Source organism: Hemitrygon akajei, chromosome 30 (genome assembly GCF_048418815.1).
Source record: "Hemitrygon akajei chromosome 30, sHemAka1.3, whole genome shotgun sequence".
Classification (NCBI taxonomy): Eukaryota; Metazoa; Chordata; class Chondrichthyes; order Myliobatiformes; family Dasyatidae; genus Hemitrygon; species Hemitrygon akajei.
Genome location: NC_133153.1, coordinates 34,154,072 through 34,442,429, shown reverse-complemented (window position 1 = coordinate 34,442,429; position 288,358 = coordinate 34,154,072). Strand labels below are relative to the sequence as shown.

General features: G+C 43.3%; 1 protein-coding gene across 1 annotated transcript; it reads left to right on the top strand.

Moving 5' to 3' along the window:
• Positions 1-68,974: 68,974 nt before the first annotated feature.
• slco3a1a (solute carrier organic anion transporter family member 3A1a) lies at positions 68,975-287,173 on the top strand. The gene is given in 11 exon segments (XM_073032576.1): positions 68,975-69,502; positions 112,806-113,271; positions 234,041-234,139; positions 235,639-235,908; positions 238,071-238,235; positions 243,942-244,140; positions 250,487-250,625; positions 269,958-270,062; positions 270,065-270,135; positions 272,782-272,846; positions 284,181-287,173. Coding segments are annotated over 11 exon segments (2,106 nt in total). The 5' UTR covers positions 68,975-69,361; the 3' UTR covers positions 284,567-287,173.
• Positions 287,174-288,358: the final 1,185 nt, after the last annotated feature.

The window sequence follows — 288,358 nt, the reverse complement described above, 5'->3', positions numbered from 1 at the left end:
GCACGCATTTCTAATTTCCTGTTTAATGCCATCCCCAACCTCACTACTACTGTTAGGTGGCCTGTACACAACTCCCACCAGCGTTTTCTGCCCCTTAGTGTTATGCAGCTCTACCCAAATCGATTCCACATCCTCCAGGCTAATGTCCTTCCTTTCTATTGCGTTAATCTCCTCTCTAACCAGCAATGCTACCCCACCTCCTTTTCTTTCCTGTCTATCCCTCCTGAATATTGAATATCCCTGGATGTTGAGCTCCCATCCTTGGTCACCCTGGAGCCATGTCTCTGTGATCCCAACTATATCATATTCATTAATAAGTATCTGCACATTCAATTCATCCACCTTGTTACAAATGCTCCTCGCATTGACACACAAAGCCTTCAGGCTTGTTTTTACAACACTCTTAGCCCTTATACAATTATGTTGAAAAGTGGCTCTTTTTGTTTTTTGCCCTGGATTTGCCTGCCTGCCACTTTTACTTTTCACCTTACTACTTTTTGCTTCTACCCTCATTTTGCACCCCTCTGTCTCTCTGCACTTGTTCCCATCCTCCTGCCACATTAGTTTAAAGTCTCCTGAACAGCAGTAGCAAACACTCCCCCTAAGACATTGGTTCCAGTCCAGCCCAGGTGCAGACCGTCCTGTTTATACCGGTCCCAGCTCCCCCAGAACTGGTTCCAATGCCCCAGAAATTTGAATCCCTCCCCCTTGCACCATTTTTCAAGCCATGTATTCATCTGAAATATCCTCCTATTTCTACTCTGACTAGCACGTGGCACTGGTAGCAATCCAGAGATTATTACCTTTGTGGTCCTACTTTTTAGTTTATCTCCTAACTCCCTAAATTCACCTTGGAGGACCTCATCCCATTTTTTACCTACATCGTTGGTACCTATGTGCACCACGACCACTGGCTGTTCACCCTCTCATTCCAGAATGTCCTGCAGCCGCTCAGAGACATCCTTGACCCTTGCACCAGGGAGGCAACATACCATCCTGGAGTCTCGTTTGCGGCCGCAGAAATGCCTATCTATTCCCCTTACAATCGAATCCCCTGTCACTATAGCTCTCCCACTCCTTTTCCTTCCCTCCTGTGCCGCAGAGCCACCCATGGTGCAATGAACTCGGCTGCTGCTGCCTTCCCCTAATGAGACATCTCCCCCAACAGTATCCAAAACAGTATATCTGTTTAGGAGGGAGATGACCCCAGGGGACTCCTGCACTACCTGCCTACTGCTACACTGTCTAGTGGCCACCCCTTCCCTTTCTGCCTGTGTAGCCTTTACCTGCGGTGTGGCCAACTCACTGAACGTGCTATTCATGACTTTCTCAGCATCACGGATGCTTCAGTATGAATCCAATCGCAGCTCCAGACGCTCAATGCGGTCTGCTAGAAGCTGCAGTTGGACACACTTCCTGCACACATAGTCGTCAGGGACACTGGAAGTATCCCTGATTTCCCACATGCTGCAGGATGAACAAACCACGGGGCCGATCTCAGCTGCCATGACCTACCCAATACTTGCCTCAACTTTTGAAACTTTCTCCTTTAAAGGAACTTACCCAGCCTCACCTCACTTGAAGTGAAGCTTGTCATCAGCCTCTTCTCGTCGAAGCCTCTCGAGTCAAAGCCTCAAATCTCCACTCCTTCACTGGCCCACTCACTCACTGTCATTTCCTAACAGTCACCTTATGTACAGACACACCCTGCCTAGAGTTACTTTATGGACATTCTGTGTATATAAGCTATCTTATGCATTTATATTTATTATTTTTTATAATTATGTGTTCTTTATCGGTTTGTCATTTTTTTCATGTGCTGCATCAGATCCAGAGTGGCAATTGTTTTGTTCTCCTTTACACTTGTGTTCAGGAAATCAAGTTAAACAATTTTGAATCTTAAATCTTAAATCTTCTCTGCTCTCATTTAACAAAATGTAAAGGGAAATTCGTTTCCAAAAAGGAGTAGTGCAGGATTACCCCAGTGATTCATGTGGGAAAAGCAATCCCTTAACTTACTGTTGCGGGAATGTGACTACTTCATGGTGGCATAGCAGTTAGCACAACACTATTACAGCTCGGGGCAATCTGGAGTTCAGAGTTCAATTCTGGTGCCATTCTGTAAGGAGTCTATCCATCCTCCCCATGGGGTGAATAGGTTTCGCCAGGTGCTCCAGTTTCCTCTCATAGTCCAAAGCCTTATTGGGTAGGTTAATTGGTCATTGTAAATTGTCCTGTGATTAGGTTAGGATTAACCGAGTTAATCAGGTTTGTCAGGAATTGGCTCATACGACCAAAATGGCATACTCCACGCCATATTGCTAGATAAATAAAATAAGTAACATATTAAGTTCCACTTTAAGTGTACCAAGTGACTTGGCCTCCACACCTGCCTGTGGCAATGAATTCCAGAGATTCACTACCCGCTGGCTAAAGAAATTCCTCCTTATCTCTGTTCTAAATGGACATCACTCTGAGGCTGTGCTCTCTGCTCCTAGACTCCCCCACCATAAGAAACATCCTATCCACATCCACCCTGTCTAAGCTTTTCAATTTTCAATAGGTTTCAATGAGATCATCCCTCATTCTTCTAAACCCCAGTGAGCACAGGCCCAGAGCCATTAAATGCTACTCAGACATTAACCCTTTCATTCCAGGAATATTTTTCATAAATCGTCTCTGGACCTTCTCCAATGTGAGCACATCTTTTTGTTAGATAAGGGACCCAAAACTGCTCACAATACTGTAAATGTGGTCTGACCAATGCCTTACAAAGCCTCAGCATTACATCCTTCTTTTTATATTCTAGTCCTCTCAAAATGAATGCTAACATTGTATTTACCTTCTTTACCACCGACTCAACCTGCACGTTAACCTTTAGGGAATCTTGCACGGGGACTCCCAAGTCTCTTTGCACCTCTGATTTTTGAATTTTCTCCCTATTTAGTAATTAGTCTATGCCTTTATTCATTCTACCAAAGTGTATGACCAAATACTTTCCTACACTATATTCTATCTGACATTTCTTTGCCCATTTTCTCAATCAGTCTAAGTCCTTGCTTCCTCACTACTACCTACCCCTCCACCTATCTTCATGTCATTCGCAAATTTGGCCACAAAGACATCATTCCATCATCCAAATCATTGACAGATAATGTAAAAAGAAGCAATCCCACACAGACCCCTGTGGAACACCACTAGTCACCGGCAGCTTTATTCCCACTCTTTGCCTCCAGCAGTCAGTCAATCTTCTATCCATGCTAGTACCTTTCCTGTAATATCATGGGCTCCTACCTTTTTAAGCAGCCTCGTGCATGGCACCTTGTCAAAACCTTTCTGCAAATCCAAAGACCCAACATCCATTGATTTTCCTTTTTCTATTCTGCTTGTTATTTCCTCAAAAATTTGTCTGGCAATATTTCCCCTAAGGGAAATCATGTTAATTTGGCCTGTTTTATCACATGCCTCCAAATACTCACCCCTAACAATCAACTCTAACACCTTCTCAATGACTGAAGTCAGGCTAAATGGCCTATAATTTCCTTTCTTCTGACTCATTCCATTCTTAAAGAGTGGAGTAACATTTGCCATTTTGCAGTCCTCTGGAACCATTCCAGAATCTGGTGACTCTTGAAAGATCATTACTAATCCCTACACAATCTCTTCAGCTACCACTTTCAGAACACTGGGTTGTAGTTCATCAGCTGCAGGTGACTTAGCTATTTTCAGACTTACTCAGCATCCCAAGTGTCTTCTCCCTAGTAATAACAACTATGCACACTTCTGCCCCCCGAAACTCTCAAAATTCTGGCATACAGCTTGTGCCTTCCACAGTGAAGACTGGCACAAATTACTTATTAAGTTTATCTGCCATTTCTTTGCCCCCGTTATTACATCTCCAGCATTAACTTCCAGTGGTCGATATCCACTCTCTTCTCTCTTGTACTCTTTATATACCTGAAAAAGCTTTTGGTATCCTCTTGTATATTACTAGTTATCTTAGATTCGCATTTCATCTTTTCTCTCCTAATGGTTTGTTTTTAGTTGCCTTTTGTTGGTTTTTAAAAGCTTCCTAATCCTCTAACTTCCCACAAATTTTTGATATATTATGCCTTCTCTTTTGCTTTATGCTATCTTAACTCTACCCACAAGGGTTCCACACTTTCCGATCTTATTTTACCTTTTTCTGAGGATTTGAATTCATCTTCTTTCAGCCATGGCTCATTGACGCCCATAACGTCATACTCACCAATCTCTTACTGTGCTACAAGATCATGTGACTCTGGCCCCTGGGAGGCGATATATCATCCACGTGTTTCCTTCACATCCACGGAATCTTCTGTCTTCTCCTCTGACTGTGGAATCCCCTATCACTACTGCAGTCCTCTTCTCCCCCCTTCTCTTCTGATCCACGGAGCCAGACTCAGTGCCACAGACCTGGTCACTGCAGCTTCCCCCAGGTAGGTGTCCCCACCCCCCTCCCCCAACAGTATCCAAAGTGGTATTCTAATGATTGAGGGGAATGGCCACAGGAGAATTCTGTACTGGCCACCTATTCCCCCTCCCTCTCCTGACAGTCACCCTGGTGGCTAGGGATGACTACCTCTCTGTAGTTCCAATCACTTCCCATGTGAGTTGAAGATCACCCTGCTGCAGCTCCAGTTCCCTAACACCGTCTCCAATGAGCTGCAGCTCGGTGTACTCGATTCAGCAGGTGATCCAGTTATTAGGGAGACTGCAGGTCTCCCAGAGTTCCCGCATCTCTCACAAAGAGCATATCACTAACCCTGGACCCATTCTCACTGCACAGGCGATGTACTAATAGACAAAGAATGAGAGGGAAAAATACTTACTAGTAGAACCCGTGCCCGTTCTCACCAAAGCCTGACCACTCTAACACTAATCCACTCACACAATAGCCACTCCCCTTACACCTCGCTTCTTTCTGTTGGCTCAAATAAAATTCAGTCCTAATGAAACTCGTCCGTTTCAAATGCCTCCCATCCTGCAACAATGCCGATCTCTCACTCACTAATTCAACGCGTGAAACACTCGCCACTTGTCCGGGTGAGTTCAATTGCACCAATACTTATGAATTTCTTACCATCCTGGTCAATATAGCCACTTACTTTAAGCCTGTACAGGTACAACACGAGCTTACAGGTGCAACATTTACGCAGTGTACTTGTCATGAACCCTTCAGACTAGCGAGGGCTGCTGGGTAGCGGCTGATCTTGATGCATCTGATTGTCAATTATTTGAGCTTATTAGCATTGTTTAATAAATATTTTATCATTAATCTGTCACTGTTTTTTTGTGGTGCTTGTTATGTAAATATAGTTTCCTTATGCTTCACTTTCTTAAGTGATTAATTTTTGATTTTAACCTGTATGGGTTTCCTGTGTTTTATGTTCTACCTAAGGTTATTCTTGTTTTTTTATGTTCTATCTAAGGTTATTCTGGACCAACATTCATTGCTGAGTCCCGGATTTGAGTTCTGTACGAACCGCTGTTCTGTGAGTCAAAATGGTGGCTGTAACGTGCACAGTGTGGTAGTGCTTGTCACTCTTACATTCAGCTTCCACCGCTGACTAGCAATCTTGTGAGAAGGGGAGCTGAATGTATAGGTCTCTCCCTGCCAGTACACAGCCTCTCCAACAGCAAGCCTCATGTAGTGCCTCCTCGCTGGTGATACACGGTAATTGAACTCCTTTCAGACTCAGGCTGAACTACAGAGGACGAGGAGGAGGGCTGGCCCCTCCATAGTAGGCAGACCCACCAGTGCGTGGACATGCCCCGGTGCTCGTGAACCAGATCCCCAGCTATGGGGAAATAGCCCCGCTGCCTTGTGAGCAGCCTGGGGAGGGACGAAGGCTACGGGAGTAAACCCAGAGAGCAAATCTAGAATGGAGCCCCTAAGGCAGCTGGACGCCATTGAACATCCTTTCAGCAGCTCCTGCAGCCAAGCTGGTGCCAAACATATTGCTGCATAAGCTTTCCTTTGGTCTCCACTGGTGAGGCCAAGAGGGGGATCTTGACAACTGGGCATCTCAGGATCTCCAAAACTTCCACCCAGACTTGTGACAATGATCGTCATCACCCATTGTCCTTCAAGACAGACGGATGCAAACCACCAGCACCACCATTCTGTGTGCTCAAGTCCCAAAGTTAGTGAGCTCTCAGGTTGATTATTCCCTGAATAAATATTTGTTGTTAATTTCTACTGAGTTTACACCACGCCTGGGTCCACTTGTCTGATCTACAGCATCTTGATTAATTGCACAACCAAACTGTGAGCTACACTAGGTAGATAAAGGAGAACATTAGGTTCATTAGAACACCATCACATGCAGGTCCATCTTCAATTCACATCCCATTTCAAGGTATAGAAGGCTACAAACCTAGTGCAAGTAAATAGAATTCATAAAGATAGGTAGAATAGATGACATGAATATAGTGGGCTGAATGGCCTGTTTCTACACTGTCACTGCACACATTCAGTCATTCTTTCGTGGTAAATGATTCAAACTCTTTTCGGCGGCATTATGGGATTCCATGGATTTCACTGAGATCCCTCCTGTATTCTTCTAAACACCAGCGAGTACAGGCCCAAAGCCAGGGATCTGTTCTGGGACCCTTCCTCTTTGTGATTTTTATAGATAACTGGATGAAGAAGCAGAAGGGTGGGCTAGTAAGTTTGCCAATGACACAAAGGTTGTGGATGGTGTGGATAGTCCGGAGGGTTGTCAGAGGTTACTGTGGGACATCGATAGGATTCAGAACTGGGCTGAGAAGTGGCAGACGGACCCAGATGAGTGTGGAGTGGTTCATTTTTGTAGGTCAAATTTGAAGACAGAATACAGTATTAATGGTAAGATTCTTGGCAGTGTGGAGGATCAGGGAGATCTTGGGGTCCATGCCCATAGGACACTCAAAGCTGCTGCGCAGGTTGACACTGATGTTAAGAATTCATATGATGTGTTGGCATTCATCAACCGTGGGATTAAGTTCAAGAACCATGAGGTAATGTTACAGCTATATAAGACCTTGGTCTGACCGCACTTGGAGTACCGTGTTAATTTCTGGTCACTTCACTACAGGAAGGATGTGGAAACGATAGAAAGGGTGCAGAGGAGATTTACAAGGATGTTGCCTGGATTGGAGAGCATGCCTTATGAACATAGGTGGAGTAAACTTGGCCTTTTCCCCTTGGAGCAATGGACGATGAGAGGTGACCTGATAAAGGTGTATAAGATGATGAGAGGCATTGATCATGTGGATAAAATGAGGGGGCATTGTTTTAAGGTGCTTGGAAATAGGTACAGAGGGGATATCAGGGGTAAATTTTTCACACAGAGACTAGTGGGTGCGTGGAATGCACTGCCAGCAACGGTGGTGAAGGTGGGTACAATAGGGTCTTTTAAGAGACTCTTAAAAGCACATAGAGCTTAGAAAAATAGAGGCCTATGCAGTAGGGTAATCCTAGGCAGTTTTTAGAGTAGGTTACATGGTTGTCACAACATTGTGGGCTGAAGGGCCTGTAATCTGCTGTAGATTTTCTATGTCCTATGTTCTATGTTAATATGTGAATCCATGGCAGAGCAACCATCCACTCAAATATCAGCGGCTTGATTTGAGCTACATTTCTTTTCCACCAGAGGCACAGTTCAGCCCTACTACAGTTCTTTAAAGGAAGTCTACTAGATGTCTATGAGGGATTCCCATGGTATTCTGGCACATATTCAGCACAGGATCTGGCTATTCAGCCCAATGAATCCATACTAATTCATAGTATCTCCTCCTATCTTCCCACATCTCAGTCCACCTCAGTAACCTTCCCTTCCATTTTCCTTTCTTCTAGTCCAGCCTCTCCTTAAAATGTCCTCACACAATATACTTCAGTCACTTCCTGTGGGAGTGAGTTCCACGTTATTCTTGTTCTTTGGGTAAAATAATTCCTTCTAAACCCCTGTTCCTCTTCCCACAGATGTTACCTTCTTTTTCTTCTTGGGCCCTTAACTCCCAGTAGAGCATGGGCCACCGATAAGCCCCCGTCTCCATCATCCTCTGAAAATCAATGGTATTTGGAGTTCATCAATGTTTCTGTAATCCATTGCATCCACTGTACAGGGGATTGGCCTATGCAGCTTTACCAGAGCCCTGTTGGCCTGCCTTACCCCTTTCCACCTCTCACAATGGGGACATAGGGTCGGACTTTGAGAGGCACCTGACCTGCTGAGGCTTTCTAACATGTTCCTCTTTTATATCATGTTGACATCCTTCTCCTATGAATGTCAATATTTCTCCTATGGATAGGCTAGACCCACAATATTACTTTTAACAACACTTTGCATGCATCAGGGAGCTTAATGTGCTAGTAACTGACCCAGAAATGCACTTCAACTTGCCCCATCACAGATATCCTCATTGTTCTACACTTCCCTTCCCCACCTTTTATGCAATGGAAGAAGGATTACAGGCTCAAAACATTGAGCTTTTTCTCTCTCCACAAATGCTGCCTGAGTTCCTCCAGCAGTTCGTCTGTATTTCAGGTTTATAACATCTGTTGTTTTCTTTATAAAACTTTCATTTACCGATTTATAGGTTTATTTTTTTTAATTTACTGGTTACATTTGCTCTATGACTCTCTTGGTCCAGGTACGCGTCAATGGAACTAGGCAGAATAACAGTTTAGAACAGACTAGATGGGCTGAAGGGCCTGTTAGTGTGCTGTAGCACTCCATGACTTGATGGTATCTCTTCCTTTCCCAGTTATGTTCCTCTTTCCACAGATGCTGGCTGATATGCTAAATTATTTTTTTCTATTTATACTGCAGAATTCCTTATTAGATGCAGGGTCTTGACACAGAACGTCAACAGTTCCTCTCAGCCACAGACGCTGCTCGGTCACTGAGTGCCTCCAGCACCATATTATTTGCTCCAGATCACAGCACCTGAATTCTCTTGTATACCCCTACTGGAGGCTTGGTGATTATGTTATATTGATGGCCTCTGATTACGCTCTCCCTTACATTATTTTCTCAATGCACGGTGTTCAGTCCCATCACACGTTTGAAAGAGCTCCCATTAGATCACCCCCTTGGGCTATTTTTGCCATTTATGAACTGTATTGGATCGATTGCGGGAGCACGGCAAGTACTAATGCGGCCGATTGATCATGCGGTGAACCGATTGGGCCTCCTCTGAGCGGAAGGCTCCCTTTTCACACGGGCTTTCGAGTGTGCATGTTTATCATCTCAGCAGGCCCGGTTCATGTTGCCACTCTGTAAGTTTACCCACCTGCACTGCGGCTAACACGATTTGGTAAAAATGTTCAGTCATACCATTCCATTGACCTGCACATAACGTACAACTTTCTCCGCCAGCTTCCTCTCAGTGAGCTCTACACTGTGACAGACCTTCGTGTGGGACCTCTATCTGGGAGCGTAGAAACTGGCTTTTAAAATAGCTGTTCGTACAGCCAACAGCTAATTCCAAGCAATGAGTTGCTGGAGGAACTCCACCTTGCTGGAAGCAAGTGGCCAAACAGGACCAGGAGCTGGACTCCCATTCTTCCTGTTCCAGCAGAGGGACTTACTACTGCACCCTGGAAATTAGCCTCTTCCATCGCTTTTCACCAACCTCAGAAAACAAAAGTGGTAGGTAAAAACCCTTGTACCTCCTTCCCAAGCTATCCAGCTTTTCAACCTGACACCTCATTGCATTCAGTAAACTGGAAATTGTCCTTTATCGGAGGAATACTTGTGACAATTATCAGGTGCGAGTTCTCCCATAGAATTGCAATAATCCCACAGCATGCATGCTGACAGGGAAAAGAGCTAAAAACAGAAGCCCTGGTTATGGAGGAGAATAACATTAATACATTCAGGGAAAAGATCAAGAAACAATCATTAGAGTCGAATCTGTGTGAGCACCAGCTTCATAACTCTCCTTTGAGTTGCCAGTCCACTGGGGAATCATTGGGATTCCCAATCATGAAGGGTTAATTCCAAGACACCTGTACCTGAAGAGGAAAGGTGTGGTGAATCTTTAAAAAAGGCATTTTTTTTTCATCTTTTTAAACACTTTCATTGATTATTTTAAGCAATTGATTGTGGAAGATTGAGATGTAAGAGGCTTATGTCCCGATGTGTGCTGGCAATATCAGACCCCAAGTGCAAAGGAAAGGCAGATTCCGATGTAAAGGCAGCAACAGGAGTTTATTCATAATAATTCCAAAGGTACATCAGTGGCTCGGCTGAGCAACACTACGAGAAGTAACATTCTCAAAACTAGGACCCCCACGATCAGCAATAATCGGGCGTCTGCTTAAATAAAACAAGTAACACGGAATCCCCATTATTTATCATATAATATCGTATCATTTATCATAGTGATATTTATTATTTATCAAAATAAACTTAATAAGTTTAAACAGAAGTACCAGGAGTGCATATTACAAAGAGCAAAGCACTCAAGTAAAGCACAAGGAACTCTAAAGGATTAAGGATCTTGTTGAACAACAATTAACCAGTTCAGGTGTTCTAAACACCTGGGAGCCCAACACTCTCCGGTGCCCCCCACAGGCCTGATGAGCTCATTACAGTTTAACCTTCTCAGAATCATCTAGGAGGCTCTGTAAGAGTTAGCAGTAGGCAGTGAGGATGAGGGAGAGACAAGTTATGAATGGCTTGGTCTGTGCCAGGGTCTGAGCTAAGAAAGCACGTGATTAAGTCTTCAGGTGACCATTCCACCAAAATCAGCAACACTACAATAATTACATCAAGTTCACTGCCGTATCCCTCTTGGGTAACTAAGCAAACTCCTGAAATAGTCATTTACAACGACAGTGAGAAACACAAGAGATTCTGCAGATGCTGGAAATCCAGAACACAACACACAAAGCCGTGCAACGCTCCAAGATGGTGCTGAGCAGTCACCTCTGCTCAGCTGTGGCTCAGACTAAGTTGCTTTTAAATTGATTTTTAAGTTCATAAGGGTGGTTTTGGGGACAAAAATAGGAGTAAGTCTCTGCTCCACGTTAAAAGGCCAATGACGTGGACGTGCGAACCCAAGTTAGTGAATGGTCAGCAGGTTCCAGAGTCAGAGTTCCATTTGGGCGGGAGCAATGAGGTCCGATGACTCCTTGGTTTCATGAATTAGTGAGATCAGAATTCGTGTTCGCTGATGGACATGTCCTGGAATGGATGCAGAGGATCGAGACCGGAGGGTCAAATCGGAAATCTAAAAGTCAAGGCATGCTGTGCAGAGTCAAGGCTACGAATCTCTGCAAGTCACTGGAGGAGATGAAGCCCAGTTTCTGCAAGCCTGATTCTGAGGCCCATGGAGGCCTACGAAGACGGCCTGCAGTGGGTTTAAAGGACGGTGTATGTGTGTGGGTGGGAGGGGAGAATGGGGCTTGTTTTGTTGCTTTCTGTGTTCTGTGTTGTTCTGCTGAGCATTGTGGGCATGCTATGTTGGCACCAGAGTGTTTGGCAACATTTGCTGGCTGCCCCCAGCAACCCTTAGGCGTGCCGATTGTTAATGCAGCCAATGTAAACTATGATTTGACGCACATGTGATGAATAACATGAATCTTGAGGAACTCAGCATGTCAGGCAGCATCTATGGAGAGGAATAAACATTCAACATTTTAAGGCCCTGCTGAAGAGTCTTGATCTGAAAGGTTGACTGTTAATTCTTCTCCATAGGTGCTGCCTGACCTGCTGAATTTCCCCAGCATTTTTGATACAAAGTACCATTAGATAACAATAACCTCCAATAACAAAGTGCTGACATCAGAACATCAAGCTAACCAATAAGACATAGAAACTAATCTGAAAAAGAATTTAAGGCAGGAACCATTCAGCTTGTGTAGAGAAACATTTTTTTTTAAGATCCTCTGTCAGTTCTCTTGACCTATAAATTTTTAAGATTGGCACATTCACTGCAGAATAAAGCTCCCTCTACACTGTCCTAATAATGACCTTCAATCCACAAGCTTGGAAGAAAAATAAATATGGAATTTACTTTTATTTTCAAATTAGCCAGCCTATGGCAACGTTAGGTGACAATACTGATTTAGTGGGGGTAACATTGCGGAAAATACCAACCAAAATTGGTAGTTATGTTCTAACCTCTTAGCATGAAACCTTAGAAGGGAAATAAACCTCAAGCACATGTGGAGCATAAACTCTGTGGCAACATTATTAGGTACACCTGCTCATTAATACAAATATCTAATCAGCCAATCATCTGGCAGCAACTCAATGCATAAAAGCATGCAGATGTGGTCAAGAGGCTCAGTTGTTGTTCAGACCAAAATGGGGATGAAATATGATCTAAGTGACTTTGACTGTGGAGTGATTGTTGGTGCCAGATGGGGTGGTTTGAGTATCTCAGAAACTACTGATCTCCTGGGATTTTCACACACGACATTACAGAGAATGGTGTGAAAAACAAAACAAAACATCCAGTGAGCAGCAGTTCTCTGGGTGAAAATGCCTTGTTGATGAGAGAGGCCAGCGGAGAATGGCCAAACTGGTTCAAGCTGACAGGAAAGTGATGATACCTCAAATAACCAAGCAATACAGCACATCGAATTTTGGATTGGCCACAGCAGTAGAAAACCACTCTGGGTTTGATTGAGTGCAATTCTCTATGTAATTATATAAAGTCAACTTAAAACATAATAGCACACAATGAATTAACAGGTAGCAAAGAGAAGTAAAGCACTGGGATATTTTAAATCATTACCCATTACCTCATCATCCGTTTTATTTGACATCTCTACTGATCTATAATGGCAGAAATGAAGACCTGTTTTCAGTTAAAATGATTCTGGTTCCTATTAAAAACTAAACTCTAAATCGCAACTGAGCAGTAATTAGTTTGAGAAACTGTTTTACCGATGATATTAAACAGTCCTGCTTAATGCAATGCCATCTTCAGTATAGTAGAGACAGATGGTGATATTTCTTTCTAGCTGTCATTGAAAACAACTCCACTTGCAGAAGCAGTTTAGAACTTGGCAGAGGGTTAAAACATTACTTCGAGCTCAAGTTCAAGTTTAATTGTCATTCAACCAATTGAGGCTTTGGTGAGGAGAGGTGAATTCTGTAGATAGTTTTTTTTCATTTAAGTTTTCTTTCTTTCTTATTGTACAGTTAGAGCAGTGGGGAAACTCACAAATACGGTTGAGAGATTGTTTCCGGGTTGCGGGGTTTTATTTCCGATCTTTCTGCCCAGTGCGCATGCGTGTAGCTCCCCCGCCACGCACTACACAGTGTACTTCAGTGGTCCCCAGCCACCAGGCCGCAAGGAAACGATATGAGTCAGCTGCACCTCTCCTCATTCCCTGTCACGCCCACTGCTGAACTTGAATGCATGCGAGGTCATCAGTCGCCTAAATGCAGTGATACCCTCGCGCCAGGGATCACTGTTTGGCCTCGTGTGGCCGGCGAGAAGTGCCGATGCTACTGGCCTGGATCCTGGAGCGTGGACTGATGGGCGCTGCCTCTGAACCTGTTTAGCACACTGAATGTTTGTGGGGAACTCGGTACTAAAATATTCGCAGACGACCTCATTCGGGCTCAGGGTTTTGTAAGTAGCAGAGCAGCTACCTGACTGCGATCTACTGAAAGTCATCCCTCGAGCCGAACTTTTGTCGGCCGATAGATCCTACAAGGGGGGCGCGCGCCCTCTCGCACTCCTTGCTCGGTCGGTTGCTCTCTCTGGACTGCGACCGTCGCGGCCCCAGTACGGGAACAGCCGCACCTGGCCAAGGCGTCTGGCGGCGGGCGGGCGGGAGGTTGTCTAATGAAGCAATGAAGCCCTCAAAACTGCTTCTGCAACTTGAGTCCAAGCACCCTGCACTTAAAGACAAACGCTTTGAGTTTTTTGAGCAAAAAAACGTGAGCAAGCAGGACATCAGCTAAGTTGTGAGAGCCACGAAAACTAAATTGTGGAATAGACTGGATATAAGGAACCTGCTTCGAGTATCGCTGTATTCCGCATGTGTTTAACACCTCCCCCCCACCCCCATCAGCCGGTCCGCAAGAATATTGTCAATATTAAACCAGTCCGCGGTGCAAAAGAAAGGGTGGCGACCCCTGGCGTTCATACATTATTTCTACTTCCGGGTTGCGGGGTTTTACTTCCGGTCTTTTCTGCTCCAGTGTGCATGCGTGTAACTAATCGATTTAATAGGCCGATCTCGCCTTTCACTAAGGCCGAGGTAGGAGGGGACCTTGGGGTTAAAGAGGTTGGTGACCACTAGGTTAGAGGAACAGACGAGAGGTTCTGTGGACGAGAACAAGATTCCTAAATGGCATGTTGGCTCCCAGGTGCCAGGGTCAGAGACATCTTGGATCGAGTGCACAGCATTCTTAAGTGGGAGGGTGGGTGAGCGGCAGTGATTGTGGTCCACACCAGTACCAGGGACATGGGTAGGAAGGGTGGTGAGGTCCTGCAAAGTGAGTTCAGGATCTACTTAGAGATACCACATGGAATAGGCAGTTCAAGCTGCACCGCCCAGCAACCCTGATTTAACACTAACCTAATCACGGGACAATTAACAATGGACAATTAACCTACCTGGCACATTTTTGGAAACTGGAGGACCCAGAGAAAACCCGCACATTCCACAGGGAGGACGTACAGTTTCCTTACACTGGATACCAGGTTTGAACTCTGAACTCAGACGCCCCAAGCTGTAATAGTGCCACACTAACCACTGAGCTACTGTGGCATCCAGATGCTAAGTTAGGATGTTAAGTTAAGGGCTAAGTTAAAGGACAGGACCTCTAGGGTTGTGATCTCATGATTGCTACCTGTGTCTCATGCCAGTGAGGCCAGAATTAGGAAAATCATACGTGGTTAATGTGGCTAAGGAGTTGGTGCAGGAGGTAGGGCTTCAGATCTTTGGATCATCCGGCTGTTCTCCAGGGAAGGTGGTACCCGTACAGGAGGCACCTGAACTAGAGTGGAACTAATATCCTAGCGGGAAAGTTTGCTAGTAATGCACAGAGGAGGGAAGAGTTAAACTAGAGTTACAGGGGGACGGGAACCAGACATGCAGAACAGATAGTGCAGTGGTTGTGGAGAAAGATGTCCTTAGGCCTACGTACAAGCTCAAGACTCAAAAGGTTGGCCATGGTGAGACTAATGTTCTGAGATGCGTATACTTCAATGGAAGACCATTGTAGGAAAAGTGGATGAGCTTTGTGCGTGGATCAGCATGTGGAATTATGACATTGTACCCATCATTGAGACTTGGTTGTAGAGGGGGCAGGAATGGCAGCTCAGTGTTCCAGGGCTCCATTGTTTCAGATGTGATAAAGTGGAAGGAATTAAAGGGGGCAGGATGGCTTACTAGACAGGGAAAATATCAAGGCAGTGCTCAGGCAGGACAAATAGAGAGCTTATCTACTGAGGCTATATGGGAGGAATGGAGGAATAAGGAAGGAAGACCATGTTAATGGGATTATATAATAGACAACCCCCCCCCCCCCCCGACTGTGTGTGTGATTTAGAGGAACAAATTGTAAAGAGATCAGAGGCTATTGCAAAAAACATAAGGTTGTGATAGTAGGTGATTTTAACATTCCACATATTCATTGGGACTCCCATAATGTAAAAAGCCTAGATGGGATAGGGTTTGTCAAATATGTTCAGGAAAGTTTCCTTAATCAATACACAGAGGTCCTGAAGAGGGAGTGTGATATTAGATTTTCTATCAGGGAATGAGACAGGGCAGGAGACAGGAGTTTGTGTAGCGGAACACTTAGCATCCAGTGATCATAATGCCATTAGTTCTAAGGTAATTATGGAAAAGGATAGGCCTGGTTCTCAGGTTGAGATCCTAAACTGGAGAAAGGCCAATTCTGATTATATCAGAAAGGAACTGGCACGTGTGGATGGGAACAGGATGTTCTCTGGCAAAGGTGTACTTGGTAAGTGGGAAGATAGTTTGTATGTTCCTGTCAGAATAAAAGGCAAGGATAACTGGTTTAGTGAACATTAATTTTTGAGAGATATTGAGGCCCTAGTTAAGAAAAAGAAGGTACCTAGCAGATATAGGCAGACAGGAACAAATAAGATACTTGAGGAGTATAAAAAGTACAAGACAACGCTTAAGAAAGAAACTAGGAGGTCGTAAAGAAGGCAGGAAGTTGCTGTAGCAGACAAGGTGAATGAGAATCCCAAGGCCTCTACGGCTACAGTACTGTGATAGAGTCTTAGGCATATTTATACCTAAGACTTTTGCACAATACTGTAGTAAGTGTATGCATTGCTGCCACAAAAAGGAATCCATGACATATGTGAGTGATGATTAACCTGACTCTGATGTGGGTCTCTAGTGGTTGGGAAAAGGGGAAGGGGGAGGTTAGGGAGCAGGAGGCGCCAGAGGAGCATTCAGTATTGACAAATAAACCAATTGTTTGGAATTAAATGACCATGCTTGGTGTCTCAGGGCCGAGTGTGTCTGCACCTGTGTCATTAACCCCGTCCCTGGCACACCTTCTCTCCCACCTGCGGCACTCCATCATCACCTTTCCCAACATCTTTTGCTCTCGTCAGATTTACAAACTCACCCTCTGCTGCACATTGACAAATATAGTACTGTGCAAAAGTCTTAGGCACTTTAGCTATATATACCGTACAAGCCTAAGACTTTTGCACAGTTCTGTATATTAAGAGCAAATGGGTACTTCCTTATTTAAGCCCCCTTACCCCTACTGGGGCATAATTCGCTGACCAGAGTCCACTGTCCTGGGCCAATCTTCCTTCCACATTGTCTCCAGGTGTAGCCCATCTTCTTGATATCTCCTTCCTCTCCCAGGGATGAGGTCTTTGGAACTTCTGTTTGCATTTATGTAGCTCTGGGTTTTTACAGGCTGCTGGTGCTAACCTCATGCCCAACCCTCCTCCTTTTACAACCGGGCTTAGGACCATCCATGACTGAGTTAGCAAAAGGATAGCAAAGGAGAAAATCGGTCATCCGGAAAATCAGAATGGTCATCTTTGCATGAAGGTGGGCTTAATTGATTATTTACATCTCTATTTATGCAGAAGACAGACACAAAGTCTATCTTTGACACAAAGACACAAAGCAGCAGTGAGAACATGGACTATATACTGATTATACATCCCACCAACCTCTGTGCCAATGGTTAATACTCCAAAACTTCCACCACCTCCGCCCAACTTTCTGCTTTCTACAGAGACCACTCCCTACGTGACTCTCTTGTCCATTGATCCATCCCCACTGATCTCCCTCCTGGCACTTACCCTTGCAAGCGGAACAAGTGCTACACCTGCCCATACACCTCCTCCCTCACTGCCATCCATGGCCCTGAACAGTCCTTCCAAGTGAGGCAAAACTTCACCTGTGAGTCTGCTGGGGTCATATACTGTGATCGGTGCTCCCGGTGTGGCCTCCTGTACACCAGTGAGACCCAACATAGATTAGAAGCCAGCTTCACTGAGCATCTATGCTCCGTCCACCAGAACAAGTGGGATCTCCCAATGGCCACCCACTTTAATTCCACTTCCCATTCCGATATGTTCATCCATGGTCTCCTCCAATGTCGTGATGAGGCCACACTTCGGTTGGAGGAACAACATCATATATTCTATTTGAGTAGCCTCCAACATGATGGCATGAACACCAATTTCTCAAACTTCCAGTAATGCACCTCAACCACCCCTTCCCCCATTTCTCATCCCTTTCCCCTCTCTCACCTCATCTTCTTGCCCACCCATCACCTTCCTCTGGTGCTCCTTCCCCCTTTTTCTTTCTTCCATGGCCTTCTGTCTCTTTCACCAATCAACTTCCCAGCTCTTTACTTCATCCCTCCCCCTCCAGGTTTCACCTGTCACCTGGCGTTTCTCTCCCCCGTCCTCTCACCTTTTAAATCTACTCCTCAGCTTTTTTGCTCCAATCCTGCCAAAGGGTTTCGGCACAAAACGTTAACTGTACTTTTTTCCATAGATGCTGCCTGGCCTGCTGAGTTCCTCCAGCATTTTGTGTGTGTCATAGAGGAGGTGTTTGGTCTCTTCGGGTGAATAATTCCCAGGGAGTGGCAAGGTGTTCCCTTGGCCCCTGTGGGAGGCTAGTGCAGAAATTGCAGGAGCCCGAGCAGAGATATTTAAAATGTACTTAGGCACAGGTGATGTGCCAGAGATTGTTATTCTGTTGTTCAACAAAGCCTCTAAAAATAAGCCATGAAATTATACACTGGAGAGCCTTAGTAGCCTTAGCAGTAGTGGGGAAAGTTATTGGAAGGTATTCTAAGGGACCAGAAGTATAAGTATTTGGATAGACAGGGACTGATTAGGGATAGTCGACATGGCTTTGTGTGTCGTAGGACATGTCTAACCTATGTTATGATTTTTGAAGACTGTTTCCAGGGAAGTTGATGAAGGCAACACGTTGGATATTGTCTACATGGACTTCAGCAAGGCCTTTGACAAGGTCCCTCATGGGAGGCTGGTCAAGAAGGTTCCATTGCTTGGCATTTAAGATGCAGTGATAAATTACTTTGGACATTGGCTTCACGGGAGAAGCCAGAGAGTGGAAGTAGATGATTGCCTCTCTGATTGGAGGCCTGGGCCTGGAGAGGTGTGCCACAGTGATTATTACTGGGTCCATTGTTGTTAGTCATCTATGTCAATGATCTTCGTGTTCGTCATCTATATCAATGATCTGAATGTAATGTGTTAAGCTGAATCAGCAAATTTGCAATTGACACCACGATCGGGTGTAGTGGGCAGTAAGGAGGACGATCAAAGCTTTCAATGGGATCTGGACCAGCTGGAAAAATAGGCTGAAAAATGGCAGGTGGAATTTAATGCAGAGAAGTGTGAGGTGTTACACCCTTAAATAAACCAGGGTAGGATTAAACAGAAGAAGAAGATTCTACATATTTAAGCTAATCTTTTATATATAGTGTTTTTATGCTTATTGTGTTTCTTTACACTGCATCGGATCCAGAGTAACAATCATATCATTGTCCTTTACACTTATGCACTGAGGAGTGATCATGAACAATCTCTAATCTTGAATCTGGAATCTAGAAGAGGAAATGGGAATCTTGGGCAAGCGCTTCTTTAAATCGGTGAGATGCACGAGCTCTGCACGGTGGGCTTTACAGCATCATTCAACGGGTCAGTGGATGCAAAACATGGCAAGTGCCAGACGATCTGAATTGCATTCGAGGAGGGGAAACAAAGCAGGTCCTGTTCGCAGTAATTGATGGGACAGCGAGAAGATGAAAGGGGCCTTGGGGTATACTGTACATGCAAGTATTGCAGACTTCTGTTCCCCCCTCTGGCCTTTTACCTCATCTGCTTATTACTTCCCCCGGGTCCCCTCCTCCTCCCCTTTCTCCCACGACCCACGCTCCTCTCCTATCAGGTTCCTTCTTCCACAACCCTTGACCTTTCCCACCCACCTGGCATGACATATCACCTTCCAGCTAGCCTCCTTCCCCTCCCCCCACCTTCTTATTCTGGTCTTTCCCACCTTCCTTTTCAGTCATGAAGAAGGGTCTCGGCCCAAAACGTCGACAGCTTGTTCATTTCCATAGATGCTGCCTGGCCTGCTGAGTTCCTCCAGCATTTCATGTGCATTGCAATGGATCAGGTGGTTAACAAGGTATATAGACTGCTGGCTGATTTGTCAATATGGCAGCATAGAATAGTTATTATGGTGAAGTCAATATGAACTATTATTACTTCCTTCCTATCTATATGTTCAGGCTTTAATTATGTCAATAATCTCGATTTATTAAGGAAAACTCAAAGATCAATAACAGACAGGTTAACTTGATTGCACATGATGTCCCACAGAACACAGACCAGCACAGCACAAGAACACGCCCTTCAGCGCAAAGTGACTGCATCAAACATGATGCTGAATTGAACGAAATTTCTACCTGTACATAATCGGTGTCCCTCCATTCCCTGCATATTGATCTTAAATGCCGCTGTCATTTGTGTCCATTTCTTCTCCACAGAGTTCATCCCAGGCACCCACCACTCTCTGTGAAAAAATCTTGCCCCTCGTATCCTTATTCTCCTTCTCAAGTGAAATGCATATCCTCTTGCATTTGAAATGTTTATCCTGAGAGAGAGATTCTGAATATCTATTGTAACTATGCCTCCCATTGCTTTATAAACTTCCACCAGTCTCTGGCGTTCAAGAAGAAACACCCCAAGCTTGTCCATATAGTTCAGCTATAACATTAATCACGGTAACTATATTTTGCTTCCAGCCTTGGCTATTCTCCGTCTAGATCACCCAAGTTTAAGAGTTGTCCTATTTTCCAGAATGATGATCTGTAACAAAAATATTCTAAATTTTGTTCCTGTTTCTTTTCTGATTCAGCAGCAAGAAGTATCTGCAAACAAAGGAGGCCGTGTACTCATGTAAAAATTTATAAGAAACTACTTTCTTAGAGTTACAGTATGTATATAAAGAAAAATACAGAAATAAATTTTAAAAGCTATTAATAAAGTAGTAAAAGTGACAAAATAATATTTAACAGCCAGTCTCTAAGCCAATTCACACAAAATGCTGCCAGACAGAACTGCAGATACGTAACATTTTTTTCTCTGTCCCCCTCTACCTCTCTCTCTCTCTCTCTCTCTCTCTCTCTCTCTCTCTCTCTCTCTCTCTCTCTCTCTCTCTCTCTCTCCCTCTCTTTCTCTTTCTCCCACTCTCTCTCTATATCTCTCTATGTCCTTTCCTGTACCTCCAATTCTTAGCTCTAGTTGTGACTCAGCCGAAGAGAAGGTTCCCACCTGAACAAAGAAACTGCCCCTGTTTTTACTCTTCAGGATCCCTTCGGAAGACCAATAAGGCAAGGCAGTGGATGTTGTCTCCGTGGACGTTAGCAGGACGTTAACAAGACATTAGACAAGATCCAGCATGGGAGATTGGTCAAGAAGTTTCAGTCGCTCTGCATTGAAGATGAGGTAGTAAACTATATTAGACATTGGTTTTGTGGGAGAAGCCAGAGAGTGGTAGTAGATGGTTGCTTCTTGACTGAAGGCCTGTGACTAGTGGTGCTTTTGGTTCAAAAAGTTCTAAGTTCAAAGTACATTTATTATCAAAATAAGTTTACACTAACAGGCAGCCATGAAACAAAGAAATCCAAAGAACCCTTTTAAAAAAGACTAATGCCCAATGAGAAGAGAATAAAATCAAATCATGCAAACAATAAATGTAAGCAAATAGCATTCTGAACTGAAGTCCACAAATCGAGTCCTTCCACAGACCCTCAGTTCAGTGCAGAGCCGAGTTAACCTCATGGAGCAGCGAGATGAACCAGCCTGTCCCTCGTTTCAGGCCCCAACATGACCTTTTCTCTCTGGCCCACTGCCTATATCATTGTCCAAACATTGGGTTCAGTCACTTTGATACGCTCTGTGGCCTGGACCACACCACTTTGAATTGACTGTATCCGACCTTTCCAATTCGGCCCGGAGCTTAAATCGATTGAACCTCAGGCCTTTCTCACTCTGGGCGACAGACCCACTGCTTCACCTTGCCTTGGTTCTGCCACATTTAATTGCTTCCAAGTCCAAAGGAATGTTGTAGGCTATCGTTTGTGATGATCGTTCACCAGAAAAAAAAGTGATTAACAAAGCATCTAGTTGTTTCTGTCTTTCATTAGCTACTAGCCAGAAGTTGCTGAGATTCACCAGCGTCATCTTAAATCTAAGATGTTGGGTCTATTGTTGCTTGTCATCCATATCAATGATCTGGATGATAATGTGGTTAACTAGATCAGCAAATTTGTTGATGACACCAAGATAGGGGATGTAGTGGATAAGGAAGAATATCAGAGCTTGCAGTGGGTCTGGACCAGCTGGAAAAAATGGCAGATGGATCTTAATGCAGACAGGAGTGAGTGTTGCACCTTGATAGGACCAACTAGGTTCTTTCTTACACAGTGAACAGTCGAGCACTGAGGAGTGCTGTAGAACAAAGGGATTTGGGAATACTGGTCCATATTTCATTGAAAGTGGAATCACAGGTAGATAGGGTCGTGAAGAAAGCTTTTGGCATATTAGCCTTCATAAATCAATGCATCTAGTACTGGAGATGGGATGTAATATTGAAGTTGTGTAAGACATTGGTGAGGCCTAATTTGGAGTATTGTGTGCATTTTTGGTCACCTACCTACAGGAAAGATGCAAATAAGATTGAAAGAGTACATTGTTGCCAGGACTTGAAGGTCTGAGTTACAATGAGAGATTGAATAGGTTAGGACAGGGTTTCTCAATTGGGGTTCCGCAAGAAGTCTCTAGGGGTTCCACGAGAGATTGTGATTAAAGGAAAACAAAGTTTTTTGAACTTCGCGCAATGCGCGATGCTAATGCTCACAGCGGTGGGCAGTGACCGAGCAGCCCCGTTAGCAATCTTGTTAGAGGTCTCTCAGTCCATAATGGCAGTACGCAGTAGGAACGTGTTTATTTGGTTGAGTCGATTCTCAGTTTTTGATGTGAGATAAGGGAGGCCATTGAAAACTTGTAAGCACCATAATGCACGGAGGGGTGGACGGTAGGCTGAAGACGAGCACGAAGTGCGTTTTCCAAGCATTGAATAGACTCGCCCAACCTGGGCTGTGATGTCAGCCTCTCCCACTCGAGTTACCTTCCCCAGCTTCCACTTACGTGCCACCGACTGACTTATGGGAACGAACAGACTCTTCTGGTATAGTAGAAAATTGGAGGGAAATCTTCATTCTCAAGAAGGAATTTTTATGCGCTGTGACTCAGCTGCTGGTCTGCCGCATTGCTGATGTAAAATTGTAAAAGGTGGATTGTGTAGGTGAGAAGCGAATTGTATTGTAAAGTTTTTGTATTTCTTGCGGTTATCACATTTAGTTATTTATTATATCCAAAGCAAGCAAAGACCAAGATATATTTAATGTTTTGCCTTCATACCTGGAAACAAAAAGTCTGTCTTGGAGGAACTGCGTTGGAATCAACTGTTGTGCCCCATCAATGCTTGGCTCCATGAGAGATTTGGTTTCTCTTGTAAAATAAGAAAATCCTGACGGTGTAAAAACACACTGGTTTCTTCACAGAGAGTTGCTGATGTCAAAGACTCTTGGAGCTTAAATGCAAAAAGTTCTGGATGATGCTACAAAAATGTTTAACTTTATTAAACAAAGACCAGTTCACTCGAGAATGTTTTAAAAAACTGTGCGAAAACCTGGACAAAGAGCACACCAATCTCCTACTACAAATAGAAATCCTGTGACTTAGCATAGGAAGAGTTCTCAACAGGGTGTTTGAGCTGAAAGGTGAATGGCAGGTGTACTTTCCAGAAAATCGTAGGCCAGATTTTGCTGAGTGCTTTGAAGATGAAGAATGGCTGCAGAAATGAGCCTACTTAATGGACATTTTACGCCATCCGAACCAGTTGAACAAGTTCTCTGCAAGGCTCTGGAGAAAATGTTTTGACTTCAAGTGACAAACACTTGGATTTAAAAGGAAGCTGAGTCTTTGTAAAAACCATGCTGCAAAAGGAAATCTTGAAATGTTTCCACTGTTGCTTGGGCTTGAGGGTGAGGAAGGACACCAGGAAGTCTTGAGTCTTATCGAAAACATCCAGGAAGAACTGCAGAACAAAATTGAACAGTATTTTTCCTCTCTTCAACACAAGTGTACGATTGGGTGAGGGACCCTTTCTCTGAATCTTCTGCTCAGCCTGAGAACTTGACTTTGAGAGAAGAGGAAGAACTTTGTGAGCTGCAGACTGATCGTACACTCAAGATGAGATTTACTCTCCTTGCTCCTGGACCTTCTGGACTTCTGTGAAAGAAGAGTATCCTGCCATTCATAGGAAAGCAATGAACATCTTACTGCAGTTTCCAACTTCTTGCATATGTGAGTAAGCTTTTCCTTGTTTAAGAAGCATCAAGAGCAAGGATAGAAATTATTTCATTTCAGTTGAAGGTGAAATACATGTGTGCTTATCTCAAGTTTGACCCAGAATTGAGTATTTGTGCAGCAAAAAAAAAACAAGCACAAGTTGCTAGGCCTGTATTTGAGCCTAATCATGTCACTTAGTAAGAAAATGTTTTTTCAAAGTCTTGTATAAAATTGTGTCTTAGGCTATTTTTAAATTCATATTGCTTTGGCTTGTGCTTTTTAGTAACTTTTCTATGCAACATTGTCAATAAATTTTCATGCTGTAAATAGCATTGATTAAAATCAATTTACAACGTTTTTATGCAGGGGTTCTCTGAGACCTGAAAATTATCTCAAAGGTTCCTCCATGCCAAAAAAGTTCAGAAAGGCTGGGTTAGGGCTTTATTCCTTGGAATGTAGAAGTTTGGGGCGGAGGGGGGAGGAATTTGATCGAGGTATACAAAATTATGAGGGGTATAAATAGTGTAAATGCAAGCAGGCTTTTTCCACTGAGGTTGGGTAGAATTACAACTAGAGTTCATGGGTTAAGAGTGAAAGGTGAAAAGTTTAAAGGGAACCTGAGGGTAAACTTCTTCACTCAGAGGGTGGTGAGAGTGTGGAATGAGTTGCCAGCACAAAGTGGTGCTTGCAAGTTCAATTTCAGTATTTAAGAGAAGTTTGGATAGGCACATGGATGGTAGGGGTTTGGAGTGCTATGGTCCGGATGCAGGATGATGAGAGTAGGCAGTTTAAATGGTTTGTCATGGATTAGATGGGCCAAAGGGCCTATTTCTGTGCTGTACTTTTCTATGCCTCTTACTTTTATCCAATCCCTCAGTGGTACAAGCCTGTACCTTCTTTTCTCTTGAGACCTTTGGTCTGGGCACATAACTTGGAAACAGAGACAACAGGTCCAACAGGTTTGTAAAGAAGAAAACATTCTTCACCAGTGTCTCATCTCAAGGATGTTATTCCACGCACATCTCTAGGCTATAGACTGGTACTCACACAAAGTCCTCAACACAATGCTGTGGACTGGTTCCCTTGTATTGTCTTCAAATATTCTCATATCCCATCCCAGATGAACACTATTTTGTCGTATAAACTCCCATTTTGTCCTCCAAGAGGAACACAAATTGCCCTGGTTTGGAGACTTGCATGTCTCAATGACAGAGAGAGCTAAGTTGGCTAGAGTCAGGGATTCCTTGTAGGGTCATCCATGCCAAACAGGCCAAAGTATAGAAGCCGGATTAAGAGTGGGAACTGATCCACCAGGTTTGGGGTTCAGCACAGGGCTAACAACCCTAACTGGTAAAACGAAACTGTTACAGAAAATGTAATGAACGATCATTCTACATCTGAGTGGCCAAGGACAGACAGAGATGGAGGACCTTCATTGCTGCCCTAAACACCAGTAGCGTAACGGGCTGTAAACTTCCAGTTTAGCATAAACCAAGGAGAAATCAAATTTAACTCTGTTCTTACACTATCCTTTACCTGGCGGACCCCAAGCTGGAAACATTTTGAAATGTTAACATTGGCTTTAATTAAAAGTAGCCTTGCAGGACTCTCAGTCTTGTTAACAGTGAGTGCAGCAGTGACGACAAGACACAGCAGTATAATTTCTCTGCAGAAGCAACAGAAACGTTGCAGCATTACCCATGTTCATTAAAAGATATTGCCAAGTAATTTAAAGGCTAATGGAATATTGGATGATATCACAAAGTGCTGAAATATGAAGCAATCTGCAGAAATCTGGTTAGGCTCAATCATTTTTGTGCTTGGATCTCGGGGGAAAAAATGAAGAACAATTGTTCTTTTGAATTTATTCATCTACAGGATGAAGATACATTAACAACAGGTAGGTATATTAACAAGAGCAGGTCCATTTAAATTGACAACAATTAAATGGTGCTTGGACTGGTTTACAGACAGAAAAAGATTAAAGCAGAGGTTTCGAACCTCTTTTTTTTGGAATGGACCAATACCATTTACTGAGGAGTCCATGGGCCCCTAATTTTGAGGGATATGGGCCATACATGGGCAAGTGGAAGTAGCTTAGATTGGGCAGCTTATATTGGTGCTGGAATGAGTGGAAGGAAATTAGTTTGATTTGCTGTCGTTACTTGGTTGCTGTTGTTCTGCTGAACGTTGTGGGCATGCTACGTTGGCAACATGTGTGGGCTTCCCCCAGAACATCCTGCGGTTGATTTAGTTGTTAATGCAAATGATGAATTCACTATATGTTTTGATGTACATATGACAAATAAATGATTCTGATATGATCTGATCTGACCAGATGGAACAAATGCCCTTTATGTGGCTATCACTGGAAATGTCAGCATTTATTGTTCATCCTCAGGTCTGAGAAGGATTGAACCACATTGGTCAACTATAAGCAATGCTCCCTCTATTTGTTCACAGCTCCGCAGATCAACCAATGCTCTGAGCAAGAAATTTTTACATGGCCTGAAAATTGTGCAGCACATTAAATGCTTTTATTTTGTAATATGCATACTATAAATATTTAGAATTAAAATTGTAATATCACATACTTTTATTTTATGTATTAATTGAAGGTACAATGAAAAACTGTACAACAAAGAAAATCTTTCATGTTTACTAACAATGAGCTACCGACTTCCATTCTGTGTTTATTGTTACAATTTGTAACAGTGTTGTAACTTGAACCACTGACAATGTAAACACATTGAAACTCTAAAATGTTTCAAAGTAAAGATTGTGGTATGTTTAGTATTTAGAAAATTTATGGATTATACTCATTAACACGTACTTAATTACAGGGTATTTCTCAATTATATTGGCATAGATTTAAAAACTATATTCGCATAATTTCAAAATTCTATTAACATTATATAAAAGAAAATTCCAACTGCATCACGACAAAGGCTATGTGCGCGGGAACATTTCGGTTACTGCGCGGCCATGCACTCACGCTCCTTAGAGATGATGATGATGGTGGCATCCGTCTGCCTCGAAGGACAATGGAGTACAGCACTGGAGTGATCTCTCCATAGTACAAGCCTGGGTGGAAGGTATGGAGATCCTGGGATACCCTATCATCATGATCCCCCTCTCAGCCTCACCAATGTAGTCCAAAGGAGAGCGAAGCAATACATTTGGCACTAGCTTGGCAGTAGGAGCTGCCGTAAGGATGTTCAGTGATGTCCAGCCACCTTAGGGGCTCCACTCCAGATTTTCTGTCATGGTTTACTCTCCCAAGGCTGCTCATAAGGCAGTGGGGCTATTTACCCATAGCTGGGGATCTGGTTCACGAGCACCAGGGTACGTCCACACAGTGGTGGACCTGCGTGCTCTGTGTGCAGGGGCCAGACCTCCTCCCCATCCTCTGTAATTCAGCCTGAGTCTGAAAGGAATTCAGTTTCTGTACGTCGCCAGCGAGAAGGCACTACATGAGGCTTGCTGTTGGAGAGGCTGTGTACAGGCAGGGAGAGACTTAAGCATTCAGCTTTCCTATTCGTGAGACTGCTAGTCAGTGGTGGAAGCTGAAAGCGAGAGCAGCAAGCACGACCCATTACACTACCACACTGGATGCGTCACAACAACCATTTGACACACAGCTTAGAGAAAACAGTGCCTATAAGACAGGCCTGTCAAGGATGGCAGATTTCCTTCCCTGGAGATATTTGTGAACGAAGTTAATTTTTTATGACAACCTGGCAGTATGATGAATATTTTTACAGGCAACACCTGCATTATGGCTATTCAGTTTATGAAAATACGCCCTTACAGAATTCACAAATTATTATCCAAAAATTTTAAGTTCAGAATAAGATTCATTCTCATGGAATCCTTGTGAAAAGAAAGCAAATAGGTCAACAGTTTCTTATGTCAAGAGCAAATGACATGACCCCACGTTGGGCAAAATCTCAGTACAGACTTCTTTTCAGAAATGCAAAACCCTCTGTAATGTGTGTATCACTTATATCGCAGTCTGCTTCAATCCAAAAAATAATTAATTAATAGAATTTAGATTTCCCAGCAACCATGGCTGGATTCAAACTCTTGGTCTAGAATTCTTGTTGCATCTTCAATAGCTTAACCACTATGCTGCTGTACCTCAGAAAGATTCCGGCTCCATAAGGGTTACACTGTTTTTGTAACCCCTACATTACTTGTATTGGTTTATTACTGTCACAGTGAAAAGCTTTTCTAACACAATTTTCATACAGATCAGATGATTTCACAGTGCATTGAGGTAGAATAAGGTAAAATAATAACAAGGCAGAATAAACTGTAAAAACTACTGACAGGGTACAGAGCAGGTAACTGGTTATTTGAGATGGAGCTCGCTGTAGTGATATCATAAGACCATAAGATATAGGAGCAGAAGTAGGCCAATTGTGTGATCGAGTCTGCTCTGCCATTCGATCATGGGCTGATCCAATTCTTCCAGTCATCCCCACTCCCCTGCTTTCACCCCATATCCTTTGATGCCCTGGCTAATCAAGAACCTATCTATCTCTGCCTTAAATACACCCAATGACTTGGCCTCCACAGCTGCTCATAGCAACAAATTCCACAGATTTACCACCCTCTGACTAAAGTAATTTCTCCGCATCTCAATTCTAACAGGACGTTCTTCAATCCTGAAGTCATGCCCTCTTGTCCTAGAATCCCCTACCATGGGAAATAACTTTGCCCTATCTAATCTGTTCAGGCCTTTTAACATTCAGAATGTTTCTATGAGATACCCCCTCATTCCCCTGGAGAAAGCGAACCAGCTGAACAACTTCTTCAACAGGTTCGACAGCTCAATCTCATCCTCACCGCAGAAATCCACACCAGGCTTACTTCCCTCACAGGAAAATAGCCAATCACAGGAGACCTTGCCCACGCCCAGGATTACGGCTGCACAGGTGGTAGGTCAACTGAGGAAGATCTGTACCAGCAAGGCGGCTGGACCGGATGGAGTTTCCCCACGATTACTGAGGGCCTGTGCGACTGAGCTGGGAGAACCACTACAGCGTATCTTCAACATGAGCCTGGAGCAGAGAAGAGTACCCAGACAGTGGAAGACATCCTGTATTGTCCCGGTACCGAAGAAACCACAACCAAAGGAGTTGAATGACTTCAGACCTGTTGCCTTGACGTCGCACGTGATGAAGACCATGGAGGGGCTGATAATACAGAATCTGAGGCCACAAACCAGGCACGCCCAGGATCCTCTTCAGTTTGCATATAAGGAGAAGGTGGGAGTGGAGGATGCTATCACGTATTTGCTGCACAAATCACTCTCTCACCTAGAGGGGGTCAGTTGTGCTGTGAGGATTACATTCCTTGACTTCTCTAGTGCCTTTAACACCATCCAGCCCAAGATCTTAAGGCACAAACTAACGGAGATGGGAGTAGACTCTCACATGGTGGATTGGATAGTGGACTACTTGACAGATAGACCTCAGTATGTGCGGTTGGGAGACTGTAGGTCTGACACGGTGGTCAGCAGCACAGGGGCGCCGCAGGGAACCGTACTCTCTCCGGTCCTGTTCACCCTGTACACATCAGACTTCCAATATAACTCAGAGTCCTGCCATGTGCAGAAGTTCGCTGATGACACGGCCATAGTGGGGTGTGTCAGGAATGGACAGGAGGAGGAGTATAGGAAACTGATACAGGACTTTGTGATATGGTGCAACTCAAACTACCTGCGTCTCAATATCACCAAGACCAAGGAGATGGTGGTGGACTTTAGGAGATCTAGGCCCCATATGGAGCCAGTGATCATTAATGGAGAACGTGTGGAGCAGGTTAAGACCTACAAGTATCTGGGAGTACAGTTAGACGAGAAGCTTGACTGGACTGCCAACACAGATGCCTTGTGCAGGAAGGCACAGAGTCGAATGTACTTCCTAAGAAGGTTGGCATCATTCAATGTCTGCAGTGAGATGCTGAAGATGTTCTATAGGTCAGTTGTGGAGAGCGCCCTCTTCTTTGTGGTGGCGTGTTGGGGAGGAAGCATTAAGAAGAGGGACGCCTCACGTCTTAATAAGCTGGTAAGGAAGGCGGGCTCTGTCGTGGGCAAAGTACTGGAGAGTTTAACATCGGTAGCTGAGCGAAGGGCGCTGAGTAGGCTACGGTCAATTATGGATAACTCTGAACATCCTCTACATAGCACCATCCAGAGACAGAGAAGCAGTTTCAGTGACAGGTTACTATCGATGCAATGCTCCTCAGACAGGATGAAGAGGTCAATACTCCCCAATGCCATTAGGCTTTACAATTCTACCTCCAGGACTTAAGAACTTTTTTAAAAGCTATTAATGCTTTTTGAGACGGTGATTTAGATGCATATCATATTCTTTTTACTGAGTTAAGTATTGTATGTAATTAGTTTTGCTACAGCAAGTGTATGGGACATTGGAAAAAAGTTGAATTTCCCCATGGGGATGAATAAAGTATCTATCTATCTATCTATCTATCTACAGCCCAAGAGCTGCCAGACGTTCCTCATACGATAACCTTTTCATTCCTGGAATCATTCTCGTGAATTTTCTCTGAACCTTCTCCAATGTCAGTATATCCTTTCTAAAATAAGGAGCCCAAAACTGCACACAATACTCCAAGTGTGGTCTCACAAGTGCCTTATAGAGCCTCAGCATCACATCCCTGCTCTTATATTCCATACCTCTATAAATGAGTGCCAACATTGTATTTGCATTCTTCATCTGCAAACTTCTCAATCAGGAGTTCCCAACCTGGCATTCATGGCAAGAAAAATGTTAGGAACCCCTGTTCTAAATGAAGCTCGATCAGAATCTGGCCACGAGGTCAAGGAGCAGAGTAAGGAGCTGAGGACACAATCTTGCAGAATACCAGTGTTTAGAATAATTGTGGTAGGGTAGTTGCTGCCTATCCTTACTGATTTTAGTCTGTTGATCAGATAAATGTATTAAAAAAGTAGTGAAAAAAGAGAACAAGAATGAAGTAGTGTTCATGGTTTCAAGTTCCATTCAGAAATCTGATGGCAGAGGGGAAGAAGCTGTTCCTAAAATGCTGAGAGTGTCTTCATTCTCCTGTACTTCCTCCCTGATGGTAGTAGTGAGAAGAGGGTATGTCCTGGATTGAAGGTGGAACTGTAGTCAATAAACAGCAGGCAAATGAAGGTGTCTTTACTTGTACTAGAAAGTTAGGGAGGAATCTAACTGAAGGAAGATACTCAGAGTAATTGAATGGTTGGATGCAGGGAAATAGTTTGTACTGGTCAGGACAAAATTGGGTGTGGTGGTAAGATAGGGACAAATTTTTTAAATCAGTGCTTGGAAACTTACTGATGATAACAGAAAACATTGCTTCATACAAAGTTTTGTAGTTTGCCCCGATAGATCTACAGTGGAGGTGATCTCATTGGCTCTCCATGTGGCCTTGGATCACCTGGACAATACAAATACCTATGTCAGGAATCAAAAACACGAGAAAATCTGCAGATAGGAAGCTGTTTATTGGCTACAGCTCAGCATTTGACAATCACTCCTACAATCCTGATCGAAAAAGTTCAGAACCTGGGCCTCTGCAACTGGATCCACGTCTTCCTATCTGGAAGACCACAATCTGTACAGATCGGAAACAACATCTTCACCTCGCGACACTGGTGCACCTCAGGGAAGTGAGCTTATCCTGCTCTACTCTCTCTACACCTATGACTGTGTGGCTAGGCACAGCACAAATGCCACCTATAAATTTGCTGAAGATAAAACCATTGTTGGCAAAATTTCAGATGGTGACAAGAGGGCATACAGGAGTGAGATATGTCAGCTAGTCGAGTGATGTTGCAGCAACAACCTTGTACTCAACATCAGTAAGACCAACGGACTGATTGTGGACTTCAGAAAGGGTAGAGCAAGAGAACACACATCAGTCCTCATTGAGGGATCAGAAGTGGAAAAAGTGAGCAATTTCAAGTTCCTGGGTGTCAATATCTCTGAGGATCTAACTTGGACCCAACATATCAATGCAGCCACAAAGAAGGCACAGCACAAGTTTAATATCATTAGGAGCTTGAGAAGATTTGGTATGTCACCAAAAACAATTGAAATTTTCTACAGATATACGTACCATGGAGAGCATTCTAACTGGCTATGTTACTGTTTGGTCTGCGGGGATGACGCTACTGCACAGGATCAAAGTAAGCCGCAGAGAGTTATAAAATCAGTCAGCTGTATCATGGGCACTGGCCTCCGTAGTATCCAGGTCATCTTCAAGGAGCGATGCGTGAAAAAAGGTGACATTCATCATTAAGGACTCCCATAACCCAGATCAGGCCTTATTCTCATTGCTACCATCAGGGAGGAGGTACAGCAGCCTGAAGGCACACACTCGATGATTCAAAAACAATCTCTTCCCCTCTGCCATTCAATTTTTGAATGGGCATTGAACTCATGAACACTACCTTACTACTTTTTAATGTGTGTGTAAATATATAGTAATACCCAGTTTTCTCCCTTATTATAAATTGCATTATACTGCTGCTTCAAAGTCAGTAAATCTTATGACATATGCAAGTGATATTAAACCTAATTCTGATTCATATTTTGTTACTTTAGAATTTTGTATCTTCATATTCCTTAGGAAAGTACTGTGGGACATTATAATCACATTAATTAATCAATACTTAGTGTAATTCAGCTGCCCAGTGTCTGTAACATCGAATGGTATTAACTTCTGCCTGTGACCAGATCACTGTTAATAGAAGTATTAATGGTGATTAATACTTCTATTAAATGAACACAGGTTTCTGAATCTAAAATATTTCCTGGCCTGTGAGGAAAGAGGCTGTGAGATGTTTAAACTGAAGAATGGTAGCTCGGAGCGAGGGAATCTTAGCTGGGATGCAGAAGCAGTTGAAGAACATCTAAAAAGGTCTTTGATGTAGCAATATATTATGTCCCTATGGGTCATAAATTTGAATGTTTGGTGAACAGGCCACATTATTGAGCAAATGTGCAGGGAGGATGGTTGACGCGCACGCCTGTGGCCACAAAATGAATGTGTAAATCGTGGATTATGTTGACAATTTCAGCAGGGAGCTGAACTTGCTCTGGAGGACAAAAGCCTGAAAGCCTGGAGGACAATCCACTTTACGGGAGGAGGTGAAAGTGGCCAATTTACTAGGTACATCTGTACACCTGCTCATTAATGCAGATATTTAATCAGCCAACAATGTGGCTGCAACTCAATGCATAAAAGCATGCAGACGTGGTCAAGAGGTTCAGTTTTTGTTCTGACCAAACATCAGACAGGAGAAGAAACTTGATCTAAGTGACTTTAACCATGAATAATTATTGGTCCCAGACAGGGTGATTTGAATATCTCAGAAGCTACTGATTTCCTGGGATTTTCGCATACAACAGCCTCTAGAGTTTACAGAGAATGGTGTGAAAAACAAAAGCATCCACTGAGCAGCAGTTAGAGTCATAGAACACTACAGCACAGAACCACTGCAACACGAGAGCTCGTTCCACACTCTCGCCACCCTCTCAGTGAAGAAGCTCCCCCTCATGTTTTGCTTAAAAGTTTCACCTTTTACCCTTAACCTCGTGACGTAGTCACACCCAATCTCAGTGGAAAAAGATTGCTTGCATTTACCCTATCTGTACTCCTCATATTTTTGTATACCTCTATCAAATTTCCCCACAATCTTTTACATTCTAGAGAATTAAAGCCTAGTCAATTCAACCTTTCCTTATTACTAGTCCTCAAGTCCTGGCAACATTCTTGTAAATTTTCCCTGCACTCTTATTTACATCTTTCCTGTAGGTAGGTGACCAAAATTTGACACACTACTCCAAATTAGGCCTCACCAATGTCTTATACAATTTCAGCATATCATCCCAACTACCGTGTTCAATACATTGATTTATGAAGGCCAGTGTGCCAAAAAGTTTTCTTTATGGCCTTATCTACCTGTGACACCACTTTCAAGCAATAATGGATCTATATCCCCAGATCCTTCTGTTCCACCACACTCCTCAGTGCCAGACCGCTCACTGTGTAAAAGCTACCCTGGTTGTCCTTCCAAAGGGCAACACCTCACACTTGTCTGCATTAAGTTTCATCTGCCATTTTTCAGCCAATTTTACCAGCTACAAGCTTTGATAGTCTTCCTCACTATCCATTACACCCCCAGTCTTTGTGTCATCCTCAAATCTGATGATCCAGTTTACCACATTATTATCCGGATCACTGATATAGATGATGAGCAACAATGGGCCCAGCCCCTATCCCTGCAGCACACCACTAGTCACAAGTAAGAGAGACAACCATCTACTACCACTCTGGTTTCTCCCGCAAAACTAATGTTTAATCCAATTTACTACCTCATCTTGAATGCTCCAGTAGCTGAACCTTCTCAACGAACCTCTCATGCAGAACCTAATCAAAGACCTTGCTGAAGTCCACGTACACAACACCCAGAGCCTTGCCTTCATGCACTTTCCTGGTAGCATTCTCAAAAAACTCCATAAGATTGCTTATTCACGACCTTCCATACGCAAAGCCATATTGAATAACCCTAATCAGTCCCTGTCTGTACAAATACTTATACATCCAATCCCTTAGAATACCTTCCATTAATATACACAATACTTATGTCAGGCTCACCAGCCTATAATTTCCTGATTTGTACTTTCTTAAAAAATAGAAAAACAATAGTTATCCTCCAATCCTCTGGCACCTCACAAATGGGTAAGAATGTTTCAAATAACTCTACTAGAGCCCTGCAATTTCTTCCAAAGAATCCAAGAGAATGCCTTGTCAGGTTCTGTGGATTTATCCATCCTGACTTATCTCAAGACAGCAAACATCTCTTCCTCTGTCATCTACAGAGTCCACGATCTCACTGCTACATTTTTTCACATCTATGGACTCTCTCTCTGTCTGACAAGTAAATACAAATGCAAAAATTGAACTTAAGACCTCCCCCATTTGTTTCTTCTCCGTGCATAGATTACTACTCTGATCTTCCAGAGGAGCATTTTGTACCTTGCTATCCTTTTGCTCTTAATGTATCTGCAGAAGCCCTTGGGGTTTTCCTTCATCTTGTCCACTAGAGCAACCTCATGCCTTCTTATAGCCCTTCTGATTTCCTTAAGTGTTCTCTTGAATTTCTTACACTCCTCAAATACCTCATTTGTTCCCACTTGCCTAACCCTGCTATGCACCTTCTTCTGCCTGTTGACCAGGGGCTCAATATCTTTTGAAAACCAAAGTTTCTTAAATCTGTTTTCCTTGCCTTTTATTCTGACAGGAATATAACCAATTATGTACCCTTAAAATTTCTCTTTTGAAGGCCCCCCCCCCCTTAACAAGAAAGCTCTTACACCTTTACCAAAAAACAACCAACCCAATCCACACTTGCTAGATCCTTTCTAATAGCAGCAAAATTGGCCTTTCTGCAATTTAGAATCTTGCCCCAAGGACCAGGCATATCCTTTTCCATAACTATCTTGAAACTAATGATATAATAGTCACAAGATGCAAAGTGTTCCACTAGACCAGGGATTCCCAACCTGGGATCCACAGATGACTCAGATAATGGTGGGGCCTATGGTATAAAAAAGGTGGAGAACCCCTGCCCTACACAAACTTCTATCACCAGCCCTGTCTCATTCCTAATAGGAGATCTCATATCACACTCTCTCTAGTTGGCTCTTCTATGCACTGATTAAGGAAGTTTACATGAACACATTTGATAAAACTCTTTCCTATCCAGCCCTTTTACAGTATGGAAGTCCCAATCAATATGTGGAAAATTAAAATCACCTACTGTCACAATCTTACGTTTTTTGCAAACTTCTGCGATCACCCTACAAATTTGGATTAGTGAATGGTCTATAACATAATCCCAGTAATGTGGCCATACCTTTCTTATTCCTCATTTTTACCATAAAGCCTCACTAGACTAGTTCTGTGGGCAAAACTGGCTTGTTAATGAGGGAGATCAGAGTAGAAAGACCAGACTGTTTTAAGCAAACAAGAAGGTTGCTCAAATAACCACATCTTACAACAGAGGTGTGCAGAAGAGCATTTCTGAATACCCAACACATCACACCTTGAAGTTGTTGGGCTACAGGAGATAGCTAGTAAAGTGGCTACTGAGTGAATAAGAAGCATTACGCGCTTCCTGACAGAGGAAGTGTTCAAGGCAGGTAAAATGCCGACATTTAAAAGACATTTAGACAGGTATATGAAAAGGGAGGGTTTAAAGGGCTGAGGGTCAAATGCAGGTGAATTGGACTAGCTTAGATGGGTATTTAGGTCAGCACAGACAGCTTTTGCTGAAGGGCATCTTCCTGTGCTGTGCCAGGACTCCATTAGATAGTAAGTTCAAGTTTACGTTTATTGTCATTAAACCGTGCACATGTATACAGCTAAATGAAATAATGTTCCTCTAGGGCCATAGTTCAAAACACAGAATGTATATCACATGCAGCACATAATATTAACAGATAATAAAAAATATTCTGTAGGTGTACAAGTTGAAATATATGATCTATAGTTAAATACACAACAGTATATTGTTTCCGGCGCAGTCATACATAATGTGTACTGAGGGGCAGCAAGATGTTGAAACAGCTGCTGAATTTGGAGGCATCCTACAATGGAGTGGGCTATCAGGAAACCACATTGGGTGAGTGTATACTTAGTGAGAAGAAATTCAGTCAAGAAGCCCATCTGAGAGAAAATGGACATTGAGCAAGTGTTTGGTCAAAATTTAGCATAATCTATTCTGTTTCCAGTAGTGATATTCTCACACCATGTACATATCGTGTATTTAACATTTCATATTTTAGTAATATATTAAATATATTGTTGGATTATATTTTGCCTGTTTAAATAATTCGTTACCAGTTACATGTAAAAATATGTGAATGGCATACGTCATTACGCCAGTACGTCATATGAATGCACCTCACTGAAGTAAAATCAAAGTCAACATATTTATTTCTGGGCTCCCATGTCTTTCTTTCAATTAATTTCTGGAGTTACAAATCACAACGGTCTTAAAATGAACCTGACATATTATAAATTACTATAAATTGCACATTGCACATTTTGATGGAGATGTGGCATAAAGATTTTTACTCCTCATGAAAATGAAGGATGTAAGAAATAAGTTCAATTCAATACCTACCTGTTGAAGCGCAATGAGACATTTAAATTAAAAAGAAGCACAGCGTTTTTTTTCTCTCTGGTGGGGAGAAGATGTCAAGTTAAAAAAACAAAGGCAGAAAACAGACAAATTCATAAGCATGAGTACCAGATGATAATAGTAATAAATAAATGAAATCCAGAAATAGCTGGTTACATTGGAAAGATAGACGTCATTGATTGCACAGGAGATATCTGGATATGATATACTGAGTAAATTAACAATATGAAATCTAACAATAGATAAGCAATATGGTTTACACAAGAAGTGAACAGCAAATTAATTGAAATGCAATTGAACAGTGGCTTGGTTGTGTTCTGTCACTCCATAAAATTAGTTTAAACGTCATTTCAAACATACTGAACTGAATCCTGTAGGTATCCAGCTAAGAGCTTGTACTGGAGAAAAGATAACTCCTGTGAAAATGACATTCATAACAGTAAAATGCAACAACCAGCAAGCCATTTTGGACTTGTATGTGGTGAAAACATAAAGAACCATCATTGTGGGGTCATGACTGGCTGAGACAACACAAATTAATTGGAGATCCATCCACTATTTGCATGTCACAAAGCTGAGGTAAGAAATATGAAGTGAGAAGCCGGAAGATAATAGGTGGAAAAGGTAGAGGGCTGAAGAAGAAGGAGTCTAATAGGAGAGAACAGTGGCTGCTGTGAGCAAAGGAAGGAGGATGGGCATGAGAGGCAGGTGATGGGCAGGTTTGGAGGAGGGGAAAAGGGGGAGCCAGAACAGGGAATGGGAAAAGAAGAAATGGGAAAGATGAGGAATTACCAGAAGTTTGAGAAATCAACGCTCATACCGTCAGGTTGGAGGCTACACAGTGAAAGCCCGTCCTCTGGCATTTTCCTTTTATATCTCTGCTTTGCACTATCAAGGGACCTAGACTGTCCTCCCAAGTGAACCAGTGTTTACAATAATACCCTTCTCCACACTGAAGAAACTACAGGCAGACTGGATGACCTGAGCTTTCTGTTTCTTCCCATTTAAATTCTCCTTCCCATTCGCCCCCAATTTACCTCCTGCACTGCTGCAAAGCTTTCCAATACTACAAGGAGAGATTGGACAAAACTTGATTGTTTTCTCTGGAGCAGTGGAGGCCGAGGGGAGATCTGAGAGGCAAAGAAAGAGTAGACAGCCAGTATCGTTGCTCGAGGGTTACAACATCTAATATTTATTAGGCATGCATTCAAGGTGAGAGCGGGTAAGTTCAAAGGAAGATGTATAGTACAAGGTTTTTTTACACAGTATGATGGGTGCCTGGAATGAGCTGCTTAGGCTGGTGGAGGCAAATACGATAGAGGCATATAAGAAGCCCTTAGATACGCACATGAATGTGCAGGAAATGGAAGGAGATGGACATCATGTAGGCAGAAGTGATTAGAGCAGTTGGGCATTTCAATACTAATGTAGTTGCTTTGGTACAATGTTGTGGGCTGAAGGGTTTGTTCCTGTATTCTGCTATTCTATGTTCTACATTCTCAGCTCTATGTTCTATTCTACCGTTTTGAGGAAAAATACCATATCTTAACTGTTACATGCTGTTCGGGTCAAATTTGACCTGTTTTGACACTTGACAGCACTAGAAACACCCTAAATGCCATTTTTTAAAGCCGAAATTTGATTACTTTTCTTAAAGTGACCCAAAATGTGCAAAAATGAAAGTATTTAAACATTTTATACTTTTGCACAGGTGCTACAAATTTTTGTACATTGAGGCTGTTCCGGGTCAAATTTGACCCAGATCTATTGAACTGGATTTTAGATCTCTGAAACATTAATTAAGGATTAATCACCCCTTTATTAATGTCAGATAGGCTATTTATACATTCTAAATAGATCTGTGGTTCAGAATGTGGTATAGACACTTGTTATGAGGGGATTCTTGGGCTGGGTCAAAATTGACCTAGACCATACTGTGAAGGTATAGAATATGAACAGCATGTAAGGGTTAGAACAAAGAACATAGACCAGTACATCACAAGCACAGGTCCTTTATCCCATGATCTTCTGCCCCATTAAATATGCAATTAAGCATCCCTTCTTACAGACTGACTAGGCCATTTCTGAAGGCCTGGAGTAACATACAACTAAGGATGGCAGATTCCTTTCCCTCAAGGATGCAAAGGCCTCTGAAATGTTTCAGAGATCTAAAATCCATTTCCATAGATACGGGTCAGATGGAAGAGAGGTGAAGTGGGGAACTGAGAGATGTGTTCAACATCATGGAGATTTTTTGATGGAGTCGGTAAGGAGAAAGGAATGGTGATGCATGGAGGTCAGTGAGTAGACGACATGGATTTGAGGCCTGTGGCAAGATCTGGGGTATTGTTTAATGCAGTGCATTATAATGATCACCAATGCCCAAGAACAGAAAAGCCTAGAAAAAGTAGTGGATACCGCCCATCACAGGAAAAACCTGTGAACATAAAACAAAAACCTGTAGAACGTATCTACAAGGAGTGCTGCAACAAATAAGAAGCATCCATCATCAAGGACCCCCATCATTCAGGCTAAGCTCTCTTCTTGCTGCTGCCATTGCGAAGGAGGTAAAGGAGCCTTGGGTCCTACACCAACTGGCTTTGGAAAAGTTATTACCCTTCAACCAACCAGCATGGATAACTTCACTCACCTCATTTATTTACGTTCCGTTTGTCTTCTGTTGCACATTGGTTATCAGTCTTAGTGTGTTGTTTTTCATTGATTCTATTGCATTTCTTTGTTCTATTGTGAATGTCTGCAAGAAAATGTATCTCAAGGTGGTATATGGTGACAAATACAATATTATGCAAAAGTCTTTGACACACACACACAGGGTACCTAAGACTTTTGCACAATGCTGTACTAATTTCATGTATTGAACTCTACTGCTACAACAATAAAAAACAAATTTCATGACGTATTTGAGTGATGATAAACCTAATCCTGGTATGGGTCTCTATTGTGGACTGAGAGTGGGAAGGGGGCAGGGAGAGGGGAATCATGACTAGGAAAAGGGGAAGGGAGAGGGGAGGGAGTGGGACACACCAGAAAGACATACTGCAATGATCAATAAACCAATTGTTTGGAATCAAATGACCTGGCCTGGTGATTCAGAGCTGGGTGTCTGCATCCACACCACCACCCCCCACCCGTGGCGCTCCTTCTCTGCCACCTGCCCCACACCCCTCCTGTAGCACTCCACCCATGCCACTTCCAACATTCTTTGCTGCTGCCAGATTTATAAACTCGCTCTCTGTTCCACATTGACAAATACAGTGCTGTGTAGAAATCCTAAGCAGCCTAGCTATATAGCTTTTGCACAGTACTGTATATACTTTTGAAAATAATTTACTTTGAACTTTAAACTGTTGATCTGAAATACATTGCTGGAAAGAGAAGTGGAAACAGACTTGACACTTGAATAAAGGAAAACCATTTGCAGAGCTGTGGTGATTGGGATCAAATTGTTAGCATAAACTTGGTGTGCTGAATAACATTCTTTGCTGCGATTGGCACACTCCTGATATGGCCTCCTCTACATTGGTGAGACCCATCGTAAGTTAGTGGACTGCTCCCTCGAGCACTCCATCCACCAAAAGCAGAACTTACCAGTGGCCAAACATTTGAATTTCGGTTCCCATCCCCATTCTGACAAGTCAGTCCACAGCCTTCTCTTGTGCCAAGATGAGGCCACCCAGAATGTAGAGGAGCAACACCATATAATCCATCTGCGAAGCCTCCAACCTGATGGCATGAATATCAATTTCTCCTTCCAGCAAAAAAAAATTCCTTTCCCCTCCTCTCTTCTTGAATTTCCCACTCTGGCCTCTAACTTCTTCTCACCTGCCTGTCACCTACCCCTGGATCTCCTCCTCATTCCCTTTCTCCTGTGGTTCACTCTCCTCTCCTATCTGATTCCTTCATCTCCAGCCTTTTACCTTGCCTACCCAGCTTGCTTCATCTATTGCATTCTAGCTATCCTACTTCCCCTCGCCCCACCTGTTTATTCTGGTGTCTTCCCCCTTCCTTAGCAATCTTGAAGAAGGGTCTCGGCCTGAAACATCAACGGTTTATTCATTTCCATAGATGCTTCTTGACCTGCTGAGTTCTTCCAGCATTTTGTGCGTGTTGCTCTAGATTTCCAGTATCTGCAGACTTTCTCATGTCTCTGATACTACCGTAGTTGTTTGAAACAAAAGTGTCCAGTGCTAGTTCACCAGTCTTTGCTATTCCGTTGAGAGCAGACACCAACACTTTCCTTCCAGTCGATCTTGTTTATTCAGCAGGAGAAAATCATGTTTCTGTACCAGTTGGGAGTAAAGTGGCCTTGGTGTGAATCTGTTTGCCCAAGGCTTCTAATTACTCCATGTTAAGTGGCTGCAGCACCGTTTCTTAATCCCAACAGGCAATTGTCCTCACTCAGAAGGCATAAAATGAGGAAAATTACATTACAAACACAGGTAATTAACCCAGAAAAAGTAGGATTCATAAACCCAATTTGGCCAGAATGTTAAACATCAAAATGATTCACTCTGCTCATTTTAATTTAAGAAACAAAATTCACTAATTGTGTTCGTAATTACCAATTAGATGAAAACTGTAATCTCTGGAAATGTTAATCACATTCGCTGTGAAACATTGAAGCTTTACACTACAGACAATGCACTGAGATGCTCTGAGTCTCTGTGTTGTGGATTTTGTGAAGTCATGTACCTGGCTTGAAAGTTCTTCAATCATCTGCTGGGTGTGCTGCCTTCTGGCACATTCACAGTTCATACAGTCATAGAAACAGGCCTTTTGGCCCATCTGGTCTGTGCTGACCTGTTTTCTTTCGTACCTAGTCCCATCTACCTGACCCTGGACCAAAAAACCCTCCACACCCCTCTGATCTATATATCTACCAAATGTCTCATTCAGGCTTAGACTGATCTGCTCTGTGAAAGGTGCAATGACATTATTTCCAAGGAAGGGGGCAGCACTCTGGCATAGTACTTAACAAAATGCTTTACGGTACAGTGCCATGATCACCTATTGGGGTCCAGTTGAGTGCCGTGAGTTTGTATATTCTTCCCATAAACACAAGGGTGCTCCAGTTTCCTCCTACAGTCCAAAGTCATTTGGGTTAGGGTTAGGGTTAGGGTTAGGAATGGCATAGAGGCATGGCGTCACTTGTGGGCTGCACCCAACACACCCCCAGAACCTTGTTGGTTGTTGATGCAAAACAAAACATCTCACTGTATGTTTTGATATGCATGTGACAAATAGAGCTAATCTTCCTCTCTTTCAGTGTCACGTTTACTGGGAGCACCAATGCCTTTAAACAGAAAATCCTACAAAAGGTAATGGATTCGGCCCAGTACATCATGGGTAAAGCCCTCCCAACCATTGAGCTTATCTACATGAAACGCTGCATCCATCATCAAAGATCCTCACCACCCAGCCCATGCTCTTTTCTCGCTGCTGCCATTCAGGTAGAAGGTGCAGGAGCCTCAGGACTTGCACCACCAGGTTCAAGAATAGTTACTACCCCTCAACCACCAGGCTCTTGAACAAATGGAATAACTACACTCACTTTATACCTCATGCTCCCACAACTGATGGTCCCACTTTAAGGACTCTTTATCTTGTTATTTCAAACCTGTTATTTATTGCTATTTATTTATATTTGCATTTGCAGTTTATTGTTCATTAATCTTGTCTACAGTAACTGTTCTATGGATTTGTTAAGTGTGCCTGCAGGAAAAAGAATCTCAGGTTTGTATCTGGTGACGTGCAGTATGTACTCTGATAATAAATTTTACTTTAAACTTTTGAATTTTTCAATCATCGGATTAGCTGATCAATATCTCACTATTCATGGAAGCTGACTGCAGACAATTTGGCTCCAACATTTCTTATAGAGTCATGGAATTATACAGCACAGAAACAGGCCCTTTGGCCCAACGTATCTGTGCTGACCAAGTTTCCTAGCTGAGCTGGTTCAATTTGCCTATGTTTGTCCACATCTTTCTAAACCCATCCTTTTTAATGCAATGGACCAATACCATTAAGCAAGGGGTTTCAGTATCCCAAGTTGGGAACCCCTGCTCTAAACCTTTCATATCTGTATTAATTAATATTATATTATAATACCTATATTTCAAAGATGTTTCATTACCTCGAAAGTGTCTGAGATGTCCTGAGAGGAAAGGGAAAGTTCTAAATAGTCCTGTAGGTCAGGCTATTGATCAATCAAATACTCTAGCTTACCAATATCTGAACAAATCAAGGATGAAGTTCAGATTTATTTATCACGTGTAAAGTGAAATGTGGTGTTTGTGTTAACAGCAAACACACCTAAAGGTGTGCCGGGGGCAAACCACAAGTGTTGCCACACACTTCAGCATCAACAAAGCATGCCCACAAGGCTCTGAAGAACAACACAAACCAACAAGCAATATCACAACGCCAGGGAAACCAGCCCCTTTCCTCCCTCCCTCCCATCTACTCACCTACATTCATACAGAGTCCTCTAACCCCAGGACAGACCACCTTTGGCCTCCGGCCTCCAGAATGGATTTACAAACACTAAGCCCTGACTTCCCCAGTGAAATGGTTACACAATGTTCACAATGGCTTCCCTGTTTTGTAGTTGCTGACAGGCAATAGAATGACTATTACTCTCACTATTGGTCTATAAGCTTCCTTTGACCAGGAACAAGGAAGATTTGAAGTATCTCAAGTCCCAATCCTGTTTGTAAACCTTCTGGACAATATTAGTGGAAGTGAGTTTGATCTTTATATAGCAACGCAGGACAGAAGGATAGTAAATCTACAATTAATTCTTTATAATGAAGAATAATGTATAAAGGGACTATTCATGATTAATCAGCTCTAAGACCAATTTCACACTTCATTCTGTTTCAAACCAAATAGAATTTATTATCACATGCGCAAGTACAGTGAAGTGTTCACAAGAATGATTCTGGGAATGAAAGGGTATTCATATGAACAACGTTTGGAAGTTCTGGGCCAGTACTTGCTGAAATTTAGAAGAATGAGGGAGGATCTTGTTGAAACCTATCAAATATTGAAAGGCCTAGATAGACTGGACGTGAAGAGGAAATTTCCTTTGGTGGGGGAATCTAAGACCAGAGGACACTACCTCATAGTAGAGGGATGTCAACCTAGAATGGAGATGAGGAGGAATTTCTTTAGTCAGAGGGTGGTGAATCTGTGGAATTTGTTGCCACAGGAAGTTGCTGAGGCCAGGTTACTGGGTGTACTTGAGGCGGAAGTTGATAGGTTCTTGATTAGTCAGGGCGTGAAAAGTTATGGGGGGGAAAGCAGAAGAATAGGGTTGAGCGGAAAATGGATCAGCCATAATGGAACAGCAGAATAGAGTTGATGAACTTAAAGGCCTAATTCTGCATTTATGTCTTATGGTCTTATGAAGTACAGTTACAATGAGAAAATGGCTTGAAAAGTATCACAGGCACATAGGGTCACAGAACACACAGAGTATATATTGTGTATAAAACATACAAGGCAGGGAAGAGAGAGAAAAACTGCAAAATCAAGGCATTAGTGAAAAAAATGACCTTATCAAAGACAAGTACGTGGTACTGCTAGAGGTGATCTGCAGTGTTCCATTACTGAGGGAGGGTTAAGGTTGTGTAGGTTGGTTCAAGGTTGGAGGAAAGTAGCTGTTGCTGAACCTAGTGGTGTGGGACTTCAGGCTTCTGTACCTCCTGCCTGACAGTACCAGTGAGAAGAGGGCATGGCCCTTAATGATAGATGTAGCCCCATAAGCTCAAAAGATTCTGCAGATGCTGGACATCCAGAACTACACACACAAAATGCTGGAGGAATTCCACAAGGCCACAAGCCAGGCAGCATCTAAAGAGGGGAATAAACAGTCAAAGTTGCAGGCTGAGACACCCAAAATAACTGTTTATTCCCTTCCAAAGATGCTGCCTAACTTGCTGATAGATGCTGCCCTCCTGAAATAGTGCCTCCTGTAGATGCTATGGTTTGGAAGGCTGTGCCTTTGATGGACCTGACTATTCCCTCTACTCTTGGCACCCTCTTGCATTCCTGTGTGTTGGAATTGCTGCGACTAATCAGTTTTCAATTCATTCACGAGGTGTGAGTATCAGTAGAATGGTGTTATGCAGTGGACAGGTGAAGGTACGTGCAATTAATTTCCTTTCTGCGTGGACCACAGCTGTCCAGATGTGTTTTATGCTAATCGAGAAGTTTCATAACTATTGATGACACTCTTTGATTGCAGATTTAGAGAACTAATTAAATAACATTTCACAGCTGCTGTGGCTAAAAGAGGCTGCAGAGGGTTGCAAACTTAACCAGCTCCGTCGTGGGCATAACCCTCCTGACCATCCAGGACACCTTCAAAAGTTGATGCCTCAAGAGGGTGACATCCATCGTAAAAGACCCTCACCACCCAGGACATGCCCTCTTCTCATTACTACCATCAGGGTGGAGGTACAAGAGCCTGAAGACCCTCACTCAACATCTTAGGTGAGCATTCTTCCCCTCCTCCATTAGATTTTTGAACAGTCCATGAACCCACGAGCACTACCTCCCTATTCATCTTATATACGTTTTTTATTGGGACTGGTAGTAACTTTTAATGTTTTGCACTTTACTACTGTCACAAAACAACTAATTTCATTACCTACGTCAGCGATAATGACCATATAACAATTACAGCACGGAAACATGCCATCTCGGCCCTTCTAGTCGGTGCCGAATGCTTACTCTCACCTAGTCCCACCGACCCGCACTCAGCCCATAACCCTCCATTCCTTTCCCGTAAATAAACCAGGTTCTGATTCTGATTCTTAACTCTGGTACCTAAGTTAAATTTCCAAACGATTCCAGCCACACATCCATGTCACCCGTTTTACAGGCACAATTTTTGAACACACAAGATTCTGCGGATGCTGGAAATCTTTCGCAACACACACAAAAAGCTGGAGGAACCTGGCAAGTCTGACTTGCACTACCTCACTCCCTTTTCCATTTTCTAATTATGATTTATAATTTAAATTTTTATTATATTTACTTCGATTTGTACTTCAGGGAGCGCGAAGCGCAGAAACAAATATCACTGTGATGATTGTACGTTCTAGTATCAATTGTTTGGTGACAATAAAGTAAAGTAAAATAAATGGAGAACAGTCGATGTTTCAGGCCAAATCCCTTCATCAGTTCTAGTTCTGTCCTTCATAGATGCTGCCTGACTTGTTAAGTTCCTTCAGCATTTTGAATGTGTTAAGCTTTTATGTGTGTGCATTACAGTGTATTTAATATTTCAGTAGTATTTGAGTAATATTGTAAATATACTGTATAGTTTGATCACACATTCTTTGTTGTTTACATCATTCATTATGGGTTATGTGTAAGAAGTACGTGAATGGCATACGTCATTACACCACCACATCATATGTGAACACCTCACTAAAAGGAAAACTAAATACACAAGTATTCTGGGCTCTTGTGTTTTTCTTTCAATTAATTTCCAGAGTTACAAGACATAACAGTGGTGATGAGGAAGTTTTAAAACAAACCCGAGATGACTGCCTACCTTTTGAACTGCAGCATACTTTTTTCTTTGGAAGAGGTGAGAGACTTTCAAGTCAATAAAAAAGACAGAAAATGGACAAAATTCTCTTGTTCATAAACAGTGACTACTGGGTGATAATAATCATAATTTTAAAAAAACAGAAATGGCTGGCTACATTAGAAAGATAGACACTGCACAACAGATCACTGGATGATGTATACTGAATGAATTGAGAAGTATTTTGGATCAAATGAAATAGCCAATGAAAACCGAATGCCAATGTTGCTGAGTGTAATATGTGGAAGAACATACAGTTTGCTTATCAGTTTAACTGCTCCAACCAAAGCAAACAAAATTAGTTTTTCTGATATTATGAACATAATGCAGGAACACTTCGAACTGAAACAATTGCTGATTGCGGAATGCTTTAGATCTCATATGTGGAATCAAAAGGAAGCGGAGTCCATTTCAGTCTACGTGGCTGAACTTAGGATATTGTCTGAGCATTATCAATTCAGTGAAGGAGTTGATGCACTGAGAGATTTTTCAGTTTGTGGAATCTCACAAGAAAGCATTCAAAAATGCCTCTTAAATTAAGAACAACTCATTTTTAAAAGAGCAGTTGAAATCACTGCATCAATGGAAACAGCAGCTGGAGATGCAATTGAGTTGCAGTCAGGAATGAAAATGGACATGAGAAAATTGCAATGTCTAAACAGAAACCTGCCTGGCTGAACAAATTGCATTACTGCTGTGGCAGGGGCTCACTTACACCAGACCAATGCAGGTTTAAAGGTGAATCTTGCAGAAAATGCAACAAAGTAGAACACATACTGTGCAAACAGCATGTCAGGCAGACAAAAATAAATGGACTGGGCAGGGAAGAGAAAAATGCTAAGATGTTAAGTTGCATTTTCAAAACGAGCACTAATCAGTATGCTGTTGATGAAAACCCTGATAATGATGAGAGTGATACAGGACTAAGTAGTCTTAAGATTTACAATGTGAAAACTAACAAGAGACAAGCAATATGACTTACACCAGAAGTAAATGGCAAATTAATTAAAATGGAATTGGATACTGGCTCGACTGTTTCAGTCATTCCACAAAATTAGTTTGAACAGCATTTCAAAGATACTGAACTGAAGCCTGCAAATATCCAACTAAGACTTATACAGGAGAAAAGATCATTCCCATGGGAATGATATTTGTAGCAGTGAAATATAACAACCAACAAGCCATATTGGGCTTGTATGTGGTAAAAACAGGAGGGCCAGCATTGTGGAGTCATGATTGGCTGAGACAACTACAACTCGATTGGAGATCCAACCACCATCTGCATGTCAAATCCCCAACAAAAGAGTGAACTAACAGCAAATTAAGAAAGGTGATGATGCCACAGCCGTGTTCAAGAATGGTTTTGGAACATATATGGGTAAAATAGTGTTAAATGAAAATGCCACAGCCGAGTTTTACAAAGGCCATCCAGTCCTTATACCATGCACAAGTAGCCCGTGAGCTGGATCACATGGAGGCTGAAAGAATTCTTTATCAGGCTGAGTGCAACACCTGAGCAATGCGAGCAGTCCCAATAGCCAAGAAGAATGTATCTGTCAGGATCTGCGGTGATTTTAAGGTCACCATCAATCCAGCACTGAAAGTAGATCAATACTCTCTGCCCAGAATAGGGAAAATCTTTGCAAACCTTTCTTGAGGAAAACACTTCAGCAAAGTTAACCTAGCTGAGGCCTCCCTACAGACGGAGATGGAAGAAGAGTCCAAAATGTTTTTCACCATAAATACTCACAAAGGGCTTTATCACTATAATAGGCTTATTTTTGGAGTTGCATTCGGGCAGATAGCTATGAACCTGGTGCTGCAGACTGCCCAGGCACTCAGTGTTGCCAAGGTGACATCATTGTTACAGGTGATGATGACAAGAAACATCTCCAAAATCTCAAGATAGTGTTAAAAAGATTAGAAGATTTGGGGCTCAATGCACAATACATTAAGTGTGAATTCTTTAAAACAATCATCACTCACTGTATCACACCATTAACACACAAGCATTACACAAGTGTGCTGAGAAAATTCAAACAGTGGTGGATGCCCCAAAGCCAATGGACATGTCACAGTTGCAAACTTTTTAGGATTTATCAATTACTGGAACAGGCTCTTTCCAAACCTAGCTATTGTGCTCCACCACTTGAACTCTTTCCTACAGATCAGGAAGAAACGGCAATGGACAAAGCAGTGTGAGGTGGCATTCCAAAAGGCAAAGAAAATGGTGACACCAGACACATTATAATCCATATTGTCCAATGAAGCTTGCCTGTGGCACCTCATGTTATGATATAGAAGCAGTCATGCCACATATTATAAGTGATGAATATAGACTTTGCATCACATTTTCTTATCACCACAGAGAAATATTATGTACAGATTGACAGAGAGTCTGATTTGGTGTGTAAAACACTTCAACCAATACCTGTATGGGAGAGACTTTCACCCTCATTATTGATCGTCAGCTTCTAGTGTTCACTTACAATTCACAGAAGGGTGTTCCACTAACAGCAGCAGCATGAATGCAGAGATGGACTCTGTTTCTAGGAGAACACAATTACATCAAATTCAAGAGGACAGCTAATCATGGGAATGCTGATGGATTGCCCTATTTACTCTTGGAAAAGGAAACAGCTGAAAAATTTATAAAAAGGACACTCGTCTTGATGGATTCTCCCTAATGCAGATTGAAAGTCTCCCTATCATGGCAGAGATGACCCAAGGAGAAACCAGAAAAGACTCCACATTGAGTCGGGTCTACATGGCCACCCAAAGTGGCTGTAATGTGCAGCAGAAACTCCACTTCCCCCATTCTTACCAGCACCCAGATGAATTTGCCCTTGATGGAGATTGCCTTAAATGGGGATTGAGAGTTGTTTTACCATCCAAGCTGAGAGCTGTAGTGTTGAACGAGCCACACTACATGCTGGTCATCTAGGTGTGGCCAGATTGAAAGCGTGGGCTCAAATCTTCGTCTGGTAACCTGGGCTGGATTAGCAGATTGAACAGCTTGACATGCATTGTTCGGGTGCCGACATGTCCAGGAAATGCCTGGAGCATTACCTCTCCATCCCTGGGAACTGTCTGCATTATGCTGGCAGAGTGACGCCCCTCTTGTCAGGGAAGACTTTATCCTACAAGAATAAGAAATCAACAACAGCGATTAAATCTTTAGGCCTGAATGGGACAACTTACTATGCTGTGGATGTCTATATGGTAGTTGTATTATATAGTATACTGTGTATATAAGATGACTAGAGAGCAACGTGTTACTTATTCTATATTGAGTTGGAGTTTATAGCTAAGCAGGGAGGGGTATAGGGTATTTAATATTTCAGTAATATTTGAGCAATATTGTAAATATGTTGTTTGCTTACATAATTCATTATGTGGTATGTGTAAGGATTATGTGAATGGCATATATCATTATGCCACTACATCATATGCGAGCCCCTCATTAAAAGAAAAACTAAATACACAGTTGTGCATTTGTTAAGTTTTATGTGTGTGCATGATGTATGAGAAAGAATGGGACTGGGTTCAAACAGAAAGACAAGCTCAGTTCACAGTGAAGCTAAGAGTCAGTAAGGAATCAAAAGCTTTATTAGATGAGGTAAGGAAAGTGGAGGGGATAAAAAAAACAATCTCAATAATGCAAAACAAAATAACACAAGGATTTCAAATAACATGCAAATGGCATACTGCAAGAGCAGAATATAGGAAAAATACATTCCAGCTGCAGAAAATCCAGGAGCTAAAATGGCTGAGCCTATTTGACCTATTTCCCCAGCTTTACCATCACATCGTGTGCATTAATAAAATCGAACTGAAACAGATAGTAAGCACATCTGAGGTATAAAATGATAGGTCTCAGTGCTAGGCAACGGTAAAAAAATAATAACAGCTGAGATACACTTAATGAGGTGGAGACACAATCCAGTGGAATAAAGTGGGAGAGAATTAAGCATAATCCACTATAAGAATGACTATGTGCATTAAATCTGGTAAGTGCTTGAATTATATTTAATGCATTTGGCTATCTCTCCCTGACACCATGTGACAAAAGCAATTTTCCCATCTCTTTAGAGAAAGCATAAAACTAAACGCTTTTAATTTTTTTAAAATGAAAATTGTTTTTTGAAAAAGATTAAGTGTAAATAGAAAACGCTAAAGCTCCAAATAGTTCAGCTCCGAGCATTCATACTTCTGGTATATAAGGGGGTAGGTATAAGGTTTAAACTAGCCTTGACCAAGCTATTTAAAGTGACACCCCATTACGCTGAACCTGTACTTCAGATGAGGCATTACCCAAAAGCTATTTCTTTGACAAACACAAGAAAATCTGCAGATGCTGGAAATCCAAAGCAACGCACACAAAATGCTGGAGGAACTCAGGCAGCTTTGATGGAAAAGAGTGAACAGTCAACTCTTTAGGCAGAGACCCTTCTTCAGGACTGAGAGGGAAGGGGCAGGAGGATGCCTGAATGAATAGATGGGGGGAGAGGAAGGAGGCTAACTGGAAGGTGTTAGGTGAAGTCAGGTAGGTTGGAAAGGTCAAGGGTTGGAAACTTTTAGGAGAGGAGAGTGCACAATAGGAAAAAGGGAAGGAGGAGGGGACCCAGACCTATTTTTTTTCTACTTCAGATGCACTTAATAATTCTACACCATTATTTTTAGAACAACGGTAACTTCTCTTTGTGTCTCTTTTTCTCGCCCTCCTAAGGAAGGTTTGCATCATCCGCAGAACTTGCCTGATCTGCTGCGTGCTGCCAACAATTTTTACCTTTGCTTCCAGCTCCGCTGGAGGTTTAGTCAAAGTTCTCCATTCAAAAGGCAATGCCTGAACTAAATTCAAGAAAATCTGCAGATGCTGTAAATCCCGATGAAGAGTCTCAACTCAAAACATTGACTGTTTACTCTTTTCCATAGATGCTGCCTGGCCTGCTGAGTTCCTCTAGCATTGTGTGCGTATTGCCTAAGCTATTTATTTCCACATTACAGAACTGTTTGCAAATCTGGAGTGGAACCGCAAACATCCGCCAGCATATTTGCAGTTCCAAGTAATCAATCAAATGGAAAGATGTCTCTTCAGTGAACCTCTTCGCTGAGTATTTTCAGGGATCAATAGATTTTTGGACATGAAGGGAATCAGGGAACATGGGATTAAGATAGGAAAGTGATGTAAAAATCAGTCACGATCTTTCTGAGTGATAGTTTGAGGGATTAAACTTTTACTCTGATGTTATTGAGACAAAACTGAGGAATTGCAAGCTTGGAAGAGAGAGTTCAGTTGGGAGTACTTAATGCAGACATGGAAAGTAAACGTTAGAATTTATAATCCATCGTATCCATTTGAATTAACTCCACAATCTATGGACTCACTTTCAAGCACTCTACAACTCTTGATCTCAGTATTATTTATTTACTTCTTTTATCATTTGAACATTTTTCTTCTTTTGCAAATTAGATGTTCGTCAGTCTTTGTCAATTATAGTTTTTCTTAAGTTCTGTGATAGTAAGCCAGTGTATTGGCAACCACACTGGACGTTGAGATGAGTGGTCCCGGGGTGAAGTGGCATCCGCACTGGACTTCGAGGCAATAGTTCCAGGTTCGAATCTGGCTGGCTCCTTGCACGCTTTCCATCCATGCTGGGTTGAGCGTCGAGTTAGCAACTCGGGCTCATTAAAAAAACAAACAAATGTTAAAGAAACGGCAAGGTTGCAGAGAGGAACAACGATTAAATTCTATAGTATTTCTCTATTTTGCTGTAAATGCCTGCAAGAAAACAAATCTCAAGGTAGTATATGATAGCGTATATGTACTTAGATAATAAATATACTTTAAATTTTGAACTTTGAACTTTGAACCTTGAATGTAAATATAATTATTTAGGTTACTCTCCTTACCCAGCTCCCAATGTGTAGTCTTATTGATTATTGCTGTTCAGATGTCCATCTAGCTATCTTTTCTTCTCCATGGATTGTCACCTTGTCATGGTGGAGAAGCTTGTGTGGTCCTGAGATCCTGAGAGCGATGCCGTCTGGAGCTATGCCCCTGGTAGGGTCACCCCATGGCGGTAAGGTCGAGGGTGAGGTCCCTGACAAAGAACAATCCAACCAAGACCTCAACGGTGGAACAGGCGGACAAAGTTACTTCGAACTGAACGGCTGTGAAGGCGGGTGAAGGCTGCAACAAATCCATCAGCTCCAATCATCGTGGTTTCCATGCCATTGGAATCAGTTGGTTGATTTGTGAAGTATCGTGTGCTTCTTGGAGCGCAACATCAAGTACACGTTAAACAAATACACGCACAGACATCTTCGCTCTGTCAGAATGAAGACCATCATCCTCGACCTTGAGGGATAGCCATGACGAGCTATCTTTTATATGGGTTTTGCCCCCATCATGCTTCAGGCAGTGAGCTCCAGACAATATCCATTACCACACAAGAAACTGCAACTTTTTTAAAAACTTAGATTATAAATTGAACATCATTTTCTATTTCAGAGCCCTGGAACAATGCCATGGTTAGGATACGAGGGTGGTGTAGTAAAGAGCTCATAATAGGACTCAACAATCTGTATACAGGTGCTGCCTCGAGTTAAGCTTTGATGGACTCTGGATCAAGAACTCTTAGGGGCTTCTCCTGTTTCCATGTTGCTTCAGCTGGTGTGGGAAGGGGGCTGTGATTTTTGCTTTTGCTGCTGCTTGTGCAAAGGGAGGGGAGGGGGGCTTCGGAGCTCTGATGTCTCTATCATTTATTCTATGAGGTTTCTTTGTTTTGTGGATGTCTGTGAAGAGCACAAATTTTCGGTTGTGTATGGCATAGAACCATAGAACACTACAGCACAATACAGGCCCTTCAGCCCTCCATGTTGTGCCAACCCATATAATCCTTAAAAAAAAGTACTAAACCTACACTACCCCATAACCCTCCATTTTTCTTTCATCCATGTGCCTGTCCAAGAGGCTCTTAAATACCCCTAATGTTTTAGCCTCCACCACCATCCCTGGCAAGTCACTCCAGGCACTCACAACCCTCTGTGTAAAAAACTTACCCCTGATGTCTCCCCTAAACTTCCCTCCCTTAATTTTGTACATATGCCCTCTGGTGTTTGCCATTGGTGCCCTGGGAAACAGGTACTGACTATCCACCCTATCTATGCCTCTCATAATCTTGTAGACCTCTACGCTCCAAAGAGAAAAGTCCCAGCTCTGCTAACCTTGCTTCATATGGCTTGTTCTCCAAACCAGGCAACATCCTGGTTAATCTCCTCTGCACCCTCTCCATAGCTTCCACATCCTTCCTATAATGAGGTGACCAGAATTGAACACAATACTCTAAGTGCGGTCGCACCAGAGATTTGTAGGGTTGCAACATGACCTCTCTACTCTTGAACTCAATCCCCCGTTAATGAAGCCTAGCATCCCATAGGCCTTCTTAACTACCCTATCAACCTGTGCAGCGACCTTGAGGGATGTATGGATTTGAACCCCAAGGTCCCTTTGTTCATCCACACTCTTAAGTAACTGATCATTAATCCTGTACTCAGTCTTCTGGTTTGTCCTTCCAAAATGCATCACCTCACACTTGTCCGGATTGAAGAGTGGTGTACATACTCTGATTTTGAATGTATCTTAGAACCTTTTAAAATAAATAAAAATCTGATACATACAAGGTAGGCTTATTTTTCCAAACCTTGAGCCATTTAGCACTTGGCCCAGCTCGTCTGAGCCTAATCAAGCATCCATTAACATTAATCATGCACAAATTATGTATTATTATTCCCACGTTTCTATCAACTTCCCCTGATTCCCAGAATCAGAATTAGGATCAGGTTTATTATCACTGACGTACACACAGTGGTCACTTTATTAGGTACTCCTGCTCATTAATGCAAATCAGCCAACCACGTGGCAGCAACTCAATGCATAAAAGCATGCAGACATGGTCAAGAGGTTCATTTGCCATTCAGAGCAAACATCAGAATGGGAAAGAAATATGATCAAAGTCACTGTGATCATGGAATGATTGTTGGTTCCAGATGGGGTGCTTCGAGTATCTCAGAAACTGCTGATCTCCTGGGATTTTCACATACAACAGTCTCTAGAATTTACAGAGAATGGTATAATTAATTTAAAAAAATCCAGTGAACAGCAGTTCTGTGGGCAAAAATCAGAGGTCAAAGGAGAATGGTCAGACTAGGTCAAGCTGACAGGAAGGTGACAGTGTTCAAATAACCATGATTACAACATTGATATGCAGAAGAGCATTTCTGACCACACAACTCATCAAACTTTGGGCTACAGTAGCAGAAGACCATGAAAATACACTCAGTGTCCACCTTATTATGTACAGGAGGTATCTAATAAATTGGCCACTGAGGGTATGACATGAAAGTTGGTGTTTCGCAGCAGTAGTACTGTGCAATACATAAGAAATACTATAAATTATAATATGTTTATACAGTATATTAAAAAATAAATTAAATTGAATAAGCACTGGAAAAACAGATCAAATATAGTGAGGTAGTGTTTATGGGTTGGTTCATTGGCCATTCTGCTATCTGATGGTGGAGGATAAAAAGCCGTTCCAAAACATTGATTGTATGTCTTCAGGCTTCTGTATCACATTTCTGATAGTATTCATAAGAAGAAGTCATGTTCTGGGTGATGGTGTCCTTAATGATGAATGTCGCCTTTTTGAGGCATCCCCTTTTGAAGATGTCCTTGATGCAAGTGAGCAGTCAAGCCCACTGTTCACCTGCTCACCAGGGATAATTTACAGTGACCAGTTGCCAGCTCACCTGCCTTGGGATATGGAAGGAAATCAGAGCACCCAGAGGAAACCCATGCAGTCACAGGGAGAACGTGCAAACTCCACACAGATAGCACTGGCAGTCAGGATTGAACTGGAGCCACTTAAGCTGTGAGACAATAGGTCTTCTAGCTGTGTCATTCTGCTATGGTCAATGTTACCTTAAACAATACCTTTCTTTGATAACACTGAAGAATTACAGAGCTAGAATGGGTCTTGAAGGCATGGGACTCTGGCACGGAGTAAATTATGATGGGATGTGTAGTACAGAACTGTGCAGAGGTCTTAGGCACTTATATATATCCAGGGTGCCTAAGACTTTTGCATGATACTGTCATAATTTTATATATTTCACTGTACTGCTGCCCCCAAAAAAACATATTTCATGAAATACGTAAGTGATGATAAACCTGATACTAGTATGAGTCTCTATTGTGGACTGAGAGTGGGAAGGGGGCAGGGAGAGAGGAATCATGATTGGGATAAAGGGAAGGGAGAGGGGAGGGAGCAGGAAGCATCAGAGAGACATTTGTAATGATCAGTAAACCAATTGTCTGGAATCAAATTACCTTGCCTGGTGTCTCAGGGCTGGGTGTGTTGGCACCCACGACTCCCCCTGCCACTTGTCCTACAACACTCCAGCCTCGCCACCCAAAATCCTTTGCTCCCACAAGATTTAAGAACTTGTTTTCCACTCCATGTTGACAAATAAAGTATTGTGCTAAAGTCTGAGGCACATATGCATATAAGATCGGGCTTCAGTTCCTGCTGCTGTCGTAAGATGTTTCTACGTTCTCCCTGTGACCATGTGGGTTTCTGCCACATTCCAAAGATGCACAGTTAGGGTTAGTGTGTTGTGGGCACGCTATGTTGTCCCTGGAAATGTGGTGACACTTGCAGGCTGCCCAGCGTAATCCTCGCTGATTTATTTGATGCAAAATGACACATTTCACTGCATGCTTCGATGTACATGTGACAAATAAAACGACAGGTATATTATAGAAAGCATTCTAACTGGCTGCACCACCATCTGGTACTGGGGGGAGGGTGGGGGACTACTGCACAGGATCGAAGCAGGCTGCAGCGAGTTGTAAGCTCAGTCAGCTCCATCACGGGCACTAGCCTTCTCAGTATCCAAGACATCTTCAAGGAGTGCTGCCTCAAAAATGCGGCATCCATCATTAAGGACTCCATTCCCTCTTCTCATTACTACCATCAAGAAGGAGGTACAGGAGCCTGAAGGCACACACTCAATGATTCAGAAACAGCTTCTTCCCCTCTGCCATCCAATTTCTGAATGACAAAGTAACCCATGAACACTATCTCACTCCTTTTTTTATTTCTTTTTTTATTTCTATATATAACTGTACTTACTGGAATTCAAAGTTTTTTCTCTTACTTTGTGTTGGATAGTACTGCGGCCAGAAAGTTAACAAATTTGATGATATATATCGATGACATTAAACCTGATTTTGATTATGATTCTGCTCCAACCTTATCTAATCATTACCTCAAGCCTCCGACAGCAAGTCAGGAATATCTGAAGTCTTGGACCCAAGACTCTACTCAATATGATCATGGACACATCTAGCATCAATCATATTATGTGCTTAGACCAATGGGATGTGAAATGGCCTCTTTATCCATCACGTCCTCCATTCTATAGTACACACGCAACTTATCATTACATGAAGCAGCACACACAAAATGCTGGAGGAAATTTTGCGTCTCTTGTATCAGACCTCAGCATCTGCAGTCTCTCTGATCATTTTATGGAACTGGTCCAAGTTCTAAAAGGATTGTAATGAATTGCCACTTTATTGGCCCGAGGCGCACATTGAGGAAATGCCTGCCAGGTTACTGAGTGATCTGTGTCCAAAGACCAAACCCAAACAGTGTGGGACCTCATAAGCCAGCAGCCTTCCAACCAGGTTTGGTCCGTAAGCAGATTACACTCCTGTCACAGGAGTAGGCCATTCAGCCCCTTGTGACTGTCCAGCATTTAAAATATCATGTTTGACCCTTTATGTCAGAGATTCTTTCCACACTGACTCCATATCCATGGACTTCCCAAATTTCTAAAATTCCGTCAATCTTATCCTGACATACACTCGGTGGTTGAGACTTCACTGTCATCTGGGGACAGAATTCCAAGGATTCACTCCTCATTGGAAGGAGAAATCACCTCTATGAGAGCTTCATCTCTCACAGAGTCATAGAACACTACAGCACAGATGCAGGCCATTTGGCCCATCTAGTTCATGCCACACTATTAATCTGCCTAGTCCCATTGTCCTGTACAAGGAACATAAGCCTCCATACCCCTCCCATCCATGCACCTATCCAACCATCTCTTAAATGTTGAATTCAAACCCACATCCACCATTTCCGCCCTAGTCTATGCCGAACTGTTATTCTGCCTAGTCTCATTGACCCTGCACCTGGACCATAGCCTTCGATGCCTGTCCCATCTATGTACTTATCCAAACTTCTCTTATAAGTTGCAGTCAAACCCACATCCACTACTTCCACTAACAGCCCTTTTCACACTCGCACCACCAAGAGAAGATGTTCCCGTTTAAGTTCCCCTTAAATATTTCACCTTTCACCCTTAACAGATGCAGTGTCGTTCATCTTTGGTCCAAATATCATTTGGGCTGTTGGGGTCACCAATTGTAGCGGTGTGCTACACACAGCGCTAGAATAACAACCCACAGACGATAAGTTACAGTTGCGTAAAAGATTTATTCAAACTTCGCAGCCTCGCTTTTAAGCCTTCCCGTTTCTGCCCTCCCCGGGCGGGAATGCTGTAAGGGGCGCATATTCACAGTCCCTTCCCGCGCGCGGGCTTTTCCCCTTGCTGGTGAAGAAGGCCTGATGCCCTTTTTGGGGCCGGCCTCTCAGCCGGCACGCGCCATTTTGTGAGCCGGTTCGAGTGCGCTGGAAAGTGGGTCACCACAGGACGATCTTTTCAAGATGGTGCCAAGCTGCGACTTAGTTTTATTTTAGGTTGGTAGGGATGGTTTAGAGGACAGAGAAGGAGTTAGATGTCAGGTTAGGAACTGAGATGTGAGGGAATTAGATACAGGCCAGGGTCTAAGCTTCCGCTCAGCGTTCAAAGGCCGGCGACGTGGAGAGACCACTGGGCACATCGGAGCTCACTGTCTGTGAACCCACAAGCCTGCTGGAGGCTGGAGGATGAATATGGCCTCTCCTGGGGTTCGAGTATGTGTGTCGCTGGGTTGGGTGGGTGGGGTGTGAGGGAGGAACAGGGCTTGTTTTGCTGTTATCGGTTTGTCATCTGGTACATTCTGTCTCCTTGTGCTGTGTGTTGCTATGCAAAGCATTGTGGGCATGTCATGCTGGAGATGGACTGTGTGCTGACACTTGCCGGCTGCCCCCAGCACATTCTTATGTATGTTGCTTGCTAACACAGACGACACATTTCGCTGTATGTTTTGATGCACAGGTGATAAATAAATCTGAATCTGAGATAGCCTAAGCTGCTCTCTCACAAAGTTATAAAAATTCCTGTGTACTATTTCCAGGAGCAGTGAACGTCATTGTATCCTGGACATCATGTATCCCTTGCTCAGAAGCAGAGGAACAGATTGATCAGTTTTTACCCCTCTTCCTTTCCTGTCCTGCCTGAAGATTGTCAACATTTCAGGCCAAGACACTTTATTGGGACTATTTATTCATTTCCATAGACGCTGCCTGATCTGCTGAGTTCCTCCAATGTTTAGCGCGTGTTGCTCAAAATTTCCAGCAGCTGCAGAATCTCCGGCATTTCATTACTTCTCTTTTTTTGCGAACTCGCTTTCTGAAAATTGGCTGCTGCATTTACCACATCAAAACTGCCGATCCACCTAAAAAATACATGCCATGGGCTGTAAAACCAATTCTGAAAGGGAAATACTGGGCACTATAGAAACGCAACCCTTTTCTCTCCAACAGATGCTTGGTTGTTAATTGCTAGTTGTATGATTATGATTTACAACTCTCTTTACTAATAACAAAAAAGCTTCCTTCCCTTACTGAGGCGCATTACACAATTTGCTCAGCCAGCATCCTTCCTCAGCAACCTCAAATTAGATTAGATATGATGAAAAGACAGCTGTGTTTTTCGGAAGAGTTCCTACCCACCAGCTGAAGTCTACATCCGATGTGGGTCTCTCCCGTGAAGACCAACCATCTCTCTGCTTCATTCGGAAGTCTGAGCTGAGCTTGTGCTCAATAAAGTGGCTTCGGTCTATTGAAATACCAGCATCAATCGAAAAGTTACAACAGCAGGTGCTGCGAATCTGTAATAAAAACAGAAAAGGCTTCAATTATTCAGCAGGTCAGGCAGCGCACAAATCCCTTTGCACCTCAGATTTTTGTATTTTCTCTCCGTTTAGAAAATAGTCAGCTCTTTCATTTCTTCTTCCAAAATGCATGACTGTAATCTTCCTGACACTGTATTTCATCTGCCATTTCTTTGCCCGTTCTCCTAATCTGTCTAAGTCCTTCTGTAACCTCTCTACTTCCTCAAAACTACCTGTCTCTCCACTTATCTTCATGTCGTCTGGAAACTTTGCAACAAAGCCATAAATTCCATCATCCAAATTTTTGACATAAAACATAAAAAGAATCAGTCGCAACACAGACCCCTGTGGAAAACCACTAGTCACCAGCAGCCAACCAGAAAAGGCTCCCTTTATTCCCCCTCCCAATCAGCCACTGCTTTATCCACAGAATCCAGGTAGCATCTATGGAAAAGAGTATTGTCCATGTTTCGAGCCGAGACCCTTCAATAGCACTAGAGGAAAAAAATGAGGAGTCAGTGTAAGAAGGTGGGGGGAGGGAAGGAAGAAACACAACGTGATAGGTGAAACGTGGAGGGGGAGGGGTGAATTGAAGAGCTGGGAAGTTGTTTGCTGCAAGAGATACAGGGCTGGAGAAGGGGGAATCTGATAGGAGAGGACAGAAGGCCATGGAAGAAAGAAAAGGCAGAGGAGCACCAGAGGGAGGCGATGGGCAGTTAAGGAGATAAGGCGAGAGAGGGAAATGGGAATGGGGAGTGGTGAAGGAGGTGCGTTACCACAAGTTCGGGAAGTTGATGTGCATGCCATCAAGTTGGCGAGCTGAAGGTAAAAGAACCACTCAAGTTGGAGGTGTTGCTCCTCCAACTTGAGTGGTCCTTTTACCTTCAGCTCTCTAATCAATTCCAGTTTATTGCACAATGCCCAATCCAGAATAGTTGATCCCCTAGTGACCTCAACCACAAGCTGCTCTAAAAAGTCATCTCGTAAGTATTCTAGAAATTCCCCATGTTGGAATCCCGCACCAACCTGATTTTCCCAGTCTACCTGCATATTGAAATCCCCCATGACTATTGTAACATTGACCTTTTGGCATGCATGCCCCGGGCCTAATGTTTGGGGGTCTGTGTATAACCCCCATCAGGGTCTTTTTAGCCTTACAGTTCCTTAGCTCTATCCACAATAATTGAACACCTTACGACCCTATGTTACCTCTTTCTAATGATTTGATTTCATTTTTTACCAACAGAACCACACCACCCCCTCTGCCTTCCTGCCTGTCCTTTCAATACAATGAGTATTCTTGGACTGTAAGCTCCCAGCTATAATCTTCTTCCAGCCGTGATTCAGTGATGCCTACAACATCATATGTGCGAATCTCTGACTGTGCTACAAGTTCATTAACCTTATTTTGTATACTGTGTGCATTCAAATATAACACCTTTAGTCCTGTATTCACCTTTTTCGATTTTGTCGTCCTTTTATGTTGCAGCTCATCCTGTTAGCTGCAATCCTGCCCGATTATTAACCTCTCCTTGCTAGGAGTCTCACTACCCATTGCCTCTGTTTGTAAACCAACTACCTCATCTTCTGTACTATCGCTCCAGTTCCCGTCCCCCTTCCAAATTAGTTTAAACCCACCCGAACAACCCCAGCCAACCTGCCCGCAAGGGTATTGGATCCCCTCGCGTTCAGGTGTAACCTCTCCCTTTTGTACAGGTCATACCTTCCCCAGAAGAGATTCCAGTGTTCCTTAAATCTGAACCATTGCCCCCTGAGCCAGTTCCTCAGCCACACATTCACCTGACAAATCATCCTAATCTTACCTTCACTGGCATGTGGCATAGGCAGCAACCTAGAGATTGCTACCCTGGAGATCCTGTTTCTCAGCTTTCTATGTAGCTCCCTAAAATTTCTCTTCAGAGCTTGCTCTCCTTGTCTACCTACGTCATTGGTTATGGGGAGAAGGCAAGAGAATGGAGTTGACAGGAAAAATAAATCAGCTATTTATGTTTGCAGACTCATTTGGCCAAACGGCCTAATTCTGTTGCTATGTCTTATACCATTATGGTCTAATTAAAGTTACAGTTTAATGATCTTCCATCAGAATTGTTATGTTTTGTACCTCCAAAATATATAAACTAATCAAAATTAAAGCAAGGGAGGCTGAGAGATGTGTAAAAACACACAATGCTGGCAGAACTCAGCAGGCTGGACAGCATCTATGGGAGGAGATAGTAACGACTAAGGTAGAAACAGGAAGTGCGGGGTGTGGGAACTATAAGTTTGGTGGCCGTGGATGGGCGATCTCCCGAGCTGATGAGATCGGAAATGGTCTCCCAAACCATTTCTGATCTCATCAGCTCGGGAGATCTCCCATCCACGGCCACCAAACGTATAGTTCCCACGCCCCGCACTTCTCGTTTCAACCTCACTTTGGCCCTGAGAGATGTGTGTCTGGTTTCCTTTTAGACTACACCATATGCCATTTACACATTTTCACATCTAACCCACAAAGCATCATGTAAACAACAAAGAATGCTTAATCAAACAATATATTTACAATATGACTCAAATATTACTGAAATAATAAATACACAACACTCCTCCATGCTTTGCTCTAAACCCCGGCTCAATATAGAATGATCTGGTTGCCATTCAAAGATAAAGATTACCTTTGTCACATTGCATCAACATCACCACCCAGGACATGTTCTCTCATTACTGTCTAGAGAGGAGGTACAGGAGCAATAAGACACACACACACACACACACACACACAACATTTTAGGAAGAGCTTTTTCCCCTCCACCATCAGATTTCTGAATGTATATGGATGTAATGAACCCATGAACACAATCTCACTTTTTTTGCTCTCTTTTTGCATTGCTTATTTATTTTTAAAATATATTTCTTATTGTAATTTATAGTATACTGTACTTTGCAAAAGTCTTAGGCACATATAATATAGCTAGGGTGCCTGAGGCTTTTGCACAGTACTGTAGTGATTTTATGAATTACACTGTACTGCTGCTACAAAAAAGAACAAATTTCATGAGTGGGAAGCACCAGAGAGACATTTAGACATTCTGTAATGATAATAAACCAATTGTTTGAAATCAAATGACCTTGTCTGGTATCAGGGCTGGGTGTGTCTGCACCCACTCCATCCCCCACCCTGGCACTCCTTCTCTGCCACCTGTCCCACACCCCTCCCGTGGTGCTCCACCCTCACCATTCCCAACATCGTTTGCTCCCACCAGATTTACAAACTCGCTCTCCGCTCCACTTTGACAAATGCAATACCGTAGCTGCTATAGAAATAAAAGACTTGTGCATGGTACTGTAGTAATTTTATGTATTGCACTGCACTGCTACCATAAAATAACAAATTTCATGACATATATCAGTGATAATAAACCTGATTCTAATTGTGAAATATGAAAGCACACTGAAATGTTTTGTTGCTTCTAATTGCTTTCTTCGCCTGAACCTGAACTTTTATCATTTATTTATGAGTACGCCCACTTTCACCTCATACACATTTCTAAGTTACTCTGTATTTCTATCTTTTTCTTCCTGATTGAATCACCCCATATTTTCCACATTATGTTCAATTGGCCATACTCTCATCTGTTTACATAGAATCAGAATCAGAATCAGGTTTGACATCACCAGTATACGTCATGAAATTTTCCGTTTTGCAGTACATGACATAACTATAAATTACAATACGAAATGTATAATCTTAAAATAAATGCATTAAATAAGTGCTGCAAAAAGTAGTGAGTTAGTGCTCATGGGTTGGTTCCTCGTTCATTCAGAAATCTGATGGAGTAGGGGAAGAAGCTGTTCCTAAAACATTGAGTGTTTGTCTGCAGGCTCCTTTACCTGCTCCTTGATGGTAGCGATGAGAAGAAGGAACGTCCTGGGTGATGGGGATCGTCAGTGATGGAAGGCACCTTTTTGAGGAATTGCCTTTTGAAGATGTCTTTGACGCTTAACATACCTACATCACTCATCCTCTGCACAGCCTGCACTGCCACCCGGTTCAGTGTCATCAGCTTGGACACATTACGTTTGGTCTCCTCACACAAATAGATTGTGAACTACCTGTGGACCCAGCACTGATCTCTATGGTACTCTACTAGTCCAAAAGCTCAATCCCAAAGATGAACTGTTTTTTTCTGTTCTCCTTTCTCTTTCTCTAATTAACTATATTACCCTTATCCCATTTTCTCTACTCTTATAATTTTTTTTGTGTGATAACTTACTGAAAGTTATCTGAATGCCGATGGTAGAGTAGTGGTTAGGGAACACACTTCACCTCGGGGTTTGATTCCCACTGCTGTCAGGAAGGAATTTGTATGATCTCCCCATGACCGCATGGATTTCCTGCCACGTTCCAAAGATGTACGGGTTAGGGTTATTAAGCTGTGGCCATACTGTGGCACCTGAAACTTGACCCCCAGATTTGATTTGATGCAAATCAAAGCATTTCACTGCATGCTTCGAAGTTTCCATGTATATGTGACAAATAAAGCTCATCTTTAAATGCGCCACATCTATTGGCTCCCTATGGTTCATTCTGTTATATAAAACCCCCAACATCTTGAACAGATTTGCTAAACACAATTTCCCTTTTCATCCATGTTGACTGAGCCAATCCTGTTATTATCTACTAAGTGCTATGTACCACTTCCTCAATAATACATTTGAACATCTACATTATTACTCCTGTCAGGGTAATAAGTCTGTAGTTCCCATTTTCTCTCTCTGTATTTTTCAAATGGTGATGTGATGTTTGCTCCCTCCAATACATGACAGCCATCTGAGAGCCAATGGAATTCTGGAAAATGACAGCTTATCCTCATAGGTATAGTATATTTTACATAATTTTGGAATACAGGTTGTAGGGTCATAGAGCACCACAACTCAGGAACAGGCTCTTCAACCTATCTAGTCAATGTCGACCCACACCAGACCATAGACCTCCATACCCCGCCCCCCCCCCCCATCCATGTACTTATCCAAATTTATCTCAAATGGTGCAACCAAACCTGCATCTACCTCATCCACTGGCAGCTCATTTCACACTCTCACTACCCTCTGAGCGTAGAGCTTCTCCCTCAGGTTCCCCTCAATTATTTCTCTTTTCACCTTTGACCTATGACTTCTAATTCCAGTCTCACCCAACCTCAGTGGAAAAAGCCTACTTGCATTTATCCTACCTATACCCTCATAAGTTTGTATATCTTTATCATATCACTTCTCATTCTCCTATGCTCCGGGAAATAAAGTCCTAACTCAGGGTCCAGGACCCCTTGCCGAATGATATTGGTCCGTGGCATAAAAAAGGTTGGGAACCCCTGTCCTAACCTATCCAACCTTCCCTGTAACTCAGGTCCACAAGTCCCAGCAACATCTTTGGAAGTTTTTCTGTACTCTTTCAATTTTATTGATATCTTACCAGTAGGTAGGTGACCAGAACTGCAGTATTAAGCCTCAACAACATCTTATACAGCTTCAACATCACAACCCAACCCCAGTACTCAATACACTGATTTGTGAAGGCCAATGGGCCACAAGCTCTGGTTTTTTGATCACTATCTACCTATGATGCCACATTCAAGAAATTATGGGTCTGTATTCCCCGATCCCTTTGCTCTACCACACTTCTCAGTGCCCCACCATTCACTATGTAAGACTTACTATAGTTTATCCTCCCAAAATGCTTGTGTTGAACATTGTGGGCATGGAAAGTGTGCGGTGACACTTGCAGGCTGCCCCAGCACATCCTGGGGTGTGATGGTTGTTAATGCAGACAACACTTTCTTTCACTGTTTGTTTTGATGCCTGCGCACTAAATAAATCTGACTCCAAATCTGAATTCGGGCTTATTGATCTGCGATGGCTCTAATGCCCTCATTTCAAAATTTTGCCCTCTCTCATAAGACAATGGAACATCCAATTTTTACAGATGCTCCATAAAAAACCTATTTTCCAGACGTATCATAGCTTGGTATAGTAACTGCTCTGCCCAAGACCGAACAAAATTTCAAATAGCTATGGAACGCAGCCCAGTCCATTGCACCAATTAACCTTCCGACCTTTGACTCTCTCTACACCCTGGCTGCTGCCTTGGGTAAACAGCCAAACTAATCAAGGACCCACTCCAATCCTGGTAATTCTCTCTTCTCCCCACCTCTTCCAATGGACATAAGATACAAAAGCTTGAGCACACACTCTAGCAGGTTCAAGGACAGCTTCTACCCCACTGTTATCAGACTCTTGAATGGATTTCTTGTACAATAAAGATGAACTCTTGATCTCCCAATACACCTTGCCATTGCCCTTGCACTTTACCTGCACTGGGCTTTCTCTGTAACTACACTATATTCTACATTCTGTATTTTCCCCCATTTTGTGCTACCAAAATGTGCTTATACACTCAGTGGCTACTTTATTAGGTACACCTGTACATCTGCTCATTAATGCAAATATCTAAGCAGCCAATCATGTGGCAGCAGCTCAATACATAGAAGCAAGCAGTTATGGTCAAGAGGTTCAGTTGTTGTTCAGAGTAAATATCAGATTGGGGAAAAAATGTGACCTAAGTGACTTTGACAGTGGAATGATTGTTGGTGCCAGACGGGTTGGTTTGAGTATCTCAGAAACCGCTGATCTCCTGGGATTTTCATGCACAACAGTCTCTAGAGTTTACAGAGAACGTTGTGAAAAACAAAAAAAAGTAACAGAGGTTGGAAGTTCAGTGGGTTATTAATTATTAATGAGTGAGGTCAGAGAAGAATGGCCAGTCTGGTTGAAGATGCCGGTAACCGCGGGTTACAACAGTGGTGTGCAGAAGAGCTTCTCTGAACACACAAAGCTTGAAAGCAGGTGGTCTACAGCGGCAGAAGACCACAAACATACACTTAGTGTATATGTGGAATGATTTCTCGAGATGTTACGCAAACAAAATCTTCTTACTTGGTACATGTGACGATGACAAACCGATTACCAAGGTGTGGCATTAGGATAAACCCTTAAAACCCACCCCATCTTGCCAAGTGGTAGATCACAATAAATGACTCCATCTTCATGACTTAATCTGAAGAAAGCACCCACAAATCAACAAAACATAGAGTCATTTCCAAAATCAAAATTTACCCTGCCTTTCTATTCCTGATAGACAAACCATGTCAATGGATGTTTATTTTTCCAGTGCACCTGAATGGAGGGAGAGCTGTGATAAAGAGTTTGATTCTATTTGTTAATAATAAAAACCTTTGAGGTGACCAAAACCCCGTTCGGTTGCTGAGGATAATCTCTGTTTAAAAGTAATTAAATTGATACAAGAGTGTTCCTATTGGCTATCATCTTCCGTTATGGCGCCACCTCCTGACACAAGGCTGGTAGAGGAAACTGGCAGGGAATATACAACCTGAAATTCTTACTCTTCGCAGGCATTCACAATACAGAAATGCCCCCTCCCAATATTGAATTAGACATAATTTAAAAGTTGTTTGGCTGCATTCAGCTAATCAGTGTAATGTGGTTGACATAATTTCTTCTGGGGCCCTTTCTGACAGTGGGATTCCAATTAATGCCATGTTCTACAGTGATAAATTCAATCCTGTGCTTACTTTGCTTTTTAGCAAACTTATATTCATTGGAAGTATTGAATCTAAATATTCCTTTAATGCTACACACTGACTGGCCCTTCCCTCACCCACCACTATCTCATTTAACTCTGGCTACGCAAATACAACAGTTGAATTGTTCAAGACAGATCAAGGACATGTATGGAAAGATGGTGGAATAAGATGAGCAATATCATGAGGGATCGCACCCATCCTGCTCATGGACTGTTTGTTCCACTCCCATCAGGGAGCAGGCTACATAGCATTCATGTCAGGACCAGCAGATTCATAACTGATACTTTCACCAAACAGTAGGACTGATTAAAAACTCTACCCACTAACCCACCCCACCAAACACCCCCACCACCACGACTACCTTATCATTTCTAATCAGAGTCACCTTAAGCACGGACTCTCCTGTTCCTGGCGTCACCTGCATGGACATACAATTAATCTACAGTATGAGGTAAGCTATCTTATGTATTTATATTTTGGTGATTATTAATTATTGTGTTCTTTATCTCATGGTGCTTTTTTGTGCTGTATTATTTCGTTCTCCTTTCTATTCGCGTATTGGAAATTATGTTAAACAACCTTGATACTGATCTTGAGAGCACAACTTGAAGACACTGTGTTTGTAATACCTAACAGCTGTTAGAATAAACGATCAAACATAATGCAATCAAGTTGTGAATTACAATTTTCAAAAAAAAATCTGAACAACTGTTCCTTTTTTTAAAAAAAAATTTCAATCACCATGGTTTGCAAAGGATGGTCATTTTTGCGTAAGGGGCAAAGTAGGTCTTGTGTTACGCAATGCAGAATGAACCTATTCCTTCTGGATTTGGTGAGCTGGTGTTGCAAGGAATTGGTTGGGCTGCAAGTTTCTCGGCTGCGCTATGAATTCACTTAAAGACATTACACCAAAGAGCAGCCCATAAAGGGTGAACAGAGTCACAGCCGGCTGCAGCTTCCGGCAGCGTGTGGCATACTTGAAACAGATTGGGCTATCGTCAACTTTGCGATGGAAAGAATTTTCCAAAACAATTTTGAATGAAGCCACTTATTGTCTATTGACAAAAAAAATGTTTAAAAATCAAATCCATTCTATTTAGGTGTTAAAGTGGGTGAATAGCTACCTGTATTACATCGAAGTAACAGTGCATGATATACGAGATGGATACTTGGAGATTGCCGTGTTGGGGTAATCTCGGGCAAATATCCAGCATAATCAGAGGAAAATGACAAGGCGTTTTCCAGCTTTAACTAGACTCGCTGGCCGTCTTTCTCCCTCACTGTAGCGGACAGCAGGATGAGGCACCCCTCTTCCCTCCTTTATATGCAAATCCAGAACTAAAATGAACCCCCCCCCCCCCCCCCCCGTCACAGAGTGTGAACTGCGGGCGGCGTGTTACAGGTGAATGCGCGCTCGGCTGCATAATTGTTCCCCCCCACTCCGCCCTTCCTGGTAGATGAAGCAATTGAGTGGCAGGCGGGGAGGATTAAGGAGACCGATGGAAGCGGGCAGCCGCTGACGGCCTCCCGGTTCCCGGCCAGGAGAGGTGTGGGGGGAGATGCCGGCAGTATCTAAGGTCCGCAGCTCGCAGAATTAGCATGCCTCTTCCTTCCCCGTAGACGCGGGGAGGGGGGAAGAGAGGAGGCTGTCCTGTGTGCTGGAGAGGAGGAGGGTCCCGAATGAGGTGACAATGGAAGGACATCAGAGATGAGCAGGATATTGGAGCGGGGTGACTGAGAAGGAAAGGGAAGCACTAGCAGGATCCGGACTCTCTCTCTATTTCTGTGTCTGTCTAAGGGGGAAAGCGCTTGAGACAAACATAAGGAGGATGCAGAGTGGACAACTGCGGAGTAGTGGCGCCAGCAATGTCCAAAAAGGCGAGAAGAAATCTTGCTTTTCCAACATCAAAATCTTCCTGATCTCGGAGTGCGCGCTAATGCTGGCACAGGGGACAGTCGGGGCTTATCTGGTAAGGCGAATTAAGTACCTGGGAGACTAAATATCTCAAGACAATCCGTCTTAACATCAAGCCTCATTGTTGTTATCTTGTATTTTTAAAAAAGTTGATATGGGACTTTGAGGTCTTACGCATGAAACTGTACCGAAATGAGACGGAAGATTATCTCTCAGAGACGGTTCGCAGAAAATACGGTTTTGTAAATGTGTTCAGCACTTGCGAATTTGCAGTGATCAGACTAGGTGTTTATTTAGAAGTGAAATCAGGTAATAACGTTTTCGCACATGAAATGTTGAAAAAGATTGGCCTGTATAAGAATTCCATATGTTAATATGGATAACTAAATCCTGTTATTAGCTGAAGTGTTATAATTCAGTGGCTGATAAGCTTCTGATCGAGTTATATATTAGCAACTTGTTTAAATGACAGCTTTAATATAGAAGTCACTCCTCAATATCAAATTCATTGGGCTACATTGCAATTTTATTTTGCAAGGATATTTAGCTTTATTTCGTCCCCACTGCAGTGAAAGGGAAGGGTAAACTGATTTGATTCACCCAGTCCGCGTAATGCGATTCTGTGATTCTGGCTCTGTATATGATGCAATTCCTGCGAGTGGAGGGACACAACACATGTTCGGTTACATGCAAACACGAGGAAACAATCATTTTGGAACAAAGAATTGGGATAATCGTTAGCCAAAGCATGATAGATTGCTGTTTCTATGGAAACATACAGTGGTTGCTGGGGACTCTTACATAACTGTTATCAATCAGTTGCAAAGTATGGTCCCAGGGATTGTGTCTCATCGTTTTGAACCATTTTGCTTTCTCTTTGCATTTTTGTAGCTGATAATTGCATCTTTGGAGAAGAACTGAATAATGTGTTCATGTTATGGACATAGACTAACTTTAAATTCAGGATGGTAATGTGCCTGTTTATCTGCAACACTCTCTCTGTTGGTCTTTTGCTCTCTCTTTCTGTTGGTCTCTGGCGCTCTCTTTCTCTCTGTTGGTCTCTTGCTCTTTCTTTCTCTCTGGGTTGGTATTTCTCTGGTTTGGTTTCTCTTTCTCTCTGTTGGGCTATCTTTTTCTTTCTCTCTCTGTTCGTCCTTCTCTGTTGGTCTTTCTCTCTCTGTTAGTCCTCTTCTCTCTGTGGTCTCTGTCGTTCTCTCTTTCTCTCTAGCGGTCTCACTCTCTTTGTTGGTCTATCTTTCTCTCTTGTTCCATCTTTTGTTTGCTCTCTCTTTCTCGGTATCTGTCTCTCTGTCAGTCTCTCACTCTCTGTTGACTCTCTGTGTTAGCCTCTCGCTCGATCTCTGAATCTCTCCCTCTCTCTGTGTTGGTCTCTCTTTCTCTCAATGTTCACCTCTCTGTTGGTTTCCCTCTCTCTCTCTCTCTCTCTCTCCATCTCTCACTAGCTATCAGTGCCTCTCTGTTGGTTTATCTCTCTCTCTCTGTCGGTCTCTCTTTCTCTCAGTCTTCACCTCTCTGTTGGTTTCTCTCTTTCTCTCTCTGTTGGTTTATCTCTCTCTCTCTCCCCATCTCTTGCTAGCTATCAGTGCCTTTCTGTTTTACTCTTCCACTCTCTTTCTCCTCTTTGTATCTGTCCAAGTCCACTCTTTTTCTGCTATCCCTTCTCTTGCTGGCCCTCTCCCTCTCCCCTAACGCTGCGAAAGATGCACAGTCACTGAGTAATACAGCAGCATGGCAACAGGCCCTTTGGCCCAATTCGTCTGTGCTGACCAAGATGCACATCCAAGCTCAAGCTACCTTTTGGCCCATAAACCTTTCCAGCCGTGTACCTACCCAAGAGTCTTTCAAATGTTACTGTGCCAGCCTCAGTTACCTTTTCTGGCAGCTCATTTCATATTAAAGATATTGGGGGGGGGGGAGGTTGTCAGATTTTTACACAGTGAGTGGTGGGTGCTTGGAATTCCCTGCCAGGGTGGTGCTAGAGGCAGATTCATTAGGGGCATGTAAGAAGCTCAGAGATAGGCGCATAGACAAGTGGAGTGGGAAATGTTAGATTGAGTTTAGAGTAGGTTAAAAGGTCGGCACAACATTGTGGGCCAAAGGGCCTGTTCTGTGCTGCAGTGATCCACATTGACAACCCCCTGCGAGAAGAAGGTGCCCCCGCAGCTGCTTTTTAAATTTTTCCCCTCACCTTATATCTATCGCACACTGGGCACGAGGAGCCCATGCCATTTTAAATTTATCCGCAGGATCTGCACAGCAGCTTAATTTCCATCCACATTCCTGGAGATGCTGCATTTAATGGAATTACGGCTTTATGCCAATCTCTTGGAGAACCTGAATGCTACAAAGGTCTGCATGAAATTGCCCAGAAGACGTAAGTCATTGACAGCAATAGCAAATGGCCCTTGAGCTAAATTTCCATATCGCTCAGTTGTTTAATATTGAATGACTCGTCCGTTATCCAGAGTGATAACTTCACAAATCTGAGCGACTATCTTCACTTTCTATTTCTGCAGCTGCTTTCAAATAATGCATGAAGATTTTTTAGATCACCTGTGCTATTTTTGTTCGTTGAGGCTCAGTCACACCAGAGACAGCAGCGTCTGGGTTCAAGTTCTCTTTGACACTTAAACTGAAAGAGCCATCGAGTCTCATACCACAGGAAACAGACCCTGTGGCCCGACCTGTCCACGTGGATCATCTGTCTGTAGTAATCCCATTTGCCACCATTTGGTTTATAGCCAAGAATGCCTTGGTGATTTAAATGTTCATTTCAATACTTCTTACATGTTGTGACATCCTCTGCCTCAGCCATCCACCAGCCACTGAAACATCCCAGATTTCTTCCACTCTCTAGGTGAAAAGCATTCTTCCTCAGATTCACTCTAAACCTCCTGGCTTGCCCTAAACCTCTGGCTTTACAAACTCCTGCTAGGGCAGGGATTTTCCAATCCAGGGTCCATGGACCCCTTGCTTAATGGCATTGGTTCATGGCACGGGAACCCCTGTGCCAGGCAAAAAGGGTGCCATGGTAGAGTGACGCTATTACACTTGGGGCGTTGGAGTTCGGAGGTCAAATCCGGTGCCGTCTGTAAGGAGTTTGTACGTTCTCCCTGTGAATCACATGAGATTCATCTGGGTGCTCCGGTTCCCTTATACAGTACAAAGATGTACCAGTTGGTATGTTGATTGGTCATTGGAAATTGTCCTGTGATTGGGCTAGGGTTAAATAGGTGGGTTGCTGTATGGTGTGGCTCATTGGACCAGAAAGGCCTGTTGCAGGCTGTATCTCTAAGTAAACAAATAGGTAGATAGATAGACAGATAGATAAAAGTTTCTTACTATCGACTTTGTCCATGCCCCTCATATTTCTTTTAATTCCTCAATCAGCATCCCCTTATCCCCAAACTCCTTTAAGTCATGGAGTGTAGCGCAGAAAAATGCCCTTCAGCCTATCTAGTCCGTGCGGCCTAGTTTTTCACCTGGAGTACTAGAGGGTCACCTGGACTATTGCAATGTCACCTGGTCTCTGCATCATCACCTGGATTACTGCAGGGGCAATCTAGAATACTGCATTGTCACCTGGTCTCTGCATCGTCACCTGGATTACTGCAGGGGCAATCTAGAATACTGCATTGTCACCTGAATTATTGTTGGGTCCACTTGAATTACTGCAGGGTCGTCTGGACTACTGTAGGGTCCTCTTGGACCACTGAAGCCTCCATCTGGACTACTTCAGTCTCCACTTGGACTGCTGCAGGGTCACCTGGACTACGGCTTGGTCAGCTGGGCTACAGCAGTCTTCATCTGGACCACTGAAATCCTCACCTTGGACTACTTCAGTCTCTACCTGGACTGCTGCAGGGTCCACAATTACTGCTAGAAGTCCAACTGAGTTGGCTGCAACTATGTTCTGCTCGAAGCAGTGAACCTCAGCAATGTGCTGACTTTGAAATGGGGCAGAACACAGATCCATAGATTGACACCAGGCCTCAAAGGATCAAATCCTGAGGGAAGATAACATCAATTTTTTTTTTTATTGCTGAGTTTAGAAGGTTGTGTATTAATTTACTCAAGATTTAGAGATTTGATGAGCAGATACAGAGAAGCTCTTTCTTTTGCCTATATTGGTCCAGAGACTCAAAGTCTATGGCTCCTCATTGTTCATCCACATTCTGTTTAAATTGGCTATAGGCTAAATTGAAGGGAGGGGTCAGATTGATCGTGGAGTAGATTTATGTAGGCTAGTGCATCATGGGCTGAAGGGCCTGTACTGTTCTATAAATGTGAAGGTTTCTGCCTTGACAACTCTACCTTGCCTTGAGTACCAAAACACCAGCAGGAATAAGTGGTACAATTTAGTTTTCTCATTTCCTCTCCAACCTTTCCACAAATAATCTTTAATCATTGGTCCTGTTACCAGCCTTCTCTCCAAAGTGAAATATGGCCTTTCAGTTTATCCTCTTTAGACCTTATAGAAATTACTTATTTCTGGACTCCTTTGTTGCAACCCCAGCAGGACGCTATCTCCTCATAACACTAACTCTAGCCCCAGCAATATCCTGCTCCTTCCTGGTGGAGTTGTGCCCTTCCTCCTGCAGACTGGCATTGAAACCAGAGCTAGAGTGCTTATCGGGATCATTGAGAAGTGAATTCTGGAAGGCACGTGGTGCACAAGGTGGTACAAATCTGGAAGTCACTCTCCCAACGGTTTGTGGAAGATTTCAAGGTGAATTATAAATTTGCTTGGGTAAAGGTGTCAAAGGAAAGATGATCTACGCTAAGGTTCAGAGCACCTGTGTTCTATCTGAAAAGCAGAAGGATGGAGGGCACATATTAAACACCTAGGACACCAAACAATCCAGCACAGGAGCAGGCCCTTCTGTCACCATGTCTGCACCAAAATACAATGTCAAACTAAACTAAACCTCTTCTGCCTGCACATCATCCATATACCCCCATTTCCTGCATATTTGTGTCTATCTAAAGCCTCTTAAATGCCACTGTTGTATCTGCTTTCAGCATTACCTCCAACAGCTCGTTCCAGACACCAACCACTGTCTGTACAAAATAACTTGTTCCTCACATCTCCTTTATATTTCCCCTTTATATTTAAATATACATTTCTACCCTGGGAAGAGATTCAGATTGTCTACTCTTTCTATGTCTCTCACAATCTTATATTCTTCTGTCTGGTCTCCCCTCAATCCAGAGAAAACAACCTAAATTTGTCCAACCTCTCCTTATAGTTTATACCCTCTAATCCAGGCAGCATCCTGGTAAACCCCTTCTGCACCTTTTCCAAAGCCTCAACATCCTTCCTATAATGGGGTGACCAAACTGCTGCAAACTATTCAATAGTTCACATAGTTAAACAGACGGTGAAACACTGATCTTTTGGTACTTTTAGAAGTAACTCCAGATAATGAGATTTTCTGGGCTATTGAGTGATACTTTAGTTAATATCCACTTTTACTTTTCTTAAGAGTAATGCATTTTGCTGTGAATTCAGTGAGGTTAAAGGGAGCAGGAAATATACGCACATTCCCGACCTCGGTTCTGGCCACAAACAGGACCAAGTCCCTCACTCCTGGGCATTCCCAACCCCAACCCTGGTTCCAGCCACACAGCTGCCCCATGGTTGTGACCCCCCACACAGGGGGCACTCGGATCCTGTCCTAGCTGTATTCAGATCATCTTCTGAATGAATGAGTGAGATGGATACCAGACCCTCTGAATTTCTGTGCAATCAGATGCCAGATTATTGGAGTTTTTACTACTATACTCTATACTGGCTACTCTGCATTAGCTTGTTGGATCTTTCCGAATTGAAGTACCTAGCGTGGGTATTCTGATTTGAGTTTTAAACTCCACATGAAGGAAGAGTGACCTGAGCAGCATTACAAAATATTCCAAAGGTATATTGGTTTCTGTCGTGTAGTGATGCTGAGAAACTAATTCACACCTTTATATTGAATAGGCTAGGTTAGTGCATTGCCCATTTTACTGACCTTCCAATGCAATCTATTAACATACTCCAACTGATTCAGAACCTCACTGAAAGACTTTTAGCAGAACCAGGATGAAGGAACGTATCACTCCCGTACTAGCTACTCTGCATTGGCTTCCTGTATCTTTTAGAACTGATTTTAATGTTCTCCTGCTTCTTGTTAAAGCTTTTAATGGTCTGGGACTGGAGTATATCACAGAATCTTTTTTTGATTTATAATCCTGCTCGAGCTCTCAGGTCTTTTATAACCATATAACCATTACAGCACAGAAACTGGCCATCTCGGCCCTTCTAGTCCGTGCCGAACGCTTACTCTTACCTAGTCCCACTGACCCGCACTCAGCCCATAACCCTCCATTCCTTTCCTGTCCATATACCTATCCAATTTTACTTTAAATGACAATACCAAACCTGCCTCTACCACTTCTACTGGAAGCTCATTCCACAAGAGAGTCTTCTGCGACTCTCTTAAATTTAAACAACCGCCCTCAAAAGATAATTGGCAGGTCAGCTTTTTTGAACTATGCTCCTAAACTGTGGAATTCAGTACCTAAAACGATAAGGGACGCAGACTCAGTTGGCACTTTTAAACATCAGCTCAAAACCGATGTATTTAATCTTGCTTTTGTCTTTTATTTTCATGTTTTTACTTTTATCCCTTTGCAAAGCACTTTGAGCTACATCATCTAAGTGAAAAGTGCTCTACAAATATTATTAATATTATTAATTATCAGATGCATCAACCGATTGGCTCGTTACAGATGTTTTAAACTGAATCCCAGGATTAGGGCATCACTGTCCATGCCAAGGTTTATTGCCCCTAATGTGGTAGCTATGAAAACCATTTCAGTTGACGGTCAGCCTAGGTGCAGGCTTGGGAGAAAATGATCATATATCAGCTTTTTATCCTCAGAGGTCATTAGTGAACCAGATGGTATGTTCCGGGTGACCATTAGATTAATGTTACTTGAAGAGACCTTTACTAATTCTTCAGAATCAGAAACAGGTTTAATATCACTGGCATATGTGGTGAAATTTGTGACTTTGCAGCAGCAAGTAGATAATAGATAATAATAAAAACTATCCATTACAAAAAGAAGTATATATATTAAAATTAAATTAGATATGTAGTGCAGAAAGAAAGGGGAAAAATAGTGAGGTGGCACTCATGGGTGGGTTCAATGCCCATTCAGAAATCTGATGGCGGAGGGGAAGAAACTATTCCTGAAACATTGGGTGTGTGTTTTCAGGTCTCTGTACCTCCTTGATGGTAACAATGAGAAGATGCATAGCCTGGGTGATGGGGGCCCTTAATGATAGGTGTTGTCTTTTTGAGGCATTTCCTTTTGAAGGTGTTCAGGGTGCTGGGGAGGCTAGTGCCCATGATGGAGTGCTTCAATATTCTGGACATCCCCTTTTCATCCAATGGGAGGCCATGAATTCTTGTAGTGGTGTTCAAGCTCATGCCTCCATTTGGATGTCCAGACTTGTGTTTACTGGTTCATAACTTAACCAGTAGCCAACCACACTTGTAACTGCAACAATAGAACAGAACATAGAACAACACAGCACAGGACCAGGCACTGTGGTCCATGATGTTGTGTGGAATTAACTAAACAAGTGATTAAAAGCCTCCTGAACTAGGCCCTTCTGCCTGCTCAAGTACATATCCCTCTGTTCTCTGTATAAAAAAGCAGTCCCATGTTGCCAGGGCTGGAGCACCTGAGTTATGAGAAAATATTGAATAGGATAGGGCTTTAGTCCTTGGAACCTGGAAGATTGAGGGGAGATTTGATAGAGGTATACAAAATTATGAGGAGTGTCAATAGGGTAAATGCAAGTAGGCTTTTTCCATTGAGGTTGGGTGGGATTACAGCTAGAGGTCATGGGTTAAACATGAAAGGTGAAAGTTTAAGGAGAACATAAGGGAAACTTCTTCACTCCGAGGGCTATGGGAGTGTGGAATGAGCTGCCAACGCAAGTGGTGCACACAAGCTTGATTTCAACGTTTAAGTGAAGTTTAGATAGGTTCATGGGAGGAAGTGGTATGGGGTGGTACAGATAGATCAGAGTAGGTAGATTAAATAGTTCAGCACAGTCTGGATGGGCCAAAGGGCCTATTTCTGTGCTGTACTTTTCTATGATTCTGTGACTTTATACATCTCCTTTGAACTTACCCAATCTCACCTAAAATGCAAACCCACTAATATTAGATATTCTAACCCTGGATGGAAGATTCAAGATTCAAGATTCAGTACACGAGTGTAAAGGAGAATGAAATAATTGTTACTTTGGATCCATTGCAGCATAAAAAAAACACAATCAGGATAAGGAACACAATTTAAAAAGCAAAAAAAAAAGCACATGATTTAAGAGCCTCTTGGATAGGTAAATGGAGCTTAGAAAAATAGAGGGCTATGCGCTAGGGAAATTCTAGGCAGTTTCTAGAGTAGGTTACATGGTCGGCACAACATTGTGGGCTGAAGGGCCTGTAATGTGCTGTAGATTTCCATGTTCTAAGTCTCTGACAATTATGAAGAGACTGACTGGATGTTTGTTTTGTAGAGAGCTGGTGAAACTGTAAAACTCCTTCAGTGCATCCTTGATGCTAATGCTCGGGGGAGTGGGGATAGAGCGGGTTGGGGATGTAGGCCATGGTAATGAACATAACAGTAAACTTTCAGAGCAGTTGTTGTGGTCAGCATTCAACTACCACAGTCTACTCTGTCTCTGCTCCTCATAATCTTATAAACCACCATCATGTCTCCCCTCAGCCTTCATCGCTCCAGAGAAAGCAGCCCACGTTTGTCCAATCTCTCCTCGTAGCTCAAACCCTCTAATCCAGGCAGCATCCCTCTTCATAGACTCCACATCCATGATTGCTCTGGAATTCGGGTCATCAAGTGATGGTTGGTGTGAACTTTAAATGACGACGTGTGTTCAGGCAGTGTCACGGTTTGGGTGAAGTTCCGCTGATGAAATGAGAATGCAATGGGCTGTTGCAATGATTCTAGTGCTTTGGACAAGTGAGCCCTCGAACAGTGCCCTCCGCTGAGCTCCTCTGGCCCTCATTTATGTGAGGTTGCTCGCTGGGTCCCTTCTCTAACGTTGTCAAGGTGGAACAGCCTCATGCATTCAGGCCCATTTTCAAAGCCTGATGGGATTTGTCCACTCCATTGCCACGGCATTTTATCTTAATGCTATACCAGTGTAATCATTCAGAAATGATTAAGTCAAAAGAATTGGGGGAGAACAAATTGATCTTCTGCATCTGAGAGACGGACAGAGTCAATAGATGTGAGGCAATGAAGCTGCAAAGTCATTAACCCTATACAGATTACAGAGGAGGAAGCGCCTGCTGTCTTGAAGCAAATTAGGGTGGATAAATCTGCAGGGCCTGAAAATGCTTAGGGAGGTGAGTGCAGTATTTGCAGGAGCCCTAGCTGTGATATTTAAAACATCCTTAGCCACGGGTGAGGGGCTGAAATATAGCTAATGTTGTTCTGGCTTGTCTAAGAATAAGCCAGGAAATTATAGGCCGGTGAGTCTGACATCAGTAGTGGGAAAGTTATTGGAAGGTACTGCAAAGGACTGTGTGTTTAAGTATTTGGATAGGCAGGGACTGTTTAGGGACAGTCATCATGGCTTTATGTATAGTAAGTCATGCCTAAGCAATCTTATGGAGTTTTTCGAGGAGGTTACCAGGAAAGTTGATGAAGGTAAGGCAATGGATGTTGTCTACATGGACTTTAGCAAGGTGTTTTGACAAGGCCTCATATGGGAAGTTCTCAAGAAGGTTCAGTCACTTGGCATTCAAGATGAAGTACTAAATTGGATTAGACTTTGGCTTTGTGGGGAAGTCAGAGCGTGATAGTAAATGGTTGCATCTCTGACTGGAGGTCTATGACTAGTGGAGTGCCACAGGGATTGGTGCTGGGTCTGTTGTTGTTTGTCATCTATATCAACAATAATGTGATAAACTGGATCGACAAATCTGTGGATGACGTCAAGGCTGAGTGTGTAGTGGACAACAAGAAAGATTATTAAAGCTTGCAGCTAGATCTGGAGCAGCTGGAAAAATGGGCTGAAAAATGGCAGATGGAATTGAAAGCAGACAAATGTGAGGTGGTGCATTTTGGAAGGGCCAGCCAGGGTAGGCCTTACTTACACGGTGAGAGGTAGGGCACAGAAGGATCAGGGAATACAGATCCATAATTCCTTGAAAGTGACATCACAGGTATAGTGGGTTGTAAAGAAAACTTTTGGCACATTGGCTTTCATAAACCAACGTATTGTGTACCGGAGTTAGGATGTTATGTTGAAATTGTATAAGCCATTGGTGAGATCTAAGTTGAAGTATGTGCAGTTTTGGTCATCTACTTACAGGAAAGATGTAAATAAGATTGAAAGAATACAGAGAAATTTTACAAAGATGTTGTCAGGACTTGAGATCCTGACTTGTAGGGAAGGGTTGAAAAGATTAGGATTTTATTCCCTAGAATGTAGAAGATTGAGGAAGGATTTGATACAGGTATACAATATTATGAAGGTATAGATAGGGTAAATGCAAAAAAACCCAGATTTTTTTCCACTAAGGTTGAGTGAGATTGCAACTAGAGGTCATAGGTTAAGGGTGAGAGGTGAAATGTTTAAGTGGAACACGAGAGGGAACTTCACTCAGAGGTTGGTGAGAGTGTGGAATGAGTTGCTAGTGCAAGTGGTGGATGTGGGGCAATTTCCAACATTTTAGAGAAATTTGGATAGGTGCATGGATGAAAGGGGTATGGAGGGAATGGTCTGGGTGCAGGTCAATGGGACTAGGCAGATTAATAGTTCTGTGCTGTAATATTCTATGACTCTTAGACTCTATAAATGGTTAATATTCCTTCTCGGGGGGGGGGGGGGGGTTAATATACCAGAGCTTCTGGCTTGCAAACCAAGACAGTCATGTGGTCAGATCTTCCTGCTGGATGGTAGTTAGTGCACATCATTCAGATACTTATGATGATTGGGCCTCAATGTCCCTCACCACAAGTTGTCAAAAAATTAAAGTCACTACTATTTAGCCAGGAGATCCTTGTCTGACTGAAAGGACATGCTACATGATCATGTGTGAGAAATCCATCGTGTTCCTTGCAATAGAGCTGGGCTTAGGTAGGCAGAATCTTCTGGAAAATGCTTGTAAAATTTTCTCTGCTTCCTTGCAAGCAGCATAATCAAGATTCAAGATTACTTCATGTCATTTCTAGTACATACGTGTAAAGGAGAACAAAATAATTGTTACTCCGGATCCGATGCAGCACAAAAAAAGCACTAGATAAAGAGCACAATAATAAAACAAACACAATAGATATAAATACATAAGATAGCTTACGTACATTGATTGTATGTACATAAAGTGATGCTTGGCACAGGTGTGTCTGGATGTAAGGGGACTCTGCCACCTTTCTGTATATATATCCTTGATGGTGGGTAGGGTGGCGCTGGTGATGCGTTGTAACCAGGGTCAAGGTGAACAGGGCACAAAGGACAAGAAGGTTTACTTTTGTTATACAACCTTGAGATTTGCTTGCTCACAAGTAGCCACAGAGCAAAAAACCCAAAAGAACCCAATTAAAGAAAAAAAAGTAGAAGAGCAACACCTGATGTGCAAGAGAAAGTTTTTTTTAAAAAAAACACAAATCATGCAAACGGTTGAAGTGAACAACAACATTCCAAACCAAAACTGAGTCCTCAGGTCCAAACCCCGAAGCAGCCTAGAGTAGGCCCAAAGCCTACTATTAGTGGGCATGGAGCACGGCAGCCAGGGCAGTCTTCATTGCCTCAGCGCCATGGAAAGAGGGGTGACCATTGCAGAGAATGAGCGAAATCAGCTGTTGCCACTGTTGTGTCTGTGCACAACGACATATACATCATATACATTAAATAAAAGTACGAGCGCAAGAGATGGTTTTAGCTGGTGTTTTCAGATTGCAATGAGAGAGAGATTGAACAATGTGCATGCACAGACAACAGATCAATATGTAGTGCTAAGGGAAGGGCCATTGCTCTAAAATAAATAGATTCATACGTTACACTTCCTGCCCCTATAGATTAATGCAACATAAAGCTGTATATAGGCAGTCCCCGGGTTACGAACGAGATCAGTTCCTAACTCTTTCCTTAAGTCGAATTTGTAGGTAAGTCGGAACAGGTACATATGGTTTTTATTTAGCGTCAGTTAAAACAATTGAACCAATCCCTACTCGCAACAAGTTCATCATCACAATCACCTTCACTTGCTGCAGGTGCAGCTTTTAAATCATTGAAAAGGCTTCAAGCCTTTTCTTGCACTAAAGTAAGGTTATTAGGCATATTATGCTGATTTTTGATCATGTAACAAATTATCAATAGCCTTTCCATTTCAATAATTAAACCACTGCATTGCTTAGTAATAATTGTAGCTCTCATTGGGGCAGGGCCTTTCACATGTTCTGATCGTTGACCGACTGTAGCCTTATGCTTTTCCAATGACCGATGGCATTTCACCTCTGTCCAATCGCTTTATTATTTCTACTTTATTTTCTATCATGATCATTTTCCTTTTCTTTGATGCATCATCAGCACTTGCATCAGATTTACACTTTGGAGGCATGGTTACAAGGGTAAATAAGAGAAAAATTTAAGCCAAATACAAAGTTACGCACTCAACACAGTGTTAACAGCAACGTGATCTGACTTAAAATGGCGGATGGCATTCTCCTTCCTCGAGCCGACGAACTGCTAAAGCCGCGCAATGTTTTCATGAGTGTCACAAAGTTTTAATATAATAGGCTTTATGGCAGTCCGTTCGTAAGTACGAGTTGTCCGTAAGTCGGAATTTCTTAACCCGGGGACTTACTGTATGTACAAAACATTCAGTTTCCTTTTCATAAACCCATATTCCAAATAGACATGCTTTCAGAATAACAGTCTATTTCTAACTTCACAGTTCTAAAGGTTCAGTCTTTTGGGTGGCATTCTGTTTCCTTCAGGATAAAGCCTCTGAACCTGGTAGGTGTCTTGTTGTCGATGACTTTCTCATTGTGCTTCTGGACCTGTGGAATGGCATCAGCTAAGTTTGATGACTGTAATGTGTCTGTCTTGTTGGACACAGTCGACTCAGACATGTTGTTTGGTTGAACAACCAGTATCTGGTTCACATGACATCTCCAACATCCACTGTGTACGTCAGTGGTCCAGTTCTTGAAGTTAACCCACTGGGTGTCCTCTTGTCACCTCGGTAAATACATGCTAGGACTTCCTGTCCAATCTCGAAGCTCCTTGCTGCTTTACTTGGCAACTGGCTGAGCTGTTTATTCAGGACTTCCCTCTGTAGATCTAGTTTCAGGAGTTGTATGTGAGATCTTAGGTTTCTGTTCATGAACAACATCACAGATGTTTGATTTGTCGTTGCATGAACAGAGTTCTGATAGACAAAAAGGAAGTTGTCTACCTTGTGCTGTACAGAAATGTCCTCCCTGTCCTTAGCTTTAATGGACTTATTGAAGGTTTGGATAAACCTTTCAGCTAACCCATTCATTGCTTGGTGGTGAGGAGCTGACTTGAAATGTCTGATGCTATTTTTGTTCATGAACAGTCAGAATTCTTCTGACATATATTGTTCTCCGTTGTCACTCGCAATTTGCTCTGGTAAGCTGTTTCTGGTGAAGATAATCCTCAGAGTGGAGACAGTCTTTGCTGAGGTGGTTGATTTCATTGGTATAACCTCCAGTCACTACGAATGAGCATCCACAACAATCAGAAACATGGAGTCCATGAATGGCCCAGCAAGGTCAATATGTACTCTTTGCCATGGGGATGATAGTCACTCGCATGGGTGTAATGGTGCTTGTGGGGGTGCATTTTGAAACTTCTGGCACCCCAAACAGCTTCTGGCCAAGTCTTTGATCTGTTTCCCCGCCACCACACTTAGCTCTGGGCGAGACTCTTCATCTTGACTGTATCCAGGTGTCCTTTCTGCAGATTTTCTGACACTCTGGTGCGCAGTTTCAATGGAGCCACAACAGAAGATTGTTGGTCATCAGTGTTCTTTGACATACCAACAGTTGGTCTCGTCTCACTAAGAACTCTGGAAATGTAGGCTTACCATGCGCTGGCCATCCCAGCGTGGTGATTTCATAGACTTTTGACAGTGTTGGGTTATTCCTAGTTTCCCCTTTGTAGTTCAGAATTTGTTACTGGCAACTGGCCCACCAGTGTGGTGCAGAACACTTCTGCTGGACCATAATATGAAGACTTCCCTTCTTCAGTTACCAATAGTGGAAGACATGACAAGACATCAGTGTTACTGTGTTGTTTGGTAACCTTGAACTCTATGTCATAAGAGTGGGCTCCTAGGAGTAGTTCCCAACATTGTAACCGGGTAGCAGTCATCACTGGAATTCCCTTCCTGGGATTGAAAATGGACACAAGGGGCTGTTGATCTGTTACTAGTGTAAACTCTTGCCCGTATAGGTAGTGGTAAAACTTCTTTATGCCCATACTAGACTAAGGGCCTCTCGGTTGATCTGTGTGTAGTTGTGTTCTGCGCTCACCAGTGATCTTGAAACAAGCACAATCGGACGCTCAGATCCATCTTTCATAATGTGTGACAAAATGGCTCCAATGCCATAAGGGGACACATTGAATGCCAGTCCAATGGGCAGAGATGGGTCATAATGAGTGGGCTGTTCATCAGATGTTGTTTGTCTCTTTGTTTCATGTGAAAGATTTTCACATATTTCAGACCATTCCCACTTTGCACCTGTCTGTAACAGTGCATTAAATGGGTGCAGCACTGTAGAAACGTTTGGGAGAAACTGGTAGTAGAAGATTATGAGGCCCAAGTGTGACCTGAGTTGTGACATATTTTCCAGTTTGAGTGCCTGCAGCACGGTTTCAGTCTTCTCTTGTGACTTATGTAAGCCGTGCTTGTCAATGACATGTCCAAAATATGAGAATCATTCTTGAAAAACTCACATTTCCCTCTCTTTGCATGCAGATCATACTCACTCAGCCTGGTAAGCACTTGACCAATGTTCTGGAGGTGCTCTTCATCATTTTTGCCAGTCACGATGATGTCATCAATGTAACATTGTGTTCCTGGGATATCTTGGGGCACTTGGTCCATTGGTCTTTACCAAATTGCTGGAGCTGATGCGACGCCAAAGATAAGACAATTATACTGAAACAGTCCCTTGTGAGTGTTGATTGTGAGGAACTTCTTGCTTGACTCCTCCATCTCCATTTGTAGATAGGCTTGTGACAAGTTAATCTTTTAAAACTTCTCCCTGCCTGCCAAAGATGCAAAAATGTCTTCTATTCGTGGCTGGAGATACTGCACGGTACGTAGCACCAGGTTGGTGCTCATTTTGAAATCCCCACATATGCAAACAGCTCTGACCTTCCCTTTCTCGATCACCGGGACAACGGGCGTGGCCCAATCGCTCCACTCGACCTTGGAGAGAATTCCAGATGCCTCCAGGTTCTGAAGTTCAGCATCCATTTTAGGACGTAAGGCACTGGATGCACTTTATGGAATCTTGGCGCTGTTTCATCGAGTTCAATTCTGGCCTTTGTACCTTTGAGTTTACCACTCCCCTTTTCAAACACCTTTCATTAGCATTAAGCATCCGTGCTATTCTCTGGTTGCCTGTTGATGTCACTCTGAGAGCTTTGATTGAGTGCCAATCTAGTTGGATTTTTCTCACCCATTCACATCCAAAAAGTGCTGGCCTTTCACTTTCAATGCATAAAGCTCTAAGTGTTATGTGTGGACTCCATATGTCACATTTACTTTCTGTTTGCCTTTGCGAGACACTGTAAGTCTTTAGCATCACTGAGGTCTTCTCTAATGGTATCTTAGAAAACAATCTGTTGTAGTCAGCTTCTGGAATTATGCAAATCAGACTCATCTATTGTGACCCAAAAGATTTTATGATCTGCTTCAGTTCTAAGCATGAAATTCACCCTTGTCAGGCTCTATGTTGTCTGATTTTGTTTTACATTCGGTAACTTTATGCATTTGCTTAGTATTGTGTTTGAAACTTTTTATTTAGTTTTTTTTCTGCCTTGCACATTCCCTTATGAGATCTTGTCTGTGACACATTCTGCAAACTTCTTCTTTGAACCAACAGTCATTTGTATCAAGGGAGGATTTGCCACATCAATAACATCTTTGGCTTTTTGTACCATTCAGGGGCATTTTGTGCAGCTCACATTCTAATCTCCTTTTCTGTAGTTCTGCTGCATCCTTTGTTGCAGTCTCTTAACAATATTGCAATGGTCAATTCCCATTCTAAGGTTAGGTCTCTTTTGGACAGTAACCTCGTTTGAGTGCTTTGATTATGTATGCCACATACAAGCCTGTCCTTTAATGCATCAGAAAGTCCATCTCTAACGTCACAGTACTGGGAAAGTTTGCACAGTTCTGCATTGTATTCTAAATAGTTTCATCTTTTGACTTGTTCCTTTTGTAAAATCTAAATCTCTCAGCTATTACCAGCGGTTTGGGGCTCAAGTGATTTTGTAAAATTGTAACAATTTTGTTGAATGCCTTGCTTGCTGACTTTTCAGGCTTACTAAGTTGCATAAGAGACTGAGCGTTCTTGGGCCCATTAGGCTAAGAAGCTCAGGGGCTTTTGTTTGCTCCTCTGTGTTGTTCACATTACAATACAGTTCAACCCTCTCGATGTACGACTCGATGTATGCTCCGGCACCCTGAAGAGCGGAGTGAACATCATGGACAGGGAGTGAAATCAGCTCTCGCCTCCGATCTGGGCCAGGATTTAAATTATCTAAACAGCAAATCCTACCTCACACTCGGACCCAGCTGGAGCGAAATGTTTTGGGCCTTGACCATGGTGCCCAGTGACTCACTCCAGGCCCAGATTTCGCCACCCAGCCCAAAGCTGCTCTAAAGTCTTCAAATTAGCTCAGAACCCAGAGCGATCCAAACTCACACTCCCAGGCCAGTTGTACGGGTACCGAATCTCCTCAACCCAGGCCCCGACTTCTCCTCTCGGCTCCCAAAGTGCTCAGTGAGTTGTAGGCATGTTATGTTGGTGCCAGAAGGGTGGCGACATTTCTGGCTGATTCAATTTGATGCAAAACACATTTTGCTTTATAAAGTCATAGTCATCAAACATTCATCATCATCATCATCATCATCATCAAGTGCCGTGTTGTATGACATCATCATTATGTGCCATATCATACGACATCATTATGTGCCATGTTGTATGATGTGGGTGATCATGTTCTTATCCATGACCATGATTGTTCTTGCCAATTTTTTGACAGAACTGGTTTGTCATTGCTGCCTTCTTGAACAGTGTCTTTATAAGACAGGGAGCCCAGCCATTATCAATACTCTTCTGAGATTGTCTGCCTGGTATTAGTGGGTGCATAAGCAGGACTTGTGATATGCACCAACTGCTTGTACAACATGCTCTCCTGGTTTCACGTGACCCTGATTGCAATAGAACACAACAGTATAGAAACAGGCCCTCTGACACATCTAGTCCATACTAAACTATTATTCTGTCCACTCCCATTCACCTGCACCGAGAATGTAGCCCTCCATACCCCTCCCATCCATCTAGTTATCCAAACTTCTCTTAAATGGTGAAATCAAACCTGCATCCACTACTTCCGGTGGCTGCTCGCTCCATATGTTCACCACCCTCTGAGTGAAGATGTATTCTCTCCTGTTCCCCGTAAGTGTTCCACCTTTCACTTGTAATTCCCTGGTTCACATCTTTACCGTTATGCTGTAGGTATTTCATTTGGCAGCTCTGTTCGGCTTTCAGCCTCTTTGGGTTATTGTTGAAGGTAAGGGATGATGTGGAATGTGTGCCGTCTAATTAGCGGGAGGTTTTCTAGGTGAGGGACAATAAGGTTGGGACTGGAGGTTTTTTTTGTATGAGAGGAGATGAAGAGAGAAGATGCTGGGTAGAACTGGTCATAGCATATGATCCGGTGGGAAACCCGTTTGTTCGGGATGGATCGCGAGTGACATTCGGGGGGGCGGGGGTTCACGTTGACCAAGGGCCCAGCGGGTGAGTGACAGTTAAGCTCAAGATGAGCTCCAACTTGTGTACATTTGACCTTTTAATTAGAATGGGCCCTTTTCTTTTTGTTGATCTTTACTTACCCTTTCAGTTAAGATTCATAAATATAATTCCTTCAGTCGTATGCAGTGTACTGTCTGTTATTTTGTGGCACTAATTTGTAACAGGGTGACAGCATCCACACAAACCGGGGTTTGCGGTGGGATCAGGCGTGCCTCAATCTCACGAGTTTGGCTGGAGGTTGCCTTACGTAGCCAAGAAAACCGGAGTGTTGCACACTCATGATCTTTGACCTCTGCTTCCAGCCTCCGCCGACCTCAGCAGAAAGAGCTTGCTTGCATTTGCCCGAACTATACTCCTCACAGATGTTTTGATGTTTCGATGTACATGTGACAGACAGAGCTAATCTTAATCTTATTTGGTTCCAGAAAAGTGGGACAAGGGTATTTGGACTTTGCAGCAGGATGTGGATTAGTTGCGTGAGTAGGGAAAATCTCGGCAAATGGATCTTCATGAAGGGAAGTGTGAGGTTGCACATTTTGAGAGGAGGTATGAAAAGTCAGACTGTTACTCGGTGAGAGATTGCAGATGAGAGCAGTACAGGGGGCTGTGGATATTATTGTACATGAAGCACAAAAGGTTAGCAATATCACGCTGCAAATGATTAAGGAGGCAAATGGCACATTTGCGTTTATGGTCAACGAGTTGCATTTTAAAAATAGAGAGGCATTGTTACAACTGTCCAGGGTATTGGCGAGATTGGATTGGGAATACTGAGCAGTTTTAGTCCCATCAGACCATAAAATATAGGAGCAGAATTAGGCCATTTGGCCCATCGTGTCTGCTCCACCATTTCATCACGGCTGATCCATTTCCCCTCTCAGCCCCAATCTCCTGCCTTCTCCTCGTATCCCTTTACGCCCTGAATAATCAAGAATCTATAAACTTCTGCCTTAAATATACCCAATGGCTTGGCCTCCTCGTCCTCCTGTGACAACAAATTCCACAGGATCACCACTCTCTGGCTAAAGAAGTTCCTCCTCATCTCCGTTCTAAAAGGACACCCCACGATTCTGAGGCTGTGTCCTCTGGTCTTATACTCCCCCACCTTTGGAAACATCCTCTCCACATCCACTCTATCAAGGCTTTTCAACAGTCAATAGGTTTCAATGAGGTCAATCCTCTAGTCCCTTTGTGTAAGAAAGGAGGTACTGGCATTGGAGTCAGTGCATAAGAGAGTTATTTGGCTACTGGGATGAGAGAATTGTCCTATCACTAGGAGTTTGAACTTTGGTAGAATGAGGGGGATCATATTGAGACATCTCTTAAGAGGGCATAGCAGGGTGGATGTTGAAATGATGCAAAAATGTCATCCATTTTATGTGCAATCATCCTGGTACATTCCACCTCAGGCCAATGTCAGACAGGTACGGGAGGAGCTGAGCACCGTGATTAGCAGGCACGAAACAGCGCAATGACCTACAGAAGGCAATTTTAAGGCAAAAAGAACAATTCCAATTGATATTAGTAGACCGGATCGGATGCACGTCAACTCTGACAGGGTTTGCAGACCATTACTTCCTGCAAGGCGAAATCAAATATCATGAATAGCTGTGATGCTTCACTCCAAGATCAGCTCAATGCCATTTATTGACTTTGAAATGAGGAATAAAACTACACCTGTGCAAATCCCTGCAGCATCTGGTGACCCTGTGATCTTTGTCTTGAAGGCTGACGTCAAAACATCTTTCAAGAGTTTGAACCCTCGCAAGGCGTCAAGCCCTGATGGTGTACCTGGAAGAGAATTGAAAATCTGTGCCAAGCAACTGGCAGGAGTGTTCAGGAACATCTTCAATTTCTCACTGCTGCAGTAAGAGTTTCCCACCTGCTTCAAAAGGACGACAATCGTACCATTGCCCGAGAAGAGCTGGGTGAGCTGTCGCAACAACTATCACCCACATCTGCTGGGAGCAAGTGCTCTGAGAGGTCGGTCAGGCCTCCTGCCAAAGCAGGAACCTGGACCCACTGCAGTTTGCCTATTGTCACAAAGGCTACAGCGGATGCAATCTCACCAGCTCTCCACTCGGCCTCAGATCCCCGGACAATCACAAGAAAGACTGCTGTTTATTGATTACAGATCAGCATTCAAGACAATTAAACCCTCAGTACTAATCAACAAGCTCCAATACCTAGGCCTCTGTACCTCCCTCTGCAACTGGATCCTTGACTTTCTCACCGGGAGACCACCGTAAGTGCGATCAGAAAGAACATCTCCTTGCTGACAGTCAACACTGGCACACCTCAAGGATGCGTGCTTTGCCCACAACTCTACTCTTCCTACACCCACGACTGTGTGTCTAGGAGCAGCTCGAGCACCATCTATAAATTTGCCAATGACACAATTATTGTTGGCAGCATTTCAGATGATGATGAGGAGGCGTACAGGAGTGAGTCAGATCAGCTGGTGGAGTGGTGTTGCTACACCAACCTTGCTCTCAATGTCAGTATGAACAAGGAACTGTTTGTAGATTTCAGGAAGGGGAAGCCAAGGAAACACACACCAGTCCTCATTGAGGGATCAGTGGTGGAAAGAGTGAATAGTTTCAAGTTCCTGGGTGTCAACATCTCTGAAGTTCTATCCTAGGTCCAACTTACTGATGCAATTACAAAGAAGGCATGACAGCAGCTATATTTCATTAGGATTTTTAGGAGTCTTGCTGTGTCACTAAAGACTCTCGCACATTTCTATAGGTGTACTGTGGAGAGTGTCGGAACTGGTTGCATCACTGTCTGGTATGGAGGGGCCGCTGCACAGGATCAGAAAAGGCTACAGAAAGTTGTAAACTCAGCCAGCTCCGTCATGGGCTCTAGCCTCTCCAGCGTCAAGGACACCTTCAAAAGGCAATGCCTCAAAAACACAGCATCCATCATTAAGGACCCCCATCATCCAGGACATGCCCTCTTACCATCAAGGAGGAGGCATAGGAGCCTGAGGACACACACTCAATGATTCAGGAACGGCTTCTTCCCCTTTGCCATCAGATTTCTGAATGGGCATTGAACCCATGAACACTACCTCATTATTTTGTTTTTGCTCTCTTTTTGCACTAATTACTTAATTTAATTTTTATATATATGGTGGATTCCAGTAAATTACAACACATTGGAACCAATACATTTTAGTCCAATTAAACAGTAGGCCCAATTAGTCAAAGTTTTTTTGGAAATAGTTGAAAATGTATAAAAAAGACTGTTTAACTGAGTAACAAATTGTGTTTTTAAATGAAATACAGAACAAATTAGAACAGTAACAATACTACCACAGTCCTATAAAACTGTAGTTTCTAATAGCTACCGACAGAGGATTTCATCCAGTGCACACTGCTGAGTTCTTTGATTAACTGTAAATGAACAAAATCAGTGTGGACACTTAGTACAGATAATGGACTGCCTTCATACAATGTGTTCGACAATTGCATCTTCCAAACCTTCATATTCATGATAACGTTCAAGATGATTGTAGATACCTTCAAAATCTTAGTAGTTTCTAACTCTTTGAAGTAGTGAGATTCACCCTCAACTGTTTCTGGCATCTCCAAGCTTGAATAATTGAAATTGTAGTGAGCAAAACAGTACTAAATTGTCTGACTGCTATCTCTTGCAACAGTCAGTAACAAAACTCACTGTTTTTTGAACATAAACACATGCAACGATGCTATTTAAAAACTGTGTAGTGTTTAATGGTCACACAAGTGCACGCGCAACTGATGGCTAGTTAGAAACTTTGGCAACAGTCTCCTGTCTCAATTAAGTGTATTTTATCCCAAACAATCAAAGGGAATCCCGGCTATTTTCTCAATTAGATTTTGTTCTTTAAGAGTTGTCCCAGCTAAGTAGTTGCCCTATTAACTGATAGCCGAATTAACCAGAATCCTCTGTGTTTCTGATTGTAACTTATAGTTTTTAAAATGATTATGAATTGCATTATACTGCTTCCAAACAAAACAACAAATTTCAGGACACGTGCCAGTGATAATAAACCTGATTCTGATTCTAATGCGGAAACTCTCAAATGTGGGATCATAGTTAGAACGTAAGAGGCCACAGAAGGTTTGAATCTCTGAAATTCTCTACTTGAGAAGATTGAGGTGGCAGCTGTTTAAGAGAGGTACATTTTTTATGTCATTGGCTCAGAAGAGGAGTTGAATCCTGAGGTAAGTCAGCTAGGATTATGTTAAGTGGCAAGACATGTTTGAGGGGTTGGGATATGCAGCTACTCCTGGTTTCTTGTGATCCTCTGTTCAGCTACAAGTTCAAACTAGGGAAGCAGGGGTTGTTATGGCAGTAATCATAGCTGAGGGGAGACTTGCTGGGGAGCGGTAGAAGATGCTGGCTTGTATGGTGAGAAGATTCAAGGTTCATTTACCAAGTGTACATGGAAACATACAGTGAAATGAGTTGCTTGCATTAACAACCAACGCACCCGAGGGTGTGCTGGGGAAAGTCTGCAAGTCGCCACACATTCCAATGCCAGCGTGCCCACAATGTTCAGCAGAACAGCACAAAACATAGCAAGCAACAAAACAACAGCAGCAAAACAAGCCTCATTCCCCCCTCCCACCCCGACCACGCACATTCCTCTAACCAAGCCTTCTGCTTTAGTCTCCTGCTTCACATTTGGACTGGAACATGCAGGCATTGGGCCTTTGGCTACCCCAGCAGAATCACAGAGATTTGCACACCTGGAGCTCCAGCCAGAAAGCCACAACTGTCGGTCTTCTGATTCGATCCCTGGGCCTCGATTCTCAGCAGCCGCTTATCTTATTACTGGAGGATTCAAGGAGCAGGTGGCGTAGATTTAAAATGCTGAACAAAGGTACAAGGAGAGAACGAGGAAATACATTCTAGCTCAGGGAATCATTACATGTAGGAACCGAGTAACCAAACAGTGAAAGAAATAGAATCAGATTCAGTTCTAAAGAGAATTTGTGCAGGTACTTGAGAGAGCACTTACAGAGTTATAGAGAAAGTACGAACTGATCAGATTGCTCAATTAACACCCAATATCATCTGATGGGGCGAATGGCTTCCACTTAACGTATAACTATTCTGTGGTCCTCTGGTGAATCTGTGGGGTACGTCACTCTTCTTCCTAGGAAATTATGCTACCGATATATCCCAGTACCTCCGAGAAATATTCTAATTGCTAATTTCTGTTGGCCTGCTGTCATTAAAATGTCAAGATGGTCCCGAGCTCTGGTCTCTAGTGAGGTTGTTTCACAGGTCATTGTTTTTTTAGGTAGAAGGGGTGATTTTGGGAACAGAGTGGGGAGTTAGGGGTCACGTTAGTGTTTAGGGACAGTGATGTGGGGGAGTGGGGAGTTAGAAGTTAGGCTGGAGACTAGGCCTTTGCAATCTGATTTCTAAGGTCAGCGACGTAAACTTGTGATGAAGGATATCTGTGGATGGATGTCAAACTGGCAAGCACTGTTGACAAAGGGCTAATGTTCCCCAAGGTCAGCACGGTCCCCCTAGGTTCGCAGGTCCCGAGATTGGAGACCTGTGCGGACAGGAGGCACGAGGGCCAGTGACCCCATAGGTCAGTGAGTCTGGAGTTTGGGGTCCATCATCAGCAAGGCCTGAGGTAATACTGAAGATCAAAGCCCGAAGGTTGATGACCAAAGATAGCGAGTCTTGGTTGAGGCTGATGTCTGATCAGTTCGTACTTTCTCTATAACTCTGTAAGTGCTCTCTCAAGTACCTGCACAAATTCTCTTTAGAATTGAATCTGATTCTATTTCTTTCACTGTTTGGTTACTGGATGGGAGGGAGGAAAGGGGCTTGTCTTATTGTTGGTGTTGTTGTTGCTGCTTGTGTTGCCTTCCCAAGCATTGTAGGCATGCTATGTTGGCACCAGAATGTGCGGTGCCATTTGCGGGCTGCCCCCAGCACATTCTTGGGTTGTGTTGGTTGTTAACTGTCTGTTTTCATGCATATGTAATAAATAAATAATCTGAATCTGAAAATCACATTGAATTCAAACTTGCTCTCTTCTTCCATGCTGTGTCTGACAATGTTATTTAAAACAGGCTAAAAGCAAGACATAATAAAAAGACAGTAAATTATGGTAAGAAGTATATATATTTTTAAAGTTGGATTAAGTAGTGTAACAAAAAAAAGAAAAAAAGAGTAGGTAATATACACAAAATGCTGGTGGAACACAACAGACCAGGCAGCATCTATAGGAAGAAGTACAGCTCATTCAGAAATCTGATGGCTGAGGGAAAGATGTCCTGGATGCTGGGGAGGCAAGTGCCCGTGATGTTGCTGACTGAATTCACAACTTTCTGCAGCTTATTTTGATGTTATACAGTGGTTCTAACCACCCCCACCCCCCCCCCACCACCACCATATCAGACGGTGATGCAGCCCGTTAGAATGCTCTTCACAATACGTCTGTAGAAATTTGTGAATGTCTTTGTTGACATACCAAATCTCCTCAAACTCCGAGTGAAATATAGGTGCTGTGATGCCTTCTTTTTAGCTGCATCGACGAACCAGCACAGTCGGACAGGATGTGTTTATAAATTAGCTGTCGTATTCCTTAATGTATTTAAGATCAGTAATGCTGCAGTTTTATCAATATACCCAAGTTCATTTGTTTTGTGCAGTGTCGTATTATGTAGACAATCATGGTCTTTCCAGGACCTAGTATCTAAGACATTGGTGAGGCCGAATTTGGAGTATTGTGTGCAGTTTTGGTCACCTAATTACAGGAAGGATATTAATAAGGTTGTAAGATTGCAGAGAAGGTTTACAAGGATGTTGCTGGGACTTGAGAAACTGAGTTACAGAGAAAGTTTGAATAGGTTAGGACTTTATTCCCTGGAGCGTAGAAGAATGAGGGGAGATTTGATAGAGGTATATAAGATTATGATGGGTATAGATAGAGTGAATGCAAACAGGCTTTTTCCACTGAGGCTAGGGGAGAAAAAAAAACTCAGAGGACATGGGTTAAGGGTGAAGGGGGAAAAGTTTAAAGGGAACACTGCGGGGGGGGGGTCTTCTTCATACAGAGAGTGTGGGAGTCTGGAATGAGCTGCCAGATGAAGTGGTAAATGCGGACTCACTTTTAACATTTAAGAAAAACTTGGACAGGTACATGGATGAGAGGGGTATGAAGGGATATGGTCCAGGTGCAGGTCAGTGGGACTAGGCAGGAAAATGGTTCGGCACAGCCAAGAAGGGCCAAAGGGCCTGTTTCTGTGCTGTAATGTTCTGTGGTTCTGTATGCTTGGCCCTGGATAGATCCTCAGAGATGTTGACACCCAGGAACTTGAAACTGCTCTTTCCACTCTAATCCCTTGATGAAGGCTGGAGTGCGTTCCTTTGTCTTACCCGTTCTGAAGTCCTCAATCAATTCTTTGGTCTTACTGATGTTGAGTGCAAGGTTATTGCTATGACACCACTCAACCAGCCGATCTATCTTGCTCCTGCATGCCTTTTAATACTAAATAACACTATTCTGACCACCACAGTTACTTAGATCATTGCAGCCTGGTTTTCGTGCACTGTGTAGTCATTACAACAGCAATGGACTGACAAAGAGCAGCATTGCTTCAGGGTTTCATCTTACTGTTGCTGACATCCTTCTACATTTTCTGGTTAGACTGATTGCAGCAGAAGCTATATTTTTGAAGGTTTAATATAATGCAGATGGAGAATTTATTTTTATTTTTCTCACCCTGCTAAATTCAGCAATCAATGTAAGAATAGCATAGTGAATTCCTTCAAATCCATTGGCCCCGAGGGTAGCTGCTATATTATTCTGATATGAATCACAAGTGAAGTTCTTCGTAAATCCACTTCTCGCAGTAATAGCCTCATGTTACAAGGCAACCACAAGGCTGTTTACTCATGTATTAGTGTTATATTCAACATTTATAATCCTTAAAACAAATTCTGCAGATGCTGGAAATCTAGAGCAGCACACACAAGATGCTGGAGGTTACTCAGCAGGTCAGGCAGCATATATGGAGATTAATAAGCAGTCGACGTTTCGGCCTAAGACCCTTCTTCACGTCTAGCAGGGAAGGGGGAAGACACCAAATCCTCCTTGACTATTTTGTACCTGAGTTGGGTCATTTCCCTGCTTGGGCCATTAGTCCCCAATGGAGCATAGGCCAGCGATATCTTCCCGTCTCTGTCGTCCTCTGAAGTGGGTGGCATGGTTGGAGCTCATCAATGTTTTTGCAATCCATTCTATCCACTGTACAGGGGATTGGCCTATATAGTTCCACCAGAGCCCTGTTGGCCGGCCTTGCCCGTTTCCACCTCTCACGACAGGGACGTAGGGTTGGACATTGAAAGGCATGACAGGTCTATTTGACCTGTTTTATTTTCAGGCACTCCTTGAAGATAATAGCTGTTTTGTCCCAGAAACAATTAGCAGAGATAAAACGCAACTTTAGAAAGGTTCCTACCAGTTTTAATTCGGAAGTGAACTACATGCTACAGATGAGGCTGCTTAACAAGATAAAATCCTATAGCATTACAGGAAAGATACTGGCGTGGATAGAGGAATGGCTGACAGGCAGGAGGCAGTGAGTTGGAATAAAATAGCCTTTTCTGGTTGGCTGTCAGTGACTAGTGCTGTTCCTCAGGGGTCAATATTGGGGCTGCTACATTGTTTGTCAACGATTTGGATAATGGAATTGATGGCCTTGTGGCAAAGTTTGCTGATGATATAAACATAGATCAATACCTTGATGCACCGTGTCATGATTTGATCCGAGTGGGCAGTATGCATGGCAAGCTTTTCACTGTATTTCAGTACGTGTGGGACAAAAATAAACCGATCATAGTATCTTGCTTTAAAATACAAACTCATAGAAGACACCAATCTTACCATAAATACAAGCCCGATCCAGTTTTAGAGTCAGAATCCAACAAGTTATATTATGACTGATCCATTTTTACAGATAGGACAATCTATAATAACTGTCCGGAAATAACATTACAGGATAAGCAAGGACAACTTACTTAATAGATTTCCAAGCATGCATAAATTGAAAGACCATGGAACATGAACATTGTCCCAATACTAATATCTACAACTTGTATCAACCCAAAATCACTGCACAATAGCATTAAAACTTAGGCCTACATGGGAATATTTATGTAAATCTTCATAAAGCCATAATACTAAACATTCTTTCAATAGTCCGAAAGGTCCTAGCAATTAAAATATGAGGGTGCTTGGCTATGCCTCTACCTCAGGTTTTATCAGCTTGAGCTGACAAAAAAATAAAAATAATGATAATGATAGAGCTCAAAAATAAAAATTTAATAAAGCCATTAAATACTTTCACTCTACCCATGTGATTCTGGGGTGCTACAAGTTTGGCATAATATCTTGGTCTGAAATCAATCTGGAAAACTTACAAAGAAAACTAAGAACTGTAATGACAGATTTTAGAAAACACGAAGTACACTTGAACGCACTTAGATTAACACTACCTAGGACAGAAGGAGGAAGAGGAATACCAGACATAAAAAAATTTACCCAACAGTCAGATAAAACTTCTAAGGATATATTTTCATCAATGAAAACAGGATTCAGCACTCCATGTGAACATATGCAGTTCTGAAAAGTAGACACCACCTCTAAACTTAGATAAAGCACAACCCAGAAAATTGAAGAAATTATCACTACAGAAGAAAAAGTTAACCAATGGAAGAACATAACCCTCCATGGAAGACATCCCACGATCTGAACAGACTAGATGTCAACAAGGATGTGACAAATGCCTAGCTCAGAGTTGGAGACCTCTCCCAGAAACAGAAGAGTTCCTTGTGGCAGGTGGTTAACACAAAGGATTGTCAAAATACATTATAAAAGACCAGCAAACTCAAAATGATAAATGCAGAAACTGCTGAGAAAATACAAACAATTCAACACATTATAGGATCCTGCAGCGGTTTAGCTCAATCGATTACTTACATAGGCAGAATCAAGTGACAAACGTCGTTCACCAAAATCTTGTTTTAAAGTACAAACACATGAAAGACACCATACCTTACTATAAATAGAAGCCTGATCCAGTTTTAGAATCAAAGTCCCACAAATTATACTCCAACCAATCCATTATTACAGATGGAACAATCCAAAGTAGCCTACCGGATATAATAATACATGATAAACAAGCAAGAACAACTTGCTTAATAGGTACAGCAATTTCAAATGCACTTAATGTGCAGAAATCAGTAAGTGGAAAACACAAGGAATATGTTGAATTAACGAGGAAATTGGAAGACTATGGAACATAAATAGGGTATACATTGTTCCAATAGTAATATCTACAACTGGTATCATACCAAAGGAACTACACAATAGCATTAACAATTAGACCTACACAGCAATACTTATGTAAATCTTCAGAAAGCCACAATACTAAACACCACTAGAATAGTCTGAAAGTTCCTAGCATACCCCAGATAAATACTTTGTGGAGATTTTGTGTTATATATGATTATATGATGTATATGTACAATGTCTGAAATTAATCTTATGGAAATGTTTGATGAACTTCAATAAAAAAAATTACAAAAAGAAAGTTCCTAGCAATTGACAAGTGAGTGTGCTTGACTGTGTCCGTACCTCAGCTTGACCTGAGAAAAAAATAAAAATAAAACAATAATAATAATCCTGACACGTGCAAGATGATGCATTTTGAAGGTCATGTAAGCATAGGACATTTACTGTCAATTGTAGGGCATGAAGGAACGTTGATGAACAGAGGGACATTGGGGTTCAAGTGCATTGTTTTTTGGAAGTGGCAGCATAGGTGGAGAGGATGGTGGAGGATGCATATGGCATGTGGGCCTTTATTGATGAGAGAACAGAAGATAAACGTTGGAATGTTATGTGGCAAATTTACAAAACACTGATTCAAACACGTTTGGAGTATTGTGTACATTCCTGAAGTATGGACATTGCTAGTAAGGCTGGTAATTGTTGCAAAGGCTTCACTCATTCATTATGTGCCACGATTGTTCTTGGCAAATTTATCTACAGAAGTGGTTTGCCATTGCCTTCTTCTGGGCAGCGTCTTAACCCGACGGGTGACCCCAGCCATTATCAGTACTCTTCAGAGATTGTCTGCCTGGTGTCAGTGGTCACGTAACCAGAACTTGTGATATGCATCAGCTGCTTATATGAACATCCACCACCTGCTCCCATGGCTTCATGTGACCCAGATCGGGGGGTGGGGGTGGGCTAAGCAGGTGCTACACCTTGCCCAATGGTGACCTGAAGGCTAGCAGAGGGAAGGAGGACCTTACATGTCCTTTGTTGGAGAGGTATCTCCACCCCACCTCCCTGTGCTTAGCTAGGAATATATGAACAGAAGTCCATTCAGAAACGGAACTACATCTGCAGTAAAACAGAAATAGTGTGTTTACTAGGGCAGCTCAGAAATTCAGTTTTCTGGAGGGAATATCTTATTTGTTCAATTTTGATCAAGTTTTGTCATTAAAAAGCCACAGATCTAGAGTGTGATTCACTTGCCTAGATAAATGCATAGAACACAGAACAGAGAACAAGACCGCACAGTACAGGGCTTTCAGCTGATGATACTGTGCCAACTTTTTAAACTACTCCAAGATCAACTTAATCCTTCTCTATCACATAGCGCTCCATTTTTCTTTCATCCATTTGCCTATCTAAGAGTCTTTTAAATCTCCCTAATGTTCTTGCATCTACAACCACTCCTGCACTGAGTTCCATACAAATACCATTTCACTGTGTAAAAAAAATAAATCTCTAACGTTCTCCCTGTACTTTCCTCCATTCACCTTAAAATTATGCCCTCTTCTATTAGCTATTTCCATCCTGGGAAAAAGATATTGCCTGTCCACTCTATCTGTGCCTCTTATCATCTTATGCAACTCTATCAAGTCACCTCTCATCCTCCCTTGCTCCAAAGAGAAAAGCCCTAACTCACTTAACCTTTCCTCATAAGACACGCTCTCTAATTCAGGCAGCGTCCTGGCAGATCCGCTCGACACCGTCTCCGAAGCTTCCACATCCTTCCTATAATGAGGTGGCCGGAATTGGACACAATACTCCAGGTGTGGTCTAACCAGAGTTTTATAGAACTACATCATTATCTTGTGACTCAGTCTTCTGACCAGTGAAGTCCAACACTTGATACGCAGCTTTAACCACTATATCAACTTGTGTGGCAATATTGAGTGATCTGTGGACTTGAACCCAAGGTCCATCTGCTCCTTAACACTGTGAAGCATCCTGCCATTAACCCTGTACTCTGCCATCATATTCAACCTTCCAAAGTGTATCTCTTCACCCTTCGCTGCATTGACTCTATCAGTCAAGCTCTGTAACCTGTCAACATCCCATTGTAAGTTACGACAATCCTTTGCACTATCCATAACACCGCCAGCCTTTGTTTCATTTGCAAAATTACTGACCCACCTTCCACTTCCTAACCTAAGTCATTTATAAAAATCACAAAGAGCAGGGCTCCCAGAACAGATCTGTGCACAACATCACTAGGCGTGAACTTCCAGGCAGAATATGCTCCATTTACTATCATCCTCTGCCTTCTGTGGGCAGCCCAATTCCAAATTTGAAACCATACAGCCAATTTTCCCTAGATCCCATGTCTCTTGACGCTCTGAGTGGCTGTAACATTGGAAACCTTGAGAAATGCTTGACTAAAATCCATATAAATTACATCCACCACTCTACCGTCATCATTTGTTTTGTCTCTTCCTTGAAAAAGTTATTCAGGCTTGTGAGGCACCTCACAGTCAAGCTCACTATCTTTAATCAGACTGTGCTTCTCCAGATATTGGTAAATCCCGTCTCTAAGAATCCTCTCCATTGATGCAAAACTTAGTGGTCTATAATTCCCAGAATTATCCTTATTAACTTTCTTGAGCAAAGGAATAACATTTGCCATTCTCCAATCTTCTGATACTACACCTATTTTCAGTGAGGACACTAAGATCATCACTAACGGAGTAGCAAACTCTTCCTTCACATCCTGTAGTAACCTGGGGTATGTCCCATCCAATCCTGGGACGAATCTGTTCTAATGTTTTTCCGAAGTTCCAACACTGCCTTTCTTAACCTTGACATGTTCCAGACATTAATCTGTTCTATGCTGACCTCACGTTCATCAAGATCTACCTCACTGGTGAATACTGAAGTAAAATATTCATTAAGGGCCTCTCCTACCTCTTCTGACTTCAGACACATGTTCCTTCTTTTATACCAAGTCGGTCCTACCATCACTGTAGTTATCCTCCTGGTCTTTATGTTTTATGTTGAACACCTTGGGGTTTTCCCAAATCCTACTCATCAAGGCCTTCTCATGACCCCTTCTATCTCTTCTAAGTCCCTTCTTAAGCTCCTCCTGGCTACGTTATAACTTTTAAGAGCCCTGTCTGACCTTTTGCTTCCAAAACTTTAAATATGTTCTTCCTCTTGACTAAATGTTTGACCTCTCGTGTCAACCATGGTTCCTTCAACCTACCATCATTTCTCTGCCCTAATGGGATATACATATCCAGAACTCCATGCAAATGCTCCCTAAACAACCTCCTCATTTGCACTGTACATTTTCCTGACAACATCTATTCCACATTCAATAAAAAAGCAATGGAGTGGGAATCTAGTAAACACCCACAGATCCTCACAGGAACTGTATCCCAGCTTGAAGGCAAAGAAAACCAACCGGGGGAGGATGATGGGAATGGGAATAGCAGTTGAGGTTGTTTGAGAGACAATAAAGCTGATTTATTTTATCACTTTTAACAAAGATGCAAAGTGAGTCACTCTAGGAAAATTACTGAGCAGTGTTCTGCCCATCCACTGCAGAACTGGAGCCTCACTGTCTGTCATGTGACCATGGGGAATCTTCTGATTTATCAGCTATGCCATGGAGTGAAGAGGCTGCAGCGAGCGGATTGTTCTTGTGCAAAAGAAAATGAAGACAAATCTGAGGTGGCTGCCTTTCCTGAGAGCAACACCTCAAAGTGTCACCAAGGCTTTCTGGGGTAGTTCAGAGGTGAACAAGAACATTTTCTGCTTGGTGGTTTTAATAACTGTTCGTTCTCTATGCTGTAGTTGGAAGGGGTCATTCATTTTAATCCTTACCAATTACCAACATAAGTTCCAGGGCTGCTTGCTGCTGCATCACTTCTAAAAAGAAAATGTCCCTCTCAGTTTAAAATACTCCTGGATTCTCTTGTTTTGTTACGTGATAGAATGGTGACATATTGTGCACATGTTTGATGTGTGATTATGTATCATTCATCCCAGTTTTATGCTCTGGATTCTTACAGACAAGGGAATTAAATGCATTGAAAAGTTGGTTGAGATGGACCTCAGTAAATGAATGGGGCCTGCATAATGACAGGATCAGGCGGAACCCAGCACTTATTATGGATTGAGCGACAAAGCAATTAGAATTATGAAAATACAGACATGGTCAAATTATTTCCATGGGGATCTATTCAATCACTAGAAATAACATTGAGAGAAGGGCCCAAGAACATCTGAGAACATTTAGTGAAAGTTAAAATAGACAAGAAGTGATATGCAGAGAATGTGGAATTTCACCTTTGAAAAATCGTTGAAGCCATTCATGACCACTTAGGGTGCTACAGTAGTGTAGCAGTTAGCACAAGGCTGTTACAGCTCGGGGCATCAGAGTTTGGAGTTCAATTCCGCCGTCCTCTGTGAGAGGTTTGTACAACCCTCCCATGGTCTGTTGAGTTTCCTCACACAGTCGAAAGATGTGCTGGCCAAGAGGTTAATTGGTCATTGGAAATTGTCCTGTGATTAGACTAGGGTTAGATGGATGTGTTGCTGGATGCTGGTGCATCTCGTTGGGCTGGATGGGCCAGTTCCGTTCAGTATCCCTAAATGAGTAAATAAATCAATCAGTGAAAGAGGGGAGGCTGGTTCCTGTACTGTGCTGAACTGTGACCACAGCTCTCTCCAGTTTTTCGCGGTCATCTACAGAGCAGCTGCCATACCAAACAGTCGTGCATCCAGATAGGATGTTTTATATGGTGCCTTGACGAAAATTGCTGAGGGTCAACAGGGACATGCCAGATTTCGTTAGCCTCCTGAGTAAGTAGAGGCGTTGTTGAGCTTCCTTGGCCATCATCTACGTGGTTGGACCAGGCTATTGGTGATGTTCATTCTTAGGAACTTGAAACTGTCAACCTCAGCACCATTAATGGAGACAGGAGCATGTACACTGCCCCCCTTCCTGAAGTCAATGACCAGCTAACGGTAAGGGAACGGCTGTTGTCATGACCCATGTTACTAGGTTCTCTAGCTCCTTCCTGTACTCCCACTTGTTAATTGAGATTTTTATTTCTGAGATCAATCAACCACTTTGGAAATTCCTCCAGATACTTGTAGTTCCAATGACCACACTGGGAAAATCTGTACTAAGCAAATGAGAGTACACAGAAACTGCTGTATTAATCAAACTTTTTGTGAATTACCAAAGATGCGACATCTCGTTATCTTGAACTAATCTTAATCATAGTTCTGCAATGTCAGTAAGACCAAGGAGCTGATTGTTAACTTCAGGTGGAGGAAATTGGAGGTCCATGAGCCTGTACTCATTGGAGGATCAGAGACAGAGAGGGTCAGTGGCTTTAAATTCATCGGTGTTATCATTTCAGAGAATCTGTTTTGGGCCCAGCACATAAGTGCAATTAGAAATAAAAGCATGGCAGCACCTCTGCTTCCTTAGGAGTTTGCAAAGATTCGGCATGACATCTAAAATTTTGATGACTTCTACTACAGATGCCCGGTGGAGAATATATTGACTGGTTCCATCATGACCTGGTATAGGAACACCAATGATCTTGAATGGAAAATCCTACAAATGTAGCGGGTATGGCTCAGTCCGTCACGGGTAAAGCCTTCCCCACCATTGAACACATCTACACGGGGTACTGTCACAGGAAAGTAGCATCCATCATCAAGGACCATCCAGGCTATGCTCTGTTCTCACTGCTGCCAACAGGAGCCTCAGGACGTACACCACCAGGTTCAGGAACAGTTACTACCCTTCAACCATCAGGCTTTTGAACCAGTGAGGATAACTTCACTCGCCCCATCACTGAACTGTTCCCACAACCATTGAACTCACTTTCAAGGACTCTTCATCCCATGTTCCTGATACTTAATGCTTATTTATTTATTATATATATTTTTTCTTTTGTATTTGCACAGTTGTCTTGTGCACATTGATTGGCCCTCCTGTTGGGTGTGTTCTTCCTCTGAATCTATTATGTTTCTTGGATTTACTGCGTATGCCTACACAATCATGAATCTCAAGGTTGTGTATGGTGACATATATATACTTCGATAATAAATTTACTTTGAACTTTGATGGATGCACCATTGAGTTGCTGTCATCTCCTGATGATCCAGTGGACCTATCACCATCTGCAACCCTGTCCTAATGAAGGGTCTCGGCCCCAAACATCGATTGTTTGCTCTTTTCCATAGTTGCTGCCTGGCCTGCTGAGTTCCTCCAGCATTTTGAGCATGCTGTTGGATTTCCAGCACCTGCAGACTTTCTGGTGTTTGCGGTACAACCCAACGTGCATTTGCGATACACGATTCTCTTCCTTGACCTCTTCCATACTCCTCGTTTAGGTGTCATTTTTTCCCCCGTTTCATTCCAGGGATGAGTATTATTCCCAAGAACACAATTTGAAACGCTGTCATTTTCTGCCTGAGCTCAAGGGACCCAGTGAGATTTGTGGTAATTACTGTTGGCAGCACTTAAACCTAGAAAATTAAGCTAATTTTGATTGAAAATGTGAGAAAAAAATAGCCCGATTCATTTTTTGATCAATTATCTCTAATCAATGTACATCAGTATGGCTGATTTTGATATACTTAATATTCAGAATTAATACCATTGAGGATACTCATAATTAGTAGAAGAAGGTAATTGGAATACCTAACAGGGGTGACAAAGACAGTTTAGTTACTGTACATCTTGATAATAATGCCTTGGTCACTTCCTGATTTAATTTGCAGTTGAGATCAGTGTTTGAGGCAGATCTAAATTGGCAAGATTAATTTTGGATTAAACACCACAGAAAGCTGATGTTAACAGCAGCAGATAATCAGCCAATTGGCTGCATTAAATCCTGTATGCTCAAAGTCTCCAGAGCTCACACTGTATCACCTTTCGTTGGCTTGCTGCCTTTATACTGAGCAGATGGAGAATCAGGGGACATGATTGTCTACATGAGCAGCGTGCATTAGCTACTGGCAAATCTCAGTGATAGTTTATGCTCAGAAGATAATTTCCTGAGATGGCTTCTCTAGGCCAATTATTCAAGATTCAAGATTGTTTAGTGTTATTTCCAGTACACGATATGTAAAGGATTGTTCCTCTGTATCTGATGCAGCATGTGAAAAAAACACACTAAGATAAAGAACATAATAATAAAGAGGCACACTAACTATAAATATATGCATTAGGGTTCCCAAGAAGGGTCTGGGTCTGAAACATCGACTGTTTCCTCTTTTCTATAGACGCTGCCTGGCCTGCAGAGTTCCTCCAGCATTTGGTTGTGTGTTGCTTTGGATTTGTGTGTTTGTGTTTGTTACATAAGATAGCTGATATACAACGATTGACTGCATGTAGACGAAGTGTCACTAGGTGCAGGAATGTCTGAACATAAAGTGACTCTGGCAGGAAATGATAAAGGAGTGGTGGTGGGAGTGTTAGTGGAGGTGTTGAACAGCTTTACTGCTTGGGAAAGTAACTGTTTTTGAGTCGAACAGTCCTGGCATGGATGCTACATAGCCTCCTCCCTGATGGGAGTGGGGCAGACTGTCTGTGAGAAGTGTCAAGATATTGCTGGCCTTTTTCCAGCGCCTTTCTGTATAAACGTCCTTGATGGTGGGTAGGCCGGTGCCAGTGATGCGTTAAACAGGGTCCTCCGAAGGTTGGTGTCCACAACTCTCCGCAGTTTTTTGCAGTCACGTGCACAGCAGACCTCCATGCCACGTGCCTGTGAGAAGCTCGCCGTTCTCCTTGTGTCTGCCTGGGTTTCCTCCAGATGCTCCGGTTTCCTCCCATAACTGCAAGAGATGCAGGTTAAATATGTGGAACTGGAGTCCAGCCACGTCTTTCTGACTCAGGTGAGGATATCGTAACTCCGTTATACTGATCACCAGCGGGGGCAGAAGTTTTCTGGCAGTGAGCCGCACATTGCTTACAGTGAGTCTTTGAGTGACGTTGGTGGAACAGGGCTGGCAGTGTGAGAGGAAGTTTCATAAAGAACCCTGAACTTTTTATTAGGCTTCACTTACATAGGCGATGAGCTGTATGCTATCTCTCAATGATAACTTTCAGCTGCACCAGCCAGCCAGGCTCACTGCTCTGTACGGGACGACACCATGTTGAATCTATAGCAGCCCTTCTCCAAATGCCCGACAGACACAGCCTAATATGGCTTATTTAAGAGTGGGGATGCCTGATGCATTTACACGAGAAGGATTTTCTTCTGAAGGTGTTTTTTTCTGGGCTAAGCACTTTGCATCTGTTGCTATAGTAACAAGAACACGCCACTGATATTATTTGGTGACTGCAGGCAGTGTTAACAGGCCAGTGTGCCCACTGAATGTGTCACTGAAGCTGCAATATTACATCCCATTACAGCTGATGTTTGAATAATCCAAGGTGGAAACTAGCAATCATAAGAACTTAATTCATGATTTTATGTTTCCCCTTGATGAATAATTTGCAAATATGCCCTTTTCAAGAATGAATGTTGCTGCTGTAATGTGGCAACAAGAATGTTATGAATTCATGCACTGATGCGGACATTCCTACATAACATTCTGTTCAGATTTTCTGCTTATCAGTGTGTTTGACCCTTGGCAATGAAACAGTTCCCCGCTTCAAACTCCCTGAAGTTCTTGTAGCAGCCATTTTCAGGGTCATCGCCAGGCCGGGTATCTCACCCCACCTCTGTCTTGGTCTCTCACGCTCCTGCAAATGTAACTCAACTCTCTCCACCCTCTCCCACTAGATACGTATCTCACTCCCAGCTTGCATATCTTACCACTCGAGCCCACAGGAGATCCTGTAGTTGCTGGAAATCTTGAGTCAGCGAGTCAGGCAACATCTATGGGGGGGGGGGGGAATAAACAGTTGAAGTTCCCTTTCTTCCAAAGTTCTCTGCCCTCTCCTATTAGACATCTTCTCCTTGAGCCCTTTACCTCTTCCACCTATCACCTCCCAGCTTCAAACTTGGACTAAGTAAGTATCTTGGAATATTTTCCATTCTCTGCACAGCCATCCGATTTCAAGGCCTTTTTGAGATTCAGATGAAAATGGACCAATCACAGAAAACAACAACACACACAAAATGCTGGTGGAACACAGCAAGCCAAGCAGCATCTATAGGGAGAAGCGCTGTCGACGTTTCGGGCCGAGACCCTTCGTCAGGACTAACCGAAAGGAAAGATATGAATGCTGCTTTAATGCAGATCCAAATAATAGTGGGATGACCATTGGGTCGGCCCTTCATGTTAAGGAAACCAGGTCCAGTGTTGCCTCAGCAGCCAGGGTATCAGAATGGCGGGGGGTGGTGGGGGCGGGTTTCAATTCTTGGTTCTACGACCAGAGTTAATGCTCCAGTTTGGTGAGACCATTCTCAAATTACTATTAGTGGGAGCTTGCTGTGCATAAGTTGGCTGTTGCTTCCTACAACATGTCATATCCACACATGAGAAGTAATTCATCGCTTGCAAAGTGCTTTTATGTGTCCTAAGTGCTGAACTCTGAAATGGCCATGCTTTGGAAGAGGTGATTTACTGGGCTCTCTCACGGGGACGTGAAGAGAGAAGAGCTGAAATATTGTCCCACCCAACGCACACAAGACGGTGGAGGAATCAGGTTTAATTATCGCTAGCATATGCCATGAAATTTGGTGTTTTGTGGTGGCAGTACATTGCAATACATAATGATAAAAAATATTCAATTCAATAGGTAGTCCAAAAAGAGAGCAAAAAAAAAAGAAATAGAAAAAAAATAGTGAGGTAGTGTACATGGGGTCAGGAATCAGATGGCAGAGGGCATGAAGCTGTTCCTAAAGTGTTGAGTATGTGTCTTCAGACTCCTGTACTTCCTCCTTGATGGTGGCAATGAGAAGACGGTACATCCTGGGTGATGGGGGTCCTTAAAGATGGATGCTGCCTTTTTGCGGATTGCCTTTTGAAGGCATCCCAGATGCTCGGGAGGCTAGTGCTCATGATGGAGCAGGTAGAATTTGCAACTTTCAGCAGCTTGTTCCGATCCTGTACAGTGGACATACCATACCAGACAGTGATGCAACTGGATAAAATGCTCCTCGCAGTACATCTGTAGAAAATTGCAAGGTTCTTTGGTGAGAGAACAAGTCTCCTCAAACTCCTAATGAAATATAGCCGCTGCTGTGCTGTCCTTGTAATTGCATCAAGATGTTGGACCCAGGATCGCTCTTAAGAGATGTTGACATCCAGGAACTTGAAATTGCTCACCCTTTCAACCGCTGATCCCTTGACGAGGACTGGTGTGTGTTCCCTCAACATCCCTTTCCTGAAGTCTACAATCTGTTCCTTGGTATTATGGATATTGTTTGCAAGATTGTCCTCAGCAGGTCAGATTGGATCTGTGGAGAGGAATGTACAGTCCCGATGAATGGTCTCTGCCTGAAATGTCGATGGGCTGTTGATGAGTTGGGCTGAAGACACTGCTTCCATCCTGTATGACTCTAGTACTTGCTGACCGGAGTAGAGTTGGTCTGGGATTATCCTCGCAACAATACCTTAGCCAGATGTGTTGTGTCCAGATGGAATGAAAAGAGACTGCAGATGCTAGGATCTGGAACAAAAATAACCTGCTGGAGGACCCAGCAGGTTGAACAGCATCTCTGGAGGGAAAAGGAAATTTTGATTGTCCATTTCCCTCCACAAATGCTGCCTGACCCTCCGAATTCCACAGGCAGCTCGTTTTCTACGGTGTGACAGATACAACAGATTCTGCAGATGGTGGAAATCCAGAGGAACACACAAAAATTGCTGGAGGAACTCAGTAGGTCAGGCAGCATCTATAGAGAGAATTAAATAGTCGACGTTATGGGCCGAGACCTTTCATCAAGATTGGCAGTTTGTTCAAACACTAACCGTAACCTCGACCACAACCATTACCAACTTGCTGCTTTTGTGATATTAGCCAGGTCCATCATGGGCATTAGCCTCCATAGTATGCAGGTCAACTTCAAGAAGCAGTGCCTCAGAAAGGCGGTGTCCATCATGAAGGACCCCCATTGTCCAGAACATGCCCTTGTCTCATATACTCACTGTAATACACTGTTTTCTTTTTCACTCTATTATCATGTATTGCCTTGTACTGCTGCCACGAAATTAATAAATTTCACGGCGTATGCTGGTGGTATTAAACCTGATTCTGATTCTGATAAGTTGTCCTGCTTATATTCTTTCAACAATAGTAATTACACCTCAAAAAATACTCTAGCATTTGTGGACCGCTTTGAGACATTCTAGGGTCAAAAATAGAAGCTCTAAGCTTAATTTAAGCGAATGTAGTAGATGCTTAATAGATACGATAGACCACTGGAATTAATGACCAGGTAATTTAATTACTGCGCTGTTATTTGGAAAAAAGAATGTTGCCTAGAAACAGTAAGATTTCCTTTCTAGTCTTTAAGTGGTGCCTTGGGAGCTTTTATATTCATCTAACTTATAAGGATGAATAGATAAGGCATTAGATTTTTAATCTGAATCACATTGATAGAGCCTTCAACAATGCAACTCAGCTGTAATATCGCACATCACGCTGAACCAGGAATTAGTTCATATCTGTCAAGACTGCCATAGTGACATATCTAGTGGAGCTGCTGACCCACCATACCAAAGCAGCACATAATTCGCTGGAGGAATGCGGGTCGAGCAGCATCAGCAAGAGAAAAGAAATTGTTGATATTTTGGGTTAAAACTTAGGACCGAAACATCAACAGTTCCTCTCCCTGCTGAGTTCCTCTAGTACGATGCCTGTTGCTCCAGACTGCTGAATCTGAAATCTCTTGTCTCCACAAGACCAAAGAACCAGGGTCATTCCTGACCCCAGGTGCTGTGGGTGTGGAGTTGCTGTGCTTTCCTCTAGTTGCTTAGGCCTCCTTCCAGATCCCAAAGACATGTGAGTTGGTAGGTCAACTGGTCATTGCAAATTGCCCCTAGTTTACAGGTGTGATATAAGGCCTTTGATGTTAATATGGGGAGAACAAATTATAGGGATTAATCTCAGATAAGAGTGGATTGATGTGGACGTGGTAAACTGAAGGTCATAGAGTAATGAGTAAGGGGAGAAGGTTGGGGAATGGAGTCGAGAGGGATAATAAATCAGCCAGGAATGGTAGAACAGACTCAATGGCCCAAATAGCCTAATTCTGCTCCTCTGACTTTGTATTGTAAAGGGTGAATCTTTGTGTGTGTCATATGTCTTCACCACCTGGCCTTGGGTGTATGTGACTATCTACAGAAGCTTCAGTACTACCACGAGAACATGAAGGTCATGTGAACACAGGCAGGACTTGTGAAGAGTGGTGGCAAATGATGATTGGTTCAGTGCTTTGAGTTGGTGCTAGTGTATTGGTCCATTTGCTGCAGCATTTTGTATCGGTGGAGGAGGTCTAAAAGTAGAGCGGTCAGGGGCAAGTTTTACCAGGGACTGCATTGCAAATGGTGCTGCAGATTGGGCAGAGTAGACATGTGCTGCAGTGAGTGGGCCAGGCTGTGGGGGGAGAAGCACATACACTGGATAAGTATTGTTCTGTCCTAATAAACAAAGTTGTGAAACATATAAGGGGAATTTGTGAGTGGCAGGGTGGAGATACGTCTCTACCTCAGGAGGTGTAAGGTGCTCCTTCCCTCCGCTAATCTGCAGGTATCCCTTGGGCAAGATGTAGCTCCTGCTTAGCTTCCCACCCCCTTCCATGGTGGATGGTCATATGAGCAGCTGGTGCATTTATGGCCCCTGATGCCAGGCAGAGAATCTCTGAAGATTATTGATAATGGCTGGGGTCACCCATCTTGTAAAGACACTGCCCAGAAGAAGGCAATGACAATGTACTCCCTTAGAAAAATTTGCCAAGAACAATCATGGTTATCGGCCGTGATCGTCTGCATCATACGACATGGCACATTATGATGATGAAGAGGAATTTTTGTCTTTCTGCCTAGCAGCCGGTTCTGTGAATCTTTTGTCGTAACTGAATAGTCTTATGATTCTTTACAGTGAGATTCAGATGGAAAGTGCAGCTTAGACAAGCAGATAAAACAACGCTCTAGATATCTGCGGGAGAGATGAACAGTTAGTGATTCATGATGATGATCTTTCATCAGACCTTTGAGCAACTTCAGACTGACGACTTTTAGATGAAAAGTCATCCCCTGAAGAGCTAACTCGTTTCCTCACCCCAGTTTCTGCCTGACCTGCTGAGCATTTCCAGCATTTCTGTTTGTATCTCAGATTTGCTGTTTTGGTGATGTTTTCAAGAGTTGATTCATTGCTGAATTCTATCCTATGTAAACAAGAAATGATGTTCATACTGACATTTCTTTATAAAATAGATCATGGAGAGATAAGTACAGATTAAGAATTGAGTTTCCTTTTTGGGATCATTTTCCAAGATCTTCCAATGCACCCTAAATATTCAGATCAGCTGGGCAGGCCATTGGTTTTGTGGCTCTTGTGAAGGATTGTAACTCCAATAGTCTTGCTCTGGATTATCAGCCTTGTTGTGGAATGAGACAAACTCGCACCCAGTGACTGCATCCTACCACTCTAGGCTGAAAGCCAAGTTGGTGAACCTTCAGTAACCACTGTGACAATATTCTAATCCTAACACCAGATTTGAGGCCATCTCCATGAGTAAAGATGAGAGATGGTGGGACAAAATGAGACGTCCCGGCCTGAAACACTAGCTTTTAATAAGACCCTCCATAAGACATAGGAGCAGAATTAGGCCATTGGGCTCATTGTGTCTGCCCCACCATTCAATCATGGCTAATTTATTATCCCTCCCAATTCCATTCTCCTGCCTTTTGAACCCCATAACTTTTGTCCTGCACACTAATCAAATAGCTATCATCCTCCATTTTAAATATACCCAATGAACTGGCCTCCACAGCTGACTGTGGACACGAACTCCACAGATTCATCACCCTCATGGCCAAAACATTCTCACCTGACTCGCTGAGTTCCGTAAGCATTCTCTGTGTGTTGCTCAACATTTCGAGCATCTGCAGATCGTTTGTGTTTGTGGGAAATTAGTTGTAGCTGTAATTAGGTGGACATTGGAAGAGAGAAAAGAGACTGACCAGAGGTCTCATTTACTGTCCCATCTTGAATCATTTTTACTGCATAATATACTGGAAAGGACAACATGGAACGTGTGTTACAATGTCCCATTTTGCCTCCACAATACTGGCTACTTCATGGACCTTGTCTGAAGAAGTAACTGCTAAGTACAGGGATTCTTAATCTGAGGTCCACGACCCACATAGGGCTCCATGGATAGATTCCAGGGGTCCATGAAATTGGATGGCAAAAAATTTACATCTTTATTTTCACTAACCTCTGACTGAATTTAGCATTTCCATCAATTATAAATGTAGACAACAAACTGCAGTAGTGTTCGCCATATTGCAGTTATTACCAATATCTCAAATTATCGCTCATCACTTCTTCGAAATTGCAGTAGATCGAACGTGATCGCAGTCTTCTTGTCTGCAGATGCTCATGTGACGTAGCTGGCCAACTACCAGGCAGCCCTACAATTGGACAATCCACTTGCCTATATTTTAAATGTATAGTCTTGATATTTAATGTTAATAAAGAAGCACATGTATTACTATATAAAAAATAATTTAATATTTTGATAACTGTATTTCAATGTAATTGGGTTTTTTTGTAATCCTATGCATTTGATTTTATATTTTTAAATACATTATTCTGAGAAGAGGTCCATAGGCTTCACCAGACTGGCAAAGGGTCTATGGTATAAAAAAGGTTAAGAACCCCGGCTTAGCACTTTGTTGATGAATGCTTTGTATAACTCCTGTGTAACTCTGGACCTTTCTTCAGGTGAGCGTGCTGACAACATTGGAAAGGAGGTTTAACCTGCAGAGTGCCGACGTTGGAGTCATCGCCAGCAGCTTCGAGATTGGCAACCTGGCCTTGATTTTGTTTGTGAGCTACTTTGGGGCAAAAGGGCATCGGCCACGTCTGATAGGATGCGGGGGCATCGTGATGGCCCTGGGAGCTTTGCTGTCTGCCCTTCCCGAGTTCCTTACCCACCAGTATGAGTACGAATCTGGGGAGATCCCCTGGGGACTGGAAGGAAAGGACCTGTGTGTTGGGAATGTATCAGCCAGCAACCAAGGACCAGAGGCAAAAATCATCTGCAGGAACAGGACTTCCACCAACATGATGTACCTCCTGCTAATTGGAGCCCAAGTGTTACTGGGCATTGGTGCTACTCCTGTCCAACCACTTGGTGTCTCATACATTGATGACCATGTCCAACGGAAGGACTCCTCCCTGTATATAGGTAAGACATTTGGATATGAATGGTATCGTGGGGATATTAACCCCAGGAAAGTCTGAGATCAGTATGAGGAGCAATGCAATCCTGTCCTGCTTCATTCTTATGTTCTGAGGTATATTAACATTGTTAATTAATTTCTATTTAAGATACAGACGCAGTGTTTCTGAAGGTAAAGTCCTTTGCTTATTGTCACGTCTTGCTGCTGTGGGGTAGGGGAATCACGTGTAAAATTCATTTTTAGGTCCACCGCATATTTATTCAATTGAGCTTTCAGGTTGAGGAAGAAGCGCATGGCCTCTTCACCTTGGTGGAGTCCACACACACTCTCATTCCTCTCAGATCGGTTTCAGGTTTATTATCAAATGAATGAGAATCAGAATCAGGTTTAAAATACCACTTGCTTACGTCGTGAAATTTGTTAACTCTGCGGCACCAGTACAATACAATACATGATAATATAGCAAAAAAACTGTGAATTACATTAAGTATATATATATATATATATATATAATAAATAGTTAAATTAAATAACTAGTGGAATAAAAATGGAAATGAAAAGTAGTGAGGTAGTGATCATGGATTCACTGTTCATTCAGAAATCAGATGGCAGAGGGGAAGAAGTTGTTTTTGAATCGTTGGGTTTGTACCTTCAGGCTCCTTTACCTCCTAACTGATGGTAGCAATGAAAACAGGGTATGTCCTGGGTGGTGGGGCTCCTGACGAAGGGTCTCGGCCCGAAACGTCGACAGTGCTTCTCCCTATAGATGCTGCCTGGCCTGCTGTGTTCCACCAGCATTTTGTGTTGTGGGGGTCCTTAGTGATGGATGCCACCTTTTGAGGTTTCACTCCTTGAAGATGTCTTGGACACCATGGAGGCTAGTGCCCTTGATGGAGCTGACGAAGTTTACAACTCTCTGCAGCTTACTTCAATCCTGCATAGGAACTCCTGTGAAGTTTTTAAAAACTTGTGCTTTTTTCTCTTCCTCTGCGGACTGGGTTTTGGTCTTTATTTTTTTTTAATTGGGTTCTTCTGGGTTTCCTGCTTTGTGGCTATCTGTAAGCAGACAGTCTTCAAGGTTGTATAATTTAGGCATTCCTTGATCATAAATGTTCTTTGATTCTTTGCGATGACGCATTTCACAGTCTTTTTTGATGTATACTGTACGTGATGAATAAACGATTCTGAAACTGATCTGAGAATGAGAGAGAGTGTGTTTGGACTCCATCAAGGTGAACAGGCCTCTCGCTCCCCCCTCAACTAGACAACTCGATGGAGTAAATATGTGACTGACCTAAAAATGTGAATTGTCCGAGTGCTTCTCCTGCTCCGTTACAGTAAGACATTCTCGTACCTTGTATGACATTTTGATACACGTTTAGAAACCAATGTGTAGATTTGCAGTGATCGCTACTTGACCGACCCAAGACAAGAAGGTGCCTGAATTATCCCTCCTGACATCACCTGGCAAGCATGAATATCTTTTGCCCCACAACCCCTGCCTTTGGTCAGAGTCTGGTCATCTCATGTCTGCAATATCTGCTCAGCCAAGGCATTGGTTATTTGGTGATGGTGCTGGCAGGCCCATTATCTCCAATAACTGGTTATCTCACGGCTGCTTTCTGGTATACTGTATCTTATCTTGCATTGCACTACATAAGCTAGGTCTGACCTATTTATCTGAGTAGTAGTATATTTTATCTCACACAACGCTTTATAATATTACATATTACGTAAGTACAGAGTAGATTCATTTCGGTAGTCTGCTAGTTCCAGGTTGACAGCTTGTAAGTGAAGTTTAATAAAGTGCTATTAGGCCTTTGACTGGGAGAAGTGGTTCTTTGCTATTATAGAGTATTCTTGGTAATCATATCTAGCACGACAAATGAATAAGTCTATAAAAGATAAAAGAGGAGAATTAGGCCATTCAACCCATCAAGTCTGCTCCACGCTTCAATAATGGCAGATTATTTTTTCTCAAGCCCTATCTCTTGCCTTCTCCCTGCAATCCTTAACCACTTTACTATCAGTGTGTGTGCTGGCAATGTTGGAACCCATAGGTGGAGGAAAGACAGACGCCAATATAGAGACGGTGGCCAGAGTTCGTTCTTAATAATTCCAACAGAACAACTGTGGCTCAGCCGAGCGACACCGCGAGACGTAACATTCTCAAAACTAGGACCCTGCGATTAGTGCTAATTGGGCATCCACTTAAATTATACAAATAACACAAAATCTCCAAGCCTATCAAAATAAACTTAACAAGTTTATACAGGAAGCACCAGGAGACTGCATTACAAAGAGCGATTTGCTTGAGAAAATCACAACGAACTCGAAACGATTAACAACTCTTAACAAATATTAACCAAATTAGGTGCTCTAAAAATGTTGGAGCCCAATGCTCTCTGGTACCCTGCACAAGCCCTAAGAGCTCATTACACTTTACCAATCAAGAACCTATCATTCTATGCTTTAAATACATCTTACAACTTGGCCTCCTTAGTCGCAATGAATTCCATGCATTCACCACCGAATCGCTGAGGAAATTGTCCCTCATCTCAGCTTTACAGGGGCATCCCTTAATTTTGCATCTGTGTCCTTGGATCGTCAACTCTCCTACCATCGCTCTATCCAGACCTTTCAGTCTCAGGTAGGTTGCAGTGAGATACCCCACATCCCCCTCCACCGAATACTTCTGAACTCCACAGATACAGGCCAAGAGCCATCAAATGCTCTTCATACGTTTAGCCTTTTATTCTTGGGATCATTCTTGTGAAACCCCTCCAGGGCCAGTAGCTAGGGGCCCAAAAAGAATGGGTTTGAACCAAAGCAAATTAAATTTGATATTGTTTAAATCTAGGGCTATAACAAATTCTATAACCATGTTCTTTAACATTTCATTGACCGAAGCATTTTCTGATCTATGTTTGAAATGCTTAGGAGTGACTATATATTAATAGCTGATATCTGCCAATGTTTGTACATTTTTTCCTGTGTTTGTGAAAATCACAAAAGGTTTAAGTTTAACCCCAGCCTCGGAAATAGCTCCTGATAAAACTTAGACAGCTTTCCAAATGAGAACAAATTTCTTTCTTGCTGGCAGTGACCCTCAAACAACCTGGGGTTAGACTCCAGAGGTTAATCTTTAGTACTTCAGAATCCAGGTCAGCACACCTTCTGAACATCATCAAACCCCTTTGTTCCATCTCTGACAGCATCAAGACAAGGTTTCCTGCAGTCCACCCACTAATTAAACCTTGCTGGCCAAATACATGTTATCCAAAAGCATTCAGACACCAGGCATCACGAAACAAGAAAATCCTTCCAAATGTTATCAAATTCAATTGATAAATATAAGAAAGTGTTTCTTTTTTAAAAATATAATATGATTTTACAGTATTTGTTTACTTGTGAAATATATTACAACATACAATGGATGTTTGGTCATAAGACTGTGAAATGCAGGAGCAGAACTAAGATATTCGGCCCATCGAGTCTACTCCGCCATTTGATCATGGCTGATTTACTTTTCCTTTCAACCACATTTCCCTGCCTTCTCCCTGTAATCACTCATGCCCTTATTAGTCAAGAACCTATTTACCTCCGGTTTAAATATACCCTATGACTTGGCCTCCACAGCTGTCTATGACAATAAATTCCACAGATTCACCACTTGCTATCTATAAAGAGGTTCCTCCTCATCTCTATTCTAAATGAACATCCTTCTATTCTGAGGCTGTCCTCTGGTCCTCTCCATGTCGATCTTACTAGACCTTTGAAAATTAAATTGTGTGCAGAGAAACACTAATGATCCATAGTATAAACATGTCTGATGTCTGAATAATGTTTGGGTCCAAGAATTTTGGACTAGAAATCTTATAAATTCTCTTTACATAACTGGAGTCTCTCCATATGTGGGTTGGTTGAAGATTTCTCTATCCATTTTAGCTTTATGGTGTTTTGAATGTTAAAATAACTTGCATGGGTATAGTACCTGTAATGTGATATAATCCTTCAAGGCATTTCAGAAGAATATTAGCAAAGACAATATTGACCCTTAGATGCATAAGAAGGAAATCATGCACAATGAACCCTCACAATGATGAGAGGGATTGAAAGAGATGGGAATATATCTGAATTTCAGGCCTTTGTAGTGGGAAGTATAAGCACTACCTGTAAAATTATGAATTTTGGCTGGAGGTAGTGATAAAGGGAAGATTTTCTTCTTCTTAGTACCATAGAACCATAGAACATTACAGCACAGAAACAGGCCTTTTGGCCCTTCTTGGCTGTGCCAAACTATTTTTCTGCCTAGTCCCACTGACCTGCACCTGGCCCATATCCCTCCATACACCTCTCATCCATGTACCTGTCCAAGTTTTTCTTAAATGGTAAAAGTGAGCCCGCATTTACCACTTCATCTGGCAGCTCATTCCACACTCCTATCACTCTTTATGTGAAGAAGCCCCCCCCCCATGTTCCCTTTAAAATTTTTCCCCTTCACCCTTAACCCATGTCCTCTTGTTTTTTTCTCCCCTAGCCTCAGTGGAAAAAGTCTGCTTGCATTCACTCTATCTATACCCATCATAATTTTATACACCTCTATCAAATCTCCACTCATTCTTCTATGCTCCAGGGAATAAAGTCCTAACCTATTCAACCTTTCTTTGTAACTCAGTTAGTCAAGTCCCGGCAACATCCTTGTAAACCTTCTCTGCACTCTTTCAACCTTATTAATATCCTTTCTGTAATTCTGTGACACAAAACTGCACACAATACCAGAACTTGGGCCTTTAGCTCCCAGTGGGCTCCCAGTGGAGCATAAGCCACCAGTGTCACCATAAACTTTGGCACCAGTGTCGTTGCAGAGCAATATGTTGTTAAGTGCCTTGCTCAAGGACACACACAAGCCTCAGTCAAGGCTCGAACTAGCGACCTTCAGATAACTAGACGAACGCCTTAACCACTTGGCCACGTGCCAACACCTTCAAAGAATACAACATTATACTAGTGCTCTCTTCAAAGAGTACAGCATTGCTGGCACAGTAGATTGGCATGCTGGTATCCTGTTCCATAAAATGATTGGTGGGGATTTAATCTTCAGGATCCTCTGTGTTGTGTTTTCATTTTCAGTCACAAGGAATTTGTGAAGAATGGTATTGAAAGAAGGTTGGTGTGCATCAATGCAATAAAGGGAAAGGTTGTGACAATGGTTGTGGGCTTAGACCATAAAACCATAGATAAAGGAGCAGAAATAGGCTATTTGGCCCATCATGTCTGCTCCACCTTCCATCCTGGCTGACTTATTATCACTTACAGTTCTGTGCAAAAGTCTTATTCACATACCATATATATAGCTAGGGTGCACAGTCCTGTAGTCATTTTATGAATTGGACTGTACTGCTGCCGCAAAAAAAGAATTTATGGCATATGTGTGTGATGTATGAAAGTGGGAAAGGGGACAGGTAGAGGGGTATTGTGGTTGGGAAAAGGGGAAGGGAGAGGGGAGGAAGTGGGAAACACCAGAGAGTAATGATAAATACACCAATTGTTTGGAATCATGTGATTCTGCCTGGTGTTTCAGGGCTGGGTACGTCTGCACCCATGCCACCTGCCCACCTTGCACCCTTTCTCTGCCATCTGTCCCTCACCCCTCCCGCAGTGCTCCACCCTCACCATTCCCCACATTCTTTGCTCCTGCCAGATTTACAAACTTGCTCTCTGCTCCACATTGATAAATACATTACTGTGAAAAAGTCACAGGCATCCTAGCTATATTGAAAAGTATATGCCTAAGATTTACGCACAACGCTATAATCCCATTCTTCTGCCTTCTCACCGTAATCTTTGACACCCTTACTAATCAAGAATCTATCAGCCTCCACTTTAAATATACCCAATTACAGCCATTTCTGGCCATGAATTCCACAGGTATACCACCTTCTGGCTAAGAAATTCCTCCTCATCTCTGTTTTCTGTGCTCTCTCGTCCTAGACTCCTCCACTGTAGGAAACATCTCTCCATGCCCGGCATCTTCACTATCTTCATATACCTCTACCTCCACCTTGACGCTGGGGGGGGGGGGGTGCTTCAAATGGGGTCAGCAACCTTTGTCTTTATAGTGTAGCATACAACTTCGGCTATGGACGCAATGATTTCTGTCTTGTACCATATGTGGGGATGGGCTGAGGTATGGGGAATAAAGTTGAAGGGACAGGATAATTAGTATTCATCCTGTCTTATCCATAATGTGTGCAGTCAAGCCAGTGGGTGCTAATTTCTCTTTCTCCTCAGTTCTACCTCAGATGTTGTGAGAGATGGCTGTCCACAGCTGCCCTTCGGACGGAGGTCAGCTAACCTAGAATATTGTCATCAGTGGCTTGGGCCATCCTGATTTATGTGGCCGAGTGCCTCGCTGGTTGGACCAATCTCAAATAGTGCTGAGTCGGAGTACAGGGAGGAGATAGAGAGCTTAGTAACATGGTATTGTGAAAATGACCTTTCCCTCACTGTCAACAAAATAAAGCAGCTGGTTATTGGCTTTTAAAAGAGCACCTGCTCATGCCTACATCAATAATGTTGACATTGAGAGGGCTGAGAGCTTCAAAGTTTCTAAATGTGAGCATCAACGATCGCCTGTCTTGGTCCAACAACACTGATGTGACCGCAAGAAAAGCTCCCCAGTGCCTTTACTTCCTCAGGAATTTAGAGAAACATCCCTGCCGACTTTTCCCAATTTTATTGATCCACCCTAGAAAGCATTCTGTTTGTGGAACTTTGCAAGAGTCTTTGTTATACATCTGACTATCTGCCTACGTTAACTTGGGCCTCTCATAAAATCAGGCCTCTCCTCAGCCTCTGACACTATATCCAACCTCTCATTCTAATTCAGCTGATGTCCTGGTGAACCTGTTCTGCATCTTCTCCAAAGCTTCCACATCCTTCCTGTAATGGCACCAGAACTGTCACAATACTCCAAACATGGTCTATCCAAAGTGTTATATAGCTGCAAAACAACTCCCTGACTCTTATTATCACTGCCCCTTGACCAATGAAGCCAAGCATGCCATATAATCTCTTTACCATCCTAACAACTTACGATGCCACTTTTGGAGAGCTATGAACTTGCAACCTTCTGCATATTTGTCTTCCTAAAGCAGGGGTTCAATTACCAACTGATGCAAAATACTGGAGGAACTCAACAGTTCTGCAGGTCAGTCCTGAGGAAAGGTCTCAACCCGATTCGTCAACTGTCTATTCCCCTCCATAGATGCTGCCTGACTTGCTGAGTTCCTCCAGCATTTTGTATGTGTTACTCTGGATTTCCAGAATTTGCAGAATCTGTTGCGTTAGAGATTGACTCAGTTCGGTTGTGGGACTTGGCTGTATAAACTCTACTTTTGGTATTCCCTGACACTGCACTGCAGGAATAATTAGTTGACCGCAAATTGCTTGAGGGAATGTGAAAAGCGTAACATTTTTAATGCAGCAATTTGAAAAAGGAGAACTTTGGTCTTGAAATGTTAAAACTTTCAATAAGTGTATCATTGGATAGCTGATAAAACTGCCCTGCTTGTAACTTTTTTTTTTCAGATTTTATAGATCTGATATCCAAAGAAAAGGATAGGAAATATCAGAGGTGGGGAAGAATGAAGCCCAAATGCTGTTTTAATTTTGCTGTAGGTCACAGCTGAGGTTTGACTCATACAAGGAGGAAAGTCAGAGATCTGGGAAAGTGATTAGCCAGGTTTCTGCTAGAATGTCTCTGAACTGGTGTCAGAATTCATCAGTCATTCCCACAGAACTTCTCACACTGTGTGACTACTGATAACCTGACTCACAGATAGCTTCTGAAGGTAACCAGCTGTGGAATGAAACTTTTATATCAGATTGTGTCTCTAAATTATTTAAAAAGTGTTTCTTTGAAAGCTGTGGGGCTTTAATAATGAATGAGGTAGTGTGGTGGACGCATTGGTCTAACCAATCAGTTGCTACGTCTGCAGATCCGAATAATCAACACTCAGTGGTCACTGTATTAGTTACACTTGCACACTTGCTCATTAATGCAAATATCTAATCAGCCAATCATGTGGCAGCAACTCTATGCATAACAATATACAGACATGGTCAAGAGGTTCAGCTGTTGTTCAGGCCAATCATCAGAACAGGGAAGAAATATGAGCTAAGTGGCCTTTGCTGTGGAATGATTGTTGGTGACAGATGGGGTGGTTTGAGTATCTCAGAAACTGCTGATCTCCTGGGATTTTCACCCACTACAGTCTCTAGAGTTTTCAGAGACTGGTGCAAAAAACAAACAAAAAAAAACAGTTAGCAGTATTCAGTGGCAAAAATGGCTTGTTAATAAGAGAGGTCAGAAGAGAATAACCAGACTGGTTCAAATTGACAGGATGGTGACAGTGACTCAATAACTACAGTGGTTTGCAGAAGAGCATCTCTGAAGGGACAACATGCCAAACCTTGGGGTGGTTGGGCTACAGCAGCAGAAGACCATAAACATACACTCAGTGACCACTTTATTAGGTACAGGAAGCAAGAAGACCTTTAACAAGGCAACGAATAGGTTAATATTTCAGGCGTTGGTACTGAGTCAGGATACATTGAGCTTCTCAATATTAGCATCGTATGCTTCAGATTTTGAACATTTTGAATTCATTGGATTAGCAAATGTATGGCATGGCAACAGTCTGTTCTGCCCATCCCTGCTGTGCCGATTCCATGAAAGCACTATTCCATTACATTCTATTCACTGACCATTCTTCCTAGTGTTTTCAGGGGCATTTAGGGATGGGTAATAAATGATAGCATTGACAGTGATGTCCACATCCTGCGAATGTTTTCTTTCAAAGGGGTTCCAATGGCATTTTGGAGAGTACTTTATTAACTGTTTCTGGCATTGTAATGAAGCCAGATCTACCACAGCAAAGCCCTCCATTCCATTGAGTACATTTACATGGAGCACTGCTACAAGAAATAACATCCATCATCAAGGACCCCCACCATCCAGGTCATGCTGTCTTCTCACTACTACCACCAGACATGAGGTATAGAAGCCTTGGGTCCTACATCACTAGGTTCAGGAACAGTTACTACCTTTCGACTATTAGCCTCCTGAACCAATGAGGATAACTTCATTCACACTTAATCTAAAATGATTTTAGGACCTGCAAACTTACTTTCAAGGATTCTTTACAACTCACGATCTCAGTATTATTTTTTCTTTGCATATTTTGTCTTCTTTGACACATTGGTTGTTTACTCATGTCTGTCTGTTTATGTATGGTTTTGGTAAATTCTATGTGTTTCTTTTTTCCCCTGTAAATGGATGGAAGAAAATAAATCTATAGTATAAGGCAACATATACTGTACATACTTTGATAATAAATTTACTTTGAACTTTGAAGCTAGGAGGAACTCTCCATCCCCACCATGTCTTGTATTGGTTAAAAACCTTTCTGGCTTGATGTTAGCCTCAGTCCTGGACTAGTTAGGCTTCATGCAGATTAAGTTTAGTTGAATAGCTGTATAAAACTGGAGTATTATGTTCAGTTCTGAGGTTGCATTTGGGGTATTGTGTGCAGCTTGGCCATCCCAGTACAGGAAGGATGTGGAGGCTTTGGAGAAGCTACAGGAGAGGTTGAACTGGTGCAGGGAATGAGTAATTAGGAGAGGTTGAACAAACTTTTTTTGTTTTCTCTGAAGTTCTGGATGCTGAGGGGAAACCTAGTAAAGGTTTATAAGAACATGAGAAACATATACAGTGTATGTTAGCAGTCAAAATCCTTTCCCCAAAGTAGAAATGTCAAATGCTGGACACCCCTTGAATGTGATGGAGATGTATGGGGCAATTAGTTTTACACAGAGAGTGGTAGGTCTCAGGAATGGGCTGCCATAGGTGGTGGTGGATGGAGATATTCTAGTGGAATTGGTTTATTATTGTTCAAAGTTCAAAGTAAATTTATTATCAGAGTACATATATGTCACCATATACAACCCTGAGATTCATTTTCTTGTGGGCATACTCAATAAATCTATAGAATAGTAATCATAACAGAATCAATGAAAGACTAGCCAATTTGGGCATTCAACCAGTGTACAAAAGACATCAAAGAGACATCTTCCTGATGGAAGCAGCGAGAAGAGAGCATGTCCTAGGTGGTGGGGGTCCCTGACGATAGATGCTGCTTTCCTGTGACAGTGTTTCATGTAGATGAGGTCAGTGGCTGGGAAGGCTTTACCAGTGATGGAAGGGGCCATATCCACTACTTTTTGTAGGAGGCTGTTAGACAGATACATGGCTATGCAGGGGAAAAGGGGTTAGGATCATGTGCAGGCAGAAGTGGTCTAGTTTAAGTCAGCATCATGTTTGATGCAGACAACATATGCTGAAGGGCCTGTTCCTGTTCTGATCTATCTCCAGACCACGGTTACCTATATTTGGGACAGCCCATTGTCCCAACTGGCACGTGGAACAGGAGAAGGATTTAGACCCTATTTCAAGCTTGAACAAGGATTCCTTCAGCATTATGGCAGGCTTTAAGAGCGTCTCATGTGCTTACAAACTCTAGATGATATCCTGGATGTCTGGGCACTGATTCTGCACCTGAATTTCTCGTCCTGCCTGCATTCAGGCCTTTCAGTTGTGTGAGGCATAGAGGCTAAGTGTTGAGCCTTCTCTCAGCTGGTCAAGATCAGGAGCTCAGGCTGTCTATCAAAAGCTCAGAAGCACCAAGGTCGAATGTGGCATCCCAAGCGATTTGCTTCACTGACTCAAAGAAAGGTGGTGCAAGCCGTTCTCAATCTGTTCCTGTACCCTCGTGCCCCTCCAACATTTCTATCATCCACTGTCTTTCCCTCCTGATGTCCAAGCCAGCAGCACACTATGTGTTGTCCCTGACAACTGATGAGTTCAAAAAGGACAACTGAACATATTGCCAAACGTTCCAGATGCACCATTGAGGAAATCTCCTAAGACAAAAAAAGATTGCACGCAATGTGAGTTCTTGTTCTGATCTATGTCACATTAGGAAATGCAGACATATGATATTTTAGAATTTAATTTCCTAACCAGTTACAATGAGCCAGCAGTCTGCAGAATGAGCCATTAATAAACATGCTGTGGACAGTGAGGTAGGTTCACCTGCTGGTTATGTTAATGACTGCTGCAACATTAGAGTCGGAGTAAACCTCTACAATTCAATAAATCTGCAGGAAAATTACATAAAATCTGCCACAAGACTCAAGCTGGCTTGTTGATGCCACTTAGACAATGAAACCTGCAACCTCTCTGCAAATCTGTTTAAGGAGATCCTACTACCAAAGCATCTTTACTCCCTTCCACTCTCTGGTTTCTGCAGGGATCAATATCTCCATGATCCCTTGTACATCTGCCCCTCCCCACCAATCTCCCCCCGTCACCTATCCCTGCAAGTGGAAAATGTGTCCATTCACCTCCTCCCTCATCACCATTCAGGGCCCCAAACAGTCCTTCCAGGTGAGGAAATACTTCACCTGTGAGTCTGTCTGTTGCATCTGGTGGTCCCGCTGCGGCCTCCTCTAAATTGCTGAGGCCCAACGTAGATTGGAGACCATTTTGTTGAGCATCTTGCTCTGTCCACCACAAGCAGGATTTCCCGATGGCCAACCATTTTAATTCCACTGTCCATTCCCATTATGACATTTTCCCATGGCCTTCACTACTGGCACAATGAGGCCACTCTCATGTTCGAGGAGCAACACCTCATATTCCGTCTGGGTAGCCTCCACCACCCCGATGGCATGAACATTGATTTCTTAACTACCTCTCACCCTCCTCTCTTTTTCTCCTTTCCCAATTATGGTTCCCTTCTTACTTGTTCTCTTCTCCTTACTTTCTATCACCTCTGTCTGGTTCCTCTTCTCCTTCCCTTTCTCCCATGGTTCACTTTCCTCTGCTATTATATTCCTTCTTCTTCAGCCCTTTACCTTTTCAAACTATCGTGTTCCAGTTTCTCACTTCACCCCACTCCTCCACCACCACAATACTTTCCCCTTCACTTCGTTTCACCCATCACTTTCTAGCTTGTACTTCTTCCCCTCTCCCACCCCTTCTTATTCTGGCTTCTTGTCCCTTCTTTTCCAGTCCTGATGAACGTTCTTGGTCCGAAATGTTGGCTTTTTATTCCTCTCCATAGATGCTGTCTGACCTGCTGAGTTCCTCCAGCGTTTTGTAAGTGTACCTCTCTGCAAACCTGTGTAACTGCATAAATGTTCAGTAACTCAAACTCAGCCAGTTTGAATGAATGAGACTCGGCTAACTCCATCATGGGCACTCACTTCCCCACCATCAAGGACACCTTCAACCAGCGATGCCTTGGAATCAGAATCAGGTTTAATATCACTGGCATATGTCGTGAAATTTGTTGTTCTGCTGCAGCAGTACGTAGCAATACATAAACACTGTGAATTACAGTAAGAAGTATATTTAAATATTTAAAAAGTTAAATAAGTGGTGCAGAAAGAGGGAGAAAAGGAGTGAGGTAGTGTTCATGGGTTCACTGTCCATTCAGTAATCTGATAGCAGAGGGAAAGAAGCTGTTCTTGAACCGTTGACTCTGTACCTCCTCCCTGATGGTAGCAATGAGAAGGGGGCATGACCTAGGTGATGGGGATCCTTAATGATGAATGCTGCCTTTTTGAGGCATCGTTCCTTGAAAATGTCCTGGATGCTGGGAAGGCTAGTGCCCATGATGGAGCTGAAAAAGTTTACAATTTTCCACAGATAGTTTCGATCCTGGCCATGTCCCCCACCCCCAATACCAGACGCTGATGCATCCGGTAGAGTCTGCAAGTGTCTTTGGTAACTTACAAAATCTCAACAGACTCCGAATGAGTTATAGCTGCTGTTGGGCCCTCTTTGCAACTGCATTAATATGTTGAGCCCAGGATAGATCCTCAGAGATGTTGACAGATAGTTGCTGGTGCTGCAATAGCTTTATGCTAATCACTACGCTACCATTCCTCTCCAGTTCATTATAGTGTATAAGCAGTAGATTAAGATGCCAAACAAGATCTATGTTACCTGACCAGAACTGGACAGTGCAACTTGCATTATCTATCTTCTGCTTTGTCTTTATTCCCATGCTTACTCCTTGCTGCTGTGACTTCTGGCTCTTAGACCATTAAGCAATATGATAGCGGAGTGAAATTAGGCCACTCAGCCCATCAAATCTGCTACACCATTCCATCATGACTGACTTATTTTCCCTCTCAACCCCATTCTCCTGCCTTCCCCCCATAACCTTTGATGCCCTTTCTTTTTCTTTACAAACGTACAAATCTTTATTCAAATACTAAAGACTTACAAAGGATCGGGGTTAAAATACAGTTACTGAATTCAAATTAAAATGCAGTTATTAGCATCTATAATACAATCAATGCCCTTTGACAGCCTTACTAATCAGAAACCTATCAACTTTTGCCTTAAATATACCCAATGACTTGGCCTCCACAGCCAACTGTGGCAATGAGTTCCACAGATTCACCACCCTCTGGCTGAAGAAATTTCTCCTCATTTCTGTTCTAGATAGATGTCCTTCTATTCTGAGACTGTGCCTTCTGGTCTGAGGTTCCACCACTGCAGGACTACGCTTAGTCCTGTTGCCTCCCCAGATCGCTGTATACTGATCTCTTTCCACAATCCAAATTCACACTCCCCCCTTGGCCATTACCCTGCCGTGAAATAAAACTTGAGACCGAAGCGAGGCAAGGCAGCAGGTCCATTGCCAAGAGCGAGGAAGACCCGAGGTTCTTTTATTTTTTATGAGGTTTTTTGTGGGCATGATGTGTTTTTTTTCCTCTCTGCACATTGGGCTTTTTTCATATGTGGGATCTTTTGGGGTTCTTTGTTCTGCAGCTGCCTGCTGGGAGGCAAATCTCAAGGTTGCATGATGCATACATACTTTGATTATAAATGCACTTTGAACTTTGAACTTTGAACTAGACACATTATTTCCTCTTTTGCTTCTCATCCGCCAAACTCCTCTAATTGGTTAACTTTCGGTATACTGAGAAGAGCTAAGTTATCAGTCCAGTGTGAGTCTGCTCTCTGTCAGCCAGGTCACACAATCCCCAGTCGCTGACATATATTGACATATCTACTCTTGGTTAAGCAACTTGACGTTTTGCAGGCAATCAATACCACAAATCTCTAAGCCACTAACTCATTTAAGCCTGAAGGCCCCATTTGGTTAGCGTTGAGGGAAGATATGATTCATAAAATAGTTATTGAACAAAGGACACCATTCATTCATCCATGTCAGCTCCCAGTAGAACAATACCATCAGCTATTCCTTACTGCATCCCCAACCCCCTGCACTCTGTTTCTGCTTTCTCCTTTGGACTTCCTCGACAGCGTTTCACTGTACGTCAGAACCTGTGACAATAATAAACCAATTACAATTACAAATTATACTCAGTGGCCACTTTATTAGTTACCTCCTGTACCTAAGTTCATGTTTATGTGTGATCTCTTCTGCTCCTATAAACCATCCACTTCAAGGTTTGATGTGCTGTGCATTCAGAGATGCTCTTCTGCACACCACTGTTGTAACACGTGGTTATTTGAGTTACTGTCACCTTCCTGTCAGCTTGAATCAGTCTGGCCATTCTCCTCTGACATCTCTCATTAACAAGGCATTTTTGCCCACAAAACTGCTGCTCACCGGATATTTTTTGTTTTGTTTTTCACACCATTCTCTGTAAACTCTAGAGATGTTGTGTGTGAAAATCTCAGATCAACAGTTTCTGAGATACTCAAACCACCCCATCTGGCACCAACAATCGTTCCACGGTCAAAGTCACTTAGATCACATTTCTTCCCCTTTCTGATGGTTTGACCTGAACAACAACTGAACCCCTTGACCATGTCTTCATGCTTTTATGCACTGAGTTGCTGCCACATGATTGGCCGATTAGAAATTTGCATTAACGAGCAGGTGTACCGGTGCGTCTAATAAAGTGGCCACTGAGGGTAGAATCATAGAGAGATACAGCACATAATCTGGACATTTGGCCCACTGTGTACATGCCAACCATCAGCCAGCTATCTGGGCTAATCCTGCATTGATCGCACTTTTTGTTCATCCAAGGCTCCCACTGACCTCCCAGATTCTACCACTCACCTCCACCCTGGGTAAAGTGGCCAATCAATTCACCAACCAGTACATCTTCATGACGTGGGAAGAAAGAGGAGAACAGAGCAAGGCATCATGGGAACAGACTCTTCAACTCAACTCATCTATGTCAACCATGGGGCCCATCTAGGCTAGACTTATTTGGCCCATGTCCCTCAAAACCATTTCTACCCATCCACCTATCCAAGTGTCTTTTAAATGCTATTATATCTAACTCAACCACGACTGCATGGTTTTATGGTGATATGGTCTAAGCACAAGTATTCACTGCAACAAGGAATAAGCATGGCCGTAGAGACAAAGCCAAAGGCGGCCAGTGCAAGTTGCACTAAACAGGTAACACAAATCTTGTTCAGAATCAGAATCAGGTTTAATATCAATGGTTCAATTTAATATCAGAGAGTGTATACAATATACAACTTGAAATTCTTATTCTTCACAGACATCCACCAGACAGAAAAAGCTCCAAAGTGAATGACAGAAAACTGTTAGGATCCCAAAGCCCCCCTCCCCCTCCCACACTCAAGTGGCAGCAAAGCATCAATCCTTCCCCCCCCCTTCCCCCACTTGCTCCAGCAGAAGTGCCACCACCCACCTTGGAAGCAGTAGCAAAGCCCCCACAGACCACGATCTAGGGTTGGTCAAAAAACTACTGTCCAACCCAACACTTCGACATCTCAGACAGTCTCTCTCTCCGACTGGCAAGGGAGAGAGAGATGTCGCTCCTGCAACAAACAAAAGGGGAGCCCAACCACTCGCTGTTTCTATGTTAGGATCTGCAGCATCGCTTATTCGAGTTCCCCTGACTCGAGGACTGGCAAACTCTCGCTCACCATCGAGAGAGAGAGAGAGAGATGTCTTGAAATTTGTTGTCTTTGCAGCAGCAGAACAATGCCATACATAGTAATAGAAAAATGTAAACTACAGTAAATATATATGAGTTAAATATGTAGTGCAAAAATAAAAACGTAGTGAGGGAGTGTTCATGGGTTCAATGTCCATTCAGAAATCGGATGGCAGAGCAGAAGAAGCTGTTCCTGAATCGTTGAGTGTGTGCCTTCAGGTTTCTGTACCTCCTTCCTGATGGTAACAATGAGAACAGGGCAGGACCTGGGTGGTGGGGGCCCTTAACAATAAGATCTTGTTGAGCCATCTTATTGCTTAACCACGGTAATCGGCTGAGGTGACATGGCAGTGCAGTGGTTAGCCTAACAATATTATACTGCCAGCGACTCAGGTTCAATTCTGCCACTCACTTTAATAACAATATTTAACATTCCTTATACACACCACTATCTACATAAAGAGTCCTTTTTAAATCTGTCCCCTTTCACCTTAAACCTAAGCACCCGGATGAATACCCCGTGATCACAAGGAGAATGTACAACTTAGTGTGTTTCTACTTTGCACTGTGTCGGATCCAGAGTAACAATTATTTTGTTCTCCTTTACACTTTGTGTACTGGAAATGACAGTAAACTATCTTGAATCTACAAATTCCCTTCAGTCTCTATTTGAGGTCAAGATTGAACTTGGGTCTGTGGTACAGTGAACCAGTGGCTCTGCTAACTCGCTGCTTTAAGTACTCCCTTGTGTCTTTTGAAGGCCCTTATTGATTCCTACAACCATTATCTGCACAGGTTTCAGAAAACAACCATCTGCACGATAAAGGATTTTCCTCACTCCTTTCCCTTACATCATTTTCATACAACTTTCAAAGTTCAGAGTAAATTTATTATCCAAGTACGTATATGTCGGCATATACTACCCTAAGATGCACCTCCTTGCAGGCAGACACAGGAAAAGAAATAGTATAGAATTTAGAAAAGCTATACATACACAGAGAAAGACTGACCAACAACCAGTGTACAAAAGAAGACAAACTGTGAAAATAAAAATTAATACTGTAATTAAGAGTCCTTGAAAGTTAGTGTGTAGTTTGTAGAATCAGCTCAGAGTTGTGGTGAGTGAAGCAGGTGAGAAGAACTTTAAATGGGTATCTCCTGAAAGTATATCTGTCCGTTAACCCCGTATAGACCAGGAGTCTTGCATACCTCTATTAATAGCAGAGGAATGGAGTCCCTGACAGCAGACCCACATCAGATTGTTAGAGAGACAGATGGCTGGTTTGTTCTCCAGGGCCATGCAGCCAGCAAGGTGGCTAAAGTTCTGATTCAGTCACAGATTTACGCCGGCTGGCCGTCCTTGGGGGTCACAGCAAGAGAGGGCAGTAAACATAGCTAGAGGGGTTGGCTGAGTGCTATTTATGGCCAAATGCAATTTTAGCATTCAGTTCTAGAGGACGAGAATATTAAAAGCAAAGATGTAATGCAAGGTTTTATAAGCATGGAGTAATGTTGACAGTCGTGGGCCTATTATGGATGTGCTGCCATTGGAGAGGGACCAGAGGAGGTTCATGAGAATGATCTGGAAGTGAAAGGGTTAATGTATGAGGACTGTTTGATGGCTCTGGGTCTGTATTCGCTGGAATGAGTGGAGATCATTGAAACTCATCAAGTATTGAAAGGCCTAGATAGATTGGACATGGAGAGGAATGTTTTCTCTGGTGGAGGGTCTAAGATCAGAGGATACATCCTCAGAATAGAAGGGCGTCCATTTATAACAGAGGTTAATTAGAGTTTTCTTTTGACTTTGTCATTTATTTTTGACTTTGAATTTTTTTAGTCAGAGGGTGGTGAATCTGTGCAATGCATTGCCACAGACGGCAATGGAGGTCAAGTCATTGGGTATATTTAAAATAGAGGTTGATAAGTTCCTGATTAGTAAGGGTACCAAAGATTACAGGGAGAAAGCAGGAGTACGGGGTTGAGAGGGAAACTAAACCAGCCTCAGAATACAAGGACATCCATTTAGAACAGAAATGAGGAGGAGTTTATTTAGCAAGAAAGTGGCGAATCTGTGGAATACAATGCCTTGGATGGGTGTGGAGGCCAGGTCATTGGGTATATTTAAGGCAGAAGTTGATAGATTCTTGATTAGTCAGTGTGTCAAAGGTTACAGGGAGAATGCAGGAGAATGGGGTTGAAAGGGATAATAAATCACCATGATGGAATGGGGGAACACACTTGATGGGCCAAATGGCCTAATTCAGCTCCTATATCTTACAGTCTTATGGTCAAAGTGATCAAGAGTGCATTTCAACCCACCCTCTCTCATCCTGTCACACAGACTTCCTTTTGAGTAGACTGTCCGAAATATACTCACCTTCCAACTGAGGTGGAAGTCTTTCAGCCCATCGAGTCTATGTAATGGTTCTCAGAGCACTCCCATCAGTCCTGTCTCACCCCAGCCTATTTCCCTGAAACTGAAAATCTGCAAATCAAGTGAGCACAAGAGTACTGTCTGGGGCTGCTGTTAAACATACGTTATCACATCCTTACTCAGATAAAGGTACACAGAACAGCTTTCTCATGCAACAAACACTTCTTTGTTCATACATTATTCTCACAGCATGACTTATCTAGCTGCCAATAAGTCAGTTAGGTTTTAGCCCTTTTAGTTCTGCATATAATTCCTCATTCCCTCCTTTTGTCATTCCATGATAACTAGGATTAACAATGTCAGTGTTGTTGTACATCTTAATTTTCATATTCATGTAAGAAGGGTGGATAGTAACCCCTGGGATAAGCTAAAGGGCTTTCCACATCATCGTAGTCTCCATCCTCATTATTTGCACCTTGGTATCTCTGAGGCCCCCTTCCTTCTAGGGGAACTCTTTGTATAAATGCCCCTGTGGGGGTAGGGCAAAAGCACCAGTTGACAAGGGGCCAGAAACATCACAAAAGTACAATAAGTATGAATGCTCCTGTGATGATGATAGCATAATGTAACAGTATACCACTCCATCCTGTGAAGGTGCCATTGAAGGGCCACCATCCCCCCTTTGAGCTAAAGTATGTAGGTCGGCCTCAGTTTTCCAGATTTTATTTACCTCCTTTTGAATTTGAACAGAGAGAGAACTAATGTTTTCCGATTCATCTGGGATGTAGGTGCAGCACTCCTGTCCTATAGCGGCACATGCACCTCCTTTTTCAGCCAGAACAAAATCGAGGGCCACTCTGCTCCGCAAAACTGTCTGTCATAGCACCATCATTTCAGCAGTGACGGCCTTCACCTGATTCTGGACGCCATACATGGCCTTAGCGGTAGTATGGGCCACCTCCTCCAAAACTGCAGCCAGGTTGATGTTTTCCCTTAAATTGTGGGCCACCCGGTAGAAGGGGAAAGCTATCATCTCGGAGTGCTCAGTTGTGAGAATCTTCACTTTTGCCGTAGGAGGGAAGGGTGCTGGTCCAGGGTTTTCAGCATTCCCATGTGGGGTACAAGGTAAGCCAGGAAGCAGCATCCCATCCAATTTCTGCTCTCTTGGTGAGTGGCCCATTGGCTAGCTATCTCTCCTGGGAGCCACAAGTAGGCCCTTACCCTGCAAACCCATTGAGTTCCGTTCAGGTGGTTTGGCCGTTGTATAAATGGCACAGGTGCTATTGCCCAGAAAGTAAGTCCCCTTACCTTTGAAATTACAATAGTAAGAGAGAATTCACTGGTTGGTCAGATCTGACAGTGGTGGAGAGCCATGATATCTGACTTCCCCATCGGATGGCTTTTTCCAAGGGGGGGGGTGCGAATGTACCAACCATCGAAGCAGTGGCACCCAGAGTCTCCAGTCACATCACTGGTGCAATTTTGTGCCTCGCTCATCTAAGTGTCCTTAGAAACAGCCCAGACTGACCATTTAATTGGGCGGCGTGGTTATTTTGGGCTGGAAGGGCCTGTTACCATGCTGTACCTCTACAGTATGTATACTGCTTGACGTAAGCACAAGAGATCCTGCAGATGCTGGAAATCCAAAGCAACACATACAAAATGCTGGAGAAACTCTGCAGAACAGGCAGAATCTATGGAAATGAACCAACAGTCAACGCTTCAGGCCGAGACCCTTCTTCAAAAAACCAATACCAATTTCAATCTCCATATGGGATCTCGATTTTACCCAAGCCTCAGCTCTCCTGCTGAAGTAAGAGTAAACAAGAGGAGATGCAAGAAACTGCAGATGCTGACTTCTGGAGCAACAAACACAAAGTTTGAGGAGCACAACAGGTCAGGCAACATCTGTGGAGGGAAATGACCAGTCAATGTTTCTATTTCTAAGTGTCTTGTCCTGGAACATTGATTGTCCTTCTTTCCAAATACAGGATTAATGTAGGATCAGTGCAAACATGGGGTTCTCGTTTAGTGTGGACTCGGGGGTTGGGGGGGGGGGGGGCTGAAGTGTGCTTTATCGCCTTGACAAACCAAACAGATGCTGTTGCTGAGGACAGCTGTGTACAAGATAAGGTGATCACTAAATTGAACAGAAACACGGGACAAAATACATCTTTGTTCACCACTGTTAGCACTGTGCGAGGGTACTAGCCACCAACCCCAAATACCTACATTCTTACATGAATCCACTCACTGCTTCACAGATACTAGTAGACCATATCACAGCAAACTATGTATGTGGGAAATCCATTTGCGGTTTCTGGAAAGTGCCATTAGTGAGCTAGAAACATTGAATAGCAATGAAGCCACAAATTAAATGGATAACGTAACAGCCCATTGGGTTTTATACAGTAGCATTTCACACAAATTTTTGTTAATCCTTCATTTCCAGACCACATTCTTCTTGGTAATTCAGACTAAAATATTGCCACCATGTAGATGACTCCCTAAAGGAAACATATTTCTGACTGCAGATGGTCTTTTCCAGTGAAGCCCTTCTTTTTATTCAAAGCTACTAAAGCTTATTCACACAAAAATACAGATTAATTCAAATTAAAAGATAATCATTGCTGTCTATAAAGCAGTAAATTCCCTAGGGAGCTCACCAATTCTGGAAGTCCCCTACTGTACCGATGGTGACTGCAAGGACACCCGGGTATGAACATATCCCTGGAAGAGGGGCAGGCAGTCAGCCTGGCAGAGCCCTCGACTGCCCACTGCCTGGACCTGTGAATATCCATCTTGGCCAGGCGAGTAAAAGCCCCCCAGGTAATGTTCCTGTTTGCACATTTGCAGAGTCACATTTTGAGATGGCTGGAAATGCAGGAGACCCTGATTTAGACAGGAAGGAGAGATGAACCAAGATGGTGAAACTATTGTCTCAAAAGCCTTGATTTTGGATGGATTAGAGGAAGTGGCTCTTCAGATTACAACAAAATGTTCCAAAGCGGGATATCAGATGAAGGAAATTGAACAGCAGAATCTTCTTCAATAATGTTCATCTTTACCCAGGAGGAAAATGATTGCTTATTATACAGGAACCAGGTTTTAGAAGGTTTAGAGGAAGTGTAAGGTGCTCCTTCCCTCCACTAGCCTGCAGGTCACCCTAGCAAGGTGTAGCTCCTGCTTAGCCCCCGCGATCAGGGTCACATGAAGCCATGGGAGCAGGTGGTGGATGTTCATATGAGCAGCTGATGCATATCACAAGTCCTAGTTATGTGACCACTGATGCCAGGAGACAATCTCTGAAGAGTATTGATAATGACTAGGGTAAAGACACTGCCCAGAAGAAGGCAATGGCAAACTACTTCTGCAGAAAAATTTGCCAAGAACAATCATGGTCATGGAAAGACCAGGATCACCCACATCATACGACAAGGCACTTAATGAATGAACAGCTGTATTATTTATATATATACAGGCAGTCCCCGAGTTACGAACATCGACTTACGAACGGAGGAAGGTGAACGCTGTCCGCCATTTTAAGTAGGATCACGACGCCGTCCGCCATTTTAAGTTGTTGCTGTTAACACTGTTGAGTGTGTAACTTTGTATTTGGCTTAAATTTTTCTTAGCAAGATTCACCCATGACCCTCCCCTACCATTTTCCAGTCAGCACCGCCCCCACTTATCCATTTAATCTGTCTCAGTGTGGTGGACTTTAGGACCCGGGGGAGCTCAGGACCCGCCACCCATGGCTGCTGCTGAATCCCCGGTGTTTCTGTTCCATTGATGAAAAATGATCACGATTGAAAATAAAGTGGAAATAATAAAGTGATCGAAAAAAGGTGAAATGCCATTGGTCATTGGAAAAGCGTTGGGATACAGTCGGTCAACGATCGGAACAATTTTAAAAGATAAAGTGAGAATAATGGAGCATATGAAAGGCCCTGCCCCAATGAAGGCTACAATTTTTACTACGCAATGCACTGATTTAATTATTGAAATAAATACGTTACTTGCGTTTTTTATATGTATAGAAAGATAAAATATATACTATATACTAAGACAAACTGTATAACTGACTAACTGACTAACTGACGCTAAATAATACCGACTTACGTACAAATCCGATTCAAAGACAGACTCAGGAACAGAACTCGTTTGTAACCTGGGGACTGCCTATCCTTCCATCTTACATTTGCCTTGTATTCAGAATAATGCTGAAACTTTTCTTGCTCATACATAAAGAGCTGAATAAATCTTCAGTCCCACACTTCGCTCTCACTTATAAAACATGAGGCAGATTTGACCCCCTGCTCTTGCACTTTACCCATCGAGCGTGGATAGAAAACATGACCTGTCACTACTTTGTCTTCCTATCAGCTTTCAGAGCTACAGTTCATCTTGTTAACCCTTTCATGGGTTACAGCACCACGAGAGCCAGTCAATTGCTATTGCCACACACACAAAATGCCCTGATAAAGATTCTCGGCCCGAAATGTCAGCTGTACTCTTTTCTGCAGGTGCTGCCTGGCCTGCTGAGTTCCTCCAGCATTTTGTGTGTGTTGCTCGGATTTCCAGCATCTGCAGATTTCTTTTGCTTGTGATTGTTATTGCCTTTGCAATGGAGGTTGGCTTGCAGGATGTGGAGAGAGTGGGAGGTTTGTAATCAGTATTCTCATTTGTCTATTCTACACCTTTAATCACTCGACAAACTCCTGGGAGATCTCAGTCACGCTTACTCAGGTTCAAGTGTAGGTTGGTGGAGTTGGAGACCAACAGTATGTTCAGTGATGGAATAGAATTTCAAGAGCATTTCTAAAGGTTCAGTCATTGTAATTTCTTTAGAGTGGTTTTAAGAGCATGGGTAATTATTCTATAGCCAGCACGTTCTTTGTACCATTCATATCAAGAAGGCGGGCTGCAATTTAAGGACCTGCATTGCACTATTTCTGATCTGAGCTGCCTGCTTCCACTCATTATTTTGCCGGATCCACTGTAACCGGGAGGTGAAGGGAGGGAGGAGAGAGGCGCCTGTTAATAATCATAAGATATAGGAGCAGAATTAGGCCATTTGGTCCATTGAGTCTGCTCAGCCATTTCATTATGGCTGATCCATTTCCCCCTCAGCACCGGTCTCCTGCCTTCTCCCCGTATCCCATCATGCCCTGGTTGATCAAGAGTCTATCAACCTAATGACTTGGGCTCCACAGCCACCTGTAGAAACAAGTTCCACAGATTCACCACCCCCCCTCCCCCCCCCCCCCCCCGGCTAAAGAAGTTCCTCCTCGTATTTGTTCTAAAAGTACGCCCCTCTATTCTGAGGCTCTGTCCCCGATCTTGGACTACACCACCACAGGAAACATCCTCTCCACACCCACTCTTTCGAGGCCTTTCAATATTTGATAGGTTTCAATGAGAACTCCCCCCCCCCCAGTACATGGACTGGAAAGGTTTAAATAATTATGGGCCAGACACTGACAAATGGGACTAGCGTGGATGGAGCACCTTGTTCGGCCTAGATCTATTGGGCTGAGAAACCTGTTTCCATGATATATAACCCTCTGAAAATCAAAACATGATTTTCCTTATTATATCAGAGAGGGAAACGGTGAGCGAAAGTTAGAGTGATGGCCCACTAACTGAAGATACCAGCAGTACAAATATAAGGAATAAGTTATATATCTTGGGTAGAAGTTTGTATGATTTTAGGCATTGATAATTTGGACATCAGAACACCATCCTGAAGAAAGTCCTGGCCCGAAATGATGGCCCTGTATTCATTTCCATAGATGCTGGCCTGACCTGTGGAGTTTATCCATCATTTTGTGAGTGTTGATCAGGATTTTGTTCCCATGGTGCATTTAAAGTGAGAGAGAAAGAGATGTACAAGGCAGTTTTTTTCACAGAGAGAATGGTAGCTGGTTGGAAGAAGCTGTCAGTGGAAGTGGTGGAAGATTAATTCATCATCATCTTCATTGTAGATATTGTAGAACTGTGCTATATCATTTGTTTTCTATGTACCATATTCCTTGTGTCATAAATAATGGCCGCGTCATCGATGTCCATGTCACATGTTTGAATCATTTCAAGGTGATTGGAGGAAAGTATAAGGGGGATGTCAGAGATAAGGATTTTACACAGAGAGTGGTGGGTGTGTAAATAGAAGGCACTGCCGGGGCTGGTGGTGAGGTGGATACATTAGGGACATTTAAGAAACTCTTAAATTGATACATGGATGATGGAAAAGTGGAGGGCAATGCCAGGGGGAAGGGTTAGATTGATCTTAGAGTAGGTTATAAGGCTGGCATACCACCATGGACTGAAGGGTCTGTACTGTGCTGTAGTCTTCTATGTTCTGTGAATGAAGAACAGTCACATTTATCATGGTTTTGAGAGCATTGGCATTTGGCATGATAGAAAATTCTTTATTGTTGCTTCTGGGTCACTTCTGTGTGAGTCTTTGATCATTAAGGAGCCTTCTCTTGGGGCAGAATCTGATCAACAGTTATTTTAAAAATAATCTCCTTTGCAAGCTTCAGGACTACAGTATTACCTGCCACTGTGTATTATCTGAAACATTTACTTAAGAATTTTTTTTAAACACACATGGAACATTATTGAGACATTGCCTTGGGGTGATAGTAATGTATAATTTTTACTGATAGGCTTGTATTTTCAACATTGATAATTTTACCTCCATTTGTACTGATTATGTAGCCCATTTTCATACCGTGCACTGTACTGCCTACACTGGCTTACTTTCCCCTTTGCATTGACTTCACTTTGCTCCCTTCCACCTTTTGTCGTCGGTTTTTCAGGTTCTTTTTCTCAGCTGGGAACAATCTTGTTCAAAAATTCCAGATGACGGAACGTACAGCCTACCATTGTAACATGAATGAGGTGTACATCTTAAAAGGGTTTGGGCCACACAATGTCTTTGACCAAGAGGACATGACTTTGACTGGGCAGGTTATTTGGAAAGTAGTGGCAGGGTAGTCAAAAGCTTCCAATCTCGCTCTCTCTCCCCCCCCCCCTTTTTCTCACTCTTTCTCTCTCTCTCCCTTCTTTTCCCTCGCCCTCTCTGTCTCTCCCTCTCTTCCCTCCCTCTCTCTCGCTCTCTCTCTCTCTCCCCCCATTGTTTCATTCTCTTTCTTTTCCTCTTTCTTTGTCCGATACTTCACCCATTCTCTTCCTCTTCCCTCTCTCTGTTTTGGTTCTCCCCACTCAACTTTACTCTCTAACCCATTCTTTCTCCCATTCTCTTCCACTCTGTCTCCCTATCAACCTTCTATCTGCCAGTACTACCTCTCTTTCCATCAATCTCCTCTGTCTCTACCACCATCTCTCTCCAATCACATTCTCTAATCTTACTTTCCACCCTGCTGCCTCCCTTTTTCTTTACCCCTGCTTTACCTTACCCCTCTCCACTCCATTTCTTTTCTCTGAACCTTTCCCACTTTATAATCTGCTTTCTCTCACCGATTTCTCTTTTTCCTTCTTTCTGTCTTGTTCTGCACTTCTCCACATGCCTTCACTTCACTCGATCCAGCCAGGCGTTCTATTCTAGAACGAATTGAAGCAGCATTCCAATCAGAGCACAGCAGTCTGTTAACACTCAGTTACATATGTAAGGTTATTGGACGTTCGAAACCTTTATTATTGTTCGATCTTCTAAAGCATATATGTCAAACTCAAGGCCCGGTGGAATTATCTTTGGCCCGCGAGATAATATCTAATTACTATTAAAGCTGGCCCCAGTAATCGAAGCGCCTATGGCGTATGATATGGCTAATGCTGAGTTTATTCAGGTACCAGGTTTTCAGGGTTTTTAATGTTTATTCGGCAGTCTTGCTCGGCAGTCTTCTTCATAAGAAACGGAATTTGTAAAGTGAAACACTTTGTAGTTATAGCAGAGACTGAGACACATGAGAGCAGGCTGAAAAAACGGAGGCAACGAAAGCTGCGTTCGCACGCGTCCGACTGATCCGGCCTGCATGAAGCTGCATTTTGCTCAATCCGGCCCGTGAACTAAAATGAGTTTGACACCCCTGTTAAAGTCTTTATACACAAATAAACCCCAATTTATCAATATGATCAACTCAGGAAGCTTGTGAGCTATTGATCATCCTTACATAACTCCATGCTGTTCCTGTCTAAGCTAGTTTAATAAATATGGCCAGTAGCATAGCAGTTAGCACAATGTGTTGCAGCGTGAGCAATCAGAGTTCAATTCCTGCCGCTGTCTGTAAGGAATTCGTACATTCTGTTACGATATGCACCCAACCACAACAGCTTCTGGGGTTTCGCTGCTCTGACTCTCTGGAATATGGATAGCTGACGTAGCCCTTTAAAGACTTAGGCCCTCCCCGCTAATTGGCGGCCATGTTTTGACACCAAATTTTAATATTTAAACAGGACCTGAACTGTTTGGTGCTCAGTTGTCACCACTACTCTGGCGTCTAGTTTAGAACCCTGTCCTCGTTTCACTCTTACTTCTAATCTCAGATACTCCAGCTCTCGAGTCCTAACCATCCTTGCCTAGGTTTCTCGTCACACATTCTCTCTATGACTGTGTGGGTTTCCTTTGGGTGTCCGCTTTCCTCCCACGTTCCAAAGACACATGGGTTAGGGGGAATAATTTGTGGGCATGCTATGTTGGTACAGAAGCATGACAACACATGTGGACTGTCCCCAACACATCGCTGGATTATGTTGGTCATTGACGCGAACGGCCCATTTTTCTGCATGTTCTGATGTACATCCGTTAAAGATCATCTTTATAGTGTCTGTGACAAGCTATTTCTACTTGCATTATTGAATTTGCAGTTGCCAGCTCATGATTTCTTTGGTTATTTGAAAACATTCTGGATGAAACTACTGCATTAGCTGCCTATGTTGAAGCTGAGATGCTATGGCTGGGACCACATATCAGTCATCACTGAGGAATCAGAAATGGAAAGGGTGAGAAAGTTCAAATTCCTCGGTGTCAACATCTGAGGATCTATCCTGGGCCCAACACATTGATGCAGTTACAAAGAAGGAACAACAAAGTTTGAGGAGATTTGGTATGTCACCAAAGACACTCACAAATTTTAACAGATGTACCATGGAGAGCACTCTAACTAACTGCATCGTCATCTGTTATGGGGGAAACTGCACAAGATTGAAAGAACCCGCAGAAAGTTGTAAGCTCAGTCAGCTCCACCATAGGCACTAGCCTCTACGCCATCCAGGATATCTTCAAGGAGTGATGCTTCAAAAATGCCCATCCATCATTAAGGACCACCACCATCCAGGACATGCCTTTTTCTCATTGCTACCATCAGGAAGGAGTTATAGGAGCCTGAAAGCACACACTCAACGATTCAGGAACAGCTTCTTTCCAGCTGCCATCTGATTTCTGAATGGATATTGAACCCATGACCACAACCTCGCTACTTTCTTTTCTCTCTTTTTCCACTACTTATTTAATTTAACTTTTAAAAATATATATATTCACTTACCCTATATTTTTATTATTATACATTGCAATGCACTGCTGCTGCATTGCGACAAATTTCACGACATATGCCAGTGATATTAAATCTGATTCTGATTATTTCCTATAAGATAAATTCCTTCAAAGTCATATAAATCACTTGTATTATAGATTAATAAATTTTAAAGTGCTGTTTACATTGCAAATACATGCTGGTATTTATGTATTTTGCACATTTATTCCTTATCTGTTCTTCTAACTTTACTTTTATATAATTATTTATTCTTTATCATTGATTTTTTGTTGAATGTAGCACTAACACACCACAGCAAATTCCTAATACATTTAAACGTATATGGCGATTAAATTTGATTCTTGGTCCTTGACCCTTAACCAGAGATATTTACTTATTAGTCAAAGACATTCAATGTTCCTGCCCTATTTCACGAGAAAGACCTTTACATAGGCTGATGAAGAACAGAGAGACTCTGAGCTTTTCACTAATACCCATTTAACCCCTCGATCACGGGGCTATTTAATTAAATATGCAAGCCATGATTTTCAGTGGAAGTACAGAAAAAAAGTAAATATGTACAGGATATTTTAATTTTACTTTGTGATTTCTTGAAAGCCATGTGAGCTACTTATGGCTACAACTTGAAATGCTGAAACGATCAAGAATCTGTCATCTGTAGAAACTAACCTTTGATTAACCTAGTGGTACACCTACTGTAAAAATCAGTCTATAATTTCTAAAATATAAATAATATAAATATAATATGAAATATAATGCATTTTGTATTATATTTTATTAACTTATTTGTGGTAGGATATTGTTTTATGTGCTATGTGTAATCTATGCATTGTGGGTGCACCATGGTCTCTGCCTAATGAAGCAGTGGAGGCTACCTCAGTAAATATATTTAAGACAAGGTTGGATAGATTTTTGCATAGTCGGGGAATTAAGGGTCATGGGGAAAAGGCAGGTAGGTGGAGATGACTCCATGACCAGATCAGCCATGATCTTATTGAATGGCGGAGCAGGTTCAATAGACCAGGTGACCTACTCCTGCTCCTATTTCTTAAGTTCTCATGTCTTGTGGTCTGGAGGAATGCCGTTTCATTTGTTTGCATATATGTACACTCAGATAACAATAAACTTGAACTTGAAAATAGTCTGTGTTTTCTGTTTATCCCTACAAGAAAATAAATCTCAGGGTAGTATATGGTTAGAGTACATATATGTATTGTGATAATAAATTTATACTGAACTTTGATAACTTGCACCTGTTCATAAATTACTCCCCAGTTTTTGGAGACCTCAGTTTTAGGAAATACTTTATCTGGGGTTAAGATACTTTCAGCTTTGCCTCAATGGCTAAAAATCAACAAAGTTGGAAGCGCACGGCAGGTCAGGAAACCACCAGGGAAAGAGAAACAATGTTAATATTTCATGTCCAAGCTCTTTTGTCAGTGCTGACAAAGGATCTTACGATGCTGAAACTGTTCTCTCTTTCCACAGATGCTGCCTGACCTGCTGACCACTTCCAACACTTGCTGGTTTCCTTTTAAAGATTAGCTTTATTTGGCACATGCACGTCGAAACATATAGTGAAGTGTGTCATTTGCTTCAAATCAAAATAGTGAGGACTGTGCTGGGGGCAGCCCACAGGTTTCGCCACGTTTTCAGTGCCAAGGTAGCATGCCCATGACTCACTAACCCTAAACTGTACATCTTTGAAATGTGGGTGGAAACTAGAGTACCCAAAAGAAACCCACAAGATCATGGAGAGAACATACAATCTCCTTACAGACAGCAGCGGGAATTGAACTCTGATCACTGATTGGAGTTTCCTTCACCTACCATCACCCATCATCGATACTACCTAAAACTAACCTGTTTTCTCATGCCGATGAATGGTTCTAGAACTGAAACTTCAACTGTTTCTCTTTCCACAGATGCTGCCTGACCTGATGAGTGTTTCTTACATTTGCTGTTTTTACTTAACGTAAATATGTAAAATGCTGGAAACACTCAGTGATTCTCAGTATGGGCCCCTTATATATTGAGGTGGCAGAAACTACGTTAGAAAATAAGAAAATGGCAGCAACACTAGGCAAATATTTTGTGCATGCCTTCAAGGCATAAGATATAAAAAAAAATTTCTGGAAGTGCAGTACTGTTCAAAACTCTTAGACACATCTATATAGCTAGGACGCCTAAGGCTTTTGCACAATACTATAGCAATTTTATGTATTGCTGCAGCAAAAAAAAACAAATTTCATGACATATTTGAGCGACAGTAAACCTGATTCTGATTTGGGTCTCTATTGTGGACTGAGAGTGGGAAGGGGGGCAGGGAGAGGAGAATCATGGTTGAGAAAGGGAGAGGGAAGGAAGCGGGAAGCACCAGAGAGACATTATGTAACGATCAATAAACCATTTGTTTGGAATCAGATCACCCTGCCTGGTGTCTCAGGGCTGTCTGCACCCACACCACCCTCTGCTCCTGACACTCCTCCTTTGCCGCCTGTCCCACACCCCTCCCGCTGCACTCCACCCTCGTTATTGCCAACATCCTATGCTCCCGCCAGATTTACAAACTCGCTCTCTGCTCCACATTGACAAATACAGTACTACGCAAAAGTCTTGGGCACCCTAGATATCCTTATGTGCCTAAGGCTTCTGCATAGTATTGTAGAGCATAGAACAGTGGTGGGAAAATAGAACTCCTTACAGACAGTAGCAGGAATTGCACTCAGATTGCTAATTGGTGACACAGTAAAGTGATTGTGCCACAACCATTTTAAAATCACGAATGAAAAAGAATTTAATTCAGGCTTTGAAGCACTATTAATTCCATTAAGTATGTACTGTCAGGTTTTACAATTTCATTGCTTCAGGTATAGTTTCGTAAAGTGAAATTACAGACACAATTTTTTCTGTGTTTTGAAAAATAAGCATTGAATTCTCCTTGCATAATGTCAACAGGTGAAAATGCTAGACTCCCTTTTGGGTTCCTTCGAAAAGTTTGCAGAAAGTGATCTGTGCACCTATTTCTATAGTATTTATTCCAATTTAGCCTTATAGCTTTCAACAGAGGGGTCCATTTTATAAAGTGGTCCATGATCCCGCTGTTAGAGTCGTGAGTGAGTTCACATGAGCAGTTTGCTTTCTGATATTGTTCTTGGGTGTGTCTCTTCATTCATTATGTGTCATGTCATATGGCGTGGGCGATATGGTCTTTCCATGACCATGATCAGGAGTGGTTTGCTATTGCCTTCTTCTGGGCAGTGTTTCCATAAGATTGGTGACCCCAGCCATTACCAATACTCTTTTGAAATCATCTGCCTGCCGTCAGTGGTCACGTAGCCAAGATTTGTGATATGCACCAGCTGCTTATCGACCATCCATCTCCTGCTCCCATGGCTTCACGTAACTAATCACAGGGCTAAGTAGGTGCTACTCCTTGCCCAAGGGTGACAATCAGGTTAGTGGAGGGAAGAAGCGCCTTACATCTCCTTTGCTAGAGACGTACCTCCACCCTGCCACCCACCTGTGTCTCTATAAAAGCAATGTAACACCCTGGGAAAGGTTTCACTTTTAATGTAATGGTTTCTCTGTAGCAGCAGTGCTTGGGCTATGACTAGAGATAACGGGGGCTTTGGAATGTGCGGTGTCCAACGAGGAGAGGTTTTTCTTTCTTGTGCGCCTGAGAGCGAGGTATCCACGGTCTTTTGTTCGGCAGAAGATGGAGAGAGGAGATACCGGAATGGAGAGGTTGTAGACTGCAGGACAGAGTGGATGTGGAATGGGGCTGGGAGTTGACGACGCTTGGGGGAAATCGATGGAGAACTAATGGACGGAAAACAGTGAGCTCCAGCATGCACATAAGACTGTTTCATTAAACTGGGCCCTTTTTCTTTTTGTTTTCTTTGCTATAGTCAAATTAAGAATTATAAAGCTCAATCTTTTAATTGCATCCGGTGTACTGACTGATATTTCATGGTACTGATTTGTAACAGGGAAACACATCCACACAAGTGAGATTTCACAAGTTTGGCGGGGCCGGAGACTGTCTTCCCCTCGACTAACGCCGCCGGCCGAACCTGACCAATAAATAGAGCAGTCTGTAAAACGCAATAGTTCTTTATGTCACAGATGTAGTCCATTTGGCCAATCAAGTCCATGATAGCACTCGGAAAAATGATAACACTGAGCTCTTCCAGCAGATGGTTTGCAGCTCCAGATTCCAGCATCGTGTGTCTCAACATCGGAACGGCAAGATGCTCGTCTGCATTCTTGTTGTGCAGGAGAGTGACCTCTCTCCCCCTCGATGGGGAGGGAGAGAGAGAGAGAGAGAGAGAGAGAGAGAGAGAGAGAGAGAGAGAGAGAGAGTGTGACTGAGCCTGTCTGAAATACTGAAGTGCTGGGTTATGATGGATCATGAACAATATATCACTACTTTATTATTTCTGTTTTTTTTTGCACTGCTTATTTAACTTACCTATTTAATAGACATACATCTGCTATCTATAATTCAGTTTTTTTTCTCTATATTTATTTATCATGTATTTTGTTGTACTGCCATCGTATCGTAAAATTAAAAATTTTGCTACATATGCTAGTGATATCAAACCTGATTCTGATTAATCTGTCCTTGTAGTATGCTAAAGGGTCGGCACAACATTAACCTACTCCAAGGTTAAATTAATCTAGGAGTAGGTCAGTCACCCAGTCTCCAGCTCCAGGAAGACCATTGTTCCAAGCTGCATTTAAAATTATATCTACAGTCCACATTCAGATCTGGAGACTGGTTGCTGTTAAAATTAATATTTGCTACATTCCAATTCACCCTAATAGGTTAAAGATGCTCATAAAGCCTTCCATTTTTCTTTCATCCACGAGCCTACCGAAGAGACTCTTGAATGTCCCTAATGTGTCTACCTCTAGCACCACCTCTGGCAGAACATACCTCTATCACTCTTCATGCACCTACTCCTCTCTGTGTGAAAAAAAATTACCTCAGACATCACCCTATACTTTCCTCCAAACACCTTAAAGTTATGTACCCTCGTATTAGTGAATTTAACCCTGGGAAAAAGACTTTGGTTGCCCTCTCTACACTCAGTGGCCACTTTATTAGCTACAGCTGCTCATTAATGCAAATATCTAATCAGGCAAACATGTGGCAGGAACTCAATGCATCAAAGCATGTAAACATGGTCAAGAGGTTCAGTTGTTGTTCAGACCAAATATCAGAATGCAAGGAGGTCAGTGACCATGGAAACATAGAAAATAGGTGCAGAAGTAGGCCATTCGGCCCTTCGAGCCTGCACCGCCATTCAGTATGATCATGGCTGATCATCCAACTCAGAACCCTGTACCTGCTTTCTCTCCATACCCCCAGATCCCTTTAGCCACAAGGGCCATATCTAACTTCCTCTTAAATATAGCCAATGAACCGGCCTTAACTGTTTCCTGTGGCAGAGAATTCCACAGATTCACCACTCTCTGTAGAAGTTTTTCCTCATCTCGGTCCTAAAAGGCTTCCCCTTTATCCTTAAACTGTGACCCCTCGTTCTGGACTTCCCCAACATCGGAAACAAACTTCCTGCATCTAGCCTGTCCAATCCCTGTAGAATTTTATACGTTTCAATAAGATCCCCCCTCAATCTTCTAAATTCCAGTGAGTATAAGCCTAGTTGATCCAGTCTTTCTTCATATGAAAGTCCTGCCATCCCAGGAATCAATCTGGTGAACCTTCTCTGTACTCCCTCTATGGCAAGAATGTCTTTCCTCAGATTAGGGGACCAAAACTGCACACAATATTCTAGGTGCGGTCTCACCAAGGCCTTGTACAACTGCAGTAGAACCTCCCTGCTCCTGTACTCAAATCCTTTTGCTATGAATGCCAACATACCATTTGCCTTTTTCACCGCCTGCTGTACCTGCATGCCCACCTTCAATGACTGGTGTACAATGACACCCAGGTCTCGTTGCATCTCCCCTTTTCCTAATCGGCCACCGTTCAGATAATAATCTGTTTTTCTGTTCTTACAACCGAAGTGGATAACCTCACATTTATCCACATTAAATTGCATCTGCCATGAATTTGCCCACTCACCTAACCTATCCAAGTCACCCTGCGTCCTCTTAGCATCCTCCTCACAGCTAACACCGCCACCCAGCTTCATGTCATCCGCAAACTTGGAGATGCTGCATTTAATTCCCTCGTCTAAATCATTAATATATATTGTAAACAACTGGGGTCCCAGCACTGAGCCTTGCGGTACCCCACTAGTCACTGCCTGCCATTCTGAAAAGATCCCGTTTGCTCCCACTCTTTGCTTCCTGTCTGCCAACCAATTCTCTATCCACATCAGTACCATACCCCCAATACCGTGTGCTTTAAGTTTGCACACTAATCTCCTGTGTGGGACCTTGTCAGAAGCCTTTTGAAAATGACCAGTGGAGTGCCTCAAGGATCTATTCTGGGACCCCTTTTCTTCGTGAGAAAAGTGACCTGGATGAGGAAGTGGAGGGATGGGTTAGTAAATTTGCTGATGACACAAAGTTTGGGGGTGTTGTGGATCGTGTGGAGGGCTGTCAGAGGTTACAGAGGGACATCGATAGGATGCAAAACTGGACTGAGAAGTGGCAGATGGAGTTCAACCCAGATAAGTGTGAGGTGATTTATTTTGGTAGGTCAAATATGATGGCCAAATATAGTATTAATGGTAAGACTGTTGGCAGTGTGGAGGATCAGAGGGATCTTGTGGTCCGAGTCCATAGGACACTCAAAGTAGCTGCGCAGGTTGACTCTGTGGTTAAGAAGACATACGATGCATTGGCCTTCACCAATCATGGGATTGAGGTTAAGAGCCAAGAGGTAATGTTACAGCTATATAGGACCCTGGTCAGACCCCACTTGGAGTACTGTGCTCAGTTCTAGTCATCTCACTACAGGAAGGACGTGGAAACCATAGAAAGGGTGCAGAGGAGATTTACAAGGATGTTGCCTGGATTGGGGAGCATCGCTTATGAGAATAGTTTGAGTGAACTCGGCCTTTTCTCCTTGGAGCGACGAAGGATGAGAGGTGACCTGATAGAGGTGTACAAGATAATGAGAGGTGTTGATTGTGTGGATAGTCAGAGGCTTTTCCTCAGGGCTGAAATGGCTAGCACAAGAGGGCATAATTTTAAGGTGCTTGGAGGTAGGTACAGAGGAGATGTCAGGGGTAGGTTTTTTACGCAGAGAGTGATGAGTGCGTAGAATGGGCTGCTGGCGACGGTGGTGGAGGTGGAAACAATAGGGTTTATTAAAAGACTCCTGGATGGCTACATGGAGCTTAGAAAAATAGAGGGCTATGGGTGAAGCCTAGGTAGTTCTAAGGTAGGGACATGTTCGTCACAGCTTTGTGGACCGAAGGGCCTGTATTGTGCTATATGTATTCTATGTTTCTATGACAGGTTAAACTTTGAAAACCACTCCCCGCCTGCCAAAGATGCAAAAGTGTCTTCTATTCGTGGGAGGGAATACTGCACAGTACCATGCTCACCTTGAAATCCCCACATATGCAAACAGCTCTGGCCTTCCCTTTCTCGATCACCGGGACAGTGGGCGTGGCCCAATCGCTCCACTCGACCTTGGAGACAATTCCAGATGCCTCCAACCTCTGCAGTTCAGTGTCCATCTTGGGACGTAGTGTGTAAGGCACTGAACATGCTTTATAGAATCGTGGTGTTGCCGTTTCATCCAGTTCAATTCTGGCTTTCATGACTTTGAGTTTACCAATCCCCTTCTCAAACACATTTTCATTAGCATTAAGCATCTGTGCCAGTCTCTGATTAGTGCTACCATTTGGGCTGCCGTTGCCTGTTGATGTCCCACTGAGAGCTTTGAGTGAGTGACAGTCTAGTTGGATTTTTCACAGCCATTCATGTCCAAAAAGGGCTGGCCCTCCACTTTTTAATACATAAAGCTCTACCTGTTGTGTACATCACATTTACTTTCAGTTTGCCGTTGGGAAACAGTTTCTCGCCTGTGTAAGTCTTCAGCATCACTGAGGTCTTCTCTAATAGTATCTTAGAAAACAATCTGTTGTAGTCAGCTTCTGGAAGTATGGACAAAGCTGACCCTGGGTTCAGTTCCATTTTCAGTTTTGCACTAGGCAAATCTATTGGGATCCAGATGATTTTGTGATCTGCTTCGGTTATACTATGCAGTTCTAGGCATGAAATTCACCTTTGGCAGGCTCAGTGTTGTCTGATTCTGTCTTATTTTTGGCAACTTTATGCACTTGCTTAGTTTTGTGTTTGAGACTTTTCACTCGGATGTGCTTTTTGTCTGGCTTGCACATTTTGGTGACCTTGCCTGTGACACTTTCTGCAGACTTCTCTTTGAGCCAACAGTCATTTGCATCATGGGAGGATTTGCCACATCAATAACGTCTTTGGCTTTTTGCACCATTTTGTGCATTTCACATTCTAATCTCCTTTTCTGGAGTTCTGCTGCATCCTCTGCTAAAGTCTCTAATGATATTGCAATGGTCGATACCCATTCTAAGGTGAGGTCTCTTTCTGCCAGTAGCCTCTTTTGAGTGCTTTGACAATGCATGTCTCATACAAACCTGTCCGTTAGTGCTTCAGAAAATCCATCTCTAAAGTCAGTACTGAGAAAATTTGTGCAGTTCTGCAATGTATTCAGAAGTAGTTTTGACTTTTAATTGGTTCCTTTTGTAAAATCTAAATCTCTCAGCTATTACCAATGGTTTAGGACTCAAGTGATTTTGTAAAATTGTAACAATTTCATTAGGCTAAGAAGTTTAGGGGCTTTCCTTTGCTCCCCCACATCATTCACGTTACAGTACAGTTCAACCCTCTCGATATATGGCTCCCAGCCTTCATTAGTGTTATCAAATTTGTCAACTTTCCCATCTGAAGCCATCGCAAGTTATTGTCACTTTAAATTCAGCGTGTCATTCACTATTACTCATGCATCTTACAGCTTTCTCATGCTATTTAACTCCCACTATTTCATCCCATAACGGTCGGTGCAGTTGGTGCTACTTTCTGACATTCAGGTTTATACTTGTCGCCAATTTGTTGTGTCTCTGCACAACTCCATATCAGTTAAATAAAAACACATGGGAGATGGCTTTAATTAGTGTATTAACATTGCAATGAGAGAGAGAGAGTGAGAGAGAACAATGTGCATGCATAGACAACACTGCACGTGCAAACAACAGATCAATACATAGTGCTAAGAGGGGATCATTGCTCTAAAAGAAATAGATCTGTACATTACAGTCAGAGTTCAGCAAGGAACGTGCAAGACATTGGTAAGGAAAAGGTAAGTGAACTCTGAGACTTGGCTTATGGGAAAAACAAGTACAGTCAGTAAATAGTCTTTTATCGATGGAAATGGAAAAGATTAGCTGAAATTTATGAAAAGCAAGGAACTGCAGATGCTGGAAATCTGAAATAAAAACAGAAAATGCTGGAATCACAGATCAGGCAGCATCTGTGGAAAGAAACAATTAGAAGTTTCAGGTCCAGAACTTGGTGAGAGTGAGAAGATAGGTTCAGTAGCAAAGGAAAGGCAGCGTAGTGATGAGTAGAACAAAGGAAATGTCTCTGATTGGCTGAGACCAGAAGACTTAACATCAATGTTAAATAACTTCTGCCCTCACCCTATCAATGATACTCTTTTTTTTCTCTACTGATCCCTCGCTCATTATCACTACTACCTAAAAACTAATTTGATTTCTTTTTTACCCCATTCTGTTGGGTGGTCCCGCTGTGTATTTAATATTTCAACAATATTTGAATAACCTTGGTTGATTAAGCATTCTTGTTCATTTAATTAATTAAGGGTAATATGTAAAAATACATTAACTTCATTCATCATCGCGCTACCACAGGATACGTATGCGCCTCGCTTAAGGCAAACTCAAAGTTGGACCAGCATTTTGGACTTCCTTTGAATTATTTCAATGTTTTGAAATTGCAAAACGTGAATTGCTGAAACTTTAATTGCTTCTCTTTTCACAGATGCTGCCTGGTCTGGTGAGCGTTTCTCATATTTTCTGTTTTTTTATGCCAAAAAAAGGCATAAAATACTGGAAACACTCAGCAGGCCTGGGAAATTCAGAGGAAATGTTGGTTAGCAGTCTGTAAGATCTTCAAGTATTTCATGAGTGGCAAAAGAGGATGTGAAAGATCATCCTAATTATAAATTATATGCAAGTAAACTACCATCGCCAGTGAGAGCACGTCCTTCCATTTTATCACCACAGATGCCAGAAAGGATTTGCTGAAATGCTCAAGGGGCAATGATTAGTCTCCAAAGGTTTGAATTGTAAACCATACTCCAGGTAACCGCACAGGAGCAAGAACTGTATCTTGGTTATGTCCCTTTAAAAATCAGGTTCCATTTAGTTAGGTACGGCAACATTAAAAGAAGTGCCTAATAATTAACAGAAGTAGGAGGGAGATAGTTGATGATTCTCCTGCCTACTCTCCTTTTCATGCCATCAGTTTTATTTTACTGGAATATGCCGGTACTTCTGTACAACATTTTTATTACTACTCAAGCTTTAAATGGCATTTCATTTAGGGCACTTTCTATTATGAGCCATCTAAATACAGAATGATTCAATATGAATTGAGCTGTAATTATGCCGTTGGTATTTTGAATTTTTTTTCTCTCTCTGTCTCTCCGGAGTTAAATTGGAACCCCAAGGGCTGATGTCACAAACACAACCGTGAGAATTTTTCTCCCAGTCATTTCTTGCGACTAGGTGCCATGAGAATTTTCTTGACTGCCGACAGAATCATACAAAAGAAATGCTGAATAACCCAAGATCTCTTTGGAAATCAAGCATTTCTGGATCTTCACGCACAGCGAACTCAGCAAGTCAGGCAGCATCTATGGGAATGAATAAGCTAGTTGACGTTTTGGGCCATGATCCTTCATCAGAACTGGAAAGGAAGTGGGGTGGGGGGGGGGTTGACAGTTTTATTTGGTATAGTCCCTCAATATATTCATGGTATTTCTCCATCAGACCAACATATAATTGCATTTGTTACATTATTGGCCAGAAGGGTTATTTCGTTGAAATGGAAAGATGCTTCTGCTCCTACTTTGATAGAACGGTTTTCTCAGGTGATGCTATGTCTTAGTTTGGAGAAAATCAGAAGTCGAACTTTTGATCCTCGATTTGATTTTGAGAAAAGGTGGGGTTCATTCACCTGCTACTATCACCTGATTTGAGTTAATTAATATGGTTTCCTTCCCATTTTTCTTTAAGTGGATTTGAGTTGGCGGATTGATGGTTTTTTTTATGGAAGCTTGTATGATGTATAGCTCCGGGGTTGTGCTCCCAATGGGTTTTTTTGGGGGGGGTTTCAGTTAGTAGGGGTTTTTTTTAGTTAGTAGGGGTTCTTTTTTTCCTTTAAAAAAATATTCTTAACACTTTATTTTTTCTTGTTATTGACATATCGCTTAGCTTTGATAATCAGTTATTTGCTAATTTAATTCCTTATTGTACATAATGACATATTGACTTAATATATCTTTTTTTTGATAATCTTCAATAATAATTAATAAAAAGATTATAAAATGAAATGGAAAGGAAGGGGGAAGGTGAAGGGTCTCAGCCCGAAAAGTCAGCTATGCATTCATTTACACAGAAACTGCTTGAACTGCTGAGTTCCTCTAGCACTTTGTGGTTGTGTTAGTCTGGATTTCCAGAATCTGCAGAATGTCTTGTTTCTGGATCATTTATAGAACATATAACAAGACACTGCAGCATAGTACAGGCCCTTCAGCCCATAATATTGTGCTGACCTTTTAACATCCTCTGAGATCAACCTAACCCTTACACGGTCCTCCATTTTTCTAACATCCATGTGTCTGTCTAAGAGTTTCTTAAATGTCCCTAATGTAACTGCCTTTTATGGGTCACTTTTTATTCTTCATCCCATTTCTGTGAAGATGCGGTTTTATGGAGTTCATTTAAAGCTAAAGGCTTCAATTGGTTGGCCAAAGTTTTTTAGCCCAGAGCACTAGAATGCACTCTCACGCACACACGTGCAAACTTATTAACCGATGCATGCACACACACACATGCACACACACCAGTGTATCATCACTGATATAACCCATGTACACGTACTCATGCACGCACACTTACACACGTGTACACGGACAAAAACATAAATGAACACATGTTCAAACTGACACATTTGCACAAATAACACAAATTTGCATTTAACTAGCAGTTACTGCATTCTAACAGAGCACTGGACACTTCACATGGAGTTTTCAAGCCAACTTTTGATGCCGTGCCTTATGAGGATATATGATTTTCTTTATTTAGAGATACAATGCAGGACAGGTCTTTCCAGCAATTCGAGCCACACTGCCCAGCAACCCCCGATTTAACCCTAGCCTAGTCACGGGACAATTTATAATGACCAATTAACCTACTAACCAAAACGTCTTTGAAGTGCGGGAGGAAACCGGAGAAAACTGATGTAGTCCCCAGGGAGGATTTACAGATTCTCACAGAGGACATTGGGATTGAACTCTGAATTCCGACACCCCAAGCTGTTATAGCGTCACGCTAACTGCTAAACCAACAGTTTTGAGATTATGTTGCAAATCCCAAAGGGTAAAGAAAGTGAGAGAGGTAGCCGGTTTATTTATTTATTGAGATGCAGGACAAAATAGGCCCTCCCAGCCCTTCGAGCCACACCGCCCAGCAACATTTAATCCTAGCCTAAAGACAGGACAATTTACAATGTCCTATTAGCTTACCAACCAGCATGGCTTTGGACTGTTGGAGGAAGTTGGAGCACCTGGAGGAAACCCATGGGACGAACATACAAACACTTTATAGGCAGCAGCGGGAATTGAACCTGGGTCACCTGCTCTGTGAAGCACTGTGCTAACCGCTACAAAACCATGCTGCCCCTAGGGAGGATATTCCAGAGCTTAGAGTCCACTATGGGGATTAGTGGTGGAGTGATTAAACTCCTGGCTGTCTACGTGGCCATAATTGGATGATTGCAATGAAGACACACACATAAGTACGTATACTGTCCCCAACAGAGACTCCCAGAAATTGTTCAAGTGAACACTGAAGAGATGTTGCTTTTTTTTTTGCTCTCGTGTCTCTTGCCTGGGGCGCAGTAATCATCCGTTATATGCCTGTAGCCATGTCTTCGATCACTGGGACAGTTCAGAGGGTCAGCCAAGATCGTGTGTTGTACAAAGCTCAGTACATTGCAGTTTGACGGTTTAACCCACAGAGCAAATTCTTGACAAATGCGTATTGACTGAGCAATGTCTCATAGGAAATAGCGAAATGATTCTACGTGACCAGTCAGTCAGCAGGGTAGTACTCTGTCATTATACTGCGGAAACTATATTGGGTACCTCCTGTACCTAATAAAGTGGCTACTGAGTGTAAGTCCTTGGTCTTCTGCTGTAGCCCATTGACATGTTGTGCTTTCACTGGTGCTTCTCTGCATGCCACTGTTGTAATGCTTGGTTATTTGAGTTACTGTCAGCTTGAACCAGTCTGACCGTTCTCCTCTGACCTCTCTTACTGACAAGGTGCTTTTGCCCACAGAATTGCCACTCGCTGAATTTTTTTTTTCTCTTTTTGCACCATTCTCTGAAAACTCTCAGCCCTGTTGTGTGTGAAAATCCCAGGAGATCAGCAGTTTCTGAGATACTCAAACGACCCCGTCCGGCACCAACAATCATTCCACAGTCTAGGTTATTTAGATCATGTTTCTTCCCCATCTTGATGTTTGGTCTGAACAGCTGAACCTCTTGACCATGTCTGCATGCTTTTATGCATTGAGTTGCTGTTGCATGATTGGATGATTAGATATTTGCTTTAATGTGCAGATGTACAGACATACCTAATCAAATGGTTACTGAGTGTAGGTCCAAAAGGATTAACTAGACTGTGCCACTCAGATATTTCAAGTAAATCCAACTGCTGATGTTGAAATAGTTTTTTGAGAGCAACAATGTCCTTGTTTCGAAGGGCAACTTGACAATTTCAGGTGTGTTTCATCAGTTGAAAAATGGTCATCCCTATCCACTAGAACCCATAAAGTGTAATAAAGCCAACGGAAAATAGACAATAGTCTCTAACTATTCTTATAGTATACATGACTGATGTGCTTTAGGTCCCACATCACCAGGTTCAGTAAGAGTTATTACATTCAACCAACAGGCTCCTGAACCAGAGTGACTGACCTCACTCACTTCAATGCTGAACTGATTCCACAGCCTGTGGATTCACTTTCTATGGCTTTACAACTTGTGTTCTTAATTTTATTTATTTGCTAGTTATCTCTTATCATTATTTTTTGTGGGGGTTTTTTGTATTTGCAGTTTGTCTCCTTTTGCACATTGGTTGTTTGTCGGTCTTTGTGTGTAGTTTTTCATTGATTCTATTATATTTCTTTGTTTTACTGTGAATGCCTGCAAGAAAATGAATCTCAGGATAGTACCTGGTGAGGTACATGTATTTTGATAATAAGTTTACTTTGAACTTCGAATCACTGATATGTTAACCCTTCTGTGATCCGATTTCATGGAAGAATTACAAATTTTCAAGACATCCACTTGATTGTTGGTTACTTTGCCCAATGGTGAGGGATTCAGCTTGCAGTAGGACAGGGAACTCAAGACTACGGTTCAAGGTAACCTCTTTTAAACTAAGCAAACCAAACAACTACATTAAAGAAAGAGGAAAACATTTCACTCTAGTAACTGTGGAAGTACAACGTCTGATTGGCAATGGCAATCTTAACTCCTTTGTGTCTGATTCTCCATAAGTTCCTCCATCTTCAAAAGGATCCTACATCTAAAAACATCTTTCCTTCGCACCGCACTCTCTGCTTTCCACAGGGATCACTCTCTGTGTGACTTGCACATTCGTCCCACCCCACTGATCCTCCCTCCTGATCCCTTCAATCAGGACAAGTACTACACTTGCGACTACACCTCTTCCCTCATCACCAGGCCAAGCAACATTTCACCTGCAAAAATCTTCGGGGTCATCTACTGCATCAGGTACTCCCATGGCAGCCTCCTCTTCTTTGGTGAGACCTGATGTAGATTGAGGGACCCCTTCGTCAACCACCTTCGCTCTATCCGCCACAAAAGATGAGATTTCCCAGTGGCCACCCTTTTTATTTCTACTTCCCATTCCCATTCTGACATGGCAATCCATAACCTCCTCTTCTGCCATGATGAGGCCACTCCCAGTTTGGTGGAGCAACACCTCATATTCCGTCTGGGCAGCCTCCAAGCTGGTGGCATGTACATCGATTTCTCAAACTTCTGGTAATTTCTCCCTCTCCCTCTTTTTCCATTCCCCATTCAGGTGCCCATCTTACTCCTTCTCTACTCCTCACTTGCCCGTCACCACCCGCTGGTGCCGCTCCTCCTTCCCCTTCTCCCATGGTCCACACACCTCTGCTATCAGATTCCTCTCCTTCAGCCCTTTACCTTTTCCACCTGTCACATCCCAACTCCTCAGTTCAACTCCCCCTCCTCCACCTACCTACCTTTACCCCTTACCTGGTTTCACCTTTCACCTGTCAGCTTGTACTCCTTCCCTTCCCCTCATCCCTCACCTTCTTATTCTGTCTTCGTCCCAGTTCTGATGAAGGGTCTCGGCCTGAAACATCAACTGCTTATTCCCCTCCATAGATGTTGCCTGACCTGCTGAGTTCCTCCAGCATCTTTGTGTGTGTTCTGGATTTTCAACAACTGTGCATTCTCTTGTGTTTATAATCCCAGTAGCATTTTGCTCTACAGTGGTATTTTCTATAACCCGCACATTGGCTGATTATCCACTGAGCTAAATGACCCAGGGTAGGCTCTGCTTTTCTTTGTTTCAGTTTCCATTATCACAAACCTGGATCGTGTGGGCAGTAGACTTGAGCGTTTGTCTCTGGGGAACCTGGAGGTCAATGTCTTTGAGCTGCAGCAATTATAAAGTCTGTTTTGCCACATTCACATGCAAAAGCTCTGTCATAACTCTCAGAACAAGGTGTTTAGTTTACAGTATATCTGCCCACAATTAGTATAAGGGCAACACTACACGATCAACAAAACAAAACAAAAATTATTACTTTGCTTGTTATTGCCCAAAGCACTCAGTGAGTGAAAGGTGATGGCTCAAAAAGAGGACCCCCATCACTCTGGACATGCCCCCTTCTCATTACTACCATAAGGGAGGAGGTACAGGAGCCTGAAAACACACACTCAACATTTTAGGAACAGCTTCTTCCCCTCTGCCATTAGTTTTCTGAATGGACATTGAACCCATGAACACTGACTCACTATCTTTGCTTTCTTTTTGCAATATTTAATTAAAGTTCAAATTTCAGGGTGGTGGAGCAACGCCTTATATTTCATCTGGGTAGCCTCCAGCATGATGGCATGAATAGTGTTTTCTCCCTCTGGTAAAAAATGTCCTCCCCCTCGCTCTATTCCCCTCTCTATCCTTTCACCTCTTCTCACCTACCTATCATTTCCCCCTGGATCCCCTCCTCCTCCCCCTACCCTTTCTCCTACATATATATTTCTCTGATTGTAATTAATGGTGTTTTATGAAATGCACTATACTGCTTCCACATAACAAATTTCATGACTGACTGTATTGTTAAACCTCATTCTGATTCAGATTCTTACCGCAGTTGGACATATCTTCACGCATTCTTTGTGCCAAGGGAGTGATTACACCTCTGTGGTGGATTAAAGTTCTTGCCAATGGTCATAATGTCAGTTTACATCCTGCTCATGAATGTAGCAGCAGTTAGCTTTGTGGACGGATGGGCTGGAGAAACTGCAGGACTGGAGCCTGGGGATCCTCATCGCCTGGTTTCAACCGTGCCAAACTTACTTAATCACTGCCCATTACACTGACATTTAGGGCAGCATTGAGGGTCCTCCATCCCTGACGTTGTTCAGGGCTTCCTTCATTGTGTCAGTAGCTTCCTCTCGGTTTTCACTCCTGTCGGTCCCGGGTGGAGACTCAGGAATACCACCACACTCAGATGTGGAAGGATCCTTCGCTGTGGATTCTGGAACAATTTTGTTTTACCAGTCAGAGTTGTTAGCCCTGAGCTGAAATCCTGAACCTGGAGGACTGGTGGACAACTCTTCATCTGGCCTTTACCCTTTGACCTGTTTGGCATGGGTGACCCTACCAAGAGCCAAAGCACAAAGCCCTGACTCCAGCCAACATAGCTCTCCAGCACATTGAGGCATGCAAGCCTCAAACCATGACAACGTTGCAGTCCTCTTGGAGGCCAACATACCATAGTGGCAATCAGCACATGGAGGTACTGCTCTCCTACACTAGAAGTGACAAAATGCCCAAGGCAATTCTTCTGTGTTACTTGCTGTCCAGAAGCAAGTCCTTGCTGAACCTTGCCTTCAATATGATGTTGTATAAGACCAATGAAGCAATGTCTATCCAGAGAATTGCCATAGGAAGCTCAGACCATGAATTTCCCTCCACTTGTATAATAAGTATGTGATAGCTGTGGAGGCCAAGTCATTGATAATATTTAAAGCAGAGGTTAATAGTTTCTTGATCAGTAAGGGTGTCAGTGGTTATGTGAGAAGGCAGGAGAATGAGGTTTAGAAGGATAATAAATCAGCCCTGATGGAATGGCGGAGCAGACTCACTTGGCCGAATGACTTAATTCTTCTCGAATGTCTTATGGTCTTAAGTTGGTCCATGGTCTCCTCTACTGCTACGATGAGGCTACTCATCATAATCCATATTTATAGCCTTCAAACTGATGGCATGAACATCAGTTTCTCTAATTTCCGATCATTTCTAACCCCTCTATCTGTTTTTCTATTCCTCATTCTGGTCCCCCTTCTAACCCCTTTTGTCCTTCACATCTACCCTCTGGTGCCTCTCCTCCTTCCCTTTCTCCCTTGGTCCACTCCTCTCTCCTAATCAAATTCCTTCTTCCACAGCCCTTCACCTTCCACATTCTGATTCCTCGTTCCAACATTCATACCCTCACGCTTCCCCACTTTTTTTAAAGGGTAGCTTTATTCGTCACATGCACTTCAAAAAATACAGTGAACTGAAACATACACATCAAATCAAATCAGCAAGGATGTTCTGGGGGCAGCCCGCAAGTGTCACCAGCCCAAACCTACCATGCCCACAACTCACTAGTACTGACCGGTATATATTTGGAATGTGGGAAGACGCCCACGCAGTCATAGGGGGAACTTGACCTAATCTTTATGTCTACCTCGTGTATCCTATTACAGAATCACAATATCTCATTCAAAACATGTGTCGTGGCCCCTTCTGGCAATCGCCCACCTGGTTATTTTCCTCAGGAATCACCTCGTTTAGTTCCAATCATTCTCAGGTCCCACTAACTACAAACACCTGCTTTCCATCAGCAAATGCAGTATAAGAACCCTATGACCACAGCAAGGCATTGCTAGTTTGTTTGGTTGACTTGTGTATGAGTAACCTCATTCCATAGTTCTTAGGACTGTTGGTTCTAAGTCTAGCATGGTTCCTGAATTCTCTACTAAGACCAAGACTCTGGGTAAAGACTCCTTTGGCACCAATTCCATGCTTGCTACGACCGTAACGCCTCCTGACTCGGCCTCCGTGCCTGTGTTCAGCACTTGGGTTCGTTCCACTGCCACGTCCTTGCGACAGCTCGTCCCTCCACCAATCTGAAGTGAGAGAGTGTTTGTGATTGTCATGTTAACTAGAATATAAAATCCAGGATAGAATGCTGAGGTATTGGTCAGACTGCATTTGGAGTATTGTGAACAGCTTTATGCCCTTATCTCAGAAAGGATATGCAAACCTTGAAGAGGATTCAGAGAAGGTTCATGAGCATTATCCCAGGAATGAAAGGGTTAACTTGTGAGTTGGTTTTATTGGCTCTGCGCCTGTACACACTGGAGTTTAGAAGAATGAATGTAGTCTCATTAAAATCTATCAAATATTGAAAGGCCTGAATAGAGTAGACGTGGAGAGGATATTTCCTATAGTGGGGTGGGGGTGGGGGTGGGGGTGGGGGTGGGGGGGGGGTGGGAGTCTAGGACCAGAGGGCATAACCTTAGAATAGAAGGATGTCACTTTAGAACAAAGATGAGGAGGAATTTCTTTAGCTGGAGGGTGGTGAATCTATGAAATTCATTGCCACATATTTCTGTGGAAGTCATGTCACTGGTTATATTTTAAGTGGAGGTTGATAGGTTCTTGATTAGTAAGGATGTCAAAGGTTACAAGGAGATAGCAGGAGAATGGGGTTGAGAGGAATACTAAATCAGCCATTATTTAATGGTGGAGCTGACTCAATGGGCCAAGTTGCCTAATTCTGGCTCCTATGGTATTAGGTATTATGAATATAAGTGGACTTAAATACAGCCTTCAAAAGTATCAAAGAAAACTTGATACTGACCTATGTAAGGACAGTGAAACTAAATCTTTCAAAATGAAACAGAAGGAGTGAGACAGAAAAGTTTAGAAAGGGTATGCTTGAGCTTGGGTCTCGGTGGACATATTGTGAAATTTAAGTTAGATATACACTGCAACCATGAAGATGACTGTTATAGAGTTCTCAGGGGAATATAGGGCTGGAATAGAGGGGTGAGACTGTGGAAGGGTTTGAAGGGAATGAGATTTTTAAATTGATGTTTCATCAGACCAGAAGCTGATGTAGGATAGAATAGTGCATTCATACTCCAGCACGGACATCACTCACTGCCTGCATCAGGCGCTTGCTTATATTATATTTAATTTACCAGCACTCACTATGACTGATTATTTCTGTCATATCAATATGGAGATCCTTGCAGCAGTCACCTTCGAAAGAACTGGACATTTCTTTGTATGCAATGAAACCTGAAGGACGTTGAATCTCTCTGCAACATCTCAGTAGGTCAATTAGCTCTCCACATGGACTCTGCTGTGTAACTAATTGATGGTTCATGGTGACGGTGGTAGTATTTTCCTTTATTCATCGATGGGATGCGAGTATTGCTGACAAATCCACCGAATACCCCTCCCTAACACAGTGCCAAGACACCAGATGGAACTGTTTGTTTCCATAGAGCAGTTTGGTCCAACTTCTGAATCAGAATCTGATTTTTGTCACTGGCTTCTCTGATGTGAAGTGTGTTGTTTTTCAGCAGCAGTAGAGTGCAAAGACATTAAACTGCTGTGAATTACAAAAATTAATCATTCGAACAAAAGTAATAGCAAGGCAGTGTTCCTGGGTCATTCGATATCTGATAGTGGAGAGGACAAAGCTGTTCATGAGTTGTTGAGTGTGGGTCTTCAGGCTCCTGTACCTCCTCCCCCAATGGTAGTAATTAGAATCAGAGCTAGGTTTAATATCACTGACATATCTTGTGAAATTTATAATGAGAAGAAGGCATGTAGGATACACATTGAGTCAAAATGACAGGCAGCTAGGCAGAGGGAGTGGAGAGGCTCTGTTGGTAAAGAGTGAAATCAAATCCTTAGAAAGAGGTGACATAGGATCGGAAGATGTAGGATCCTCATGGGTAGAGTTAAGAAACTGCAAGGGTGAAAAGATCCTGTTCGGATTATACGCAGGCCTCCAGTCAGTAGCCAGGATGAAGGGTACATGTTATAACAGGTGATAGAAAAGGCATGTGAAAAGGACAATGCTATGATAGTCATGGAGGATTTCAATATGTATGTAGATTGGGAAAATTAGGTTAGTGATGGATCGCAAGAGAGAGAGGTTGTAGAATGCCTACAAGATGGCTTTTGATGGAGCCCAAGAAGGGAAAGGCTATTCTGGATTGGGTGCTGTATCATGAACCAGATTTGAGTAGGGAGCTTAAGGTAAAGGGACCTTTAGGAAACAGTGATCACAATATGATGGAATTCACCCTGCAATTTAAGAGGGAGAAGCTAAAGTCAGATGTATCAGTATTATAGTGGAGTAAAGGGAATTACAGAGGCATGAGAGGAGAGCTGGCTAAAATTGATTGGAAGGGGTCACCAGCAGGGATGACAGCAGAACAGTTGAGATTCTGGGAGCAATTTGAAAGGTATACCCAAAAGAAAAATCTGAGGGCTGTATATGGTGTCATATGTTGTATGTACTTTGATGATATATTTATGCTGAACTTTGAACCTCAGGATCATAGAGTTGTACTCATAGAAGCAGACTTTTCAGCCCACCATGTTTATGTCATCCCAAATGCTTTCTCTAATGCTATGTTCTGCTATGCCTGTGCTAATTTATGTATCTCATTAGATACCTTTAAAATGTTATTACTGTTCCTGCCTCCATCACCTTCTCTGGCAGCTATTTCCAGATACCAGCTGGTCGTTATGAGAAAAATGTACCCCTTAAAACCCGTTCCATCTTGCCTTAAACCTGTACACTAGTTTCAGACTCTCCTACCATGAATGACAGTTGCTGGGTGTCTACTCTTTCTGTGCTCCTCACAACTTTATACAGTTTAACTCAATTCTTTTCTTTAAGAAAAATGAGAGGTGTTGTCGTTGAGGTGTACAGGTTCTTACCAGGCTTGGCGGGGTAGATATGGGGATAATGTTTTCCTTGACTGAGATGTCTAGAACTAGGGGCGGCACAGTAGCAGAGTGGCTAGCATAACCCTTTACAGTACAGGTGATGCAGGTTCAATTCCCATCGCTGTCTGTAAGGAGTTTGTACATTGTCCCCGTGACCGCGTAGATTCCCTCCGGGTGCTCTGGTGTCCTCCCACAGTCCAAAGACATACCACTTGGTAGGTTAATTGGTCATTGTAAATTGTCCCGTGATTAGGCTAGGGTTAAATTGGGGTATTGCTGGGAGGCACAGCTCGAGGGGCCAGAAGGGCTCATTTTGCACTGTATCACAATAAATAAATAATCTCATGGTAAGAAGACAGTTATTCAAGACAGAAGTGTGGAGAAATTTCTTCATTCAAATAGTGATAAATCTTTGGAATTCTCTATCTAAGAAGGGTGTGGATGTTGACTCATTGAATTTATTGAAGGGGACGTCATGTTAATGCAGGAGATGGATGCTGAGGCAGACAGTCAACCATTATCTTACCAAATAAAGAGTATTCTACTACTTCAATTTGTTATCCTTTTACGTTCATTCAGTTTTGTACTGGATACAATCAACTTCCAATCACCTCCAGCTGTTTTCCTCCACAATTATCAAGAAAGAATATGACTCTCAATCAGTCAGCTAACAATCACATTCTCCAGTCTACCTGTGATGTGAAGCTGCCTCAGTCCATTTATGTATCACTGGGCCTCGTAGTGACCGTTCAGCTCTGGCAGCATAAACATGGAAGGGTGAAGGCCACGTTTAATGAGGTGTTGTCTGATGTGCTTTATTTCCTTGGACATAAATGTCAAATTCTTTCAAAAGTAGAATGCTATTAAAAGAACAGTCAAACAAATATTAACCATCTTACGGCAGCTTTATTTGCTAGATTGTACCACAAGGAGGTCAGACCATTCCATTCCCATCATGTCAGTTTAAAGAATATGGCTTATTGTCATTATATTTTCCTTATGTCTTGCTGAATTCTGACTAACTGTGGCCCAACTAACTGGTTAGAGGCTTTACTATCTTGTAATACTGGCACGTGATCTTGGGGAAAGCATTTTGCCTTCTCCTGAATAGCGATGTTCGCTCTCAATACCATCCTGCTACCCCGGGCTGTGGACCTTATTTCTACTGCCTCGTCTTTCCCACTGGTGGTTCTGCTAGTATCCCTGAGGCAACCAACCTCAACCCACTACTCACCCCCTCTCAGAACTCCGTCTCGGAGTTGAAGTCTCTCCTCTGCCTCCTGTCTCCACGTGTCTCCAGTTTGGTTTCAGACATTCCATTACAGCCACGTAGTTAGGTCAGCCGTGATATCATGTTCCACTGGAGAGAGAGTGGAGCTGATCACTGGCAACAACTACCAAGCGCTTTGCTGTCATTTGCAGAACCATGACACTCACAAACTTTCTGGCCTTGAAAATCAGAGTCTTACATAGAACTTAGAAAAGTACAACACAATATAGATATTTGAGCCCACAGTGCTGAGCTGACTTTTTAATCTATTCTAAGATAAATCTAACCCGGCCCTCCCACATAGCCCTCCATTTTTTTTCATCTATCTCCCTATCTAGGAGTTTCTTAAAAGTCTTTAAAGTATTTGCCCAGGTAGCGGGGTAGAGATATGCCCCTATCAAACATTGTGTAGGCACTCCGTCCCTCCGATAGTCTGTGGGAAACCCTTAGTCAAGGTGTGTCACCTGCCTGGCCTCCCCGATCAGGGTCATGTGAAGCCATGGGAGCAGGTGGTGGATGGTCGTATGAGCAGCCGGTGCATATCACAAGTCCTGGTTATGCGACCACTGACAACAGGCAGACAGTCTCTGAAGAGTATTGATATTGGCTGGGGTGGCCCGTCTTGTAAATACACTGCCCAGGAGAAGGCAATGCCAAATTATGTAGGAAACTTTGCCAAGAACGATCATGGTCTTGGAAAGAGAAAAGAATGTCATCACCCAAATCATACAACATGGCACATATTAATGATGATAATGTATGTATTTGCCTTTATGACAACCCCTGGAATTGTGTTCCATGCACCTACCACTTTCTGTGTGGAAAAACCTGCTTCTGAAATCCCACTCCCCTATACTTTACTCTAATCACCTTAAAATTATGCCCTCTCAGATTAACCATTTTTGCCCAGGAAAAATAAGACTAACTGTCCATTCTATCTATGCCTCTTATCAACTTGTACACCTCAGTCACCTCATATCCTCCTTCACTCCAAAGAGAAATGTCCTAGCTTGTTCAACTTGTCCTCATAAGGGATGCTTTCTAATCCCAACAGCATCCAGGTAAATGTCCTCTGCACCCTCTCTAAAACTTCCACATCATTCCAAAATGAGGTGACCAGAACTGAACACAGTACTTCCAGCATGGACTAACCAGAATTTTATAGAGCTGCAGCATTACTTCTTGAACTCAATCTCCCAACTAATGAAAGCTGACATAGCATTCCAGTTTCCTTGCCCCCCTAACTTTGCACAATAACTTTGAGGAATCTACAGACATAGATTGCAAAGTCCATCTATTTCTCCACACTGCTAAGAATCTTGTCATTTACCCTGTATTCTGTCTTCAAGGTCAGAGTGAATCACTTCACACTTTTCTGGATTAAACTCCATCTGCCACTTCTCAGCCCAGCTCTGCATCCTGTCAATGTCCCATTTGCAAATCACAACAACCTTCTACACTCTCCACAACATCACCAACCTACGTCATCTTCATTGATATTTGTTGCTTGGCTCACCTCTGTCATTTTGTAAAGCTAACTTTATGTTTGATAAGAAAACAATATTCCTGCTACGGGCTCTTCCCAAGTTGAAGTGGCTAAAACAAGATGGCAAGTGCTTTGTAGCAGTTTTCCAGACTGTATGTCTTCCCATCTCACTCATTGGAATTTATAATTTGGCCATGAGCTGAAAATTAGGGTAATGTGAATACTCTGTGCAATCTTACATTTCCATACAATTTGTATCGATAATTCCTTACCCTGGGTACTTAAGCTTTGAAGCTTCTTTAAAGCTTCACAAACCAGTCTATTAGGATCTCTAGCAACAAACAGTTGATGTAACTCAGCAGATCAGGCAGCATCTATGGAGGTGTACATACTAGGATCTTGACTAAGGTTAAAAAGTTAAGGTTAAGAGTAAACCCAGGCAGTCACAGAGAGAACATACAAGCTCCTCACAGACAGCAGAGGGAAAATACAGCGAGAATATATGCCTGAGACTTTTGCACAGTACTGTATTTGTCAATGTGGAGCAGAGAATGAGTTTGTAAATCTGATTGGAGCAAAGGATGTGAGGAATTGCGAGGGTGGAGGGGTCTGGGACAGGTGGCAGAGAAGGGGCATTAGGAGCCAGGGGGTGTCACGGGGGCAGACACACCCAGCCTGAGACATCAGGCCAGGTCATTTGATTCCAAACAATTTGTTTATTGATCATGACATAATGTCTCTCTGGTGCTTCCCGCTCCCTCTCCTCTTCCTTCTCCTTTTCCCAAACACAATTCCCCTCTCCCTGCCCCTTTCCTACTCTCAATCCACAATAGAGACCCATCTCAGAATCAGATTTATCATCATTCACATATGCCACAATTTTTTTGCAGCAGCGGTACAGTGAAATACATAAAATTATTACAGTACTGTGTAAAAGTTTTAAGTGCCCGAGCCATATATATGTGCCTAAGACTTTTGCACAGAACTGTAATTTCTCAGGTGCTGATGGAAGTTTGCCTTTCTGCTTCAGGAAGCATGAGCGTTTCTTTTTATATCAATTTGCAACTTGAAATAGTACCTTGCTTCAAGAATTAAAAATAAATATTAAATGGTCACCTCACTACAGGAAGGATGTGGAAACTATCGAAAGGGTGTGGAGGAGATTTACAAGGCTGTTGCCTGGATTGGGGAGCATGCCTTATGAGAATAGGTTGAGTGAACTCAGCTTTTTCACCTTGGAGTGATGGAGGATGAGAGGTGACCTGATAGAGGTGTATAAGATGATGAGAGGCATTGATCATGTGGATAGTCAGAGGCTTTTCCCCAGGGCTGAAATGGCTAGCACGAGAGGGCACAGTTTTAAGGTGCTTGGAAGTAGGTACAGTGGGGATGTGAGAGGTGAGTTTTTTTACGCAGGGAGTGGTGAGTGCATGGAATGGGCTGCCGGTGACTGTGGTCGAGGCGGATACAATAGGATCTTTTAAGAGGCTCCTGGATAGGTACATGGAGCTTAGAAAAATAGAGGGCTATGGATAACCCTAGGTAATTTCTAAAGTAAGTACATGTTCGGCACAGCATTGTGGGCTGAAGGGCCTGTATTGTGCTGCAGGCTTTCCATGTTTCTATTTACTTGTCACATGTACATTGAAACATTGAAACATCGAAACATACAGTGAAATGCATCGTCAACCAACACAGTCCAAGTATGTGCTGGGGGCATTCCGCAAGTCTGGCACCAAAATATTGCACGTGTTTCTGGATTCTGGCTACTCTTAGTTTTTTGCATGTTTTTTGAGCAGTTTGATTGGGCGATCAACGCGGAACGGGGCACTTCGGCGAAGAATGGCCTTGTGGCTTGCTTTGGCTGGCAGCGCGGCACTGAACTGAACTAAACTGAATACCACCGGACTCCTGGTTTACTGCTTGATATTTTATGTGTTGTTCACTTGCTTTATGCCGTTTGCGCAATTTGTTCTTTTTTTATTGTGCGCTGGGTGTTTGATGTTTTCCAGAACAGGTCCCATGGTATTTCTTTGTATTGTGGCTGCCTGTGGGAAGATGAATCGCAGAGTTACATTCTGTATGCATAGTTGGATAATGAATGTACTTTGAATCTTTGAATACTTGAACATAGCATGCAAACAACTTACTAACTCTCACCCGTACATCTTTGGAATGTGGGAGGGAACAGTAGCAGCCAGAGGAAACCCACGTGATCATGGAGGGAATGCACAAACTACTTACAGGCAGCGGCAACAATCGCTGATCACTGCAACCGTAAAGTGTTCCACATCTCAGCTGACGAGATGAGTGGAAATTTCTTGTGCATGCTAAACACAAAATGCACTTTGAGTTCTGCTGCTGAAATTCAGTTCCCTGGACCCCCATGTGGTTCAGAACACACTGAAGCAGACTACTGTGAAACCCAGCACTTGTAATAGTATAGGTCTGCGCAAATACATCTCCCTTTAAAACACACTCTCAAAATATGCAGGTCTTCCATATATAGAGTTATGTTTTGGTATGACTACAAAGCCATTTGACATATTCCCTTCACTCACAAGGGCAGGAGCAGGATTTGAACTCATCTTCCTGTGTTAGAGGTTTAAAGCCCATCATTAAATATAAAGGAGCAACACACAAAAAGCTGGAGGAACTCAGCTTGCCAGGCAGCACCTATGAAGGGAAATGAACAGTTGACCTGTTGGGGCAAGACTCTTCCTGGATGCACAATAGACTCTTCCCAAGGGCTGCTGGAAGCTCCATCCCAGCTTGCCAATGGCCCTTGAGCGTTATGGACTATCAATGTCACTTGTTGCTTGTAAATATGGGATTTTTTAAAATTGAGCCATATCGCCTGCATTGTAAATATCTGTTTTACACAGACTGGAGTGGCACCGCAATCTCGTCGTCTTGAGCAAAGACAGTAAAGTTCTATTCTACTCTAGATGCTGCCTGACTGCTGAGTTCCTCCAGCTTTTTGTGAGTGGCGTCAGATTTCCAGCTTCTGTAGCCTTTCGCGTCTCCGTTAAATAACTATCTTGGTTTGCAGTGCTGTTGGTTCTTGCCTGTTTAATAGGCTTCCTGAAGAATTAAGCCCTATGGGATGCTAACCATTATTTTGACATAAATTTTGCAGAGAAAAAAAAGTCAGTACAAAACATCAGGCAATAAAAGATTTATTTTCATAATTATCTACATTGCTACTAAGTTGTGCATGCCTCTGGGGATTGTTAGCATTTTTAGAGCTAGGATTATCATACAGAGACAGAAGCAGGCTGTTTGGTCCTTTAAGTCTGTTCTGCCACTCAGTAAGATTACAGCTGATGTGTCATTCAGTGCAATCAGATTATTTCTTTATCACATGTACATTGAAACATAAGTGAAATATGTCGTGTGTTAACAGCCAACGTGGCCTAAGGATGTGCTGGGGGCAGCCTGCATGTGTCACCATGCATTCCGACACCGAGAGAGCATACCCACGACGTTCTGCAGAACATGAGCAACCATAAAAGGAAGCAACATCAGCAAAACCAGCCCCCTTCCTCCCTATCATGCCCCCACCCACAGACGGGTCTCAAACCCCGGTGCAGGCCGTCTGCAGGCCACCAGCCTCCCGGACTCACGGGCCTGCAGACATCAGGCCTCTGACCTCCCCAGTGGACTGGCGGATCTTCCACCCCGGCTCGCCTCAACCCCAGGACTCTCTGACGACCTGGCTGCAAACTCCAGGCGTTGAACTCTGCACTCGCGAATTCGGGCTTCAGACTTCGGTATTGACGCTTTAACCACCACACTTCAAACCGTACCTCTTGATGAATTCAATCTAGGGAGGTACTGGTTTAATTTACAAACTACATTATCTCCACGAGCTCCATGACCTGCAGAATTTTCAAGTGTGTAATTTCTGATCCAGAAGTAACTTTTCAAATAAATACCTGAGGATGTGCCGGGGCTTCCAGAATGACATCTCATGCCTACAACTTATTAACCCTTTCTAACCTGAACGTTTTTAGAATGTGGGAGGAAGCCGGGACACAAGGAGGAAATCACACTGGCAGAATGTACAAACTCCTTAGAAACAATGGCGGGAATTGAACCCTAATCCTATAGTTGGTGCTGTGAAGTTTTATGCTAACTACCATGCTACTGTGCCACCTATTTTCAGGTGGTCACTGTCTAGCTATCGAAAATGTCAAAGTTTAGAGTAAGTTTATTATCAAAGTGCATATATGTCACCGTATACATCCCTGAGGTCCATTTTTTTTTTCTGCCGGTGTAGTCAGCAGATCTATAAAATAGTAACTGCAGGATCAATGAAAGATCAACCCAAGTGCAGAAGACAGCAAACTCTGCCAATGCAAATATAAATAAGTCACAAGAAAAAGAGTCCTTAAAGTGAGATCATTGGTTGTGGGAACATCTCAATGGATGGGCAAGTCAGTGTAGTTCTCCCCTTTGTTCAAGAAGTACCCAGAAATCAGTGAATGCCTTTGAAACTTGGCACAGCTGGAGTCATCATTACAAGGACAAAGGGGAGGTATGCTGGGCAGAACACTAGGGGAGATTTACTTGTCCTATAGATAATGGATGTATTGGAATTGGGTGGAGAAGATCTGCAATGGAGGTGTGTAATTGAAAGGTGAAGTAGTGAAATACTCACAAATATTCAACATAGATCACTTTGATTACTGTGTTCTAGATTTAGCACAATGTTCTAGAGGTAGTGGTAGGTTTAGAGGGGATTAGAAGAGGACCTTTTATCAATGAGATAGTGCCAGATACCTAGAATGCACTGCCAGAGTGAGTGATGTCAACTGGATCCACTGTATTGGCTTGGTAGTGCAGTAGTTAGTACTGCTCCCTCAAAGCTCCAGGGCCCCGGGTTTAATCCTTACCTCAGGTATTGTCTGGAGGTTGTACAGTACTGTGCAAAAGTAGGCACATAAGTATAGCTAGGGTGCCTGAGACTTTTGCACAGTACTGGAGTAATTTTATGTATTGGACTGTACTGCTGCCACATAAAAAACAAATTTCATGACATATGATGATAAACCTGATTCTGATATAGGTCTCTATTGCGGACTGAGAGTGGGAAGGGGACAGGGAGAGGGAAATCATGGTTGGGAAAAGGGGAAGGGAGAGGGGAGGGGACGGGAAGTACCAGAGAGACATTCTGTAATGATCAATAAGCCAATTGTTTGGAAATCAAATGATCTTGCCTGGTGTCTCAGAGCTGGGTTTTCTGCACCCAGGCCATTCTCCCTCCCCCTGTCCTTGACACTCTTTCTTTGTCCTCCCACGGTGCTCTACTCTCACCATTCTCAGCATCCTTTACTCCAGCCAAATTTACAAACTTGCTGACCGCTCCACATTGACAAATACAGTACTGTGCAAAAGTCTTGAGCACATACAATATACATAGCTAGGTTGCCTAAGATTTTTGCACATGACTGTATGTTCGCCCAATGACTACGTGGACTTTTCCGGGTCTTCCAGTTTCTTCCTGGGAACACAGTAGTTAGCACATTGCTTTAGAGTGCCAGCAGTAACCCCAGGGTTCGGCTGCTCCGATTTCCTGCCACGTTCCAAAGCCGTATGGTTTAAAGTCAATGAGTTGTGAACATGCGCGGGAAGTGGAGCAACACCAGCAGACTGCCCGGCCCAATCTTTTCTGATCTGAATTGACGCAAATGATGCACTTCACTGTAAGTTTCGATGTTTATGTAACAAATAAAGCTAAACTTCCCTCATCCTGGTTGGTTAATTGACATCTTTAAATGATTACTTTGCGCCGTTAAAGTGGTACAAGACTGAAAGGGGAGTTGACAAGCATGCGAGGGGGAATGCGCTGAAAAAGGGCAAAATGGGTGGGACTGTCCTGCTGGGAACTGGCATGGACTGATGAACTGAATTGATTCTTTCAGTGCTGTAGGAAGTAAATAAACTCACGCTCAATAATTCCTTCCAGCTACTTCCTTGCTGAGCTAACGGATTATGTGCAGAATTTGGAACTTGGTGTTGATAAACACTGAAGATGTGGAGCCGGCTGAGGTACCAGGCCTTTCAAGTTCAAGTACAAGTTTATCGTCATTCAGTCGTATACATGTATTACTTACTGCCCGTTATGCCGCTGGTATTCAGGGCAACGATGAAGGTCCTCCATCTCTGTCTGTCCATATCATCCCACACAGCTATAAAAAGATTCTTCATTGCTGTTTCCATAACAATTGTTTTTTGACCAGTCAGGGTTGTTAGCTCCGAGCTGAACCCCCAAACCTGGAGGACCGGTGGACCACTCTTAATCTGATCTCTACCCTTTGACCTGTATGGCCAAAGCACAAGGCCGTGACTCCAGCCAACATAGCTCTCCAGGTCATTGAGGCACGCAAGCCTCCAAACCCTACGACAAGATTGTGGTCCTCTTGAAGGATGTACATGTATACCGCCGAACGAAACACCATTCCTCCAGGCCAAGGTGCACAACACACAGCACATAAACTTATATTACCGCAAATAAGTTAATAAGTAGTAAAAATATATTCCAGAAGATTGACTTTTAGCATAAGGTGCATTTACGACACAAGTCAGAAGGTAAACAATATAACGCCACTGATGCTTCATACGTGATGAGGCCCACGTGGTGGCCGGGAGTTTAGCAGTCTCACAGCCTGGGGAAGAGCTTGTTCCCCACTCTAACAGTCCTTGTCTTAATGGTATGGTACCTCTTGCCTGATGACAGGGGGTCAAAGAGATTGCACTTATCACTATGACCCTACTGTGCCTTCTAAGGGCTCAATTTTCTTTTACTGTTTTGCACTTAGTGATTTCAGCTTTCTTTCTGCCTGGCTACATACAATGCTGAATAATGTCCCCAGTGTTATACAAGATGCCTCCGAGGAAGAGAGATTCTGGGACTTTAATGTTGTACAAGACTGATTCTGACAATAACTGGAAGTATGTAACAGTTCATCTGCTCAATTTGACACGGAAGAGGTCAAAATGAAGCAGCACTTGTCAGTAGGTGCTTTTCTGCACTGTAGACTTGGGAATACAGCTGACTCAAATAGACTGTTTCTAGAGCAACACACATAAAACGCCGGAGGAACTCGGCAAGTCAGGCAGAATATATGGCAGGGAATAAACAGTCGGCGTTCTGGACCGAGCCCCTTCATTGGGACTGGAAAGGAAGGTGGCAGAAGCCAGAATAAGAAGGTGGAGGAGGGGAAGGAATACAAGCTGGCAGGTGATGGGTGAAACCAGATGAGGGGGAAGGTAGGTGGGGGAGGAGGGATGAAGTAAGAAGCTGGGAAGTGATAGGTAGGAGAGGACAGTGGAAAGAGGAAAGGGAAGGAGGAGGGGAACCAGAGGTAGGCAATGGGCAGATGAGGAGAAGAGAAGAGGCAAAAGGGTAACTAGAATGGGGAATGAAAAAGAGAGAAGAAGGGGGTGATGAGAAATTGCCAGAAGTTAGAGAAGTTAACTTGACTACTTCTAGAAGGAGCATACACCCATTGTTTGGATCTGAAATCAAACTGCTGAGGACATAATGACAGGATGATGCCATTTAACTCATGAGTATTAGTATTGACATAATATTGCCATATTTATTGCGATACAGTGAAAAGACTTTGCTGTCCAAACACATCCAAAGACAAATCAGTGCCTTGTCAAGTAATTTAAAATGGATGCCTGTTGTAAACAGTGGCTTGGATTGATTTAGTTATCTTGTCTAATCTATTGAATCAAAAGATTATTTGCCATCTGTTTTGAATATTCTGCATGTTTAATTTGCTTCTCAATTGAGAGGGCCCTTCCATTTCAGTTACTTTTTGTAAAGCCTCGTCGCTTTGAAATTGAGTCTCAAGTAATCTACTGATTTCCAGGATGTCCAAGGGATTGGTTTGGTGCAGTTTGGTACGTCATTGTTGTCACACGTCCCGAATGAACGGTCTCTCTCTGTCCCTCTCACTTGGTGCTGTCGGAGTCCTGGGACTTGGGCAAGGTTTAATCACCGCAGTTTATGCATTGGACTCTGAAGTTCATGATATAATGTGTTTCTGGTTTCTGGAAGCTCCTTCTTTTGTTGTTATTTTGTATGATTTTGAATGGGATGAACTGGCTCTGCAGCCTGCTGATAACGAATACGTACACGGTGCTGGTTAGGCTGAAGTGAATATGCCTGGATTCTTTCAAATACATTTTGGTTTGCTGTTTTATATTTCGTATTTTCCCTCTTTGTTTTGCCACCTGCACCAGCTTGTTCTTTTTTAGTGTGTGTGTGTGGGGGGGTTTGATGTTTTCCTTTGAGCGGGTTCCATGGTTTGCTTTGTCCGTGGCTGTCTGTGGGAAGATGTATTTCAGGATTGTAGGTTGCATGCGTACTTCGATAATAAATATACTTTGAATCTTGAATCTTTGGACATGGACTGGAATTGGAACTGGTTTATTTTTTGTCCCACTCATGGAGATACAATGGAAAAGTATTGTCTTCATGCCATCCAGGCAGATCATTCCACAGATACATTGAATACACTGAGGTAGTAAAAAGAGAATGAAGAAAATAATGATACAGAGAAAGGCCAGTTCAGGGAGACAAATCAAGAGCAAGGCCAAGGTAAGGTAGATTCAGAACATAGAACAATACAGCACAGGAACAGGTCCTTCAGCCCACAATGTTGTACCAAACCAGCTAAAAAAATAAATTAAAAAAACCTTCTACCTACACAATGCCCATATCCCTCCATCTTCCTCATATTCAAACAGCTCTTAAAAGCCTCTAATATATTTGACTCTGCCAAAGTTCAAAGTGAATTTTATTATTATTGCACATATATGTCACCACATACAACCCTGAGGTTCATTTTCTTGTGGGCACACTGAGCAAATCTATGGAATAGTCACTATAACAGGATCAATGAAAGATCAACCAGAGTGCAGAAGACAACCAACTGTGCAAGTGCAAACATAAATAAATATCAATAAATAACAAAAACATAAAATAACAAGATATAGAGTCCTTCAAGTGAGATCATTAGTTGTGGAAACATCTGAATGATGGGCACCAACCAGGAAGCACATTCCAGACATCCACCGCTCTCTGAATAAAAAAAAAACTTAATCCTCATATCACCTTTGAACCTACCTCACTACCACCTTCAGTGCATGCCCTCTAGTACGAGACTTTTCTACCCTGGGCAAAAGATACTCCCCATCTACTCTATCTATGGTTCTCTTATAAACCTCTATCAAATATTCCCTCAGCTTCCACTGCTCCAAAGAAAACAACCCAAGTTTGCCCAGCCTCTCATGATAGCACACGCCCTCTAAACCAGGCAGCATCCTGGTGAACCTCTTCTGCACCCTCTCCAAAGCCTCAACATCCTTCCTATAGTGGAACAGCCAGAACTGTGTGTAATACTCCAGATGTGGCCTAACCAGAGTTTTATAAAGTTGCAACATAATCTCTTGACTTTTGAACTCAATATCTTGACTAATAAAAGAAAGCATTCTATAAGCCCGTAAGCCTTCTTATGATCAGGAGGTTAAGAGTTTATCTTTCTCGTATGAGAGGTCCATTCAAGAGTCTGATAAAAACAAGATAGAATCTCTATTTGAGTCTGGTGGTAGATGCTCTCAAGCTTTTGTATACCCTGCCTGAGGGGAGAGAAGTATAGAGAATGTCTGGTGCAGGAGGAATCCTGGATTATGTTGCCTGTTATCCCAAGGCAGCGAGAACTGGAGACGCATTCAGTGGAGTGCTGGCTGGCTTGTGTGATGAACTGGGCTGCGTTCACAAGTCCACAATTTCTTGTGGTCTCGGTCAGAGCAACTGCTATAACGAGCTGTGATGCATCCAGATATTGATCTTATTTTGCCTTTCAGTTCAATCACGATTGATCTGCGCCTGAACTATCCACCCATCTTGATTCCATAGTTCCGGATCTCCTCCCATGACAAAAGTCTACAAACCCCAGTATGGAGATGACTATTTAAGGGAAAGGAGATGAAACAAACATCGATACACTGCCCCCAATGAGCCAATGTTGGGCAGGCTTAAGAATGTCCAATGGGAGACAATAGACAATAGGTGCAGAAGTAGACCATTTGGCCCTTCGAGCCTGCACCGCCATTTTGAGATCATGGCTGATCATCTACTATCAATATATGAGAGTGGGTTATCAGCACAAAGATGTAATAAGGCTGTCGAATGCCTTGGTGTTCTCTGGAGAAACTTGCTGAGCTGCCTCATCTCGTGTTTCAGCATCCTTCTTTAATTGGACGTACACACAGTGGCCACTTTCCTAGGTACTGTACCTCTTGTACCTAATAAAGTGGCCACCGAGTGCATGTCCAAGGACTCCTTAGAGATCGTATTAAGGAACTGGAGCTGCAGCCTAATGACCTTTTGCCTCATCCAGGAGAATGAAGAGATGATAGACAGATAGGAGCTACAGGGAGGTAGTCACTCCTACGTCGCAGGAGGCAGGTACCTCTGTGACCGTCAGGAGAGAGAAAAGAAATAGGTAGCGAATGCAGAGTATGCCTGTAGCTATTACCCTCAATAATAGGTATACCACTTGGATAGTGTTGGAAGGTCGGTATGGGGTTGTGGAAGCGACCTACCAGGAAGAAGGTGAAGCGAGCAGATCTCTGGCACTGAGTCTGGCTCTGGGGCTCAGAAGGCAAGGGGGAGAAAAAGAATACAATGGTGATAGGGGATTCCGTAGTTAGTGGATCAGACAGGAGATTCTGTGGCTGTGAAAAAGAAATCCGGATAGTATCTTGCCTTTGATTGATGCCAAAAAAACAAGGAAAAACTTCCAGTGAGGGGCAGTTCTGTGGACAAAAACACCTTGTTATTGAGAGAGGTCAGAGGAGAATGGGCAGACTGGTTCAAGCTGACAGGAAGATGATCAAATAATCACAGTTTATATCAGTGGTGTGGATAAGAGCATCTTTGAACACTCTACACATTAAGTCTTGAAGTAGATGGGCTACAGCAGCGGAGGACAACACCAGGTTCCACTCCAGTACCTAGTAAAGTGGCTACTGAGTGTAATGTTATGTTGCGTTTGAAGCTGAGCTCAGCTTAAAGCCATTCTGACCAGCTCAGTAACTGCATTTCACAAATACTCCGTTTGTGAAGTAATTTGGCGTATCTTGAAGGGAATAGCAGCGGCTCGCTGGAAATTCAAATATTTATTTATTGATTTATCTTTCTTGCCTGTCCACCGCTCCTCCATTTCGCAACATCCCGATATACTTTGCCTTGAACTTCCATTTTCTATGATGGTCTTTGATCTCTTTTTGAGGACTAATACTTCACTGAGTTTCCGCAGTGTGTTACTTGTGCCTTTGTGCAATGGCTATTTTAAAAACTGCCTTTGTCATTGAACTAATGCTAACAGAAATATTTCCATTTTCTATTAAATAACCTTAGCAGAATATTCACTTTGTATCAGATATCAGTAGACAGTTAAAATAATCAACTGTGAGAAAGGAATGTGCCTCAGGTTTTTAGTGTGGAATTTGCAAGGTAAAATTTTTTGTTGCTGGCAGCACGTTTTGAGATTTTTCAACTTTATTGCCTGGGAAAGAAGCTTCAACAAAGGAGTTGGAGTTCTGTACAAATCTGGTAGTAGGGAGTTGAAGGTCAAAGTCTAAAGGGCAAGGCCAAAGACCAATGGTAGAGACCCAAAGGAATAATGAGGGCCTGGGTCACCAGAGTCCGAGGTCGGTGCGGGTCTAGAGGTTGAGGCCCAAAGGTCAAACCCGTGATCGTCATCCTAGGGTGAAATCTGAAGTTGGAGGCCTGATGCCTGTGAGTCTGAGAATACGGGGACAGGGCCCGGAGATCTGGAGATGGCCTGTCTTTGGGGTGGAGGCCTGCCAAGATATGTTAGAGGGTGGGTGGGTCAGGATCTTGTTTTGCTGTTGTCATTGCTACCGCTTGTGTTGTTCCGCTGAACATCGTGGGCATGCTACATTGGCGCTGGAACATGTGGCGACACTTGTAGACTGCACTCAGCACATTCTTGGATGTGCTGGTTTTTAATCCAAATGACACATCTCACTGTATGTTTCTATGGTTATATGATGTATAAACCTGAATTTTTAATCTGGTATGTGTAAGAATCTATTCAGAGTCATAGTGTAATAGAGCACACTAACAGGCTCGTCTGCCCATCTGATCCATGCCAATCAATGTGCCACCTAAGCTAGCCCCACTTGCTCACATTTGGCCTATCTCTTGCCTTAACAGCAGTGTAAGAGTAAATGAAGATAGCTAACAGGAGGAATATTGAGAATGGTGTAAACCAAAAACACACAGGAAAATCTCCGATCCAAACCCTGAGTCAAATATTCTTAGCTGGCAACATTTTAAATTACTTTAAAATATAAAGCTGTATTGTATTAAGTCCACCTATGGAATAAATGAAGAATGCTACACTTTTTTCTGCTTGTGTAGTCCAGCGGGCGTGAGCCTAGTCTGTTCTACCTTTCCTCAGAAAGACAAACTGCCCACTCCAGGTATTAGCATAGTCAAACCTTTTCTGAACTGCTTCCAAATTCATCAACATCCTTTGAGTGAGGATGGCTCAAGGGTTGCATTTCTTTGACATAGAACTTGGAGGCAGATTAGGCCTTTGCACACAATAGGCCTTTCTTGGCGGTAACACTTCACACGGACTTCATTTCAGAGTTTAGTCCTGTTAAATCTTGCTCGTTCTTTGTCCTATAATAACATTTTAAAAGTGCTATACCGGCCCACGTACCTCCTCCCTCACTGCCATTCATGGTCCCAAACAGTCCTTCCAGGTGAGGCAACACTTCACTTGCAAACCTGCTGGGGTCACCTATCATGTCTGGTGCTCCTGGCGCAGCCTCCTCTGTATCAATGAGACCCTATGTAGATTGGGGACCACTCTGTTGAGCACTCTCACTCCATCCATAATAAGCAGGATCTCCCATTTGCCAACCATTTTAAGTCCAATCCCCATTCCTTTTCCGAAATGTCAGTTCCTGTTCTCCTTTACTGGCAACATGAGGGTACGCTCAGGTTGGAGGAGCAACACTTCATATTTTGCCCGGGTTGCCTGCAACCTGATGGCCTCAACATCAACTTCTGGTAATTCCTCCCACCTCCCTCCTCCCCCCGTTGCCCTTCTTCCATTTCCCATTCTGGCTCCTCTCTCACCTCTTCTCCTTTTCTGCCTATCACCTCACTTTGGTGCCTCTCCTCCTTCCCTTTCCCCGTGGTCCACTTTCCTCTCCTATCAGATTCATTCTTCCTCAACCCTTTATGTTTTCCACCTATCACCCAGCTTTTCACTTCAACCCCCTCCCTCACCCACCTATCTGCCCCCTCACCTGGCTTCACCTATCACCTTCCAGCTTGTACTCCTTCCCCTCCTCTCACCTTCTTATTCTGGCTTCTCTTCCCTTCCTTTCCAGTCCTGATAAAGGCTCCTGGCTCAAAGCATTCACTTTTCATTCCTTTTCATAGATGTTGTCTGACCTGCTGAACTCTCCAGCACTAGAGAGAAATTCTTTACAATGCTTTTGCTTTAATGAACATGAAGGCAGTTAATGAAGGCGTACCACAGGGTAATAATTCCTTATGCTAATATATTATAAAATAGAACTTTAAGTGAGAGAAGCACGGAGAAAAAATACGAACAAGCAGAGTAAAAGAAATTGTGAGAGATTCTTCAAGTAAGCTCTTTTTTTAGTTGAACTATCCGACTGATACTGCAGTAACTCAATTATGTTTTTAGCTTCATGCTACTCAGTTCTTCTTGTTGAGAGAATGAAATGGAGCAGTAACAAAATGGATGGCCTAGGTAGGAAAGAAATGTCTGATGTTGTTAGCAATGTCATTGTTAAGGCTCTTTATCTGAGAATGGGCCATTATCACACTGTCCTTACAAATCTCATTCAACTCTGCTGCAGTGTGATAGGATGTACATTGGCTCTCTGCTGTTCCTGTTTCAAATGAACTTGGACAGTGGCAATTTTGTTCATTGCCAGCATGCGTCTCCCTATTTAGCAAAGAGCTCACTGTTCCATTCAGGCCCAGACCTACCCACGCATTCAGTTTAAGGTTGTCACTGGAGATATTTTTTCACTCTTAAAAAATGAATGGCCGTTTAGCGGTTAGCGCAATCGCTTTACAGCGCCGGCTGTAAGATTGGGGTTCAATTCCTGCAGCTGTCCCTAAAGAGTTTGTACATTGCCTCAGGACTCACACCACCAGGTTCAGGAACAGTTATTAGCCCTCAACCTTCAGGCTCTTGAACTAACGTTGATAATTCCACTCAACTTCACTTGCCCTATCATTAAAATGTTTCCAAAACCTACGGGCTCACTGTCAATGACTCTTCATGTTCTCGATATTTATTGCTAATTTATTTAGTATTATTTCTTTTTGTATTTGCACAGTTTGTTGGCTTTTGCACTCTGGTCGAACGATGAAGTTGTTGTGGTCTTCCGTTAAATCTATTATGGTTATTGGATTTATTGTGCATCCCCATATGAAAATGAATCCTAGGGTTGTATATGGTGATATATACATACTTTAAATTTACTTTGAACTTTGAATACCTTGCATTCAATACACACTTTTGTATTCACAGTGTATTAAATATCACAACGCAGGCATGCTTTGAAAAATTGGTTGTCCTATTCAAAATACATATGGATATATCTCCCCACATCCTTTTATTGAGTTTTTACTTTCATCCCATCCAGACCACATGTCATTCACAGCATCTCACTGTGAGCACATGCTGCAGAATACATGAGCAATGTAAAGGGAATTTTATACTAATGATATACTGAGCTGGAGACACGAGACTGTAGACTCTGGATTCATGGAGTTATAAAAAAGTACTGCACAGAAACAGGCCCTTCAGCCCATCTAACTCTCTCTGTGCTGTTTAAGCTGCCTACTCCCACTGATCTGCATTGGGAGCACAGCCTGTAATACCCCTCTCATCTATGTGTCTATCCAAACTTCTCTTAAACATTGAAATTGAGCTCACACACACCACTTACACTGACAGCTTGTTCCACACTCTCACGACCTGCTGAGTGAAGAAGTTTCCCCTTATGTTCCCCTTAAACTTTTCACCTTTTAACCCCTACCGTCTAGCTGTAGTCCCACCCAACCTCAGTGGAAAAAAAACCCTGCATGCATTTACCCTATCTAAACCCCTCATAATTTTGAATACCTCCATCAAATCTCCCCCTTAATCTTCTACGTTCTCAGGAATAGAGTTCTAACCTATCCAATTTTTCCATTTAACTCAAGTATTCCAATCCTGGCAACATCCTTATAAACTTTTTCTGTACTCTTTCAACCTTACTCACATCTTCGCTGTAGGCAGGTGACCAAACAATATGCTGGAGGATCTCAGTGGGTTGAATAGCATTTATGGGGGCAAAGAAATTGCTGACATTTTGGATGAAAACCCTGGATTACGCAGTGGTCTCTCCAGCCAACGTCCTTGAGGGCTGATGTATCTGCACGAGGTAGATTGTGAGGATGATACTTCCTGTGTTGGTTATCTCTACACCAGTCACAGATCCACTTTGACAGCGACATTCTTCAGGACTTTGCCAATTTGGACAACCATCATGGTCTTGAACCGGCCTGCGTAACCCTAATCCTACCTCAGTAACGGAACACGATTCAGATTCAGATTCATTTACCTACCCAGCTACGTGAAAGTGTACTGTGAAATGTGTAAATTCAGTTAACAACCAACACAGCCTAAGGATGTGCTGCGAGCAGCCCGTGATTTTGCCACACATTCCAGCGCCAACACAACTTGACCACGACGTTCAACAGAACAAAGGCAACAGACTAACCAAAGCAAAACAAGCCCATTTCTTCCTCCCCATCCACTGACCACCTACTCAAATGCATAGACAGACCTCCAACCCCAACACAAGTTGTCTCTGGGCCTTCAGCCTCCAGTCTCTATTGGACTTCAGACTTCCCCAGTTGTCATGATGTAACTATTGTCCGCCTCTTGCACGACCATGGACTTGACTCTGATTTTGTTTTTATTCCACCACTAATATCTTGTCTTATTGTCTTCCTACACAGCACTTACGCTGTCATCATCACGTCATAAGACATTGGTGATCATGGTCATTTCATGACCACGATGGTTCTTGGCAAATTCTTCTACAGGAGTGGTTTGCCATTGCCTTCTTCTGGGCAGTGTCTTCACAAGATGGGTGACCCTAGCCACTGTCAATACTCTTCAGAGACCTTGTCAAAGACCTTCTGAAAATCCAAGTGCACGGCATCCACTGATTCTCCTTTGTCTATCATGCTTGTTATTTCTTCAAAGAATTACAGCAGATCTGTCAGGCAAGGTTTCCTCTTTAGAAACTTCCCAACAACTGAAGTCAGGCTAATAGTCCTATAATTTCCTTTCTCTGTCTCCCTCCCTTCTTGAGTGGAGTCCCCCAGAATCATTCCAGAATCTAGTGATTCTGAAAGATCATTACTAATGCCTGCACAATCTCTTCAGCCGCCTCTTTCGGAACCCTGTGGTGTAGTCCATCTGGCTCTGGTGACTTCCCAAGCCCCTTCTCCTTAGTGGTGAAAACTAGGCTTATTTCTGTTCCCTGACACACTCAAACCTCTGGCATGCTGCTAGTGTCTTCCACAGTGAAGACTGGACAAAATACTTGAGTTCTTCTGCCATTTCTTTGTCCCCCATTACTACCTCTTCAGTGTCATTTTCCAGTGGTCCAATATCCACTCTTGCCTCTCTTCTACTTTAAAATCTGAAATATCTTTTGGTATCTACTTTTATATTATTGACCAGCTTACTTTCATATTTAATCTTTTCTCCCATAATAGCTTACATTTGAGTTGTCTTCTCAATCCTTGAACTTCCCACTCATTTTTGCTTATATTAAAAGTCCCCTAATTTGGTTTTATGCTATATTTGATTTCCCCTGTCAGCCACAGTTACCTCATCTTCCTTTCAGAATACTTCTTCATCTTTGTTGTGTATCTACCCCACATCTCTTGGATTGCTCTGGGAAACTCAGTGCAACTGCTGTTCTCCATTTTATAAATGACAATACCGAACCTGCCTCTACCACTTCTACTGGAAGCTCGTTCCACACAGCTACCACTCTCTGAGTAAAGAAGTTCCCCCTCGTGTTGCCCCTAAACTTTTGCCCCCTAACTCTCAACTCATGTCCTCTTGTTTGAATCTCCCCTCCTCTCAATGGAAAAAGCCTGTCCACGTCAACTCTATCTATCAAGTCCCACCTCAACCTTCTATGCTCAAAGAGGAACGTCGTTTCGTTTTTACTGTGTTCTGTACCAGCAGTTTATGGTTGAAATGACAATAAAAAGTGACTTGACTATTGGTTGTGAAATCAGCACAACATTGCAATCAGGCAGCATCTATGGATAAAAGTGAGCAATGGACATTAGGGGCCAATACCCTTCATCAGGACTGGAAGCAATGGGCGAAGATGCCAGAATAAAAGAGTTTGTTTGGGGAGGCGGAAGAGCAGGATATTACGGGTACCCCATTTCTTCTTGGCCCAAATCGTCGACTATTCATTTCCCTCCATAGGTGCTGCTGGACTTGCAGAGTTCCTCCAGCATTTTGTGGGCATTGATGAAGACCTCTGGCATCTGCAGTCTCTTGTGTCTCTGTTTCTGTACTGTGTTGTTTAGTGACTCTGCGGAATTAATTGTTACTCACCATTCATTCCAATCTGACTTGTGTCAGGGGGCGCAGCAGGGAAGGTGGGGGTGGGAAGTAATAACGAAGTCAGAGGGAATTTACGATGAGAGATGGAGTGGGTGTGGAGACTGATGGAAGATTACCAGCAGACAGCTGAAAGATCATCGGTACCTGTGAGTTATTTATTTATTTTACTTTAGCGATGCAGCACAGAATAGGCCCTTCCAGACCTTCGATCCATGCCACCTTAGTAACCCCCGACGAACACCAATTAACCTGGTCTTTGGGGTCTGGGAGGAAACCAGAATACCTGGAGAAAACCCATGCACTCCATGAGGACATGCAGATATCCCTAAGAGAACAGGGCCGGAATTGAACTCCGAGCTCTGGAACGCCCGGGAGCTGTAATAGCATCATGCTAACCGCTACGTTACCGTGACACCCTTATGTTGGCAATGGGCCGGAATCTGAGAAAGATTCAGTGGTGCAGGTGGTGACAATGTGAGGAGGGGCCAGGAATAAAATGATCTCAGTTAAGGACAATTCAGTTGCTTTGGTAATGATGCCCTTACAATTATCTGCATTTACAAAACTTCCAACATGGGTTGTGAAGTATTATATCATAAGGAAAGAGCTCTTTAAGCAAAGCAAAAGTGGCAATTAAAGCGAACAATAGTATTTGTCAAATTAATGTATTTTGCAGTTGTTCCTTTCAGTGCTTATGAATAATTCAACTAATTAACATCCTGCACAATTGTACATTTTTACCGATCAAATGAGCAGCATGTTGCACAGTGGCCACGTTCTCTTCCAGTTCTGTGTTATTTAATTGTATTCTTACATAACATTTCATTACTGTTGCTAGAGAGAAGCCACACAGAGCTTTCAACAACATTCGGCTTCAGCTAGGTAGTGGACCGAGTAACACACACAACCTTCTGGAGGAACCCAGCAGGTCATTGGAAAGGAATAAAGAGCCGATGTTCCAGGCCGAGACCCTTCGTCAGGACTGGAAAGGCAGGGTGGAGAAGTCAGTGTAAGAAGTGTGTGGGGGGGGAGGCGGCTGGCGGAGGTGAGGGGGAAGATTGAGGGGTGGGGCATGAAGTGAGAAGCTGGGAAGTGATTGGTGGAAAAAGGACTGAAGAAAAAGGAATCTGATAGGAGAGAGAGTGGACCATGGGAGAAAGGGAAGGAGGAGGGGCACCAGAGGGAGGTGTTGGGCAGATGTGGTGAAGGGAAGGGGTAAGAGGAGAGCCAGAATGTGGAATGGAAAGTGAGTGTACAGGGAAGAGAGGAGATAATACTAGAAGTTGGAGAAACTGACATTCATCGTGTTAGTTTGGAAGCTTTGCAGACAGAAACAACATCTGGACTGGAAGGAAAGAGGGAAGATAGCCTATCAACACTACCTCTCACATGTATCCACTAATCACCTGTCAGCTCTTGCTTCACCCCTTCCTTCCCTCCACCTTTTAATGCTGGCTATTCCTCCTCTTGGATTATACACTCAGTGGCCACTGTATACCTACTAGTTAATAAAAATATCTAATAAACCAATCATGTGGCAGCAACTCAATGCATAAAAGCATGCAGACATGGTCAAGAGGGTCAGTTGTTGTTCAGACCAAACATCAGAATGGGGATGAAAAGTGACCTAAGTGACTATGACTATGGTTGTTGGTGCCAGATGGGGTGGTTTGAGTATCTCAGAAACTGCTGATCTCCTGGGATTTTCACACAAAATGATCTCTGGAGTTTAACCGAGAATGGTGCTTAAAACAAAGTAAAATCTAGTGAGCGGCATTTCTGTGAGTGAAAATGCCTTGTTAATGAGAGAGGTCAGAGGAGAATGGCCAGACTGGTTCAAGCTGACAGGAAGGTGACAGTAACTCAAATAACCATGTGTTACAGCAGTGGTGTGCAGATGGGCATCTCCGAATTCACAACACATCAAATCTTGAAGTGGATGTGCTACAGCAGCAAAAAATAATGAACATACACTCAGCGTAATCCAGGTGATGAGTCTTCTCCCAAAATCTTTGACTGTCCATTTTCCTCCGTAGATGCTGCCTGCCCTGTTGAGTTCCTCCAGCATTTCTGTGTTTTGCCATTAGCTGTGGTCTATATCACCTGTGTGAACCACAGTAACCAAGGAGGAGTAAATTTCATTAAAATCTGATTTCTTGCCCTCTTCACCTTGCTGTTTGTAGTTTGTTATCTTCCAATTAGCTGCTCTGCTTCGTACATTGCAGCAGTACGACACTGATTATAAAATGCTGGGGCTGTGGAGATGACCCAGACCACTCATCAGACGCTTCTGTGGTTAGAGCTGCGGCTCCAGCAACAGGTGGCTGAGACAAATCGCAAATCCACCCAGGACAGCATGAGCTATCATCCCCATATCAAGGGACCACTGCACCAGCCAAGGAAATGGCAACACTTCTGTACTTAACTAACGACACACTGGGAGAAATATGAGACGATGGGGTGAAGGAAATGAGACACTGTTGAGTCAGTTGTGGGATATCACAACCTTCGCAGTCTGCTTTGTAGAATGATAGAAATATAGAAAACCTGCAGCACAATACAGGCCCTTCAGCCCACAAAGTTGTGCCGAACATGTCCCTACCTTAGAAATTACTAGGCTTACCTATAGCCCTCTATTTTACTAAGCTCCATGTACCTATCTAAAAGCCTCTTAAAAGACCCTATCGTATCCGCCTCCACCACCGTTGTCGGCAACGCATTCCACGCACTCACCACTCCCTAAGTAAAAAACTTACTGATTTTATTACAAAAAAATTGATGCTGAATGATTCACCAGTACACTGTGATATGTTTTGTAACTCCAAAACATAAAATGAATTGAAAACAAACATGGAGCCAGTATAACTCATGCGCGTTAATTTCATTTTTACTTAAAGCAAGTCACACACGTATGACGTGGCATCGTAATGACATATGCCACTTACGTACTTTTAAATATAACCCAGATTCATTATGGGTTATAGGCAACACAGAGTGCTTAATCAAACTATGTATTTACAATATTATGCAAATATTGCTGAAATATTAAACACACAGCACAATGCAGTAGAGAGGCGCCCCTTCCCCCCACCCCCAGGATGAGAGATAATTCCTCATCATGGCTCAGCTACAGTACGTCAATTGCAGACAGTAGCTTGTCAGGCAGTTTATTCAATGTATAATAACTTGTAGAGCAGTACAGCACAGGAACAGGCCCTTCAGCCCACAGTGTTGTGCCATTTTAGACTGAGGGACATTTCAACCTGGGGAAGATATACCACTGTCTTCTCTATGCCTCTCATAATCTTATAAACTTCTATCTGCTCTCCCCTTATCCTCCACTGCTCCGGAAAAATAACCTAGGACTGTCCAACCTCTCGCCATAGCATATGCCCTCTAATCCAGTCAGCATCCTGGTAAACCTCCTCTGCTGTCTTGAGGATCTCATAAAGATTTCCTTGATGGTGGGGAAGGGTTTTTCCTGTGATGCAACTGGCTAAGACCACAAACCTTTGCAGGGTCTTGTGGTCCTGTAAATTGGAGGGTCCACACCATGCTCTGATGCAATCAGACAGAATAATTCCCACTGCACATCTGCAGAAATCTCCAAGAGACTTTGGTGACATACCAAATCTCCTCAAATGAAATGGAGCCACGGGTGTGCCTTCTTTGTCATTGCATCAATGCGCTGGATCCAGGATAAATTCTCTGAGATGATGACACCTCAATGAGAACTATTGGGTATCATCCCGACGACTTCTGCCTGAAGTCCACAATCAATTCCTTAGTCTTGATAATGACTGGATGGTGTTGATGTAAAGTGAAGGTGACAATCTAGGCTAGAGGCACAAGAGATTTCAGATGCTGGAATTTAAAGCAATAGGCAATTTTCTGGAGAATTTCAGTGGGTTGAGCAGCATCTGAGAGGGAAAAGAAATTGTCACTGTCTTGAATGAACATACTGCATCAAGACTCTAGTATACTCTGTTGTCTGTGAAGCCACAGGACACTGATATTTAATTACCAATAGAAACAGTATTTCTCTTTAAAGAAAGAAGTTGTGATACTCTGCGATGCATCGTCTAGGACAACGCTCAGTAGCTGCTTTATTAAGTTCACCTATACACCTGCCCGTTAATACAAATATTTAATCGGCCAATCATATGATAACAACTCAATGCATAAAAGCACGCAGACATGGTCAAGAGGTTCAGCTGTTGTACGGACCAAACATCAGAATGGGGAAGAAATGTGATCTAAGTGACTTTGACTGTGGAATGAATGTTTATGCCAGGCGGGGTGCTTTGAGTATCCAAGAAGCTGGGGATCTCCTGAGATTTTCGTGCATAATAATCTCCAGAGTTTTCAGAGAATGGTGTGAGAAACAAAGGAAAGCATCCAGCGAGTGGCCATTCTGTGGGCAAAAACACCTAGTTAGTGAGAGAGGTCAGAGGAGAATGGCCAGCCTGGTTTGAGCTGACAGGAAGGTGACAGTAACTCAAATAACCACACGCAGTGGGGTGCAGAAGAGCATCTCTGAACACACAACACATCGAACCTTGAAGTGGATGGACTGCAGCAGCAGAAGACCAGAAACATACGACCAGTGGCCACTTTATTGGGTACAGGCGGCCTAATGAAGTGGCCACCGAGTGTATTTTAAAAAAGGAATCTTGAAATGGAAACATTAGCAAAGCCATGGGGGAATGAGATTGAGTTTGCAAATATCCAATCCAGAAATGATAGAGTGAATATCTTTTATATGCAATGATTAAATAATGTGCTTTATTAAGATGATACATGATGGTTGTCACTTAGTGGAAATGTTGCTTAATATCCCCATGGTATTGCTAAAGTGCTCTAGGTTTGGGTATATAATTAGCATGGCAAGTAATTGGCATTATTGTTGCCTCTGGGAATTTTTATGCAAGTCGTAACTCCATCAGTACTGTTTTTAATGTGGTTTTTCACTGCTACTTCACTTATCCCCGTGTTGAGTTAGAATTGGCCCAAAGCTCTTATTATTTTGGAACCAGGGTCTGGTGTGAGCTTTTCACCGGCTGCTGTGTTTTTGCATATCTCTGTGAGAAGTACGAGTAGAGGGCCACAGGGATGCGATCACACACCGGGATCCAGCTGCTGCTCACTAACCTGCAGGGAATTGCCCAGATGTGGTCGCAAACCAGGTTCAGTTCTCCGTTCCTTCACAGATGAATAACCTAAAGCTCAGAAATGCCATCTCAGATGTATAGACTTAGTTAAAGATCCTTAAGAACTTCCTAACAGATAATGCTAGGGCAGGAGTTCCCAACTTTTTTTTATGCCTTGGACCCCTACCATTAACTGAAGGGTGCTTGTCCCCAGGTTGGGAACCCCTGTGCTAGAGAAACTCCAGCATGGTCTGTGTTGCTCTGAAAACTTGCACTGGTGTCTCATTTACCTATGTGTGCACAAGGAGAACAGCCTGGCCCCTGTCACCAAGCTGTCCTAAAACTTGAACAAAGGAAAAGCATTGTTGGGGTGGCACAGTAACGTAGCGGACAAAAATATCTAATTTTTATACAGAAATTCTTTTGTTGGATTACAGATATTGACCACTTGGTAACCTTGTGAAAGTTCACATTTCTTATTTGTTTAATCCATCACCAATCACAGGTAATATTGGTATTAATAGAGAGTCTACAAGTTAAAGGCCAATAATACTTCAAAGTTAGTAAAGTAACTGACCAATAGTGTCACCTTGGAGCCCTTCATTTCCATCCTTACCTTGTCTTGGTATGCAAATGTCTCCAGTCCCCTGCTGTGCAAAGGGAGGCTATGCTTTTTGAAGCCCTCTTTTACCTTGGTCGACCGCACACTATCTGCCAGCTATCCTTGCCTGGTCATTATCTTACCCCTTACCTTGCAGCAACTTCCACAAGAGGACATTGCATAATTGGGGAACAGTGAAGTGTTATCCACACGGTGCCTCGTTTGGTGACACTCTTTACTGGAGATTTCCAGTTCCAGTCTGAGCCTTGCAAACAAAATTCCCAGTTGAAATTCCCCTGGGAATACTGCACTGTTTGATAAGGGACTCCCTGTCCTCTCAGGTCAGTATGAAGGATGCCATAGAGAGAGTAGTACTAATATTCATTCTTCCACTTGAACTATCACCACCTTACCTTTAGCAGGATCTAGCTGTGTACAAATTAGTGTTTGGTTTTCTCATATTGCAATACTGAAGACTTTTCAATAAACTCATTGTCAGTAAAACATTACAAAGGAGGTGGGAGTTACTATACGAATGCATTTTTTGATAATCGATTGCCTAATAAAACCTAGGTAAAATTCTTGTTTCTGTCAAACAATTTTACTTGGCTGCAGGAGGTTTGGTTTCCTGGTGTCCTGCCCTATATTTTGCTGGTCAAGAGCAGTTTACTGGCAATCTAAAATTCCAAAGGATTTGGAATTTGAATTAGTTTCTTGTCATCACAAGTACCAAGATACAGTGAAAAGTATGTCTGCATACTGTTCATACAGGTCAAATCATTACACAGTGCATTGAGGTAAAACAGGGTGAAACAGTAAACATTAAGATCTACTTTGCATAACTTGTTTAATTTATTTATCTGATTAAACTGTAAACGCGACATGAAGTGCAGTGGGGTAAACAGTAAATCGCAGAATTCGTACAGATCATACCAAACATAAGTACATTCAGATTGTATAAAGGGAAAAGCAAGCATAGAATGCAGGATATGGTGGTATAATTATAGAAAAGTGCACTGAGGTAAATAAATAAGGGGCAAGGGTCCTGGTGATATAGGTTGAGAGATCAAGAGTTCATCTTTGTCATACAAAAGGGCCGTTCAAGAGTTTTATAACAGTAGGACAGAAGCTGTCCTCAGCTCTGGTGATGTGTGTTTTCAAGCTTTTGTACTGTCCACCTAATAGATGGTGGGGTGGAGATTCATCTCTATCAAAGGAGGTGTAAGGTGCTCCTTCCCTCCGCTAGCCTGCAGGTCACCCTTGGACAGGATGTAGCACCTGCTTAGCCCCTCACCCCACCGATCAGGGTCACTTGAACCCACGGGAGCAGGTGGCGGATGGCCGTATGACCAGTTGGTGCATATCACAAGTCCTGGTTATGTGACTACTGATGCCAGGCAGACAATCTCTGAGGAGTATTGATAATGGCTGGGGTCACCTCTCTTGTGAAGACACTGTCCTGAAGAAGGCAATGGCAAACTACTTTGGTGGAACAATTTGCCAAGAACAATCATGGTCATGGAAAGACCATAATCGCCCATGGCATTTGACACGGCACGTAACCAACGAACATGCCTAATGGAAGGGAGGAGAAGAGAGAATGACCAGGGTGGGAGGAGTCTTCCAGCTGCTTTCCCAAGGTAACTGGAAGTAAAGACAAAGTCCAAGGAGGAGAGGTTGGTTCTTGTAATGGACTGGGTTGCATCCACAATAGAGTGGCAGAAAAGTACAGCACAGAAACAGACTCTTGGGCCCATCTAGTCTGTGCTGAACCATTTAAGCTGCCTACTTCTATCAACCTGCACTGGGACCATAGCCCTCGTTACCTCTACCACCCATGTCCCTACCCAAACTGCTCTTAAACATTGAAATCAAGCTTGCGTGCAACAGTTGCGCTGGCACTCTCTGAGTGAAGAAGTTTCCCCTCATGTTTCCCTTAAACTTTTCATCTGTCACCCTTAAAACTTCACCTCTAGTTGTAGACCCACCCAACTTTGGTGGAAAAAGCATTTACCCTATTTTAACCTCTCCTAAATTTTTGTATCAAATCTCCTCTCAATCTTCTATGTTCCAAGGAATAAAAGTAGAAACATAGAAAGTCTACAGCACAATACAGGCCCTTTGGCCCACAATGCTATGCCGAACATGTACTTACTTTAGAAATTACCTAGGGTTACCCAGAGCCCTGTATTTTACTAAGCTCCACGTACCCATCCAGGAGTCTCTTAAAAGACCCTATCGTATCCACCTCCACCAGCGTCGCTGGCAGCCTATTCCATGCACTCACCACTCTCTGCGTAAAAAACTTACCCCTGACATCTCCTCTGTACCTGCTTCCAAGCACCTTAAAACTGTGCCCCCTCAGGTTAGCCATTTCAGCCCTGGGAAAAAGCTTCTGACTATCCACAATAAAGTCCTAACCTATTCAACCTTCCCTTATAACTCAGGTCCTCCAGACTCGGCAACGTGCTTGTAAATTTTCTCTGTACTCTTCAACCTTGCTTGCATCTCTCTTGTAGGTAGGTGACCAAAACTGCACACAATGCTCTAAGTTAGGCTTCACCAATGTCTAATACAACTTCAACATAACACCCACAACTCTGAAATTTCCTGTGGTCTTGGGAAGAGCAGTTGCCATGCCAAGCTGTGAAGTATCTGGATAGGAAACTTTCAATGCTGCATCTATAAAAATTGCTGAAAGTTAGTATGGATGTGACAGATTTCCTAGAGGGAACTGCAAAATTAAGGTGATCCTGAATTTAACATTGGCTTGATCACAGAGGTAAAGGTTCCAAGTATGAATTAATTTGTAGCCTCAGGGGTCGCTTTGACCTGGAAAGTTTCCAGCCTGTTAAAGGCTGAATCACCCTTTAATTTAGGATTCTGGATTTAGTGACAAAGCCTGACCAGATCTAAATGATTTCACTTTAAGTGTAATGACCTGACCTTTATGAAAATATCTGCCCATGCTTCCTCTACTGCTATGATGGGGGCACTCTCAGCTTGGAGGAGCAACACTCTATTTTCTGTCTGGGTAGACTCCAACCTGATGCCATGAACATTGGTTTCTCTAACTTCCAATAATTTCTCTCCTTCCCCATTTCTCTCTTTTTTGATTCCCCATTCTAAATACCCTCTTGCCCCTTCTATTTTCTTCACCTGCCTATCTCCTCTCCGATGTCCCTCCTCCTTCCTTTTCTCCCATGGTCCACTCTCCTCTCTTATTATATTTCTCCTTCGGCCCGTTTCCTTTTCCACCTATTACCTCCCAGCTTCTTACTTCGTCCCCGCCTCCCCCTCTCTCCATCCAACTACCTTCCCCGTCAGGGTCTCAGCACGAAACGTCGACTGTTTACTCTTTTCCATAGATGCTGCCTGACCTGCTGAGTTCCTCCAGCATTTTGTGTGTGCTGCTTTGGATTTCCAGCCTCTACATATCTCTAATGTTTGTGGTACCTTCCCTGTCACTTGGCTTCACCTATCATCTTGTCCTCCTTCCTGTCCACCCATCTTCTTATTCTGCCTTCTTCCCCCTGCCTTTTCAGATCTGATGACGGGTGTCGGCCCAAAACATCAACCACTTATTCCCTACCATAGATGCAGCCTGAACTGTTGTGTTTCTCCAGCATTTGGTATTTAACTAATTTTTTGATTTTTATTCAGTTGATGACTTTGTCACTTTAAGGAACCCCATGAATAACTTCACATTCACACCCCATTTGATCTGTTTAATTTAAGATGAGGACCCCTAAGGAGATCAAACCATTGCCCTCCAGAAATCATTCAACTTCTGGTTAAAATAAGCCACGGCAAATTGAGTCCCAGCTGTAACTATCTGATTAGAATCTAAAATTAAACTGGTTTTGTGCCCTTTGAACAGAAGTTAGCAGTTTTCTCTGGTTTATAACTTTGCAGTATGCTGGCAAGAACATTGTAATCAATCAGCATGTGGAGTTACAGTGTCTGTAAAAAGTATTCACCACTCTTAAAAGTTTTCATGTTTTATTGTTTTACGACGTAGAATCACAGTGGATTTAATTTAGCTTTTTTTTAAAAAACTGATCCATGGAAAATGACTCTTTCATGTCAAAGTGAAAACAGATCTCTACAGAGTGATCTAAATTAATTACAAATATAAAACACAAAAATTTGATTGCATAAGTATTCACCCACCCCTTCAAGTCAGTATTTAGTAGATGCACCTTTGGCAGGAATTACAGCCTTGAGCTTTGCACATCTGGACACTGTTGTGTCTGCACGACTACATATCTATTAAATAAAAGCACACACGGGAAATGGCTTTAACTGGTGTATTCACGTTGCAGTGAGAGAGAGAACAACATGCATGCGTAGACAACAACGCATGCACAGACACCAGATCAATACGCAGTGCTTGGGGGTGGGGGGGGGGGGGGGGGGTTCATCACTGTAAAAGAAATAGAACCATACATTACAGACACTGCAATTTTTACCCATTCTTCTTTTCAAAACTGCTCAAGCTCCATTTGGTTTCATGGGGATCGTGACTGAACAGCCCTTTTCAATTCCAGCCTCAAATTCTCAATGAAGTTGAGGTCTGGATGCTGACTTGGCCACTCCAGGACATTAACTTTGTTGTTTTTAAGCCATTCCTGTGTAGCTTTGGCTTTATGCTTGGGATCATTGCTGGAAAACAGATCTTCTCCCAAGCCGCAGTTCTCTTGCAGGCTGCATCAGGTTTTCCTCCAGGATTTCCTGTATTTGCTGCATTCATTTTACGCTCTACCTTCGCAAGCCCTTCAGGGCCTGCTGCAGTGAAGCATCCCACAGCATGATGCAGCCACCACCATGCTTCATGGTAGGGAAGGTGTGCTTTTGATGATGTGTGGTGTTACATGTGGACTAAACATAGCAATTCGTCTGATGACCAAAAAGCTCAATTTTGGTTTCACCAGACCCTAGAATCTTCTTCCAGCTGACTTCAGAGTCTCCCACATGCCTTCTCACAAACTCTAGCTGAGATTTCATGTGTTTTTTTTTCCCCCAACAGAGGCTTTCTCTTTACCACTTTCCCATCAAGCTGTGACTGGTGAAGCACCCGAGCAACAGTTGTTGTACGCGCAGTCTCTCCCGTCTCAGCCATTGAAGCCTGTAACTCCTCCAGAGTTGTCATAGGTTTCCAGGTGGCCTCCCTCACTAGTCCCCTTCTTGCACAGCCCTGGAAAAAGCCTCTGACTACCCTACAGGATCAATGCCTCTCATCATCTTATACACCTCCATCAGGTCATCCCTCATCCTCCATTACTCCAAGGAGAAAGGCCAAGTTCACTCAACCTATTCTCATAAGGCATGTTCCCCAATCCAGACAATATCCTTGTAAATCTCCTCTGCACCATTTCTATAGTTTCCAAATCCTTCCTGTAGCAAGATGACCAGAACTGAGCACAGTACTCCAAGTGAGGTTTGACCAGAGTCCTATATAGCTGTAACATTACCTCTCATTCTTGACCTCAATCCCATGATTTATGAAGGCCAATACACCATATGCCTTCTTAACCAAACCTGCGCAGCAGCTTTGAGTGTCCTATGGACTTCGACCCCAAGATCTCGCTGATCCTCCACACTGCCAAGAGTTTTACCATTAATACTATATTCTGCCATCTTATTTGACCAACCAAAATGAACCACCTCACACTTATCTGGTTTGAACTCCATCTGCCACTTCTCAGCCCAGTTTTGCATCCTACCGATGTCCCGCTGTAAGCTCTGACAGCCCTCTACACTATCCACAATACCCCCAACCTTTGTGTCATCAGCCAATTTACTAACCCATCCCTCCATTTCCTCATCCAGGTCACTTTTCTCATGAAGAAAAGGGGTCCCATAAAAATCACAAGGAGAAGGGGTCCCAGAACAAATCCCTGAGGCACACCACTGGTCAGTGACCTCCATGCAGAATATGACCTGTCTACAACCACTCATTGCCTTCTGTGGGCAAGCCAGTTCTGGATCCACAGTCAAGGTCCCCTTGGATTCCATGCCTCCTTACTTTCTCAATAAGCTTTGCATGGGGTACCTTATCAAATGCCTTGCTGAAATCCATATACACTACATCTGCTCTACCTTCATCACTGTATTTAGTCACATCCTCAAAAAATTCAGTCAGGCTCCTAAGGGACAACCTGCCTTTGACAAAGCCTTGCTGCCTATTTCTAATCATATTATACCTCTCCAAATGTTCATAAATCCTGCCTCTCAGGATCTTCTCCATCAACTTACCAACCACTGAAGAAAGACTCACTGGTCTATAATTTCCTGGGCTATCTCTACTCCCTTTCTTGAATAAGGGAACAACATCTGCAGCCCTCCAATCCTCTGGAACCTCTCCCATCCCCAATGATGATGCAAAGGTCATTGCCAAAGGCTCGGCAATCTCCTCCTTCGCCTCGCACGGTAGCCTGGGGTATATCTCGTCCGGTCCCACTGACCTATCCAATTTGATGTTTTCCAAAAACTCCAGCACATCCTCTTTGTTAATGTCCATTTTCTCAAGCTTTTCAGACCGCTGTAAGTCATCTGTACAATTGCCAAGCAGAAAATGTTCTTGTTCAACTCTGAACTACCCCAGAAGGCCTTGGTGACACGTTGAGGTGTTGCTCTCAGGAAAGGCAGCCACCTCAGATTTGTCTTCATTTTCTTTTGCACAGGAACAATCCGCTCGCTGCAGCCTCTTCACTCCATGGCATAGCTGATAAGTCAGAAGATTCCCCATGGTCACACGACCACGGGGCCGCGGGCAGACAGTGAGGCTCCAGTTCTGCAGTGGATGGGCAGAACTCTGCTCAGTAATTTTCCTGGATTGACTCACTTTGCATCTTTGTTAAATTGATAAAACAAATCAGCTGTATTGTCTCTCAAACAACATCGATTGCCATTCCCATTCTCCCCCCCCCCCCCCACCAGTTTGTTTTCTTTGCCTCCAAGCTGGGATACAATTCCTGTGAGGATGTACAACAGTAAGTGTTCAATAGGACACTGCCCCATTACTTGTCCTCTGTGTACTCTGCAGCTCATCCCCAGTTACAACAGGTTTCTGTTCCTGTGAACTGTTCATTACCCAGACAGTTAGAAAGCCAGAAGTCCATCTGTAGGCTGCATTCCCAGATGCAGTTGATGCCTGCACCCTTGCAGCAGCCAGTGATCCATTCTGTCAGTCTCCCAGAAGTCTCCTAAAATCCTTCTGGTTTCGCTTTGTTTTTTACCTGTCAGAACGGTGACATTTTGTGCACATGCTGGAAGTGTGATTATGCCTCATTTGGCCCAGTTTTCTGCACCAGATTCTTATAATCTGTAAGAAATTGCTCTGTCCACACCTGCAAGAAACAGCAGGACGTTATGGACACAGCTCGGCACATGGCGGGAATTCTGTCCGCACTTCTCACTGCCTCAACAGCTTGGCGCAGCATTCACTTGCAGGGACTGCAGCAAGACCGCCACTCCAAAATTGGACTGGACAGCCACAGCAGGCGTTGCAGCTCTCAGCAACGGACTGGCCCGTAGCGCACACTCCATCGCCCTCCGGGACAGACAGGTGCCATCAATCTCACTGCCTTGGTAAAGCAGCTAGCCTAACCAAAGACCCCACCTCCTCTGGAGATTCTCTCCTCTCCCCTCTTCCAAAGGGGAGAAGATACAGAACTCTGAGAGTATGCACACTACGACCTGTTGTATAGCGGACTCCTCCACCATTTCAAGAGGTAGTGCCTCAAGAAGGCAACGACCATCATTCATGATCTTCACTATCCTGGACATGCTCTCTTCTCATTACTACCAGGTACAGAAGCCTGAACTCACACACTTAGCATCTTCACCTCTATCATCAGATTTTTAACCACTAGGAACTCAGGAACACTATCTTACTATTCCTTCTTTTAGCACTATTTATTTATTTTCTTTAATTTTTAATAATTTTATGCCTTTGCATGGTCGTTGTCATGGCTATCCCTCGAGGTCGAGGATGATGGTCTTTGTTCCGTTAATATATTTATGGGCTCTCAAGTGGCTTATGAGTCCAGTCTTAAGGCCCACAAGAGCGAAGATGCCTGTGCGTGTATTTGTTTAACGTGTACTTGACGTTGCACTCCAAGAAGCACACAATGCTTCACAAATCAACCAACTGATTCCCCATGGCATGGAAACCACGACAAATGGAGCTGGTGGATTTGTTGCAGCCTTCATCCGCCTTCACGGCCGTTGAGTTCGAAGTCACTTCGTGCACCTGTTCCACCGTTGAGGTCTTGGTTGGATTGGTCTTGGTTGGATCACCCTCGACCTTACCACCATGGGTGACCCTACCAGGAGCAGAGCACCAGACAGCATCACTCTCAGGATCTCAGGACCACACAAGCTTCTCCACCACAACAAGGTGACAATCCACGGAGAAGCATGGTACTGCTGTCATTTTTTAAAAATCCCACGTTGTTTTAATCTCAGATAATAAATCTGATTCTGATGGTTAACAAGGACTCTTAGGAAGTTGTGGTTGGACTGTCGATGATTACCTTACATTTCTGGCTGTTGGTTTTGGACTGACCCACAAGGACACTGTTATCTTTTGTAGATATTAGAATCACCCAGTCTCAATTTTACCGACATACGCCACTCAGCCACTTCCCCTTAAATGATTTACCTTTCACGCTCACCTAGTTCTAATACAACAGTCATTGATGATTTAAATCAACATATACAGTACTGTGCAAAAGTCTTAGGCTCATTTATGTAGCTCGGGTTCCTAAGACTTTTGCACAGTACTGTATTTGTCGACATGGAATGGAGAGCAAATGTGTGAATCTGATGGGAGCAAATCATGTTGGGAATGGCGAGGGTGGAGCACCATGGGAGGGGTATGGGACAGGTGGAAGAGAAGGAATGTCAGGCATGGAGGGTGGTGTGGGTGCAGACACACCCAGCCCTGAGACACCAGGCAAGCTCATTTGATTCCAAACAATTGATCATTAATCTCTCTGGCACTTCCCACTCACTGCCCTCTGCCTTCCCCTTTTCCCAACCATGATTCCCCTCTCCCTGCCCCCTTCACACTCTCAGTCCGCAATAGAGACCCATAACAGAATCAGGTTTATCATCACTCATACTGTATATGTCATGACATTTGTTTTGTGGCAGCAGTGCGGTGCAGTCCATAAAATTGCTACGGTACTATGTAAAAGTCGTAAGGTGTGTGTGTGTGTGTCTAAGACACGATAGTGTAGTGGTTAATACAATGCTCGACAGTACCAGTGACCCAGGTTCAGTTCCTGCTGCTGCCTGTAAGAAGTTATTCCCTGTTATCACATGGGCTTCCTCCAGATGCTCAGGTTTCTTCCCACAGTCCAAAAATGTAGCTGTTAGTAGGTTAATTGGTCATTGTCAATTGTCCCGTGATTAAGCTAAGGTTGAATCGGGAGACTGCACGGCTCAAAGGGCCAGAAGGGCCTGTTTTGTGTTGTATCCCAATCAATCAATAAATAAAAAAACATACTTTTGCAGAGTACTGTAAAATTGGCGAACAACAACAACACTATTATTGTAGAAGATGAATTAATGGGATGCGTAAAAGATGATGTTCCGGATTTGTATGTTGAAGATCCAACAGAGAACCAGACAGTTTTGGATCCCATTGTGGGTAATGTGAAATGGTTAATAAATAAATGGAAATAAAGAAACCTTTAGAGAAGAGTGATGATAATATGTCAGCATTTTGTACTTTGTAATGCTGAAAGTGATTTAGTTCAGTCTGAAATGGAGGTCTTAAATCTAACCAAAGGAAGGCATGAACTATGAGATGTTCATGCTAGATTGGGAAGCACAGTAAAATGTCTGACAAAAAATGAGCAATGGCTACGTTTGAAGGATTAATACATAGTTTACAATAAATATGTATCCCTTTAAAGCAGAAAAGGCCAACAGGAAAAGTGGTTCAGCTGAGGGAAAGTGAAAGAAAGTAATAGATCAAGGACTCTGAATATGACCAGAAAGAGCAGCAATGCGAGGATTTGTAAAATATCAGATTTCAGCAGCGGAACAAGAAATGGATAATAAAAGACCAGTCTATTGAAACTGCAAAGGTATTTATCTACTATGTTAAGAGTAAAGTTAATGTGGGTCTCTAACGTGGAGAGGCTGCATCACTGTCTGGTATGGGGGGGAGGGGCTACTGCACAGGACTGAAAGAAGCTGCAGTGGTGTAAATTCAGTCAGCTTCATCTTAGGCACTAGTCTACAAAGTACCTAGGACATCTTCAGGGAGCGGTGTCTCAGAAAGGCAGCATCCATTATTAAGGACCTCCAGCACCCAGGGCATGCCCTTTTCTCACTGTTACCATCAGGTAGGAGGTACAGAAGCCTGAAGGCACACACTCAGCAATCCAGGAACAGCTTCTTCCCCTCTGCCATCCGATTCCTAAATGGACATTGAATCTTTGGACACTACCTCACTTTTTAAAAATATACAGTATTTCTGATGTTGCACGTTTTTTAATCCATTCAATATATGTAATACTGTAATTGATTTACTTATTAATTATTATTATTATTATTTTCTTCTATATAATGTATTGCATTGAACTGCTGCTGCTGCTAAGTTAACACATTTCACAACACATGCCTGATTCTGATTCACAGATTGTGATAGGAGGGAATATACCAGGGATTGAATAAATGGTAGAGACATTAATTAGTTTGCACCCCTTTATGGAAGAAGTCACAGAAATCTTCCCAGTACTCGGAGAGAGCCATGAGTCGAGAGTAAATGAGATGCTTGTTGAATTTAGTGTCAGTAAAGCAAAATACAGAATCAGGTTTAATATTACTAACATATTTCATAAAATTTGTTGTTTTGTGACAACAGTGCAGTCCAATGTGTAAAAATACTATAAATTACAATAAGAAATATAAATACATATATAAATATGTATGTGATATATAATGTATATATATAGAGAGAATATATATAGTGTGTATATAGTATAGTATATGTATTATATATATAGTATTGTACATAGTGGAATTGAGAGCAAGCTTGTAAATCTGGCGGGAGCAAAGGATGTTGGGAATGATGAAAATGGAGCACCATGGGAGAGGTGTTGGACAGGTGGCAGAGAAGGAATGTCAGGCATGGGGGATGGTGTGGGTGCAGACACGCCCAGCCCTGAGACACCAGGCAAGGTCATTTGATTCCAAGCAATTGGTTTATTGATCATTGCAGAATGTCTCTCTGGTGTTTCCCACTCCCTTCCACTTTTCCCAGCCATGATTCCCCTCCCCATGCCCCCTTCCCACTCTCAGTCCACAATAGAGAGAATCAGGTTTATCATCACTCACATATGTCATGAAATTTGTTTTCCTTTTGTGGCAGCTGTACAGTGCAATGCATAAAATTACTACAGCACATACCAGTCTTTGCTGCTTTATGTTAGGGGAGCAGCATTGGTGCTGGTGATACAATAAGACTAAATAAGCTCATCAACAAGGCAGGATCATGTCCTTGGCTACAAACCAGACTCTTTTGAGTTAGTGGTGGAGAGGAAGTCACTAAACAAACTGTTGTCCATTAAGGACAATCTGGCACACCCTCTCCATGACCTACTGAACAAGCAGTGGAGCACCCTTTTGAATAGACTCATTCAGCTCCGCTGTCACAAGGATCGTTACAGAAAATCTTTCCTACCAAATGCAATAAGCATTCATTTCTGTGCGACAGGAGAACAAACATCATAGTACAATAGTCTCTGCTTTATTATTATTGCACATTGGTACATTATTATTGTGTATAAAACTATTTTGAACATTATTTTTAGTTAAGTCTGCACACTGCTAAGTCTGTTTTAAATGTTGCTGCTCTAACAAAAGAATTTCCCATTCGGGATCAATAAAGAAATTATTATTACTATTATTATTATTATTAACTAGATATTACAAATGCCAGCATTTGAGATATTAATGGAACTGAGAGACCATAAATACCCTGGACACAGAGACCAGCATTCTATTGTGTTGAAAGAGATGGTGATGTATTTATTTATTTTCAAGTCAAGTCACTTTTTATTGTCGATTCAATCATAACTGCTGGTACAGTACACGGTAAAAACGAGACAACTTTTTTTCAGGACCATGGAGTTACATGACACAGTGCAAAACCTATACTGAACTACGTAAAAAACAACACAGAAAAATCTACACTAGACTACAGACCTACCCAGGACTGCAAAACAGTGCAGGCATTACAATAAATAATAAACAAGACAATAGGGACAACAAGACAATTTTATTTAACAGCACAGCACAGGGTAGCCCTCTTGGCCCTTTGAGTCACACTTCTCCAATAACTCGACAGCCCCAGTTACCCCAGTGGTGTGCTGAAGAGCAAGTCTGAAATTACAACGCACGGAACCTTGAAGTGACTGGGCTGCAGCAACAGCAGACCACAAACGTACACTCAGTGGCCATTTTATTAGGTAGGGGAGGTGGCAACTGAGCGTATGACAGAGATAATAAACCTGATTGTGATTCTGTGCTACCACATTCTCATAAGGAGACCCTCTCCAAGTGTCAGCTCATTCAAAGGTTTGGCATCGTTGTGATGGGTGAATGGTGTTTGTCTGCTTTAAGAATTCTGATGAAGTTCAGCACACAAACTACTTACTGTGATGGTAGTGTAACAGTAAGTGGTACTGGTACATTGCAATATTGGATTTCTTTGGCTCCCTCTGAGACCGGGCTTGAAATCTATTGATGGAAACCCATTTTGCTGTGTTTGAGTTCTTCTAATTAATTAAGTTAAATCATTTCTCTTTTTAAAAGGACTATTAAATCATACCACGGCAATTTATTTGCCATCTATGTTGCCACTAAATCAGGCTCAGTGCATAAAGATCAATAAATGGCTAATATTCAATGCAAAGCACACAAGTAAAGCATTGAAAATTAAGTTGTAATTTTGTAAATTTATACTTCTTCAGCCAGATATTGTCACAACTGAACTCAGGGGAAAATAAGCTGAGGAGTTTTGGATTCATGGATGGCTTGTGGCATTTTCATAAGCTAATGGGTACTGGCGGAGGGCCTCTGTTCCTCTGATTCTGCAGGCATCGCCAGTGCGGAGAGAAGGCAGGAGAATAGGGTTGAGAGGGAAAACAAATCAGCCATGTCAAATGGTGGAGTAGACTTGACGGGCGATTGGCTTAATTCTGTTCCCATGTCTTATGGTCTTATGGTTTAATACTTCTGTTACTTTGAGACTTAACAGTTCCAACCACCTTCTGAGTGACTTCATTCAATCTACTCATTGCAAACTTGAGATAGTCTTCAATCAGCGATCCATGAACCTAACTCATACCGAGCTCCACTGCTCACTGGTTTAGGTTTATTTATCACGTCTACATTGAAAAATGCAGCAAAATGCATTAACAACCAACACACCTTGGAGTTGTGCTGGGGGCAGCCCACAAGCCCACCGACCTAGCATGCCTCAACGCTTGGCTGAACAACGCAGAATACAACAAAACAGAAGGCAGGCAACAAAACACGACCCTTTCCTCCCTCCCAACCTTCTGCACACATCCTTCAACTCCAGAGCAACTCACACAAAATGCTGGAAGAACTCAGCATGTCAGGCAGCATCTATGGAAGCGAATAGATGGTCGACATTTCGGACGAAGATCTGGAAAAGTGTCTTGGCCCGAAAGATTGACTATCTATTCATTTTCATAGATGCTGCCTGACTTGCTGGGTTCCTCCATCAGGTCGTGTTTGTTGCTTTGGACTTCCAGCATCTGCAAACTTTCTCGTGTTTATGATTTCCTTCAATTCCAGGTCAGGCCTCCGGTCCCCGGTCTCCAGGCTTCAGCCGTTGAGCTTCAACCTCCAGAATTATGTTCAACTGGAGCATTCTTGCCCTGCTTTTCCAATCCCTTCATAGTCTGGCTCCTCTCTCTATGACCTCCTCCATCCTTATAACCATCTGAAGTAATTGCACTCCACAATATTTGCCTCTTGAGGGTGCTCTCATTCCATCCCTCCATCATTGCTTGCTACCCTGGCTCTAAAATCCCTTCCATAAGATGCTAAGAGGCTTAGATAGAGCATTTCCATGCCAGGGAGACATATGTTCAATGGTCACTTTATTAGCTACTTCCTGTACCTAATGAAGTGAGCGTATGTTCATGATCTGTTGCTAAAACCCATCCACTTCAAGCTTCGATAAGTCATGCAATCAGAGATGCTCTTCAGCACACCACTTTTGTAATACTGATTATTTGAGTTACTGTTGCCTTTCTCTCAGACTGAATCTGTCCAACCCTACCATTAACAAAGCGTTTTCACCTATAGAACTGCCGCTCACTGAACTTGTTTTTCAGGCCATCGTCAGTAAACTCTAGAAACTGTTGTGCATTAAAATCCAAAGGAATCAGCAGTTTCTGAGATACTTTAACCACCGCATCTGGCACCAATAGTCATTCCATAGTCAAAGTCACTTAAATCACATTTCTTCTCTATCCTGATGTTTGGTCTGAACAACAGTTGAACCTCTTGACCAGGTCTGCATGCTTTATGCATTCAGTTGCTGCCATGTGATTGGTGATTAGATATTTGATTTAACGAGCAGATGTACAGGCCACAGTGCCTTTTCTAACCAGACTAAACAATCTGGAAGTTTGTCCTACTTAATAACCACTCTGTATATATCGTAACCAGCATGAGATTCACAGACAGAAAGTTTGAATAACAGAATTAATGTGACATTGGAAGGAGTTATGCAGCTACTTCCTGTTAAATGATTGTGTCCTGCTACAAAGCAGCCTGATTTAACAGGCCACTAAGATCAGAGCAACACACACATGAAATGGTGGAGTGACTCAGCAGGTCAGGCAGCATCTATGGACGGGAATAAGCAGCTGATGCTTTGGGCCGCGACCTTTCGTCAAAACTGTCCTGGCGAAGAGTCTCTGCTCCAAAACGTCAACTGTTTTTTCTTTTCCATAAGTGCTGCCGGACCTGCTGAGTTTTCCCAGCGTTTTGTGTGTGTTGCTCAAGATTCCCAGCATCTGCAGAAGCTCTTATGTCTACCAAGGTCACATCTGGTTCCTGTTTTGACTACAGTGTGGTCCTGTACCACAAGTTGGGGAGTGTACTAGGTAAATGGAGTTGGTCACTAGTCTTTGTCACATCGGAGCAAAATTAGACCATTTGGCCCATCGAGTCTGCTCTGCCACTCCAACATGGCTGATTAAGTATTCCTCTCAACACCATTCTCCAGCCCTCTCCCTGTAACCTTTGACACACTTACTAATCAAGAGCCTATCAACCGCTATTTTAAATATACCCAAAGTCTTGGCCTCCACAGCTATCCGTGGCAATGAATTCCACAGATTTGCCATCCTCTGGCTAAAGAAATTCCTCCTCATCTTGGTTCTAAAGGGACTTTCTGGAATTCTGAGGCTGTGCCCTCTGGCTTAGACTCCCAGTTATTGGGAACATGTTCCCCACATCCATTCTGTCTAGGCTTTTCAATATTCAATTGGATTCAATGAGATCACCCTTCATTCCTCTAAACTCCAGTGAGTACAGGCACAGAACCATCAAATGCTTCTCAAACGTTAAACTTTCATTCCTGGGATCATTCTCGTGAACCTTCTCTGGGCTCTCTTTAATGCCAGCACATCCTTTCTGAGATAAGGGGCCCAAAATACCTCACAATACTCCAGATGCCCTCTGACCATTGCCGTATAAAGCCTCAGCATTATATCTTTGCTCTTACTTCCTAGTCCTCCTCAAAATTAGTGCTAATTCTTTAAATTTTAATAAATCCTTACTGCCCCACGCAAACTGCAAGTTCACCTCTAGGGAATCCCACACAAGGACTCCCGAGAACCTGACCAGTGCCCTATAAGAGTTCAGCATTACATTCTCACATTGAGAGGTCATACAGAAAGAGGGAGGAGAGAAACAGAATGCACTGGTGTTGTATATACACAAACCGTACTGCGCTAAAGTTTTAGGCACTCTGGATTTTTTGTATGGTTTCAGACTGCATGGCCTCCATCGAGCCCTGATCTCAACATCATTGAGGCTGGCTGGGATTACCTGGAGAGACAGGAGCAAGCTAGACAGCCAAGATCTGCAGAACTGTGGCAAGTTCTCCAAGATACTTGGAAAAACCTACAGCCGATTTTCTTATAAAACCGCACCAACATTGTACCTTAGAGAGTTGATCCAGTCTTACAGGCAAAGGGTGTTCACACCAAATATTGATTTGATTTATTTTTTTTTTTACTGTTTACTGCTCTTTATAGTAAATGCTTTGATATTTAGAAACTTTCTATTTCATTATTTCTGAAAGCACCTTCACTTTATGGAATTTTTAAATGTGCAAAACTTTGGGGGGGGGGGGGGGGGGGGGGGGGGAGGGGGGGGGGGGGGGTGTGGGGGGTGTGTGTGTGTGTGTGTGTGTGTGTGTGTGTGTGTGTGTGTGTGTGTGTGTGTGTGTGTGTGTGTGTGTGTGTGTGTGTGTGTGTGTGTGTGTGTGTGTGTATACATGTTATATAGCATTCAGCTATTTAACATATATGTGAGTATATACATGTTAAATAGCAGAATGTTATATCACATTATCATGTTATAGTTTCAGTTAATGAGCAATGCAGGAAGACATCTTTATTGGCCACAGGTTCCTTTAAAATCAGAGTAATAAACACCTAATACTCCTGTGCCTGCCGCAGGTGCAGTACGTCTAAAGCCTAATCCCAGACTCACTCAAGTTCCATTTGTGCTCTTTGCTTGGATTAAAAACTCAGTTGTTCGGTGAATAATAGTGAGGATCCTGTATGATCCTCCCTTAAGCTGCTGGCTCTGCAGTTAATTATGTTGCTCCCAGTATTACCTCAGGTGAACCCAGCCAACTCTGCGGAGTATTGATCTGCACACTTGACATTGTTTTTATGGGACACTGATGAGGTGCCTTTTACAAAACTGCAGAAGTCTCCGCAGCACATTGTAGCTTCGTAAGTAATTCAGAAATCTGGACTAATGGTCTCAGGACAAGGGCCCACAAGCTGTACTTGGCGTTAAAGCAGCATTGTGTATCAGCCTGACGATATGTCTGAGTGGCTAAAAGAACAAAAAAATCTGAGCAGCTGTACGCCTTCCCTGTGTAATGCCAACCTGAAACAGGCATTGTTGTAGCAGCCCATCATTCTCTGTAACACAGCAGTCACGGCGTTTGCTGGCAGCTCGTAAAGGGACATCACACAGTACAAGAAACACTTTTCCCAGGAGCAGGAGAGGGGAGGTCATAAATGAATGAATTCTACAATGAAAGAAAGGGTGGATGATCTGAGATCATGGAGTCAAACAGAAAGAAACAAGCTCTACGGCAGGGGTTCACAACCTGGGTCCACGATATCGGTCCATGGTTGGGAACCCCTGCACTTCGCCTAACAAAGAAACACGAGATTCTGCAGATGCTGGAACTCTTAAGCTGCAGTGCTGGAGGAACTCAGCAGGTCAGGCGGCATCTACGAAGGGGACTGATGAAGGGTCTCAGTCCAAAACATCGCCTATTTATTCCCCTCTATAGATGGTGCCTCACTTGCTGTGTTTCTCCACTGTACTGACCAAGAGGCCAGATGTCCAATGAAGCTAATCCCTTCTCCCTGCACAATGTCTATTTCATTCTATCTCCTACATGGACATTTGCCTGCCTTGGAACCTCCTGAAAGCCCCTGTCAAATTTGCCTTTACAACCATCCAGGCCGTCCCATTCCAGGAACCCATGACTCTCTGGGTAAAAGAAAATTGCCACACACACATCTCCTTTGAACTTACCGCATCTCACCTTAGATGGGTGCCCTCTGGTGTTAGATGTTTCAAAGCTGGTAAATCATTACCGGCTGTCTATACCTCTCACAACCATATAAACCTGTGTCAGCTCTTCTCTCAGCCTCCAGACAACAGAGAAAAGTGGGGGGTACACATTAGTGAAGGCTGGAGACACAGATGGTGGAAACTAGAGCAAAAGACTGGTTGGCTGTACATAAGTAAGAATTTATGTTCAGACTAGACACAGTTAAAGGAGTTTAGGGAAAACGGAACAAAAGTGGCTCTATTAAGGCAGGAGACGCCCAATGGACTGAAGACATTCAGAAATGTGCACTGCTCTGGGTCCCTCACTGTTGTCTAGATGATTTTTTGTGCCAACTATCTACTTGCCTCACATGTCAAAGTAGCTGTCATCACTGATAATAAACTAAATAAAGAAATGGAAATAACTGGGCCCAGAGCGCGCGCCGTGTGCACGCACACACGGACACACACACACACACACACACACACACACACACACACACACACACACACACACACTTTTACAACTTAAGCATTCTTTGAACTTATTTATTCACAAGGAGAACAGCATGATTCCCCATCACACTGTTCTGAATTCTGAACAGAAAACAGCTATTTTTATACAGAATTGGCTTATCCGTTACAGATATTGATTACTGTAAACTGTATGTTTGAATTCCATATCCGCAAGATCAAACGGTATTTACAGTTGAGGTGTTAAAGTCAATCGAAACTTCAAGCAGACAGCCATAAAGTCATAGAACACTACAGCACACAATCAGGCCATTCAGTCCATCTAGTCCATGCCAAAACATTAATCTGTCTAGTTCCATCGACCTGCAACCAGATCATAGCCCTCCATACCCCTACCATCCATGTACCTATCCAAATTTCTCTTAAATGTTGAAATCAACCCTGCATCCACCACTTCCGCTGGAAGCTCATTCCACACTCACATCACCCTCTGAGTCAAGAAGTTCCCCCTCACGTTCTCCTTAAACATTTCACCTTTCACCCTTAACCCATGATCTGTAGTCATAGTATCAACCAACCTCAGTGGAAAAAGCCTGCTTGCATTTACCCTATCTATACCCCTCATGTTGTGTTAGCACGTGGCCTAGTGGGCAAGGCATCAGACTAGTAACCTGAAGGTCACTGGTTCGAGCCTCAGCTGAGGCAGCGTGTTTGTGTCCTTGAGCAAGGCACTTAACAACACATTGCTCTGTGATGTCACAGGACATGGGTCCTAGTGCCCTTCCCTTGGACAACATCGGTGGCGTGGAGAGGGGAAGGCCTACAGCTTGGGCAACTGCCGGTCTCCTATACAACCCTGCCCAGGCCTGCGCCCTGGAAACTCCAGGCACAGATCCATGGTCTCTCGAGACCGACGGATGCCACCACACCCCTCATAATTTTATATAAACTCTATAAAATCTCCCCTCAGTCTTTTGTGTTCTAAGGAATAAAGTCCTAACCTCTTCAACCTTTTCCTGTAACTCTGGTCCTCAAGTCCTGGCAACATCCATGTACATTTTCTCTGCATTCCTTCAATCTTCTTTCAGAATCATCACCAGCATGTGTTATGAAATTTGTTAACTTAGCAGCAGCAGTGTAATGCTGTACATGATAAATATAGAAAGAAAAAAAGCATAACTAAGTCAATTACAGTAAGTATATATATGTATGTTGAATAGATTAAAAATGGTTCCAAATCAGAAATATTGTGAGGTAGTATTCATGGGTTCCATCTCCTTTTAGGAATCATATGGTAGAGGGGAAGAAGCTGTTCCTGAATTGCTGAGTGTGTGCCTTCAGGCTTCTGTACCTCCTTCCCAATAGTAACAATAAGAAGAGGACATGCCCTGGGTGATGGGTGATGGTGATGGATGACACCTTTCTGATTGTATTGTCCAGGTGATCTAAGGCCACATGAAGAGCCATTGAGATTGCTGTAGACCTATTGTGACAATGGGAAAATTGCAGTGTGTCTAGATCTTTGCTGAGGCAGGAGTTCATTCTAGCCGTGACCAACCTCTCAAAGCATTTCATCACCGTAGATGTGAGTGCTACTGGGTGATAGTCATTAAGGCAGCTCACTCTACTCTTCTTAGGCACTGGTATAATTGGCACTGGTATTCACATCATTCCTGTAGGTAGGTAACCAAAACTGGACCCAATATTCAAATTAGGCCTTACAATATCTTGTACAATTTCATGGAGCCACAGATTCATCGAAAAGTACAGCACAGAAGCAGGCCCTTCATCCCATCTAGTCCATGTTGAGCTATTTAAACTGCCTAGTCCCATCAACCTGCACCCAGACCAGAGCCCTCCATACCCCTCCCATCCATGTTCCAAGCTTCCATCTATCCAAACTTCTCTTAAGCATTGAAATCGAGCTCGCATGCACCACTTCCACTGGCAGCTCATTCCACGCTCTCACCACCCTCTGAGTAAAGAAGTTCCCCCTCATGTTCCCCTTAAACATTTCACATTTCACCCTTACCCCATGACCTCTAGTTGCAGTCTCACCCAACCTCAGTGGAAATGCCTGATTGCATTTACCCTATCTTGACTGTTCATAATTTTGTATACCTCTATCAAATCTCTCCTCATTCTCCTATCCTCTCGGGAATAAAGTCCAAACCTATTCTATATCTCCCTATAACTCAGGTTCTCAATTCCTGGCAACATCCTTGTAAATTTTCTCTACACTCTTCCAATCTCTGCTGTAGATAGATGACCAAAACTGGACACAACACTCACCAATGTCTTAAATAATTTCAACATAACATCCCAACTCCGGTACTCAATACATTGGATTATGAAGACCAATGTGCCAAAAGCTTTCTTTACAGCCCTGTCTACCTGTGATGTTACTTTCAAGGAATTATGTATCTGTATTCCCAGATCTCTCTGTTCTAATGTAGTCTACTGCTCACCATGTAAGACCCACCCTGACTGGTTCTCCCAACATCTCACACTTGTCTCCATTAAATTCCATCTACCGTTTTTCAGCCCATTTTTCCAGCTGGTCCAGATCCAGCTGCAAGCTTAGATAGTCTTCCTTGCTATCTACGGCACTCCCAGTTGGTGTCAAACACAAATCTTCTGATCCAGTTTACCACATTTTCATCCATATCATTGAAGTAGATATCAAACAACAGACCTAGCACTGAACCTTCATAGCAAAAGGATTTGAGTACAGGAGCAGGGAGGTTCTACTGCAGTTGTACAAGGCCTTGGTGAGACCGTACCTAGAATATTGTGTGCAGTTTTGGTCCCCTAATCTGAGGAAAGACATTCTTGCCATAGAGGGAGTACAGAGAAGGTTCACCAGATTGATTCCTGGGATGGCAGGACTTTCATATGAAGAAAGACTGGATCAACTAGGCTTATACTCACTGGAATTTAGAAAATTGAGGGGGGATCTTATTGAAACATATAAAATTCTAAAGGGATTGGACAGGCTAGATGCAGGAAGATTGTTTCCGATGTTGGGGAAGTCCAGAACGAGGGGTCACAGTTTAAGTAAAAAGGGGAAGCCTTTTAGGACCGAGATGAGGAAAAACTTCTTCACACAGAGAGTGGTGAATCTGTGGAATTCTCTGCCACAGGAAACAGTTGAGGCCGGTTCATTGGCTATATTTAAGAGGAAGTTAGATATGGCGCTTGTGGCTAAAGGGATTAGGGGGTATGGAGAGAAAGCAGGTACAGGGTTCTGAGTTGGATGATCAGCCATGATCATACTGAATGGCGGTGCAGGCTCGAAGGGCCGAATGGCCTACTCCTGCACCTATTTTCTATGTCTATGTTTCTATGTAACCCTGTGGGACACCACTAATCACAGGCCTCCAGTTAGAGAGGCAACCATCTACAATCACTCTCCAGTTTCTCCCACGAACCCAATGATTATCCAATTTACTGCCTCACCTTGAATGCCAAGCAACTAAATCTACCTTCTTGACCAACCTTCCATACGGGACCTTGTGAAAATCTGTGCTAAAGTCTATTTAGACAACATTTACTGCCTTGCCTTTTCAACTTTCCTGGTAACTTCCTTGAAATACTATAAGACTGGTTAGACATGACTTACCATACACAAAGCCATGTTGACTATCCCTAATCAGCCCCTGTCTATTTCAATACTTATATATGTGGTCCCTTAGAATACCTTCCAATAACTTACCCACTACTGACATCAGCCTTATTGGCCTATAATTTCCTGGCTTATTCTTAGAGCACCTTAAACAATAGAATATTAGCTATCCTCCAATCCTCCAGGCCATTACCCATGGCTAAGGATGATTTAAATATCTCTGCTATCACCCCTACAATTACTACACTAACCTCTCACAGGGTCCGAGGAAGCACATTGTCAGGTCCTGGGGATTTATCCATCCTAATTGCCTCAAGACAGCAAAAATCTCCTCCTCTGTAATCTGCATAGGATCCATAGCCTTGCTGCTTCATTTCCTCACAATTTTGTATCAAGTAAATACAGATGCAAAAAAATCCATTTAAGATCTCCCCCAACTCTTTTGGCTCCGTGCACACTTAGATTACCACTCTGGTCTTCCAGAGTTCCAACTTTCTCTCTTGCTTTCCTTTTGCTCTTAATATATCTGTAGAAGCCCTTAGAATTTTCCTTCACCTTGTCTGCTGGAGCAGGGGTTCCTAACCTTTTTTATGTAATGTACCCCTACCATTAACCAACAGGTCCTTGACCCCAGGTTGGGAACCCCTGTGCCAGAGCAACTGCATGTCTTAACCAAGGCCTCAATATCTCTCAAAAACCAGGATTCCTTAAACCTGTTATTCTTGCCTTTTACTCTGACAGGAACATACCAACTCTGTACTCTCAAAATGTCACTTTTGAGGGCCTCCCACACATCAAGAATACGTTTAACGGAAAAACAGCCTGTCCCTTTCTGATGCCATCAAATTACCTGACATTCTGATATCAACTGTTGATATTTTGAAATTAGTAAGAACAATAGAGTTGTTAAAAGTCAATCAAAACTTCAAGCAGACAGTTGATGATATTTTGAAGTTAGTAAAGACAATAGAGCCTTAGATGTTGAGTATATTTCACATCCTTCTGCTATCACATCTGTCTCCAGCACCCTCTATTGTGTAAAAGGATACTATGTTTTAGGAAGACATTTCTAGAGAAGCCTCACTACAGAGACCTCACTTGTTTGGCTTGAGTACACATGATCTCATCTGTAGTAAGCAGAGGTGTCTCCAGCAATCTCACTTAAAAGATCTCACTTGACTACACCTGCCCCAGGCTATCCTTGCTTTACTGTGACTTCCACACATGGATCCCAGCCCACGTTTCAGACAAATGAGGGAGCCACACACCAAACTATCCGGATTTCGGATGTCGGGTGATCAGAGTTTAATTGTAGATGAAAAATGGCTCTATCAGAATAAAAGTAGAGAGGTCATGTTGCAACTCTACAAATCTCTGGTGAGACCGCACTTAGAGTATTGTGTTCAGTTCTGGTCACCTCATTATAGGAAGGATGTGGAAGCTATGGAGAAGATGCAGAGGAGATTTACCAGGATGTTGCCTGGATTGGAGAACAAGTCATATGAAGCAAGGTTAGCAGAGCTGGGACTTTTCTCTTTGGAGCGTAGAAGAATGAGATGGAACTTGATAGAGGTCTGCAAGATTATGAGAGGCATAGATAGGGTGGATAGTCAGTACCTGTTTCCCAGGGCACCAATAGCAAACACCAGAAGGCATATGTACAAAATTAAGGGAGAGAAGTTTAGGGGAGACATCAGGGGTAAACTTTTTACACAGAGGGTTGTGAGTGCCTGGAGTGACTTGCCAGGTATGGTGGTGGAGACTAAAACATTAGGGGTATTTAAGAGCCTCTTGGACAGGCACATGGATGAAAGAAAAATGGAGTGTTATGGGGTAGTGTGGGTTTAGTACTTTTTTTAAAGGATTATATGGGTCAACACAACATGGAGGGCTGAAGGGCCTGTACTGTGCCGTAGTGTTCTATGGTTCTATTCTTGGATGACCCCAATCTCTCACCCAATGTCAGCAAAACCAAAGAGCTGATTATCAATTAAAGGAGAAAAAGCTGGAGGTCCATGAGTCAGTCCTCATTTTGTGGAGCAGAGATAGAAAGGGTCAGTAGCCTTAAATTCCAAGGTGTTATATCTGTCCGGGGACCAGCATGTAAGTACCATCACAAAGACAGCACCTTTATTTCCTTTGAGGTTTGCATAGATTAAGCATGTCACCAAAAACTGATAAATTTCTATAGTCAATATGACCATAAGGCATGGGAGCAGAATTAGGCCATTTTGGCCCATCAGATCTGCTCTACCATTCTATCTTGGCTGATTTATTATCCCTCTCAACCCTAATCTCCTGCCTTCACCGCATATCCTTTGATGCCTGACTAATTAAGAACTTATCAACCTCCACTTTCAATATACCCAATGGCTTGGTCTCCACAGCTGTCTGTGCCAATGAATTCCAGAGATTCATCGCCCTCTGGCTGAAGTAATTCCTTCTCATCTCTGTTCAAATGGGATATCCCTCTATTCTGAGGCTTTGTCCTCTGGTCCTAAACTCCCCTACTATAAGAAACATCCTCTCCTCTTCCAATCTATCTATGCCGTTCAATGATAAATTCAATGAGATCCCCCTCAATCTTCTAAACTCCAGTGGTACAGGCCCAGAGCCACAAGCGCTCCTCATATGTTAGCCCTTTCATTCTTGTGAATCTCCTCTGGACCCTCTCCAATGCCAGCACATCTTTTCTTAGACAAAATGCAAAAAACTGCTCACAATACTCCACGTGACATCTGACTAATGCCTTATAAAGCCTCAGCATTACATCCTCGCTCTTATGTTCTAGTCCTCTCAAAATGAATGCTGACGTTGCATTGGTCTTCCTCACCGCAAACTCAACCTGCAAGTTAGCCTTTAGGGAATCCTGCACGAGGATTCCCAAGTCCCTTTCTACCTCTGATTTTTGAATTATCCTCCCCATTTAGGAAATAGTCTACCCATTTATTCCTTCTATCAAAGTGCATGACCATGCATTTTCCCGACGCTATGTTCCATCTGCCATTTCGTTGCCTGTTCTTCCAATCTGTCTAAGTTGTTCTGCAGCCTTGCTGCTTCCTCGACACTATCTGCCCCTCCACCTACCTTCACTTCATCTGCAAACTTGGCGAGAAAGCCATCAATCCTGTCATCCAAATCATTGACATATACCAGCAAAAGAAGTGGGCCCGATACCAACAGCTGCGGTAACTCCACTAGTCGCCGACAGCCAACCCTTTATTCCCACTCTTTGCCTCTTGCCAGTCAGCCAATCTTCTGTCCGTGCTAGTATCTTCCCGTAATACCATGGGCTATTACCTTGTTAAGCAGCATCGTGTACCGCACTTTGTGAAAGATCATTTGAAAATCCCAGTAAACAACATCCACTGACTCTTCTTTGTCTATCCTGCTTGTTACACCTTCATTTCCAGGGCAATTACTCAGGGTGTGCGCGGCACAACTGACAGGTGTGTTTACAGACATTTTTAAACTCAGTGTAAAGTGCCCTCCTGTTTCAAAACATCAACCATTGTCTCTGTACCTAAAAAGACCAAGGTAACCTGTCTGAACGACTGGCATCCTGTCGCACTCACCTCAATAATAAGCAAAAGCTTGGAGAGGATGGTCAAGGACTACATCTGCAGCATCAACAATTCACCTACCGACACAACTGATCGACAGACAATGCAACAGCCACAGCTCAACACACTGTCCTTACACATCTGGAGAGGAAGGATGCTTATGTGAGAATGCTGTTCTTGGACTACAGTTCAGCATTCAACATCATAATTCCCTCCAGGCTCGACAAGAAGCTCAGAGACCTCGGCCTTGACCCTGCCTTGTGTAGCTGGATCCTGGACTTCCTGTCAGATCACCAGCAGGTGGTAAGAGTGGGCTCGCTCACTTCTGCCCCTCTGACCCTCAACACAGGTGCTCCTCAAGGCTGTGTACCAACCACCCCTCCTTTACACCCTGTATACCCATGACTGTGTCAACACCCACAGCTCCAATCTGCTAATTAAATTTGCTGACAACACTACACTGATTGGCGTCGCATAAACAAAGGAGCTGGTTGTGGACTACAGGAGGAATGAAGACAGGCTAACCCCTATAGACATCAATGGATCTGGGGTTGAGAGGGTGAACAGCTTTAAGTTCCTCAGCATAAACATCACCGAGGATCTCACGTGGTCTGTCCATACCGTCTGTGTGGTGAAAAAGTCATAACAGTGCCTCTTTCACCCCAGACAGTTGAAGAAGTTTGATATGCCCCCCCCCCACCCCAAATTCTAAGAACTTTCTATAGGGGCATGATTGAGAGCATCCTGACTGGCTGCATCACTGCCTGGTATGGGAACTGTACCTTCCTCAATGGTAGGACTCTGCAGAGAGTGGTGGGCACAGCCCAACATATCTGTAGATGTGAACTTCCCAGTATTCAGGACATTTACAAAGACAGGTGTGTAAAATGGGCCCGAAGGATCATTGGAGACCCGAGTCACCCCAACCACAAACTGTTCCAGCTGCTACCATCCGGGAAACTGTACCACAGAATAAAAGTCAGGACCAACAGGCTCCTGGACAGCTTCTTCCACCAGGCCATCAGACTGATTAATTCATGCTGACGCAACTGTATTTCTATGTTATATTGACTATTAGTTATATATAATATTAATTATAAATTACTATAATTGCACATTTGAACAGAGACGTAACGTAAAGATTTTTGCTCCTCATGTATATGAGGATGTAAGTAATAAAATCAATTCAATTGGACTCAATTCAATTCTGTACTCATCACCCTTTTTGATTTGTCCCCATGATACATTGATCTGGCTAAAGAAATTCCTCTTCATCTCTGTTCCTTGTATTCTGAGACTATGCCCACTGGTCTAAGATTCCTCCACTGTAGGAAACATCCTCTCCATGACCACTCTATCTAAGCTTTTCAATATTTGATAGATTTCAATGAGATCCCCCTTCATGCTCCAAAACTCCACTGAGTACAAAGTGCTAAGTAAATTTATTATCGAAGTCAATATGTCATCATATACAATGCTGAGATTTGTTTTCAGGCTGAGTGGCATCAAACGCTGCTCTTAGGTTAACAATTTCATTCTTGGGATCGTTTTCATGAGCCTCCTCCGGAGCATCTCCAATGCCAGCACACTCCTCCTTCAAAAAGGGGCCCAAAACGGCTCACAATACTCATGTCTATTTTCAGCAGAGTACGTCAGTGAAACCTCAGTGCACCAAATGCCTGTCCTGTCAGACAGAAACTCTTCATCAACGTCTCTCCTTGTTAGTAGGTCAGGTGGTGTTCAGCAGCCTGTGTCCTTGTTACGTTCATACACTGCACTCTGCAGCTTTCTACTGGAAATTACTATTATTCAGCAAAGGAAAAATACAGCAGGTTTTCAGGAAGTGTGGAGTGGGACGGTGGTAAAGATAAAAGGGGAAGGTCTGTTGCTAAGACAAGAGGGAAAAGGTGGGGCTGCCTGATGAGAGAGCCACTGCCGCAGGAAATTTATTATCGAAGTACATATGGCACCAAATACTACCCAGATTCATTTATGCCTCACAGTGCCAAAGACCCGCGCTCAATCCTGATCTTGTGCCCTATCTGTGCGCAGTTTGCATCTTTTCCTTCTGCCCATGTGGGTCCAGTTCTCCCCCCCCCCCCCCCCACACACACACACATCCCAAAAATGTGCTGATTGGATGGCTTAATTCTGCTCCTATGTCGTGTGGCCTTAATGGGCCGCGAAAATGTGTTCCTTGTGTGCAGCCGAGCGGCAGAATCTGAGCGGAATTAATGAGAACTTGGGAAGAAAAATAAATTAAGACTGATGTAGGATGAGTGTGAATGGATGCTTGATGGTCAGTTTGGACAATGGGCTGAGACACGGGGCACCACAGTAACATCGTGGTTACTGAGCTTGGGGTGTCGGAATTCTGAACTCAATTCCAGTGGCTCCTGTAAGAAGTTTGTACATTCTCCCCATGACTGTGTGAGCTTCCTCCAGATGCTCCAGTTTCCTCCCACTGTCCATTTGGTCATTGTGAATTGTCCTGTGATTAGGCTAGTGTTGAAATAGGTGGGTTGCTGGGCAACAGGTCTCATTGGGCCCTATTTCTGCATCCCTAAGAGTAAAACTATAAATGAAAAGAGTTTCAAGATAAAGGGGGCTGTAATGGGGATATCAGAAGGTAATAGATGAAATACAAATGGCAGTGGCCAATTTATCACTACCAGCTGCTGTCATGAAGAGAAGAAGCTGTTTTTAATTGGTAATATATTAGTAATTTGTTCAGTGTTGTCACATGTACTGAGAAAATGTGAAAGACATTTGTGGGTGTGTCATAAGTCAAATTATTCCCTATCTTCTGTACAGTGCAAAAGCCTTAGGCACATATATCTAGCCAGGGCACCTAAGAGATTTGCACAGTACTGTAAGCTGTTTCTTATATTATTTCCTGCGTGGGTTAATTTTGATTTAATTTGAAGCGCACAGTGGGAAGACATCCATCTCCGTCCTCTCTTTATTTGCCTTTGAAACAGCAATGAGTCTTAAGTTTTTGTTAATATTGGTAAACATTTAGTACTGTGCAAAAGTCTTAGGCACATGTAGAAAAAATCTGTAAAGTGAAGATGCTTTAAAAAATAAGGAAACAAGAAGTTCCTAAATAGCAGAAAATTACTATAAAAGCAGTAAACAGTAAAAAACTAAATCAAATCAATATTTCGTGTTCCTTTAAACCTGCATCAACTCTCTTGCAGTTTTATAAGAAAATTGGCTGCTAGGTTGTTCCAAGCATCTTGGAAAACCTGCCCACCATTCTTCTGCAGACTTCGGCTGTCCTGCTTGCTTCTGTCTCTCCAAGTCATCCCAGACAGTGTCGAGGAGGTTGAGATCAGGGCTTTGTGGAGTCTGAAAGCATATGAAAGATCTAGGGTGCCCTAAGACTTTTCCATAGTACTGTACGTTGAAGTAGTACAAATGGAAAACATTGCAGACGCAGCCAGATCCATCAAGAACGTCCTCAAGAAGGCAGCACCCATCATTGCAGACGCTTCATCCGGTGCATGCCCTCTTCACAAAACTCTCAATGGGAAGCAGGTACAGAAGCTGAAGACCCATATCCAGAACAGCTTCTTTCCCACCACCATCAGGTTTCTGAATGGTCCATGAGCACTGCCTTGTTATTTGTCTTTTCGTCAGTTGTGGATTGGACTCTATAGTCATATTATGATGTGTTTCTAGTTATTCCTTTTCGATTGCTATTTTGTGAGATTTTGATCAGGATGGACTGGCTCTTTGATTATTTTGGCTGCTTTCCCAACCATGGGAACTGTAGAGAGAGTCAATGGAGGGAAGAGTGGTTTTGATGATAGTCTGTGATGCACAATGTTTAACTCACAATTTAATCCAGGAGGCTGTAAAGCCTCCTACTGAAATTTGAGGAGTTGTACCTTGAGCTCTGTTGCAACAGAGTTAGGGCTGAAAGACAGAATGTGATTCGGGCAGGGCAGTAAGATGACCGGAGGTTCAAGGTCAAACACTTGGACTGAATGGAGACGTTCTGCAAAGTGGTCTTTCAAGTTGTTCTTCATCTTCCCAACCTAGATGAGGTCACGAGTTTATGTCATAGCAACAAATGCACCATGCAAAATTTAAAGGAAGTTGTTTACTGTTTCACCAAAGAAAATCTAGAATAGTTCATTCAGTGCTTTAGGAACAGCTTCTTCCTGTCCACCATCAGATTTCTGAATGTACAATGAACCCATGTACATTTTTTTGCTCTCTTTTTGCATCACTTACTTAATTTTTAAAATATATTTCATATTGCAATTTATGGATTTTTTTTTACTATGTATTGCATTGTACTGCTGCCACGAAGCAACCAATTTCACGACATGTGCCAGTGATATTAAACCTGATTCTGATTCTGAATGGAAAGAAGGAGCTAAGAAGATAGGTAATGCAACTCTTGTAGCTTCCTGGAAAGATTGCATATGACAACAAGATTTGTGAATGGACCAAGGCAATGTTGAGGGAATCACCCCCTCAGAACACTGAAAGGCACTGAATGGGGAAAGGCATGTGGTGGTGGTGATTATAGGATGGAAAAGGTAGTACTTTTGAGAGAAAGTGGATGTGACTCCTTCCAGCTTAGTGACAAGGCATACGCCCATCCCATCCTCGCATGGGAAACTCTTCGTCCTTCCCAGTATCTTCCACCGTTTTGAGCATCCCTCCACCAGCTCACCATCACTAAATAACTGATGGTCTCATCTCTCTAAGGTTTGGCCTTGCCCAACTTGGGAATGAGACTTGAAATCCAAACAGCTACCCAAATCAGTTTTAATTTTCAACAGAGGCCATTGCTCCTTTATGCTTGTTTGTCTAACACCTGAAACGTGGTGAAAACATTCTGAAACATCTGAAACTCCATGGTGTCACAAAACATGGAAAAGGGTCCTTCAGCCCAACTGGCCAATGCCAACCAAGATTCCCATCTAAGCTAGTTCTGTTTTCCCCCTGTAGACCTATGTCCCTCTGAATCTTTCCTAGCCCAGGTATCTTTTAAATATTGTTGTCAATGTACCTGCCTCAACCACCTCCTCTGGCAGCTCATTCCAGATGCTTTCTACCTCTGCAGAAAAAAGTTGCACCTTAGCTTCCTTGCATCAAAAATTCAATTCAGCACAGGCAAAGACTAAAACCCTATCACATGTATGACCCTGGTAAAAATATTTCTTTCTCTCTCTCTCTCTCTCTCTCTCTCTCTCTCTCTCTCTCTCTCTCTCTCTCTCCCTCTCCCTCTCCCTCTCCCTCTCCCTCTCCCTCTCCCTCTCCCTCTCCCTCTCCCTCTCCCTCTCCTCTCCCTCTCCCTCTCCCTCTCCCTCTCCCTCTCTCTCCCTCTCCCTCTCCCTCTCTCTCCCTCTCCCCTCTGCCTCTCCCTCTCTCTCCCCCTCTCCCCCTCCCTCTCTCCCCCTCTCCCCCCTCTCTCTCTCCCCCTCTCTCCCTCCCTCCCTCCCTCTCTTCCCCACTCTCCTTGGCAACACGGTGGGGCAGCGGTTAGTGCAATTGCCGTAGTGATCACCAAATACCGATCAAAGTTCATTTCCCTCCACTCTGTAAGGAATTTGTACTTTCTCTCTGTGACTGCGTGTGTTTCCTCCCACATACCGAAGATGTACAGGTTCGGGTTAGTGATTTGTGGGCATGCTATGTTAATACCAGAAGGTGGTGCTACTTGTAGGCTGCCCCCAGCACACCCTCAGACTGTGTTGGTCGTTGACACTCTATATTTGAATGTTTCAAGGTACGTGCAAAAGATAAAGCTAACATTTAATCTTTGAAAAGTGGAGAGTTTCTCCCACCGGAACGATCAGATACTGCTTGACTGTAGAGAACTGTGACTCAGAAATTATTCCTTTCTCTTCCACAGAAGGCAGAGCCAGATATTTATGGGAATTGCTGTTACAGGTGTCCCCCCGCTTTACAAATGTTCGCTTTAAGCCACTTCACTTTTACAAAAGACCTACATTAGTAACCTGGTTTCGCATTACAAAGAAGATTTTTGCTTTTATGAAAATTTTTCCCGTATAAATTAATGGTTCTTCGCTTTACGCCATTTCGGCTTAAGAAAGGTTTCATAGGAACACTCTACCTTTGTAAAGGGGGGGGGGGGAACACCTGTATAAAGATAAAGATTATCTTTATTATATAAAGCATACAGTGAGTCCTGAAAATGTGCTGCCCACAGGTGCCGCCACACACTTCCAGCACCTATAGCATGCCCACAGCCTTCTAACCCCAACCTGTATGTCTTTGGGTTGTGTGTGGGAGGAAACCAGAGCACCCAGAGGAAAGCCACACGGTCAAGGGAAGAACGTGCAAGCTCCTTACAGACGACGCAGGAATCGAACCCCAGTCTTACAAATACATAAGAACATAAGAAATAGGAGCAGGAGTAGGTTATCTGGCCCACTGAGCCTGCTCCACCATTCAATAAGATCATGGCTGATCTGGCCATGGATTCACCTGCCCCTAGCTGCCATTTCCCCATAACCCTTAAATCCCCTACTATGCAAAAATCTATCCAACCTCATCTTAAATATTTTTAGTGAGGTAGCCTCCACTGTTTCATTGGGCAGGAAATTCTATGGGTTCACAACTCTCCTCTTCATCTCTGTAAAGTGCTATACTGCTGTGAAGTCTTATGTTAACTGCTACACTGCTGTGTCACCTGTAATAGGCACCCTATGTAATATACAGGTACCCTAACCTATATATATATGGCTATTCCTTAACCAGGAAGTAAACAGAACTAGCCCTCGTAACGGCAGCTCCTTTTGGCTCAGCCAAAACCTGCAATTAATTCAAATCGCCCATCTCACAGAAACAAGGCTGAGTTTGCTATTACTTGGACAGAAGTGCCAATCAGAAGAACTTTGTGTCCCGTAATGACTAATTTCCATGCCATGCTGACACCGTGAGACCTCTTGAGGAGAGTGAAGCCTCATGTCGAGTCAATTCTTTAAAGTGAATACACCAAGCACTTTGGCAATGAAGAGCCAACTGCGTTGCTGGAACTTGATCACATCTAAGTGAATGCGACTAACAACAGCAAACTTTTTCCCCTGAGGGAAATTAGTAAATGAGATGGGTTTTTGCAATAATCCAATAGTTCCAGCATTACTAAGATTAAGTTTTTTTTTGAAATTCCAGATTTACTTAATTAACCCAAATGAAATTCCCCACCTAAAATGAACCCATGTCTCTGGAACATCAGCCAAGGCATCTAGTCCTGTAAGGTACCTGTTGCATTTGTGTATGCTGTAAATTGCCCTTGTGTTAAGTGAGGTATCTCTAAGAGGATCACAACCTTGTTGTTGTTGTTTTGGAGGCTTGTATGCTCAATGACCCGGAGAGCTGTGTAGGCTGGAGTCAGGGCTTTGTGCTTTGGCTCTTGGTAGGGTCACCCATGCCAAACAGATCAAAGGGTAGAGGTTCAGGGGTTCAGCCCAGGGCTAACCACCCTGACTGGTGAGGCAAAACTGTTACGGAAACGGCAATGAAGAATCCTTCTACATCTGAGTGCGACGGTATTCCCGAGTCTCCACCCGGGACTTGCATGACAGTCAGTAGTGAAAACCGAGAGGAAGCTACTGACATGATGTAGGAAGCCCTTAACGCATCCCCAGAGATGGAGGACCTTCATTGTTACCCTAAAAGCCAGCGGCGTAATGGGCAGCATGTAAGTAAGTAAATGAAGTTTCAGAACATAGAATATAGAACAGTAGAGCACAGTTCAGGCCCACGATTTTATTCCTACTCCAAGATCAATCTAACCCCTCCCCTGGCACATGGGTCACTGTTTCTCTTTCATCATTGTGCCTGTCTAAGAGTGTTCGGAAGATGATATTCAAGGCACAAGCTAGTTTTTTTTTGGATTGCCTGCTGCCTACCACACTGATGATCAGTCTCCAGTGAGAAGACCATCTGAGTTCCTGGTCGTCCAAAGTAGGAATGGTCTTGGTCCTTCCCCTCCTTTCTGGGGAATTCTGGATAGCGTGGCTTTAACAGGGGATTCCCAACAACTCTATCAGCTGTGCAGTAGCTTGGCATTTTGGTTATTTCCCATCTCCATCTGTGGTGTGAAAAAAGAAAACAGTAATGACAAAGGCCTGTGTTTCTATAGCAATTTTTATACCACCCCCCCCCCCCCCCCTTCAGCACACCAAATGGTTTCACAGTCAACCTAGGAGTCTAGATAAAGACCATAAAACCATAAGATATAGGAGCAGAATTAGATCATTTGACCCATCGTGTCTGCTCCGCCATTTTACCATAGCTGATCCACTTCCTTCTCAGCCCCAATCTCCTGCCTTCTCTCCATATCCTGTTCAAGAATCTATCAACCTCTGCCTTAAATATACCCAATGACTTGGCCTCCATGGCAGCCTGTGGCATCGAATTCCACAGATCCACCCCTCCTTGGCAAAACACCTTCCTCCTCATTTCCATTCCATATGGACATTCCTCTGTTCTGAGGCTGTGTCCTCTGGTCTTAGACTCTCCCGCCGTAGGAAACGTCCTCTCTGCATCCACTCTATTGATGTTTTTCAATATTCGATGGGTTCAATGAGATCTCTCCTCGTCTAAATTCCAGTGAGTACAGGCCTAGAGCCATCGAAGGTCTTGACCCAAAACATTGCTTCACGTTTCCTTCAGCAGATTCTCCTAACCCACTGAATTCCTCCAGTCTCTTATAATCTAGGAATTACAAAAGCTTGTTTGTGTCCAGAAAGGGCCTGTGAAGTAGTGACGTTGGTCAAAGGATATGGAGAAGGGAAAAGATGAAGGAGAGGAGAGGAGAGGAGGCTTGCCGATGTAAATGTGATGATACACCACTAGAGTAAAAATCACCAGCTCCAGGCTTAGAGGTAGTCACAGAGGAGATGAGTCTGTGAATACATGCCTGAGGATCCTTACATGGTAGCAGGAGGTCAATAAGATCATTAAAAAGGGAGCACAAAGTGTTTTGCTTTACTTTCTAAAGTATACAGTGACATTCAAGAAGTTATAGAAGAAATGGGTACCTTACTCGTTTTATTATTGTGACTGTTCTGGTCACGAGGAGGTCTGACTGCAAAGGAGAGGGTGCTGTGGAGATTTATGAAAATGTCTGGTCTGGGAAAATTTACTTAAAACATAGAACAGTACAATGCAACACAAGTGAATCTGCAGATGCTGGAAATAAATAGATAGATAGGTAAATAAATTAAAAACACAAAATGCTGGCAGAACTCAGCAGGCCAGACAGCATCTATGGGAGGAGGTAGTGACGATGTTTCGGGCCAAAGTTTCCTCCCATAGATGCTGTCTGGCCTGCTGAGTTCTGCCAGCATTTTGTGTTTTTACAGTACAATGCAGTTCCTTTAACCTGTTCCAGGATCAATCTATCACTTCCCTCCCGCAGAGCCCTTCATTTTTCTCTCATCCATGTGTCTCTTAAATGTCCCTAAGCTATCTGCCTCTACATTACCCCTTCCACATACCCCGCTACTCTCTGTGTAGAATAAACTAACTCTGACATCTCCCAGTACTTTTGTCCAATCACTTTAAATTATCCATCCTCGTGCGAGCCATTTCCACCATGGGAAAAAGTCTCTGGCTGTCATTTTATCTATATCACTTATTAACTTGTACGCCTCTATCAAGTTAGCTCCAAAGAGAAAGAGGAATGAGAGGTGTACAAGACCTGGCTCACTCAACCTTTGGGGAAAGACTGGGTGTTTTTCTTTTCAATAGCGGAAGCTGAGGGAGACCTAACTGATGTGAGAGAGGCCGAGATGGAGGTAATGGGATCCAGAGAGGGAACAGAACAAGGAACGTGAATTCAGTGTAAATGGCAGAACGGTTACCGGGGAGATGAGAAAATATCTGCTCACTCTGAAGTGTTTTGGAACTCAGCACCTGAAAGGATTGGAATCAGAATCAGGTTTATTATCACTGACATACTGTGGTGAACTACATATACCTGTCTGGACTGCTCCTGTGGCTCCTCCCACGGACCCCTGTATAAAGGCGATTGAGACCTGTTGCCCTGCCTCATTCCCCAGGATGTAGTGTTGTTCATTCTTCCAGTCAATAAAAGCCGATACCTCGCTTCCTACATCTCAGAGTGAGTTATTGATGGTGCATCACATACGTTGTGAAATTTGTTGTTTTGCAGCAGCAGTACAGTGCGTGGCATAAAAATTGCTATAAATTACAATGAGAGTATATTTTAAAACTAAATAAATAATGTGAAAAGAGAGCAAAATTGTGAAGTAGTATTCATGAACCATACAGACATCCGGTGAAGGAGCTGTTCCTAAAGCATTCAGTGTAAGTCTTCAGGCTCCTGTACCTCCTCCCTGGTGGTAAGAGTGAGAAGAGGGCACGGCCTGGGCGGTGATGCTCCTTCCTGATAGATGCCACCTTACTGAGGCATTACCGTTTGCAGATGTCCTCAGTGGTAGGGAGCGTGATGAGGCTGGCTAAATCTACAAAGCCTTTGCAACTTTTTCCGACCCTGTGCATCGGGACACCCGTACCGGACGGTGACGCACCCTGTCAGAATGCTCTCCGCGGTACATCTGTAGTAAACTACCAGTCTTTGATGAAGTACCAAATCAAAACTGATTAAAGGGGTGGACAAGCTCATCATGTAGAGAAGGTAATTAGGTGTACAGTTGTAGAGATGTCCTATATGAATGTGGATCTAGTGTTGAAAAATGTCATTAGGCTATGTTGGTCTGACATAAATATTGATTTCACCTTCCAATTAAAAACAATGTCCTCCCTCTCTGCTTCTATTCCCACTCTGGCCTCTTACCTCTTCTCATCTGCCTCTCACCTCCCCCTGGGTCACTCTCCTCTCCTATGAGATTTCTTCCTCCAGCCCTTTACCTATCACCTTCTAACTATCCTCCTTCCCCTCCCCCAGCCTTTTTATTCTGGCATCTTCCCCCTTCCTTTCCAGTCCTGATGAAGGATCTCGGCCCGAAATGTTGACTGTTTATTCCTCTCCATAGAGGTTACCTGACCTGCTGAGTTGCTCCATGTAACAAAAATATTTTCTGATTCAGCAAGCGGCATTGGCACATGACTTCACATCCTTACTCTCTCACCTCCTCCTACCCATCTCTCTCCCTCTTTCTTCCCTCTCTCTCTCCTCGTCTCTCCCACTCCCCCTCCCTCTTGCTCCCTCTCTCCTCTCTCTCTCTCTTTCTTCCCTCTCTCTCTCCTCATCTCTCCCACTCCCTTTTTCCTCTTGCTCCCTCTCTCCTCTCTCTCTCCCTCTCTCTTTCCTCCCTCTCTCTCTCCTCGTCTCTCCCACTCCCCTCCCTCTTGCTCCCTCTCTCCTCTCTCTCTCTCTCTCTCTCTCTCATATATGACAGTTCATGTGCTGTATCTGTAGATTATTGGCTTTCAAGAAAGAAAGCTGCTAGCAGAATAGATAAAATTCATGCTGCATTCGATGCAGTTAAAAAAGCTTTGATTCCCAAGTCCGGATAATCTCTGAATAATAAAAATCTGGCATTTTTAGGTCAGTCATAATTAGAAGCCTCCGGTCTTTTTAAACAGCTGTCTTCCTAACGTTAATGTGCAATTTCTTTGATGGAATTGACAGAGAGAGAGAGTGAGGGAGAGGGGAAAAGAGAGGAAAAGAAAGAGGTGAGAGTGAAAGAGAGAGTGGGGGAGAAAACAGACTGTAGAGAGTGAGAGAGGAAGGGGAGAGAGAGAGAGAGAAAGAATGAAAGTGGGAGAGAGAAGGGAGAGTGGTAGAGAGAGAGAGAGAGAAAGGAGGAGAGAGGGACAAACACAATTCCTGTACAATCACAAGATGGAGAGAATGGGACTGTATGCGATTATATAGGGTTAAAAATTCCCCTGAATTCCACAATGTAACATAGTAAGGTAGAAATGAAGACTGTGATGTGAGTGTGATGATATTGGGGGGGGTGAGGAAGTGGAAATAGAGGTGATGAAGGAGAGAAGTGAGGGATAGGGGATGAAAGAAGGGGAAGAATGAGAGAGTAGAGAAGGAGAGAAAAAGGAAGAGGGGTACAGAGAGAAGGTGGAAGAAGAGGTTAGAGAGAAAGAAAGGGGGAGGGGGCCAAGAGGGATGAAATTCCATTCCCATACAATCACGAGGAGAAGGAATTGGACAAATTTGCTGTTATATAGAATGAGAAATTAAGATGCTGGTAACCCTCAGCATCTGTGGAAAGAGAAACACATTTACATTTCTAATCAGTCATAATTAGAAGCCTCTGGTCTTTCTAAACAGCTGTTTACCTCACATTATTGAGCAATTTCTTCTCACAGAGAGATGTGAGTCTGAGCAAGGTTTGTGAAGATTGTTCATGGAGAGGAGAGAGGTTGGGGGTAAATCCTCGGCTTTGATTCATAGACCAGCACTAATCCATTCAGAAAATCTCCGGATTTAAATGAACTCCGATGTGCAAGGAAGGATTTGTGATCCTCAGAATGATGATTTTGCCTCCCAGGGTGTCAGTCAGGCAGTCCATGTTCCGAAAGCTGTGAGTGAACTCCATTCCGCAGGGTGTGGTGGAATTAGGGAGGATGCTAATGTAATGACCAGCCAAAAATGGAATGAGGAGTGGGCAATGGACAGGGAGAGAAAGTGAAAGAGAGAGAGAGAGAAAGTGGGAAGGGAGATAGACAGAGAGAGAGAGAAAAAAAAGGGGGGAGGAGAGAGAGGGAGATAGAGAGAAAAACAGAAAGAAAGAGACGGGGTAGAGAGTGAGAGGTGATAGAGACAGAGTGAGAGAAAGAGAAAAGGGGAGAAAGGGACAAAAAGAGGAAATATTCATTTCTGTACAATCACAAGGAGAATGGAAAAGGAATATATTCAATTATATAGGATGAAAAATGCCCTCAATTCCACAATGTCACCCAGTAAGACAGAGAAAAAGACTGGGATCGCAGGGAGAACATGCAAACTCCACAGAGTCAGCACCCATGGACTGTACCCGGGTCTCTCTATCATTGTACCACTTATGTCATTAAGACCACAAGACATAGGAGCAGAATTAGGCCATTCAGCCCATTGAGTCTGTTCTGCCATTATATTATGACTGACTTATTATCCCTCTCAACCCCATTCTCCTGCCTTTTCCGCACAACCTTTGACACCCTGACTAACCGAGAGCCTATCCACCTCCACTGTAGATATACCCAATGACTCGGCCTCCACAGCTGTCTGTGCAAATGAATTCCATAGATTCACCACCCTCTGGCTAAAGAAATTCCTCTTCATCTCTGTTCTAAAGGGACGTCCTTCTATTCTGTTCTGTCCGCATCCACTCTGCCTAGGCCTTTCGATACTTGATAGGTTTCAATGAGTTCCCCTGCTCATTCTTTTAAAACCAGAGCCATCAAACACTCCTCATACATTAACTTTCATTCCTGGGATCGTATTAAACAGTTCTGTCTCGGCAATATCCTTGAGGGAAAGCATTCTACTGCACCCTCCTGGCCCATCCAACAGGGGACTCCGAATTCCCAGTCTCCTGGTTGATCTACTGCACAACCTTAACCACTGCAGTTTAGGAATACTGCGGCTATTGTGATTACCTTGTACTTAAATTGACTCCGATTATTGTTCTAATTGTGTTCTTTCTTGTAAAGGTTGTGTTTTATTTATGTTTAACATAGAACATAGAAATCTACAGCACATTACAGGCTCTTCGGCCCACACTGTTGTGCTGACCATGTAACCTACTCCAGAGACTGCCTAGAATGTCCCTAGTGCATAGCCCTCTGTTTTTCTAAGCTCTATGTGCCTATCTAAGAGGCTCTTAAAAAAAGCAGAAAGAAAGAGATGAGGTGGAGACCCGATTGTATCCACTTTCATCACCACCACCGGCAGTGCATTCCACGCACCCACTGCTCTGTGTGTGAAAAACTTACCCCTGACATCCCCTCTGTACATGCTTCCAAGCACCTTAAAACTATGCCCCCTCATGTTAGCCATTTCAGCCCTGGAAAAAAGCCTCTGGCTATCCACATGATCAATGCCTCTCATCACCTTAAACACCTCTATCAGGTCACCTCTCATCCTCCGTCGCTTCAAGGAGAAAAGGCCAAGTTCACTCAACCTGTTCTCATTAGGTACGCCCTCCAATCCAGGAAACATCCTCGTAAATCTCCTCTGCACTCTCTCTATAGCATCCACATCCTTCCTGTAGTGAGGTGACCAAAAATTTAATTTAAGATTCTCTTGTGAATGCTGCTTATGTAATGTTATCTGCCTCTGATGCTGATGCAAGTAAATATTTCATTGCATTCCATGCATCTGTGCATGCGACAATGAGTGTTGTGCAGGTAAGGATTTCAGACACATCATATGACAAAAACCTCGACTTTAATAACTTTAATAAAGCCTGTAAAAGCTGATGTGCAGTTATCGTTGTACCATAGATGACATGGCATTAAGTTCACAGAAAACTCCCACAAAGGAGGAATTTCTTTATCCAGAGAGTGGTGAATCTGTGGAATTCGTTGCCACAGGCGACTGTGGAGGCCAAGTCGTTATGCATCGCTAAGGCGGGTGTTGATAGATAACTGATCAGTCAGGGCGTGAAGAGATACAGGGAGAAGGCAGGAGATTGAGTCTGAGAGGGAAATGCATCAGCCATGATGAAATGGTGAGCAGACTCGATGGGCCAAATGGCCTAATGCGGCTCCTATATCTTATGGTTTTATGGTCTAAAATGACAAATGAGCAAATAATTCTTCTCAGTAATGTTAAGTAAAGATACATATTAACCCTAAACAGGGAAATCTCCTCTTCAAGATAATGTCACATTGAAAGGCTTAAATAGAGTGGGCGTGCAGAGGATGTTTCTAATAGTGGGGGATCTAGGACCAGAGGGCACAACTCCATAATGGAAGGACGTCCCTTTAGAACAGAGATGAAGAAGAATTTCTTTAGCCGAAGAGTTGTTAGTCTGTGGAATTCATTGTCACAGATGGCTGTGGAGTCCAAGTCATTGGGTACGTTTCAAGCTGAGTGTGATAGATTCTTGATTGGTAATCATGTCAAAGGTTCATGGGGAATGGATTTGAATGGGATAATAAATCAGCCATGATTGAATGGTGAAGCACAATGAATGGGCCAAATGGCCTAATTCTGCTCCTATATCTAATGGTAATGGGATCTTCCATACCCAGAGAGGACAAGATCTAAGTTTTACCATTTCTTGCAAGCAGTAGCAACATGAACTGTTTTGCATTGGAGTGTCATTTGAGATTTTGTGCCCAGGCCTCAGAAGTGGAACCTAAAGCCTTGTGACTCATAGGTGAGTGAGCTACCAACTGTGGCTATAATTGAACTGTGTTCTCGCTTCTGCTGTGAAGCAACACCTCTGCGACACTACCGTCCGGACCAGCACTGGCATCTCTGTATGAAGCTCCTTTAATGAGTCGGTCAACTCAGCCCACGCATCCTTTGACATATGGAGCAAAAGCCCGACAGAGGCAGCCCTCTGCGAGTGGCCGGTAGTGACAGGGCGCTGATGTTGTGAAGTAACCCTTCACAGGTTGTCTGCCTGGCATCAGTGGTCACGTAAGGAAGGAGCACCTTACACCTCCTTTGGTAGAGACGTATCCCCACCCCGCCACCCCAATGTTTCAACGTAGACGTGACAAATAGAACTGATCTCTCTCTTTAATACGTGCAGATTCAGTGCCAATATTGTTCCTCGTCCCTGTATATTGCAGCAGTGGCTTCGAGTGGTCCAAGTGTTCATTTCAGCTCCCTTACAATGCGTTCAGGAAGAAAGTACAATTGTGCAGCATTTCCCAGGCAATGTTGAAATCAGATCTTCCATCTGTTGTCATTGACAGAGACAAGGTGCTGGAATCTGGCGCTACAAACTCAGTTCCGGAGGCTCTAAGCCAGGGTCCGGCAGTATCTGTGGAGGGAAATAGACCATCCATATCAATGGATCACAACAATTTTGCTTCCTGAATACTATGGGGTGTGTCTTATGGATTTTGGGCTGCTGATCATGAAATTCGCCATGAAATTTCTCTATCAGGCATCATTTTTTAAAAAGTTACCTATATTTCTTATTTCATTTCATAATTCGTCAGAATAACTGATGAAGGAAGGAATTTTTGTTGGTCTACGAATCATGCAGGCAATTTGAAGAGCTTCTAGTGGGAGCAGGGAAAATCGCAGGGAAGGCATTCCAGGATGTTGCTGAAAATTTTCTTGGCAGCTACGGAGCACCAAACCACGTGCAGCGGGTTGACAACGCGCTTCGAGCATACAACACCATGAAGTGAAACATGTGACTAAAGATTCATTTTCTGTGTTCCCATTTAGATCTTTTCCCTGCAGATCTTGGCACTGGCAGTGACGAGCACGGTGAAAGGTTTCACCAAGACATTGCGGTCATGGAGAGATGGTATCAGGGCAATTAGAATCCATCAATACTAGCTGATTTTTGCTGGACGCTTAAAATCAGACACTGAGTACAAATGAAAATCATCAACAAAACAGTTTTAGCTTAGTTGAACTATTGCAAAGCATTATATAGAATATAACCGTATTATATTCAATCAAAGTTAATTTCTTGTTTCTCCAGATTCCAACATGATATAGGTACTCTGACCTTATATTTGTGCTTGGCTTCAAGCAGTATATTCTAAACAAACAAAAAATTCAAAGGAAGCAAAACTTCTGAAAAAAATTTGTTACCCAGTGTATTTCATGAAGACCCTTCATGTGGTTAACTGTCCATTCCTCTCCGTAGATGCTGCCTGACCTGATAAGTTTATTCAGCATCCCCTGCATTGCTGTGTGACCAGATGGGGTGTCTGGAATAGACAATAGACAATAGGTGCAGAAGTAGACCATTCGGCCCTTTGAGCCTGCACCGGTCCATTCTGAGATCATGGCTGATCATCTACTATCAATACCCGAATTTACACAGATTAATTGGTTTAGTATTGCAGTACATACTGAGGTACAGTGAAAAGCTTTTGTTTGGCGTGCCATCCACACAACTCATATCATTACAGCAAGTACATTGAGATAGTACAAGGAAAAACAGTAACAGTGCCGAATTTAGAGAAAGAAGAAAGGAAAGTCAGCTTTATTTGTCGCATGTACATCGAAACGTCAAGCCATACTGTGAAACGAGTCACTTCCGTCAAATCCAATCTGCAAGGATTGTGCTGGGCGGCCCACAAGTGTCAGCACGCTTTGGCACCAACGTAGCCTGCCCAGAGCTCCCTAACGCCTAACTCCTTAGCTTTAAGGAGTTAGCTTAAGCTCCTTAGCTCCTTAACGTTAGCTCCCTGCCCGTACGCCTCTTGCAATGTAGGAGGAAACCAGAGCGCCCAGAGGAAACCCACATGGGCACCGAAAGAAAGTACAAACTCCTTACAGGTAGCGGTGGGAATCGAACCCTGATCGGTGATCACTGTCACTGTAAAGCAACGCGCCAACCGCTACACCACTGTGTCGCTCCGCTACAGCAGAATTTAATGTTACGGTAACATGAAAGTGCAGTGTAGGCAGTTAATGAATTGCAAGATCATAACAAAGTAGTTAGTGAGATCACAAGTCTATTTGTGGTTTTTCCAAAATTCAGCTTGAGGTACAGTACTGTGCAAAGGTCTTAAGCAATACATAGCTAGGGTGCCTGTGGCTTATCACAGTACTGCAGTAATTTTAGGCATCGCACTGTACTGCTGCCGCAAAAAAAAACTAATTTCATCACATATGTGAGTGATGATAAACCTGATTTTGAGAGGGGAATCATGACTGGAAAAAGGGAAAGGGAGAGGGGAGGGGATGGGAAGTACCAGTGAGGCATTCTGTAATGATCAATAAACCAAATTGTTTGGTATCAAATGACCTTGCCTGGTGTCTCAGGGCTGGGTGTGTCTGCACCCACACCACAACCCCGCCCTGGCACTCCTTCTCTGCCACTTGTCCCACACCCCTCCCATGGCACTCCACCCTCGCCATTCCCAGCACCCTTTGCTCCCACCAAATTTACAAACTCACGCTCTGCTCCACATCGACAAGAGCAGTACTTACTGTACCCTAGCTATGTATATATATGTGAATAAGACTTTTGCACAGTTCTCTAGTTTCTGATCATTGTCCAGGGATGATTCCTAATGTGAAGTTACAATAGATGACCACCAGGTGACAGTAGAGCTCCACATTCGGCAGCAGAGGAGCTCACCCAACACAGTAAGTGGCATCAACGCCCCACACCACGGAGAAGGCGGCTGCCCGCAGACGGGCAACATTGAGCACATTCAAGGCTAGCAGTAATAAATTTTAAGATTTAGCAAATTAAAAACACTGGAATTTCATAGAATCATAGAGCACTACAGCACAGGAAGAGGCCACTTAGTCCATCTAGCCCATACCAGCCTAGTCTGTCTAAGATACATCTACCTTCAGCTGGTCCATGCTCCTCCATTCCTCTCCTATCCAAACTTCTCCTAAATGTTGCAATTGAACCAGCATCCGCCACTTGTGCTGCCAGCTCGTTTCATACTTTTACGCCGCCCTCTTAGTGCAGAAGGTCCCACTCAGGTTCCCCTGAAATATGTAAGCTTTTACCCTAAACCTATGACTTCTAGTTCTAGCCTCACCCGACCTGAGGGGGAAAAGCCTGCATGCGTTCTCTATCTATCATCATCATCATGTGCCATGTCGTATAACGTGGGCAATCACGGTCTTGACCCTGATTGTTCTCGGCAAATTTTTCTTTAGAAATGGTTTGCCATTGCCTTCTTCTGGGCAGTGTCTTTACAAGACATGTGACTCCAGTCATTATCAATACTCTTCAGAGATAATAAAATCCATTGCTTTCACTAACATCTGGGAATTCTTCCCCCTCCTTACTTCTCTCTTTTCCCATTCCCCATTTTGGGTACTCTCTCAGCCCCTTCTCTTCACCTAGCCATCACCTCCCTCTGGTTCCCCTCGTCCTTCCCTTTCCTCCTTCGCTCTCTCCCATGGTCCACTGTCGTCTCCTATCAGATTCCTTCTTCTTCAGCTCTTCACCTTTTCCACCTATCACCTAACAGCTTCTTACCTCAACCCTCCCCCCTCCCCAACCCAACCACCTGGTCTCACTGATCACCTGCCAAGCTGTACACTTCCCCTTCCCTCCACCTTCTGATTCTGGCTAATTCCCAGCTCCTTTCTGTAGGGTGTCAGCTCAAAACTACAACTCTTTATTCCCCTCCATAGATGCTGCCTGACCTATTGAGTTCCTCCACCATCTTGTGTGTGTTGCTCTGGATTTCCAGCCTCTAGAATCTCCTGCATCAACCTGGATTTGCAAGCTCTGCTGTCTGGGACTGGAATTGGGTTAGGATTGGGGACGTGAGGGAGCTTCTAATCATGTCCAGGATGAGAGCAAAGTTCACCGGCCCTTGCTGAGTTTGTGTGTTTCTCCTGGTTTTTAGGAATCCTCTTCACCACCCTGGTCTTCGGTCCTGCCTGTGGCTTCATCCTGGGATCACTCTGCACCAAAGTCTACGTGGATGCAGTTTTCATTGACACCAGTACGTGACGTGTGTGTGTGTGTGCGCGCGTGTGTGAGTGTGTGTGTGAGAGTGTGTGTGTGTGTGTTTGTGTGTGTGTGTGAGTGTGTGTGTGTGCGAGAGAGGGAGAGGAGGTAGAGAAAGAAAGGACAGAAAGATAGGGGACAAAGGATGGAACAGAGAGAGGGGGAGAAGGAGGAAGAGAGAGGGGGACAGAGAAAGAAAGTAGAGAAAGATCAGGGACAAAGGGTGGAACAAACCCACACACATAGACAACCAGTGAAAGAGGCATACACACACACACACACACACACCCACACTCAGAAACACACACACACACTCCGAAACACACGCACACACACACACACACTCAGATACACACGTGCACACAAACACTGACACACCCACACTCAGAAACACACGCACACACACATACACACTCAAACACACACACACACACACGCGCGCGTGCGCGCTCACTTGCCTATCCAGTAGTGAACACCAGATGGCGATCAGGAGCTGGAATCCATGCTGGTCCCTGTAAACCTGGAATTTTGATTATTATCTGCTCCTGCCCAACTGAAGACAAATTTTGTCTTTACGCTGGGAACCAAATCTCTTTTGTCTTATAGAGAGCTCAATATCTCTGCCTGTTTTAGTCAGGTGTGAAGGTATCTGAACACTTCCTCCAGACACAGATAGAGAGAAAGACAGTGGAAAGTTACATCAGGTTCAGAGGGGAGTTTGTAACAGCAGCTCAGAGACAACACACCCAAGCTCCTGCACTGTAAATGACAAAACAAATCCTGCAGCTGATATGATCAGAATTAGAAATTAACAAAATATTTAAATTGTTCTTCAATACCAACACAAGTTGCACATAAGGGGCAAATTTAATTTAGCAAAACAGTACAGGTTGTGACATCAGCCGGCATTTGACTCTGAACCACATCAGGACAGGAGGGCAAACTCTGAGGGGGGGGGGGGGGGGGGGTTAAGGAGGTCAGGGGTAACAGTGAGGCATTTCCAGGGTCTGTGAGAATGGAGTCAGTGAGATGATCAGACCAGACGTGCTCAGAAATCTCACAAGGACAAAGTGTGGTTACAGGGAAGGGAAGTCTAGGACCCAGGAGGGGATTGACCAGGTGGCTGGAAATAGGTAAACTGCGAACCCCAACAGAAGAAAGGCTCACAGCGGCTCAGCGAGCGGATTCACTGGGTTCAATCCCAGCCTCCGGTGCAGTCCGTGTGGAATTTGAACATTCTTCCAAATCATGGATCATGTGAGCTTCTCCAGGGTTTCCAGTTGCCTCCCGTAACCCCAGTGATGTGCAGGGGTAGAGTCTGATAGGAATGGACTGGAATGTGTGGGTTAGTGTGTAAATGGAAAGGCTTAATGTTCTGAGGGCCTGTCTCAGTGCTGCATGGATCTGTGGCTCCCCCTCCTCAGTGGGGCTAATTTGGCACAACGTGCTGGGTGGACGTTGTTCTCTCGCTAAGCGGCTCCCCTCACCCCGCAGGTAAACTGGACATCTCCCCCGAGGACCCTCGCTGGATCGGGGCCTGGTGGGGAGGCTTCCTGCTCTCCGGAGCTCTCCTCTTCTTCTCCGCCCTCTTCATGTTCGGCTTCCCGCAGTCGCTGGCCATCAAGAGCGACCGGATGCCGGAGAGCGAGATGGCCACCCTCCCGCAGAACATCCCGCAGCAGTTCGAGAGGCCCAAGCCCGGCAACGGGGTGATGGAGCTACGGCAACCGGCCCACTCCTTGTCCTGCTTCCAACAGATGCGAGGTCAGTGAACGTCCACCCTCTCTAACCCGCCCTCTGCCTCGCCCCCACCCCTACCTCAGCCCCCTTCCCCTACACCCCCATTCCCTACCTCACCCTCCTTCCTCTACCTCACCCCCTTCCCTTACCTCACCTCCATTCCCTACCTCACCCCCTTCCCCTACACCCCCATTCCCTACCTCGCCCCCACCCCAAGCCCCCTTCCCTTACACCCCCATTCCCTACCTCACCCCCACCCCTAAGCCCCTTTCCCTTACACCCCCATTCCCTACCTCACTCCCAACCCCTACATCCCCATTCCCTACCTCACTCCCAACCCCTACCTCACCCCCATTCCCTACCTCACCCCCATTCCCTACCTCACCCCCTTCCCCTACCTCACCCCCTTCTCTTACCTCACCCCATTCCCTACCTCATCCCCAACCCCTACCTCACCCCATCCCCCACCTCACTCCCCTTACCCTACCTCACACCCGCATCCCCTATCTCACCCCTTCCCCAATCTCACCCCATTCCCCTACCTCATACCCCCATCCCCTCCCTCACCCCATCCCCCACTTCACTCCCCACACCCCAACCCTCTACCTCACCCCCCGCCACTCCCCACCCCCTAACTCAAACCCCCACCTCATGAGCATTCTGGCAATGAAACAGCCCTGAGTTCAATTCCCACCGCTGCCTGTAAGGAGTTTGTACATTCTCCCTGTGACCACGTGGGTTTCCTCCGGGTGCTCTAGTTTCCTCCCACGGTCCAAAGACGTGTGAGTGAGTAGGTCGATTGGTCACATGGGGTGTAATTAGATGGTGTGTGCTCGTTGTGCCAGAAGATCCTGTTACCATGCAGCATCCTGGTCAATCTGCACTCTCTCTAAACCTTCCCCATCCTCCATATAATGAGGCTAAAATCCTTCAATTCCTGTCATCTTCCTACTGTAAGAATGCTTTTGTGCCCCCTAATTATTGACACTTCTGATATGAGAAATAAGTCTTTTATCTCACCTTGTCTTGGCCTCTTATCATGATACACACTCAAATTCAAAACATGGCAGGCACTATTTTAGGGAGTTCCCATGACAACCTCAGAAAAAGCTGGAAAGACTCAGCAGGTCGGTCAGTATCTGTGGAGGAAGAATTGGAATCCATATCCCAGGTTCAGGCAGCATCTGTGGAAAGAGAAACATATTGAACGTATTGAGCTGAAACATTATAGAATCATAGAGCACTACAGTGCAGAAGCAGACCTTTAGACCCACCTAGGCCATGTCAAACCATTATTCGGCCATCTCCCATCAACTCACACCTGGACCTTAGCCCTCCATACCCTTTCCACTCACAAACTGACACAATCTTCTCCTAAACGTTGAATTTGAACCCACATTCACCACTTGCGCAGGCAGCTCATTCCATACTCCTACCCAGCCCCAGAAATAAAGAAGATTCACCCTAAATATAAACGCATCGAGCACTACAGCGCAGAAACAGGCACTTTGCTGTTGTTCTTTCTGTAGGTGCCGCCTGAACCTAAAATATTACTTCTTTTTCTGTCAGGCCCACACAGGCAGGCACCTCTCAATGTACCTGCGTAATTACCTGCCACTACTTTCCAACTCACACCTGATGCCTATTCAATCCCAAGCTTTCATCCCCAATCTTTGTTCACTCATACGAGCCAGCCAGCCTCTCAGCCGTTGGTCCTAGCCTTCAGTTACCTTCTTGCCTTGTCACATTGAGTATCCATTCTTTCTTGTTTTGTGCCTCTCCTGTTTGTTATTTTGCAGTTTGTTATTAGTCATTGTCAAGTATTTAATATTTCAGTAGTATTTGAGTAATATTGTAAATATATTGTTTGAATAAGCATTTTTGTTCTTTAAATAATTCATTATGTGTATAAATACATGAATTGGATACATCATCATGATACTGCGTGCCTTACTTAAAGCAAAAACATGAAGTTAGGCTCACATTTCGTCCCTTGAATTAATATAATGTTTTGAAGCTACAAAACATAAGTTGTCACTCCCCGCTGAATCGTCTCCACGGCTTTGCTTTTGGGTGAAGCCTCCTCGACAGTTCCAGACAGTCTCTTTCCCCACAGGTGCTGCACGACCAGCGACTTTTTTTATTTGCCGGTGTTCTCACTGCTGAGGGCCTTGCTTGTGTTACAGTGATCCCGAAGGTGACCAAGCACTTGTTGTCGAACCCCGTGTTTACCTGCATCGTGCTCGCCGCCTGCATGGAGATCGCAGTGGTGGCTGGGTTTGCTGCCTTCCTTGGCAAGTACCTCGAGCAGCAGTTCAACCTCTCGGCTTCCTCCGCCAACCAGCTGCTGGGTGAGTCAGACCGCGGGGTTGCCCGCGGTGCCAGGCTGCGATAAAGTCGGAGGGTTGACCTGATCTGTCACCCCCCCCCCCCCCTTAGTTGTATCAGAAACCCAACCCGTCCACCGTCAGTCCCACAGTCTTATAGTGACTGTAGCTGTTGACTGAGAGGGAAATAGATAGATAGATAGATAGATAGATACTTTATTCATCCCCATGGGGAAATTCAACTTTTTTCCAATGTCCCATACACTTGTTGTAGCAAAACTAATTACATACAATACTTAACTCAGTTAAAAAAAAATGTGATATGCATCTAAATCACCATCTCAAAAAGCATTAATAATAGCTTTAAAAAGTTCTTAAGTCCTGGCGGTAGAATTGTAAAGCCTAATGGCATTGGGGAGTATTGACCTCTTCATCCTGTCTGAGGAGCATTGCATCGATAGTAACCTGTCGCTGAAACTGCTTCTGGGGAAAGATTCTCCCCTTGCTTCCTGAGGCAAGTTACCAGAGATTGAGATTCAGGTACACATTTATTTAACACACGTACATCAAAACATACAGTGAGATGTGCCATTTGCTTTCACAGCCAACACGATGGGCTGGGGACAGGCAGCAAGTGTCACCAACGCTGACAGAGCAGGCCCAGGGTGTTCGGCAGAACAGCAGCAGCGAAAAAAAAAAGGCAAAAGAAGCCCCTTTCCTCCCTCTCATCCACCAACACACACAGAGACAGTCCTCCAAACCCAGGGCAGGCTCCCCCCCCCCCCCCCCCAGGCCTCCCACTTCTGTTGGACTCACAGACTCGCAGACATTGGGTCTCGTACGTTTCCAGAGGACCAGCAAACCCATGTCCAGTTAGGTTCAAACTGGGGGACCACACTCTGTCATATTAAGCCCTTTATAATTACTGTGATTCATGTAAGGGGCAAGTAAACTTTTAGCGAAGTTTTGCAGCTGGTTACTACTGGTTATTAACTGGCACAAAAGACTGCGGGTGTTGGAGCTCAGTGGGTCAAACAGCACCTATGGAGAGAAATGGGCAGTTGATGTTTTGGGTCAAGATCTTTCATCTGTCAAAGGGGGGTGATGAATCAGCATACAGGAGGGAGATTGAAAACTTGGCTGAGTGGTGTCAGAACAACAACCTCTCACTCAATGTCAGTAAGCCCCAGGAACTGACTGTAGACTTCAGGAGAGGGAAACCAGAGGTCCATGAGCTAGGACTCATCGGAGAGGTGGAGAGGGTCAGTAACTTTAAATTCCTGGGTGTCACCAAGAGGACCAGCCCAGGAAACGTCATATAAATGTAATTGCAAAGAAATCGCAACAGAACCTGTACTTCCTCAGGATTAGGCAGAGATTTGACATGTCATCAAAAACCTTGACAAACTTCTATAGATGGTGGTGGGAAGTGTGCTGCATTGCAGCCTGGGACGGGAACACCAAAGCCCTTGAGCAGAAAATCCTACGAAAGGGAGTGGATTCTGCTCGGTGCATCAAGGGTAAAGCCCTCCCAACCATTGAGCACATCTTCATAAAATGTCGTCGTGGAAAAGCAGCATCCATCATCAAAGATCCTCACCGCCCAGGCCGTGCTCTTTTCTCGCTGCTGCCATCAGGTAGAAGGTAAAAGAGCCTCAGGACTCACACCACCAGGTTCAAAAGCAGTTACTACCCCTCAGCCGTCAGGCTCTTGAACAAAAGAGGATAGCTACACTCATTCTATTTCTGGTGTTCCCACAACCGATGGTCTCACTTTGAGGACTTCTGATCTTGTTATTTCGTGCCCTCATTATTTATTGCTATTTATCTGTATTTGCCTTGCTCAATTTGCTGTTCTTTGATCCTGTTTACAGTTACTGCTTTGCTAAGTATGCCCACAGGAGAAAGAATCTCATGGTTGTATATGGTGACATGTATGCACTCTGATAATAAATTTTACTTTGAACTTTAAATTTGGACTACAAGATACAGGGGAGAGACCCAGTATGAAAGGTGAGGGGAAGGGCTGGACAAGCAGAACCACGTTTAGTATCACTAACAGACGTTATGAAATTTGCTGTGTTTGTGGCAGCAGTACTGTGCAATACATAAATAGTAACTAAGTTACATTAAAAAAATTAATAAGTAGTGCAAAAGAGGAGGTGTTCACAGGTTCATGGACTGTTCAGAAATACGATGGCAGAGGGGAGAAAGCTATTCCTAAAACATTGAGTGTGCACGTCTTCAGACTCCTGTACTTCCTCCCCAATGGCAGTAATGAAAAGAGGGTATGTTTTGGGATGCTGAGGGTCCGTAATGACGGATGCTTTGCGTTTTGAAGGTATCCTCAATGGGATTGTGCCTATGACAGAGCTGGTGGTGTCTACAACCCTCTGCAGCCTCAAAGTTCAAAGTAAATTTTATTATCAGAGTCCATACATGTCACCATATACAAACCCTGAGATTCATTTTCCTGTGGGCATACTCAGCAAATCTATAGAATAGTAACTATAACAGGGTCAATGAAAGATCAACCAGAGTGCAGAAGACAACAAACTGTGCAAATGCAAATATAAATAAATAGCAATAAGTAACGGGAACATGAAATAACAATTTAGGGTGAGATTGTTGGTTGCGGGAACATCTCAATGGATGGGCAAGTAAGTGTAGTTATCCCTTTTATTCGAGAGCCTGATGGTCGTGGGGTAGTAACTGTTCCTGAACCTGGTGTTGCGAGTCCTGAGGCTCTTTCGATGCTACCTCCACACCAGACAGTGATGCAGCCAGTCAGAATACTCTCCACTGTACGTCTGTAGACGTTCCCTCAAGTCTTTGGTGACGTGCTGAGAAAAAAAACCCAATGAATAAATGGAGCTGACAAGTGGTAGGTAGATCCAGGCGAGGAGGGTGACTGACAGCCGGAGGAAGGATTAATGGAAATAGTGACAGAGGGTGGAAGATGATAGGTCGAATTACCGAGGGTAGCACGGTAGCGTAATGCTGTTATAGCACCAGCGACCCTGGTTCAGTTCTGCCGCTGTCTGCAAAAAGCTTCTACGTTCTCCTGTGACTGCCTGGATTTCCTCCGAGTGCTCTGGTTTCCTCCCACATTCCAAAGACGTACCGGTTGGTAGGTTAATTGGTCACATGGGTATGACACAGCCCATTGGGCCAGAATGGCCTGTTGCCATGCTGATCGTGAAAATAATAAATTAATAAATTAATTAATGCAATGTGACCATTCCAGGCGAATGAAACGGACAGGTGTGAGTGAGCTCGTTGGTGGAATAAGGACTGACCCAGGCACCACCTTAGCTGGCCACAGGCTAAAATGCCAAGCAGACCAGATCCTGAGAGGCCCTGACATGGTGAAAGCAGAGAAGATATTTCCTTTATAGAAGAGTGTGGCTCAGGAAATCCTGGGTTGATAGATGATCTAATTTACATATTCTGACTTCATGCAAATTCTCCCATAAATTTTTAAACATTTTTCAAGCTAGTAATAATAATATGTTTCATGGCATTTTTTAATGACTGGATACAGTATATATTCTAATAGTTTAATTATGGGGCGTGTTGGGGTGATTATTCAATGAAATAAAAGAGTTATAGCAAGTGTGTGTCGTGTGATACAATATGGTTATTACAGAGACAGATATTTGTGACCTATGAAGAAACCTGCTTCCCTCCAGCTGCCAGGAACAGAGCCCTTGTGTAACCCAGGGACTGTCTGTACTGTGGCCAAAGTTTCAAAATATGGAATTCTCCACTTAAAGGAAGGGAATTTTTTTCCTTGAATTCCATCCGTCTTTGGAACTTGCTTCTTCAAAGACTCCCTACATTCTCCCTGATGATAGTAATGAGAAGAGGGCATGTCCCAGACGGTGAGAGCTTTGTTAATAACTTCTGAAGGTGTCGATAGAGGGGATGTGGGGGCTTGTGCCCATGATAGAGCTGGCTGATTCCACAACCCTCTGCGACCCCTTCTGATCCTGTGCATTGAAAATGGAATATTTCTGAGGCAGAGGTGGTGAGATACATGATAAGTAAGGAGGTGAATGGTGACCGAGGATCGGCGGGAATGGCAGTGACGTTACAATTGGATCAGCCACAATCAAGTTAAATGCCACGGCAGATTCAAAGGGTCAAGTGCCCTACCCCTGCTCCCAATTCATAAACACCAGAGATTCTGCAGATGCTGGAAATCCAGAGCAACACATGCGAAAGGCAGACAAAATTAGTTCCCGTCACTTTCACCTAACACAGGATTTAATAAGCAAAGACATCTCATTATCCACTTCTGAAATTTGCTTCCATTGACTTCAATACTGACTGTGTTGGCGTAAGTTACTGCATCAAACATTTAGAGCAAGTGACTACAGATCAATTTATGCCTTATAACATGTCTAATGCATTGATTCTACACTCCGGTATAAAGAGTAGGCCATTCAGCCCATCTATTCTGCTCCACCATTCAACAAGTTCATGTTTGATCCTCTATTCCCAGTGCCACCAACATGCACTCTCCCCTTACCCACTGATGCCCTCAGTGTCTAGACATCTGATAACCCACTCTTAAAGAATATTCAGCTCTATGGTCTTCTCAGTCCCCAGTGGAAGAGATTTCCACAAGTTCCCCATCCTCAAGGGAAGAACTTAATCTTCATCTCTGTTCTAAGTATCTAGCCCTGTGATTTGAATGCGGAACTCCTGCATCTAGACCAGGGAACTATCATCACTGCACCCGGACAGCCTCATTGGTCCATTTCGTTAAGATCTCCCCTTAGGCTCCACAGTAGCGTAGCAGTTAGCGCAACACAATTACAGCTCGGGGCATCAGAGCTTGGAGTTCAGTCCTGTCATCTTCTGTACGTCCACCCCGTGGAAGGTGGGGCTTTTCTCTGGTTTCCTTCCACAGTCCAAAGACTTACCATGTAGGTTAATATGTCATTGCATGCCGTCCTATGATTGGTTTAGGGTTAAATCAGCGTTATTGGAGGTTGCTGGGCAACATGGTTGGATGCGCCGGAGGTCATTTTCCATGCTATGTCACTAAATAAAATAAGATAAGTAGTCTTTTCAACTCAAATGAATTATAGCCTACTTGACCCATTCTCTCCTGATAGGACAGTCCCTTCATTCCAGGAATTAGTTTAGTGAACATTCTCTGCACTTCGTCCATAGTAAGTATACCCTTCCTTTAGAGGAGACCAGGACTGCCTTCATACTTCAGTTGTGGTTCCATCAAAGTCCAGGTAACCGTAGTAAGCGGCACACGCAAAACACTGGAGGGACTCAGCAGGTCAGGCAGCATCTGTGGAAATTAATAAACAGTCGATGTTTCAGGCTGAGGCCCTTCGTCAGGACTGGAAAGGAAGGGGAAAGATACCAGAATAAAAAGGTGGGGGGGAGGGGAAGGAAGCTAGCTGGAAGATGATAAGTGAAACCAGATGGGTGGGAAAGGTCAAGGACTGGAGAAGAAGTAATCTGATAGGAGAGGAGTATGGACAATAGGAGAAAGGAAAGAAGCAGAAGGGACCAGGAAAGGTGACAGGCAGAGTGAAATAGAAGAGGGAAGGAGGGAGGAAAAAGAACTTACCGGAAGGAGAAGATCAGTGTTCATGGCAGTTGGAGGCTACCTAAGCAGAATATGAGGTGTTGCTCCTCCCTGTGAGTGGCCTCATTGTGGCGAAAGAGAACTGGAACAAGCATTCTTCTCTCTGTCCACAGGAATGACAGCCATTCCCTGTGCATGCCTGGGAATCTTCCTTGGAGGGCTGCTGGTGAAGAAGCTCAGCTTGACGGCCCTTGGCGCTGTCAGGATGGCCATGTTAGTCAACCTCATCTCCACCGGATGCTATATTTCCTTCCTCTTCCTTGGATGTGATACCGGGCCCATAGCAGGAGTCACTGTCCCTTATGGCAACACGTGAGTACAAATTGTCTAATCAGTGTGCTGTGTCCGAGCATTTTGAAGGCAATAGTTTTCTCTCCCAGATCACTTGTTTGCAAATGTTTGTTTGCAGAACGATTATTTCAAAACATGTTTGGAATTATTTGTAATGTATGGATCTATTTCTTTTAGAGCAATGACCCCCTCCCTTAGCACTACGAATTGAACTGTTGTCTATGCATGCGCATTGCTCTCTCTCTCTCTCACTCACTACAATGTGAATACACCAGTTAAAGCCGTCTCCTGTGTGCGTGCTTTTATTTAATTGATATGTAGATGTGCACAGACACAACAAATTGGCAATGAATATGAACCTGAATGTCAGAGAATATCACCAACTGCACTGACAGTTTACGGGCCGAAACAGCGAGAATTAAACGCAGGAGAAGGCCGTCGTTGACGCTAACAAAGTTGTGAGTGCAGTGTATAGTAACAGTGAAAGACACGCTGAATTTAAAGTGAAAGTAACTTGCAATGGCTTCAGTCAGGTAAGTTGACGAATTTGATAGCACTAATGAAGGCTGGGAGTCATATATCGAGAGGGGTGAGCTGTATTGTAATGCGAACAACGTGGAGGAGCAAAAGAAAGCCCCTGTACTTCTTAGCTTAATGGGCCCGAGAACGTCCAGTCTCATATGCAGCCTAGTAACCCCTGAAAAGCCAGCAAGCAAGACGTTCAATGAAATTGTTACAATTTCACAAAATCACTTGAGCCTTACGCCACTGGTAATAGCTGAGAGGTTTAGATTTTACAAAAGGAACCAGTCAAAAGATGAAAGCCTTTCTGAATACAGAGCAGAACTGCACAAACTTTCCCGGTACTTTAGATGGACTTCCCGATGCATTAAGGGTCAGGCTTGTATGTGGCATGCATACTCAAAAGGGGCTACTATCCCAAAGAGATCTAACCTTAGAACAAGCATTGCCCATTGCAATATCATTAGAGACTGCAGCAAAGGATGAAGCTGAACTACAGTAAAGGAGGTTAAAATATGAAATCCACAAAATATCCCTGAATGGTGCAAAAAGCCAGAGATGTTATCGATGTGGCAAATCCTCCCATGATGCAAATGACTGTTGGTTCAATGACGAACGTGTCTGCAGGAAGTGTCACAGACAAGGTCACGTAGAGAGAACGTGCAAGCCAGACATAAAGCACATCCAAGTGAAAAGTCTCGAACACAAAACTAAGCAAATGCATAAAGTTACCGAATGTAAAACAGAATCAGACAACACTGAGCCTGCCAAAGGTGAATTTCATGCCTAGAACTGCATAGTATAACTGAAGCAGATCAAACCTTTATCTGGATCTCAATAGATGTGTCTGGTGTAAAACTGAAAATGCAGCTGGATACAGGGACAGCTTTGCCCATAATTCCAGAGGCTGACTACAACAGACTGTTTTCTAATACACCATTAGAGAAAACCTCAGACTTGCACGGGTGAAAAGGTGTCTCCTAAAGCGAAACTGAAGGTAAATATGATGTATGGAGGTCGAACACAACAGTTGGAGCTTTATGTATTGAAAAGTGGAGGGCCAGCACTTTTCCGATGTGAATAGTTAAAAAATATCCAACTAGACTGGCACTCAAAGCTCTCAATGTGGCATCAACAGGCAACTGCAGCCCAAATGTTAGCCCTAACCAGAGGCTGCTTAATCCTAATGAGAAGGTGTTTGTGAAGGGAATAGATGAACAGATCAAAGACTTGACCAAAAGCTGTTCAGGATGCCAGAAAGTTCAAAATTCACCCCACAGGCAGCGTTACACCCATGGGAGTGGCCGTCGTCAGCATGGCAAAGAGTACAGACTGTCGTGGACTTCGTGTTTCTGATCGCTGTGGATGCTCATTCGAAGTGGCCAGAGGTTATACCAATGTAGTCAACCCCCTCAGAAAAGACTGTCTTCGCTCTGAGAACTATCTTCCCCAGAAATGGCTTCCCAGAACAAATTGTGAGTGACAACAGACCAAAGTACACATCAGAGGAATTCCGACTGTTCATGAAAAAAAAAATGGAAACAGACGTTTCCCAGCAACAAATCTGTTAGCTGAAAGGTTTACCCAAACCTTCAAGAAGTCCATTAAGGTGACGGACAAGAAGGACATTTCTCGACACACATGGGGGACAACTTCCTCTTTGTGTATTGGAACTCTGTTCATGTGATGACAAATCAAACATCTGCGATGAACAGGAATCTGAGATCTTGCATTGAGCTCCTAAAACCAGACCTCTAGAATGAAGTACAGCATGAACAGTTCAGGCAGTTGCCGAGTGAAACAGCAGGGAACTTCGAAATTGGACAGGATGTCCTAGCACGTGATTACCGAGAAGACAAGTGCACACTCGGTAGGGTAGCTACAAGAACTGAACCACTGATGTACACAGTGGCTGTTGGAGATCAGACATATAGACTTTGTGTGGACCAGATACTGGATGTTCAACCAAAGAACACACCTGAATCAACTGCATCCAACAAGACGGACACATTACAGTCACTGGACTTACCTCTGTAATGATTGTGTCACTGACAGCAATGCGATGCGGGAAACCAAGAATGTTGGCTTAGACAAGACACCTTCCAAACCCAGTGGTGCTCCACAGGGCCAGAGGCACAACGAGGATGTTATCGTTGACAAGACACCTGCCAAACCTGATGGCACTCCAAAGGTGCTATCCTTAAAGAAACAGAGAGCCACCCAAAAAACTGAACCTTTAGAACTGTGAAATTATTGTGGACTGTTATTGTGAAAGCATGTTTGTTTGGAATATGGGTTTATGAAAGGGAAATTGAATGTTTTGTACATATGCAGTTTTATATTACATTAATATCTTAATGGGGAAGAAGAGTGGAACTATTTCTTTTAGAGCAATGCCCCTACCGCTCCCAGCTCTACGGATTGATCTGTTGTCTGCACATATGCTGTTGTCTACACATGCACAATTTTCTCTCTCTCTCTCTCGCTGCAGTGTGAATACACCTATTAAGGCCATCTCCCGCGTGCGTGCTTTTATTTAATTGATATGTAGTTGTGCACAGACACAACAGTATTCCTCGATTTTTAGTGGTGAATCTGTGGAATTCATTGCCACAGAGAGCTGTGGAAGCCAAGTCATTAGGTATCTTTAAAACGGAGATCAGTTGGTTCTAGTTTAGTAAGGGTGTCAAAGGTTACGGGGAGAAGGCAGGAGAATGGGGTTGAGAGGGATACTAAATCAGCCATGTTGGAATGGTGGAGCAGACCTGATGGGCTGAATTGCCTAATTCTCTTCATAGAGTCATAGTCAGAACGTTACAGCATAGAAACAGCCCTTCAGCCCATTTAGTTGGTACCAGACCGGAGCATTTAAACTGCCTAGTCCCAGTGACCTGAACCAGGACCATAGCTGTCCATACCACTCCCTTCCATATACCGATCCAAACATCTCTTAAACGTTGAAATCAAGCTCACATGCACCACTTGTGCTGGCAGTTCATTCCACACTCTCACAACCCTCGGAGTGAAGAAGTTTCCCCTCATGTTCCTCTTAAACTTTTCACCTCTCACTCTTATCCCCTGACCTCTGGTTAAGTCCCACCTTACGGTCTATTGGAACTGAATCACATTGTACCAAAAGGCCTCTGATACATTTTACCCAGTCTCTCTAATTCAGAAAGCTTTGTTCAACAAAATGCTTTCTAAGAACACTTTTGCTTTGTAATGACTGTTATATCAGTGGCCTCCTGTAGGCCTGAGATAAAGCTAGGATATTAGGTGAAAGAATGTGATGCACAAGAAATTAGCTTGGGTCAGGCACTAGAGTGAAATGTGTGAAATAATATAGAATAAGCATAACAGCCAGAGACTGCTCAGCCCATCTAATGCTGTACATTGTCCTTTGCCACTGGACATAGTGTTGATGCTTTGACCCTCGACCATGCCTGCTGATGTCACTGTTCCTCGTGTCTGTGACGCCGGAATGGACCAGGAGTAGGATCCGCACAGTTGTAAACCCTCAGTAGTTCAAACTAACATGAGGCAATATTAGGATTACCCCAAGATAGCACAATGCTTTGCAGTTCCAGCGACCCGGGTTCAACTCCTGCCATTGCCTGTAAGGCATTTGTACGTTCTCCCCGTGAACGCGTGGGTTTCCTCCGGGTGCTCCCACAGTCCAAAGGTGTACCAGTTGGTAGGTTAATTGGTCATTGTAAATCGTCCCATCATTAGGGTTAAATCGGGGCTTGCTGGGTGGCATGGTTTGAAGACTCAGAAGGACCTATTCCACTCTGTATGTCAATAAATAATTAAAAAAGTGAAATGTGATACTAACCATGAGGAGGAGGAAGCAAATGAGATAAGAGAAGGAAGCCAAATGGTAGTTTCTCAATTAGTGTTGCCTTAAGTACTGAGATACAGTGAAAGGCTTTTCTTTGCATGCCTTCCAGACAGATGATCTCTGCATAGGTACAATAAAGAAAACAACAACAAGATGCAGTTACAGTTAGAGAGAAAGTAAAGTGCAGGCAGACAAATAAAAGACCTTAAGACCATAAGACATAGGAGCAGAATTAGGCCATTTGGCCCATCGAGTCTGCTCCACCATTCAATCATGGCTGATCCTTTTTTCCCCTCTTCAACCCCACTCCCTGGCCTTCTCCCCAAAACCTTTGATGCCGTGGCCAATCAAAAACCTATCAATTGCCACCTTAAATATACCCTACAACCTAGCCTTCACAGCTGTCTGTGGTAACAAATTCCACAAATTCACCACCCTCTGGCTAAAGAAATTTCTCCATATCTCTGTTTTAAATGGACGTCCCTCTATCCTGAGGCATTTGAAAGTTTTCAATGAGATCCCCACTCTTCCTTCTAAATTCCAGCAAGTAGAGGCCCAGAGCCATCAAACGTTCCTCGTACGATAACCCTTTCATTCCCAGAATCATCCTTGTGAACCTCCTCTGGACACTCTCCAATGCCAGGATATCTTCTCTAAGATGAGGAGCCCAAAACTGTTCACAATACTCAAGGTGAGGCCTCACCAGTGCCTTATAAACCTTCAGCATCACATCTCCTGCTCTTGTATTCTAGACCTCTTGAAATGAATGCTAACAAGGCATTTGCCTTGATGTGGTAGATTGAGAGATCAAGAATTCATCTTTATTACTTAAGATGTTTATAACAGTGGGATTGAAACTGTCCTTGAATCTGGTGCTTTGAGCTTCTGTATCTTCTGCCTGATAGTTGGGAAGAGAAGAGAAAATGAGCGGGATAGGGAGGGGGCACATATTAATCACAACAGCGCCCCAGGCCAAAAAATGGTTAAGAGAGGCATTTCCACCTTGTGTAGAACAGCCTGGGAGATTCGCCCATGTATGATATTGATAGGGATCAAGTACAATAAAGGGATTGCATTAATGTTATATTGAACAGAATTAAAAACAATCAATGCTGCAAGGAACTTAAGTTGTGTAAATTTAAACCTTCCTTGCAAACAGGTGAGTTATTAATTGAGGAATGCAAATGATGTAGGATTCAACGATCAAATACCAGTTGGTAATCAAATTCTTGATATTCAGCGATAAGGCTTGCAGTGATATTAATACATGTAAAGTTGGATCGTTCATATATTGGGAGAAGGATTTGGTTTCTGGTTGTATGTTTGTTAATTTAAGTGAGATGCAGGATTATTATGTTACTGATAAAATGGAGGTGAGCATTTCCAAAGGGGGGGGGGTGATGAAGAATAACAGTTAAAGTGGGATTATTTAGTAAACGAATTGGAGATTACGTGATGAGTTTTACCTCTCCTGATCTATCCTGTCACCTTGTCAACAACTGGATTTACGTAGAGCCTCATGTGGAAAGACTGCCCTTGGTGCTGTGAAAGGCTACAGAAGACAAGATCACTGAAACATGGAAATGTACAGCATAGAAACAGGACTTTTCAGCACCCCCTTACCCATGCCAGCTGTAATGCCCATCTACACTAATCCCATGTGGGTACAGAGCCGAGAATTAGGAAGTTAGTGCTGTGTTTGATCAGCAGAGTGGATACTAAAGGGGAAGAGGAATGCAGAGGAAGCTCCAAAGCTTGAGGCATAGATACTTCAAGGTAAGACCACACTGAACAAGGCAAAAAGGAATGGAGCCCTCTGGAGGAATGGGATTTAAACTCTAAGCATGAAAATATAAAATTGGGTTCTTCAGCAGGTGAGGGTGAGGGGAAGCCAGTAGGCAGTGTGGATTGCAAGGGCATTTTCTTCCTCACTCACATTGGAGGGTGCACAACTTGACCAACGTACAGAGCACGGGCAATGCACTTCTCTGTTTTCCTTTGCAGTTCTGTGTCAGATGCAGATTTGGACCCTTACGCTCCTTGCAACAGCGACTGCAATTGCAAGACGACGGCGTACAACCCAGTCTGTGGATCAGATGGAGTTACCTACTTGTCCTCCTGCTTCGCTGGCTGCTCCAGTGTGGTAAGTGAATGCACATTAACATCGATTAAAGGTGGTAGCAACGAGCGCCGCGGTTGATTGAAATTGAAAGCTGGCAGCCTGCAAGGCAGCGTTGTCGCCTCTGCTTATCAATTCACTGTCCGAACAAAAACCTCAATGTGGTGAAATTTGCTGACTGTGGCAGCAATACAGTACAATACATAAAATGCACTATAAATATATATATATATATATATTACTGTGCAAAAATCTTAGGTATACGTATAGCTAGGGTGCCTAAGTACTGTAGTAATTTTATGTCATTGTACTGTACTGCTACTGCAAAATAAATCAAAATTCATGACATATGTGAGTGATGATAAACCTGATTCTGATATGGGTCTCTGTTGTGGACTGGGAGTGGGAAGGGGTCGGGGGTGGGGGGGGGAATCATGGTTGGAAAAGGGGGAGGGGAGAGGGGCGGGAGTAGGGAGCACCAAAGAGGCTTGCTGCAGTTATTAATAAACCAATTGTTTGGAATCAAATGATCTTGCCTGGTATCTTAGGGCTGGGTGTGTCTGCACCTGCACCACCACTTGCCCTTAGCACACCTTCTCTGCCACCTGCCCCACATCCCACCCATGGCACTCCACCCTCGCCATTCCCAACATCCTTTCCTTCCATCAGATTTACAAACGCACTCTCCGCACCACGTTGACACATACGGTACTGTGCAAAAGGCGTAGACACCCCAGCTGTAAGTATGCTGAAGACTTTCAAACTGTACTGTAGATATATGCTAAATAAGTAAAAAATACTGAAGTAGTGTTCATTGTCCGTTCAGAAATCTGATGGCAGAGGGGAAGAAGCAAAACATTGAGAGTGTGGCTTCAGGCTCCTGTACCTTCTCTCTGATTGGTAGCAATGAGAAGAGAGAATGTCCTGGGTAATGGGGACCCTTCCTGATGGAAAGAGGTCAGGGAGGGGGGAAGCATCACCTGTTGAAGATGTCCTCCATGTTGGGGAGGCCAGCGCTCATGATAGAGCTAGCTGCGTTTACAACAATCTGCAGCTTTGTTCTACCCTGTGCAGTGGCCCCTCCATACCAGATGCACGGTGCATTTGTAGAAAGTTGCTAAAATCTTTGCTGACTTATCAAATTTCCTCAAACTCCTAATGAAGTATAGCTGCTGGCGTACCCTCTTCATAATTGCATCAAGATGTTGGATAGATCTTCTGAGATGTTGACACCCAGAAACTTGAAACTGCTCACCCTTTCCACTGCTGATTCCCCCCCCCCCCCACCACCCCCCGCAGAGGAACGGTGTATTTTTTGTTGGCTTCCCGTTCCTGAAATCCACAATCATTTCTTTGGTCTTCTTGATGTTGAGTGCAGGGTTGTTGTTGCAGCCAACTCAACCAGCCGATCGATTTACAAGCCTTGCTTGGAGTCCATCGAGACCTAGACTCCAATGCACGAGAATGAGAGGAAAAGAAATTGCCCCGTAGGGAGTAGGTAAAATGAAGCCAGTTTGAATAAATACTCTTCAAGGGCCTGTGTAGATAACATCTCACATGGGCTGAAGCAATCTGGAGTGGAGTTGCTAATTCATAAAAGATGGTTTCTATTGGCACATTAAATATCTACCAGTGACAGCTGCTTCCTCTACATGATGTAAACTAGCTTGTTTCAAATAAAAGATTAGCTTTAGCTGTATTTGTCTCATGTACATCAGAACATACAGTGAAATGCATCATTTGCGTCAATGACCAACATAGTCTGGGGATTGGGTTGGGCGTAGCCCGCAAGTGGCACCATGATTCCGGCACTGACAGAGCATGCCCACAACTTACTAACCCTAAACTGAACATCTTTGGAACGTGGGAGGAAACCGGAGCACCCGGAGGAAACCCACACAATCAGGGAGAGAACATACAAACTTAGCAACGTGATTTGAACCCCGATCGCAATCACTGGTGCTGTATTGCATTACCCTAATCACAACACTACCGTGCCAACCCCTGTATGCCTTCATGTATCTACAGAACAGAGCCGGAGAGGACTTGCAGGAAGCCTAGTGGTTTGAGGCAACAATCAATTTGCTGGAGCAACTCAGCAGCTCGTGGTAGTGGAAAGGAAATGTCAAGGCTTCGGATCAGAAGGACGCGGGGTTTTGACTGAAATGTCAAAAGTTTGTCCCCACCTTATGAGACCATAGCATCATGAGATATAGGAGCAGAGTGAGGCCATTCAGCCTATTCTGTTCTACAATTCCATCATGGCTGACTTAGTTTCCCTCTCAACCTATGCTCTTGCCTTCTCCCAGTAACCTTTGATGCCCTTACTAATCAAGCAACTATCAGCCTCCGCTTTAAGTCAGGGAATCCCAACCTTTTTATGACATGGAGCCTTACTACTAACTGAGTGGTCCATAGACCCCCAGGTTGGGAACCCCTGCTTTAAATCTACCCAATGACTAAGCCTCCTCAGCTGTCTGTGGCAATGAATTCCACAGATTCACCACCCTCTGGCTAAAGAAATTCCTCCTCATGTCTGTTCTAAAGGGTCATCCTCATAATCCGAGGCTGCGCCCCATGATCAGAGACTCTCCCTCAATAGGAAACATCCTCTCCATGTCCACTCTGTCTGGGCCTTTTAATATTCAATGGGTTTCAAACCCACCCATCCCAAGCAGATGTTGCTTGACCCACTGAATTCCTCCAGAAGATTGTTTGTTGTTTCACATTCCGGCATCTGCAGTCTCCCGTGTCTCCATAAAACAGTTTGAATCTTTGTATAATTTCTCTGTTGTCCCTTGAACTTAACCTCCAATCTGTTCAAAATAGAATAAAGAATATCAGACAGTGGGGCTGGTTTCACTGAATTAATTGGAACTAGGAAACAAAATCTTACTTTTGTTTCTATTTTTATCCACAACTGAAATTTTAATCATTATACTTGGACATCTGGGCCTCTCCCTACTGTCACATTGTCTCAGAGCCCCGATATTCTAAAATTATTTTCACAGTAATCAGAAAATTAATGAGCCATTTTATATTAAATTGCAGCTGTGTGAAACCTTAGCAAAAAAAAACCCTTGTTTCTATTGTGAAGTAAAATACTTAATTTTCCTTTTTGCGCCATCTGCTTCAGATAGTAGATGCTTATTCTTGATAAAGCGACGTATCAGTATTCTCAGCATGCAAACTTACTCATTAACCAAGATCAATGAGTTGTTTAAAGCTTATGGAATACAAGAATGATTGTCCTGGAATGATACTGGGTGGTTATTAACTGTCCCTCCACCTGATACTCAACAGGAATGCATTCATACCCTGAGGATGTCCATAACAACCAGAGCACCACATTGCTCTCAGAATCAGAATTGGGTTTAATATCACCGGCATATGTCGTGAAATTTGTTGACCTTGCAGCAGCAGTACAATGAAATAAAAGATAGAAATTAAAAAGTAGTGAGGCCGTGATTGTGGGTTCAATGTCCATTATTTCCTGTTGGGGGAAGGTGAGGGGGGAGGGTTGATGCTTTGCTGTTGCTTGTGCATGGGGGGGAGAGGGGGCTTTGGGGTTCTGATGTTTTACTATCATTCATTCTTTGGGATCCTCTTCTGTTTTTGTGGATGTCTGTGAAGAGCAAGAATTTCAGGTTGTACACGTGTACATTCTCTGATATTAAATAGAACCATCGAACCTTTGAAATCGGATGTCAGAGGGGAAGAAGCAGTCCCTGAATCACTGAATGTGTGCCTTCAGGCTTCTGTATCTCCTCCCCGATGATAGCATTCAAAACCTGGATGAACAGGAATCCTTAATAATGGATGCCACCTTTTTGAGGCATTGCCCCTTGACGATGTCCTGGATACTACAGAGGCTAGTGCCCATGACGGAGCAGATTACACTTACCATTTTCTGAAGCTTTTTTTGATCCTATGCAGTAGCCGTACCCCCGGACCTGATACCAGCTGGTGATACAGCCAGTTCGAGTACACGCCACACAACATCTTTAGAAACTTAGGAGTGTCTTCAGTAACATACCGAATCTCCTCAAACTCCTCATGAAATATAGCTACTTTCTTTATAGCTGCACCAATATGCTAGGTCCAGGGTAGATCCATAGATGATGTTGACATAAAGGAACTTGTAAATGCTCACTCCTTCCACTTCTGACACATCCACGAGAACTGGAGTGTGTTCCTTCGTCGTAACCTTTCTGAAGTCCACAATCAATTCTTTGGTATTGCTGATGTAGAGTGCAAGGTTGTAGCTGCAACACCGCTCAACTAGCTGATATATCTTGCTCCTGTACGCCCTGTTACACACTTATACAACAATATCTTTCCAAAGCACTTCGTAGCAGTATAGTTATGCTCAAAAAGAATATTTAAGGGTGGGCCTGTAATGTAGAAGGTTGCATAGCAGTTAGCATAATGCTTTACAGCACCGCTGATCACTGACAGGGGTTTAGTTCCGACCACTGAATGTACAGACTATAAGGAGTATGTGCATTCTCCCCATTGTCACGTGTTTCCTATGGGTGCTCCAGATTCCTCACCCATTCTAAAGACGTACGGTTAGGATGAGGGACTTGTGGGTACACTATGTTGTCACCGAAAGCATGGCAGCACTTGTGGCTGCCCCCAGCACATCACTGTGTTGTGTTGGTCATTGGAATAAATCAGTGGTCCACAACCACCGGGCCGCGGACCGGCACAGGGCCGCAAAGCATGTGCTACCGGGCCGCGAGGAAACGATAATGATTTGGCAATATGAAACGATGTGAGTCAGCTGCACCTTTCCTCATTCCCTTCACACCCACTGTTGAACTTGAACGCACGCGAGGTCATCAGTCGCCTAAACGCAGTGATACCCTCGCTCCAGGGATCACTGGTTGGCCTCGGGTAACCGGCCGCCTGGCGCGGCCAGCGAGAAGTGCCGTTGCTACTGGCCTGGAGCGCGGACAGATGGGCGCTGCCTTTTAGCACTACTTACAAGGAGGGCGGGCACGCGCTCTGTCACACTCCTCACTCGGTCGGTCACTCTCTCCGGACTGCGACCGCCACGGCCCTTACCTTGTCCTCTCACTGGTGTATTGCAATGATTTTATATGTTCATACGAGGAAAATATGTGCTGTGTGTTTAACATCCAAACATTACTTAAAATGTTATGATGCTATTGACTTATAAGTGAGTTATAATTGACTTATCACTATACTCATGCAAGGAAACACTGTGTGTTTAATATTAAATTCATTAGATCAACCCTTTTAGGAGTGTATTAGCCACTTATAAGTGACTTATACTTGACCTATATTCCTATAGGTCCTATATTCCTATATTCCTTTATCACCTATATTCCAGTCATGATTAACACCCCCGCACCCACTCCTCCCCCATCGGCCGGTCCGCAAGAATATTGTTAATATTAAACTGGTCCGCGGTGCAAAAAAGGTTGGTGACCCCTGGTATAAATGACCCATCTCTGTGTCTGTTTAATATATATGTAACAAATAAAACTAATCTTCAAATGTAAAAGCAAACATGAATTTCTGTAGCCAAACCCCCCCCCCCCCCCACACAAAGTCGCATGATAGACCAAAGATTTTTATGGCTGATTAATTATTTTTGAACTACAGTCGATGATGCAAGGAAAAAGGCAGTCAATCTGTGCAGAGCAAACTCCCAATTTGACGACTAGTTACTTTCATACCCTGTCATGAACCCCCATTAGCAATGAGATAAAACATAGATATTCCATTTCAAATGTAATGGGGAAGGTATTTACTGCGCAACACACACACAAAATACTGGAGGAACTCAGCAGATCAGGCAGCACCTATGGAAATGAATAGTCTTATGTTTGGGGCTGAAACCCTTCTTCAGGAATCAAAAGGAAGGGGGGGGGGGAGGCGAGGACAAGAAGTTGGGGGAAGGGGAAGGAAGCTAGCCGGAAGGTAATTGGTGAAGCCAGGTAGGTGGGGAAGGTCAAGGTCTGGAGAAGAAGGAATCTGATAGGAGAAGAGAGTGGACCGTAGGAGAAAGGGAAGGAGGAGGGTTTTTAACGGAAGAAGAAAATCAATATTCATGCCATCAGGTTGGAGGCTACCCAGATGGATATAGGTGCTGCTTCTCCACCCTGAGGAGGCCATGGACTATTCCATTGGTTCCAGATATATGGGTTTGCTATTAGGGAGGTACTGAGGGAATGAATCTCTTGATTTCTGGCAACTGAAAGCCATGGAAACAGAGATAGCTAAATCAGCTTCTCAAACCTGTTTCTACATCTAGTAGGGCCACATTAGATCCTTACCTTTAGCTCCATAACTCCTAATACAAAAATCTTATCTCGAAATTTCAGTTCACTGACAAAACTGTCATGGAATCAGTGAATTACTGCACCTCAGGTGGCTAGTTACCCCCTCAACGCTGTGCCAGCTCCAGATGGAGAGGGTCATAGAGCACTACAGCAGAAAAAAAGGCCCTTCACTCCAACTAGTGGATGCCAAACTGTTCTCCCTTGTCCATCAACTTGCCCTTGGACCCATAGCCCTCCATACCCCTCCTATCCATGTACTTATCTAAACCTTCCTTAAATGTTGAAATCAAACCCGCATCCAGCACTTCCGCTGGCATCTCGTTCCACTCTCTCAGTGGAGAAATTCTCCATCACGTTCCCCTTAAACGTTTCACCCTTTACGCTTAACCCACAACTTCTAAGTCTAATCTCGACCAACCTCAATGGAAAAAGCCTGCCTGCATTCACCGAATCTATACCCCAAACATAATGGCTGCTGATGCTAAACTGTATCAGTCTCTGCTCTTCCTTTGTGTTCATCAGATGTGTGGAGAGGAGGAGCTTGTTGCCTGGACAACAGCTTGCTCTCCAAATTGTGTTGCCCAGGCTTACAGATCTAAACAGCTAGCATGCAACATTCATGGCTGACACTGACCCAGTGAGGCCTCATTTACTCTCAGTACTTCTGAAGGAACTCAAGGAGTATCCATCTCCCACCCCCCCCCCCCCCCATCCTCATCACGTTCTACAGGGGTTGTATTGAGAGTACCCTGAGCAGCTGCATCGCTGCCTGGTTCGGAAATTGCACCATCTCAGATCGCAAGACCCTGCAGCGGATAGTGAGGTCAGATGAGAAGATCATCAGGGTCTCTCTCCCAGCCATCACAGACATTTACACTACACGCTGCATCCACAAAGGAAGCAGCATTATGAAGGACCCCACGCACCCCTCATACAAACTCTTCTCCCTCCTGCCGTCTGGGAAAAGGCTCCGAAGCATTCGGGCTCTCATGACCAGACTATGTAACAGTTTCTTCCCCCAAGCTATCAGACTCCTTAATACCCGAAGCCTGGACTGACTCCTTGCCCTACTGCCCTGTTTATTATTTATTGTAATGCCTGCACTGTTTTTGTGCACTTTATGCAGTCCTGTGTAGGTCTGTAGTCTAGTGTAGCTTTCTCTGTGTATTTTTTTATTACATAGTTCAGTCTAGTTTTTTGTACTGTGTCATGTAACACCATGGTCCTGAAAAAATCTCATTTTTACTATGCACTGTACCAGCAGTTATGGTCGAAATGACAATAAAAGTTGACTTGACTTGATCAAGGAATAAACCATTGGCACCTCAGCCCAAAATATCAATTGTTTATTCCCTTCCATGGATACTACTAGACATGCTAAGTTCCTCCAGCATTGTGAGTGTGTATCTTGCTCTGTATTTCCAGCATCTGCAGAATCTCTTGTGCTTATAATTCCAATTCCAAATCCTTGGTAGTACAAGAGTCACTCCACATGGTAAAGTCTCTGCAAACGGTGCAGAGCGGTCTGCTTTTTCTGCAGTGCCAAGATCAATGTCAAATGGACAGCATGCTTCAGACTTTATTTCCTGTCATGACATAATGCAACCAAATGATTTCTCAGAGCAACTCCACAAAATGCTGGAGGAACTCAGGTAGTCACGCAACGTCTATAGCAAGGGATAAACAGTCAACATTTCGGGCCAAGGTATTTCTTCAGGACTGGAAAGTGAGGGGGAAGACACCAGAATAGAGAGTTGGCGGTAGGGGAAGGAAGTCTAGCTAGGTGACAGGTGGGGAAGGTAAAGGGCTGGAGACTTAAGAGTCTGATAGGAGAGGAGGGTGGACCCTGAGAGTAGGAGGGGCACCAGGACAATGAATTCTCAGATTTTCCTTAGATCAGGAAGTGGTAAACAGATTGCAGTCGCTCTGAAATTAATATTGGCCATACTAAGGATTCCAAGTTTCCTTCTCCTGACTAAGTCCAAGGCAATTCAGTGGTTTTGTTGCTGTTACAAGCACTCATAAAATTTCAGAATTTTAATTAGCTGCATTTAAATTCCTCAGCTGGTGTAGTTTTAACTCAAGAATTTTTTTTTAAATCTACAGATGCTTGAAATATGAAACAAAATACAAAAAACGCACTGGATTTTAGAAAAATAAGGGGAGATCTCATTAAATACTATCAAATATTAGAAGGCCTAGATAAAGGGGACGTGAAGAGTATGTTTCCAGTAGTGCAGAGGTCTAGGAGCAGAGGGCACAGCTTCAGAATACAAGGACTCCCCTTTTGAACAGAGATGAGGAGGAATTTCTTTAGCCAGAGGGTGGTGAATCTGTGAATTCATTGCCACGGACTCCTTTGGAAGTCAAGTCATTAGGCATATTTAAAGCAGAAGCTGATAAGTTCTTGATTAGTAAAAGCATCAAAGGTTATAGGAAGAAGGTAGGAGAATGGGTTGAGAGGAAGAGTAAATCAGCCATAATTGAATAGCGGAGTAGATTTGAAGAACCGAATAGTCTAATTCTGTTCCTATATCTTATGGTTTTACGGTCTTAAATACTTAACAGGTTATGAGTCGGAGGTCCCTCGTCAAACTGAAACTTTTGTCTTTTTTCTTTCCTATAGATACAGCCTGACCTGTTGAGTATTTTCACCATTTGAACCCAAGTTTCTGAATCATTTTTCCCACGCCTCTGGATTACTAGCCCAGTAATATAACCATCATGCTAACTGTACAATGGCTTACAGAAATGACAATGATTTTGCTCAGTTTTTTTAATATACTTAACTGGGGATCTACTCTATAATTATTGCGGGTGAAAGGTATTATGAAGAGTGTTGGTAGCTTACATAATTAATGACTGCTCACTACCTAAGGCTATTATTTCAGTGTCTCAGACTGTGGCAGGCTCATAATGCATTCGGTATAAAGCATAACATGGAGAAAGTTCAGCTGAATAGCTTCCCCTTTTGTTATGCTGATCACAGAGTGCATCTGTCATTGGGTAAACCACATGAATGTGCCATGCTATGCAAAAAAATTGTTGTTTGTCGCTGTTCCAATGTTTAGTCCTATAGCAAAATATCAGGAACACTTCAACAACATACATTGTACTTGTATTTCCCATTACACCTCCAAAGAGCTCTGTTCCACTGAGGTTCCCCAACACTTTCACTGGACAATCAGCTCTTGCCTCCGTCGATTTCATTGGGGACTGTAAGGCATAAAGGAATGAGAAAAGAGATCTCCTTTTCCAAATTATATTGGCTTATTTATTATATAATAACTGTTTAACATTTAGCAGACTCTACACTTGAAAATAAGTTAATAATTTCCAGTTATCTATTTGCAGTACTGTGCAATATTTTTAGGCACATATGTAAATTGATTGATTGATTGAAATACAGTGCAAAATAGGCTCTTCAAGCCGTGCTACTCTGCAATCCCTGTCAGTGCCAGCGATTATAAATGTTTTTGAACTTCCCTGACATTCAGAAGTATTTATAGACTATTAAATGTACAGTACAATGCAAAAGTCTTAGGCACATTTTTGCACAGTATTTATAGTAATTTTATGCATTGCATTGTACTGCTGCCGCACAAAAAAAACAAATTTCATGATATGTGAGTGATGACAAACCTGATTCTGATATGGGTCTCTGTTGTGGACTGAGAGTGGGAAGGGGGCAGGGAGAGAATGGAATTGTGTTTGGGAAAAGGGGAAGGGAGAGCGGAGGGAAGGGGAAGCACCAGAGAGACTTTCTGTAATCATTAAACCAATTGTTTGGAATCGAATGACCTTGCCTGGTGTCTCAGGGTTGGGTGTGTCTGCACCTGCAACAGCACCACCCCCCCCCCCGACACTTGTTCCCTGCCACCCCGTCCCACGATGCTTCACCCTCACCATTTCCTATATCCTTTGCTCCCGTCAGATTTACAAACTCCCTTTCCACCCACATTGACAAATACAGTACTGTGGAAAAAGTCTAGCTACGGTATATATATTTATGTTTCGGGTAGATGGAGCTCGTCAGCCTGGGAAGGCAGTCCATCTAAGAGAGAGAAAGCTCTGATTTCAAACCTCCGCTGCCTTGCGGCCATACCCACTCATGGAAAAGGCTTCGGGAGTAAACCCTGAGGACAAATCCGGAGCTGGAGTCCCTAAGGCAGTCCGATGTTGTCTTCAACTTTGTTCTGTCAACTCCTGCAACGTCACTGGTGCCAAGCAGTATCAGACCTTGCCCTTCCCTTGGACAACATTGGTGGTGTGGAGAGGGAAGACTTGCTGCTTGGGCAACTGCCGGTCTCCCCATACAACCTTGCCCAGGCCAGCGCCCTGGAGAGGTCACTCCAGCATCGCCTCACCGCGACGGCACAACACGAAAAGCAGGAGTCTTCACTCCCTTGTGGGCCTCTACAGCCACAACAGACGCTACTGTACCAACACAGACTGAAGCAAGACTTTCCAGGCGCAGATCCATGGTCTCGCGAGATTAACGGATGCCATCATCATCATCATTATATATGTATGTGCGTGTGCCTAAGACTTTTGCAGAGTACTGTACATTTAATAGCCTATAAATACTTCCGAATGTCAGGGAAGTTCAGAAACATTTATAATCCTTGACACTGACAGCTGGCAATGCGTTGGCTGTCCTCTACCAGCTGCTAAATCTCTTTGGAGAATTTTTGAGCTTCTCAGTTGTACTGCAGGAAACTTTATCACTCACAGAGTAACCTGCCGAGGATCAGGAGATGTGCACCAGCAAGGGAGGAACCATAACTCTGGATCTCTGCATGAGCAGTTGACCATGCCAGCAAATTTTACTTATGGTAACAAGCCCTGATAGCCAAATGAGCCCCCGGTGCCCCCATGTGAGCAAATAACTTACTAACCCGTTACTCTTTGGAATGTTGGAGGGGGCCCACGTGGTCACAGGGGAGAGAGTACAAACTCCTCACAGACTGCGGGAGGACCCTGGCACAGTGGTAGCTTTCTGCTGACCGCGATGCTACCATGCCTCATGTAGGGCGTCACGGGAGCGTCGTAGTTAGCATGATGCTGTTATAGCCTGGGGCGTCGAAGTTTGGTGTTTAATTCTCACATCACCTGTAAGGGGTCTGTATGCTGTCCCGGTGGAACGTGCGAGTTTTCTCCGGGTGCTCAGTTTTCCTCCCACAGTCCGAAGGCGTGCCGGTCAGTAGATTAATTGGTCATTGTAAATTGTACTGCGATTAGGCTGAGGTTAAGTTGGGAGTTGCCAGGTGGCGCAGCTCGAAGGGCTGGAAGGATTTAGTCCACAATGTATCTCTAAATAAATAATTGATCCTGTGCTTGAGAGTTTTGTTTCCTAGTAGTGTTCATCATAATGCATAGAATCATAGAGACTTATGGTGCTGAATGAGGCCATTTGACCCATTTTGTCCATGCTTAGCTGGAAAGTTTAGGCTAATACCCATTTCCAATTTTTAGCCTATAGTTCGGTAGGGTTGTGTCTGGAGGACCTACCAAACGTGGGGTTGAAAACGGGACTACTTTCTAAATGGGAGATAACACCACAGTAGACCAATTTTGCAAGACTTCTGTACCATGGAGATGTAAGAGTAGGCACCATTTATAAAGCACATTCACCGTAAATTCTCCCTAAACCTTTTGCAGATTTAAGGGTTTAGATTTTAACTTACCTTCTGTACATTGAAACCCATCATTTGTAGCAAATTAAATCAACGCAGATTGTGCTGGGCAGCCTGCAGGTGTCACTAAACTTCCAGTGCCAATATAGCATGCCGACTAACCTACGAATCCATACTTCTTTGGAATATTGGAGGAAACCAGACCACCCAGAGGAAACCCACATAGTCACAGGGAAGACATACAAACTCCTGACAGACGGCAGTGGGAATGGAACCTAGGTGGTGAGCCCTGGCACTGTAAAGCAATTGCACTAATTACTATGCTGCTGGTACATCATCAAACAAAATTTTTCGCCAGGCAATATTAATGTAGATGACGTAAAGAGGTAGCTGATAATAAACACCAGTGTGCCTCTAGGATGCAAGCTTAGCTCACTGCTCCACTCTCTCCACACCCATGACCGTGGGGCAAATCACAGCTCAAGTGCCATCTAGAAATTTGCTGACAACACAACTATTGTTGGCAGAATTTCAGTTGGTGACGAGAAGGCGTACAGGGGCGAGATGTATCAGTGGGTTGAGTGGTGTCACAGCAACAACCTTGCACTTAACGTCAGGAAGACCAAAGAATTAATTGAGGACTTCAGAAAGGGTAAGGTGAGGGAACACACATCAGACCCCATCGAGGGGTCAGAAGTGGAAAGGGTTTTTGGGCTGCCCGCATCTCTGGGGATATATCCTGAGCCCCGCATATTGATGCAGCTATAAGAAGGCACAACAGCGACTATATTTCATTAGAAATTTGAGGAGATTTGATATGTCACCAAAGACATTCGCAAATTCCTACTGACGTACTGTGGCGAGCATTCCAACCATTGCCGTCTGATTTGGGTGGGGAGTGAGGCACTGCACAGAATCAAAATAAGCTGAAGAAAGTTGTGGACTCAGTCATCTCCATCATGGGCACTAGACTCCCCAGTATCCAGGTCATCTTCGAGGAGCGATGCCTCAAAAAGGTGGCATCCATCATTAAGGACCCCTATCATCCACAACATGCCCTCTTCCCATTACTACCATCAGGAAGGAGGTACAGGAGCTTGAAGACACACCTGAATGATTCAGGAATAGCTTCTTCCCCTCTCACACCAGATTTCTGAATCTACATTGAACCATTGGCCGCTACCTTACTATTTTTCTGCCACAAAGCAACAATTTCATGACATACGTCTGTGATATTAAAACTGATTCTGAATCTGAGGTAACTTTTTTAAGGAGCTCCTTAAAGGGGATGAAGTTTAAAGGAATTCCGGTGCCTGATCCACTTTGAGCCAAAATGTTTCAGTACCTCTGGTCCCTGAACAGGGAGTGTTTTATCCCAGGCAGTGGGGGTCCTGTCTGTCAAGCTACACACCCTCCCCATCCACCCACCATCCTTCTCTCCAAATTACCACAAACCCTCCGTATCCCCAAATACTATCACATCATCTCTCCCATGACGCATCTGAAGATAAAAAAGGACAACAAGCAGCCAGGTTAGTTACGGAAAAGTCACGTGCTGACTTTACTTCGCTGCAAGCTCCTAGACAATCATGAAAGTGAAACCCATTTTCAGATGATCTCAAATCTCATGGTTCAGACACTAATGGAAAAAATACTGAAGCAATCTTTTGCCAACCTTGGCAATCTTCCAGAATAAAGCACAGCTGGTGACATCATACCTAGATCAGGATGAATTGTCGTGCCGAATTCTGCCTGAGGAAAACCCCCTTAATTCAGAAGCAGGCACTGATAATCCTCACCTTTTGATGACAAAGCTCTTTCATTTCAGCATTCAGGAACGAGGTCTCCTTTTTTAGCTGTTTGGCCTTTGATCTTTCATGAAAGCTTTAAGAAAATAATAACAGGTTTTGTGCCAAGGAACCTGACTGAATCACCCCACACAGCTTGAAACCTGTCTTGGCAAAGCACTCCCACACTTCATCTTACGCCGCTAAGTGCGACATTGATTCAACTCTCTTTGCTGGTTCCAGACTCCGTACATTTTTACACTTCTTCAATTCTGGCATTCTACACATCCCCAAATTTAATTGTTCCACTAATAGCAGCCATCACCCTAACTGCCAAAACTCTCAACTTTGAAATTCCATTCCCAAGCCACCTTGCTTCCCTTTAAAATCTTCAACCAAATCTTTGGTCACTCGTCCCGGTGTCTTACCATAATTCTGTTAGCAAAAACTCCTTTGAATGATCTTCACCCAAGAGTTCCAAATGCGAGTTGTTACTCAGTAATTATATCCCTTTCAACACACACAAAATGCCGAGGAACTCAGCAGACCAGGCAGCATCTATGGGAAAAAGTACAGGCAAAGTTTTGGCCCAAAACCCTTCGGCAGGACCTCCAGCATTTTGTATGGTGTCGCTGGTATTTCCAGCATCTTCAGATTTTCTCTTGTTTGTGAATTATATCCCTTTCTTCTCCAATTCCTGTATAGAATGAGCTGCCAGAAGATGTGCTTGATGCAAAAGTCAACATTGGCCCAGGCCCTGCTGTCTCAATTCGGCCTGTACACGCCACACTACAAGCGTCTTGCACCCTCTCAAGACTTTAATTTACACCACAAAAATGCCAGGTCACACATGCGGTTCAAAAGCTCATTTCGGAAAAGGAAGTTACAGGTTTTTGTTTGCAGTGATTGTGCACCAGAAAAAGTGAGATTAATAAAGTAGATAATAGTTTTGCTTGTTTTCTTGGCTACTGGCAAGTAGTCGGTGAGGCTTCCACCAGTGATGTTAACAACATTTAAGAGACACTACCTGGATAGGAATATGGGCCAAATGTGGGCAAACAGGACTAACTTAGATGGGTGTTTCGGTCAGCATGGAATGTTTGGGCCGAAGGGCCAGGTTCTGTACTGTGTGATCCCATGCTACGTAATTCTGAAAATCATTCTGTTCCAAAACTTCATTACCTTTACCCAGTCACACACAAGGCCAGCATTTATTACCCATCCTTAATTAGAGTGGGTGCAGAGGAGAGCTACCAGCATGCTGCCTGGTCCGAGAGAGCACAGAGATTTACCCAGGATGCTGCCTGGATTAGAGAGCATGTCTTACGAGGATAGTTTGAGCAAGCAAAGGCTTTTCTCTTTGGGACGAAGGAGGCGGGGGATGTGACTTGATCAACCATAATTGAATGGCTGTGCAAGCTTGATGGACTGAATGGCCTAACTCTACTCAAAAATCCAATGATTTTATAGTGTATATTACCCAACACATGCCTCACTCAGTCTCTCTCTCTCTCTCTCTCTCTCTCTCTCTCTCTCTCTCACACACACACACACACACACACACACACACACACACACACACACACACACACACACACACACACACACACACACACACACACACACACACACACACACACACACACACACACACACACACCAGTGCGTGTGCAACAAGCGTGAATACATTTAAACACTCACATATACACACCTCCTGCCTCAGAATGATACGAAACTTGGTGGTGTGATGGATAATGAGGAAAATTGTCTAAGTCCACAGCAGAAGTGTCTTAGTTTGGAGCAAATTAGAAGTCGAACCTTCAAACCTATGTTTGATTTTGAGAAAAGATGGGGTTCATTTGCTTGTTACTACCGTTTGAGTTAATTGATAGATTTCTTCACGATCTAATTGTAAATTTTGGTATAATTTTTTTTGCTGGCAGTTTGATGTTTATTTTTAGAAGCTTTTTGTATGATGCATGGCTCCAGGGTTGAACACCTAATGGCTTCTTTTTTTTTTCTCACCTTTTTCTTGCTTTAGTAGGTTTTTTTTTCTATTCTTCTCTTTTTTTTTGTGTCACCATATTTTTCAATGCTTAATTTTTTTTACTCTTTTGAGACATTGTAAGCGTTACTTACTTCAATGTACTCTCGTATTTGGGATAATAATAATAATAATAAAGAGATTTGAAAAGAAAAAGAAAAATAGACTGAATAGAAAAATAGGTCAAAGCATCGTCAAATGGAATTTCATCTCAAAGAATTGTGATGCAGTTCGGAAAAGCAATAAAGGATATAATGTGTAAAAGTAAAAGGTAGAGCAGTAAGAAATGTCAATAAATAAAGGGACAATGATATTTTAAGTCCATAGCTCCATGAACGTGAGACCACAGGTAGATGATGAAGAAGCCATATGGTATGTTTACCTTCCTATAGGTCAGGGCACATAACAGGACACTATATACGACATTGGTGAGGCCTAATTTGGAATATATAGTTTGGTCCACTACCTACAGGAAAGAAGTAAATAAGTTTGAAAGAGTACAAAGAAAATTTACAAGGATGTTGCCGGGTCTGTAAGTCCTCAGTTATAAGGGAACAGTGAATAGGTTAGGACTTTATCCCTTGGAACGTAGAAGATTGAGAGGAGATTTGATGGAGATACGCAAAATTATGAGGGGTGTAAATAGGGTAAACACAAGCAGACTCTTTCCACTAAGGTTGGCTTGGAGCTACAAATGGAGGTCATGCGTTAAGGGTGAAAAGTGAAATTTTAAGGGGAACATGAGGGGAAACTTCTTCACTCAGAGGGTGGTGAAGTGGTGCATGCGAGTTTGATTTCAATGTTTAAGGGAAGTTTGGGTAGGCACATAGATGGTAGGGGTATGGAGGACTATGGTGCCAGTGCAGATTGATGGGAGTAAGCAGTTTAGAAGAGTTTGGCATAGACTAGATGGGCTGAAGGGCCTGCTTCTGTGCTGTACTCTTCTATGACTCTATAATACAAAAATGATTATATTACTACTTTACGAAACACTAATCAGACCATCATTGGAGTATTGTGCAGTTCCGGTCACCACACCGTAGGAAGGATGGGATTGTACTGGAGACCTAGCAAAGGGGATTTGCCAGTATTTGCCTGAAATGGAGGACTTTAGTTATAGGGGAGAGAATGGATTGGCTGTAAAGTTGGTTGATCTGATAGAGGCATATAACATTGGAGACATACACTCTGTGGCCCACTTTATTAGGTACATCTGGTTGTTAATGCCAATAACTAATCAGCCAATCGTATGTCAACAAATTAATTCATAATAGCATGCTGACATGGACAAGAGGTCAGTTGTTGTTCAGAGCAACCATCAGAACAGGGAGAAATGTGATCTAAGTGACTTCGACTATGGAATGATTGTTGGTGCCAGACGGGTTGGTTTGAAGTTCTCAGCAACTATATATCTTCTGGGATTCTCATGCACAACAGTCTCTAGAATTTACAGAGAATGGTGCAAACAACAAAAAATATCCAGTGAGTGGCAGTTCTGTGGGCAAAAGTGCTTTGTTAATGAGAGAGGTCAGAGGAGAATGGCCAGACTGGTTCAAGCTGACAGGGAGGGGACAGTAACTTATATAACCACCACCTTTACAAACAGTGGTGGCCAGAGAAACATCTCTGAATGCACAACACATTGAACCTTGAAGTGGATGGGCTACAGCAGCAGAAGACCATGACGTTTCACTCAATGGCCACTTTATTAGGTACAGGAGGTACCTAATTTGATTAGATTTTGATTTAATTGTTTTTTGAACAAAGTGTTTAGTTAATGTTTGGAACTCACTTCCAAAGAAGCTGAAGGAATCAAAGTTCAAAGTAAATTTATTATCCAAGCACATGTATATCACCATCAACAGTACAACCCTGAAATTCATTTTCTTGCAGGCATTCACAGTAAATACAAGAAACACAATAAAAATTAAAGAAAGACCACCCCAACAGGATGGACAAACAACTAGCATGCAAAAGGCAACAATCAAGCAAATATAAAATGAGAAAAAGTAGCCAAATAATAATAATTTATAAACAATAAATATTGAGAAAATTAGTTGTAGAGTCCTTGAAATTGGGTGTGTAGTCTGTGGGAACAGTTCAGTGATGGGGCGAGTGAAGTTATCCCCTTTGGTTCAAGAGCCTGATGGTTTTCGGATAATAACGGTTCCTGAACTTGGTGCTGTGGGTCTGAGGCTCCTGTACCTCCTTCCTGATGGCAGCAGTGAGACGAGAGCGTAACCTGGGTGCTGGAGGTCCTTGCGATCAGTGCTGCTTTCCTGCACGGTGCTCTCTGTAGGTATGTTTAATGGGTGGGGAGGGTTTTCCTCGTGACAGACTAGGCTGTATCCATTGATTTTTGTCAGCTTTGCCATTCAAGGATTTTGGTGTATCCATACCAGGCCTTTCTGCAAACAGTCAATATACTCTCCACCACACATCTATAGAAGTTTGTCAAAGTTTAAATGACATGCCAAATCTTCACAAACTTCTAAGAAAATAGAGGCGCCACTGTGTTTTCTTCATAATGGCACTTATGTACTGATCCTCTGAAATGTCAACTCATTGAAATACAAAGTCGCTGACCCCTTTCCTCCTCTGATTCCCCCAATGAGGACTGGCACATGGATCTCTGGTTTTCTCGTCCCAAAGCCAATAGTCAGCTCCTCAGTCTTGCTGACATCGTGGCACCACTCAGCCAGATTTTCAGTCTCCTTCCTATATGCTGATTCATCACCACCTTCGATTTGACCGTCAACAGTGGTGTCATCAGCAAATTTAAGTACGTCATTAAATATGAAATGTCGACTCTTTATTCATTTCCATCGATGGGTTTCTGGGTGTCGCGGCTTGTTGGCTGTATCGCAAGCAAAATAAATAAATGTCAAAGAGAATTGTTTATGCGTTTAATTAGCGGGGAGGCGATCGTGTGAAGGAAATGATTACATTCATAGAGTTAAGTGAAGAAAGGTAGAATGAGGTTTCAGTGGAGCATAACATTAATAGCTGATTCAATATGACACTATATGTAATACTTGCAGGCTCAACAGTTAAATCAATTTATCGATCATATAGTTGGAATGAGCTATTCATTGGGTTTCTGGCAAGTACCTGTTTTGTTTGGAACAGAGATGAAGAGGAATTTCTATAGCCAGAGGGTGGTGAATCTGTGGAATTCATTGGCACAGACAGCTGTGGGGGTCAAGTCACTCGGTATTTTTAAAGTGGCGGTGATTAGTAAGGGTGTCAAAGGTTACGGGAGAAGGCAGAAGAGTGGGGTTGAGAGGGATAAACAGATTAGCTATGGTGGAGAAGACTCGATGAGTCAAGTGGCCTAATTCTGCTCCTGTGTCTTATGGTCTTATGGTTTCTAATAAGTTTCTGTTCATGAATATCCTTACGTTCCCCTTAATCAGGTTTGTTCAAGTGAAAAGCCAGTGTGTGTCCTGCACTCATCAGAATTACAGGAAGTTGTTGTACCCAGCAGTAGGCAGCTCAGTGATGGAAAGGCTTTCTTCGATTCCTCGGTACTGTGGCGTTTACCGTCATTACCCGCTGTGGTTCTCTGCTTTCAGAATCTCACTTCCTGTGCTTGTCTGAACACTGGCCCCATTAAGAATGCCACTGTAATCCCCGGCAAGTGCCCGAGCCCCGGCTGTCAAGAGGCGTTTCCTGACGTTCAATGTGCGTGATGTGTGTTTGCAGTCTCATTGGGGCCATGGCCCAGACACCAGCCATCATAATACTTATCAGGTAGGACCATGTCTGCTGCAAAAACTTCAGCTGTGAACATCCACAGACTGCCGGAGCAACTCAGCAAGTCAGGTAGCATTTATGGAGAGGGATAAAGAGCCCACATTTCAGGTCAAGACTATTCACTTGGACCTGATGAGGGGTCTCAGCCTGAAACTATCTCTCCAGAAATGCTGCCTGACCTGCTGAGTTCCTCCAGCATTTTGTGTGTGTAAACTCTCTTGTGCATCTGCAAAATCTCTTGTGCTTATAACTGTGAACGTTATTATCTGTATTGGGTCTTATGCCCAATGGGAAAAATACAAAAGTCATATAAACAGAAGGTGTCACATTCAAACACAGGCCTGTCCCTCAGTGGTTTAGTAAGAGGAACGTCTGTACATAACTTAAAGCCTCGATGGTCTAGTGCAGGATATTTGCCTATTCATCTCTGTAATAGACCCTCACATACTCAATACCAGAACATGTGGTTCCCATCCCTGCACTACCTTTGGAGTGGAAAGCTGGAAGAAATAAAGGAATCAAGTACTGGGATAAATATAGGGCTTCCATTTCTGAGATTTGGTTCAAATCCAGCCTCATCTGGTGAGCCGTGTAGATACTCGCCTGATGACTTTGGAAAGGAAGAGGTGGGAAATTAGCCAGTTTCAGGACACTATATCCATTTCCCGGGGTGGGAGTTAGGGGCCAACAATGCAAAAATTGCCTAAATGAACTCTTAACCTTTAGAGATGTCCCACACTGTCAGGAGGCAGCAAATATAGTCGTAGAGCACTGCATCACAGAATCAGGCCATTTGGCCCATCTAGTCCATGTCGGAACATTACTCTGTCTAGTCCCATCAACCTGCACCTGGAACCACAGCCCACCATACACTTCCCATCTATATACCTGTCCAAGCCTCTCTTAAATGCTGCAATCAAACCCACGTCCACCACTTCTGCTGGCAGCTCATTCCACACTCGTACCACCCTCTAAGTAAAGAAGTTCCCTCGCCTGTCACCCTTAACCTATGACCCTTAGTTCTAGCCTCACCCAACCTCAGCAGAAATAAACCTGTTTGGATTTACCCTATGTTATAAAGTAGTTACAATGGCAAACATGAGTGTGGGGCTGAGAGATATTGTTGAAGGATAACTCCTCTCTGACTTGAACACGTTCACCATCTGACTGATGAAACAGTATAGAGAGATATCTGCATCACAGAATCAAGAACTGCTCTCAAAACCATCATGGTGTGGTGCAAACCTGCTCTTCATGTAGCATGCTGTACCTAAGGTTGTCTCAAAGTGCCTGAAATGGAAGAGTACCCCACTCTATCGGTTACCTTGTTGAGACTGAAAGCAATTTTATTTTATTTTAATTTATTTTATTTCGAGATGCTGTGTGGAACAGGCCCTTCCAACCAATAGAAGCAACACCACTCAGCAACCTACCTACTTAACACTCGCCCAATCACAGGACAATTTACAATGACCAATTAAACTACTAAATGGTACATTCTCGGACTGTGGGAGGACACCAGAGCTCCTGGAAGAAACCCACGTGGCCACAGAAAGAACGTACACATTCCTTACAGATGGCACCTGAATTGAACTCCAAACTCTGATGCCCTGAACAGTAACGGTATCATGCTAACCACTATGCTACCTTGGCACCCCAGTTCTAACACTAAGACTTAATAACGTCGTATTAAACTCCAAAGAAAAAGGCTCAGTGCGACTTTGAAAACTCTGCTGGTGTGTTCTGCACTCAGAGGGCAGTGCAAGTGTGGAAGAGCTACCAGCAGAAGTTCAAAGTAAAATTATTATCAAAGTATATATATCTCCATATTCTACCCTGAAATTCACCTTCTTGCTGGCTTCTCAATGAAACAAAGAAATACAATAGAATCAGTGAAAAACTACACGCAAAGATTGACACACAGCCAGTGTGCAAATACAATAAATAAATAGTTAGAAAGATAAATAATACCAAGAACACGAGTTTACAGAGCCCTTGAAGGTGAGTCTAAAGGTTGTGGTATCATTTCGATATTGATGTGAGTGAGATCATTGGCTCTGGTTCAGGAGCCTGATGGTGGAAGGGTAATAACTGTTCCTAAACTTGGTGGTGTGAGACCTAAGCCTCTTGTGCCTCAGGTTTATTTGCAGCAGCATCTAAGGCACGTTGGGATAGGTACCTGGATGAGAGGGATATGGTTCAAGTGCGGGTAGATGGGACTAAGCAGATCGGTTCAGCAGGGGCTAGATGGGCTGAAGAGCCTGTTTCTGTCCTGTAGCGCTCTATGAGTGACAGTGCAGGAGTGTTGAACCGCATGTTTTATGTTCCTTCGCTTGAATTCATTACCGGCTGCTCACATGTGCATCTAAATCATTCATTTTGTGTAGAATCGCAGTGACAAAAGGTTTCAAAATATCTGACATATCATAGCTGGAAATTAATGACTTAGAATGTAGCAAACATCCATTCGGAACCTTTGCTTTCATTATTTTATTCCCTTTGGCTTTGGGTCATTTGTTGAAGTGGTTTGTAATTTGCTGAAGAATTAATAACAATTGATATAACAGTTCTGGATAAATTGAATGGTGAGCACATTAATTAACTTCCTCTCAGTCACCCACTGTATTTCCTGTCTCCATGCAGGGCAGTTAATCCAGAGCTCAAGTCGTATGCACTGGGAGTCCTGTTCTTGCTCTTGCGACTGCTCGGTGAGTTCCCTGCATATCTGCACCTTTTTCTCACAAAGCCAAACACTGAGCAAGAGGGCATCGGACCAGGGTGCGAAAAGCATGGGCAAGAATGGCATAAAGCAAGAGCTAAAGATTAGATTTATCACATGCGTATCGAAACACATAGCGAAATGTGTCATGTGCATCAGATCAAACCAGCAGGGTTTGTGCTGGGCAGCCCGCAAGTGCCCCCATGCTTCTGGCGCCAACATTGCATGCCCACAAGTCACTAATCCTAACTAAACTTCTTGGAATGTGAGTGGAAACCAGGACACCCAGAGGAAACCAATGCGGCCACGGGGAGAGTGTATAAGCTCCTTACAGATAGCAGCAGGAAATGAACCCCAATTTCACAGCTGGCACTGCAAAGCAATTGTGCTAACCATTACACTACAGTGTTAAATTATGCTGATTTACTACAATCCAGATTGAAGATAAGGCTAACATGGGCCAGTGGTTTGGGACTTTATAAAGTCAATAAGTGAAGAGTTAGATATGATTTTAGCAGAATGATCAAAAGGTCGTTCAAGGACACATCGAAGGAAAGGAGGCAAACTGACAATGACCATGAACACAGATGTAACAAGAGAGGGAATTGAGACTTCAGCTAAGAGGCAAAAAGCATTTGGCATATTTGGGTTGACAAATAAATAGTATTAAACATGGGGTAGAAGTGGGTTTTTTAGTGTGGAATTGCTCAATGGAAAAAAATGTATGTTCAAAATTCAAAGATGGATGCGCATAATCTGGTTGCTCTGTTTCCTACATTATATCAGTGAATACAAGTCAAGGTATTTATCTGGCTACAAGGTTTAAAGTACAGTACATTTATTATTGAAGTACATACTGTATATTTCACCATATACAACCAGAGATTCATTTTCTTGTAGGCATACTCAATAAATCCATAATGGAATCAATGAAAGACCGCACCAACTTGGGCATTCATCCAGTGTGCAAAAGACAACAAACTGTGCAAATACAAAAAGAAAGAAAGAATAGTATTAAATAAATAAACAATAAATATTGAGAACATGAAATGACGTTCTTGGAAGTGAATCCATAGGTTGTGGGAATGATCTGTCTTGGCTGACATGAAACAGAATTTTTAAGAAGCATTCCATTCGAGAAGTTACTCAAAATGTATAAAAAAATCTGTGAGGTTGGTACACGTTCATCCATGGTAAAAGCACCAGAGAAAAGCAATCTCTGGTTCCTGCTGATCCATGAGTTCAGTGTTGCTCTACAAAACATAATTTTATAGATTCAGTATTCTGGAGGAACTGAGCAGGTCAGGCAGCATCTATGGAGTTCTGATGAAGGGTCATGGAGCAAAACATTGACTGTTTATTCCCCTGCGTCGATGCTGCCTGATCTGCTGAGTTTCTCCAGCATTGTGTGTGATGCTCTGAATTTCCACTACCTGCAGAATCTCTTGTGTTTTTAAAAGTTTAAACTCCGCACCGAAGTCTTGAGGACATAACCCAGACTAGTGCTTATGTGAGGTATTGATGGGCCTCTGTGATGAAGCGGAGCCTGATTTTTAACCTTCATATGAGTGTAATTAAAATACCATGGCACTATCCTGAGGAAAGCCAGAGATTTTAGTTAACAGTCCACCAGTGACAGAGTCAATAATAGGAGTGGTCATTTGACTGGACTGTACACCTATCTATACAGAAAGCTTCCTATAAAGGAAAACCTAGGTTAGGTTTAGAGAAATTACCCTTTTTGGTTCAATTATTTTAAGACAATAAGACATAGGACCATTTGGCCCATCAAGTCTTCTCCACCCTTCAATCATGGCTGATCCTTTTCTCCTCCTCCTCAACCCCAGTCTCCGGCATTGTCCCCAAAACCTTTGATGGCCAATCAAGAACCTATCAATCTCTGCCTTAAATACACTCAACTACCTGGCCTCCACAGCAGCCTGGAGTAACGAATTCCATAAATTCACCACTCTCATGTTAAAGAAATTTCTCAGCACCTTCTGTTTTAAATGGACACCCCTCTATCCTGAGTCTGTGCCCTCTTGTCCTAGACTCCCCCACCATGGGAAGCATTCTTTCCACATCTACTCTGTCTAGGCCTTTCAGCATTTGAAAGGTTTCAATGAGATCCCCCCCTCATCCCACTAAATTCCAGCGAGTATAGGCCCAGGGCATCAAATGTTCCTCATATGATACCACTTTCATTCCTGGAATCATCCTTGTGAACCTCCTCTGAACCCTCTCCAATGCCAGCACATCTTTTCTTAGATAAGGAGCCAAAAACTGTTCACAGTACTCAAGGTGAGGCCTCACCAGTGCCTTATAAAGCCTCAGCATCACATCCCTGCTCTTATACTCTAGACCTCTTGAAATGAATGCTAACATTGCATTTGCCTTTCTCACCACCAACTCAACTGGCAAGTTAACCTTTAGGGTGTTCTGCACAAGGTCTTCAAGTCCCTCTGCATTTCAGATTTTTAGATTTTCTCCCCATTTAGATAATAGTCTGCACATTTATTTCTTCTACCAAAGTGCATGACCATGCATTTTCCAACATTGTATTTCATTTGCCACTTTCTTGCCCATTCTTGTAATCTGTCTAAGTCTTTCTGCATTCTTCCTGTTTCCTCAACGCTACCTATCCCTCCACCAATCTTCATATCATATACAAACTTGGCATCAAGGCCATCTATTCCATCATCTAAGTTATTGATAAACAGCATAAAAAGAAGTGGTCCCAACACCAACCCCTACAAAACACCAATAGTCACTGACAGCCAACCAGAAACAGATTTTTTTTATTCTCACTCTTTGCCTCCAACCAGTCATCTAATGCTCTAACCATGCCAGTATCTTTCCTGTAATACCATGGGCTCTTAACTTGGTAAGCAGCCTCACGTGTAGCACCTTGTCAAAATATACAACATCCACTGCATCCCCTTTATCCTACTTGTAATCTCCTCAAAGAATTCCAAAAGTTTCTTCAAGCAAGATTTTCCCTTGAGGAAACCATGCTGACTTTGTCCTATCTTGCTCTGTGTCACCAAGTACTCCATAACCTCATCCTTAACAATTGATTCCAACATCTTCCCAACCTCTGAGGTCAGGCTAACTGGTCTACAATTTCCTTTCTTAAAGAATGGAGTGACATTTGCAATTTTCCAATCCTCCAGAACCATGCAAATGTCCAATGATTCTTGAAAGATCATTTCTAGTGCCTCCACAATCTCTACTGATACCTCTTTCAGAACCCTAGGGTGCAGTTCATCTAGTCCAGATGATTTATGCACCCTTAGGTCTTTCAGCTTTTTGAGCACTTTCTCTCTTGTAATAGTAACTGCACTCACTTCTAATGCCTCACACCCTTCAATACGTGGCATACTGCTCATATCTTCCACAGTGAAGACTGATGCAAAATACTCATTTAGTTCATCTGCCATCTCCTTATCCCCCATTATTATTTCTCAGTCCTCATTTTCTAGCAGTCCTCTATCCACTCTCATCTCTCTTTTATTTTTTATATACTTTATCGACCTTGATATTGTTTGGTAGCTTTCTTTCATATTTCATCTTTTCCCTCCTAATAATTCTTCCATTTGCTCTCTGTAGGTTTTTAAAAGCTTCCCAATCCTCTATCTTTCCGCTAATTTTTGCTTTGTTATACATCCTCTCTCTTGCTTTTACATTAGCTTTGTCTTCCCTTGTCAGCTACGATTGTACTATTTTGCCATTTGAGTATTTCTTTGGTTTTGGAATACATCTATCCTGCACCTTCCTAAAGTTTCCCAGAAACTTGTGCTGTTCTGCTGTTCTGCTGTCATCCCTGCCAGCATCTCCTTACAACTTACTTTGGCCAAATCCTCTCTCATACCACTGTAATTTCTTTTACTCCACTGAAATACTGCTACGTCAGAATTTACTTTCTCCCTATCAAATTTCAAGTTGAACTCAATCATGTTGGGGTCACTGTCTCCAAAGGGTTCCTTTACCTTAAAGCTCCCAAATTGCCTCCAGTTCATTACATAACACCCAACCCAGAGTAGCCGATCCCCTAGTAGGCTCAACGACAAACTGCTCTAAAAAGCCATCTCATAGGCATTCAACAAATTCACTCGCTTGAGATCCATTACCAACCTCATTTTCCCAGTATACCTGCATGTTAAAATCTCCCATGAATATCGTAACATTGCCCTTTTGACACAGCTTTTCTATTTCCCATTGTAATCTGTAGTTCACATCCCAACTACTGTTTGGAGGCCTGTATATAACTGCCATCAGGGTCCTTTTACATGCGGTTTCTTAACTCAACCCATAAGGATGCAACATCTTCCGATCCTATGTCACATCTTTCTGATGACTTGATGCCATTTTTTTTACCAGCAGAGCCATGCCACCCCGTCTGGCTGCTTTCCTATCCCTCCGGTACGTGTAACCTTGGACATTCAGCTCCCAGCTACAGCCATCCTTCAGCCACGATTCAGTGATGGCCACAGCATCATACCTGACGATCTGTAAAAGTGCAACAAGATCATCCACCTTATTTCTTACACTCCATGCACTGAGATATAACACGGAGTACTGTATTTGCTACCTTTTTTGATTCTACATCCCTAATGCACTGATACTCACCCTGCTGGCTGCAATTTTGTCCTATCATCTGCCTGTCTTTCCTGACAGTCGGATTGCACGCTATCTTTGCTTTTTTACCATCCGTCCTATCCTGAGTCCCTTCATTCCGGTTCCCATCCCCCTGCCAAATTAGTTTGAACCCTCCCCAAAGGTTCTAACAAAGGTGCCTGCGAGAATATTGGTCCCCTTGGGTTCAGGTACTACCGTTTCCTTTTGTACATTTCAAACTTCCCCCAGTAGAGATGCCAATGATCCAAGGGTGGGATATTTACCAATGGCACTCCTTCATCTCAGTGATATTAATTGTACCACATTATAAAGGTTAAAGAGCTGATTGAAAGCAATTACTTGCATAAAGCTGGTGGCTTCCGTTTGCTTAAAGGATTCTTCAATATACATTATACCCCTACAGTATTGATTAATAATTCTAAGTTATTTACTTCATTGTAAAAGTTATGAAAGAAACTACTTGCCGTTTCGGAATTCCTAGTTGCATAGTTTGGAATGCTGGGCAATGTTTATGGATATGTTTCCTTTATTTTATTTATTTATTGAGATACAGCATGTAACAGGCCCTTCCCGCCCTTCGAGCTGCAGCACCCAGCAACCCCTGATTAAAGCCGAGCCTAATCACGGGACAATTTACAACAACCAACTAATCTACTAACCCCTACGTCTCTGGATTGTTGGAGGAAACTAGAGCACCGACAAACCCATGCGGTCACGGGGAGAACGTACAAACTCCTTACAGGCAGCAGCGGGAATTGAACCCTGGTCGTTGGTACTGTAAAGGGTTGTGCTAACCACTAAGCTTCCATGCGCACCCCTTATTTTGCAGAAGGACCAAAATTCACCATTGTTTAATCTATCTGATTCTGAAGCGATCTCTCACCTCCCATATTTGAATCTCTTTTCACTTTTCCCTTATGTAAAGCATGACATTCAGTGGAGACCTCTGGAAAAATTGCATTTGTTGGTCATGGAGTCACATAACACAGAAACAGGCCCTTCAGCCCATCAAGTCTGTGCCAACAATCACTACCTATCTATGTACACCAATCTGACAAATCAAATGGTTCCGATTATTATCAGAGAATGTATACAGTATACAACCTGAAATACTTATCTTCGCAGACATCACAAAAAACAGAAGAGCCCCAAAAGAATGAGAGAGAGAAAGACATTAGCACTCCAAAGCCCCCTCCCCCCTCTCCCACGCAAGCATCAATGCATTAACCCCTCCCTCCCCCCACCGCCCGTTTCAGCAAAAAGTCTCAGCACCTGAAGGGAGGCGATGATCTGCAGTCAGCAAAAGCTATTGTTTACCCAACAGTTCGACTTGTCACAGGTTCTGTCTCACACAAACAAGGCACAGAGAGGCATCACCCATTTTCGCAGCAAGAGAGGAGACTGGCAGCCGCTGTTACATATTACGGTCTGCTGTGTCGCTTTTCCATACGTCCGCCACAGCGAAATCCTGATATTCCATCTCCCTCGACGTCTCAGTCAGCTACACCGACCTGATCCCAATTTCTGTTTAGTATCCACAGATTCCCTTCAAACCCTCTCCACCACTAGATTCTACCATTCAGTAACATACATTTATTTATTTATTGGGATACAGCGCAGAATAGGCCCCACCGGCCCTTTGAGCAACACCACCCAGCAACCGCCCCAATTTAACCCTAGCCCAATCACAGGGCAATTTACAATGACCAATTACCCTACCAACCGGTATATCTGTGGGAGAAAACCAGACCATGCGGAAGAAAAAACGTACAATCTCCTTACAGCCAGCGGTGGGAATTGAACCCCGGGCCGCCCGTACTGTAAAGTGTTGGGCTAACCACTACACTACCATGCTTCCATGCTCAGGCAATTCATGATGGACTATCAACCTAACACTCTGCACATCCTTGAGATGTGGGAGGAAACATATAGGAGCAAAGAGGTCCTTCGGCAAATGTACCGGGCCCTGGTGAGACCAAACCTGGAGTATTGGGTTCAGTTTTGGTCTCCGAATTTGAGGAAGGACGTTCTTGCTATTGAGGGAGTGCAGCATAAGTTCACGAGGTTGATTCCCGGGATGGCGGGACTGTCATATGTTGAGAGATTGGAGCGACTGGGCTTGTATACACTTGAATTTAGAAGGATGAGATGAGATCTGATTGAAACATATAAGATTATTAAGGGATTGGACATGCTAGAGGCAGGAAACATGTTTCCGATGTTGGGGGAGTCCAGAACCAGAGGCCACAGTTTAAGAAAAACTTTTTCACCCAGAGAGTTGTGGATCTATGGAATGCTCTGCCTCAGAAGGCAGTGGAACCCAATTCTCTGGTTGCTTTCAAGAAAGGGTTAGATAGAGCTCTTAAAGATCGCGGAGTCAAGGGATATGGGGAGACGGCAGGAATGGGTTACTGATTGTGGATGATCAGCCATGATCACATTGAATGGCGATGCCGGCTCGAAGGGCCGAATGGCCTACTCCTGCATCTATTGTCTATTGTCTATTGAAACTGGAACACTCAGTCATTCCGCACAGATAACTGAAAGTCGGAATTGGGCCCCAAGTTGTTGGAGTCGGGAGGTAGCAACACTGTTGGATGTAACGTCATGCCTTCCGTGGCTGAGCTCAAGTCTATTCTGTACCATTAACCCTGAAATTCTCTGAGTAAAATGCACAATTTATCACTCATCAACCTCAGCAAAGTGGGGAGGGGTTCCTTTCAAATAAACAGCTTCAAGGAATCCTCATTTCACACAGGACTGTATCATTGAATACATCGGTGTGAGAATAGGAGAATTTAACTGAAAGATTTTTCCTATCCTTTCCCAGAACCCCCCCCCCCCCCCACACACACACAGGTGCTCCTGACAAGAGTGGGAGCATTGACAGGTACAGTGCCTGGTGTTGAAATAAACTGTAGAGGCGTTTCTATCAATGTGGTCAAGAATAGCAAACACGACACAAACTAATTGCCATGTTCTTTCATTAATATTGTCAGGCCTACTTTTGAAAGTCTGGTCTCAGTGTAATTAAACCTTTCACAAGTCATCACGTTGGCCTTCAAATAAATAATATTCCCCAGATGGTGACCGCTCTATCTCTCTGATTCCTTTTCATCTAAGAGAAGGCACACAGCTGCCTGTTTGTTGTGACTCAGAGTACAGTTCTTTGCTGTTTCATTTGATCATATTGGGATGTTACAAAGCCTTCCCGTGAAGCAGTCACTACTATTTGCATTTCTAAGAGTTGACAATGGTGACACACACACACACAAAGTGCTGGAGGAACTCAGCAGGTCCAGCGTCTATGGAAAGGTATAAACAGTCAGTGTTTTGGACCGAGACCCTTCATCAGGTCAGGTCGAAGTGTGTACCTCGAAACATCAAAGCGTACAGTGAAATGGGTGATTTTGCATCAACGACTGGCACAGTCCAAAGATTGTGCCAGGAGGAGCCCACAAGTGCTGCCACACCTTTGGTGCCAACATAGCAATCCCACAACTCATTAACCCAAACCCTAACTCCTACATCTTTGGAACGTGGGAGGAAACCAGCGTCGCTGGGGGAATCCCATGGGAAGAACATACAAAGAGTGGTGGGAATTGAACCCCCAGTCGGTGATTGCAAGTGCTATAAAGCAATTGTCCTAACTGCTATATTACCTTGCCATTCCAAATGGGAGTTTGTCCAAGCATGTGAATATGCTGGGGCAAACTCTGTAGAATCTAATGCCTCCTTGAAATGCTACTTTGCAGCACACATGCAGTGGCCACTTTATTTATTGCACACTTGCACCCCTGCTCAGTAATGCAAACATCTACCGTAATCGTGACAGCAACTCAAAGCATTCAAGCATGCAGGCATGATCAAGAGGTTCAGCTGTTGTTCAGAACAAACATCAGAACGCAGAAGAAATGTGATCTAATTGACTTCAATAGTCGGTTTGAGTGTCTCAAAAACTGCTGAACTCCTGGGATTTTCACTCACAGCAGTCTCCAGCTTTCAGAAAATAGTGAAAAAAGCAGTGAACAGCAGTGGGTGAAACCCCCTTGTTAATGAGAGAAGTCGGAGGAGAATGGCTCTGACAGGAAGGTGACAGTAACTCAAATAAGCATGTGTTACAACAGTGATGTGCAGAAGAGCATCTCTGAATGCACAATGCAGTGAAACTTGTGGTGGATGGCCATGAAGATACACTCAGTGGCCACTTTCTAGGTACAGGAGGCTCCTAATATAGTGGCCTCTGAGTGTATAAAACTGAAATGATGGGGATTTCAATCTACACAACAGATTGATTCCACCTCAATCGTTCAACTGTCCCTCTCATGTTTCAGCTAGTAAATACACTACAATAGGTGGATAAAGAAAGAGTTAAGTTACTAAAGGCACCTTAATTCACCTCACTGCACCTTGTTCAGAAGATATTGGCCAGAAATTCATCCCCATTCTTACATGAAAAGAGCCCAACTTCAAAAATATGAACAGAAAATGCTGGAAATACTCAGAAAGTCAGGCAGTATCTGAAGAAGGAGAATGTTCCTGGTCAAAGGCACTTTTTTTCAACAGGGGAAGAGTGAAAATAAGTTAGTTTTAAGTTACAGAGAGGGTGGGAGGTGTGATCATCAATGAAGTCATTGAAACTTTCAATGCAGTCATGGGACCTTACCGCCCAACTTCAAATTGGTTACCAAAGTACATATATATTACCATTTCCTACCTTGAGAGATATTTCCTTCCAGGCATTTACTGGAAATGAATAAATACAACAGAATTTTATGAAAAACTACATAAAACGACAAAGACTGACAATCAATGCGCAAGAAAACAAGCTACGTAAATTAAAATAATACTGAGGCATGGGTTGCAAAAAGCCCTTGAATGTGAGTCAGTAGGCTATAGAATCAGTTCAAAGGTCTAATGAGTGAAGTTACCATGCTAGTTCAGGAATCTGATGGTTATAGGGGTAATGATTGTTGCTGAACCTGGTGTGTGGGACCTGAGGCTTCCGTTCATCCTTCCCGAAGGCAGCGGTGAGAAGAGATCGTGGTTTGGATGGTGGGGGTCCTTGATGATGGATGCTGCTTTCTTGTGGCAGCCCTCCTGTGCATGCCAACCGCAATATTAATCTACGCTATCCCACTTTCCACCTCAGACGCATATGCCTCTACTCTGTTCCTATTCAAGCACTTGATCAAGGGCCTTTTACATGTTGTATTAATATTTGCCTCCACTATCTGTTCTGACAGCTTGTTCAAAACATTCGCCACCTTCTGTGTGGATAAACTTAACCCTCAGACCTTCTGTAAATTTCTCCCCTGTCAACTTTATCCTCTGTCCTGACTCCACACCCTTCGGAAAAAGTCACCCTTCGATCTGCTATATTCCAGTAAGAATATACCCAGCCTACACAATATTTCCTTGTAACTCCAACCCTCCATTCCAGGCAGTGTCCTGATGAACATCATCTGCACACCCTCAATTGCTAACACATCCTTCCTGTACTGAGGCCACAGATCTGTACTCAATACAGCCTTAGCAATGTTTCCTTCAGCTGCGACACAATGTTCTAGCCCTTACACTCAATACCACAGCCTATCTAGGCAAGCACACTAAATGTCTTTTTCACTAATTGGGTCGCTCAGATATCATTGATTAAGGCGTTGGTCATTCAAGCAGAAGGGGCTGATGGGACAGCGGGAATTGTCGGGGTTGCTATGGTGATGAACTTTGATGGCACCATTTAGATGGTAGATTAACGAGGAAAATTAGAGCAAGGAAAGATTGACCCATGAGAAATGCCCAGGTCAGGCAGTATTATTGAAGGCAGAATGAAAGACTGTAGAAGCATACAGCACACAAGCAGGCCCTTCAGCCCATCTGGTCCTTGCTGATCAAGTTTCACAAACTACAGCAGAACTGGCTGGTTCTGGTAGAGAGAAGGAAAATTGGCCAACGTTAACTAATTCTGCTTGAGTCACTCGGCCTGTAACTGGTCATTCGTTTAATTTAGAGGTACAGCATGGAAACAGGCCCTCCTGGCCCATGAGCCCTTGCCACCAAATTACACCCGTGTGACCAATTCGCTTATTTACCCTTACATCTTTGGAATGTGGGAAGAAACCTATGTAGTCAGGGGAGGAACATGCAAACTCCTCACAGACAGCGGTGGAATTGAACTCGGGTCGCTAGCACTGTAAAAGCGTTACACTACCATGAAGGTAAAGTGCCGTTCCTCTGCTTAAGTTGCTGCAGACACAGTGGTCAGAATGGAAACAGGATGGAGGAGTGAGACGTTCCTCAAACTAGGTCAGCAGCTTCAGTGGAGTGCCAAACGATTTATCTGTTTGGCCACTTCAAAGTACAAAGTAAATTTAATATCAAAAAGTACATATATGTCACCATATACAAAGATGAGACTCATTTTCTTGCAGGCAGTCACAGTAAGTACAAAAAACACACAAAAGAATCAATGCACCTAACAGGACAAACAACCAAAGCGCAAAAAAAAAAAAACTGTGCAAATACAAAAACAAAAGAAAAAAATGATGATAAATCAATAAGCAATAAATATTGAGAACATGAGATGAAAGTGAGTCCAGAGTTTGTGGGAACAGTTCGGTGGAGGGGTGAGTGAAGTTATCCCCTGTGGTTCCCTCTCATGCAAAGCCTTGTTTGCTCTCCACAGGTTTCATTCCTCCTCCTCTCATCTTTGGCGCCGGGATTGACTCAACGTGCTTATTCTGGACCACGATCTGCGGGGAGCTGGGCGCGTGTATGCTGTACGATAACGTGGTTTATCGCTACCTCTACATCAGCATCGCCATCACCCTGAAGACACTTGCCTTCATCCTTTACACGACGACCTGGCACTGTTTGAGGAGGAACACCAGCAAGTACATCAGAGATGACGAGGGCAACCTCCAGCCGCTGACGGCCAGTGACCTCTTTGCATCAACCTTAACGCTGGACACAGCAAGGAGGGACTCTAGTCACCAGCAATCACAAAAGACCAAATTTATCTACAACCTTGAGGACCATGAGTGGTGCGAAAATATGGAGTCTGTCCTATAAAAGGACATTTGGTTTTGTACTTTTTTAGAATTAAGACGTAATGGTGCCCAGACTTTAGAACAAAAACAAGATTTTTCTTCAAAGTTTTTGTTTTGCAAGACAAGCGCGGGGGCTAAACTGGATTGTGAACTGTTGAAAACATTGTTATATTTGCAAGTAAAGGACTTAATCACATTTTGACAAGGGCCAAGATTACAACCAATAATCTGTTGGAATGTCTTTGCCTGGAATGATGGGATACTCCATATCATAGACTGATGTGGCTCGGGTCTGGTCCTGCGGCCACACTACACCAAGACCTCGCCATTTCAATCGTGCTTCTTTTGTCTTTGCCAAGCAGAGTTTCGGCACTTCTGACTGTCTGTAGAGCCAATGGTTCCAACTTAACGCAGGTCCTCTTAATTACAGGACGGGACATTCCAGCCTCCTGCAAGTCTTCCTTCCAGGAAAGGTTTTGGGAAGAACATTGCCTCCCATCTGAATGGCCGGGCTATGAACCCTTTTGGAGCCATGATGAATAACCAGGTTCACTGCAGTCCCTGGAGTAGGAGATCCATAGATTATATGTCAGGTCGAGGCTGATGTTACATGCCAGAGATTGGAATGGAACAAACTTTCCAGAATAAAGATCACAGGGCACCTGAGATTCTAACAAAGTCTGTGAACTCTCTGTCCTCTTGTAAATAAATTTGTGGACCTACCTGCATTTGACAGTAGACAGGAGAAATAATTTGCCTCTTTGATATCACAATTATTTGATTCCAGTTATTAATTACCTGAGAGTTTCACGTTGAGACATTACATTTTCCCTCTCGTGCAATTAGTGCCTCTCGTTTTGCCATCCCAACTCCCCCACAACAATTTAATCCTTCTAGAGTTATGTTTCTTTGTCTTGCCTGGAAGACAATATTTGAGTTTTAGACCACAAGACCCTAAGATATAGGAGCAGAATTAGGCTATTCAGTCCATCAATTCTGCTCCAACATTCCATCATGCTGACTTATTATCCCTCTCAACCCCGTTCTCCTGCCTTCCCCCCGTAACCTTTCACGCCCTTACTAATCAAGAACCTATCAACCTCTGCTCTAAATATACCCAATGGTATACCCATTGCACAAATGGCCTCCACAGTCATCTGTGGCAATAAATTACACGGATTCATTGGGCAAAAGAAGTTTCTCTGCATCTCTTTTCTAAAGGGATGTCCCTCTATTCTGAGACTGTGCTCTCTGGTTCTAAACTCCCCCTGCTATAGGACACATCCTCTCCACTTCCACTCTGTCTATGCCTTTCAATATTCGATAGTTTCGGTGAGATACCCCCACTCCTACAACTCATCTAAACTCCAGCAAATACAGACCCAGAGCCACCAAATGCTCCTCATATATTTACCCTTTCGTCCTTGGGATCATTCTCGTGAATCTCTTCTGGACTCCCGTAGAGCATTTTTGCAAACTATCCCTGGATCTTCCTCAATGCCAGCACATCCTTCCTTAGATAAGGGGCCCAATACTGCTAGCCATACCCCAAGTGTGTTTTGACCAACAGCTTAGGAAGTCTCAATATTATATTTTTATTTCATAATAATAGCAAATGGTGAGGCTTGTCACTAAAAATTTCCAACCTATGCAATCTTTGGTTCCTTCTGTTTGGGTCACCAGAGCCCAGCACACTCAAAAATTAGTGTTGATCATGAAACCCAAAAGGGCTGAGAACATAGTTAACATCTCATGTCAGTGACTTTTCAGATTCTAAGAAATTGTTTTTGACTTGAAGTGCTAAATCTCTCTCTCTCTCCCCCCATCCCCGACTCTCCATCTTCCTCTCCCTCTCCTACCTGAACTGCTGTGTACTTCCAGCATTCTCCAATTATATTTCAGATCTCCACTACTTTGCTATTGTTTTTGTAATCATTTACGTACAGTATGTGAAAGAATCCCAATCTATTGTTCGCTCCTGTGACCTTTTATATTCTGATTCCACTGAATGTATTCCAGAATCATATTTTGCTGAGTTGACCAGTTGGCCGAGATTTGTTTCCTTTGGTTATTGGTCAATGGATTGTTTGATTATTGATCTTTCTGTTGATGGACATTGTTTCTCACCACTTTGTGAATCAAATCAAATGATTCGCCTCCATAGATGCTGCCTGACCCGCTGAGGCCTCCCAGCCTTTTAATTTATTTATTGAGATACAGCATGGAATCGGCCCTTCCGGCCCTTCGAGCTATGCTGCCCAGCAACCCCCAGTTTAACCCTAGCCTAATCGTGGGAGAATTTACAATGAGCAAATAACCTACCAACCACTATATCTTCAGAATGTAGGAGGTAATCAGAGCGCCCGGAGGAAACCCACGCGGTCACGGGGAGAACATACAAACTCCTTACAGGCAGCGGCAGGAATTGAACCAGGTCACTGGTACTGTAAAGCGTTGCGCTAACCACTACACTACCACAGTACTATGGATTTCCAGCATCTGCAGAATCTCTTGTGATAATTACTCTTTTTACTGATGCCTTTTCACAAGGTTTTAATCATCAGACCAGGTGGAGAATTAGCTTGTCTAACATGGAAGCCGTGCTTTCTCCCTGTGAGATTTACCGAATTGGTTCAGGGAACAATGTAACTCAGCAAGAACCAATTCTTTGGGATACATGGGTACACAGTGGAATAAAATTTTGCTGCCTACTAGGTCTGTCGGTTCATGAGACATCGTGGTGGTGCAACATTGCAACATCACTGCGTTATAGGCAATGTGTTGGCTTGGTGTTCCCTTCAACCACAGAGAGTCAGAATTGGTCCTGATATAGCTACAACCTGCTGAAAATCCATGTTTATCATTTACAATGTGTCACGTTTCAGTTTTGGAAAATCTAACTCACCTTAACTCAGATGTGTTAAGTCATTGATATTCATCAAACAATTCACGGGCTGAGGTCAATCAGTTTAAGATAGACCAAGAACTGAGTAACACACACAAACTGCTGGAAGGAACTCAGCAGGTCAGGCAGCATCTTATGGAGGGAGATAAACGGTCGATATCTAAGGCTGAGACCCTCCATCAGGATTAGAGTGGAAGATGGAAGAAGCCAGAATAAGAAGGTAGGGGAGGGGAAGGAATACAAGCTGGCAGGTGATAAGTGAAGCCTGGTGAGGGGGGGGAGGGAGGGGAGATGAAGTGAGAAGCTGGGAAGTGATAGGTGGAAAAGGTATAGAGCTGAAGATGAAGGAATCTGATAGGAGAGGGGAGTGGACCATGGGAGAAAGGGACGGAGAAGGGGCATTAGAGGGAGGAGATGGGCAGGTGAGGAGAAGGGATGGGGTAAGAGGGGAGCCGAGTGGAGAATGGAAAAAGAGAGAGGAGAGGCGAGAAACTAGGGACTGAACCTAGCCCCTAATGCTCAGTGGCACACTGAACAGAGTATTTCCTCATGGAATCTTCAAGGAATGCCATTCAAAGCCTTTTGAGGAGAACAATGTTTAATAGTAAATGAGAGCTTATTTGTAATGTACTCCTTAAAGTATAGGCAAATATGGAATAGCATCTGAACAAGAAAATCAATCTATTGTTTTTGGGCATCATTTTAGGAGGACCAACCCTCTTTAAAGCAATCCATTATTTATTTATTGAGATACGGTGTGGAATAGCCCTTTCTGGTCCTTCAAATCCTAGCCTAATCAGAGGACAATTTACAATAACCAATTAACCTTCCAACCGGTATGTCTTTGGTCTGTGGGAGGAAACCAGAGCACCCGAAGGGAACCCATGTGGTCACGGGGAGAAGGTGCAA